We start from the raw sequence: 238361 nt of genomic DNA on the forward strand, positions 1-238361 counted from the left end.
GGCTCTGCACGGTGGTCCTCAGTTCCTCAGCTAGGATTACAGGAGTGAGCTGCATGCACCTAGCTTTATCGTTCTTTGATGGTCTTTTGAAAAGCACAACCTTCGGGTCTCCCGCCCTCAAGTGCCTTGGCCCTTGAGCTCCGCCTCCAACCCTTTTCAAGCAACTCCGGATTGGGGAGGGGCGGTCCGCGTTACCACGGAGACCAACGCATTACCATGGAGACAGACGCGCGACGAGGGCCCGCCTCCGGAAGACGGAAGCGGGTTGCGGAAGCTCGAGGGACGCCATTTTGAGAACGGGCAGGAGAGACGGGAGAAGCGCTGCCAAGCAACGGTTGGCCGGTTCAAACCAAGTGACTGGTACTACGGGGTGGGGAGGAGAGGGCAGTGCCATCCCAGGGGGGATGCGGGGGGGTGGGAAGGGGTTGGGAAGGGGCGGGGAGGGAAAAAGACAGGGGAAGGGCTGTAGATTTTGTGGGACCCGCGAGAGGAGGGGCGAGGGAGGCCGAGGAGGGCGGCGAGAGGGCGGGGCGGCGGGGGGCGTGGCCGGGGCCGGCCTGGAAGATGAGCGGAGGCGGCCACTCGCTCTGGGGCATGGAGCGGACCCGACTTCACGGCGTGGAGAGGGGGCGTGAGAACAGGTGGGGGGAGAAGGTGACGCGGCTGGTGGGGAATGTGAGGATCGTGAAGGCGGGCTGGTCTTGGAACAAGGAAAGGGCGCCGGACGAGGAGAGGGACGAGGAGAGGTCCGCCGGCGAGGGCAACATCCCCGGGGAGGAGCTATTCAAAACCGAGGAAAAATTCCGGGACTCGGAGTTATTTGGAGGTGAACTACCGCACTGCTGGGACGAGGAGGCGTTCGGAATCCGGGAGGGGTACTGCGGCGGCGGTGAGCGGTGTCGAACCCGGGAGGGATGCTATGGTGGCGAAGAACGGTGTCGGGTCCGGGAGGGATGCTTTGGTGCCGAGGAGCGGTGTCGGGCCCGGGAGGCATACTGTAGCGGCGAAGAGCGGTGTCGAGCCCAGGAGGGATGGGCCAAAGACCTCTACCGAAGACGGGAGGGATCCCAGAGTGCAGACAGATTCGGAGGAGAGGAGATATCCTGGGGCGAAGAGAGATACCGAGGCCTGGAGGGAACCCGAGGTGAAATGCGATACCGAAGCCGGGAGGGATCCCGGGGTGAGATGCGATACCGAAGCCGGGAGGGATCTCGGGGTGAAATGCTATACCGAGGCCGGGAGGGATCCCGGGGAGGGGAACGATTCCGAAGCCGGGAGGAATCCCGGGCTGAAGCGAGATACCCAGGCCGGGAGGGATCCCGGGCTGAAGCGAGATACCCAGGCCGGGAGGGATCCCGGGCTGAAGCGAGATACCAAAGCCGGGAGGGAACCCGGGCTGAAACGAGGTACCAGCGCCGGGAGGGATCCCGGGCTGAAGCGAGATACCACAGCCGGGAGGGATCCCGGGGTGAAGAGAAATACCGAGGCAGAGATGGATCCTGGGTGGAAGAGAGATCGCGAATCGGGAGGAAGTCCCGAGCCGGGGAGAGATTCTGGGGCGAAAAGAGACATCGATTCGGGGACAGATTGCGGGGTGAGGAGCACTGTCGAGGCAGCGATGGACCCTGGGGCGAAGAGAGATTCGGTGGAGAAGATAGGTCCCCGTGGGTGGAAGAGGTGTACCGGGAGGGATCCCGAGTGGAGGACCGGTCCCAGGAGGAAGAGTGGATCCTTAAGGAGAATGGGCGGGGCGAAGACCGAGTGCTGGGCCGGGACAGGTCCGGGAGCTTGCGGAAGCTGAGTAGGGACCCCTTCCGAGGGGAGGAGCTGTCGGCCGAGAAGGGGCGTGGCGAGGAAGCCGAGTCGGCGGAGCTACCGCCCAGGAATCCCGGGAAAGCGTGGGAGATGGAGCCCGGGGAGGGGCAGGGGCGGGACACGGAGGGAAAGCGCAGCGCGCACTCCCCGAGTCGGAAACCGCGGAGTGGGCGCCGTGCGGAGAAGTTCCGGGAAGTGGTCGCCGAGCGGGGTCAGACCAAGCCGAAGAACAACCGGTCTTTGAGCAAGGTCGCAGAATGGAGAAGGGGGAGCTTCGAGGGAAAGAGGGAAGGTAGGGAAAGGAGCGAGAGCAGAGGCAAGAACAAGGATGGGAATAGGACAACGGATAACAAGAAGGGATTGCTCAAAGGACGAAACTGTAACCGAGACCGGCCGAAGAGCAATGACCTAAAACTGAGAGAGGTCGGAGCCAGGATCAAGATCAGGCGAAAGGAGCCGGACCGAAGGAGGCACCCGAGCATTAGTAGGGGCGGGGCCCGGAGCCAGAGCCGGGCGCAGACCAAGAGGAAGGAGGGGCTGGGGTCGCGGAGCAAGAGCAGGGGCGGGGTCAGGAGTAAGAATGGAGGCGTGGACCTGAGCAGGGGCGTGGCCAAGAGTAAGAGGAAGGTTACGGCCAGGTGCAAGACCTGAGACCCCGACAGGGGCGGGGCGAAGCGCTGGAGCCTGTGCAATCACTCAGAGCTGTCTGGACAGCCCTGGAGAGCTGCCTCACCTGCCACTATTGAACCGGGCGTTATCCAGGCTACATTGCGCTCTGCCAAGCCGTGTCCCCTGCCAGCCCTGTGAGATCGAAAGGAGAGAGACAGACAGACAGAGAGGTACAAGTCCTGCGGGCGCTGTGGAAGATGCTACTTTCTGTGAGCCGGAACTTTGCCCATGGACCTGCACAAGGTGAGGGGACAGTGCAGGAGAAAGGGGCCCGAGTGGGGGGGGAGGGGGCTGCACCACCACACGGCATGGGTCTGGACATCTGGCCCACCTCTCCTAGAAAAATACCTGGGCTTCCCTGAAGGTCAACTGCTCCTGTGAGGGAGAGGCTGAGTGGGTGCAGTAGGGAGCGGGCCGACCCAGCCTCAGTTTCCCCATCTCTAACATTATTTGTGTGTGTGTGTGTGTCAGTCGTGGGGCCTGTACTATGGGCCTGGGCACTGTCCCTCAGCTCTTCAGCCCAAGGCTAGCGCTCTACCACTTGAGCCACAGCCCCACTTCCGGCCTTTTCTGCTTATGTGGTGCTGAGGAATCGAACCCAGGGCCTCATGCATGCAAGGCAAGCGCTCTACCACTCTTCCTAGCACAACTCTTAACATTTTGATAGAGCTAGTATCAAAGTGATAAACCTGCAGGATTGAAGATTATCTATGTACAGGTCCCAGTGCCCCACCAAGGATAGAAAAGGAGCCCCAAGTGAGCTGCTTTCACTTAATTTTTACTGAAATATAGCTCACAAATATAGTTCACAAAAAGTATACAGTGCTGGGGAAGGAACCTAAAGCTTTGAAGTGTTAGGCATGTGCTCTGCTTGAGCTACATTCTAGCCCCAAACTCAGTATTTAAAAGTGTACTTCCCTGTTTGTGTCTTTTTTTTTTTTTTTTTTGGTCAGTACTGAATCTTGAACTCAGGGTCTGGGCATTGTCCTTAGCTTTTTTTTTTTTTTTTTTTTTTGCTCAAGGCTGATCTGCCATTTGAGCCACAGCTCTGCTTTTGGATTTTTGGTGATTCCTTGGAGATAAGTGTCTCACAGATTTTCTGTCCCAGGCTGGCTTTGAACCAAATCTCAGCCTCCTTAGCAACTAGGATTATAGACATGAGCACTGGTGCTCAGCTTTCTTTCATACTTTTTAGTATATTTATGAAGTTGTGCAACCATCATCACTGTTATTCCAGAACTCTTTGATTATCCCAGAAGAAGTCCTGTGCCCCTTAGTACTTCATTCTCCACTCTCCCAAAGCCCTGGAAATCATTACTCTTCTATCTTCCACTATGAATTTGCCTAGCCTGACTTTTTCACATATGTGCAATCTGACAATATGCTGATTTGTGTTTGGCTGTTTTTGCTTGATATTAAGGCTTGTTCATATTGTAGCATGCATTGTCCTTTTTGTGGCTGCATTTAATTCTCCTGCATGAATGTGTCACTTCTTCATCTGCTCATTATTTGATGAATATTTGGCTTATTTCCCCTGTTCCACCATTATGAAGAATGCTGCTATGGGCCTTTGTGTACAAGCTTTTGTGCCATGGTGTCTTTTCAGTTGTCTTTGGTGTATAGCTAGAAGTGGGATTGCTAAGTCATATGCTAACCTGCTTTAAGGAAGTTCCAGTTTTCCAAAGCAGTTTTGTTATGTTTCCATTCCCATCAGCAATGTGTGAGAGTCTCAGTTTCTCTATATTCTCGCCAACACTAGTTAGTATCCATGCTGGTGTGTGTAAAGTGATACTGTGGTGTTTTTGTTTTTGTTTTGGTCAGTCATGGGGCTTGAACTCTGGGCTTGGGTGCTATCCCTGAGCTCTTCAGCTCAAGGCTAGCGCTCTACCACTTGAGCCACAGCGCTACTTCCAGATTTTTCTGCTTATATGGTGCCTCATAAATGCAAGGCAAGCACTCTACCCTTCTGAGCCCTTATTTTTTATTTATTTACATTTTGGTAGGTTATGGGACTTGAACTGGGGACCTAGGCACTGTCCCTGAGCTCTTTTCCTCAAGGGTAGCACTTCCACAGCTTCATTTTCGGTTTTCTGGTGGTTAATTGGAGATAAGAGTCTCATGGACTTTCCTGCCCCAGCTGGCTTTGAACTGTGATCCTCAGATCTCAGCCTCCTGAGTAGCTAGGATGACAGGCGTGAGCCACCGGCGCCCGGCTTATTTCAGCTCTCTTGTTAGACATGTGCTCTACCACTTGAGCCAAGCTCCACCTGGTGTTTCAGTTCTCTTGTAATAAACTTCTTATTTAAAATTTGCTTTATGCTCTGAAATATGATGTATTTTGGAGAAATTTCCATGGATTGATAAGAACATATGTTGTGTGGCTGTTGGGTGAAATAGTCTATAGATGTCTGTTAAATCCATGGGATGTATGTTTATTCATTTTAATTATTATAATTACTTCTGCAAGGAAGAGAGTTCATTGTACATTTCCACACATGGATACAATATATCTCAGTCAACCTCACTATTTCTCTCTCTTTCCTCCTTCTTCCCTTATTTTGGAAGCACTAGGCTTTAAATTCTGGGTCTTGGGCTGGGAAGGTGGCTGGTGGTAGAGGCCTTGCCTTGTATACATGAGGCCCTGGGTTCGATTCCTCAGCACCACATAAGCAGAAAAAGCCGTAAGTGACACTGTGGCTCAAGTTGTAGAGCAGTTGCCTTGAGCTGAAGAGCTGAGGGACAGCGCCCAGGCCCAGAGTTCAGGCCCCACAACTAAAAAAAAAAAAAAAAGCTGGGCATCAAAGCCAGCCTGGCAGGAAAGGCTGTGAAACTAATCTCCAATAAACCACCAGAAAATCGGAAGTGGTGCTGTGGCTCAAGTGGTAGAACACTAGTCTTGAGCTGAAGAGTTGAGGGACAGTGCTCAGCCCCAGAGTTCAAGCCCTATGACTGACAAAATAATAATAAATACATAAATAAATTCTAGGTCTTAGGCTTGTTAGGCAGGCTCTCCCACTTTTTTTTTTTTTAGTGTGTTGGCCCTTGGACTTGAACTCAGGAAATGAGCAGTGTCCCTGAGGTTTTTTGCTCAAGTCTAACACTCTTCCACTAGAGTCACAACTTCACTTCCAGCTTTTTTTTGCTGGTTAATTGGAGACAAGAGTCATATGAACTTTTCTGCCAAGGCTGACTTCAAACCATGATCCTCAGATCTCAACCACCTGAATAGCTAGAATTATAGTATGAGCCACCAGTGCCTGGCTTCCTTCCCCACTTTTAAAAATAAGTGTCAATAGGTTTTATTGTTCTGTTTTCATATATACAATCAAGCCACAGTGGCAATGAGAGAGTACTCTGGTGCCCCTCTCTTTCTCTCTCTCTCTTTTCCTTAAATGGTGTTAGGGATGGTTCTCATAGCCTTACACCCCCAGCTACTTCCTTTACAGTGCAGATGAGAAAGAGAGAGAGATGCTAACAGACAGACATGCTATATCACACCTAGCTGTGTGGCTTTGGACAGATGGCTTGCCTTCATTGACCATATTTTCTTAATCTTCACAGTGTAACAGAATGAAGATACTGGTTTCCACTTTCCCTTTCTTTGTGATGATATGAAGATTGAAGAAGTTGGTATATGTAAGGGTCTTGGTGCTAGGGTCACGGTGAGTTATAGATTATTATTATGATGATTTGCCCTATTATTAAACTTTTTTTTTGTGCCAGTCCTGGGACTTGAACTCAGCACCTGAATGCTGTCCCTCAGCTTCTTTGCTCAAGGCTAGTGCTCTACCACTTGAGGTACAGCTCTACTTCCTGCCATTGTTGGTGTTTAATTGGAGCTAAAAATCTCAAGGAGATCCCTTCCTGGGCTGGCTTCCAACCATGATCTTTAGATCACAGCCTCCTGGGTAGCTAGGTGTGAACCACCATCACTTGGTTGTTAGACTTTATTTGCAGGTAGAGATTCCTCTTGTATTTAAAAGTGGCTTTATGAACTTAGGTCTCACCTTATCTACCAGTTTGTGTTACTCAAAAAAATGGGGGCAGCCTCTTAGTCCTAAGACAGCCCTGAGATATGCTTTTTTTTTTTTTTTTTTGGTCAGTTGTGGGGCTTGAACTCTGGGCCTGGGCGCTGTCCCTCAGCTCTTCAGCTCAAGGCTAGCACTCTACCACTTGAGCCACAGCACCACTTCCGGTTTTCTGTTTTTTGTTTTTGTTTTTGCCAGTCCTGGGGCTTGAACTCAGGGCCTGGGCACTGTCTCTGAGCTTCTTTTGCTCAAGCCTCATTCTCGACCACTTGAGCCACAGTACTACTTCCAGCCTTTTCTGTTTATATGGTACTGAGGAATCAAACCCAGGGCTTGATGCATGCTAGGTAAGCACTGAACCACTGAGCCACATCCCCAGCCCCTCTGGTGCTTTATTGGAGATAAGAGTCTCATGGACTTTCCTGCCTGGGCTGGCTTTGAACCGCAATCCTCAGCTCTCAGCCTCCGAGTAGCTAGGATTACAGGTGTGAGCCACCTGCACCCAGCTGAGGTGTGCATTTTAAAGGACAGATAAGGGGCTGGGAATGTGGCTTAGTGGTAGAGTGCTTGCCTCACATGCATGAAGCCCTGGGTTCAATTCCTCAGTACCACATACACAGAAAAAGCTGGAAGTGGTGCTGTGACTCAAGTGGTAGAGTGCTAGCCTTGAGCAAAAGCAGCTCAGGGACAGTGCCCAGGCCCTGAGTCAAGCCCAGGACTGGCAAAAAAAAAAAAAAGGCCAGATAAGGGTGGGACTGACAATTAGGGGGTCTTGGAGGTTGGGAGGCGATATAGGTCTCAGGGGTCCACCTGATCCCATGCTCACCTTTCCTTTTGGCAGCTACATGCTGACCTTCACTGTTGGTGGACCCACAGCTGTGAGGAATGGGCAACCTGTCCATCTGCTACAACAGCCCCAGCACAAGTAAGCCCTGTAGCCTGCCCAGATTCTGCCTTCCTTTCCACACAGGCTGCACCCATGTCTCCCCTGCCAGGCTGGCCCTATCTTGCTACAAGCCCTATTATATGCTCTGCTCAGGCGGAGATTAAATGGCTGTACATGGCCTCATCTGAATTCAAAGACTGAAAAGCCATGACATTCACATCATGTCCCATGCATCAAAGGCGTGTGCAAGCCTCTGCCCCCAATTTTTTTTTTTTTTTTTTTGGTCGGTCATGGGGCTTGAACTCTGGGCCTGGGCACTGCCCCTGAGCTCTTCAGCTCAAGGCAAGCACTTTACCATTTGAGCCGCAGCACCACTTCTGGTTTTCTGGTGGTTAATTGGAGATGAGTCTCATGGATTTTCCTGCCTGGGCTGGCTTTGAACCAGGTTCCTCAAATCTCAGCCTCCTGAGTAGGATTACAGACGTGAGCCACCAGTGCCCAGCTCCCTAATTGTTTTGAGACTGAGTCTCTCTATGCAGCCCAGACCAACCTAGAATTCTTAACTCTCCTGCCTCAACCTCTAGAATGCTGGGACTACAGGTATGTATCACCATTCCTGGATTTGTGCAAGTACCCTGAATGTGCATCTGTCCATCAGGCATTCCCATCCTTCATACTTCTGGGAGGCTTCTAGATCTCCCATTCATGCTGACTACTTTTATGTTTCTCAAAGAGGACCTGAGCTTGTCACAACAGGACCCTCTGTTTGTGATGGAATTCTCTCCTTTTCTACTTCAAGCCATAATTCAGATAACTCTTTATCCTCCAATGCTTTTTTTTTTTTTTTTAACCTGTTCAGGACATAAGAGTGCTGTCCTGAACCCTCTTCTAGAACCTCTCATCCCTTCCATGACCCTCCCTGACAACTCTTGAAGTTTCTTGTCTCCTGTTTTTTTTTTTGTTGTTGTTTTTTTGCCAATCCTGGGACTTGAACTCAGGGTCTAGGCACCGTCCCTGATCATCTTTTTGTTCAAGGCTAGCTCTCCACCACTTGAGCCACAACACCACTTCCCGCTTTTTCTGTTGATGTGGTCTTGAGGAATGGAACCCAGGGCTTCATGCATGCTAGGCAAGCACTCCACCTCTCCTCTGTTTTTTGTTTTTGTTTTTTGTCAGTCGTGGGATCTGAACTCTTGGCCTGAGTGCTGTCCCTCAGCTCTTCAGCTCAAGGCTAGTGCTCTACCATTTGAGCCACAGTGCCACTTCCGGCTTTTTCTGCTTATGTGGTGCTGAGGAATCAAACCCAGGGTCTCATGCATGCAAGGCAAGCACTGTACACGAGCCACCTTCCCAGCCCCTCTCCTCTGTTCTTTACAGGACCCGACTCAACATAGTCTCTTCTGAATGAAAAAGTGATCACTTGCGTATAGTACCTTATGGTAGGTATTGATTGGCAGCTAAACAGAGGTGGTGGTGGCTGGATAAAGGATGGAGGAACAAGTTAGCACAGAGGGGCCCAATAACTGCTTCTTGCTCAGTGCTAGGAAGAAAATGATTTCCATGGGTAAATGAAGACAGTGGGTAAATGAAACAAGTAACCAACTGCCCCTAGTCAGTGATCAGCCTGTGTTTATTGAATAGGGGAGGCAGAAAGAGAGAAGACCTTAGGCTTTGTGTTTTAAGTGTTCCAACTTTGCTTGTTGGACAGAGGCATGAAACAGTGGATGAGAGGAGACAGTTTTTGTCTTCTCTCACAAGAACATTTGCCTATAATGTGCAAGGCCCTCGTCTGGATCCCTAGTGGAGAGGGAGAAGGAGGGAGAGGGAGAGAGAGAAAGAAGGGGAAAGAAAGAGGGGGAGAGAGGGAGAAAGATTAGAGAAAGCAGAGGTAGCACCTAGCAGTGCTCTCCCAGTGTGGGGCAGAGGAGGGAGTGGCAGTGGCACACGCTAAGAAGGGTGGTCGTACAGGTGCCTGACTTTGCTCTCCCAGGAGGCTATGTCTGGAGAACTCCTCAATGCAGAGATGGCAACTTCTCCCCTGAGTTTTTCTGCAAGATGATGAGCAGAAGATGAGCCAGTTACAAAGGCATGTTGACTGTGACTCCTGTGGTACTTGACTTCTCCCCCAATCCCGAGCCCATCCCTGCTCATCTTCCATGGTGAGCTGCACCTTCATGAGTTCCCACTCCATGGCAATTGGGCCCTGTTCTTCATCCCTGTGTGTGAAAGTCCAGGAGCTACACCACAGGGTGTGCAGGACTGTCTTGTCTACCCATCCCTACTGTCTGCTGCCTGCAGGTGACGGCCAGCTGTTTTGTGGGCCTAGTGATCCTTTCTACCCTCTTCTGCTGGACACTACACAATGCCACTCTCGTGAAGTCTTCCGCGGGTCTTCTCAGACAAGTTCCAGATAGAGCTCCAAGCAACTCTTCAGGACAAGGATGAACCTAAACATACTTGGGCAAACAATCACTGGCCCCTATCTCTAGCCTGCTCCAACTCCCATGTACCCTCGGGCCTCTCCTGTTAGACCTTTTATGGAAACACTGCTTGCCTTCCACACAGGCCTCTCTGTTTTGCTTGAATGTTTACTACCTATTCAGATCCAAATAAACCCTCATTTCAGTACCAGCAAGGAGCCCTCCCTCAGGTTCACTTGGAATGTGCTATCCCAGCTGCACAGGTCATTAAAATATGAAAGCCTTTCTTTACTATGGCCAATGCTTCTTTGTCTGCACATCAGTCACATCCCCAGATCGAATGTTGAAGAACTAGACACTAAAGGTGGAAGGTATTGAGAGACTAAAGAATGCTATACATGGATCCAGGACTTAGTACTTGTACTTAGCATACAATTCCTTGGGGTCTTAGGGACAGAACTGGGTTGAAGGTTGGCAGCAAGACCAGTAGATTCCTGCCCTTGGGTCAGAGGGAAGGAACTTCTGTAATGAGCAAAACAAAAGAGTCATCTAGGCCCATATGCCTTGTCTCTCAACATCAAAGCTTTCAGGTGCCGAGCGCTGGTGTCTCACACCTGTCACCCTAGCTACTCAGGAGGGTAAGATCTGAGGATGATAGTTCAGAGCCATCCCAGGCAGGGAAATCTGAGACTCTTACCAAAAGAAGCTGGAAGTTGAACTGTGGCTCAAATGATAGAGTGCTAGCCTTGAGCAGAAAAGCTCAGGGGCAGCACCCAGTCCAAGTTTAAGCCCCATAGCACACAGACAAAATACCTTGGTTTTACATGCCTTTTAAGGCATATAGGGCTCTAGCCTTTAACTCACAGTAGTAGTGATGATGAAAATGGGACATGAGCATAAAAGAACTGTCTTGGTCAAGCAGCAGAGGAAAGGGATGGTGAAAGGCAAGGGTAGGAAGTGGGAAGGCAAAGTGGCCACCAAATGTACTATATGTATTTTGTATGCATATAAAATATGAAACTTAAAAAGGATGTGTGTGTATATATTTTTCCTTAGTCGTGGAGCTTGAACTGGGTGCCTGCACACTTTCCCTGAGGTCTTGCCCAAGGCTAGTGCTCTAACACTTTGAGCCACAGCACCACTTCCAATTTTAAGGTGGTTTATTGGAGATAAGCATCTCAGGGCCTTTCTTACCCAAGCTGGCTTTGAACCATGATCCTCAGATCTCGGCCTTTTGAGTGGCTAGGATTAGACGTGACCACCATCACCTAGCCTCTGTTGTTTTGCATTACTTCTACAGATAAGTATGTTGAACATTTTTTTTTTTTTTTTTGGTCAGTCATAAGCCTTGAACTCTGGGCCTGAGCGCTGTCCCTCAGCTCTTCAGCTCAAGGCAAGCGCTCTACCACTTGAGTTACAGTGCCACTTCTGGTTTTCTGGTGGTTTATTAGAGATAAGAGTTTCACGGACCTTCCTGCCTGGGCTGGCTTTGAACAGGGATCATCAGATCACAGCGTCCTGAGTAGCTAGGATTACAGGCATGAGCCACCAGCATCTGGCTGTTGAACATTTCTTCCTGTATCTTTTTTTCCCCCTTTTTGTGGGCTGTGGTGCTTGAACTCTGGTCCTGAGTACTGTCCTTGAGCTTCTTTGGTTCAAGGCTAACACTCTACCACTTGAGTGCCATTTCTGGCTTTTTTTGCTTATGTGATGCTGCAGAATCCAACCCAGGGCCTCATGCATGTGAGGCAAGCACTCTACCACTGAGCCACCTTCCCAGCCCAAGTCCATGAGATTCTTATCTCTAAAAACACCTACCCCCCCCAATAAAAAAAATCCTGAAGTGGAGCTGTGGCTTAAGTGGCAGAGCTCTAGCCTTGAGTATAAACAGCACCCAGGCCCTGAGTTCAAGCCCAAGGACTTGTATGTGTGCGTGTGTAACACACGAAAGATCATCTCATAGGATGTCCCAAGTGGGGATTCAGGAGCATAGTAAATTACATGCTAGCCAGAGCTGATGGTTCATGCCTGTAATCCTCACTACTTTCAAGACTGAGATCTGAGGATTGCAGTTTGAAGCTAGCCTAGGTATGAAAGTCTGTGAGACTTATCTCCAATAAGCTACTCAGAAAAAGCCAGAAGTAGCAGAGTGGCTCAAGTGATAAAGCTCTAGCCTTGAATACAAAGAGGCTTAGAGACAGTGCCCAGGCATTGAATTCAAGTCCCAGGCCCAGCAAATAAACTATTGTTCTCTCAATTTAGGGCTCCAGAAAAATGGTATTCATATGGAGTTTTGAATTTATCTTTTTTTTTTTTTTTGGCTTCTGATATATTTTTTTTTTATTGTAAAGATACTATACAGAGGGTTACAGTTACATGAGTGAGGTAATGAGTACACTTCCTCTTGAACATTGTTACCCCCTCCATTGTTTTCCCCCTACCATCCCCTCCCTCCCTCCCTTCCCCAGGTTCTTTTTTTTTTTTTGATTGTGATTAAGTGATTACATAATTTCAAAGTCACAAGTTCATTCTAACTTTCCTGGAGCAAATTGTCTATCACAATCTGTAATATATAACAGTGTTCTGAACTTATCTTTTATAAAATAGAACCAATGGAAGAATAATGTCAAACTTTAGACTCCAGTTTATAGGCACGTTTTCTCCATTTTCTAAATTATATTGGAGTTTTTTTTTTTCAGTTGTGGGACCTGAGCTCTGGGCTGGGTGCTGTCCCTCAGCTCTTCAGCTGAAGGCTAACGCTCTACCACTTGAGCCACAGCACCACTTCCGGCTTTTTCTGCTTATGTGGTGCTAAGGAATCGAACCCAGGGCCTCATGCATGCAAGGCAAGTACTCTACCACTTCCGAGTCCCATATATTGGAATATTTCTAATTCTGTATTGCACAAGATTAGCTTCCTTTTTCTTCGTCTCTGTGAAAAATTCCAATTTTTTTTTTGGGGGGGGGTCCAGTCATGGGGCCTGAACTGTGGGCCTGGGCGCTGTCCCTCAGCTCTTCAGCTCAAGGCTAGCACTCTACCACTTGAGCTACAGTGCCACTTCCGGCTTTTTTCTTTTTGCTTATGTGTTGCTAAGGAATTGAACCAAGGGCCTCATGCATGGAAGGTAAGCGCTCTACCACTGAGCCACCTTCCCAGCCCCTCCAATTCTTTAATATGCATCTTCCATGTCAGAGATCATTCTAAAGTTAAAAATGAAAGAAATGCCTTCTGGAGATTATTTTTTGTCAGTTGTGGGGCTTGAACTTGGGGCACTGTCCCTGATCTCTTTTGATCAAAGCTAGCACTCTACCATTCTATCACTTTGTACCACATCTCCACTTCCAGTCTCCCTTGCTCTCCCTCCACTGTGGGGCTGGATGCTGTCCCTGAGCTCAAGCCACACAACTGACAAAAAAAAAAAGTCTCACAGGGACTTTTCTGTCCAGGCTGCTTTGAACCACAATCCTTACAATCCTTACATCTCAGCCTCCTGAGTAGCTAGGATTACAGATGTGAACCACCAGCGACAGCCAGAGATTTTTTGTTGCTGTTGGTTGTGGGGCTTGAACTCTGGGCCTGGGCATTGTCTCTGAGCTCTGCAACTCAAGGCTAGCCCTCTACCACTTTGAGCCACAATGCCACTTCCGGTTTTCTGATGGTTAATTGGAGATAAGAGTCCCATGGACTTTCCTGCTTGGGTTGGCTTTGAACCATGATCTTCAGATCTCAGCCTCCCCAGTAGCTAGGATTACAGATGTGAGCCACCAGCGCCTGGTGCCAGCTAGAGATTCTTTTTTTTTTTTTTTTGTCAGTCATGGGGCTTGAACTCTGGGCCTGGGCGCCCTCCCTCAGCATTTCAGCTCAAGGCGAGCACTCTACCGCTTGAGCCACAGCACCACTTCCAGTCTTCTAGTGGTTTATTGGAGATAGGAGTCTCACGGACTTTCCTGCCCGGGCTGGCTTTGAACTGTGATCCTCAGATCTCAGCCTCCTGAATAGCTAGGATTACAGGCATGAGCCACTGGCGTCCCCAGCTCGAGATTCTTAAATCTTTCTGTTTTAACATATAGAAAGGTTCTTTTCTCCATGATAATCTTAGTTGTTTATCTCAACATTGCTACTGTCAATCCTTAGCTGTTTATTTCAGCATTCAGTTCCTAGCTAAAATGGATTGCCAAATGGTCTCAGAAATAGACCTTGAGAATCTCCATTCTGGACAATAGTGAAATTATGATCAGCAGTTCTGCTTCAGGGTCCATTTCTTTCTGAATTAGCTGGTCATAAGACCAACACACAACCCACAATTTGTCAGGTGGCAAAGAGAAACCTTTCCAATTTCAGTCACCAATAACCTGTACAGTTGGGGTGGTAGCAACAAATTGATCATGTGCCTTCTCCTTGGTCCTGAAATGAGACTTTTATTTGGAGTCTAAATAGTGAATATTCAAGCAAAACAGAAAGGCCTGCCTGGGAGACAGCTGTATCAAAGAGGGGGTGGGGGGGGGGCGGGCTGAAAGTAGATGAGGGTTGGGGCAGACCAGAGACTCAAGTCTATGACTTCATCCCAGAGGTTGGCTCAGGTTCCTCCTTTTCCTGGAACACTTTGGAGGGGGCCCTGTAGCTCTCCGGGAAGCTCATCTGGGAGGCCATGCTGAACATGGCCGTGGAGGTGGCATAGGTATAGTAGGACTCTGAGGTCATTACATTGTTGATCTTCCAGCGCAGTGAGTTCCAGGCAATCACCATGTAGGGCCACAGGAGGGAGAAGGCGAGGTGCAAGATCACCAGGCCCATAAAACTGCTGACCGACACCTATAGACACCAAACAGTAGGGCTGGGTGCTCAGCCTGGGGGGACCCCCCTTACCATGCACAGCTTGGTATGTCCTGGACTTCACTCACCATGACGATGAAGAGGGCCCGCTTGTTGCTGAGTGGGAGCCCGTGGATGTGTAGCCAGAAGGTGAGCTGGTAGTCACAGTATGTGCTCGAGTCTACATCTCTGGTAGGACATGGGGGTCCCAGGAATGGGAGAGAAGTCAGGTCCCACAGAGGACACCATCAACTCCTTCCCAGCCCACATGCTGAGCTTACCTGTTGCTCACCAACACCTTGAAGTAGAATTCAGGGGGAAAGATGCTTGAGGGAATGATGTCATGACATGGGGAGTTCTGTAGACACAGCCACCTGGGAGAACAAGATCAGGCACCTGTGCCAGCCCCCTCCTGACTGTATACCACCCCACCCCCACCACTCCCACTCCCTCCTGAGCCCTGCTCAGTGCTGACTCCATCTTCTCCAGTCTCATGCATTGCAGGCAAGTGCATCACTGCTGAGCCACGTGCCCAATTCATGGTCTCTGTCTTCTCTCATCCACTGCTTCATGCCTGTGTCCAACAGGCAGAGCTGGAACATTTGGCCAGGTCCTCCATCTTCTTCCTCTCTTGGTTCATGACTCAGTAAACACAGGCTGAGTACTGAGCAGTTGGTTCCTTGCTTCATTTGCCCACTGCCTTCTCCTTACTCATGGAAATGAGCTATTGAGCCCCCTCTATGCTAATGAATTCCTCCAAACTTTTATCCATTTGCTAACTCCTTTGTTTAGCTGCCAATCAATGCCTACCATAAGTTACTATATACAAGTGTTGATTCTTTGATTGAGAAAAGACCGTGATGAGTCCATTCAAGATCTGGTCCTGTAAGGCAGGCAGATCCCATGGGAGACATGGGCAGCGCTCATCTCCAGGACCCGGATGCAGGTGGGATGTGCAGAGGGCGAGAGGATGTGTGTCAAAGGGAAAGGCTCACCAGATGGGTTGTGGAGGTTTAGGCAGAGGATGGGAAGGGGAGGCTCAGATGGAAGGTTCAGGACAGGAGGGACATGTGGAAATCAAGCAGAGGCAACTGTTGGGTCCTAAAACATTTAGATATACCATCAATCATATAGGGACACCAGAAGTTGGTCTCCAGAAGGACAGGAGGGTCCAGCATTCCAGGTGAAGTGGACTGATATGCAAAGCTTAGTCCTCTCTGCGAACATGAAGGTAATCAGCTCTGTTGGCAAGATCTAGAAGCTTTTCAGAGGCAGGAAGGATGGCAAGACTGATGGGTATGGGGTATTGTCAAGAGGCCTTGCCCAAAGCCAGGCATGGTGTGGTGCATGTCTGTCATCCCAGCACTAAGGAAGCAGAGGCAAAAGGATGGCAAGTTGGAGACCAGCATCATCTACATAATGAGTTCCAGACCCTGGGTCAAAAGAAAAGGGAAAAAGGTGGGAGGGGCCTATGACTCACTCGATGCCCAAGCTCTTGTGGGACAAGATGTGGAAGGCCATGTCTTCTGTGGTCCTTTCAGTCCTTGTGTTCCAAATGAGGCTGTCAGTCCTGGGCAGAACCATATAATCTCAGCCTGGGCAGAGCTCCCCAGGAGCTGCCAGTCCCAAAGCCTAGCCCAATGGGTGAGGTCAGGGCATTGGTGCACAGGGCTGAGGTACTAATGGGGCAGGTGGTATCCTGGGGTTTCCATGTGGGTGGGATCTGAGGTTCCCAGGAGGTTCAATCTGGAACAGCCTGTGTGACTGGGACGTGGGTGGAGGCCGGCATGAGAACTGGGGTATCAGGGGAAAATGGGCTCAGTCTGCATGGGGCTCACTTGTCCAGGGGACTGTTGTAGCGGTAGATTTCCTCATCGCTGTAGTCCCTGACGTTGTCCATTGAGGACCCGCCACCCACAACCTTCATCACGTAGCTGCCAGAGGCACAAATGCAGAGCCCCAAGTCCTACATCGCTCTCCCAGTCCTTCAGCCTTCCCATACTCCATGTCCTCCGGCTAGCCTTGACTTTACCTGCCATTGAAACTGCCCGAGTCTCCCGTCACCAAATCTTGAATCAGGAAGAAGGGGTAGAACACTGGAGTTGGAGGAGGTTCAGAAGAGGAGAAAAGGAATGAACTTGGTCTGGGAAGCTGAGGGAGGAGATGGGGGCTGGGGAAGGGGAGCAGGTGGAGGAGGTTAGAGCAAGGGATGGGGGAATGTGGGGAAGGGAGCCAGGAAGGAGAGATGTGGCAGAGGGTGAGGTAGGGGAAGGATGGGGTACTCACTGTCACGGAAGAGAAAGCAGGGCATCTCAGGGTCACTGAACACACAGTCAAAGTAGTGTTTGTTCTGCTGGCGGTTGTATTCCAGAGTATAGGTGATATCAAAGGCTAAGCGCTTGCCTGGGGGGCAGCCAATAAATACTGGCACCATCAGGTCGCCCTGAGCAGGAGAAAAGTCTTGTGCTTGGGGGGGTTCTTGTTGTGAAAAGGGTTTATTTATTTATTATTGTGGGCGGGAAGGGTTGTGGGGCTTGAACTCTGGGTCTGGGTGCTGTCCCTTAACTTGTTCAAGGCTAGCACTCTACCACTTGAGCTACATGTCCTCTTTTGGCTTTTGGGTAATTAATAGAAGATAAGAGTCTCGTGGACTTTTCTACCCAGGCTGACTTTGAACCTCCACTCTCAGATCTCAGTGTCCTGAATAGCTAGGATTGTAGGCGTGTACCTGGCTTTGTTCTTTGCTACTTTAACTCAAAATAGAATCAAAGGAGCTGGGGGGGAGGGTTGGGAGAGTAGGGGGAGGACTACTACAATTGCCTTTTATACCTGGGTCACTCCAAGTCAGGAAGGGGGAGCCCTAGGGTCTGTGTGTTGGCAAGGCTCAGGAAAATGGGAGAGAATGGGGACTCTGTGGCAGCTCCTTCCTCTACCACTTTGAGCTCCTGGTGCTCCCCTGAGCAGACATCTGTCCTTTTCTGAAACTCCCCATCTGTCCGTGTGCAAAGGAATCATTTTATGTGTAAGCAAGCGGTGGTGAAACAAGTGCTGCACCCTCCTCAGCCATGAGCACAGAACTCAAGGGGTGCAAATAAAAAGCATCATGAGGACTGGGAATGTGGCTTAGTGGTAGAGTGCTTGCCGAGCATGCACGAAGCCTGGGTTCTATTCCTTGGTACCGCATAAACAGAAAAAAGCTGGAAGTGGTGTTGTGGCTCAAGTGGTAGAGTGCTAGCCTTGAGCAAAAGCGGCTCAGGGACAGTGCCCAGGCCCTGAGTTCAAGCCCCAGGACCAGCCACCTTGATACATTCAGACATGACTGCAGAAAGCATCCCGGGGAGCACATAGTGTTCCGTACAACCCACACAGCTGTGAAGGAGGCCCTTCTGAAAATGGGCCTGGAGAGTCGTAGTGAGAAGGTGGGAAGTTACATGAATGAGATGGGAGGAAATTATGGATGACTTAGTGGAATTATCTGGGTGGTCTTGGCAATTGGGCCTGCTGACACCCTTCCTCTTTTCTTCCTTCTCCTCCTGTCCTCTCCCTCCCCCGCCCTTCCCAGCACTGCCACTCTCCCAGGCTCCAGTACTTGCATGATCAGCCCCTGGTTTGTGTTATGGAAGCAGTAACCGGAAGATCCCAACACCTGTGGGTGGGAACAGGTAAGTACAGTGGGCTCCAAGGGTCCATCCTCTCATCTCCTTCCTGTCCCGCCCCTCTAGACTGAAGATCACACACCTGGATCATCATGGAAGTTTTCATGAGGTGATGTCCACTAATGCCTTGATCATAGCAGTGCCTTCTGTCCATAAGTGTTATCTGAGGGGGGGGGGGGAGAAAAGGGCACAAAGGCCTCTCCAAATGCCAGCCTCCTCCATTTCTTCCTTCTCCTTGTCCCCCGCTTCCCCCCTCCTCCTCTTTTCCCTCCAGCAACCCATCACTCAGCTGCCCCTCCTGGAAGCTCACCAAGAATTGCACAGAGTTTCGATTAACCAGGACCTTCTGCTGCACCAGGGCCTGGATGCACAATGGATCTGCCACTACCACGCCCAACGCCAGCTTGCTCTGCACCTGAAAGGCCACATCTGCCACAAGCCAAGGGGGGGGGACATCACAACCCAGCCTAGACCTCAGCCTTACCCCGTTGTACGGGGGAGGGGGGGGTTGGGGTTGCTGGTGTTCGGCTCAGGCCCCGCCCACTGACCCAGGTCAGATGGCATTGAGAAGGAGTCTCCCTGCGCCGTGAGGAAGATGCTGAAGGTGTAGGTGGTGCCCTTGTCCAGGAAGATGCGCTCCGGCAGCTGATGATTTGGCCTGAGGTTATAAATCTTCTCGTAGCTCTCCATGTCAATGTGGACGCCGCCTGCACTGCGCCAGTTGCTTGCCATGTAGAAGTAATAATCCTGAAGAAGTAGTCATCCGCCATGAGGTGAAGGGGAAAGTCAGAGGGGTAGGAGGGTGTCCCTGGGTACTTCTTTTCCCCACCCCCATTCTCTCCACGAACCTCATCTTGCTTCTTGTTTTTCCACCAGCGCCAGGTGGGGTCATGCTCGGGATCTGCGTAAGGCTGCAAGGATTGTAGGGCTGACTCCCTTCCTGCAGTCCAGGATATCATCCCTGGCCCCAGGGACGGAGCCAGCTTGTAGGCACCCACCTTGTCATATTTGGAGTGCAGCCAGAGCAGGTAGTAGACCAGGCCTTGATAGACTGCCAGTGACTTCTCATTGTGGAAGCCCGAGGGATCCATGAAGGGGTGACCCAGAGGAGAGTCCCCCCTAACACTCCCAGTGGCTGCCCCCACAATGCAAAGGCAAAGATGCAGCTTTCCATCCAGCGGGTCACACCCCCAAAAGCTCTCCTCATGACCCTCCCACTCAGTCTTGTCCTGAAGGCAGGGTCTTTGAACTTCAGATTCTCATCACACGAGCTCCTCTGCGCAGGCCCAGCTTCTGGGCTGACTCCCTTCCTGCAGTCCAGGATATCATCCCTGGCCCCAGGGACGGAGCCAGCTTGTAGGCACCCACCTTGTCATATTTGGAGTGCAGCCAGAGCAGGTAGTAGACCAGGCCTTGATAGACTGCCAGTGACTTCTCATTGTGGAAGCCCGAGGGATCCATGACAAGCGGTGGCCGAGCTAGGTAGCGCTCCTCCCGCGTGTAGGCCTGTGGGTTGGGCACATCCTGCAAGCGCATCACCACGAAGGGACAGAAGTCGATGAAGGAGAGCTTCAGGTGGCCCCTGGGCAGTGGTAGTAGGGGATTTACATGTGGGAGGTGACTCTTTACATTCTTAGTATAGCAGTTCCCCCCCCCCCCCCCCCCCGCCTCCCCCGGCTCGGCATTAGTTTCCCACCTCTACACTGTCTGACTTCCCAAATCGAATTTACTTTTTCCACTCAGCATCTGGGTGCCTCTGAGGCCTCTGGACACATCCCCGGGGCTGTCCCCCTCCCTCAGACCACAGCTTCCTTGGCTCCACATCAGTACCCACTTGCTTGTTGTAGCTGACCTCTTCTTCCTCTCTTCTAGCCTCATGGCCCCATACCCCCTCCCTGCCACCGTATTACCCCCCCAGCACTTTCTGATCTACTCAGGCCTCTGCCTCTCCTCACCCCTGTCGCTGCAGTTGGTGTTCTGTCCGCTGGTACATCAGCAGCTTCTCCACAGGAATCAGCCGCTTTATTATGCGGCCCTTATTCTCAGTTTTAATGTATGCAATCTGTGGGGTGTAGGGAGCAGGGACAGCATGTGAGCAGGGGTAGGGGCAACTACTCTGGAGGATCACACCCCCCCCCCACCGTGTGTGTCATTAGCACCACCTGGTACCTGGTACAGCAGGCCCCGTTCGTAAAACAGGGTGATCATGGTTTCCTCAGGGGCAAAGAGTGAGGAGTGATGCATGTTTTGCAGGCTGACGTACATGTCCCAGCCCCTGGATGGGAGCAGCCTGTACACTGTGTAGCTGCCTTCGTGCAGGTACCAGACCTGAGGGGCCAGAAGAGACCAGGTGAGCTATACAGGGCCTGCAGAGACCTGTGATTCTGCCTCTGTTTAAATTTTATTTTTTTGGTGCTATTCCTGGAGGCTTTGAGCTGAGGGCTCTCCTTTGCCTGTTTTTGCTCAAGGTTGGCACTCTACCACTTGAGCCACACCCTTCATTTCAGGCTTTTCCCTGATTAATTGGAGGCATGAGTCTCTCAGATTTGTCTTCCCCAGCTGACTTCAAACCAAGAGATCCTCAGCTCTCAGCCTCCAGAGTAGCTAGGGTTACAGGCAGCATGGCCCCCAGCAACCAGCTAAAGCTTTATAAATACATACACCCCTGTTCCTAAAAGCCAGAGGTTCCTGGGATAAAGCTCAGGGGTCTTCCTACTCATTGTGGCCTCTAAGGGTCTCTCCATACCTGACCTCAGTTTCCCATCTATGTGCTAACAGACTCACCCCATCTCTGATCTTTTTTTTTTTTTTTTTTTGGTCAGTTATGGGACTTGAACTCAAGGCCTGGGTGCTATCCTTGAGATCTTTTGCCCCAGCACCACTTTCAGTTTTCTGGTAGTTCATTGAAGAGTCTCAGGGACTTTCCTGCCTGCCTGAGCTGGCTTTGAATCTGGATCCTCAGATCTCAGCCTCCTGAGTAGCTAGGATGACAGGTGTGAGCCATTAACCCCCAGCTCCCATTTCTGAGCTTAACCCTTCCTCCCCTTCCCACTTCCTGAGCCTTCAGGCTAAGTGATCTCCAGCTTCTAAGCCCTCCTGTCCATGAGGCACACCATGGCACACAATTCAGGCTGTCATTTCCTCCGTGACATCCTGGCCGCTTGCGGTAAGTGCACAGTAAGTGCACAAAATACTTGTGCAATGAACAACTGCACCATAGTATGTGGTCCCTGAACATTTCATCTTGTTTTTGCTGCAGATGTGATGTTGGATCAGGTTCCCTTCCTCTCTGGGTTCCCTCAGGTTTCCTCCCCTTTCTCCCTTATCTTGAAAGTGAAGGAAGGCTTGGGGCTGGGCAGAGGGAGTGGGGGGGAGGAACAGGACAGCTCACCTCCTCTGTGTCTGTGACCATCACCAGGTCCCCTTGGAATGAGTTGACCAGGAATTTGATGAATAACTCCTTGGGAAAATCCGCCAGGTAGATGAAGTTTTCATTATTGTAGCTGGGGGGCGGGGGTCAGGGGTAGCAGAGGTAAGGAGGCAGAGCACAGGCATGGCTAGGCTATCCAACTATCCCAGTCACTTGACTCAAGGCCTAATACAGCACAGGACCCACCCACTCTGGCCTTGTAGTAGCCACGGGAGTGAGTGGACAGGAAACCTAGGAGTCTAGCTTCTGCTCCCCTCTGAACCACATTGTCCCCAGACTCTCCCCTCCCCCCTGGGGTGGGACCAGTGAGAAGAACATCAGAGCATGTTCTGGGTGTGTGTGTATGTGCACACACATGTACCAGTCCTGGAGCTTGAACTTGGGACCTGGGTGCTGCCCCTTAGCTCTTTCCATTCAAAGCTGGTGCTCTACCACTTGAACCACACTTCCAAGTCTGGACTTTTTTTTTGCTGGTTCACTGGAGATAAGAGTCTCCCGGACTTTCCTGCCTGGGTTGGCTTTGAACCACAATCCTCAGATCTCAGCCTCCTGAGTAGCTAGGATTACAGACATGAGCAACCAATGTTCTTTTTGAGTGGTTTGGGGACCTAGCTTTGAGTTTAAACAAGGGCTCCCAAGGCTGAAGCTGTGGATCAGAGGCAGAGCACTTGTCTACCATGTGGGAGATGCTGAGTTTACCCCTAGAACCTCTAAGTGCTCTCTCTCTCATATTTAAAATGAGTAGAAGCTACAGTGTATCTATATCTATATATATTATACATACATACATACATCCTCATCATACATACATACATACATACATTTTCCACCTGGGTCCTGACCATGCCAGCCTACATCTCTCCATACAGTTCAGGTGACCTTGCAGTGTCCCCTGAGGCTTGGGGACTTTACAAAGGGGCTTCACCCTAAGGAGAAGAATCCTCCTGGGCTCCTGGGGTAGGTAGGGGGCCAGCATGGCCTACCTCTGCAGAAGGAAGTTCCCCCAGAGGAACAGCAGATTGTTGAAGGTGTTAAACAGCATGCCCCTGGGGATCATGGGCGTGTTGGTGTAGGCCTCTGACCCCAGCATCATGAGGAACTCCAAGCCCCTAGCTGATGGGAGCAGAGGAGGGAGAGGGAGAACAGAGCTCAGAGGTTTCCTGGACCTTTCCTGGCCCCTGCCCTCCCTGGAGGCCACCCTGCCTTCCCCACTTTACCATCAGGGACGAACTCTGGGAAGTTGTAGAGGACTTCTAGCTCATCCTTTACTGCAGGGGGAGAAACAGCAGGACCTCCTGAGGCCCTGAGCTATCCAAACCTGAAGCCAGTGCTCAGGAACCCTCTTTCTCCTCCAGTAGCTTCCCATCTGGGCCAGCATTTCCTGCAAGACATCCTGCCAATCTCAAGTCCATAGGGCTAGCAACCTGTCTCCTCTGATGCCCTGGCTATGGTTTTTTGTTTTGTTTTGTTTTTCTTTTTGGTCGGTCGTGGGGCTTGAACTCTGGGCCTGGGCACTGTCCCTCAGCTCTTCAGCTCAAGGTGAGTGCTCTACCACTTGAGCCACAGCGACACTTCTGGTTTTCTGGTGGTTTATTGGAGATAAGAGTCTCACAGACTTTCCTGCTTGGGCTGGCTTTGAACTGCAATCCTTGGATCTCAGTCTCCTGAGTAGCTAGGATTACAGGCGTAAGCCACCCAGCGCCTGGCAGGCCAGAAGTTTTGCAGTGTGCAACCTCACAACTAACTCAAACAAAGCAGGCCAAAGCCAATGGAATCTCCATCTTTTAAGTCCCTGAGGACTTTTTCTATCTCTAGCTTCTACTCAGCTCTCCAATCCCTACCCCTCTGTCTTTCTCCAGCCCACCAGATTTCTCCATGAAATCCAAGTTGTCCTCTAGGCTACCTGCACCTTTCCCACCACCCTCTGAGCCGCCCTGATTACGCATGTTATAGCTGGACATGGTGTAGTATTTCTTGTTGGAGTCCGGATCTGTGTTCTGCACCAACAGCCTTATGATGAACTCGGCAGATATCATGGCCGCCCAGATAATGGAGCACTTGGCAACTGAAAGGGGGGGAGCAGCCAGTGCTCAGTGCTCATGGCTCTCCCTGAAACCTCCCCCAGCCCCATTCCTGGCACAGCCATGCCCCTCCCAGGAATTCTCCACTCCTTTCTGAGACCCTGGTCCATCTCCCTTGCTCTCTCCCTGTCTGTCCCCGCCTTCTCCTCTCTGATACTGGGGTTTGACTCAGGGCCTTGTTTGCTCAACTGGTGCTCTACTACTTGAACCCGTTTTGTTTTTGTTTTTTCATTTTTTTTTTCCGAGTTATTTTGGAGGTGAGAGTTTTTCTCTGTTTTTCCTGCCTGTGCTGGTTTCAAAGCTTGATCCTCCAGATCTCATCCTCCTGAGTAGCTAACATTACGGGTGTGAGCCCCTCCCCTCCCCAAGCACACCTTGCCTAAGGTGTCTCTTTTCCATTCTTCCCACCCTTCCTGACTCTCGTTCAGCCCCCACCCTCTCACTCTAGCCCCTCCCCTCTCCCGGCTGAGGGCTGGTTACCATTTGTCTTTTCGCACACTGACCACTGCTTGGGATACATCTGGAAGAACACCTCACCATCTGGGGAGAAAGGCAGGATGCATGCTTAGGTCTCTCCTGGCCTACACTATCTGCCTGGTACCCTACCCAAGCCGTGTTCCTGGTTCATAGAAATTCACTGGGGTCCCCCACAACCTGAATATGGTTACAGGAATGGGTGCAGGCTTGGGCATGTAACCCAGTATGGATCAGAGCTGCTTCCATTTTCTTGGGAGTAAAAAAGTGGTGGGTTAGCCAGGTGCTGGTGGCTTACACCTGTCATCCCAGCTACTCAGGAGGCTGAGATCTGAGGATCCTGGTTCCATGCCAGCCTGGCCAAAGAACCTGAAAGACTCATCTCCAGTTAAGCAGCAGAAAACCAAAAGTGGTGGTTAAAGTGGTAGAGTGTTAGCCTTGAGCAAGAGCTCAGGGACAACACCCAGGCCCTAAGTTCAAAAAACAAAAACAAAAACACACTGATGGGTAACGTGATCCTGAATTCATAAACACACACACACACACAAACTTTTTTGTTGTTGTTGTTGGTCATGGGTCTTGAACTCTGGGCCTGGGTACTGTTCCTGAGCTCTTCAGCTCAAGGCAAGCACTCTATCACTTGAGCCACAGCACCATGTCCAGTTTTCTAGTGGTTAATTGGAGATAAGAGTCTCATGGACTTTCCTGCCCAGGCTGGCAAGCCACAATCCTCAGCTCTCAGCCTCCTCAGTAGCTAGGATGATAGGTGTGAGCCACTGGTGCCCAGCTTTATTTTATATTTTTGGGGGGGGATTGAACTCAAAGTCTGAGCACTGTCCCTGAGCTGCTTTTGCTCAAGTCTAACCCTCTACCACTTGAACCATAGCTCCATTTCTGCCCTTTTTTTTTTTTGTCAGTTGTAGGGCTTGAATTCCGGACCTGGGTGCTGTCCTTCAACTCTTCAGCTCAAGGCAAGCATTCTACCACTTGAGCCACAGCACACTTCCAGTTTTCTGGTGGTTTATTGGAGATAAGAGTCTCACAGACTTTCCTGCCTGGGCTGGCTTTGAACCTCGATCCTCAGATCTCAGCCTCCTGAGTAGCTAGGATTACAGGTGTGAGCCACTAGCACCTGGCCCATTTCTGCCTTTTGGGTGGTTCATTGGAGATGGGACTTTTTCCTGGGCTAGCTTCAAACAGTGATACTCAGATCGCAGCCTCCAGAGTAGCTAGGTATGTATCACCAGCACCCAGCTAAGCATGCTCTTAAGTTCACATGTTCTCTGCTTTACGTATCATAAGGACATAGTAGACCCTGCAAGATGCCTCATCATTATGAAGGCCTAACCCCTTCCCCTACAGAGCCAGGATGACCCTCACTGTTGGTCTTCTTCCTGTGGGCACATGGTAAAGAATGAGGGCCTCAGGAGTGGGACTGGAGGCCACTGCTGGGCTCCCAGGTGCCTATCCTTACCTCTGATAGTCATAACGTGAACATAACCCTCATGCTTGCCCATGGTCAGGGCAATAACGTACTCGGAGCCATTGCTGTCGAAATGCACTGGGCACAGCTTACTGATGCATTCGTTGGCCAGGACTCGAACCCAGCTGCCTAGGGCACACAAGCATGGGACCTTAGTCCAGGCAATCAGACTCATTTCATTCCTTTGAGCTAAGGCAGGCTGCTCTTTTCCTCTCAAAGTTCCTGCCAGTGCTATGAGCAGCCTTCCTTCCTCATCTTCTGCCCACCAGGTCCTGATTGAGCTGACTCCTCCCATGCTTTCCCTTGGCCAGAGCAATGGGTTGTGACCCAGGCATGTGACTGAGCTGTGTAAATCAGACACCTTTTGCAATTTAAAACTACTTAACAGATGCTCTTTCCTGTAGCAAGTGAGGGACAGCTGCTGGATAAGGAGAAATGTCACCAAGACATCCATAAGGGGGAGACTGTCCAACAGTGAAAGTGAACTTCTGGATCCAACTATGCCTGAAACCCACATACTCCTTGTCTTGTCATCCATGTAAGCAATAACAAAACCCCATCTATTTTATATTTTGTTCATTCATTCGTTCCAGGACCTCACTATGTATTCCAGGATTCCCTGAACTTGCAGTATCCTCCTGCCTCTGCCTCTCAGTTGCTAGACCACCAGGCCTGGCTACTCTTTTTCCATTTTGGTTAATCTCCTTTGGGCTTTTCCTCTTCAAGATTCTCTTTTACTCCCTCCCATCTATTCCTATCCCAGCCATTTCCCATAGCCTGCTCTTAGTTCCCAGGATGTTGTGGCCTGCAGAGAGGAGGGAAGGGTCCCCTGAAGACTTCCAGACAGTGGAGGCATGAGTCATGACTGGGGGAGGTCCTGCCCTAGCCTGCCCAGGGCAATTCCAATCAGTGGCTTCTGATGGGTAGATTCCCTTAGGTGCTCTTGTCCAAGGACCGCGTCCTCCCCGCCCCCCCACGCCATGGTATCCCAACCTGGCCCTCTTACTGCTTTTGTGTTTTTTATCCATGACTGTGTGATAGTTTCCTGTAAAATAGTAGACCAGCTGGTTCTGCCGTATGAACAGAGTGGTTTCAGTGGCGATAGCATCGTGGATGGTGGCCGAGAAGCCGGTCTGAGGGCAGTAGTGGGAGCCCACCCAGCAACTGTCAATGCTCAGCTGCAAGGAAGCAGGCAGGGCACTAGTGAGTGATGACTTTGACCACAGCCCCTAAGCTTTGCCTTGGGGTGGGTGGGGGGCGGGGGTGGTGATGGGCGGACAGGCTGCTCATCCTGTTCCCCTAGCAGCCTCATTACCACTGGTCAACAAACTTCCCCACCAGCAGGAGCCAAGGAAGCAGACCAGAAAGATCTGAGCCAGTTGGGGCCCTGTATGGCCGCCACATTTGAGCAGTGCAGAGTATGCATAACCTCGTTCAGCAGTCCCTGTGCCCATAGCTGCATTCAAGGTTGTTTAAATGTGAATACAAAACCTCTCATGCATGGCTGAAGGCATACTTTTATTTTATTTTTTGCTAGTCCTGGGGCTTGAACTCTGGGCTTGGGCTCTGTCCCTGAGCTGCTTTTGCTCAAGGCTAGCACTCTACCACTTGAGCCACAGCGCCACTTCTGGCTTTTTCTGCTTATATGGTACTGAGGAATCAAACCCAGGGCTTCATGCATGCTAGGCGAGCACTCTACCACTGAGCCACCTTCCCAACACGTCCTCAAATATTTCAAGAGTCCTCATGCCTATAAATCCTAGCTATTCAGGAGGCTGAGATCTGAGGGTCTTGGTTCAGAGGCAACCTGGATGGGAAAGTTTGTAAGACTCTTATTTCCAATTAACCAGAAAAAAGCCAGAAGTGGAGGTGTGATTGACCATAGGACCCTGCCCCAATCCAGACGCTTTATCCCCCCATTTACCTGCACCACTCACCTCTACGAGGGAGACATCCTCGAAGTTGGTGTCTGTTATCAGGATGATTTTCTCGTTGGGAATGCCACCCAGGATAAGCACGGGTGAGTGGCCCAGGGTGCACCTCAGAGGCCTCGACGAGACATTCTCAAAGTGCCAGGGCATCATGTAAAAGAGCTGCCAGCGAGGGGCAGGAGGCTGTTCAGCACCCCGCCATACCCCCACTCTACCTAAGTCAGGCAAAAACCCAAGTCTTCACCCTGTCCCCTATGACTCCCCCACCTCAACAATATGCTGTCATCTCCATGACTTCCTCTTGTTCTTCCCTACCTCAGGGCCTTTGCACTGGATCCTCTATCTCCTCCATCCATATGTAGGTCCCCTCTTCTCCTCTAGGTTCCATCCAACTGTTTCCTACTTCCCAAAGATCCGTCTTTCTGCACTGCACTGGCTCTGCATCCCCGTCCCCAGGCCCACTCCTTTCTAGGCTCTGTTTCTCTCTAGAACGCTCTCTACCTTTCAGAAACAATGAATGGGTGGGTGCTCATGCCACTGCTTTGGTGTGCATCTCTTCCTTCCCCCACCCCTCCCTCCTAGCTTGTCAGCCCAGGTGGTAGGTGTCAGGGACTGTGGGTTCACTCTATGTTCTTATGGTATCCCAATGTATTTCAGGAAGGGCCTGCTGAATGGATGAATGGATGGATGAATGAATTTGGGAACAGGTGTCAGGCAGACAAGGTTTTAGGCCTTCTGTCAAACAAAATGGGTATGTGAGGCCAGGAATGGTTATGCACACTTCTGATCCCAGTTTTCCAGAGATACTTCTGTGAAGATGGAACCTGATCTTCTTGTACGTAGGAAAATGTATCTCCCAGAGCCTGGCACCAAGGCAGTGTGTGTGTGTGTGTCTGTGTGTGTCTGTGTGTGTCTGTGTGTAGGGGAGATGGCCCCAACCTGACATGGCTTGACAATCTTGTCTCCTCTTCCCACTGACCAGGTGCTCACCTCATCTCCTATAGTGAACTGTAGATTGTTCTTCTCTGACTTCAGGAAACCATTGATATTCATGTAGAAGCTGGCGGCAGGTGCAGGGCAGGCCCATGTCAGGCTTCTAGTCATGGGGGCTCCCCAGCTGCCAACATCCCCACCCATGTTCTCCCTCCCTTGGGGCTCCCTCCTTGCTCCTGGTTGAGGGACAGGGGGGAGGGAATCAGGGCTCAGCAAATCTCTGAGGGAACCCAGGATGGGTTTGAGATCAGGTACCTTTTGGGAGGAATGAAGGGCCCTAGCCCGTTACTGTCGACATCCACTCGCATGACAGCACTGCCATTCTTGAGTGGCATGGGTGTGTACCAGCTCATGCCACACACCTCGCTGGCCAAACATGTTTCTGGTGGCAGGAGAGGGCACTGAGGTATGGGAGTGAGGCTCCAAGAGAAACCCTCCTCCAGGTCTAAGTGCACTGGCAGCTCCCGCCCCTGCCCCCCAGCCCATGGGGCACCTTTGTTGCGGAAGGGGGCCGCCTCCATCTGGATCTGCAACTGTTCTATCTTCCAGCGGTAGAAATTGATCGGGGAATGGAAGGTGACCAGCACCAGAGGCTTCATCCCCATCAGGTGGGCCCTGCGGACCAGGTCATCCGAAGGCTAAGGGGGTAGACAGCCTTAGGTAACTAACCTTAAGACAGCCCTGCCTTGAGACACCCTCCTCCTCCTCCTCCTCCTCCTCCAGACAGCCCTGCCTTGAGACACCCTCCTCCTCCTCCTCCTCCTCCTCCTTCTTCTTGCTAGATCTTGAACTCAGGGCCAGGGGCCAAAATGCTGCCCCTTAGCTTTTTTGTGCAAGTCTAGTGTTCTACCACTTGAACCACAGCTCCACTTCTGGCTATGTGGTGGTTAACTGGAGATCAGAGACTCATGGACTTTCCTGCCTGGGCTGGCTTTGAACTGTGATCCACAGATCTCCACCTCCTGAGTTGCTAGGATTACAGGCTTGAGGTACTAGCTGCCAGCTTTAGATAAATCTTGAATCCAGGGCTGGGGATGTGACTTAGCAGTAGAGTGCTTGCCTGACCTAGCATGAATGAAGCCCTAGGTTCAATTCCTTGGTACCACATACACAGAAAAAGCTGGAAGTGGCACTGTGCGCTCAAGTGGAAGAGTGATAGTCTTGAGCAAAAGCAGTTCAGGGACAGTGCCTAGGCCTGAGTTCAATCCCGAGGACTGGCAAAAAGCAAAACAAAACAAAACCCACTTAAATCCTGAAGGCCTGCAGTGTTGCATGGTTCTAGAGAGATGGGGGAAACTCAGGCTGCATCAGCCCACTCCCTAGGACACTCACCTCTTTTTTACAGGAGTAGTTGACCTTCAGATAGTAAGGGAAGCCCAGGTATTTCTGTAAGAGAGGTAGACAGATGTCCAGATCAGCACAGCTTCCCCCCTCCCCCCTCACCTCTTTTCTCCTGCTAGGTCCCCTCACCTCAGTGGGGTCAATGGGTGAGTCAGTTAGCAAGTTGAACACGTTGGCCACCGTGTCTTCGGGCTCTTGTGCAAAGAAGCGGACAGTGGAGGTAGCCTCCCCGACTTGGTGGAACTTGTTTAGGACCACCTGCCAGGTGCATTGCTGGAAATCATCCTGAATTGCCCACAGCCTCCAAGAAAACAGGAGTACCAGCAGCAGCGCCCACGGTGCCCATAAGACGCCTGCTGTGGGCCACACAAGGCTGGCAGGGGCCATGGCTGGGCACCGTGCAATGTAGCTAGAACCTGGAGGATGTGGAGATCAGCAGCCGCCTCTGCAGGACAGACAGACCTCTGTGATCCCACATGGCCCTGAGCCCGCGCCCCCCCCCCCCCCATCCTACCCATCCTAAGGTGTTTTTTTTTTTTTTTTTTTTTTTTTGTCGGTCGTGGGGCTTGAACTCTGGGCCTGGGAGCTGTCCCTCAGCTCTTCAGCTCAAGGCTAGCGCTCTACCACTTGAGCTACAGCGCCACTTCCGGTTTTCTGGTGGTTTATTGGAGATAGGAGCCTCATGGTCTCTCCTGCCCGGGCTGGCTTTGAACCGCGATCCTCAGATCTCAGCCTCCTGAGTAGCTAGGACTACAGGCGTGAGCCACCAGCGCCCGGCCCTTCCCAAGGTGTTTTGCACCTGGCATCGTCCCTGCTCTGCTCCTGGCTGCCAACGCTGCCCTCACTCCTAGCCCACCCCCCTGCTCTTGCTCAGGGCACCTCTCTGCCTCGGTTTCTGCTTTCTTGATTGGATGGCGCTCCACTGACTCCCACCGTCCTTCTCCAACCCACGATCTCACTCTTGTTCTGGACTTGCTGCGCCGTCTCTCATAGCCCTTCCTGTGCCTCTCCGCTCCTCAGCGACCCTCTTGATTCATTCCTACCCTGCCCAAGACCTTCGTCCTCTACTTGATCTTATTCTCCCTCCTCAGTCCTCTATCCAGGCTTTCTCCATGCCTGCCTTACCTCCTGTCCTCTCCCCTATATCTGGCTTGGGGCTTATTCTTGCTCAGCTTTTTCTCCCCGTACCACCACAGCCTCCTCCGCCAGCCTTTTCCTCGGGTCCTAGACCAGCTGGCTGAACCCTGCGTGCTCCTCACCACGCCTTTCCTCTGCCCGGCCCTCCCGTAGCCACGCCCCTCCGCTGCCCCACCAATCGCGGCCCTTCCCATAACACACCCTCTGTCCCGCCCCTCACACCAGCACACCCTCAGGAGGTCCCGCCCTCTCCTATATCCACGCCCCCAGCGGCCCTGCCTGTCGTATAGCCCCTCCCACAACCGCACCTCTACCCACCTCCTCGTAACCCTACTTCCTTCAGCATGCCCCGCCCTCTCCCGTGGCCACACCCCTCGTGCGGCCACGCCCCTTGGTGTACTCTTTCCTCTCTCCTCGCTCCACCCTTTCTCCTCAGGGACCCTCTCTTCTTGAGATTTCTTACCCCTAGCTGCCAGACCTCCACTCCCCTTTGGCTATCTTTTTGATCTTGTCTTTAGCGAACCCTCTCTTCCCGGTGGGGTCCCGCCTTACTTCTGGGTCTCCTTCCCATGTCCCTAGCCCTCTCCTTCCCCACACCATACTGCCTTCGAGGTGCTCATCTTCTCTCCACCTCCCCCCCGCCCCCGCCCTACTGCAGCATCCACCTGTTCGAAGCCACCTTTCCATGAACACCTGACAGATCTATAAGCCCCACCCTTTGCAGCCTCTTCTCTCCCCACTTCTGTTCTTAACCACACCTTGCCCTCTCCCTCCTTTTTCATATCTCCGTGGACTCTGCTGGGTCCCACCAATGTACAGTCTTCCTCCCTCTTCCCCCCACAACCTTCCCACACCTTCCCACAACCTTCCCACACCTTCCCACAACCTTCCCACACCTTCCCACACCCAACTTCCCATCTCTCTTCCCTTGCATCCTCAGTTAGAACGGCACCGCCCATTTCTCCCTGCCTTGCCTCACCAGTCAACCGTTGCTGAACAGCGCCCCCAACTTGCTCCGTCTCAAAATGGCTGTCCTCACTTCCACAACCAACGTCTGCAAGTCCGGAGACTTGCATGCGCAGCCTGTCTCCATGGTAACGGGCATCGCCCCCTCCCCTCCACTGAACCCCAAAGGCCGGTAAGATGGGTGACCAGGAGAGAGTGCTAGAGATGAGAAAGTGTGCGAAGGAGGCCGCCAAGGACTTCTTAATAGCTCTCTTGGCTGGGGCTGCTATTCCTATTTGCTTGCAGCTCAGAGATTCTACTCCTGAGTGGCTACAAATATGAGGATTGCAATTCAGGCACAAAGTGGTTACTTCCAAAATGACCAGTACAGAAAAGGGCTGGAGGCATGGCTCAAGTAACTGAGCATCTGCTTAGATGCTTGCTAAGTCCTACCTAAAATTCCTACTACCAAAACAAAACAGTAGGTATTATCAGCAGACAACAGCAAGCAGAAGAAAGAATACCAGGGATGGAGGATAGGATTGGAGAAATACTGCACTCAGAAAACGAAAAGGGGGAAAAAAGATAAACAAGTATGATTGCAAACTCCACTAGCACCTGGTAGGATATGGTCACAAGACCAAAAACAATTTTTTTGGTGGGTGGCGGTACTTAGGCTTGAACTCAAGGCCTGGGTGTTGTCCCTGAGCATTTTTTGCTCAAGGCTAATGCTTTACCCTTTGAGTCATAATTCCACTTCTGGCTTTTTGCTGGTTAATTGGAAGTTTCACAGAGTTTCTGCCCAGGCTGGCTTTGAACCGTGATCCTTAGATCTCAGCCTCCTGAGCAGCTAGGATTACAGGCGTGAGCCACCGGCGTCCAGCAAGACCGGGTAGTTTTTTATACAGTTTTCACTTATTTCTTTTCTTTTTTTTTCTTTTTTTGTCGGTAGTGGGGCTTGAACTCTGGGCCTGGGCGCTGTCCCTCAGCTCTTTAGCTTAAGGCTAGCGCTCTACCACTTGAGCCACAGCACCACTTCCTGCACTTATTTGTATAAACTTCACTTTTGTCCCTAGGCTTAGATTTAAATTCCACCTGCTGTTCTTTGGAAGGTGACTGTCTTATCTAAATCCGTCTGTCGAAGTGACTCCCATCGTTCTCGGCTTAGAGAAGGCTCTCCTGAAAAAATGGAACTTTCATGGTAGAAACTGTCGGGAACAGCACAGGTTGAAGCCACGGCGGCCATATTGATTACTGGCGTGAAGTTGTGAGAGTGTGGTCCTTTTCAGTTAGGGCAAACCGACTTCCGGGCACCATTTTGAGTGACAGTGAAGGCGGAGCCCTAACTGACATGTTCATTAAAGGCAGGGCTCCCAAGGTCCCGCCCCGAGGGCGCCGGCGCACCACCCGCGGTGAGCGGGATCAAGCAGCCTTAGCCACGCCTCCGACTTTAGGCTCCACCTCTATGCCCCACTTCCGCCGGGAGAGCGTCTGTAGGCGTCGCTGCCGTAAAACAAGCCGGCGGTTTGCCGCATCACGGAAGATGGCGGCCACGACGGTGAGCGGAGCCACCGGCGTCTCGAGCTCGGGCCCCGCCGCGGCGTCAGGTGCGGTTTTGCAGGCTGCAGCCGGCATGTACGAACAACTCAAGGGCGAATGGAACCGCAAAAGCCCCAATCTTAGCAAATGTGGGGAAGAGCTGGGCCGCCTCAAGGTAAGGGGTCGGCGGACGAGGGTAGGGTCACCGGAGAGGGCCTGGGTCGGGGGACGGTACGAAGGCGGGGGGTCACTGAGAGGGCGAAGGGTTCGGAGCAGCCTTGGAGATGCGGAGAAGTGCGAGAGTTGGGCCGAAGGCAGCCCCGGGGGTGGGCTGGGGCAATGATGGTTCAGGGTTACAATTTTGATAATCCGGAAGCCTTATTGGTTGGTGGGCAAGAATGGGGTGGGGGCGATCGTGATGGCGAGTTCCAAACACGACCGAGGGGGAGAATGAGGTTTCGATGATGGGATTGTGCAGGGCATGTGGGGTTAGGGACCCAACCGGACGGAACCAAAAGTATACGGGCACCTGTGGCTCATACCTGTAATCCCAGCTACTCAGGAGGCTGAGGTCTGAGGATCGTGGTTGGAAGTCTCCAGTTAGCCACCCCCTAAAACACACACACACACACACACACACACACACACACACGCCGAAAATGGAGCTGAGAGACTTTAGGGGTACAGCCAGAACTGATCAGGGACAGTGACAAGGCCCTGAGTTCAAGCCCCATGGCTGGCACAAAACAACTAAACAACAACCACCAAAAAACACCAAGAGTATGAGATTCTGGGGGTGAACACATTCGAGTGTGTTTGGGAAAGATGTAAATACAGTGTGCTGGATCAAAGTTGCTGGTGCATAGGCTGGACCAAGGAAGGTAAGTGCTTCTCACAGCTTTAAACCTTGAACAGAAACAGACTGCCAAGAACAGGGTGGATCAGTCACTGAGTGTCTCTCCTGTTTCTTCAGCAGGGTTATTTATAATTGCAATATGAATGAGGCCTGGTGTTGGTGGCTCACGCCTGTCAGCTACTCTGGAGGCTGAGATCTGAGGATCATGGCTTGAAGCAAAACCAGGCAGGATAATCTGAGTGACTGTTCCTCAAGTGGGTAGAGCACCAGCCTTGTGTAAAAAAGCTAAGAGACAATGTCCAGGCTTTTAGTTCAAACACCAGTCCTGGCGCACGCGCGTGCGCGCGCACACACACACACACACACACACACACACAGAAAATTACAATCTTATATGGGCATTTGTTATGTGTGCAAGCCCTGTTCTTAGGGTTTTTTTTGGTTTTTTTGGTCCGTTGTGGGGCTTGAACTCTGGGCTTCAGAGCTGTCCCTGCGCTCTTCAGCTCAAGATGAGCACTCTACCATTTGAGCCATAGTGCCACTTCTGGTTTTTGAACGGTTAATTGGAGATGAGGTTAATTGGGGACTTTTCTGCCTGGGCTGGCTTTGAACCATGTCCTCAGATCTCAGTCTCCTCAGTAGCTACGACTACGGGCATGGGCCTATGCCCACTTGGACCACTTCTTTTTTTTGGGGGGGGGGGGGGTCCAGTCCTGGGGCCTGAACTCTGGGCCTGGGCGCTGAGCTCTTCAGCTCAAGGCTAGCGCTCTACCACTTGAGGCACAGCACCACTTCCAGCTTTTTTCTTTTTGCTTATGTGGTGCTGAGGAATCAAACCCAGGGCCTCAGGCATGCAAGGCAAGTGTTCTACCACTGAGCCACCTTCCCAGCCCCTTTTCTTTTTCTTTCTTTCTTTTTTTTTTTAGGTCAGTTGTGGGGCTTGAACTCTGGGCTTGGGCGCTGTTCCCGCACTCTTCAGCTCAAGGCCAGCGCTCTACTGCTTGAGCCACAGCGCCACTTCTGGTTTTCTAGTGGTTTATTGGAGATAAGAGTCTTACGGAGTGTCCTGCCTGGGCTGGCTTTGAACAGTGATCCTCAGATCTCAGCCTCCTGAGTAGCTAGGATTACAGGCTTGAGCCACCAGTGCCTGGCTCTTTTCTTTTTCTTTTTGCCAGTCCTGGGGCCTGAACTCAGGGCTTGGGTACTGTTCCTGAGCTCTTTTGCTCAAGGCCACAGTGCCACTTCCAGCTTTTTCTGTTTATGAATCGAACCCAGGACTTGATGCATGCTAGGCAAGCACTCTACCACTAAGCCACATTTCCAGCCTGGACTAGTTCTTTTAATAAAGCAGTTTTATGAGTTAGGAGTAATAGTTAGCTCAAAGAACTTAAGTGACATATTTGAAATCTCATCTTTTTTTTTTTTCTTTCCCATCAGCTGGTCCTGCTGGAACTCAACTTCCTGCCTACCACAGGGACCAAGCTAACCAAACAGCAACTCATTCTAGCCCGTGAGTGTTACTGGCACTGGTGGTGGTGTTGGTGGTGGTAGGGTGCTGAGCTGGTGTCAAGACAGTAACGGCAGCAGTGGTGGACTGGGGAAGGGACCCCAGCCACCCCTGAGAGCCCACTGTATCACTCACAGGTGACATACTGGAAATCGGGGCCCAGTGGAGCATCCTACGCAAGGACATCCCCTCCTTTGAGCGTTACATGGCCCAGCTCAAATGCTACTACTTTGATTACAAGTGAGGATGGGTCCTGCCTGAAACGGGAAGGGGAGGGAGTTACGTGGCAATTCATTTATATCTGGTGGTGGTCTAGCCATGCAGGTCATCTTTCACTTGGGAACTGTTGTCCCCAGAGGCTGAAGGATCATAAAGTTGTCTCAGAGATCTGAGGTTGGGGTTGTATGGCGCAGTTGCTGTAGATGTTAAGTCTGTCTCCCTTTATCTACTCCCATACTATTCTCTTCTCTCCAGTATGGCCAAAATCACTATTTACCTTCCTGTCTTGTTTTGTTCCTGTGATTCTTATACAAGAACCAGTAGGATCCCCCTCCTCACCTCTGGAGGCCCTACTATAGTCTAGGCCTATAACTTGTGGACCTCTTGCCTCTGCTTCTCAAGTGCTAGGATTATGTGTGCCTGGACCAATAGGATCTCTATGATTCTAAAGTATGACTGTATTGATCCTCTACTTAAAACCTGTCATGTCAGTGGTGCTGTAGCTCAAGTGGTAGAGCGCTCGCCTTGAGCTGAAGAGCTGAGGGACAGCGCCCAGGCCCAGAGTTCAAGTCCCACGACCGACAAAAAAAAAAAAAAAAAAAAGTTTGGAAAACCTGTCATGTTCTCAATAGCATTCAGGCTTAAGACCTAAATCTCTTTCAGTGGCCTCCATTGCTGTCCTTGCCCTCACCCATCTCACTGTACCCTTCACCCCACCCCTAACCTTCTGCCTGTACCTTCCCTATCCAGCCCTCTCTTCCTTTGGACTGTGAGCTTCTTGAAAGCAGAGAGGATACTGTCTTGTGCTGCTTTGTCCTCAGCACTGCCTAGCACAGGACAAGGCCCAGATTAGTCACTCACTAAATGTGTGTTGGATATAAAACTAAACTAAAGCACGAATTTGACATTAAGTTTGGGTTTGACTTTACCTTTCTTTAGGTCATCTTTTTTTTTTTCCCACCTGTCCTGGCTGCTGTCCCTGAGCCCTTTTTCATTTTTTCCCCCCCTTTTTCTGTTTATGTGGTGCTGAGGAATCAAACCCAGGGCTCATGCATGCTAGGCAAGCACTTTACCACGAGGCCACATTCCCAGTCCAAGTCTTAATTCTTTTTTTTTTTTTTTTGGGTCAGTCATAGGGTTTGAACTCTGGGTCTGGGCACTGTCCTTCAGCTCTTCAGCTTGAGGATAGCACTCTACCTCTTGAGCCATAGCCCATTTCTGGTTTTTGGTGGTTTATTGGAGATAAGAGTCTCATTGATTTCCCTGCCTGGGCTGGCTGGCTTTGAACCACTATCCTCAGATCTCAGCCCTGAGTAGCTAGGATTACAGATGTGAGCCACTGGTGCCCAGCCCAAGTCTTAATCCTTAATTAAGATTCTTAATATAATCTTAGTACTTAATAGAGTTTATTTGGGGTAGGTAATCTTATCACTTTACGTGGGTTAGGTCATTTAATTCATTTCATGTATACTTATGGATCCCAACTCTCTGCTATGGACACTCTGGGAAATAGTCTTATGTTACTTCTGTGGCGTGAAGTTGCTTGCTTCAATGTGATTTGTGACATTTGTGTTTCTCTGGACCTCAACTTCCTCATCCGAACCTCCTTGAACCCTTATCAGGGCTGGAGCCTGAGATCAGGCACCTGATTGGCCTGGAAATCCTTCTTACCTGATTCCCCTCCCTGGTTCACAGAGAACAGCTCCCCGAGTCAGCCTACATGCACCAGCTCTTAGGTCTCAACCTCCTCTTCCTGCTGTCCCAGAACCGGGTGGCTGAATTCCACACGGAGCTGGAGCGCCTGCCTGCCAAGGACATCCAGACCAACGTTTACATCAAGCATCCTGTGTCCCTGGAGCAAGTGAGTCTGGGGCAGAGGTGCGGGAGGGCCTGGCTGAGGGGGCTGTGTGAGGACAGACATTGGGAGGGTTTCTCAGAGGAGCTGTTGGTTCCCTCATCCTCATCCCACAGCCTCATTCACATCCTGAGGCCTGGCTGTATGACAGGCATTGGGCTGGGTTTGCAGACTGAGAATCAGATAAAGTTCTAGACCTTATAAAGATGGCAAGGAGGAGAGGAAGTAGACAGTGTGCCAAAAGAATGAGCAAATCTGTGTGATCTGTCAGATGCCAGGAAAGAAACTTAGTAGGAAATGGTGGAGACGCTGGGAAGGGGTGAAGATTTCTGTGGAGTGAGATCTGAGGACCTGAATGTGAACCGTGGTGAGAAGTGAACCATGGTCAATCCAAACAGAGGGACCTGTCAGTTTTAGATGATTGAAGGCCAAAGTCTGCTGTGTTTGAGGCACAGCAAAGAGGACAGTTTGTAGAGTGAAGCGAACAGAGTCTGGGAAGAGCCCTCAAAGCTATGTGAGGAAATGGTTTCTCTAGCCCAGGTCCCTGAAGGATGTGACTTGGGGGTGCAGGTAGGTGGCAGCACAGTCCAGGCTGGATCTAGCCTTGCCTCCTATCACAGGAGAGATAATGGGATCCAGCCTTGAGCTGGCTGGGAGAGCGCGCGCGCGCGCGCGCGCGCGCGTGTGTGTGTGTGTGTGTGTGTGTGCGTGCACGTGCGTGCATTTAGTTATGTGCAGAGCTTCCTGAAAAGAATGTTACCTGATACAAATGGGTGACTATATAGCAAAGGGGTGCCTGGCAGCATGGGGACTGGGGTTAGGGGGTGTACAGGAGTTCAGGGAGGCCCTGTGCTGCCTTTTCACCCTCTTCCTTCTCACCTGTAGTACCTGATGGAGGGCAGCTACAACAAGGTGTTCCTGGCCAAGGGGAACATCCCCGCTGAGAGCTATACCTTCTTTATCGACATCCTGCTCGACACTATCAGGTGAGGGCTAGGCCCATGGGATTCAGAGAGAGCTTGGACTTAACGTGAGTCCTGTACTGGCTGGTTATGGCCAAGTGGGCTGGGCTGGATTCCTATTCTCCCAGTTCCAGTAGGACTGGAGTGGTGTGGGCAGCGGCCCCTCTCTTGCCCAGGCTGTTTATATATAGAAGGGCCATTTGTGTCAACCTTGAGCCAGGGTATGACAGACAGCTCCACAAGCAGGGCCATCTTGCCTCTGATAAGTGCTGTGGACATTCGTGGGTTTTCTTTGTGCATGTGTTTGCATGGACCTAAGCGTAGTGCTGGGGTGGAGTCACATCCCCAGCCCTCTAAGGTATTTTCCATTATGAAGGAGTTGTTAATGTGACTGTCCATACCTGTCTAGAGAGGGACTTGCCTTTTACTTTTTTGGCTTGCTGGTGAGTTTTTTTTTTTGTTATCAATCGTGGGGCTTGAACTCTGAACCTGGGTGCTGTTCCTGAGCTCTTCAGCTCAAGGCTAGCGCTCTACCACTTGAGCCACAGCGCCACTTCTGGCTTTTTCTGCTTATGTGGTGCTGAGGAATCGAACTCAGGGCCTCATGTGTCTAGGATTAGCACTCTATCACCAAGCCACCTTCCTAGCCCCGGCAGCATTTTTTTTTTTTTTTTTTTGTCTTTTAAGATATTTTGTGATGTCCAAGCTGACCTTAAACTTACCATACTACCTCTGCCTCCTGAGTGCTGGGATGGATTATAGGCATGTTCCCCATGCCTGGCCTTGCTGTTTACTTCTGCAGTGTTAATGCTCCTTTTTTGGGGGGGGAGGGGAGAGGTCAGTCATGGGGCTTGAACTCTGGCCCTGGGTGCTGTCACTCAGCTCTGCAGCTCAATGCTAATGCTTGAGAGCCACAGCGCCACTTCTGATTTTCTGAGTGGTTTATTGGAGATAAGAGTCTCACGGACCTTCCTGCCTGGGCTGGCTTTGAGCTGCAATCCTCAGATATCAGCCTCCTGAGTAGCTAGGATTAGGCGTGAGCCACTGGTGCCTGGCCATGCTACCTTTTTTTTTTTTTTTTATTGTAAAGATACTATACAGAGGGTTACAGTTACATGAGTGAGGTAATGAGTACACTTCCTCTTGAACATTGTTACCCCCTCCATTGTTTTCCCCCTACCATCCCCTCCCTCCCTCCCTTCCCCGAGGTTCTTTTTTTTGATTGTGATTAATTGATTACATAATTTCAAAGTCACAAGTTCATTCTAACTTTCCTGGAGCAAATTGTCTATCCCATGCTACCTTTTGATGGGTCTTTTTTTTTTTTTTGCAAGTCCTGGAGCCTGAACTCTGGGCCTCGGTGCTGTCCCTCAGCTTTTCAGCTCAAGGCTAGTGCTCTACTACTTGAGCCACAGCGCTACTTCTGGCTTTTTCTGCTTATGTGGTGCTGAGGAATTGAACCCAGGACCTCATGCATGCAAAGCAAGCACTACCACTGAGCCACCTTCCCCACCAGAAGTGTGTCTTACTTGAGGAAATTCTATCAGGTTACTCTCAAGCTGGGTTTCAGGCAGCCTGAGGCCCTCACGCCTGGGTATGGGATTCAGAGCATGCACCTGCTCTGCTGCCTCCACAGCCCCAGGAACCAGATCTAGAGTGGGTTCCCCGAGGCCCTGACCTGGTCTGTGGCTCTCGTCAAGCCCATTTTCTGAGCCTCCATCAGTGAACTAGGGCAGTGACAGGGCCAGTTAGCCATCAGTGCTAACCGGCAGGGTCAGAACCAACCTGAGTCAGGCGTGGGAGGACAGTCTGAGTGGCTGTCAGTGTTCAGTAATGAGAACTCATCTTCCCTCTAGGGATGAGATTGCTGGGTGCATTGAGAAGGCCTACGAGAAAATCCTCTTCACTGAGGCTACCCGGATCCTCTTCTTCAACACACCAAAAAAGATGACAGACTATGCCAAGAAGGTGGCTGGGGTACAGGGCAAGGGGCTCTGGAGCCAAGGGTTGCACTCTGTCAGCACTTCAATGAGCAGTGGAGTGGTCTAGAGGAAATTGGACTGCCAAGGGTTCAATTCAGACCTCACCCAGGTTGCTAAGCTCTCAGAGCTTCAGTTTGTCTATCAACAGAAGGAATAAGTTTAGCTTAGCATCTGGCACCAGGTGAAGGGTTCTCTCTTCATATTGGCTTTTATCCTTATCAGCATTCCTTTAGAAGTGGCAGCTTTTCCCCATAAGCCTCTGCTTCATTTGGTTTAGAACATTTGTGCAGGTACAGTACTGGGTACACAGTTACCCTGGTGTTTGGAAATAGGCTCAAGAGTAGACAGCTGGGCACTGGTGACTCATGCCTGTAATCTTAGCTACTCGGCAGGTCTAGAGAATTGTGGTTCAAAGCTAACCCTGCCAGAAAAATCAAGCGGCTATCTCCAAAGTAAACAGCAAGATGCTGAGTTGGAGGTCTGGCTCAGTGGCAGAGCACCTGCCTTGCAAGCAAGCTGGGCAAGCACCAAGGCCCTGAGTTGAAACCCTAATTTGTTTTTTATTTTTTGAGACAATCCTGGGGCTGGAACTCAGGGCCTGAGCACTGTCCCTGCACTTTTTTTTTTTTTGGGGTCCGGTCGTGGGCCTGAACTCTGGGCCTGAGCGCTGTCCCTCAGCTCTTCAGCTTAAGGCTAGCACTCTACCACTTGAGCCACAGTGCCACTTCTGGCTTTTTTTTTTTTCTTATGTGGTGCTGAGGAATCGAACCCAGGGCCTTGAGCATGCAAGGCAAGCGCTCTACCACTGAACCACCTTCCCAGCCCCTGTCCTTGCACTTTTTGCTCACGGTTAGCATTTTACCATTTGAGCCACAGTACCACTCCTGGTTTTTCTGTGTATCTGGTACTGGGGAATCGAACCCAGGGCTTCATGTATGTTAGGCAAGCACTCTACCACTAAGCCACATTCCAGCCCACCCTAGTATTTTTGATGTCTCAATTCACTGAACTCTTAGAGCATGCCCAGATAGGAGTATGACTAAGGTTTTGTCTCCAGCATGAAGAAATTGAGGCACAGTAAAGTTCCTTGCCAGAGTTGTGGGGCTAGAGGGAAGACGAAGTGAGCAATGACATGCATGAGTTGTGGCTCCATGGGGGTAGGGAATTGAGTCTTTGGGATCACCCTACTCATCTTCGAAACCTCTTTCTGCAGCGAGGATGGGTCCTGGGTCCCCATAACTACTACAGTTTTGCCAGCCAGCAGCAGAAGCCAGAAGACACTACCATCCCCTCCACGGAACTGGCGAAACAGGTCATTGAGTATGCCCGGCAGCTGGAGATGATTGTCTGAGCCCCGTGGCCTGGGCTGAGTGCCCAGGATGGGCAGGACATACATGGCTGTTCAGTCCTGGTGCAGCTGTCCAATAAAGGTGGATTGACCTCACTTCCAGGCCCTTGTCTCCCCAGTTGGGATGGCGGGGAGACAGCCTGGGAAACTTGGAAGCCTGGGTTCTCTTGGGGGTTGCTAGAAACACCCCCTCCAGCCTGCCTGTCTAGAGGCCATTCATTGCTCCAGGCCTCAAGCACAGGCACCCACATGTAGAGGGATTGTTCCAGTGAATTGTTGACAGTGAATTAAATAATTTTTAAAATGTGACATGAAATGGACCCCATCTGTGGGCTGCTAGGGTGAGCCATCTGGAACAGAAATTATAGGCCCTTGTGTGGATATATGCCTGCACCCCTCTTCTGAGGAGTCCCTGTGGCCTGGGACCTCTCCACCTACCAGCTTCTTAAAGTTGAGTCCAAGCCTGGCCGAGCCATTTGTGCTGACTCAGTTCTCCCCACTGTTGCCTTGAGAGTGGTCTCTCCAGAGTGACTTGGGCTCACCTCGAAGCTTGGCACCAGACAGCACCCGTCGCTGGTATTAGGGGAGTGAGTGTCCCGTCCCCCCCCCCCCCCCCCCCCCCCCCCCCCCCCCCCCCCCCCCCCCCCCGCCCAGTAGATGCTATCTGGAATCCCTGTCACTTAAGTCCCAGTGGTGACTTGACAGGCAAGGAGGCTGGAGTTACTTTATTAGCATCGAGGGGCAAGCAAGGGCGTTGAGACCACGCTCAGTTGGAATGGGTGGTCTGCAAGTCGTAGTGCTCCAACCCAGCTACCAGCGAGCCGGCCAGCTTGATGGTGGCGACCCAGGGTGGCTCACTCAGGTGGTTGGTGGGTGTCCTCAGCCTGGGAAGAGGGAAGAATGGAGGCCTGTTTATGACCAGGTTCACCTTGTTGGATGGAGAACTCCTTTTGGGGGGCTGCAGGGTGGGGGCTTGCTTTTCCCTGAAGGCTGGCAGAATATCTCTAAGGCAGTTTAAGGCAGAGCTACATTCGCTTAAGTACCGAAAGATGCTGTAGGTGGGTCCCTAGCTGAGCCCTTAAGTGTCCCACTAGTCTCAGGGATTGTGTTCGAGAACCGGGATCAGACTGGTCGTCCAGATGAGTGGGGAAGGCTGCCCGCCACACGCAGGAACTCATATGGAACCTTTGCAGCACAAGGGCTGGAACAGCAGTGCCCTCTAGTGATCAGAGGCTAGCGGTTCCGGAGCCTGAGGGGCTAGGCCAAGGGCTCTCTTTTGTTCAGAGTTGGGGGGAGGCGGGTCCTGTCTTGTTGGTTCTGGGAGGGCAAACTTCGCCTTTGCGCCCTTAGGGGCAGGCTTAGGGGTCCAGTCCCTCCCTCATGGCCCTGGAGGGTGATGCTCAACCTGGAGGTCTGCGCCAGTGTTCCCCTGGTTCCTTATTACGCGGGTCCAGCCAAGTTAGGCATGTGGGTAAGAGGGTCCAGGGGAACGTTCCCTCCCCTCCCCGCTTCCTGACCTCCCTCACCAAGCAGACACGTTGCGCGGCAGGCGGCGATGGCGGGGCTGGTGGCGGCAGTAACACTTGCAGGGACAAGAGTTGAGCACCTGGAAGGGCGGCCAGTGGTGCACAGCGCCTTTGTTACCTGCCCCTGAAGAGGCCCCGCTGCTGCCGTCCATGGTGGAGGCCCGGTCTCCAGGTGTGCCGTCTTCGCGGGCTGCGCCTCGGGCTGCGCGGGAGCCCTTGTTCCTGCGCGTGCGAACCTTGGCGGGCGCGGGCGCGGGCGCCAAAGGTTCAGTGGCCACGGGAGCAGGGGCCGGGGCCGGAGCCGGGGCCGGGACCGGGGCTGGGGCCAGCACAAGGGCTGCGGCTTGGTCCACGGCCAAGGCGGGGGACAGAGCAGGAGCTGGGGCTGGAACCCGGGCCGCCTCCTCGTGGCCCGGGCCAGGGGTGGGCGGGCGGACCGGCAGCCGCGGCGCGGGCTGGAGCGGCTCGGGCTGCGGGGTGGGAGGCGGCGCGGGCGGCGGCGTGGCTGGCGGCGTGGGGGGCGGAGGCGGTGGTGGAGGCGGAGGCGGAGGCGGCGGCGGCGGCGGCGGGATTTGCTGCGGGCCCGTAGGCCCGGGGCGCGCGGGCTCGCCATTGGTGGGCGCCGGAAAGATGAACATGGGCGGCGCCAGCAGCGCAGGTGCAGGCCTCCGGGGCCCCGGGGCCGGGTGCGTCTGCCCAGGTGGGGGCGGAGGGGAGCCCCAGGGCCCCGAGAGCGCGGCAGCGCGCCGTCGGGGCACCCCGATGCCTCCGCCGGCCCCGTTGAAGCGGAAGTGGCGCTCAGGGCCATCTGGGGGGCTCACCCAGTCGAATTTGGGTTTAGAGCCTGGGAAGGTGGTGTAGGGAGGCGGCTGTGGGGCCCGGGCCTGGGACGCAGGCACCGAAGGGGGACCAGGGCACCCTTCGCAGTCTCCATCGCCGCCCTCGGTTTCCTGAACCCCTCGAGGAGGTTCCCCGGGGGTCCGGGGGGCTCCGGGGGCCAGGGACCCCTGCTTCAGGACCTCGGCATACGAGGCAGCGAAGAGTCCGCCGGCCCCGCCGCTGGCCCCGCCGACCCCGAGGGAGGGTTTGGTGGCCAGGGGACCCGGGGGTGCCGCAGGAGACAAGGTGGGGCCCGACTTGAAGGTGACTTTACACAGCAGGCTCAGGCCTGGTTCTGAAGCCGCGGGCCGAGCCATGTCATCTCCCCCTTGGGGAGCCGCCCCTCCGCGCGCTCCGCCAGCCGTCGGGGCTTCGGGGCAAGGCCTGGCCTGGCTTTCGGGGGTGCTGGTGGCGGATGCGGCCAGAGCTGGAGCGATCCTGCGGCTCGAGGGCTGCTGCGAAGACAGCGGCAGCGGCGGCGGCGGCGGCGACGGCGGCGGTGGCGGTGGTGGTGGCTGTGTCGGCGTCGGCGGCGGTGGCTTCCGAGGCTCCAGGGGCGTCGGAGGTGGGGCTGAGGCCCTCGGGACTGGGTCCTTTTCCGTTAGTTGCCGGGGCAGCGGAGGCAGCGGGCGGAGGTTCGGAGGGTCGCCTTGGCCGCGATGGCTCGCCTCCAGCAGGCCGCGGATCCGGGAAACCGCGGTACCCGTGGGTTTTCGCCACTTAGACGGCGCGGGCAACAGGGTCCCCACGGGGGGCGGGGGTGGTGTGGTGACCGTGGCCGCAACCGCCTCCTCTGGAGGGGGCGTCACTGGCGAGGGCAGTTCTAAGGTCAGGGGCAGGGGCGAGGGTGAGGCCTGGGGTTCTGGGGGTACCAGGAGTACCGGGGGCGCGGAGGTGCCCGGGAACCAGACGCCCAGCCCTCGAGCCAGGCGCATGGCTGGGGAGGAAGGGGTCACCTCGGGCTCCACCAGGGACGTCCGGCGGGAATCAGAGGCGCGGTCTGAGGCCTGCTCTTTTCGGGAGCCCCCGCCCGCGGACGGCTCCGACTGTACGTTCCCCATTTCCCACGGAGGTCTGGGACTGTAATCAGATAAATGTCTCCCAGTCAGTCTGCCAAGACTGCGGGAACCCCACGATCCCCGGCTCTTCTTGGACTTAATCTGCATTAGTCCCGTCTCAGTCCCTCCCCCACCCCCCAATATGCCTCCTCAGTCCTGCGCTCTCAGTCTCTCTTTCCTCTCCGGTCGCCTATTTACCCAAAGCCCCTCCAAAGCCTGAGGTGCACATACTTAGGCCCCACCCCTTTCATGTACTAAGATTCCATCACAGTTCCCTTGGTTGCTTAGCTCACACCCCTACACTCTTGACCACGCCCCAGGTCCCCAGGCTAAAAGACTCAAAACTTGTGTCGTCGTCGTCGTTCCCTCCCCCCAACCCCTTTTCGGTGGTGTCCCCTACCCTAGCCTACTAAGAGGTGACACTTTCCTCCCCAAACTCTTGACGTCTGCCTCTGCCTAACCAATACTAGGTATTCAGTTCTTACCAATCCCCCTCAGCTCTAAACCTCTTCTCATCACCCACTCTTTCTCAGGCGATCGTTTGGATCTTTCCCACTTCCCAGACAGTGGTAGATCTACAAGTTCCATTCCTCAACTTCTTTTCCCGCTTCGGGTTTGTAACAATCAGGTCTCAATAACTCAAGGTTTCCAATTCTTAACTTCGAGCTCCGTCTCCGCTCCCCGACCTCCCAAAAAGGCTCCACTCACCGACTCCTCCAGCCGACCGAAGTTCAGGCCGCGGCCCCCTAGGCCCAGGGTAGAGCGGGGAACGGCCGTAGCAGAAAATAACCGAAAAGAACACGGGGGAGGGGAGGAGGGGAGGTGCGGGTGAAAGCCAGTGGGGCGAGACTGCCAGGTTGAATCCCCAAGCTCGAGGCCACGCCCCCTAGCCCGAGGCCACGCCCCCTGTGAGTCTGTTGAAGCCCTGTCCTTAGGAACCTGGATCTCCCTTCCAAAGACTGACGTCTTGTAGTCCCCACCCCCAGGCCTGGCTTCCTAAGCCCCACCCCTTTAGAATGTTTTCTCTTTAGCCCCGCCCTTTGACTTAGCCCCTCCCCTTTGTAGTGCTACGCCCTTCCTCGTCAGTCCCGCCCTAGGCCCCGCCCACTGCGAACTCCACAGCGTAGCTCCTCCTTCTGGACCATTCATGGGCTGCGGGACTCCGGAGGAAATTGATCGCTAAGCTCTGCCTTTTTATTTTATTTGCTGGTCCTGGTGTTTGAACTGAGGGCCTGCACTCTGTCCGTAAGGTTTTTCCGCTCAACGCTTTAGAGCCACAATTCCAATTCTGGCTTGGTGGTGGTTAATTGGGGATAAAGAGTTCATGGACTTTCCTGCCAAGGCTGGCTTTGAGCCTCGATCCTCAGATCTTAGCCTCCTGAGTAGTTAGGATGACAGGTGTGAGCCATCCGGCACGCAGCGGCTAACTCCATCTTTTTTAGGATCTGTCTGTATCTTTCAGAGACTCCCCCGCCCTTCCTCCTTCCACAGAGGGCCCCCTCCCATAACACACCTTTGCTTTGGACCTGTGGGAGCATCCAAACCCCTTCCTCAAGCCCACCGACCCCGCCCCTCCAGATTGCACCCTTCACTCCCCACCCTTTTCTGAACTGCTCCACCCAGCCCCGCCCATTTGAGCCCAAACCCTAGGCCACTGCCCCATTTTAGCGCCCTGAAACCATCCTCTCTTCCTCCCTGTCCCTCCCCGCCTCTTCCTCAGGGAACCTTGGGCCTGATGGGAGTGGAAGAGTAGAGGGATCACGTCTGGATCCTGGAAAAAAAAAAAATGGGGGCTGGCGGGGGGGGGGGGGGGCGGTTGTTCATTGTAGCCAATACCGGTCTCTAGGACCCAGCGGGCCTCGCTCTGCCTGCCTCGCTCTTACCCCTCCCCCACGCCGCCCCCCCCACCGTCTTCCAGGTTCCCCCTCCCTCCCCCCAGCGCCCCGGCTCCGGGTGCCGTCTCTAGCGCCGCCCGAGCCAGCGAGGGAGCCGGAGAGAGCAGAAGGAGGAGGAGGAGGAGAAGGAGGAGGAGGAGGAGGCCGCGTCGCCGCCGCTCGGAGCCCGGCCGGAGCCTCCCAGGCAGGTGCCCAGGGGCGGGCAAGGGGGCGGGGGCTGACAGACTGCCTGCCCCAGCCAGGGGGCGACCAGGACCCCGCTGCACCTTCTGCCCACCCAGGTGACCCGCACACCCCAGCTGGGAAAACAGAAGGTGATGGGGTCCCTAAAGTACGCGGCAGCCATTTGGGGGTACCAGTCTCCATTTAGGGGTGTGTGTGGTGGGGTCTTACATTCCCTTTGAAGATTCCCATTCACAAAATTTCATCCTGGCCCCTCTCCATTGAGGGAACTCTGAGGACCACTTCCCCAGGAGGCGGAGGGGGGGGGGGACGGAGATTTATTTGTGGGGAGCGTAGGGCATCCTGGGATCCTGATGCCCCATCCCAGCTAGGCCCTGGGTGGTGGGGAGGGAGGGGAGGAAGCCCCTGCCCTCTTTCAGTGCTTCACCTGTTGTCGGGGGAGGCGGGCGGACAAAGGAAGCAGTGTCACGTGACTGCTCATTCACAAAATCCCATCCCATTGAGAAAAAGGGGGCTGGGGGCGCTGCGGCCGCCCCTTCCTCTCCCAAAGGGCTGGGGAAACCCGGCAGCCTGCAGGTGGGGGAGGGGGCTAGAGCTTGTGGCTGGGTCCCCTAAAGGTTGGGACGTCTGGGTCCCCGTGTTTGGGTAGCAGTGAGGTGAGTGGGGGGTGCTGGGCGCTAATCGTGATTACTGGGCGGAGGACTCTGTCCTCTGAGCTGGGGGGCGGGGTAAAATGCTTCTGAAGGGTGCTGGAGGGAATATGGGGGGGGGGAGGAATCAACACCCCCTCCCCAATCTCGGACACACACCATCTCTCCTTTATTTTTTTTTTTCTTTGCTTTCTTCGGCCCAGGACCCGAGAAAGCAGCTTTGATTTTTTTTTTTTTGTGAATGAAAACGCTCGTTGGATCTCTTCAGTTTCTGGCTTCCTCAGCCAGCCTCCATCTCCTCCCCCCCTCTCTCTTTCTCTTTCTCTCTCTCTCTCTCTCTCTCTCTCTCTCTCTCTCTCGGCCTCTCTTTCTGGCCATTTCTCTTCCCTGCTTCCCTGCCCATCTCCTGGTTGCTGGGTGACTCAGTGAGCTTTGCATCCGGTCTCATTCATAAATCCGGGAAGGGGTGGGGTGGGGTGGGGGGGAAAGAGAGCCAAGCTTTTCCACCCAGCTTAGTGGCCTGGGTGACAGGGTGCAGGGACAAGCGCTGGGGTGGGGGGTGGGGAACTGGTGCTGTAGTTGATGGGCTCAGGGAAAATACATATGCGCAGGAACCCAGCTGTGTGTGTTGGGGGGGGGATGATGGGTGGGGCTGTGGGTATGTGCTGACTGAGGAGAGGGGGTTGAGGGGATGAGCTGGAGGAGGGGAGGTGGCAAACCTAGACTGGGGGCTGAGGGTGAGAAAGATGGGGGAAAGGAGGGTCTGGCTAGGGAAGGTAGCCCTGGGGGAAGAAGGCAGATAGGAGAGAGATGTCAGAGGAAGAAAGAAGCCATGCCAGAAGAAAGGGGGCATGAGGGGGAAATGGTGGGTATTGTGGCTGAGGGTGCTCTGGGCCCGGATGTGAGAGATGAAGATGGAGGGAGGGAGGGAAGGAACACTGAAGGAAGGAGCAGGATTTGAATTCACAGACTTGTCCTTGTCTTCTCCCATGTCCTCTAGGTACATGGTGCGGGTCCGAGCCGTGGTCATGGCCCGAGATGACTCCAGTGGGGGCTGGCTTCCTGTGGGGGGCGGGGGCCTCAGCCAGGTGAGCGTATGTCGGGTCCGAGGGGCCAGGCCCGAGGGGGGGGCCCGCCAGGGGCACTACGTCATCCACGGGGAGCGCCTCCGGGACCAGAAAGTGAGCCACCCTGGGGCGTGAGGGTGGGGTGTGACCTTTGGGGGAGGCTGGAACGGGGCTGGGGGTCTAGAGGGCAGGTTAGATTGTCTTCTCATCTGAGACTCAAACTGGGATGGAGGGGGTGGAATTTGGTAAAGAATCCTGTCCTAAAGATAAAAGTTGGGCTTTGGGGAGGGGTCTATTGGGGGTGTAAGCAGGTCTGGGCCACTGCCTCTTCTTGCTATTCTGTCACCACAGCCTCCTTAGTGATTTGCCCTGCTCCCTTCCTGCTCCCCCTTCCATCCCAGTTGGTCCTACCTGGGCCCTGCTCACACCTGACTCAGGCCATTTCCCTGCTCAGCTCTGAAGCCTTCCTGGGCTTCCTCTTCAAGATCATCACTCCCCCCCCCCCCCACGCCCCCGCATCCACCAAGTTGGCCCCTGTCGGCCCCAAAGCCTGATGGAAGGCATTTGATTTGGGGGGAGGGCGGTCCTTCTTAGAAGTGTCTAATATCAGTTGCCAATTTTCTGTGTGGTTTCAGCAGGGGTAAACTGGCTTTCTTTTGGACACCAATCTGGAGAGATGAGATAGAAGTTTCAGCTGGGGATGTAGTAGGAAACTTTGAATTGTTTGACAAGACTTGGGGGAGGTAGTGTTTAAGAGTAGGAGTCACTAGGGAGAAGATGAGAGGGGACAGGGATGTGGACCAGCATTGAGGGGGGATTGTGGAAATACAATAAGAACAGTCAGGAAATGCTTGAGGCCAGAAGTGTGGAGAGTATTCTGCCTGCTGGGTTATCTAGAAGGAGCAGGCATTCAATAAGATTTGGAGTTCCTTACTAGGGCACCAGAAAAGGATCAAAGGACAAGAGGAAAAAGTAGAGGATGATCAGAGATCCATTTCATAAAATTAGGGTGCCGTATTGGGGTGACAAGGAGGGCTCAGGGGTACATGTGGGAGATGAAGTTGGTGGGGGTGCTGTAGAATGCAGAAAAGGTTAGCATTAGGGAAAGTCATGGCTGGGGAAGGGGATGTCTGAGTTGTTTCCCTTCCTGCCTCTCAGATCACCTTAGAGTGTACCCTGAGGCCAGGCTTGGTTTATAACAAAGTGAACCCCATCTTTCACCACTGGAGCCTGGGCGACTGCAAGTTTGGCCTGACGTTTCAGAGTCCTGCAGAGGCTGATGAGTTCCAGAAGAGTCTGCTGTCTGCTCTGGCTGCCCTCAGCCGAGGTGAGCCACGTGGGTGGAAGGCACTGGGGATGGAGAAGGCAGGAGAAGCTGGGCCTGGGGATTCACTCTCTGCTTCTCTCCCTACCCCAGGTTCACTCACTCCTTCCTCATCTTCATCCTCCTCTTCCCCTTCCCAGGACACCGCAGAGACTCCCTGCCCTCTCACGGTGAGTCTTCTGTCTTCTGATTCCTTTGTTGAGTTTTCTTTCTGGTCTACAAATTCCTGGGAGCCTACAGTATAGCAGGCATCAGGCCACCCACTGGGGACACGGGATCCAATCTGGTCAGTTCAATCTCACTTACTCTAGTTTTTCTGTTCTATTGAGAATCACAGAATTGTTAAAGATATTTAACAAGTAACTTCTGTATACCAGGCTGTGTTTTAGATACTGGGGGCACATCGATAATCAAGTTTCTTTCCTCTTGAAGCTACCTTCTAGTCTAGTGGGAAAAGGCAATTTAAAAATAAGATGAAGGGGTTGGAATCGTGGCTCAGTTGGCAGAGCACTAGCCATTGAGCAAAGTATCAAGTACTACATTTAATAAATAAATAAAAGGAGAAAATGAAAAGACTAACCATAAATAGGGCTGGGGGCAGAGCTGAAGTGGTTAAGTACTTGCCAAGCAAGCTGGAGGCCCCTGAGTTTAAACCAAAGGATGGGGGGGGGGGGGGAATGTAAATGATGAGCAAAGGAACAGCAATCCCATGTTCTAGTTCCTCAGGCTACATACTTTTTGTTGCTGTTGTTGTTGTTGTTCATGGGGCTTGAACTCTGGGCCTGAGTGTTGTCCCTCAGCTCTTCAGCTCAAGGTGAGCATTCTACGTCTTGAGCCACAGCACCACTTCCAGTTTTCTAGTGGTTTATTTGAGATAAGAGTCTCACAGACTTTTCTTGCCCAGGCTGGCTTTGAACCAGGGGCCTCAGATCTTACCCTCTTGAGTAGCTAGGATGACAGGCGTGAGCCACCGGTGTCCGGCTCTGCCCCCAGCAGGTGGACAATCTCATTCCTGCCTCCCCTGCTCGCCCGTTAAGTTCAGCTCCCCTCTTCCCCCACAAACAGGAGAAGAGACCCTATTGTCCTTTGTGTCCCTTGTTCCCTTCTCCTACTCAGATCCTTCCCCTGGCTCCTTGTTACCCAAGGGAAAGGACAAAATCTTTCCAGTGGTCCCAAGCTCCTACACCATCTGGCCCTGCGTTATTCTTCCCCATACTCACATTGCTGCAGCCGTTGCACTATCCTCGCTCTCATTCCAACAGTGCAGGCATATTCCTGTCACCAGGACCTTTGTACTGGCTATACCTTCTAGAACATTCTTCTGTATGTGGCTTATCCTCTCCTTTTATGACTTTATACAATTATCACCGCAGTAAGTACCTCCCTGAGAAACCTATTCAAAATCGCAATCACACAATAGGTCTAATTTTTTCCCCCATCTTCCTTATTTCCTGTCTGAAAACACAGCCTTCCTAGGTATCAAAAGTTTAATATATGTGTGTATGGGTTTTGGGTTTTTTGTTGTTGTTGTTGGACATGGGGCTTGAACTCTGGGCCTGGGCACTGTCCTTGAACTCTTCAGCTCAAAGCTAAGGCTCTACCTCTTGAGCCACAGCACCACTTCCGATTTTGTGGGGGTAAATTGGAGATAAGAGTCTCATGGACTTTCCTGCCCGGGCTGGCTTTGAACTGTGATCCTCAGATCTCAGCCTCCTGAGTAGCTAGGATTACGGGTATGAGCTACTGGCTCCCAGCATGTGTGTATGTTAATGCCACAGTGAAACCCCTTTGTGCAATTCACTGCACAAAGAAAAAGAAAGGAAAGGAAAGGAAAGGCCACACTGTAGTGGTGCACACCTGCAATCCTAGCTACTCAAGAGGATTGTGGTTTGAAACAAACCCAAGACTCCATCTCTAAAACGACCAGTAAAAAAGCTGAGCTGGAGGTATGGTTGCCCACAGTGCAAGCAAGCCAGGCAGGAAGGCCTGAGTTCAAATCCTGGTACCAGCTATCTATCTATCTGTCTGTCTGTCTGTCTGTCTGTCTGTCTATCTATGTGAGTTGACTCCTGTGATGGAATGCCAGCTCCAGTAGGGCCAGGATCGTTCTCTGATTCCTTGCTGTGTTTCCAATACCTAAAACAGTGCCTGGCACCTAAGTATTCAGTAAATGTGTTGAATAAATTAATGGAATGAATGAACGCATAGAATGTTGTGTGCATTTTGGCACTTGCTCGGAACAATGTGAATTGCCAAGAACACCTAGAGGAACAGAATGGGTTCCCTGAGACAGAAAGGGAGCCAGCCTCAGAGTAAGGGAGGATGAGATGTGGGCATAGACAGTTCCTGTCTGTGGAGTTTTTGCTCCATGCTCTGGCTGGAACCTGCACAGTGATCTTTGTGGCTGGTATGCTGTGGTGCTCAATGAATGTGTATGTATGCTAAAAGGGTCAAATGAATGAGGCAGAAATGATGCTCAAGTAACAGAAATTAATGGAGGGTCTGAAAAGTGTTACTTCAAGTTAGGAATCAGGGACTCATGCCTATCATCCTACCTAGTCAAGTGGCTGAGCTCCAAAGAGGATTGAGGTTGGAAACCAACTGGGGCAATGTCTTTGAAATCTCATCTCCCAAAAAGCAAAAAGCAGGGCTGGAGGCATGGCTCAACTGGTAGAGCACCGGTGGAGCAAGCTAGCCAAGTTAGTTGAACCAGGCCCTGAGCTCAAATCCTGGTAACTGGGGGGAGGAAAAAAAAAGATTAAAGTCCTAGTAGAGAACAGGGCTTAGTATGGGTAGAAGAAAAATACTCCAGGTGAAAGGAACTGCCCCATGGAGGTGTGCCAATAGAAACGACACAGGAACTTGGCTGGCTGGCCAAGGGAGAGGGCTTCAGCAAAGAGACATGATTTTTTTTGGGTGGTGGGTCGGTTGTGGGGCTTGAACTCTGGGTCTGGGTGCTGTCCCTGAGCAAGGCCAGCACTCTACCACTTGAGCCACAGCACCTCTTCTGGCTTTTTGTTTTGTTTTGTTTTTTTTTGGTCGGTCGTGGGGTTTGAACTCTGGGTTTAGGCGCTGTCCCTGTGCTCTTCAGCTCAAGGCAAGTGCTCTACCACTTGAGCCACAGTGCCACTTCTGGTTTTCTAGTGGTTTATTGGAGATAAGAGCCTCACAGACTTTCCTGCCGGGGCTGGCTTTGAACCTCAATCCTCAGATCTCAGCCTCTTGAGTAGCTAGGATTACAGGTGCCCTGCCACTTCTACCTTTTTCTGCTTATGTGGTGCTGATGAATCGAACCCAAGGCCTCATGTGTACAAGGCAAGCACTCTACCACTGAGCCACCTTCCCAGCCCCAAGAGAAATTGATGTTGTATATGTTGGTGAGCTAAGCAAGATAGGACTTTAACAAAATAGTACCATAACAGCACTGGGTGTGATGATGTATACCTGTATGTATCATTATTTTTTTTGGTCTGTAGGGGTGCTAGAACTCAGGCCTGAGCACTGTCCCTGGGCTTCTTTGCTCAAGGCTAGCGCTCTGCCACTTTTAGTCACAGTGCCACTTCTAGTTTTCTGGTGGTTAATTGGAGATAAGGACCTCACGGACTTTCCTGCCTGGGTTGGCTTTGAACTATGATCCTCAGATCTCAGCCTCCTGAGTAGTTAGGATTACAGGTATGAGCCACTAGCAGCCAGCAGCTTCTGTTTTTTTAAATTTAGGTGGTTAATTAGAGGTAAGAGTCCTACAGACTTTCCTGCACAGGTTGGCTTTGAAACTGGATCCTTAGATCTCAGCTTCCTGGATAGCTAGGATTACAGGCCTGAGCCACGAGTGTCTCGCTGATGTATACCTAAAATCCCAGCACTTGGTAGACTGAAGCAGGAGAATCTGGAATTCAAGGCCAGCCTGAGCTACAAGGCAAGTCCCTATCTCAACAAACAGGACTATGGCCAGGTACCGGTGGTTCACACCTTTAATCCTAGCTTCTCAGGAGGCTGAGATCTGAGGACTGGGGTACAAAGGAAGCCCAAGTAGTAAAGTTCATGAGACTGTCATCTCCAACTAAGAAAAAACAAGCTGGAGGTGGAGCTGGCTCAAATGGTAAAATACTAGCCTTGAGCACAAAAAGCTCAAGGACAGAGTCCAGGCCCTGAGTCCAATCCCCAGGATTGGCACCAAAAACAAAACAATTCAACAACAACAAAAACCACCCTCAAACTATGAAAGGAACTCCATGATAGAGTGCTGCCTAGCATGTGCAAAGGCCCTGGTTTCCATCCCCAGCCTTTCCTGTATTTCAGCATATGCTGTACCCTAGACAATGGGCCCTAACCACAGACTTGTTTACCAGTAAGTACTATAATTGGCCCTGTTTGATGGAAGAAGAAACTGAGGCTCAGAGATGAGCTCAATTACTAGAGGGCCTGAGCCTGAACTCATGTTTACTTGGTTCCAGCGCTCTCACTCTCAGTGTGTGGGGGGGGCGTCTACTTAAGGGCATGAGCTGGGAAGGGTGGTTCTCCCCTAGCTGAGGCCCTTGATCTCTCCCAGTCCCACATAGACAGCGACTCCTCCTCCAGTCACAGTCGCCAGGAGACACCTCCCGCCTCCGCAGCCGCCCCCATCATCACCGTGGAGTCAGCTTCTACTTTCGGGCCGGCCATGTCCCCCCAGCACCACCGTTCCTCTGCTCAGGTGTGACCCCCCATCCCTCAGCCCCTCAGCCATCCTTTGGGTGAAATGGGAACAGGTGCTAGGGTCTCTAAGGGGGGCTGGAGCTGAGGCCCCGAGGGCTGGCCAGCCTGACTACTGGAGTGGGTGTGGGGAGGGGGAAGGCGGTAGAGGTAGAGACAGGCCTGGGTCTCTCCCAAGGCTGGATGCTTCCTGGAGATTTGATGGAGAGTTCTAAATCCTAGAGGGGCATTGGGGACGATGTGGACAAGTTTTGTAGTGTATTCGAAAATGCTGGTATTAGCCAGGTGTCAGGGGCTCATGCCTATAATCTCAGCTACTTAAGAGGCTGAGATCTGAAGACCCCGTTGGAAGTTAGCATGGACAGGAAAGTCCATGAGACTCTTATCTCCAATTAACCAGCAAAAAGCTGGAAATGAGCTATGACTCCAGTGGTAGAGCTCCAGCCTTGAGCAAAAAAGCTCAGGAACAGTGCCCAAACCCTCAGTTTAAGCCTTAGGAACAAAACAGCAGCAAAAAAGAGACGGCTGGTAATCACAGAAGGATGCCTTAGGGTTGCAAAGGTGGGAAGGCTTGGTACCCAAGGAATCCAAGGGGCAGGAATCCATCGTGAAAGGCAGAGAGGTTGGGAGATGTGACTCCTGGATCTTGAGAGTGACAAGTCTCCTGCCTCTAGGAAAGGAGGGACCCACGGGACTCCACACAGGAGCAGGCGAGGGTCTTGAAAGTCTTAAGTCCCAAACTCAGAAAGTATTTGAGGAGTCAAGTTCCTTGGGTGACCTAGGCCTATAGCTGCATCTTGTTTTTTGTGTTTTCTTTTTTTGTGCCAATCCCAGGGCTTGAACTCAGGGCCTGCATGCTGCCTCTGAGCTTCTGTGCTCAGGCTAGTGCTCTATTACATGAGCCACAGCTCCGTTTTGAGCTGTTTGCTGGTTAATTACAGATAAGAATCTCATCGATGGGCTGGGAATGTGGCTTAGTGGCAGAGTGCTTGCCTAGCCTGCATGAAGCCCTGGGTTTGCTTCCTCGGTACCACATACACAAAAAGCTGGAAGTAGGGGCTGGGAAGGTGGCTCAGTGGTAGAGTGCTTGCCTAGCCTGCATGAGGCCCTAGGTTCGATTCCTCAGCACCACATAAGCAAAAAGAAAAAAGCCGGAAGTGGCGCTGTGGCTCATGTGGTAGAGCGCTAGCCTTGAGCTGAAGAGTTGAGGGAAAGCGCCCAGGTCCTGAGTTCAAGCCCCAGGTCCTTCAATTAAAAAAAAAGAAGAAGAACCTCATGGACTTTCCTAACCAGGCTAGTTTGAGTCATGATTCTCAGATCTCAGTCTCTTGAGTAGCTGGGATTACAGGTGTGAGCCACTAGCCTCCCCCTGGATCTTGGAATTCATGGATCTTTTGAGATAGGGATGGATCGCGGTGGGAATGGACTGTGAGTCACAGATCTGGCTAATGTGATCTCCTTGTCCCTTGGTCCCGCAGAGCTATCCTCCGCTTCTACCTTTCACAGGGATCCCGGAGCCCTCAGAACCTGTGGCTGGGGCAGGGGGTCCGGGCTGGGGTGGCCGTGGCTATGAGGATTACCGACGCTCGGGGCCACCTGCGCCCCTCACCTTGTCCACCTGCGTCGTGCGCTTCGCCAAGACTGGCACATTGAGGGGCGCATCTCCAGGTCCCCCAGTGTCACTACCTGCTCCTCTCACCGAGGCTGTTCCCCCAGCACCCCCGGCTCGCCCACCCCCAGGTCCCGGACCCACTCCTGTGCCAGCCAAGGCCTCCCCAGAGGCGGAGGAGGCTGCGCGCTGTGTCCATTGCCGGGCGCTCTTCCGTCGGCGTGCAGACGGTCGTGGTGGCCGCTGCGCAGAGGCCCCGGACCCGGGTCGCCTGCTGGTGCGTCGTCTCAGCTGCCTCTGGTGCGCCGAGAGCTTGCTCTACCACTGCCTGTCGGACGCCGAAGGTGACTTCTCGGACCCCTGTGCCTGCGAGCCGGGCCACCCGCGCCCTGCTGCGCGCTGGGCCGCGCTGGCCGCGCTGTCCCTGGCCGTGCCCTGCCTCTGCTGCTATGCGCCCCTGCGCGCCTGCCACTGGGTCGCCTCCCGGTGTGGCTGTGCCGGCTGCGGGGGACGCCACGAGGAGGCTGCGCGGTGAGGAAGTGACCGTCTTGGTGTGGGGTCCTGCAGCCGGATGGAGGACCTCCCTCCAAAACAACAACAAATGGAGGGTTCAGGACTCTGGACATTCTCTCTCTCTCTCTCTCTCTCTCTCTCTCTTTTGCTCTCTCTTTCACACACTCTCTCTCATTCTCTCTCTCTCTCTCAAATCTAAATCTCTCAAAACCTTTGGGCACATCCCAGAATTTGGAGCTTTGAGTTTGGATTGACTTAGAATCTGGAACCCCAAACCTAGGATTGAGAAACTGAGAAACACCCCCCCACCCCCACCCCAGCATCACTAGGAGGTCTGTCAAAACCACTGAGGCATCCTGAATTCTGCATTCTCCATTTCTTCTTGTCCACTGAGGGACCTCCTGACATCTCCCAAATTGTATCCCAGAGGGCCTTGCAGGGCACACAGAACCCCTAAAAGATGCAGGGACCATAAACCCTGAATCCTCGTCTGTCTGACTAACCATCGGCCCTGGTTACACCTGGCACCATGAACCCTCAGATTACAGCCCCAGAGTTAGTCAGGTGTTGCCAATAACAAATTACTCCCAGATCTTGAGATGAGAGGGTCTAGAATCACCCCTAAAATGATCCCTGAATATTCTGAGACCTAGTGTACCTCTATCTGAGATGCCCCTCAGGACCCATGAGACACCAAACCCCTCCTGGGTTTGTGGTATGGGCTGGAATGCCTAGATTCTGGCCCCAAGTCTACCCAACTTCTGAATGTCTATTGACCTGGTCATCAGTTTGGGACAGCAAGATTTTAGAAGTCTGGATAACCTCCAGATACTGAAGTATTTTCTGATCAAAATGACCTTCGGAGGGCCAGCCCAGGGCTCGGTAAATTCCATGTGTCACGGACTGAGATGCTCTGGGAGCCAAGAGTACACCTGTATAGACCCACCTGCCCCTAAGCCAGTGTTCTTGGTTCTTATGTATGGACTAGAGGTGCCTGTTACCCCCAGGTATATGACTGGGGGGTGGGTGTGCACTGCCTCCTTAGAGCCCAAAATCCTGGTCTCAAGTCCTCCACAATCCTCTTCTAGTTCCCCATTTGGATGTAGATTTTGAGATCCCAAATGCCCTGGAATCTTTGGCCACCTCTTATTGTCAGTTCCTCAGTCACCTAAAGGCCAAGTTGGGAGTCTAGCTCCAGAAAGCTGGGGTGGCAATAGCCACTCAGACCTCTGATCCCTCAGTGACTCCAAGGTGCTTTAAGAGCACTGGATCCAAGATTCCAAGGTGCCATTGACACCCCTAGATGCAGGGCTCAAGTACTATAATATTGGGATTGTTACTGATACAGGACCTTGTTCTCCATCCCAGAGACCTACAGATCTGAGCTGTCCCAGGACCCTAATATTCTCTCAGACTCCAGATTCTTTTGGATTTAAATGCTACTAATCTGATGAAGCCTGGAAATGCCTCTGCTGGATCCTGCTGCGAATCCTCAGAAAACGATAGCCCCTAGTATTCTACCATTCCATAGATCCATGAAACTCCAAGGTCTCAGGCCCTGGAATTCTTGTCCCCAGGACCCTAGCTCAAGCCCCCAGCAGCCTTAGAATTACTCTTTATAGCCCCCCCCCCTTTTTTTATGGTCTGAGACTGGGACTTGAACTCAGTACCTGACACTTTCTCTCATTTGGCTAGTGCTCTAACAACTGAGCCACACCTCCAATCCCATCCAACCCCCTCCTCTATCCTAATTTAGATTACAGGAGTTCCCCACTCCCACCTCTAAAGGCCTGGCTTTGCTACAGAGGATTATGCAAGCTGTTTGTTAAACAAAGGCACACAATGAAGACAATGACCACGGGCTTTAGTGTCACCTGGTGGCCAATCCAGGCAATCAGACAAGGCCTGCCTTAAAAATTTTTTTTATTATTATTATAAAGATGATGTACAGAGAGGGGTTACAGTTATATAAATCAGGTAAAGAGTACATTTCTTTTTGGACAATGTCACCTTTTCCTTTGCTCCCTCCCAGTTTTTCCCTCCTGTCGCCACCGTTAGCTGTATAGTCCATTTTGTCCTGCCCTTTTCTGATTGGCACAAAAGCAATTTCACTCTGTGGGAACCCCTATTCCCCAGCCTTGAAGATCCCCCTAAAGTCCAACCCTGAGCACTAACCCTGGCCCAAGTCCACCTACCCCTCCTCTTCTGTGTCAGTTAGAATGCTTCAAAGGCTTTATGATACTGCTCTCCGGGCTTCATCCAGGGAGAATGCCATACTCTCTGTCCTGAGTGGGACCAGATGGCTGGCGCACCTAAGATCTGTCCAGAATGGGAGATAGCAAGGTCTTGTAGCAAGAATGTCTCAAAAAATATATATTTTTAAATGGCTTTGGACCTGCCTCTGGCCCCAAGCATCTAGCAATGTGCACTTACTACCCCTTTCTTCATTACCCACACTCTGATGGCCTTGTGTGTGTGTGTGTGCGTGTGTGAGGGGTCCTTCAAGGCATAGCTTGTTCTGTCACTTTAAATTATTAACTATTTATTGCATCCGGAACCTGTGAGACTCAGCTCTCCCAAACCAGACCCTGGGATGGGTGAGAGAAAAAGAAGGGAGGGTGTTCCTCCCGTCCCTACTCTGCCCAGCTCTCATTACTGTCACCCCACCAGAGCTGAGGGCAGAGGGGCTGGGGGCGGCTTGGGTCCCCATCCCCCTCTCTGTGCCTCGGTCTCCCCCCCTTCTGTGGTGGGCTGGGGGGAAGCTCCATTCTTAAAACCTACCTCGTTTGGGGGAGGGGGGTGGGATGGGAGACCAGAGTGCTGTACAGTGCTGTGAGATCTTTGGATAAAGTGGTGCCCCCCCCACTCCCCCCAGAAGGTTCTTTCTGGGGCCTCCACCTCCCAGCCCCACCTCTCCCAGATCTAGCCCTCTTGCTCCCTGCTGATACCCACCTCTTGATCCATGATTGCCCTTCATCACTCCCCCCCTAAATCAGGGGTGCTTGGAAGGTTGACCCTGGGAGCCAGGAAGACCTCAGACCCTGGAGCCCCCAGGTCAGATTTCCCAGCTGCTTGCCCCTCAGATGGGTTGCTTGGCCCGTAGATTTGGGGGAGGCACCCCAACACTTATCTTCCTGGTCTTGATTCCAAGCCAGTCTTGGGACTTCAATTATCGTTAGCACCACGGCAGGCTGAAGTGGTAGGAGGATGGGGGCCAAAGGCCCAGCCTTGTCATGGGGGAGGGGGCTTGAGATCTGCTCCAAGAAATGTCTATGATAAAGACTTGGCTTGTGTTTTTTATTTGTGTGGATGCGCCCTTGTCCACTCCTGTTTCTGAACTGGTAGATGAGTCTCCTGCCTCAGTTCTCCTTTCCCTCCACATCCTTTAGTCCCTGGGTGTTATACACATTTAGTCACTCAGCAAGTACATTCATTGAACACTCATGAGGGTGCCAAGCCTTGTAGGCACAAGGAAGCCAATGAACAGGGTTGGGCATGGTAGCTCTCCGCTTCCTCAGGAGATGGAGACAGAATTTTGGTCCTGAGGCAGACCAAGGAAAAAGCCCAGACACTATTTAAAAAATAACTAAAGCTTGTGGCTGGGAAGGTGGCTCAGTGGTAGAGCACTTGCCTTGCATGCATGAGGCCCTGGGTTTGATTCCTCAGCACCACATAAGCCAAAAGAAAAAAAAAGCCAGAAGTGGCACTGTGGCTCAAGTGGTAGAGTGCTAGCCTTGAGCTGAAGAGCTGAGAGACAGTGCCCAGGCCCAGAATTCAGACCCCATGACCGGACCCCCCCCCCCAAAAAAAAAAAAAAAAACTAAAGCAAAAGGTTGAGGGCTTGAATTTAAACCCCAGTACCTCTTCCTCATTAAAAAGAAAAAAAAAGCCAGCACCAGTGGCTCACACCTGTAATCCTAGCTACTCAGGAGGCTGAGATCTGAGAATCATGGGTTGAAGCCAGGCTGTGAAACTCCAATTAACCATCCCCCCAAAACCCTTAGTGGTAGAGTGCTAGCTTTGAGCTCAAAGCTCAGGGATAGCACCCAGGCCTTGAGTTTATACCCCCAGGCCCAGCACGTATGTGGACACACACACACACACACACACACACACACACACACACACACACACAGAACCCAACCCAGCAAACAGGCAGAAATCCTTCCTTCCCTTGGGAGTTTATGACTTCCTGGTGGTGAGGGAGACAATGAGTCACCTTGACTGTTTTATTCACGAAGAAACAAAAAGTGAGCATAAGGGATGCAGATGCTTGGTTTTGGCCATGGTCAGAATAGGTCTTACTCAGGAACCTCCACAAAGATGAGGGGGATGTGTTCATGTCTGTAGGGAAGAGCATTCCAATAAGAGGGACCAGACAATGTTAGGGAAGTGCTTAGAGGGGAGGACACCAGGAGATTCCTGAGGAAGGGAGGACATGAGTGTCTGGGAAGGTCTGGTGCCAAGCAAGCCATCCTGTGGACTTTGGTTTCTCTCTCTAACTGGTATGGGATTGGAGGAAGGGCCTTCTGTTTAAGGGTTCCATCCTCCGAGTCACACCCTAGTCCTGGACATTGGTTTTGACTCTAGTCTTGAGCTGGAGTCACAGGCAGTCCCCTACCAAGGAAGGGTGTGGATCCTGTGTGCTAGCTCCCAGGGTGTGGGGAGGGGCCAGAGGACATTGGATCCATTTGGAGAGGTAAAATACACTGATTTCTCGGTGGGTTTGATAGAATCAGGGCTTGTGGGCGGGGTGTGGCTTGTGGCAGAGCTTTGCCTGTGTGTGTCTGGGTTCTATTCCCTGTACCAAAAGAATAGAAGAAGAGAGAAGAGGAAAGAGAGAAGGATGAAGGGGAGAAAAAGAGGACTCAAAAGGTTATAAGCCCAAATTTTTGGACTCAGTAATTTCAATGCTTTACTGAAGTCAATAAATGCCATTCTGGGTACCTCCTAGGCACAGCCAGAGCTATGGAGAGGAGCAGGGTAAGAGCAGGCTGTGGCTCTGACAAGTTCAGGCCTTTATTGTTTCCTGATGCTCCCAGGACACCCTACACAGGAGATTAGGACAGCCAGGAAGAAATTAGAACTGGAACAAAGATTAAAAAAAAATTAACAAAATCAACAGATAGCAATAACAGAAACAGGCTCAGGGATTTAAAAGCATGAAGTTTGCTTAAACCCTAATACACTATGTATCCACTTTTAAAGTGGGGACAGTATTTACCCCAGAAGCACACACTCAATGTGTAATATATATCCATTGTTACTTATTGAGTACATATTAAACTATGTATGTCTGTTCAGCATATTCAAGCTGGAGATTGAACTACTCCAAGTCTTTATTTTTGCACACTCCAGTCCTTTTGTTTCTTTTTCAGATAGGGTCCTGTGCTTTCTCCAGAACCAGACTCAACTGTAATCTTCCAACTTCTGCTTCCCTAATAGCTGGTATTACAGACATATATCACCATACCTGGCCTTAATAATACATACTCTTAACATTGTTTGTGAAGGTTAACTAGTTATATAAAAAGTGCTTAACAGCCAGGCGCCAGTGACTCATATCTGTAATCCTAGCACTTGAAAGGCTGAGCACAGGAAGATCGTGGTTCCATACACAAAGACTCATTCTCAGCCCATAGCTGGTTGACAGTGTGCCTGTCATCCCAATAACATAGGAGGCTAAAATCTCATGGGAGGGAAAATCTCAGTTCCAGGTTAACTCAGAAAAGTCGAGACTCATCTCAATGAAAGAAGCTGGGCATGGTAGCACACATCTGTCACTCCACTTAGGACACAAAGTCCAAAGCAGGTGGATTGCCATCCAGGCCTGGCCTGGGCAAAAATCAAGACTCTATCTTAAAGTAACCAGCGCTGGAAGTATGGCTTAGTGGTAAGGCCTTGAGTTCAAATCTCAGTCTCATCCCCCCACCCCCACCCCCTTAACAGACTCTAAATTGCAATTTGTAGGTCATCCTAGGCTACATAGACAATTCCCAAAGTAAGGTGGAAAAGGAGGAAGTAAATTTCTGGTTTGGAGATGAACGTGGATGAATATTTGGTCTGGTGTGCATTAAGAACAGAGGAGAACTGAAGGAGGCTGAGGAAAAGGAAAGTGAAGTTGTTTTTGTGTCGCACTGGCTTTCTGGACACCCAGGATCCTGAATGCAAGCTCTCAAATTTACAGCCCCCTGACAGGTTACCAGGTGAGCTGAGTGGGCGGAGTTTAGGGCGGGTTCTACCTGCCCCTACCCCAACCAGAGTGCCGGAGATCCTTCGCGCGAAGATCTGATTGGTTAGGACTGTTTACAAATGCGCGGCGCTGCCAGGGCGGAGCCCGCCCCACCGCCTGAAGGGGGCGCGCGGCGGCCAGAGGCCACAGTTCCATGGAGGGGGAGGCGGTGGCCCGGGACCTGCTAGCTTTAGGGTAAGGGACGGTGCGGCTTGGCTGGGGTGTGCGGGAAGGGCGGGTTCACCTCGGGACGTGGACAGAGACTCGCATTGACCCACGCCCCGCCGCAGATATGAGGTTCTACCGGAGACGGTGTCTCGGGGCGCCTGGTGTTCAGACTTCAGGGCGCTGTGCGCGCGGCTGGCGGCCGAGCTGGCGACTCTGGGCGCCCTGGAGCAGCGTGAGGAAGGCGCCGAGGTGCTGAGCGCCCGCGACGGTGCGTGAGGCTGGAACCGGAGGGCTGGGGGGGCGGGGGAGGAGGCGCCGCGCGGTCCAAACCGCGGAACCCGCGTCCTGACATCTCCCGCCTCCTTGCAGGACCGGCCGCGGAGGACGAGTTCCTGCGACAGTTGGCTGGCCTGCTGCGGGCGTTGCACTGCCCCGACCGCGCGCTCTGCGGCGAAGGGCGCGCGCTCGCGCTGCGGGAGCCCGGCGCGGGCCTGCGCCTGCTGCGTGAGCCTCCGGGGTGGTCCTGGCAAGCGGAAGTGGGCGTGGCTAAGGCATATGGAGTGGGCGGGCTCAGAATAACGAGGGCGGTCCCTTTCTGTTGACGCCACGAAAGGGGCGTGGTGGATGGTTTGGGGCGGGGTTATGGTTCTGGAGTGGGCGGGGTTAGACTTTTGATGAGTCCCGCGGATTGAGGTTGGGGGAGTCCTGGCAGGTGGTTCCTAAGTGGGCGGGAGTGGAATTCCGAGGAGGAAAAATTCTGGGTCTCAAGTGGGCTAGACTTATTCTGGAGGCTGCCCCCAAGTTCTATGTAGGCAAAGAAGTGATGGGTGGGGGTAGCTGCCCTTTTTTTTTTTTTTTTAAATAATGTCTATAGAGGATCCGTTTTCCTATTTTTAGGTTTTCTTTGCTCTGAGCTCCAGGCTGCTCGTCTTTTGTGTCTGCAATCCTCGCAGGATCTCAGCTGTGTGCCACCCCTTAGGGAAGGGACAGAGGGCACTGGTGTGGTCCAGGAACTGTTGCTCACCCTCCAAGCTCTGGGAATGCCTAAACCCATGCCAAGAACCCCTGCCAGCCAGCTACTTCGAGAGATACATGCCAAGGTAGAGAGCTAGAGTCCCCTCCCCACTTGGGCAGCCCCACCTTGCCTGGACAGAAGATCCTTTTTTGTTTATTTGCTTGTGCCTGTACAGAAGTTTGAATGCAGGGCCTGGACACTGTCCCTTAGCTTTTTCACTCAAGCTAGTGCTCTACCACTTGAGCCACACCTCTACTTCTGGCTTTTTGCTGGTTAATTGGGGGTAGGAATCTCAAGGACTTTCCTGCCCAGGTTGATTTCAAATCGTGATCCTCAGATCTCAGTAATTAGGATTACATACATGAGCCACCAGCACTCAAGTCCCAGGGATGCCTTTTAGAGCTGTTTTCTACCATTCTTGCTTTTGTGGCTTGGGTCCTTAGGATAAAGGGAAACAGGTCCATGGAGTAATCCATCCATCCTATTTCTGCCTCAGTTAGCTTGTCTTCTCCCATTAGATCTCAGAGCTCCTGCCTTCCATGCCCCCAGGGTCCATGCAGCCCCTCCTTAGCCACCCACTGGATTCACCACAGTGGGTAAGAGTGTATATTTCTATCCAAGAACAATATCCTCACTCACAGATAAGAGGGAGGGATAGGGACCCCTGGCATGACAGACCTTTTCTCCCAGGAAGCACTGGAGTCCCTGTCCCAAAGCCTGACAGAGCAATATGGCTGCCGCCGCTGCCTCCTTCTCAAGCGCCTGGACCTCACGACAGCTGCATTCCATTGGAGCGATCGAGCAGAGGTGTGGGCAAAGGACCCTGGCAGGAGTATCAAGGCCCAACTGTGTGTGTGTAGGGGGTCACAGCTGCTGAAAGGAGGGAGAAGAGCCAGAAATATTACCTCTTTGGAGGTTCTATGTCCCAGACCATTTTGGAATCTGGTTAGGATTGGGGCTTCTAGAATCTCAGGGTCTCTAGAGCATTCTAGAATTTCCAGCTCTGACTTGGGACTGTCTTCCTGAACATACCCCTGTGAGGCTCTGTTGTATTTGTGATGCCATGAGAAAATACTTGAGACAGGGTATGTTATAAGGAAAAGGGGTTATTTTGATTTATGATTTGGGGAGGCTGAAAAGACCAAATGTGGGCATGCAGATCTAACAAGGACCATGTGCTGTGTTATAACGTGGTGGATGTCATCACAGAGTAGCAGTACAAGTAACAAATGTGTACATGTGGAAGATGACACAGGGTGATGCTCCCCCCATCTCTCTGTCTTTGTCTCTGTCTCTCTCTCTCTTTTTCTCTCTCTCTCTCTTTCTCTTTGTGGGTCCTGGGGCTTGAACTCATGGCTTAGATACTATTCCTGAGCTTTTTTTTGCTCAAGGTTAGTAGTCTGCCACTTGAGCCACAGCTCTACTTCTGGTTCTTTTGGACTTTAATTGGAGGTAAGAGTCTCATGGGCTTTCTTGCCTGAACTGGCTTCAAACAGGGATCCTCAAATCTCAACCTCCCAAGTACTATGATTACAGGTGTGGTGGCTTTCTTTATAACACCAGTGCTCTTGGTGACCAATTTAATCCTGTGAGACTTTACCTATTCCCAATAGGCTTGAATTAATCCCCTCCAGGGAGAGTACCCCATGATCTAGACTACCTCTAAAGGTTCCACCATCCTTTGTTGTTGTTGTTGTTGTTGATGTTGGCTGTGGGGCTTGAACTTAGGACCTGGATGCTATCTGAGCTCTTGTGCTCAAGGCTAATGTTCTACCACTTTGAGGCACAGCACACCTTCTAGTTTTCTGGTGATTAATTGGAGATGAGTCTCACAGAGTTTCCTGCCCAGACTGGCTTTGAACTGCAATCCTCAGATCTCAGCCACTTAAGTAGTTTGGATTACAGGTGTGAGCCACCTGCCTGTTTTATTACTTCTTATCACAGTGGTGATAAGGACCAAGTGGTATTTAGGACCAAGCTTCTAGCATATGCTCTTTTGCAGGGGGAGGGGGGGGGCGGGGGGAAGACCACATCCAAAGTAGAAGTCCTAAGTTGGGAAGAGATAGTCCCAAGATGACGGTTCCTACCTGAGCAGGGTTCTTGGGCACCTTCTTTGTGTGACCCTCCCCTCACTCCAGACCCAAGGAGAAGCCATGAAGGCAGTGCTGATCCCACTTCGAGAACTTCTGACCCCAGAATCAGATGTCTCCGTTGCACATGTTCTGGCTGCCCGAGCTGACCTTTCTCGTCTGATCCCAGCCACCAGCGTGGCTGCCCGCCGAGGGACCAGCTGTGCCATCAACAAGGTGGGCACAGCGGTGGGATGGGGGGGGGGAAAGGGTCCTGGTGTCCTTGGCCTTCAAGATGGCCTTTCAGCCTTTCTCCTGGACCATGCTGTCATCTCTCTGTCCTCTGCTTCCCAGACTCTCCACCTCTGGACCCATCATTTATAACCTACTCCACACAGAAGGGTCTTTTGAATTAAAAGACAAAATCTAACATAGACTTCCCTAGCTCAAAACCCTTCAATGGCTCCCTAGTGCTTTAAAACAAAGTCTACCTGTTTACTCATCTATTGTCCACCTCTCCAGTTTGTTTTTTACCACCTCATTTTCTCTATTATATTCATTTTTATGTGTGTGTCAGTTGTGGGGCTTGAACTCAGGGCCTGGGTACTGTTCTGAGTTCTTTTGCTCAAGGCTAGTGCTCTATCACTTTGAGCAACAGCACCACTTCCAGCTTTTTGTGTTTATGTGCAACTGAGGAATCGAACCCAGGACTTCATGCATGCTAGGCACTCTACCCACTAAGCCACATTCCTAGTCCCTCATACCTCTTTAAGTAGCCACCATCTGCCCTTCTTCTTCTTCTTCTTCTTCTTCTTCTTCTTCTTCTTTTTTGTGGGGCTTGATCTCTGGGCCTGGGCGCTGTCCTTCAGCTCTTCAGCTCAAGTCTAGCGCTCCACCACTTGAGCCACAGCACCACTTCCGGTTTTCTGGTGGTTTATTGAAGATAAGAGTTTCACAGACTTTCCTGCCTGGGCTGGCTTTGAACCACGATCCTCAGATCTCAGCCTCCTGAGTAGCTAGGATTACAGGCGTGAGCCACTGGAGCCTGGCCATCTGCCCTTCTTTCTTCCGCCTCATGTTGTTCCCTTTGTTTGCTGTTCTCACTGTCCTAAGAATTCTTTCCTTCAAGCCAGGCACCAGTGGCTCATGTCTTTAATCCTAGCTACTCAGGAGGCTGAGATCTGAGGATCTCGGTTCAAAGCCAGCCAGGGCAGGAAAGTCCTGTGAAACTCTTATCTCCAATAAAAACCACTAGAAAACTGGAAGTGGCACTGTGGCTCAAAACGGTAGAGCACTAACCTTGAGCTGAAGAGCGTAGGGACAGCACCCAAACCCAGAATTCAAGCCCCAAGACCGACCAAAAAAAAAAAAAAAGAATTCTTTCCTTCATGCTCTAAAACTCAACTCTGTTCTACTCTCAGGTGCTTATGGGTAACGTGCCAGACCGGGGAGGCCGCCCAAATGAACTGGAGGCTCCCATGCCCATCTGGCAGAAGCGAAGGGAAGATGGAGGAGGGTGGAAGTCGGGCCACCAGCGCTGGGGTCACAAGAAGAAGAAAAAGAAGTAAAAGGGGTTGGGGGAATGGGGATGCATTGGTAATCTTTGGGGAGTCAGTTTGACAGTTGGTACCTGTCATCCAGAGTCCCTGTCCTGGAGGTCTCCTCCAAAATGTGCCATACCCCACATATCATTCAACACCAAGAACCATGCTCTCTGGAAAATAAATTTAATTTTTTGACAACTGTAGGTCCTGTCTCTGTGGGGGCCAGATGTTTGAGGAGGGGCAGAGGGACTATGCCTCACTGTGACCCACAAGCCCTTTGATCTGTGGCAATACCCCCTTCCCTTCCAGTGGGCATGAACACTTCTCTGGTGCCCACATTGTGCCAGACTTGTTTTGAGCCCCAGGGACCCAGCAGTGTAAGTGGAAGACACCACCAATACAAGCCCCACCCCATCCTGGAACTGACATTTCCAGAAAGGAGGGACACACATTTAACATGATAAATAAGTGAAAAGTATAGTTTGTCAGAGGACAAAAGTGCTATAGGGAAACATGAATCTGGAAGGCCAGAACTGGGGCAAGGGCCGCATCTCCTGAGGTCAGAGAGGTCCTTATCAAGGGGTGATCACTTGAGCAAAGTCCCAGAGAGGGAGCCATGTAGGGCTCTGGGAAGAGTGCTCCAGGAAGAGGTAACAGCCAGTGCAATGGTCCTGAGGTAGGCAATTTGGAGCTTATCTGAAGAACAGCAAGGTCAGTTTAACTACTGCTGGATGGGAAAAATGAGAGATGAGGTCAGAGAGGTGGGGGGTGGAGCAGATTTCACAGGGCTTTCTGGGCTACTGTGAAGACCAGCTTTGACCCTGAGAGGAGTTGCAGGTGCCTCTGAGCAGGAAGAGCTGTGACCTTCTTCCCAGATCTCTCCTATGTTCAACTGCACACCTTCATCCCGGTCCCTCCCAACATATTCCAATTGTCTGCGTGGAACAAGAGTCCAGAGCTCCAATTTTAGAGGGCAAGGGATTGAGTTTTGCCTCCCAGGCCCTGGACTGGCAGCTTGAATGCACCAAGCCTCAGTCTCCATATCTGTGAAGTGGACATTAGAGAGATAGCTAAGTTTGAGTGCTTTGAATACAGAACTGCACAGATTCTGTGCAGGGAAAATCAGTGAGACAGGAAAGAAGGAAAGAACTTTGGGTGAGGAATGATGGATGCTTTATCAAAGGCTGTGTGGGTGGGCTGAGGCAGTGCCTTTGTGGGAGGGGAGGGGAGCAGTGGTAAGAAAATCCCCGGATGATGTCTAGGAATCTAGCTTGGAAGATGGCATGGATGATGGAACTCTTGCTGGTAAGGGGACCTGGAAGGAGGAAGACAGAATTAGGGGAGTGGAAGACATCTAGGCAACTGACAGTTCACTACCAGGGACTGGGCTTTGTCTAGACTATAGCTAAGTGGCTGAATTTAAACCAACCAGACAGTCTCTGCCTTTGAAGAGTGGCATTTACTCCACTGATATTTGTTGTGGCTTTAAGATATTATTTGGTCTTACTTTTTACTTTTTTAGTGCCAGTCCTGGGAATTGAACTCAGGGTTTGGGTGCTGCCCCTGAGCTCTTTTGCGCAAGGCTAGCGCTCTATCTCTTTAAGCCACAGTGCCACTTCTGGTTTTTGAGTGGCTAATTGGAGATAAGAGAGTCACGGAGACTTTTCTGCCTGGGTTGGCTTTGAACTGCAATCCTCAGATCTCAGCCTCCTCAGTACCTAGGATTATAGGCATGAGCCACAGGAGCCCGGGATATATTGAAACTTTTACTTTTTTTTTTTCATTATAGGGCTTGAACTCTGGGCCTGGGCACTGTCCCTCAGCTCTTCAGCAAAAGGCTAGCGCTCTACCACTTGAGCCACAGCACCACTTCCGGCTTTTTGTGCATATGTGGTGCTGAGGAATTGAACCCAGGGCCTCATGCATGCGAGGCAAGCACTCTACCACTGAGCCACCTTCCCAGCCCCTATTGAAACTTTTATTTCCTTGCCAGTGCCTGCAACCTCCCACCCAAGCAATCAAGGACTTTCTTATGTGCCCCTGAAATCTGATTTCTCTCCAGGCAAATGGCCTATGTCTTTTGTATGTATCAGAGCTGGGGGGGGGGGGGGTGGAGGGGGAGGGGACTCTTCCTCACCATCTCTGACTCCCAGGAAGACTGTGAAGACTCGGTCTGTGTCCAAGCATGGCGATGGTGGCATCTAGCATTAGGGTCCAGACTTTCCTGGGAGCCTGGGTGGAGGGTGATGAAGGGAAGAGATATGATGGGATGGATCCCAACCACCAGGCCTTCCTAGGGCTGCTCCACTCGGGTCTTACCACAACTGGCATGAGGAATTGGTAGGGCTGGAATGGGGGCTTCCTGGGTACCCATGTCACCCTTGACCCCTGGCCTCTTCTTACATTCCACCTTCACTTGGTCCCTGCAGTGTCTGTGACAACACAGACCACAGTCTAGGGAGCAAGGAGGGAGCAGTTAATGGCCTTATTCTTCCAGTTTTCAGGTCCTTCCCACTCATGGGCACCCACTTACTTACCCTGACAGCGGTAGCCTTGTTTGGTGACACCCCAGAGCTGGGGAGAGAAAGGAGAATTGGTTACTCAGGCCACATGGGTGGAAGCCACAAAGTTTTGAAAATTCTCAAGAATTTGAGAGGTGTGTATGTGTGTGTGTGTGTGTGTGTGTGTGTGTGTGTACTGGTATAGGGGTTCGAACTCAGGGGCCTGGGCGCAGCCCCTTGGTTCATTTTGCTTAAGACTAGTGTTCCGCAACTTGAATCATAACTCTACTTCAGGCTTTTTTGGCAGTTCATTGGAAAGAAGAGTCTCACGGACTTTCTGGCCCTAGCTGGCTTTAAACTGAGATCCAAGGATCTAGCCTCCCTAAGTAGTTGGGATTATAGGCATGAGCACCAGTGCCTGACTGAATTAGGAAAACTTCTGAGTTAACAGAGCACTTGGACCCAGGGAGGTAATGGGGCAGAGGCCTTACTATGCCACTGCAGCTGTAACAGAAGGCTGGCTTGCGGAAGGTGACCTCATGGAAGGTGTGCAGGAAGGCCAGGCCCAGCTTGGAGCAGATAGCACTAGCGTGCAGCAGATACTCTGTCAACTCCTTTCGGCTGAAGGAGCCACTCCTGGGGACAAAGACAGGACTCAGTGCAACCAGCCCTCCCTCCCAGAGACCACAAGGCTCAGCCCCATTTCTGGAGGTGGGGGGAGGCGCCCTGAGGAGTCAGGAGCACTTACCCCTGGCGGGGAGGAGGGTGAAGCCCGTGGCAGGCGAAGGGGAAGTTGCCTGAGAGGCGCTCAAAGTCCTCTTGAGAGATGGTGCCTTGCCCTTCAGGGTCGAAATTCTTGAACACAGACTTCCGAGGCACATAGAGGGTAGGGGAAGGCCAAGGTGTCCAAGTCTAGCCCCAGGATCTTGGGTCCCCTCTTGTCAGCTTAGGTGGAGACATGTGTTCTTTCCTGGCACCTTTTTACCAGGCCCTAGGACCCACCCTTCTCTCACCTCAACCAACTGCTCCACATGACGACCCAAGGTGATCTGGTCCGGCTTGGGCTTTACACCAGGAGCCCATTCCACCACCAGAGGTGCTTTGAAAGGGGACAGGGACTGAAAGGGGACAAAGGGAACACAGTTAGGTGAGTGTAAACCTAGCAGGGGTAAGCAATCAAGACATTCCCTCCAGGAGTTGGGTCTCACCAGGCTCTTGGGACAGCGGGGCTCCCGGGCATAAGAAAGCTCATAGATTTCTTCCTCTGTGTAGAAGAGATCCAGGGAAAGCTGGCAGTGGGGGTGGGCAGAGCATTATGGTCCCTCCTTGTCTGTCCCCATCCTGCTACTTACATCCTCTGTCCCTGCCTGGACCTCACTTCCCATCGCCTTGCTAGGATTACAGATGTGAGCCACCAGTGCCCGGCTGCAAACAATGAACTTGTTGAAATTGTCTTGAGAGGAAGGAGTGGGCTGGGGGACAGTACTAGAGGGGGTGAGGGTGATGGAGGCACACGAGTATGCATGAATGGAGATGTTACAATAAAACCCCACCCTCTTGCACAAACCAAAAATTGTGTACAAACAAAAAATTCCTAAGTTAGAATGACTCCCACACTCGCCATTTTTTTACTGGGCCTGCTTTTACAGCCTGAAAATTCAACTTTATAATCTCACACTACACGGTCCTCAAAACGTCCAATCTAGCTGGGCATTGGTGGCTCACACCTGTCATCCTAGCTACTCAGGAGACTGAGATCTGAGGATCAAGGTTCAAAGCCAGACTGGGCAGGAAAGTTCATGAGACATCTCCAATTAACCACCAGAAAACCAGAAATGGTGTTGTGGCTCAAGTGGTAGAGCACGAGCCTTGAGTTGAAGAGCTCAGGGACAGCGCCCAGACCCAGAGTTGAAGCCCCATGACTGACAAAAACAAAACAAAACAAAACAAAAAAAAACTAAAAAAAGTCTAATCTAAAAATCTCCAGGCGATGAATAGCATGAATCCTATCCCTAACCTTCAGGACTTGGCATAGAGGCTAACATATTAACACACAGGGCCAGAATTCAAATTCTACTTTCAGTCCTGTAGGGGAAGTGGGTAAGCCACATCTCTAGCCTTTCCGACTGTCCCAATTGGCAGAATGGGCACACAGACAGTGCCCACCTCCTAGGGTAGTAAGGTGCAATGAGAGGGTTTGACACAATGCCTGGCACTCAGCAAATGATCAGTAAAGAGGTGTTAGGTTTTTAAGTTTCAGATACATCAAAACTTGGATATTTGAACTTGTTGGCATATCTCAAAGCAGTGGGCACTTGAGTCAGATGGACACTGGTCTCATTTATATAGATTTCACTGGGTTCCAGAATCTATCTTCTATCTGAGCATCTATCCATGTCATCTATCTATCTATCTATCTATCTATCTATCCATCCACCCATCTTTTTTTTTTCTTTTTTGTTAGTCATGGGGCTTGAACTCAGGGTCTGGACATTATCTCTGAGCTCTTTTGCGCAAGGATCCTGCTCTGTCACTTTGAACCACAGCACCACATTGGTTTTCTGGTGGTTAATTGGAGATACAAGTCCCACAGACTTTCCTGCTCAGGTTGGCTTTGAACCATGATCATCAGATCTCAGCTTCCTGGGTAGCTAGGATTACAGGGGTGAGCCACCAGCACCTCGCTTATCCATCTATCCATCTTCTATCTATTCATCCACCTGTCTTCGATTTATATATCTATCCATCCATTCATCTATCTTCTATCCTTCCATCTACTATCATTTATCCTTGAGCCATGTACCTAGGCCCCAGATTATTTTTTTAACTACTTCATATGAATCATATTATGTTTTTTTTTCAACCATTCCCTGAAGTGGGTCCTGTTATAGTATTTGTCACATGACAGACATGAGAACTGAGGGTGAAGTGACTTGCTAAAGTCTGCACAGCTGGCTAGCTCCTCAAAAGCTCTAGCTTCAAAAAGCTCATGAGTTCCAATGCTATCTGTTGTGATCCTGCACACCGGGACCCTAAGTCTTGGTGTGCCTGGGTTGTGCAGGGCCAGCCACTCACCGTGAGTAGGTGCAGCAGGTCCTCATTGGCACTGCAGGGGGGGTGCTGTCTCTGGAGGGCAGCCAGATCCTGCAGTCTCAGGTAGAGGCTGTTCAGCTTGGGCAGGTGCAGGCGGCCATCTGGCAACCTGTCAGGCTGGGCCTCGTGCAGAGACACCAGGTCCTTCAGATGCACACCCAGAACAGGCAGCCGGAAGCCCGTGCAGCCAGCCCAGGTGCGGCGGTAACATGCATAGTTGTTGTGGGAGGCCAGGAGCTCAGTCAGTTCCAGCAGGGCCTGTGTGCAAGGGGCACGCTATGGGCTATGGATAGTTCTCCAAGCAGAGTAGCCTAGCCACCTTGTCTGTGGACTCCAGAACCCCCAGGGAGGGACCTGTGGCATTTGGGACACCCCCTCAAACCCTTCTAGATCCACACATTGACCTGAGCATCTCCCTAGAATTTATTTTCCTCTTAAGTCTCCATCCCAGAAAGTCCCCATTCTCCCCTCTCATGGATGATGGTTAGGAGGTTTAATGTGGTAGTTCAGGGCCAATGACTATTTGGAACTTTATATTCATAATTATGATTATGTTTTTCCCATACTGGGGCTTAAATTCAGAGCTTCACATTCTCACTTTGGCTTTTCCCCCTCAAGGCTGGTGCTGTACAACTTTACCTCCTCTAATGGCTTTAAAAACTTCTAAAAATTGTTGGTGTACACAGGGGTTACAGTTACAAAAGTCAGGTAAACAGTACCTTTCTTTCTTTCTTTCTCTCTTTCTTTCTCCCTCCCTCCCTTTCTTTCTTTCTCTTTCTTTCTTTCTTTCTCTCTCTCTCTCTCTCTTTCTTTCTTTCTTTCGTCAGTCGTGGGGGCTGAGCTCTGGGCCTGGGCGCTGTCCCTCAGCTCTTCAGCTCAAGGCTAGCACTCTACCACTTGAGCCACAGTGCCATTTTTGGCTTTTTTCTGCTTATGTGGTATTGAGGAATTGAACCCAGGGTCTCATGCATGCAAGGCAAGCATTCTACCACTGAGTCACCTTCCCAGCCCACAGAACATTTCTTTTTGGACAGTGTCATTCTCTCTCTCTCCCCCCCCCCCCCCCCAGTTTTCACTCCTGTCCCCACCCACAAGTTGTATAGTTCAGTTCTCAAATAGTGTCTAGTGAGTACCACTGCTGCAGTTCTCAAATAGTGTCTAGTGAGTACCACTGCTGCATTTGTTCACTATTTGTCCCTCCATTTCTGTGTACCTCCTTACCCTCCCAAAGACAAATTATTAATGGCTTTTTTTTTTTTCAGTTGTGAGGCTTGAACTCTGGGCATGGGCGCTGTCCCTCAGCTCTTCAGCTCAAGGCTAGCGCTCTACCACTTGAGCCACAGTGCCACTTCCAGCTTTTTCTGCTTATGTGGTGCTGAGGGATTGAACCCAGGGCTTCATGCATACGAGGCAAGCACTCTACCACTGAGCCACCTTCCCAGCCCACTAATGGCCTTTTGATTGTTAATTGGTATCCTCGAGTTGTGCAGGACCAGCCACTCACTGTGAGTAGGTGCAGTACACACATTAGTTTCTGTGGTAAGAATCTCAGATGTCTGCCCAGGCTGGCTTCAAACCTTGATCCTTAGTTTGAGCTAGGATTACAGGCGTGAGCCACTGGTGCCTGGCTCACTTGGAACTTTAGGTAGGATGATGGGGATTCACCTTGGTGCTGTCAGGGCTCAGGTGGGTGTGGGAGTCCTTGAGTCGGGAGATGGCACTATGACATAGGCCTCCAGTGACCGCCATCAGTGTGTTGAAATTCTGCAGGTGGCGGAGCCTCTAGGAAGAGCAGAGATGTCAGAGATGATGGGCATCACAGGCTAGGCAGGGTGGAGGCTTAAAATGACAGCATTGTGTGGGTGTGTGCCATGGGACAGGTAGGAGGACGTGGGAATGCTGGGCAGGTGATGGACTAGAAGTGTGGAAGACAGGCATATATGGGAGGGGGAGGCCGGGGGACACTGAGACTAGACAAGTGTGGAGGATTCAGACAGATGTGAGTGAGGGATGTGTGTGTGTGTCAAACTTCTCTGAGAGCCAAACGGATGTGGAGTGTGTTGAGAAGGCATGGACCTAGCCAGTTGCCAGTTGCTCACTCCTGTAATCCTAGCTACTTAGGAGGCTGAGATCTGAGGATCACGGTTTAAAGCCAGCATGGGTAGTATAGCCCATGGGATTTTTAAAAATCTCTAATTAACCAGCAAAAAAAATGCTGGAAGTGGAGCTGTGGCTGAGGTAGTAGAGCTCCAGCCTTGAGCCAAAAGACAAAGCTCAGAGACAGAACCCGGGCTCTAAGTTCAAACTCCAGGACCAGCACAAAAAGGAGGACGAGGAGGACAGCAAGGAAGAAGGGATGAGCCACGGAGAGGAGCTGGGAACCCCAAGAGGCAAATGAAGCCAGAGTGATATGGAGAAGTTAGAAAGACAAATAGGAGTGAACCAGCCAGTCCCTCAGCCTTCCTCTTTCCAAACTTGAAGGGCAGATGTTGCTGGAGAGATGAGGGGGAGGCCTCAGGACAGAAGAGAAGATGCTCAGAGTAAACTCAGACCCTGGCGGAAGCCAGAACCCCCAGGTCTGAGGGGCCCAGTAAGAGGAAGGAAGTGATGGAAGGCGTGGCCTGCGTGGAAGTACGAAAGGGGGCGTGGCCACTAGGACCCAGGGCTTCCCTTTTCCCAGAAGGGAGGGGGAGGAAGGAAGGGACGTGACTCAATGGGGCGTGGCCAGGGCGAGAGTGGCTCGGGAGTAGGGTTATGAGGGGGCGGAGCCAGAAGATGTATGACGTCACTGTGGGGGCAGGGAGGAAATGGTCTATTGGCGCCCAGGGCCAGGGAGCTTCTGTGGGCTAGAACATGGGGAAGGTCAGGTAAACTGCACCTCACACGTGCCCGCAGGGCAAACACCCCGAAAAGTAAGGCAGGCCTTACCTGAGCTACGAGAATGAACTTTTCCAGCACCTGTGCACGCTGTGCAGGCCCCGGACGGCTCAGTACCATGACCTGCACCCAGCGGGACACGCTGTTACTCAGACCTACAGAACCTTCCAGAGCCGGGCAGTCTCGCACAGAGCCCTGTAAAACGTAGCCCCGCAGGTCCTGCGGCTGGAGGAGAGGTGAGAGTTAGGGGGTCCCTCAGATGCTCATCCCCCTAGAAGTCATAACCTCTGGTGTCTTAAGAAGACCCTGACACTATCATGGTCCTCTTCTGTCTGAGGAGAAATGTTTGAATGAAGCCACGTTCAATTCTGAGCAGTTTATTTTTATTTTTGTATGTGCTGGTCCTGGGGCTTGAACTCAGGGCCTGGGCACTGTCCCTGAGCTTTTTGGTGGTTCATTGGAGATCAGAGTCTTACAGACTTTACTGCTCAGGATGGCTTTGAACTGGGATCCTTCAGATCCCAGCCTCTGGAGTAGCTAGAATTACAGTTGTGAGTCACCAGTTTTTGTTTTTGTTTTTGGTCCGGTTGTGGGGCCTGAACTCTGGGCCTGGGCGCTGTCCCTCAGCTCTTCAGCTCAAGGCTAGCACTCTACCACTTGAGCCACAGCACCACTTCCGGCTTTTTTTCCCCTGCTTATGTGGTGCTGAGGAATCGAATCCAGGGCCTCATGCATGCAAGGCAAGCACTCTACCACTGAGCCACCTTCCCAGCCCGAGTCACCAGTTTCTAAGTCTTTGGTTTTTTTTTTTTTTTTTTTTTTTGCTAGTCCTGGGTCTTGAATTCAGGGCCTGGACACTGTCCCTGAGCTGCTTTTGCTCAAGGCTAGCACTCTACCACTTGAGGCACATTCCCAGCCCATACTAAGCATTTTAAAATGAGACCTTTCATTCCTCTAGCCATTTGATGAAGTATTATGAGCTCTAGTTTATTAATGAGTATTATGACCTCTAGTTTATTAATGAGTCCCAGAGATGTTGAGATACTAGTTACCCAGGTAAGAAGGAGCGGATGGGATCTGAACCCAGGGACTCTGTGCTCTCATTTTCCTGGAGCCTCTGGCTGCCAAGTTTAACAGTTTAAGAGTTTGCAATCTCAGCTGCCCATGCAGCATCCCACATCTCTACCCTGTTTGAGGAGGAGCGTGGAGAGGGATTCTCACCGTGATAGCCTGGAAGGACCGGAACTCTAAATATGTGAGATGTTGAGCCAGCTCCTCTGTCTCCAGGTGGTCAAAAAGCAAGGATACTTTGCGTTTTTTTCCCAGGCCTGGGCTGCTCATGAGAGGAGGGGGGCCAGGGCCGCCAGGGCTCAGGCTGGGGACGAAGAAGAGTAGGATATTGAAATGGCTGAGTTGAGGGTCAGGGGGTATGGAGATGGCAGGATGGGGGACACGGAAAAGGGCATGAGGCCGACTCACAGGTGGGTGGCGTCTCCCAGGTTCCTTTGGGCAGAGGTCCCCTCCTGGGCCACCTTGGCCCAGAAGCGACCTATGACTTCTTCTAACTGGGGCTCCTGGTGCAAAGCTTCTGGATGCTTGTTCAGCCAGTACCTGACAGTGGTTTAGATCAGGGTGAGGCTGGGGTGTGGTGGGGGGAGATCACTACAGGGGTCTTCAGCTGAAGATTCTGTAGGTACTGGGTTATAGGTTTCTCTGTGAGTGTGTGTGTGTGTGTGCAACAGAGAGAGGGAGGGGGGAGGGAAGAGAGAGGAAGGGAGAGAGAGAGAGATCTTTGGGAGTCAGGATTTGGAAGTGTGCCAGGATGGAACAATCTCTAGGGTAAACTGAGGTTCTTCCTATCTCTATCTCTGTCTCTCTCTCTGTACTGTGGATTGAACTCAGGGTTTTGAGCTAGCCAAGCTACACTCCTAACCCTTTTCTTCCTTAGTTTGTTTTTCAGATACCGTCTTGCCCCTTTGCCTTGGGTCTTGGATTGTGATCCTTCTAACTCTGCCTTCCAAGTAGCTGAGATTACATGTGTGCCCCGCCACATCCAGCCCCAAGTTTGAGGGTTGTCTCAACACCAGATGGGGGAAATCTATGGAAGATGGACATGGGGCATCTCTTGGAAGTAGGATGGTTCGGCAGGGTGGGGGTGGGGCTCAAGAAGCAGACTGGGGTGAGATTTTTGAGGGGAACAGAATGAAGCAGTCCTAGGAGTTTGTGGGAGGTGGGAGCTTGGGGGGGGGGGTGGGTCAGAGCTAGAAGTCTTTTGATTCAGTTGGGAGACAGTCTATGGGATCTAGTTGGGGGGGGGGGGATCTCAAAGAAGTGTGATTCTAAAGAGCAGAGATAGGAGGGCCTTAGGAACTAAGCCAGAGAAGTCTTAGATTTTGAGTCTTGGGTGGGTCTGTGGGGGAATGGGATTTGGGAATCTCTGAGAAGTATTTTTATTTTTATTTTTTTGGATAGGCGTCTTGGGTTATAGGATTGAGGGGCTTGGCCCAGACCTACCTGACCAGGTAGCAGATCTGCAGCTGCCTCTGCTGCTGTGTGTCTTCTGTGGCCTTCTGGTATCTGAGTTCTGGTCAAGGCTTTTTCTCAAACATCCCAGCCTCCTGCCCTCACCTCCTGTTCCTATCTCCCAGGTGCTCACATGTCTGCCCTCCACCCTCTACCCTCAGCTTATGATCCTGGGGAGGATATGAAGTCAACAGACGACCAGCAAACTCAACAGAAGGTAGTACCCAGTTGTGCATGGCCAGCACCATATTGAGAATGTGGTCCCCACGTCGGAGGTTGCCAGTTGAGTCTGGGGTTGAGGAGGAAATTTCCATCAGAATGGCCTCTGGGCAATGGATTGACTTCCAGGGCTGAAGGGACTATCTGAGTCTAATGCCGGCTCTGCCAGTGATGCCCTGCGTGCACTTGAGCAAACAATATAACCTCTTTTGTGCCTTAGTCTCCTTCTCTGTGGCAAGCTTGGGCAAGCACACCTTCTTCTTCTTGTTGAACACAGCTTCCTACCCCACTCACTTCAGGAGCAAACAAGTACAGGTGTTTGTCTTACCCAAAAAGATTAAGAGTCATCACACGTCCATTTTATGCAGCCATTGGCGGAGCAAGGGGAATGCATGGGTGGGGAGACTAGCCAGGCCTGGGGACACTCACCGAAGGACTGGATGCATTTCTCCAGCAGCTCATCTTCACTGCAGCTGTTCTCACTCAGCACGCCCAGAGTCATGGAAGCCATGACCTTGCTGATTTCTCGGGGACTGGGGCAGGTCTTGTGGCGTCGGGCTGGTCGAAGCCGCCCCTGCCCTCCTGTCTTCCCCGAGCATTCCTGATGAGACTTCCTGTGGGCATTACAACCCCCCACACAAGGAATTATGGATGTGCCTTTCTTTGGGCAGACCCTCAGGATATCTTTTAACCCCAATTCCTCAAAAGACTATGAGAGAAATTTCCTACAAGTAACAGCCTCAGGTTCCTCCTGTACTACTAGAGACCCATGAAAGAAACCCCCCAGGAGTAGTCCAGATCTCCCAGGGGATCATGGAAGACCCCAGAACTACTAAGGACTCTCAAGAACTTCCTGCAGGAATTGCTTTCATATTTCTCTTGATAATACAGTCCTGAGGCCTTATGAGAGACTTCCTTTTGGCATAGCCCTGCTGAGATTTTGGTCTGGATACCCCAGGAAATCAAGGAAGGAGATCCCCTAAGATCATTCCCAGAGGAATGACCCAGAAGGTCAGTCCCTCAGACTCTGGACTCCCCTTTACTCTCTAGTTCACCTTTTTTTTTTTGTCAGTTGTGGGGCTTGAACTCTGGGCTTGGGCACTGTCCCTGCGCTCTTCAGCCCAAGATGAGTGCTCTACCACTTGAGCCACAGCGCCACTTCCGGTTTTCTAGTGGTTTATTGAAGATAAGAGTGTCACAGACTTTCCTGCCCGGGCTGGCTTTGAACTGTGATCCTCAGATCTCAGCTTCCTGAGTTGCTAGGATTACAGGCATGAGCCACCGGCGCTTGGCTTTCTAGTTCACCTTTTTTAGTTAGTTTGTTTCTTCACCTCAGACCAGACATCTTAAAAAAAAACTCAGGCTGTTTGGCCCTTGGAAGCAAATCTTTCCCCTATATGCACACTTAGTCCCTGTAAGATCACATACCCCTTCCCCAGGTAGATGCTTTGCAGATCCCAGGGTTGCAGCCTTTTGTTTGGGTCCTTCCAGTTGAAGCCCAGAGAGGAAGTACTAATGTACAGTGGCCTCTCTAGGGCTCCTCAGAGCTAGGCGGAGTCCCTGGGGCCACTTCAAGGAAAATTTAAAAATAAACTTTCTCTCTGCCCTGTGCCTCCCTCGGCTCCAGGTCCAGATGGGGAAAGAGGAGTAATGGAGAGACAGGGGTAGTGGAAGGAAGGAGGGAGGGAGGAGAAACTGAGATCCATCGTCAGACAAAACTGGGTTTGAGACATTTCTGCTGGCTCTGTGACTTTTTTTGTGAGTCACTCACTTTCTCCAGTCCTCATTTGTCTCATATGAAAAATGAGGATCGTCTTTGAACCTTCCCTAGAAATTTGTTCATTATAATCAAGCAATTCCTGGCTCCTTGGAGGTTCTAACCAAGCAATTCCTGGCTCCTTGATTGGCTCAGGCTGATAAGTGACCCAGAAGTGGAAAAGGTTAGTTCAAGTTGCACAAAGTAAAAAGGGATGGGGAAAACTAGAAGTCAGGTCTGCAGTTTTGTGTGTGTGTGTGTGTGTGTGTGTGTGTGTTGAACTGACAAAGAGGGAGCCCTCATAGCAAAGGCACCATGTTGCCTGGCACATCTTGGTTCAATATACGTGTATTGAATATCATTGAGCAGGCATTTTCTGAGTGCTGACTAGGTAGTAGGCCAGGAACTGATCATTAAATGGGTCAGTGATTCTCAAGCATAGTCCACAATTGGCACCAATGGTATTGCCAAGGAATTTGATATAAATATGTATTCACAGGCCCTACCTCCTAGACCTACAGAATCTGAAACATCAAGGGTGAGTCTAGCAAGATTCAGGTGTGTGTGTGTGCGTGTGTTGGTACTAGGGCTTATAATCAGGGTTTAGACACTGTCCCTGAACTTTTTTTTTTTTCTCTAGGTTGACTACCACTTAAACCATTTCTGGCTTTTTGCTGGTTAGTTGGAGATAAGAGTCTCCTGGACTTTCCTGCCCAGGCTGGCTTCAAACTGTGATCCTTAGATCTCAGCCTCTTTGAGTAGTTAAGATTACAGGTATGAACCACCAGTGCCTGGCTTCAGGTTTTTTGTTTTTTATTTTTTTGACATGCACTCAAATTTGCTAATTGCTGATTTAGACCGTTTCACTAAAAATGTACAGTATGACTACTCTAGTAATACAAGAAAAAGACAGGCAGAGCAACGGAGGAACTTACCTAAGATCACACAGACAGGAAATGAGGCCGCTAGTGTTCCACGAACTGTTCAATCCTCTGGGAAGTGACCCGGGGGACCCTTTCTACTTATCAGAATCATGCTGGGGGTGGAGGTGGGGGAAGGCTGAAGGAGCTACCCAGGCTGGGAACCCAGCACCCTCTGTCCTATATAGGGACTGGAGGGCAAGCATGTGCAGGAGACAGGAGTTCATTGCAGCACCTGCTGGCATTGGCAGCCGCCTGGCCCTTACCTGTGGACTGGTGGGCAGCCCCCTGTGGTGTCTGGAGCAGCTGGGAGTGTTTTAAGAGGCAGGGAAAAAAAAAAATGCCTAGCCTACGTCACTCCTTGTCTCCTGGGTCCTGCAGAAGCCTAAGAGTTTCCAGTTCAGGGTGAGAGGGTGGGCAGTAACTATGATTTGAGAGCAGGTAGACCCCGGGGAGAACAGAGACACCCCGCTGTGGGAGCTGGGATGGAGAGCAGAAGGACAAAGAAGGCGACCCAGGGCAGCTCAAACAGGAATTTGAGGGCCAGGTACAGTGCAGCAGTCCTGGCTAGCTCTGGATTCTAGAAGCATCCTCTTTGATCCTTTAACCCAATGTGAGGGATCCAGACATACTAGCCCCTCCTTAGTATCCCCCCCTCCACAACTTTCCCAAGGGGTTGCTTGCTGCTAGTCTTCTCCAGTGACGGTAGCACAGGGCAGGGGGGTGTCTCTCTTACCTCTTGCTGTCTTTCCTGTTCATGTTTCCTGGGGGAAAGGGTCCTTGGGAGACCTGGGGGTTCAGCTCCTCCCCCTCACTGGTGCTCCTGCTTGTCAACCCCTTGGGAGCTGGGGCCTCCCCAGAGCTTGGGAAGGAAAGAGGAACTGCCCCTCCCCGCCCACCCTCAGGCCAGGGGGAAGGAAGAAGCTGGGGAGAGACCAAAGGCTCCCCTCCCCCAAGCGGGGGATCCCTGCAGGCTGAGGTTTCCGGTGTTGCTGCCCCCCCCCCCCCCAGCCTAGCAGGCTCTCTATCTCCCTATCTTTTTGTCTTGAGACTTCAGATTGTCATTATCACACTTCAATAAAAGCAGTTTAGAAAAAGCATGACTAATATTTCTGTAGAAACACATACACACAAAAAGTATTTCTATACAAGCATATTCATGCATACAAAACACTAAGGTTCACTTCCAGAGTGCTGGGATTACAGGTATGCACCACCATACCTGGCTTGAAGGATATCATTTGTACCCTGGAAAACATTTCACTTTTATTACTTCCCTTGTGGCACTTTCTGTAACATCTACTATACACCATGAACTGTGATGAGTTTTAAAATATTAATTCCATGTGCTATAATCTTATTATAAAAATGTGACAAGGAGGTAAACTTTCTGGAAGTCCCACATACACACATTCTGTCTCTGTTGGGCAGGAGAGGCAGATATTACATGTTATTTAAGTCTCATGAGAACTGGAACTGTTGTCTGTGAGGTTTATGTGTGTACATTGTTGCCCCTAGAAACAGACTTTTCTTTTGAGTATGTATGTTTGGTGCTTTTACCTAAATGTGTCATGCTTGACATAGTTTTTAATTGAAGTACAAAGAAAAGAAGAGCACACATCATCAGTTAAATATTTAGATTGAAGAAGGCTGCCTGAGCAAAGATAGGCTGGGTGCCAGTGGCTCATGCCTGTAATCCTAGCTACTCAGGAGGCTGAGATCTGAGGATAATGGTTCAAAGCCAGCACGGGCAGGAAAGGCCGTGAGATTCTTATTTCCAATAAACCACCCAGAAAACCAGAAGTGGTGCTGTGGCTCAAGTGGTAGAGCACTAGCCTTGAGCTGAAGAGATGAGAGACAGTGCCCAGGCCCAACGTTCAAACCCCGCAACTGACCAAAAAAAAAAAAGAAAATGAGAAAAGAAGCAGAACATTCTCATCAACCTCCCCATCACTCCATCACCACCAGCCTGACTTCTAACAGAGGCGGGCGTAAGCTGGCCCAAGCAGTGCTTTTATTTTGTGCTGTCTTTCTATGTCTGTGTCTGTGCCTCTGGTAACCCAGAAAGCCCCAGAGAGGTGGGTTGGAAAAGGCTTTGGTGTTTGTGTATAAGCACATTGGGACCCTCAGGAAGGTGAAAACTTAGGGAAAGTGATACATGTTCCAACATGCAAATATGGATTTTCTTTACACGAGGGGACTAGGGAACAAACATCAAATGTCAGGAAATGCATTGTACTTGCTATGTTTAAAATCAGAGCAGAGCACTGGTGGTTAAGGGCTGAACTCACAGTTATTCAGGAGGCTGAGATCTGAGAATTACAGTTTGAAGCCAGCCCAGGCAGCAAAGTTCATGAGACTTCTTTCTTTCTTTCTTTCTTTCTTTCTTTCTTTCTTTCTTTCTTTCTTTCTTTCTTTCTTTCTTTCTTTCTTTCTTTCTTTCTGTCTTTCTTTCTTCTTCTTTCTTTCTGTCTTTCTTTCTGTCTTTCTTTCTTTCTTTCTTTCTTTCTTTCTTTCTTTCTTTCTTTCTTTCTTTCTTTCTTTCTTTCTTTCTTTCTTTCTTTCTTTCTTTCTTTCTTTCTTTCTTTCTCTTTTGGTCTGTCATAGTCCTCCTGAGTAGATAGGATTACAGGTGTGAGCCACCAGTGCCCAGCTGAGTGAGACTCTTATCTACAATTGATTACAAAAAAAACCTGAAGTGGAGCTGTGACCGAAATGGTAGAGCTCTAATCTTATGCAAATAAGTTTCTAGACAGTGCCAGGCTCTGAGTTCAAGCCCAGGTGGCCGCACACACGTGCGCATGCACACACACACACACGCACACACACACACACACACACACACACACAGAAATTAGAAGTTTGACTTGGGGAGCCCAAATGGAGGCTAGGAGTAAGGGGTACTGAGCCCACCAGACTGGCAATAAACAGCCATTTCTCAGGACTCTCCGGCACTGCTTAGATGAACTGTAGGCCTGGGTAAGTTACTCAGCAATTTGCTCCAGGGGCACATACTAAAGCCATGTGTGTCAGCTCTGGGAGAGGGGAGTGCAGGACTTAGCAATGACCCTCCAGAACTGGAGGCAGTCCCAATGTCTGTGATGCCCACCCCAAGTTCCTAGGTAGATAAACCAAAGTGTCAGTCATTAAGAAGTGTTTGTAGCAGTCCTAGCTACTAAGGAGGCTGAGATCTGAGGATTGCGGTTCAAAGCCAGCCTGTGCAGGAAAAGCCGTGAAACTCTTATCTCCAATAGATCACCAGAAAACCGGAAGTGGCTCTGTGGCTCATGTGGTAGAGCACTAGCCTTGAGCTGAAGAGCTGAGAGACAGTGCCCAGGCCCAGAATTCAAGCCCCATGACCACTACCAACAACAACAAAAAAGTCCTTGCAAAGCCATCATAGCCACGAGGCAGGTGTCTGCAAACCAATATGGAAAGGGTTCTAAGACATGTAATCATGACTGGCAGAAGTAAGACACTATTAATATCTTATGATATCAGTCATAATGATATAATCATTTTACATTCTGTGCAAATGTTAATGGAAAGTAATGCTTAATTTTGTATTACTTGGAATCAATTCAAGTAATTTAACACACCAAGATGCACAACAAAAATGATATTGTATTTTATCATATAATATTAACCTAAATATGGAATTATGTAATACCTTTTTGATTCATATAATTCAACAATATAATATAGAGTTACCTGCTATTTAATGTAATTTCTTTTTTTTTCTTTTTGCTTATGTGGTGCTCAGGAATTGAACCCAGGGCCTCATGCATGTAAGGCAAGTGCTCTACCACTGAGCCACCTTCCCAGCCCCTTAATGTAATTTCACTAACACCAATATTTCTGTGACTTCTGACAACCTGTTATACATTGTATGATATTTTTTTAAGAATGAGGTCTTAAAAATAGACATTCAAGATCAGCAAAAAAAGGGCTGGATGTATGGATTAGGAGGTAGAGTTCTAGTCCTGAGTAAACAAGCATAAGAAGCAAGCTGAGTGAGTGTGAGGCCCTGGTACTAGAAAAAAATAAAAATAAAACAAAAACAAAAACCTCCCACAAAATTAGACATGGTAAAGCTATGTGTTTTCATTTTGTGTGTGCGTGTGTGTGTGTGTATGCTTGTATTGGGGCTCAAACCCAGGGACCTGTGTGCTTTTTCCTTAGTTTTTTTTTGGTCTGGGCCTGGGTGCTATCCCTTAGCTCTTCAGCTCAAGGCTAGTGCTCTACCATTTGAGCCACAGTGCCATGTCTGGCTTTCTGGTATTTTATTGGAGATAAGAGTCTTATGGAGCTGGGCGCTGGTGTCTCACACTTGTAATCCTAGCTACTCAGGAGGCTGAGATCTGAGAATCGAGGTTCAAAGCCAGCCCGGGCAGGAAAGACCGGGAGACTCCTATCTTCAATAAACCACTAGAAAACCGGAAGTGGCGCTGTAACTCAAGTGGCAGAGAACTTGCCTTGAGCTGAAGAGCTGAGGGACAGCGCCCAGGCCCAGAGTTCAATCCCCATGATTGACAAAAAAAAAAAAAAGAGTCTCATGGACTTTCCTGCCCAGGCTGGCTTTGAACCGTGATCTTCAGATCTCAGCCTCCTGAGTAGCTAAGATTATAAGTGTGAGATACCAGTGCCCAGCTTCCTTAGCTTTTTTTTTCCCCCTCAAGTGCTGTACCACTTGAGCCACAGTTCCACCTCTGACTTTTTGGTGGTTAATTGAAGTTAAGAGTTTTATCAACTTTTCTGCCTGGGCTGACTTCAAACTGCGATCCTCAGATCTCAGCCTTCTGAGTAGCTAAGATTACAGGCACTCGGCTCATGCTTTCATTTTCTGCTCTCAATAAGATGAATCAAACCCAGACTATCTGGCAGAGTCCTTACTTCTCAACCTTGTGTGTTGTGTTGCATGTGTGTGCAGTGTGTGTGGTATGTGTGTGTGTGTGTGTTGGAACGCACTTTGTAGCTCAAGCTGGCCTTGAACTTGTGATCCTCCTGTCTTGGCCTCCCAAATTCTAGAATTATGGAAATATGCCACCACACATGCCCATATAATGCTTTTTTTTTTTTTTTTAAAGCCAGGAGACTTTATTTATGTGTTTATTTATTTAGCCAGTCCTGGGGCTTGAACTCAGGGCCTGGCCACTGTCCCTGAACTTTGCTCAAGGCTAGCACTCTACCACTTGAGCCACAGCACCACTTCCGACTTTTTCTGTTTATGTAGTATTGAGGAACTGAACCGAGGGCTTCATGCATGCTAGGCAAGCACTCTACGACTATGTCACATTTCCAGCCCCAAATCAGAAGGCTTTAAATGGCACACATTCAGGTTCTCTTGTGTGATATCCAGCCAAGGTTTTACTGCCTAGAGCCTCAGTTTGCCCTTTGTGAAACAAACCTTACCCCCCACCTTGCAGTTTTAGCCAAGGTTTGAAGTCTGTGGGCGTGGCTCCGAGCGAGGGGCGTGGCTCCGTGCACATTGGTCCAATGGGTGCGAGGCTCCGAGTGAGGGGCGTGGCCACGTGCGCCCCGGCCCAATGGGTGCAGTGGGGGGGCTGGGACCCCTTGCCAGCTCTGTCCAGCACTCGTGTCCTCCTCTCAGTTCCATCTACCTCGCGGGTGCCTCTGGCGTCCCCAGAGGTCTCCGACTTCAACCCGCCCCCAGCCCACCTGCCCAGCCTGCAGCCCCTTCCCTCCATCCCCCGACCTCAGCCCAGGCCTTCTGGAGCCCCGACATCATGGGAGACGGAGGAGAAGGCGAGGACGAAGTCCAGTTCCTGCGGACGGTACTTATCTCTGAGTTCGGGGGGTAGTCTCTGCGGGGGGGGGGCTATTTCTAAGGTATCCCTGAGTCTTTCCGTCATCTCTGTCGGTCCTGTTTGCCGGTGGTCTCTAAGAATCGAGATCTCTTCCTTTGTCACTTCAAGCGACTGTCACTTTTTAAATATCTCCTCCACCTTTCTCACCAGAGATTTAATTAGCAGGATTTGAGAATTTCAGAATGGGGAGCGGGATATCCTTCGGCTGCTTCTGATTTTTAGTGCTTTTGTCCACAAGTGGGGGACACTGAGGGAGCACCCACCCCCCTTTAGGCCACCCTGCAAGCAGACACTTGGGGAAGGTGGTTCTAATTCCTGGGCTTAATTTAGCCACCCTCCCACCCCCACCCAGCCCTCATTCTCTTCTTGCTCCAGGCTCTGACCCATTTAAATTCTTGGGAAGGGGGCTGGCTGGTGTGAGGTTGGAGGACAAAATTTGTTGTAACTCTTATCCTTGAGGGGGAATCCTTGGGGGTCTCTTGGATTCTTGGTCTCCCCCCCCCCCCCCCCCCGCCCTTTCCCTGCTTTGGGTTTGAGGAGAAGAATCAAATACGTGTGCTGATGGTTCATGAGACTCTGTGGGTGGTGTCTCTACCCATCTCTTTGGGATGTCCATTATCTCTGTCTCTCTGTCTCTTTGTCTCTAGCTCTTCCTTTTGTTCCTTGGCTTCAGTCCCTCTGTGTTTTGCTGTCCCTCTGGCTCTGTCTCTCCCTGAATCTCTGATCACAGGCTGGAGGGTTGGGGGGCAGGGATAGGAATTAGAACAACAGGTGTCCCTCCCAGAAATAGTCCGTTTTTCTGGGCCCTGGACAGAGAGGAGAAGAGAAAGAAGGAGGGGCTGCCCATCTCCCAGTCCTTCACCCTCCCTTTCAATGGTGCACCCTCCCAGTTCCACCTGTCCTCCAGTGGCTCAGCTGGGGGTGAGAGGGGGTGAGTCTGAGAGGAGATGATTCCCCTGGTCCAGGTCTGCTGACCCTCTACTGCCCTCTTCCCTCCCCCTCCAAGGCTCTGAGTCCATGCAAGAAGTGCTGACGCAGCATTCCAAACCCAGAATAGAACCCTGGTGGCCTGGGTCCGGTTTCCTGGGAGGGAGGAACAAACAGCTGGGCTGCTAGTGAAGGATGGGGACAGCTGGATGCGAAGCCACTGGATGGAATCTTGCCCAGCCCCAGCCCCTTAACAGATATGATGGGTTGGACCTAATAAGACCATAGCTGTGGTAGCCTATGGTCTGTACCCAGGCTTTGTGCCCAGGGCCTTGGCCTCTGGAAGTATCTAATTATATTCTTACTGCCTTATCTTCTGAGGTAGGGCCCTATCTTTATCTCCCAGAGAGATTTGAGGGAAAGCAAGCCCCAAGTGGTTAAATCACTTGCTCAAGGTCAAGGCCAGGAAGTGGCATCTCTGGATAGCCACGAAGGCCTAGTTATTTTGTTTTCACCAGAGGAAAACTGGATCCAGACATACTAAGTTAGCAATCTAGTGTTAGGGCTCCAGAGAGTCCTGGCCTTGGTATTCTCTTGGCCCCGGGATTGGGTCTGGTTTCCTGAATGTTATTGAACTCATGCAGCACTTCTTTACACTTTTTTGGGATCATATCCCACCAATTGCACCAATATTTCATATTGCAACCCAGTACATAAACATAGACTTTAAAAAAAAACCTCTGCTTTATTAAGGCATATACAATAAATTATACTCACTTTGGCATGCTAGTTTAATGAGTTTTGACAAACTGTGCAGACCCAGGTAACCACCATCAAAGCAGAGAATATTTATTTCCTTTACCACAGAAGGTCTTTCCTGTTCTTTTTCTTCTTTTAATGCTAATACTGGGGCTTGAACACAGGACCTCTCGATCTCGCTTGGCTTTTTCTGCTCAAGGCTAGCCCTCTACCACTTGAGCCACAACTCCACTTCCAGCTTTTAGCTACTTGATTGGAGTCTTGTGGATTTGTCTTCCCTGGCTGGATTCCAACCAGGATCCTCAGATCTCAGTCTTGTGAGTAGCGAGGATTACAGGAGTGAGCCACCGGTTCCCCGGCTGTCTTTCTCTTTTTGCTCAGTGTATTTTTGACATTTATCTGTGTTGCTTGTATCCAAAATGCATTCCTTTTTGTTGCCAAGTAGTACTGTATTGTATGACTATATTGCAATTTGCTTATCAGTTCATTTGCCTGATGGACATTTGGGTGGTCTCCAGGTTTTGCAACCATGGACAACCCCTGTGAGCATTCACACACACACACACACACACACACACACACACACACACACACCCCTATTTTTAACAGTGACAACTTCATAAAATGTAGATTGCCCTGAAGGCAGGACAGGAGGTTTGTTATTTCCTGTTCTTGCTCTATTTTATTTCAATGTTAAAGAAGGCTAGCCAGTCCCCCCCCCCCCCCAAACACACTCTGCACTCCCCTCCTACCTGGTTTCATTTCCCTTGGATGGTAGATGACCTCTTAACTTGCCCAGGCTGATGTTTCTCAAAGCCAGGCCCAAGCCAGAACTCCGAGTGGGGAGATAGCTGGATAATAATACAGATTCTTTGTAGGCCCCGGGCCTCTTTGAAGGAGGTTTTGGTGGTAAGGGGTAGGAAGCTGTGGTAGCAAAGGAGCTTTATTTTACTTTATTGTTGTTGTCGTTGTTATTATTATTACTATGTTTTGTGTGGATGTGGGATGGTATTGCACTCTTACTTAACTTTTTTTATTCAAAGCTAGTACTCTGCCACTTAAACCACAGTTCTATTTCTGTTATTTTATTTTATTTCCTGTCCTGGGGCTTGAACTCAGGGCCTGGGCACTCTCCCTGAGCTTCTTTTGCTCAAGGCTTGAGCCACAAAACCACTTCTGTTTTTTTCTGTGTATATGGTACTAAGGAATTGAACCCAGTGCTTCATGTGTGCTAGGTAAACACTCTACCACCAAGCCATATTTCCAGCCTCTGTTATTCATTTTTGGGGAGGGGAGAGGGATGGCTAATTGGAGCCTTGAGTTCAAATATCAAGTGAAAGTGTGAGGCCCTGAGTTCAAGCCTCAGTACTGGCACACATACAAAAAATTAGTCATCTTGAGGTTAATTGGAAATTAAGTTGGAGTTGAGTTCAAAGAATGCACATTCCATTTAGCCTTCAGTCATTGTCCCAACTGTTATGTTTGCTATGTCTACTTAATCTTTTCCTCCTCTCTATATTTTTTCCCCTGAGGAAAATACCTAGACCTGTGCTACTTTCAGTGTATAAGAATGGTGTTTCACTGGGTGCCCGTAGCTCACACCTGTCATCCTGGCTACTCAGGAGGCTGAGATCTGAGGATTGAGGTTCAAAACCAGCCTGGGCAGGAAAGTTTGTGAGACTCTTATCTCTAATTAGCCAGCAGAAAACCAGAAGTGGTGCTGTGGCTCAAGTGGTAGATCACTAGCCTTGAGCTGAGGAGCTGAGGGACAGCGACCAGGCGCAGAGTTCAAGCCCCATGATTGACTGAGGAAAAAAAAAAAAATGAACGTTGTTTCTTCCAAAACTACAATGCAATCAGTTACCAAAATCAGACGCAGTAGTGTTGATAGGACCTCATTATCTAATCCCAGCACTTGGGAGGCTGAGGCAGAAGGATGGAAAGATTGTGGCCAATCCATGAGCTACCAAATGAGACTCTGCTTTAGAGAAACAACACTAAACAACAACAAAAAATTAACTTATAAGCCTGTATATATTTTCCACCTTCTAATGGGTCATCTTATGGATCCTATTTGGGAGGCCTCTGGAAGCAGCTGGACTCTGGTTCAAATCCAAGCTCCCCCACCCACCTCTCTGTCTCTCTATCTCTCTGTCTCTCTGTCTCTGTCTCTGTCTCTCTGTCTCTCTGTCTCTCTCTGTGTCAGTCATAGAGCTTGAACTCGGGGCCTGGGTGCTGCCTCTGAGCACTTTTGCTCAAGTGCTCTACCACTTTAAGCCACAGCTCCACTTCTGGTTTTCTGGTGGTTAATTGGAAATAAAGAGTTTCTTGGAGTTTCCCTACACTCAGGTTGGCTTTGAACCCCAATCCTCAGATCTCAGCTTCCTGAGTAGCTAAGATTACAGGCGGGAGCCACCAGTGCTCAGCCAAGCTCCTTCTCTTAACAGATGTGTAGTCTTGGGCAATTAGTGTCCTCCCCTGCCACCAATCTCAGTTTCCCCTGGGCTGGAGTCAAGCGCAGTGGAGCATGCCTGTAGTCCCAGCTGCTCTGGAGACTGAGGCAGGATCTCTTGAGTCCCCAAGGGTGGGTGGGAATTCCTCTCCCTGGACAGTTGGTGCGGGGCTGTCCCCACCAGCAGGTCCTGTCCCTTGGTGTCCCCAGGATGACGAGGTGGTCCTGCAGTGCAGCGCCACCGTGCTCAAGGAGCAGCTCAAGCTCTGCCTGGCGGCTGAGGGCTTCGGCAACCGCCTCTGCTTCCTGGAGCCCACCAGCAACGCGCAGGTCAGTGTCCACGGCCCCGGAGGAGGGCAGGGAGTCTGGAGCCCAGGGCCCAGATTCAAACTCAAGCCTTGCAAGATGAGGCTGACAGCAGGGGGATGGCCGTGGGGGCGGGGCTAAGATGGGAAAGGGGCGGGACAGGAAGAGGGTGTGGCCTGTGGCTGGGGGCGGGGCCTGGTTTCAAGGCGGGAAGTTCCTGTCCTGAGATAGATGCCTGGTCTGAGGAGGGATGGGGCCTGAGGAGTGACCGGGTCTGAGGTGACTGAGGCTGGGATTTGAGGAGGGCTTGGGTGTGAGAAGGGTTGGAGTCTGAGGTGACTGGGGCTGGGGTCTGAGGAGGGACTTAGGCAGGGTCTGAGGTATTTGGGGGGCAGGGTTTGAAGTTGCAGAGGTGGAGTCTGAGGAGGACAGGTCCTGAGGTGGGAGAGTGGGGTCTGAGGCGATTGGGGGCAGGGCTTTGGGTCACAGAGGTGAAGTCTGAGGAAGGAAGGATGCAACCTGGGGTGAGGACAGAATCTGAGGAGAGATCGGGGTCTGAGGAGGCCAGGGCCAGGGTCTGAAGTCTCAAGGGTGAGGATTGAGGAAGGATGGAGTTTTGAGGTAGCAGGAGTTGCAGGCCCTAAGGGGTACACACACAGATTGTGGAAGGTCAGGCAAGGCTGCTGAAGGAAAAGGCACAGAAATCCCCCAAATGGGAGGTGGCCTGAGGGTTTAGGAACCCTGTTGAGAGGGAAGGGTTGGGGGCTCAGGAGAAAAGGCAGGAGACTGGAGGTCCATGAAGGAGGGGTCCTAACGGGCAAACAGGGGCTTGAGATGAGTTAGATAACAAGGGTTTGAGGGGAAGGTGTTCTGAGAGTATATGGCTTGGGATTTGGGGGGTCTGAGAGCCTGGGTGGGGCTAAGGGGGGTGTTGGCAGGTCCTTTTGTGGGTGTCTTAGGAGTGTGGTTGTTCAGATTACAGAAGGGAGTCTGGCATGCCAGGGAATGGCACTCAGGAATCTTCTGCCCTCCTTGCCCCACTAACGTCTGCCTGTCCCACTCCAGAATGTGCCCCCTGACCTGGCCATCTGCTGCTTCATCCTGGAGCAGTCTCTGTCAGTCCGAGCCTTGCAGGAGATGCTGGCCAACACTGTAGAGGCTGGCGTAGAGGTGAGGCTCTCCCCTTCCCTCCCCAGGGATCAGGACAAAGGGACAGGGATGGAGGAGGGCAACTGGGAGGGGGTGTCATTTACCATATGCTCTTCTTCCTCTCTCTGCCCTGCCCCACAGGCCCTCAATTTGGATAAGTGGGTAGGTCTAGCCTTGGGTGTCATCTGTCCACTCCTTCTGTTCTCAGGCCTGCTGCTCAGGCCCATTTCCTGCACACAGGGGCTTTGGGGGCTCTCCCCAACTCCAGTTGTCAGGGACTGTGGTCCAGAACAAGCCAGGCAAGCAGGAAGGAAGGAGTAAGGGCTTCTGAGCCCCTCATTATCCCTACCTGATCCTTTCTCCTCTTTCCCAACCTTTCCCCTCCAAACCTTGACCCCCAGATCCTCACCGCATGGGATGTCTTTCCTCATCTCCTTCCATCCTATGTATAGGCCCCCTCCGGTCCAGGAGTGGGTCCACCATGTGATCATGTGGCCCCATCACATGGTACCCTCGGCATGGGCATGTGAGAGCCATGATGGGGGCATGATGCCATCAAGGGCTCATCCAAAGGGCCGAGTCTCCTTGTGCTCAGGAAGGGGCAGTTGTGGCAGGTAGCACAGCTGGTCACCTTATTGCTAGAGGTCATAGCCACATGTTGAACACCTGCTAGTACTTTCCCAGCCCGTTGAGGCTACAGCTCAGCCATGTTATGATAGATGAAAACCCAGGGGGCTGAGGCCCATGAAACACAAAATCCTGGGGTTCCTTGAGTGTTCCCAGGCATGTCAGATGAGTTCTTCACTCTCCCTGGGTGACTTTGGGTTGATGAGATAAAAAGAGGCTGAGATAAAAAGAAGTTTCAGAGAATGTCAAATACTCCTTCCCTGGGCTTCTTAGAGACACAGTCCCTAATTCCATGGATGGGGAAACTGAGGCTCACTGAACTCCAGACTTGAGCCCAGTATTTGATGGAGATCATATGCCTGCCTGTGAATAGGGAAGATGTTTTATTTTGGGTGGGGTCTTGTGAATCTGGGGTTCTGTGCTTACTCTGTGCCTCCTACCCCCCCTACAGTCATCCCAGGGTGGAGGACATAGAACACTTCTGTATGGCCATGCCATCCTGCTCCGGCATGCACACAGTCGCATGGTAAGTGCATTAACATGGGGTTTAAGCAGGGGGTAAGGGGCAGGTCTGCCAGAAGGAGACTGATCCCCCTCTCCAACCCTAGTACCTGAGTTGTCTTACTACCTCCCGCTCCTTGACTGACAAGCTGGCCTTCGATGTGGGACTACAGGAGGATGCAACAGGTGCAGCGATGGGAGAGTGAAGGGCCCCTCCCTTGAGGCTGGAAGTCAGGATACAGAAGTGCCCAGAACTCCAGAGTCCGGCAGGACTTTGGGACAAAGGGACTGAGTGCATGAATGGACACATTTTACCCAGGAAGATTTGGTGGGGAGATTCTGGGTGGAGACTTTGTGGAAGAAATGGTAGCTTTATTGGTCTGAGGCCTGGGGAGCTGGATGGCTAGTGAAGAGCGTTATGAGTAGATAGCATCCTAACAGCCACCTTACCCCGATCCTGTCCCCACCCATAGGAGAAGCCTGTTGGTGGACAATGCACCCAGCCTCCAAACAAAGGTCTGAAGGAGAGAAGGTTCGAGTTGGAGATGATCTCATTCTTGTCAGTGTCTCCTCCGAGCGCTACCTGGTAAGCTGAACTCACCTCCAACAGTGGGTCCTACAGCTCCCAGGATTCAGAGCCTATGGGAGTAGCTCTATCTCTTCATTTTTAGTTTTCCCATCTGTTTCCTAGCCCCAAATATCTTTTTTTTAATTGTGAAAATACCATACAGAAGGGTTACAATTACATGGGCAAGGTCATGAGTACATTTCTTATCAAGCATTGCTGCCTCCTCCTTTGTTTCCCCTTCCTATCCCTTTCCATTCCACCCCACCCCCTGCCAAAGTTGTAATGTCTTGTACATCTCATTGTTGCAATGGGTCCACCTGTATCCCTATTTAAATAATTTGTTTTTTCCCTTCCCCTCCACAAAGTATAGCAACATCAAATACAGTGAAAACAGGGGTTATACTGTGGGGGAGGGACATACAAAGCAACAAAAAAAATATGGAATGCTTCATGAATTTGCGTGTCATCCTTGTGCAGGGGCCATGTTAATCTTCTCTGTATCGTTTCAATTTTAGTATACTTGTTGCCAAAGCGGACACCCCCAAACATCTTGACTTCCAGTGTTCCCAGCCCCTTATTTGAGCTTGCTTTTTGTATTTTTTTTTATTGTGAAAATACTGTACAGAGGGGTTATAATTACATGGGCAAGATAATGAGTACATTTCTTTTTAAGCATTGTAGCCTCCTCCTTTGTTTCGATCCCTTCCCATCCTCCCCCCCCACCCCCCCCACCAAATCCTTCCCCCCCCCCCCCCCCCGCTTTTCGTATTTGTGATCTGCAATTTTCTATCTCAAAAATTTTTTTTTTTGCATCCATCCTCAATTTCTGCCCTGGACTCTGGGATCGTTGCCAACTTCAACCCATCATCTCTGACTACCATAACTTGGGGGCCCCCAGCACCTGTCCACAGCCAGTGGGGAGCTCCAGGTTGACGCTTCCTTCATGCAGACTCTGTGGAACATGAACCCTATCTGTTCCTGCTGTGAAGAGGGTGAGGCCCCCCAGACTTCTGACCCCTAAATTGAAGTTCCCAAAACAGACCCTCAGTGTTGCCCTTCAGCTCTGCCCAAACTGAGCTTCAGATCCTTAGCCCTAACACCTAGATTTCCAATTTATTATCTGTATACCTTGATCGCCAACTGATCCCAAATCTAGACCCCTAGATCTCACATCCCCAACCCCCAAACTCAGACTGCAAAGAACTAGTCCCCAAATCACCCACACAAAATGCTTAAGGTAAGATCCTACATTCAGATCCAAAGCTTTTTTTTTTTTTTTGGTGGGGGGTGTCGCAGGTCTTGAACTCTGGGTCTGGGTGCTGTCCCTCAGCTCTTCAGCTCAAGGTGAGAGCTCTACCACTTGAGTTACAGTGCCACTTCAGGTTTTCTGGTGGTTAATTGGAGATGAGAGTCTCATGGATTTTCCTGCCTGGGTTGGCTTTGATTCACAATCCTCAGATCTCAGCCTCAGTGACTAGGATTACAGGTATGAGCCACAGGTGCCTAGCTAGATCCAAAGCTTTGAGTATCAGATTTGGAGCTCTTCCTCAGACTCCAGTGTTCAAAAATAAGTACAGAACTATGGACCAGTGGTTAATGCCTGTAACCTTAGATACTCAGGAAGCTGAGATCTGAGGATTGGGGTTCAAAGCCAACTCAGACAGCAAAGTCTGTGGGGCTCTCCAATTAACTGGCAACATTCTGGAAGTGGAGCTGTGGACCAAATGGTAGATGCTAGCTTTGAGTAAGTGAAAGCACTAACCTGAGTTTAAGCCCCAGTACTGGCAACAACAACAACAACAAAAAAGAAAAGGAGAGAGAGAGAGAGAGAGAGAGAGAAAGGGCTGGGAAGGTGGCTCAGTGGTAGAGTGCTTGCCTCGCATGCATGAGGCCCTGGGTTTGATTCCTCAGCACCATATAATCAGAAAAAGCCGAAAATGGCGCTGTGGCTCAAGTGGTAGGGCACTAGCCTTGAGCTGAAGAGCTGAGGGACAGTGCCCAGGCCCAGAGTTCAGGCCCCACAACTGACAAAAAAAAAAAAAAAAGAGGAAGAAATAAAGAAAAAAAAAGAAAGGAAGAAGGAAAGAAGAGAAGAAAAAAAAGAGAATAAGAACAGTTATCTTCAACCCTTGATATCAAACTTCAGATTTCCAACCTAGGAACTCTAATTCAGACTCCCAGGCTTTACCCTACCAGTCTCAGACTTAGAAAATTTCAGTCCACTTCTTAAAAAATCAAAAGCTGAGCCAGATGCTGGTGGCTCATGCCTATAATCTTGCTACTTAGGAGACAAAGCTCTGAGGATTGTGGCTTGAAGCTAGCTGAGGCAGGAAAGTCCATAAGATTCTTATCTCCAATAAACTAGTCAAAAAAGCTGGAAGTGACACTGTGGCTCAAGTGGTACTTACCTTGGGCAAAGGAAGCTCAGAGACATCAGCCAGGCCCAGAGTTTAAGCCCCAGGACTGGCAAAACAATTAAAAGCTGGTGGTGGAGGCCTGGCTCAGTTGGTGGAACACTAGCCACTGAGCAGAATCATTAGGTACTGAATTTGAGTTCCAGTCTTGGACCAAAGGGAAAAGAATAAAACCAGGCACTGGTGGCTCATGCCTATAATCCTAGTTACTCAGAAGGCTGAAATCTGAGGATCGTGGTTCAAAGCCAACCTGGACAAGAAAGTCTGTGAGACTTTTTTTTTTTTTTGCTAGGTCTGCGGTTTGAACTCAGGGCTTGGGCACTGTCCCTGAGCTTCTTTTTTTTTGCTCAAGGCTAGCACTGTACCACTTGAGCCACAGTGCCACTTCTGGCTTTTTATGTTTATGTGGTACTGAGGAATTGAACCAAGGCTTCACACATGTTAGGCAAGCACTAAGCCACATTCCCAGCCCTTTCTTGAGACTCTTATCTCCAATTAACCACTAGAAAACTGGAAGTGGTGCTGTGGCTCAAAGTGGTAGAGCTCTAATCTTTAACAAATAGAGCTCAGGGACAGCACCCAGGCCTTGAGTTCAAGCCCCACAACCAACACAAAATCAAAAAGAACTTTGGATTCATACTCCAAACTTCAGAATCCCAAACCAGAACCAAGTTGAAATTCAAACCAGGAAACGCCCAAACCCAGGCCCATCAACTTCTAACTACAAAGCTCAGGTAGGTCTTTCCAAACTCACATTACACTTCACAATAACCAACTTCTTTTTCTTCTCCTCAGGCTATGTGACAGGGGGACATGTCCTCCGTCTGTTTCACGGACACATGGATGAATGTCTGACCATTTCTCCTTCTGACAGTGATGACCAGCGCAGGTCTGGGTTGGGTACAAGAGCAAAGGGCCTGAAGTCTAGGATGGGGGTTGGGGAGGAAAGTTGCCTAGAGGGCTGGGACTCTTGTGTCAATCACTTTCCTGATACTCTGACAAAATACCTTAGTCAACTTGGTAAGAGGGAAGGTTTATTTTGGGTCATAGTTTCCAAGGTTTTAGTCCATCATTGCTTGGCCTTGTTTTGGACTTGTGGCAGCATAGGACATCATGGAGGAGACATGTGGCTGAGGTCAGTGGGCAATTGAAAGGGTCTCCAAGCTGGGTGCTGGTTGCTCACACCTGTAATCCTAGCTACTCAGAAGGCTAAGATCTGAGGATCATGGTTCCAAGCCAGCCTGGGCAAGAAAGTTTTTTAGACTCTTATTTCCAAAAAACCACCAGAAGACTGGAAGTGGTGCTGTGGCTCAAGTGGTAGAGCATTGGCCTGGAGCAGACAAGCTCAGGGACAGTGCCCAGGCCCAGAGTTCAAGCCATATGACCTAAAAAAAAGCCTCCATATTCTCTTAAATGGCTCACTCTCAATGAAATGACCTCACTTCCTTCTATTATGTTCCACTGCCCAAAGTTTCCGGTAGTGGCACAGACTGGGGACCAAACCTTTAACACATGTGCATCACTGGGTGATATTAAAGATCCAAACTGTAACAAACCCTATTGATGGGATTGGGGACCAAGATTCTTGAGACCTCACTCTGTCTTGTGTCTCCCCAGACTTGTCTACTACGAGGGAGGATCTGTGTGTACCCATGCTCGCTCTCTCTGGAGGCTGGAGCCGCTGAGAATCAGGTGTGTGTGTGTGTCGGGGGGGCGGGGTGGGTATACTGGAGGAAGGGCTGGGGTCCTGAGGGAATTTCTTGAAGGAAGATCTAAGGAAGAGGATGAAAAGTCTTTTTTTGTGTGTGTGTGGGGGCAATCTGGAGAGCCCAAAGAATGATATGGAAGTCCTCAGGGATTCTGGAAAAGGGAGGAGGTCTTGGGGAGAGTGGTGGACTTCCAATGAAGAAATGGGGTCTTGAGTGAAAGTCTGGGGGAGTGTATGGGATCTGGATAAACTTGGGGGTAATAGAAACCTCTGGTGAACTTGGAAGAATCTTCTAGCATTTTAAAGAGGGTTGGAATTCCTGAGGGAGGATGAGTGGGTCCGAAGAGATACTTGAGGGACCCAAGAAAGGTTTAGAGAATGCTAGAAGATGAGTTGGGGGCTTAAAAAGGTTTGGGCCAAGTCTATAGTGACCATGGTAGGACTAGGGATGGAGGGGCTCTGACCCCACTCCAACCTTTGCTGTCACCCTGAACAGTTGGAGTGGGAGCCACCTACGCTGGGGCCAGCCTCTGCGAATCCGGCATGTGACCACTGGGCGGTACCTGGCACTCACCGAGGACCAGGGCCTGGTCGTGGTGGATGCCAGCAAGGCCCACACCAAGGCCACTTCCTTTTGCTTCCGTATCTCCAAGGTCAGTTCTGGTCAGGGTGACCTCCTTCACCTGGGCCCACACCAGCCTCTTCTGGGGCTCCCCCCATTAACACATAGGCAGAGGAGGCTGAATGCTGTCCATTTCCCCTGCAGGAGAAGCTGGATGTGGCCCCCAAGCGAGATGTGGAAGGCATGGGCCCCCCTGAGATCAAGTACGGAGAATCGTTGTGCTTTGTGCAGCATGTGGCTTCAGGCCTGTGGCTCACTTATGCTGCCCCTGATACCAAGGCCTTGCGACTTGGTGTGCTCAAGAAGAAGGTGGGCTTCTGCAGGGGGAGGGGCATAGGTGTTTCTGGCAGAGAGGGGGCTGGAATGGTAGTTGGGCTAGGGTGGTGGTTCAAACCCCAGTCTCTCTCTCTCTCTCTCTCTCTCTCTCTCTCTCTCTCTCTCTCTCACACACACACACACACACACACAAATGCTGTGAATACATGGGAAGCCTTTGTGAAAATGAGGTTCAGAGATAGAGGCAGATGGACTGGGTGTGATGCTGCACCCCTGTAATCCTACCTATGCTGGAGGGAGACAGGAGGGTCAAGGTCCAAGGCCAGCTCAGGCAAAGTTAGCTCAAGACACCATCTCAAAAATAAAGCGTAGGGCTGGGAATGTGGCTTAGTGGTAGAGTGCTTGCCTACCGTGCATGAAGCTCGGAGTTCAATTTCTCAGTACCACATAAACAGAAAAAGCTGAAAGAAGTGCTGTGGCTCAAGTGGTAGAGTGCTAGTCTTGAGCCAAAGAAGCTTAGGGACAGTGCCCAGACCCTGAGTGCAAGCCTCAGGTCTGGGGGGATGGGGAGGGGAAAGAGAAAAAAGGACTAGGGACAGCTCAGGTGATAGAGTGCCTGTCTAGCCAGCACAAGGCAACTTGAACCTCAGCCCTACTAAGAGATAAAGACAGAGTAAAGGAAAGGCAGACAAAGAACATGGGAGAAAGCTGGGCTTATGACTCTGGGTGGCTGACCCCCTCCTGAATGCTTTGTGTGGAACCCTCAGGCCATGCTACATCAGGAAGGTCACATGGATGATGCCCTGTCACTGACCCGCTGCCAGCAGGAGGAGTCACAGGCTGCCCGGATGATTTACAGCACGGCTGGCCTGTACAACCAGTTCATCAAGTAGGTGTACCCCCCTGCTGCCTTCTGCCCTGGAGTGACCCCCAGTTTCTTGTACTCATGCACTTGACCACTTCCATCTCTAGAGATCTTAAGAGGCAGCCTCAGCGCTGTTTAACACACGCAATCCCTAATCTCTAATCCCATACCCTCTGTACATTTGAGCCCTAAATCTGACCTAGACAATGGTGATCTTTGACCTCATACTTCTGCTCAACACTCTTCACACCCTGAGTACTACCACCCTCAACCCTGAACCTCCCCCGTCCTTACTCCTCTTTCCATAAACTCCTTGTGTAACCAGGTGAGTCTCAGTCTCAGTTTTTACTGTGTGACCTCCAGCCAAGGCCTTTCCCCCTGGCTTTCCATATCTCATCCTCTTTACAAGGAGGAGTCTGTAGGAGTGTTGATAGCGTTGGGCAATGACAGAGGGGTGCTCTTGGGTGATGACAGTGGGATGTGCTTGGCCCTGACAGACAGTTGTGGTCCTTGTGGTAGGGGCCTGGATAGCTTCAGCGGGAAGCCACGGGGCTCAGGACCGCCTGTTGGCTCTGCGCTGCCCATCGAGGGTGTCATTCTGAGCCTGCAGGACCTCATCGGCTACTTTGAGCCTCCCTCAGAGGAGCTTCAGCATGAGGAGAAGCAGAGCAAGCTGCGCAGTTTACGCAACCGCCAGAGCCTCTTCCAGGAGGAGGTGAGGTGCAAGGGGAGTGGGTGGGGCCTAAAGGGTGAGGGTGGGGCCTAAAGAGGGCGGGGCCTCGGGACAGAGCGAGATAAATGGCGCAGGGATTGGGCGGGGGGAGGGGAGGAGCACAAGGAAGGACCTGGGCCAATGGGAGCTGGGGGACGGGGCCTTAAGTAGGCGCGCTCCTGCATTGATCAGAAGGCCTATAAGTGAAGAAGCTCAAAAACAAGGCCAGGCCTGCGAGATAGGCCTGGGGAGAAATCAGAGGTTGAGCTAATTAGGGGTTCTGGTTCCCTAGGTGGTGTGGGATGGGAGGATGGGGCCAGAGGCCAGAAGAAGGAGAGTGTAGGGAGGAAAACCAGTAAAGGTTAAGTCAGAATACAAGAGGTATGGGGCAGCTAGAGATCTGAGAAGGGGTGGGGGGAAGATCAGGGGATCCTAAGTGTTGTCAGGAGTTGGGGAGCACCATCTATTCAAAAGCATCCAGCTAGACTCTTCCTCTCCAAGGGCTCCATATCTGCTGGGGAGGAAGACCAGTAAATAAATATAGTAACAATGAAACTATGGCCAGAATGGAATTGCTATATATAGACAAGGCACTTACAATATTTACAATATAGAATGGATGCTAATGTTTGTGATTATTGTTACCTTGTATTTAGCTTTTGCTATGGCTATACACATGGAAGGTTGTAATTCTCATGGTACAGATGGGTCGCTTCAAAACTCAGAAAGATTAAATAGCAGTCATTCACTCATCCAATAATCCAGCTGTGAACAAAGCAGATCAAATCTGCCCTTAGGAAGTTGATGTGGCAAGGGAGAATCATATGATCAAATATAAATAAGACATAGTGGTACATGCCTGTAATTCCAGTACTGGGGTGTCTGAGAAAGGAGGACTGAAAGTTTTGGGGTTAGTTTTGGCTACATAGAAGAACCCTGGCTCAAAACAAAACAAATAAATAGATGAATGTATGGCAAACTATATGGTGATAAGGGCTAAGGAGAAAAATCAGGGAAGGGCTAGAGAATGCTGGGGTTTTACCGTCTAAACTAGACTGCTTAGTCAGGGTGACATAAAAGAAGAAAGGAAGGGGCTAGGAAGGTGGCTCAGTGGTAGAGTGCTTGCCTTGCATGCATGAGGCCCTGGGTTCGATTCCTCAGTACCACATAAGCAAAAAGAAAAAAAAAGCCGGAAGTGGCACTGTGGCTCAAGTGGTAGAGCGCTAGCCTTGAGCTGAAGAGCTGAGGGACAGTGCCCAGGCCCAAAGTTCAGGCCCCACGACCGGACCCCCAAAAAAAAAAAAAAGAAGAAGAAAGAAAGCCAGGTGTATACTTAGAACAACGGGTAGAAAAGCAAGTAAATGCAAAGGTCCTGAGGTCAATGTGCTTGGCCTATGCTTCAGAAAAAGAAAATTTGATCTTATTTAGTTTATTTTTCCAGCACCATCATTTAAACTCAGAGTTTTGTATTTGCTGAGCTTATTTGCTCAGCTGGTACTTTGCCACTTGAGCCAAGCCTCTATCCCTGCTTCTTACTGGTAATTTTAGAGATGGAATCTGGTGTACTTTTCTTCACTGGCTGGCTTTGAACTGCCATCCTCCAGATCTCATTTTCCTAAGTAGCTAGGATTACAGAAGTGAACCACCAGCACCTGGCAGAAACCTTGATTCAGTAGGAGCATTTTATGTTGGAGATAGAGGCAAAGAGGACGAACAGATCTGGGGAGGCAAGGAGGAGAAGAAGGTGGTGGGAAGGAATGGGAACATGGGATTAATGAGACTGGGTTGAAACTAAGTGTTGGAGAGATTTTCTTAGCAAATTTAAGAAAGAGAAGAAAGGGAGGTACTGGGACTTAGCTTGTGACCTCTTTGTTTCTTCCACCCCAGGGGATGCTCTCCCTGGTCCTGAATTGCATTGACCGCCTGAATGTCTACACCACCGCTGCCCACTTCGCCGAATTTGCAGGGGAGGAGGCGGCTGAGTCCTGGAAAGAGATTGTGAACCTGCTGTATGAACTCCTGGGTAAGGAGCCTGAGTCCTAACTTCCCCAACAGCATCCGATACGCAGTTCCACACAGTCTGATGCCTCTGTCACCCACAGCCTCTTTGATCCGTGGCAATCGTACCAACTGTGCCCTCTTCTCCACCAACTTGGACTGGCTGGTCAGCAAGCTGGATCGGCTAGAGGCCTCATCTGGTAGGGGAAGCCAGGGCATTGGGAAAGGGGTTAGGGAAAAGAGGATCACACCACCTCAACTCTCCCCTGGTACCTGACAGGAATCCTGGAGGTGCTGTACTGCGTCCTTATCGAGAGTCCTGAAGTCCTGAATATCATCCAAGAGAACCACATCAAGTCCATTATCTCCCTCCTTGACAAGCATGGGAGAAACCACAAGGTCTGTTCTTCACCTCTGACCTCTCATCCCTGACCTCTGAATTCCCACTTCTGACCTCTCCTCATGGCCCCATCAATTATCTGATCTACTCTACCCCCACGTACCTTCCATCTCAACACCAGTGTCTCATGCTCTGGTTCTTAAATGGATTTTGGGTGCAGAATACTTTGCTAAATCTTTGAAAAGTTTATCAAATATTTATCATAAATTTCAGCTTTTTTTTTCTGGGGTCTGGTCGTGGGGCCTGAACTCTGGGCCTGGGCACTGTCCCTCAGCTCTTTAGCTCAAGGCTAGTGCTCTACCACTTGAGCCACAGCGCCAATTCCGGCTTTTTTCTTTTTGCTTATGTGGTGCTGAGGAATCGAACCCAGGGCCTCAGGCATGCAAGGCAAGCACTCTACCACTGAGCCACCTTCCCAGCCCCATAAGTTTCAGCTTTAAGTGGCTGTATACTCTGCTATTTGTTACAGGTGCTAGCAGTTCCTATTGATTGATTTCTAACTACTTCACACATTTGTATCCTCCTTTGGCCCCTGATGATCCAAAAATCTCATTTTGATTCCCATTTCTCACTGACCCTTTCACTCTACCCTTTAACCTCTCTTTTCTTACATTGCTGATGCCTTATCTTAAACCTTATCACAAACCCCTAGTCTCTCACTTGACCCTCTTCTCTGATCCCTAACCTTTTCCTGTCATCCCTAACCTTTGTTTATACCAACTTCTCTGAGGCAAAATCTCCATATTTATGTCCAGATACATCATCCTTCCCTTCTGGCTTCCTATCCTGTTTTTCCTGTAGCCCAGTACCCTGCTCTCTCACTGTCTTTAACCTCTGATCTTGACCTCCAGGTCCTGGATGTGCTATGTTCTCTGTGTGTGTGCAATGGTGTGGCCGTGCGCTCCAACCAAGATCTCATTACTGAGAACTTGCTCCCAGGTCGTGAGCTTCTGTTGCAGACAGATCTGATCAACTACGTTACCAGGTGAGGCTCCTAACCCCTATGCTGACCTCTACCCCTATCCTAAGACTCAAAAGCTCCTCAACCCTGTTCCTGACTGTGATCTAACCTTAGTGGGTATCTTTTTGCAAGGTCCCTTCCCAGGATGTCTGCCTTGTACCAGTTTACCCCTAGACTCCTACTGTTCTCTTTTCCAGGCTCCATTTCTGCCTCTATCTCTCTTTTTGTGTTTTCTTTTTCTTTTTGTCCTTGTCTCTGCCCCCTTCTCTCCCGTCTGTCTCTTCTCAATCTGTTTTTGTGATGTGTTTCTCTCTCTGTTTCCCTCTCAACAACATGACTGTCTTCTTCACTCCCACAGTATCCGCCCCAACATCTTTGTGGGACGAGCAGAGGGTTCCACGCAGTATGGCAAATGGTACTTTGAGGTGATGGTGGATGAGGTAGTTCCATTCCTGACAGCTCAGGCCACCCACCTGCGGGTGGGATGGGCCCTCACTGAGGGCTATAGCCCCTACCCTGGAGGTGGCGAGGGCTGGGGAGGCAATGGAGTCGGCGATGACCTCTATTCCTATGGCTTTGATGGGCTGCATCTCTGGACAGGTACTTGGGCTCTCCCAGGAGATTCCTTAACCCTGACCTTTGATCTCATACCCTGGGGTTTGGGGGGGTATTCTGAACCCCAGGGGAGGCATTTTTTGTCCCCTTACTCTTCATTTTTCCAGACCCTAACCCTCAAGCTTCCAGAGCCCCACCCTTCCCTTTTTCCTCATAACTTCCAAAATGCTGATCCTTGAAGAGGTATAACCTCTGATTCTAGAGCTTTAACCTCCGAGCTTTGAATCCTGATCCTAAAGTTTCCATAATCTAAACTCTGTGTCTTTAATCTGTGACCCACAGTTCCCAGGAATATAACCTCAGGAGACCCCTCCCCCTTTAACCTCTGCCCCCTAATTTTAGAACTATAGGAACACCTATAGTTTCTCAAGGTCTAGTCCCCAAGGGATCTTCCGATATTTGCCTGTTGTCTCTTGATACCATTGATTCTGTGGGACCTCTGACCTCTGACCTCTGGCTGGTATAGGTCATGTGGCACGCCCAGTGACTTCTCCAGGACAACACCTTCTAGCCCCAGAGGATGTGGTCAGCTGCTGCCTGGATCTTAGTGTACCATCCATATCCTTCCGCATCAATGGCTGTCCTGTTCAAGGTGTCTTTGAAGCCTTCAACCTTGATGGGCTCTTCTTTCCAGTTGTCAGCTTCTCAGCGGGTGTCAAGTGAGGACTTACCCCTGCCCCATTGTCTACCCCAGGTCTGGGGACTGATAGCTTCTTTGACCACTCTATAGCCTCCTCAGAGGCCAGGAGAGAACAGTTCCTTAGGACATGAAGGTTCCAGTGACCTCGTATTCTTCCCAATCCCATATCCTACCAGTTACCTTCAAATGGCCCCAGGATTTTACACTCATTTTCTAATGACCACAGACTTTGCAAGTCCCCCTGACCTCAAACCTAGGACTTTCTCAGTGACCTCAGACTCTCCTAATGACTCCATCCTTTTCCAATTAGCTCCTCATTATGACAAGGTCTCCCAGTGATGATCCAGTCAGCTCAGATTTGCTCAGAACCCCAGTTAACCCAAAGACCTCTCAGGGACCCAGCCTTCTTCCCAACGACCCTAAGCTGGAAATTCTGGTTATGTCATAATTATAACAGAATCTAAGACCGTCTTCTTGGTTTCTCCAAAATGTTTCACTATTCCCTGATATTCTGTTGACCTGGAGTCTCCAGAGGGCCTTCCAAGATGGGAATTCTTCTCTAATAAGTACAGCTCCACCTTTGTGTATGTATATGTTTGTGCATGTGTGCGTGCGCTTGCACACGTGCACATGTGCTGGTACTGAGGCTCAAACTGAGGACTTAGGTACTGTCTTAAGCTTTTCTACTCAAGATTGGAGCTCTGCTACATGAACCACAACTCCTGAGTTAAAAAAAATTTTTTTGTGGCTAATTGGAGGTAAGAGTCTCATAGGCTTTCCTGCCAGGGTTGGCCTTGAGCCTTGATCTTGAGATCTCAGCCTCCTGAGTAACTAGGATTAAAGTATGAGCCATGGGTGCCTGGCAAGACCCTTTGATTCTTTTTTTTATTTTTTATTTATTTATTTTTGACCCTTTGAGTCTTAATTCCCTATTGACAGCACAACTTTTCCTCTGGATTGTCCATTGACATTCCCTATGCTATTTCTTTTACCCTCAGATTTTCCTTTCTGACTTTTAAACGATTTCCATAACCCTAGAGAGACACATGACTTCCCAGGGACATCAGGTCTCCCTAGAACTTTTCACTGATCCTAGAATTGCTGTGTCCCCCACTAACTGCAGACTGTCCTCTATATCCCACACCATAACCCTCTTTCTCTTCTTTCAGAGTGCGGTTTCTCCTTGGTGGCCGCCATGGGGAATTTAAATTCCTCCCCCCACCTGGCTATGCCCCATGCCATGAGGCTGTGCTACCTCGAGAGCGACTCCATCTTGAACCCATCAAGGAGTATCGACGGGAAGGTCCCCGGGGACCCCACCTGGTGGGACCCAGTCGCTGCCTCTCACACACTGACTTCGTGCCCTGTCCTGTGGACACTGTCCAGGTATTGCCTGCCCTGCCAGGGTATTCTGATGAGGTATTGCTCTCTTAGATGCCAAAGAGGCCTAGAGTCGAGCTGGACGCTAAGAATCTCATTGTGTAAAACAGATGGCGAATCTGAGGCAGTGCCACAGGAGGCAAAGGACTCTCTCAAGGCAGAATTCTAATTTCAGGGACTCTACTCTATGGTCTCATTTCAAAAGAAAAAAGGAGCTAGAAAGATAGCTTAGTGGTAGAGTGCTTGCTTTGCATGCATGAAGCCCTGGGTTCCATTCCTCAGCACCACATTAACAGAAAAAGCTGGAAGTGGTGCTTGGCTCAAGTGGTAGAGCGCTAGCTTTGAGCTGAAGAGCTGAGGGACAGCGCCTAGGCCCAGAGTTCAAGCCTCACAACCGAGAAAAAAAAATAGGATGGTGAGACTGGGCATGGTGGTATAGGCCTGTAATCTAATCTACTCAGGAAGTAGAGATTAATGTTCAAGGCTACTTTAGGAAAGAAAAAAGTTAGCAAGACCCCCACTAAATGGATAAGTTGGATTTGATGGTTCACATTTGTAACTTCAGCTATGAGACAGGCATAGGTAAGAGAATCTTGGTCTGAAGCCATCCTCAGGGAGGAGAAAAAAAGCAAGCATGATCCTATTAAAAAAATAATAACTGGCCAGGTGCTGGTGGGTCATGCCTGTAATCCTAGCTACTCAGGAGGCTGAGATCTGAGGATCATGGTTTGAAGCCAACCAAGGGCAGAAAGTTCCCAGGAGAGACTCTTATCTCCACTGGCTAGGAATGAGGCTCAGTGGTAGAGTGCTTACCTAGCATGCATTAAGCCATGGGTTCAATTCCTCAGTACACATACATAGAAAAAGCCCGAGGGGCTGGGAAGGTGGCTCAGTGGAAGAGCGCTTGCCTTGCATGCCTGATTCCTCAGCACCTCATAAGCAAAAAAGAAAAAAAGCCGGAAGTGGCGCTGTGGCTCAGGTGGTAGAGCACTAGCCTTGAGCTGAAGGATAGTGCCCAGGCCCCACGACCGGACACCCAAAAAAAAAAAAAAAAGCCCAAAGTAGCACTGTGGTAAAGTGCTAGCCTTGAGCAAAAGAAGCTCAGGGACAGTACCCAGGCCTAAATTCACAAGCCCCAGGACTGGCAACAAACAAACAAACAAACAAACAAAACCTGGAAGTGGAGCTGTGGCTCAAAAATGATAGAGCGCTAGCCTTGAGCAAAAGAGCCCAGGGACAGTGCTTAGGCCCTGAGTTCAACTGAAAATAAAAATAGTAACTAGCTGGGCACTGGTGGCTCATGCCTGTAATCCTGGCTACTCAGGAGGCTGAGATCTGAGGATCAAGATTCAAAGCCAGCCTGGGCAGAAAAGTCCATGAGACTCTTATCTTCAGTTAACCACCAGAAAACTGGAAGTGGTGCTGTGGCTCAAGTGGTAGAGCACTAGCCTTGAGCTGAAGAGCTCAGGGACAGTGCCAAGGCCCAGAGTTCAAGCCTCACAACTGACCCCTCCCCCCAAAAATATAATAACTATAAAGGAAAAAGAGTTGGAGGTATGGCTTGAGTAGTAGAGAGCCTGTAGCAAGGATTGCCTGAGTTTAAACCCCATCTGAAAAAAAAGAAAGAGATAGAGAAAGGAAGGAAGGAAGGGAAGGAGGGAAAGAAAGAACTAGCATGTTATTGCCTTTAATTTACAGTTGAGGAAATTGAAGGCCAGAGAGATGAAGGGACAAATGCTGACTTGAATGCAAGTGACAAGTGCTGATTTGAATGCAAGGGTCTGATTCTGAAGCCTATGTTCTTATATACTGTGCTATGGCTGAGAACTGAGCACAGTCCTGAGTAAACAGCAAGCACTCAATGTATTTCCAGAAGTCAGATGACTTTAGGTCTTCCGGTCAACTTCCTGCCCACAGGCTGTCTGCTCTGGCTCCTGGAGCTCCCTCTCTGGTCCAAACCATCAATATCTCTTGCCAGCAAAGCACTATCAAACATCAACATTTATTAGATACTCATTGTATGCTTGGCATTCATCTCAACTAGAATATTAAATATTTTGCATAAATATGTTCAGGAACTCTTTTCTTTATTTTGCCAGTCATGGGGCTTGAACTTAGGGCCTGGACACTGTTTCTGAGCTGCTTTTGCTCAAGGCTAGCAATCTACCACTTGAGCCACAGCACCACTTCCAGCTTTTTCTGTTTATGTGGTACTGAGGAATCAAACCAGGGGTTCATCCATGCTAGGCAAGCACTCTACCACTGAGCCACATTCCAAGCCCATCAGGGACTCTTTATAAAGTAAGTGTCAGGAGTTAAGCGTTGTGTGAAGAAAGGAGCTGAGCACTGGTGGCTCACACTTGTAATCCCAGCTACTCAAGAGGCTGAGATCTGAGGATCAAGGTTAAAAAGCCGGCCTTGACAGGGTACTCTTATCTCCAATTAACCACCAGAAGGCCAGAGTGGAGGATCAGGTGGTAGAGTGATAGCCTTGAACAAAAAAGGCCTTGAATTTAAGCCTCAGTATGGAGAGAGGAAAGGACTAGGGAAAGAAAGGTTTTTGTTAGCCTAACCTCCTCCACCTTAGGAGCCACTTTGCTATCTTAGACCCTGCTGTAAAGCATGGCCTTTCCTGAAATCTGGTGACATAGGCCCTTCCCTGAATTTAGCTGACTCAGGCCTTATCAGTGACACAAGCAGCTGCAACCATAAAGTTTAGCCCCACCACAACAAAATCCCCCATTCTCACATACCTCACAAACTCCACATCTCACACAAACCAGACTGCAGAATACTGGGGCCCCTAGTGAAATTCTCCATCCCCAGTTCTCTAGCCATATAAACCCCCATATAAACTCAAGGACAAGAGCTGTCCCTACCTGGGAGGGTCAGCCTATCAGCTTGCTGCCAATAAACTTTGCTTTATGTGACTTGGCGTCTGCATAGTCTTCTGGGATGAGGCTCCCCCGGTGATTTTGCTCTTCCATTCGAGTTGATCTGGAGATGATGGTAGAATTTTAGGGAACTCACGAATGTCCCCCTGACCCTAGATTGTCCTGCCTCCTCATCTGGAACGCATTCGGGAGAAGCTAGCAGAAAACATCCATGAACTCTGGGCGCTGACTCGCATCGAGCAGGGCTGGACCTATGGCCAGGTGAGGAGTTGCTCACTTCTAGAGTGAAGAGCAAGAATAAGTTCACTGGCAGGGAGGGCTGGTGTCTAGGGACTTCAGGGCACTGGAAGGTCCTCAAGCTTCCAGTGGTATAAGTGTAAATGAGGAGGGGGGGTTAGGGGGTCACTGTCTGGGAGCTGGCAGAGGAAAGAGGAGCCCAAGGAATTGACTCCAGGGTTTCTCCAGGTTCGAGATGACAACAAGAGGCTGCATCCATGTCTTGTGGATTTCCACAGCCTGCCAGAGCCTGAGAGAAATTACAACCTGCAGATGTCAGGGGAGACGCTCAAGTAAGAAGGGTTTCTGGGGAGCAAGGGTCTGGAATGACTTCTGGTCAGGAGGAAGGGCAAGGAGGGACAGTTACTGACAGAAGGACACCAAAGGGGCTATGGTTGTAGCTCAATGACAGAGTACTTACCTGATATGCACAAGGGCCCTGGGTTTGATCTTCAATACAGAAAACAAAAAACAAAAGGAAAGGAAGAGGAAGGGAGGGCAGGAGGGGAAGAGGCAAAGAATAGTGGGGAAGGGAGGGAAAGAAAGAAGGAAAGAAAGAAGAAAAGAAAGAAAGAAGAAAAGAGAGAAAGAAGAAAGAGAGAAAGGGATTATGAAATAGAAACTGATAGAGGAGAAAGAAACAGCAAAAGGCATTGATAAGCTGGGTGTGGTGTCATACACCTGCAGTTCCAGGTATATGGGAGGCTGAAGCAAAAGGATCACTTGAACCTAGGAGTTCAAGACCAACCTGGGAAGCATAGCAAAAATATTGTTTCAAAAGAAAAGAAGACAGAAAGAGAGAGAGTGTGAGTGAGAGAGAGAGAGAAAGAAAGAAAGGTAAGCAGGCGGGAAGGAAGGAAGGAAGGAAGACAAAGAAAGATTGAGACCAAGACAGAAAAAGGCATTAATGGAAAGGCAAAGAGACATAGGAACAAGAGAAGAATCCAGAAGATAGTGGCCGTAGGCAAGAGATACTGAGATGAAGAAATGGAAATATAAAAATCAGAGAGACCGAGCAAGATGGGGACAAGTTAGAGAAGAGAAGAGAAGAGAAGAGAAGAGAAGAGAGAGAGAGAGAGAGAGAGAGAGCTTAGAGACTCAGAGATAGAGGAGACAGAGACAGGAAACTATGGGCTATGACCTTGTGGCCCCATTTCTTTAACCCAGGACTCTGCTGGCGCTGGGCTGCCATGTGGGCATGGCTGATGAGAAGGCAGAGGACAACCTGAAGAAGACAAAACTCCCCAAAACGTGAGCATGGGTGGCTGTGGGCCTGTCTGGGGACCGAGGATGTACTATGAAAGCTGAAAAGGCTGAAGAGCCTTATGGTTAAGTCTGAGGCCAGAGATGCAGGGGCATGGGTTAGAGTGAAGGTTGTAGGGTCAGGTGTCCAGGGTCAAAGGTGAGTGTTCAGGATGGAGCAGTTACGAGTTCCAGAGAAGGAAGGCAGGAGTAAGTCTAGGATTCTGGATTAGAGTCTGCCCTCGGAAATTTCACTTTAGAGACAAAGGGTCATGGCAGAGGACAAGAATTAAGATGATTCTGGAGAGGTAAGGTATTCTAGAATTATAGGCAAGGAATTAGAGGTCCTGAGTCAGAGGTCATGGACTCTAAAGCCAGGAGATTTGGACAGATTGGGCTTGGGGTCAGAAGTAAGAAAGCTAACAGTGAAGCTGGGTGCCAGTGGCTTATGACTATAATCCTAGCTACTCAGGAGGCTGAGATCTGATGATCCTGGTTCAAAGCCAGTCTGGGCAGGAAAGTCCATGAAACTCTTATCTCCAGTTAACTACCAAAAAAGCCAGAAGTGGAGCTGTGGCTCAAATGACAGAGCACAAGCCTTGAGTAAAAAAGCTCGGGGACAATACCCAGACCCTAAGTTCAAGCCCCAGACCAACAATGAGGGCAGGGGGGTGGGGTGGGGGGGCGGGTAGGAAGGAAGAAGGGAGGGAGAGGGAGAGGGTGAGGGAGAGGGAGAGGGCACACTAACAGTGAAAAATCAATGAGTGTCATGCCAAGATCAAAGCTGAGGCTCCCAGAACCAGGGTGAAGGTAAGTGATGGCCAGAGACTCAGCATCTTGGGAGTCAGAAGTCAAGATTTCAAAGCATGTTCTCTGCAGTTTTAGAACTGTGCCATCAAGGATCATAGGTCAGATATCCCAAAGCTCAAGGCTAAAGGTCCTTCAGCCCAGGGACAAGCTGAAGGTCTTGCAGCCCAGATCCCTGAGATTGAGGGGAGAGTCTTAACCCACATACACTTCACCACACCTGCAGGTATATGATGAGCAATGGGTACAAGCCTGCCCCCCTGGACCTGAGCCACGTGCGTCTGACACCAGCACAGACGACACTGGTGGATCGGCTGGCAGAGAATGGACACAATGTGTGGGCAAGAGACCGTGTGGCCCAGGGCTGGAGCTATAGTGCTGTGCAGGACATCCCTGCTCGCAGAAACCCTCGCCTAGTGCCCTACCGCCTGCTTGATGAGGCCACCAAGCGCAGCAACCGAGACAGCCTCTGCCAGGCTGTGCGTACCCTGCTGGGCTATGGTTACAACATTGAACCACCTGACCAGGAGCCCAGTGAGTGCTTGACTCTAAACATTGATTGATGTCCATGTTGCCCTTAATCTTGACTTTTAACCCTAGACCATAACCTCTGGATCTATTTCCTGCCCAGTCTCTCTAATTCTGCCTGGCTTCATTGGTAGGCCAAGCAGAGAACCAGTCTCGAGGAGACCGGACACGCATCTTCAGGGCAGAAAAATCCTATGTGGTACAGAGTGGCCGCTGGTACTTTGAGTTCGAGGCAGTTACCACGGGCGAGATGCGAGTGGGCTGGGCGAGGCCTGAACTGCGACCGGATGTAGAGCTGGGAGCTGATGAGTTGGCCTATGTCTTCAATGGGCATAGGGTGGGTACCTCTGTGGATCGTATTCTGCCAAGCTCCATGGACCTTCCCACCGTCCCACACTATTGTCCTACCTCGTGACTCACTCTGTCCACCCATCTCTGCATGTACCATGCTGCTATCCACTCATTGTTCATATATCGGCTCATCTATCCACCCATCCATCATCCATCTGTCTATCAATCTGCTCATCCACCTACTCATCTATCCATTCATCCATCTGCCCACTTATCCCTTCACCCATCCATCCATCCATTAACAATTCGTAAACCTAGCTATCCACTTATTCACCCATACATCTACCTATCCATCCATCCATCTGTCCATCCACCCATCAATTCATCTACTCCATCTATTTACCTCTTCACCCGTCCATCTATTCATCCATTCTTCCACCTATCCATTTGTCTATGTATATATGTACTTATATTTTCTTCCTTTCCATATTAACTCTCAACTCTCCATCCATCCATGTATGGATCCATTCACCCATCTACCTCTCTAACCATCCACCCACTTATCTATTCAGCCATCCATTTACCCAGTCATTCATTCAGCCAGCCATATACCTACCTTCTCATCTATCTCTTTATTCACGATTTATTCTGGGGACTTATATGGATCTGTATGGAGGTTATGGATCTGTATTGAAAGGTTAATTTTTCTTTTCCATCCTTTCGCTTTCTGCTGTCACCAATCCTTTCTGTCACTTTGGTGGACTGTATTTACCTACCATAACATGGGAGCAGCAGGAAATATAAGATCCGGGATGAGACACAGAGATGAATGGGAAAGGAGTTGGATGCTGGTGTGTCATGCCTGTAATCTTAACTACTCAGGAGGTTGAAATCTAAAGATCATGGTTCAGAGCTAGTTGGGGAAGGAAAGTCCATGAGACTCATATCCAGTTAACCACCAAAAAAGCCAGAAGTGGAGCTATGGCTCAATTGGTAGAGTGTTAGCCTTGATCAAAAAGTTCAGGGACAACCCTGATTTCCTGTCCCCAAAAAAGAGATGAATGGGGAAAGCAATTCAAGGACTATGAATATGAATGAGTAGAAAGATAGAAAATGCTGTAGGGTGATCCCTCTTTGTTTCCAGGTACCCTCTACCTGACACTTTGCATATGTGTCTTCATGCATCTCTCTCTCCCTCTCCCTCTCCCTCTCCTCCTCCCTCCCCCTTCCTTTCCCCCTCCCCCTCCCTCTCCCTCTCCCTCTCTCTCTCCCTCTCCCTCCCTCCCTCTTTCTCTCTCTCTTTCATCTCTCCATTTCTGTGTCTCTGTACCATGTCTTCCCTGGGACCTCCTCATAGGGCCAGCGCTGGCACTTGGGAAGTGAGTCATTTGGACGTCCCTGGCAGTCAGGCGATGTCGTTGGCTGCATGATTGACCTCACAGAGAACAACATTATCTTTACTCTCAATGGCGAGATCCTCATGTCTGATTCAGGCTCTGAGACGGCCTTTCGGGAGATTGAAATTGGTGACGGTGAGAGCTGATTTTTCCATCATCTCGCTGAAATCTGCACTTGAAACTTCTGTCTCTCATTCCCCTCCCTTCCATTGTAATTCCTCCCTGTAGCTGCCTCTGTACTGCCCACCTATTCACCCCTGCACAACATTCATATCCCTCAGGCTTCCTGCCTGTCTGCAGCCTGGGACCTGGCCAGGTGGGTCACCTGAATCTGGGCCAAGATGTGAGCTCCCTGAGATTCTTTGCCATCTGTGGCCTCCAAGAAGGGTTTGAGCCATTCGCCATCAACATGCAACGCCCGGTCACCACTTGGTTCAGCAAAAGCCTTCCACAGTTTGAACCCGTGCCCCTTGAGCACCCCCACTATGAGGTGAGGACTTAGCCCACTCCAGATTTCCTCCCAAGCCAGCCATCTTGGCACAGAGAACATGGGAAGGGTTGTCCGGAAAATTGATTCTCAGAGCTGCTTTTTAGGATATAACTTTAGCAAAGCATACTTTCCTGGATCTCAGTTTCTTACCTTTAAAACAAGAGGAGAGCTGGGCACTGGTGGCTCGTGCTTGTAATCCTAGCAACTTGGGAGGCTGAGATCTGAAGATCATGGTTCAAAGCCAGCCCGGGCAGGAAAGTCCGTGAGATTCTTACCTCCAATAAACCACTAGAAAACCGGAAGTGGTGTTGTGGCTCAAGTGATAGAGCGCTAGCCTTAAGATGGGTGTAGGGAGAGCACCCAAGCCCAGAGTTCAAGCCCTATGACCGACAAAAAAACAAAACAAGACAAGAACAGGAGGAGGGAAGCTGGGCACTGGTAGCTCATGCCTATAATCCTAGATACTCAGCAGACAGAGATCTGAGGATCAAGGTTCAAAGCCATCCCAGACAAAATGTCTGTGAGACTATCTCCCAAAAGTTGGAACTGGAGGCATGGCTCAAGTGGAAGAGCAAGAAAAGCCAAGCAAGATTGAGAGGCTCTGAGTTTAAGTGCTGGTATGAAGTAAAAATAAGAGGAGGGAGAAAAGTTTGCGTGACTTAGAGGAAAGTTGTAGACTTTATCTTAAAACCTGATCTTAAAGGACCTGATCCTAGGGCTAGGAAGGTGGCTCAGTGGTAGAGCGCTTGCCTTGCATGTATGAGGCCCTGGGTTCGATTCCTCAGTACCACATAAGCAAAAAGAAAAAAGCCAGAAGTGGCGCTGTGGCTCAAGTGGTAGAGTGCTAGCCTTGAGCTGAAGAGCTGAGGGATAGCGCCCAGGCCCAGAGTTCAGGCCCCACGACCGGACACCCCCCCCCCCCCCCCCCCCGCAAAAAAAAAGGACCTGATCCTAAAACAAGGTTTAAAGAAATATAAACCAGTGGGTACCTTTGGGTGTCTTTGTTACTAATAATCAGTGGGTTTGTTTTGTTTATTTGTTTACTTATTTATTGACAGTTTTGGGGCTTGAACTCAGGGCCTGAATTTCTTTTGCTCAAAGGTAGTACCACCTGAGCAATAATGCCACTTCTGGCTTTTTCTGTTTATGTGCTGCTGAGGAATCGAACCCAGGGCTTCATGCATACTAGGCAAGCACTCTACCACTAAGCCACATTCTCAGCCCGTTTTGTTTATTTGTTTTCAAAAGCCCTTCATCAGTCAAGCCAATGTCATTTTTTTTGTCAGTCATGGGGCTTGAACTCAGGGCCTGAGTGCTGTCTCTGAGCTTTTTCACTCAAGGCTAGGGCTTTACCACTTTGAGCCACAGCATCACTTCTGATTTTCTGGTGGTTAATTGGAGATAAAAGTCTCACGGACTTTCTTTTTCTTTTTTCGTCAGTCCTGGGGTTTGAACTCAAGGCCTGGGCACTGTCCCTGAGCTTCTTTTGCTCAAGGCTAACACCCTACCACTTGAGCCACAGTACCACTTCTGGCTTTTTCTGTTTATGTGGTACTGAGGAATCAAACTCAGGACTTCATGCATGCTAGGCAAGCACTCTACCACTAAGCCACATTATCAGCCCTCTCATGAACTTTCTTGCCTGCACTGGCTCTGAACTGTGATCCTCAGATCTCAGCCTCCTGAGAATCTAGGATTATTGGTGTGAGTCACCAGTGCCTCGCAAGCCAATATAATTTCTTTTCAAGGTTTATACCTACGGTCACACTCAGATCATAAATACCTGACAGACCAAGTAGGAGTTCTTTTTTCAACTTGCAAAAACTTGGAAACTTCATGTGGCAGAGCTGCAGCTGGTAATTTTATTGTTGTTTGCATCACTAGGGATTGAACTCAGGGTCTCATACTTCCTTGCATTGGTTATTTTTGAGGTAGGGTCTCCTGTTAAGCTGTGGACAGCCTATTCTGTGACCCTCCTCTTTGTGCTTTCCTGTGTAATTGAGGAATGACAGAGGTATACCACTGCCCCCAGTCATTGTACCTTCCTGTAGCAGAAATAACAGGTGCATGCCACCATATTGTCTGTCAGTGGTTGAAACAGAGTCTCACTCTTACTGACTTTTGTGCTTGGGTTGGCTTCAAGCCTCAATACCCCAGGCTCTGCCTCCAAGAAGCTTTATTTGCTTATTTTTTATTTACTTAGATATAGTTTAGCTGCTTCATCCTGGCTGGCCTGGAACTTGTGATCCTTTTGCCTCAGTCTCTTGAGTGCCAAGATTATAGGCATGCACCACCATGCCTGCTTCCCTTGTAATTAGAAATATTATTATTATTATTACTGCAAGGGATTTCTGGAAGGGATTTTAGTAAGTGTGGGAGAGGAAGGTAGAGCAGATGTGAACTTGTGCCTTTCAGAGGGGGAATCTCATGTTAGTGAACAGGATGCCATGCAATAGTGTAAATGAATGAACTGGAAGCCACACAACCACGTGGACAGCTTCCAATATAATGTCAAATGAAAAAGAGCACAGGCTGTGGGGCTCCATTCATAGAGAGTTCAAGGGCGGGCCACACTCAACCTGCGGGATGACTGATGGAGAAATTGGTTCCTGTGACAGAATAACTCAGACTAGTTGTTAGTTTCTTCACACACAAATCACAGGAGGGAGTCTCTTGTCAAGGAACAAAGGATTTCTAAGAGAGAAGGGAGAGAGGAGAGATAAAAGCCCTGTAGAATTTCTGAACAGGGAATGTTGCAGGTATAGTTTGGGGGTAAATTTACTGGCTGATGGGGAATACCAGAGTCAGCAATTAGGCCCAGGTCTGCAATTGATACTTGATGAGGTCAATTCTACTTCTGTTGTTTATGGAGTCTCTAGAAAACCTCTGAGGAGAGGCTGGGAATGTGACTCAGTGGTAGAATACTTACCTTGCATGCATGAGGCCCTGGGTTCGATTCCTTAGAACCACATAAGCGGAAAGAGCCAGAAGTGGTGCTGTGGCTCAAGTGGTAGAGCACTAGCCTTAAGCTGAAGAGCTGAGGGACAGTGTCCAGGCCAAGATCAGGCCCCATGACTGACAAAAAATAAAAGAAAAAGAAAACCTCTGGGGATTTTTTAGAGAGTGGGGAGAGGAGAGTTTGATCTCAAGGCCTCACATTTGCTAAATGGATGTTCTACCGCTTGAACTACACCTCCAGCCTTTTAAACTCTTGTCATGTAGGTTTTTTTTTTTTTCCTGGGGGGATGTTCCAGGTCAACCTAGACTATGATCCTCCTATTTATGCTTTATAGCTAGGGAGAGTAGGCCCAATTTTTTGCTGTTGAAATGGAGGTGTTGAGCACTTTTTGGCTTCAGCTTACATGGAATCATAATCCTCCTAATCTCAGCCTTTTGAACAGCTAGGATTGTAGGAAATGAGCCACTATGCCTAGTACTCATTATCTTGGAGAGGATAGTGACTCCGAAAGGCCACAAAAGCCTCCCAGGAATCTTGGTTCATTTTCCCATCCAGTTCGTGAATTGCATTTCTTCTTTTTTTTTTTTTGTCGGTCGTGGGGCCTGAACTCTGGGTCTGGGAGCTATCCCTCAGCTCTTCAGCTCAAGGCTAGTGTTCTACCACTTGAGTCACAGCACCACTTCCAGCTTTTTCTGCTTATGTGATGCTAAGGATCGAACCCAGGGCTACATGTAGGTGAAGAAAGCACTCTACCACTGAGCCACCTTCCCAGCCCCAATTGTGTTTATTCTGTGAAAACTTATCACTGTACTGTGTACTTCTAATGTGGGTACTCTCCTGAGTGTTACATTTCCATGTACATCATGGGAAGTCTTTACAAAGTTCTGAGCCCTCTAAGCTCTACTCAGGAACTCCAGTAGGGCAGTTTCTTTATTTTGTTCATTTATGTGTTCCTGGCACATAGTAGATGCTTCCAAAATATTTGTGGGATGGACTGGTAGATGGATGATCTGAACTGGAGTGAAGGCCTGGGCATAGATAGGTTTTTCAAAGTCCCCCAAGTAATTCTAGAATATGCATGGATTAGCACTAAGCAAGGGGCAAAGGTTGACAGAGGGCTGACAACACACCATGGCCAACCTGTATGTCCTGCTAGAAACTTTAGCTCCAAAGAAGGGCCAAACTCTGTGTCAGCTGGGTGTTTGTGGCTCACACTTGTAATCCTAGCTACTGCTGAGGCTGAGATCTGGAGGATCTCCTCCAAGTCAACCAGGGCATAAAAGTCTTCAAAACTCCATCTCGAGTTAACTAGCAAAAAGCTAAGCTGGAGATGTGGCTCTGATTGTAGAGTAACATCCATGAGCAAGCATAAGGCCCTAAGTTTAAACCTCACTATTGGTGAGAGATAAGAGGGAGAGAGGGAATAAGACTGAGATAGATAGATAGATAGATAGATAGATAGATAGATAGATAGATAGATAGATAGATGTGGGTAAGCTGTCTTAGGCTAATTTTTTTTTCTTTTTTCTTTTTGTCAGTCATGGGGCTTGAACTCAGCCTGGACACTGTCCTTGAGCTCTTTTTTTTTTGCTCAAGGCTAGCGCTCTACCATTTTGAACCTCAGCACCACTTCCATTTTTCTGGTGATTAATTGGAGATAAGAGTCTCATGTACTTTCCTGCACGGGCTGGTTTTGAACCATGATCCTCAGATCTCAGCCTCCTGAGTAGCTAGGATGGCAGATGTGAGCCACCATTACCCAACGGAGCTAATTTTTACACATGTGTAAGAATGGTTTCATGTGTGCTAGAGATGTGGCTTAGTGGTAGAGTACTGCCTAGCATGCATGAGGCCCTGGGTTCAAATCCTTAGTACCACATAAACAGAAAAAGCTGGAAGTGGCCCTGTGGCTTAAGTGGTAGAGTGCTAGACTTGTGCACAAGAAGCTCAAGGACAGTGCCCAGGCCCTGAGTTCAAACCTCAGGACTGAAAAAAAAAAAAAAAAAGAATGCTCCATGTGTAACCAGATTTAGAACCAGTGACCCAGCTCAGTGCTTTCTGCTCCTCTACAGGTATCACGCATGGATGGCACTGTGGACACGCCCCCCTGCCTACGACTGACCCACCGTACCTGGGGCTCCCAAAACAGTCTGGTGGAGATGCTTTTTCTGCGGCTGAGTCTTCCGGTTCAATTCTACCAGCATTTCCGCTGCACTGCTGGGGCCACTCCTCTGGCACCCCCTGGCCTACAGCCCCCTGCCGAAGATGAGGCCAGAGCCGCAGAACCAGACCCTGACTATGAAAACCTACGCCGTTCAGCTGGAGGCTGGGGTGAAGCTGAGGCGGGCAAGGAAGGAACTGCTAAGGATGGGGGCACTCCTCAGCCTGGGATGGAGGCCCAGCCTGTAAGGGCAGAAAATGAAAAGGATGCTACCACAGAGAAGAACAAGAAAAGAGGGTGAGTCAAGGGTTGATCAACATGGGGTTTTAAGACTGTTTGGGACCCCGGTTATGCAACCTTAATAGTTTGAGCCAGGCACTGAGATCTGAGGATCACCATTCAAAATCAGCCCAGGCAGATAAATCCTAGATTTTTTTTTTTTTTGTCCATCCTGGGGCTCGAACCCAAGGCTTGGATATTGTCCCTGAACCAGTTTTTGTGCTAGTGCTCTACCCCTTGAGCCACAGTGCCATGTCCAGCTTTTTCTGAGTAGTTTATTGGAGATAAGAGTCTCCTGGACTTTTCTGCCCTGGCTGGCTTTGAACCGAGATCCTCAGATCTGAGCCTCCTGAGTAGCTAGGATTACAGGCATAAGCCACCTCTCAAGGGCCTGGCTCAAGAGATTCTTAAGTCCAATTAACCAGCAGAAAGCTAGCAGTAGACATGTGGCTCAAGAGGTTGAGCACCAGGCTTGAGTAAAAAAGCCAAGCAAGAGTACAAGACTGAGTTCAAGCCCCAGCATCAGTACCAGAAAAAAAAAAAAAAAAAAGCTGGGTGCCGGTGGCTCACACCTGTAATCTTAGCTACTCAGGAGGCTGAGATCTGAAGACCACGGTTCTAAGCTAGCCCAGGCAAGAAAGTCCTTGAGATTCTTATCTCCAATAAAACCACCAGAAAATCAGAAGTGGTGCTGTGGCTCAAGAGGTAGAGTGCTCACCTTGAGCTGAAGAGCTCAGGGACAGCGCTCAGGCCTAGAGTTCAAGTCCCACGACCGACAAAAAAGACAGAAGGAAGGAAGGAAGGAAGGAAGGAAGGTAGGAAGGAAGGAAGGAAGGAAAGAGAGAAAAATAAAATAAAATGAGGACATCCCCAGCATACCCACAAAGCAGCCTCATCTATCCTAAGTGAAGTCATAATACTGAGGCATCCAATTGTGTCTCAGGTGAACCCTGTTATTTTCCAGTGCTATTCTAATTTCCCTAGAATATAAAACTAGGGAACCCTAGTTTTATATGGTTCCCTAGGGAACCATACGGTTATGGAGAATTCTACCATTCCTGAGGAACTGGTGGACCCCAAATCTTTATTCAATGGCTTCATTATCTGTGAGCACTAAAGGAGACTTCAGTATCCTGGTGAAGTTTTCTATACCCCCCCAAATATCTCAGTGAACATCAAGTGATCTAAATTGGAGCTTTTTTTTTTTTTTGTCAGTCGTGGGGCTTGAACTCTGGGCCTGGGTGCTGTCCCTCAGCTCTTCAGCTCAAGGCTAGCGCTCTACCACTTGAGCCATAGCACCTACTTCTGGCTTTTTCTGCTTATGTGGTACTGAGGAATCGAACCTAAGGCTTCATGCATGCGAGGCAAGCACCCTATCACTGAGCCACCTTCCCAGCCCCAATTGGGGCTATTTCTATATCTTCAATGTACCAGCCTCCCCCCACAAAAAAACCCACCCTAGCTCTAAGTGAGACCCTGAGAAGGTCCTAGATTGAGAAGAAATCTGCTCTCCCCCCTCCCCCTACCCCTGCCCATGGTTTGTGTCTCTTGTCTTTTGTCTGTGTCTCTTGGATGAGGAGAGGGCATTTGGAAATGATGGAGTATTGCTGGTCATCACAGTTGGGGTGCTACTGCTGGGGTGCTCTAGGGAATCCTATATTCTTTACAGAGTATATGACAGTGCCAGACAATGAAGGATTGGCTTTTCTTAAGCACATTGAGAAATACAAATGAGAAATGCTGGTTTAGGGGGAACTACTGTATCTCACAAAGGGACCCCCCACACACATTTCCAGAAGACACCTTTCAATGTGGGTGACCTTCTATCCACAAGCACAGAGCACAGCTCCTCCAGAATGGTCTAGGTTAGGAGTGGTCAAGAACTCTAGCCCTGTAGAGAAGAGGTTTTGGGTCTTAGAGCAGGGTGTAATCAGGACAGGTTGTGGCTATGAGTTGTGGTGGGAAGGTGAGAGTTGGGCTTGAGAACTATTTTTTTTTGGGGGGGAGGAGGAATTCCAAGACGAGAACTTGAACTCAGTACGTGATGTTTTCCTTCATTGGCTAGTGCTCTACCAACTGAGCCATACTTCCAACCACCGAGAGCCAGCTCTCATGGAAGCCTCTCTCTTCTCATCATCAGGTTCCTCTTTAAGGCCAAGAAGGCTGCCATGATGACCCAGCCACCAGCTACCCCTGTTCTGCCCCGACTCCCTCGTGAGGTGGTACCCACTGACAACCGTGATGATCCTGAGATTATCCTGAACACTACCACGGTGAGAACTGGGAATGCTCAACCTTTGGAGGGACTCAAATATGGGATATCACACACCAAAAATACTCCCAAGGGATCCCCAAAGCTACAAATGGCATTGGTAGACACAGAAACAGACATGGATGAGCAGGGGAGGGAGAGCAGGGGGAGGGTCTCAAATCTGACAACTTCTTTTAAAAAAATTATTTATGCAGATAAATAAACAAGACAAAAAGAAAAGAAAACAACAGTAACAACAAAGGGAAACAACCCTATTGTTTCTATTTCCTGGAGTTCATTTTGATGCTTTTTTCCCTCCAGTTCTGGGGCTTGAATTCAAGGCCTGGTCACTGTCCCTGAGCTTCTTTTGCTCAAGGCTAGCATTTTACCACTTGAGCCACAGTGCCACTTCCAGCTTTTTTTGTTGATGTGGTAGTAAGGAATCGAACCCAGGGCTTCATGCATGCTAGGCAAGCACTCTATCACTAAACCACATTCCCAGACTGATACGTATTATTTTATATGATCAGAGCTGAGAACTTCTTATTAAACTCCCAGAGGTCTAAGAATCCAAGAAACCAATTCAGAGTCCAAAGGAACCCCACCTTCCTGACTCATCTTTGGTCTTCCTTCCTTTGTGTCCTTAGTACTACTACTCCGTGAGGGTCTTTGCTGGCCAGGAACCTAGCTGTGTATGGGTGGGTTGGGTCACTCCTGACTACCATCAGCACGACATGACCTTCGACTTGACCAAAGTCCGGGCAGTGACAGTGACCATGGGGGATGAACAAGGCAATGTCCACAGCAGGTACTGGGGCAGGGCGGGGAACTATGCAAAGGGAGAGTGTGGGCCAGAGAGAACAGGAGTTATGGCTGCCTGGCTATGACTCCTAAGAACCTTCTAGAACAAGAGGATACTTTGAGTCCTGACATTGGGTCTCTGAGCTTCTTACTCCTTCCTCTCTTCTTCTGTTCAGTTTCTTTCTTTTCTTATTTTTTTTTTTTTTTTTTGGTGCTAGTACTGGGGCTTGAACTCAAGGCTTGGGAACTGTTTCTCAGCTTTTTTTTCTCTCAAGGCTGGTCCTCTACCATTTGTGTCATAGCTCCACTTCTGGCCTTTTCCTGGTTAGTTGGAGGTAGGAGTCTTACAGACTTTTTTCCTGCCTGAGCTGGCTTTGGACTGAGATCTGATAACACGTGTGATCCACCAGTGCCCAAAATTTTCCATTTTTTAACTTCTTTTTTTTTTTTTTTCTCAATTTCATCCCACCCTATTTTTTCTTTTTAGTTTTTGGTCAGTCCTGAGGCTTGAACTCAGAGCCTGGGCACTTTCCTTGAGCTTCTTTGCTCAAGGCTAGCACTCTATCACTTGAGCCACAGCTCCACTTCTGGCTTTTTTCTGTTGATGTGGTACTGAGGAATTGAACCCAGGGCTTCATGCATGCTAGGCAAGCACTCTACCACTAAGCCACATCCCTAGCCCCCCCCCCCCACTTGTTTTATGTCACCTTCTTGTCTCTCTTGTGCTGTTCTTCTCTCTCCTCCTTCCAAGACACGTGCACCAGCTCCTAAGGATTCTAGCTCTAGGCTGCTGGGGCTGTACATTTGGGGATGGAGTCCTGAGGTCATGGTATTTCTGGAGCTTGGGGAAGAGGGCATCTGGGATTCAGACCTCTGGTCAGAGGATGCTTGCAGTGACCACTCTTGTTTCTTCCAGCCTCAAATGCAGCAACTGCTATATGGTATGGGGCGGGGACTTTGTGAGCCCTGGGCAGCAGGGCCGGATCAGCCACACAGACCTTGTCATTGGCTGCCTGGTGGACTTGGCCACTGGTTTAATGACCTTTACAGCCAATGGCAAAGAGAGCAACACCTTTTTCCAGGTAAGCCCATCCCTAAGCAACTTAACAATAGTATTTTCATTACCCAGCATCTCAGGATGACTCTTCAAGTCCCTTCTCCTTTCCCTCCCCCCTCTTCCCCCCCAACCAGACCTCAGAAAGATAGGAAAGAACCAGCTCCTAGTGTGTCCTAGTTGAACCTTCCATTAAACTGAGACCCACAGCCAGGCATTGGTGGCTCATGTCTATAATCATAGCTATTCAGGAGGTTGAGATCTGAGGATCATGGTTTAAAGCCAGCCAAGGCAGGAAAGTCTGTGAGACTCTTGCCTGTAATTAATCATAAAAACAAACTAGAATGGGAGCTGTAGCTCAAGCAGTAGAGCCCTAGCCTTGAGCAAAAGGATTCAAGGAAAGTTCCCAGGCCCTCAGTCTGGTTGGTACAGTCCCAGGACTGGCATAAAGCAAAGCAAAACAAAATAAAAAAACTGAGGCCCAAAATGAAGGAGATAACCTTGACCTTGGAAAGGCACATGGACTCTATATTACATCATGGGCTGGGGTGACACCAGTCATTGACTTTTCACTAATTAAAGAACAACCTAAGATGAGCAAAATCCAAAGGTGGACTTTTTCTTTTCAACATTTTATTATGAAGGAAAGTTTATGTATTTTAAGTATCCAGAGACCTAAAAGGAATTGTACAATAAAATATCCATTGCCCACTACCCCCCAAAAAATCAACCATTGTTATTTTACTCTCCTGGCTTTATCACATATTTATCCAGCTATCTATGCATCAATTCACCTGAGGTAGGCTTTGTAGAATTTTTATTTTAAATGGAGAATTTCAGAAATCTGCAAAAAAAAAAAAAAAAAATACCATAGCATAATGAGCCACCAGATTTGTACTCCACCCACTCATAGCCAATCTCGCCTCATCTTTCTGCCTACTTCCCTTCCACACCCACTGTAGGATTTGGAAGAAAACTGTAGACATCATACAGTTCATCTCTCTGTCTTCTTTCTCTCTGTCTCTGTCTCTCTCTTATTTTTTTGGTGCTGGTTCTGGGGCTTGAACTCAGGACCTCGGTGCTCATCTGAGTTTTTGTCCTCAATGGTAGCAATCTATCCCTTGAGCCACAGCTCTATTTCTGGCTTTTGTTGGTGGTCAATAAGAGCCTCATGGATTTTTTTCCTGCTGGGCTGGCTTTGAACCTCAGTCTTCAGATCTCAGCCTCCTGAGTAGCTAGGGTTACAGGCATGAGCCACTGATGTCTGGCTCCAGAGTTTTGTTTTGCTTTTATTTTTGTTGTTGTTGTTGTTGTTGTTGTGTGTGTGTGTGTGTGTGTGTGTGTGCTTGAACTGGGGCTTGAACTAAAGGCACTGTCTCTGAGCTTTGCTGCTCAAGGTTAGTGCTCTGTGCTTTGTACTTCATGTAAACTGTGGGGGAGGGGAGTTGGATCTAGAAGTATGGTTTGCTTTTGGAAAGACTGCCCTTCAGAAGGTGTTTGGGGTGGGCTTGGCTGACAGGGTGGGAAGATCTGAGGGAGAGACAGCAGTCAGGGAACACTTTTTGTTGTTGTTGTTGCCAGTCCTGGGCTTGAACTTAGAATCTGGGCTCTGTCCCTGAGCCTCTCTGTGCTCAAAGCTAGGGCTCTACCATTTGAGCCACAGCATCATTTCCAGCATTTTCTATTTATGTGGTACTGAGGACTTGAACCCAGGGCTTCATGTATGCTAGGCAAGTACTCTACCACTAAGCCACATTTCCTAGTCCCATCAGGGAACACTTTATGGGTTTTGAAGTGCAAGTACTCTTAGGAGAAGACAGAGAAAGGTTTTCCTGGAGGAGTCCTAATGTGTCTATGAAGACATGGCAACAGATCGCCCTAAAGGGGCTGGAGGAGGCTGGCCTGGCTTGATGATTAAAGGCAGCTCAGAACCACTGCAGAGCCTCCAATGCCCAAGTGTAGATCTGAGAATTGGCCTCAGCCTTCAAAGTCAAGTCCACCTTGCACAGTCTGCCCTCTTCCTCCCTTGTCCTTTGCTTTCATGCCAGGTGGAACCCAACACGAAGTTGTTTCCTGCCGTCTTTGTCCTGCCCACCCACCAGAACGTCATCCAGTTTGAACTGGGGAAGCTAAAGGCAAGAGAGCAGGGATGGGGCACTTGGAGTAGGCTGAGGCGGGAGGTGCTAGAGAACTTTCTCTGGAAGCCAGATGAGGGGAAAAGGTAAGCCTGGGAGACCTGACCCTGTGCCTCTATGCCCCCAGAACATCATGCCGCTGTCAGCAGCTATGTTCCTGAGTGAGCGCAAGAATCCAGCCCCACAGTGCCCACCGAGGTTGGAGGTACAGATGCTCATGCCAGTCTCCTGGAGCCGAATGCCCAACCACTTCCTGCAGGTGGACACCCGGCGTGCGGGTGAGCGGCTCGGCTGGGCTGTTCAGTGCCAGGAACCGTTGACTATGATGGCGCTTCACATCCCCGAGGAGAACAGGTCAGGGCCCATCCAGCTGCACTGGTTAGGATCCAGCTCAATGCCTCCTCCTCCCTACCACAATCTCTGGGTACCCTGATTCAGCTCAGATCTTGCCAGTCACTCAGCAAGGCTGGATGCATCTCAGGGTTTCTGGTCAGACCCAGAGAGACTTTAGTGCTACTAATGTGTTAGCATTGGTACCAGGAAGTCTTATTATCTAAACATGGCCAGACCCCAGGTGGTCTTTCCTCTTCCTTCTTCCCTCTCTCTCTGCTTGCCTCCCTCCTTCCTTCCTTCCCTCCCTCTCTCTCTGATTTTCTCTCGCTGATTCATTCATTCTCTCCTCCCCCCCAACGCACACATACACTTTTTCTGCCAGTCCTGGGGCTTGAACTCAGGGCTTGGGAATTGTCCCTTAGTTTTTGCACTTAAGGCAGGCACTCTACCACTTGAGCCACAGCTCCACTTCTGACTATTTGGTGGTTCATTGGAGATAAAAGTCTAATGGACTTTCCTGCCTAAGCTGGCTTTGAACTGGGATCTTCAGATCTCAGCTTCCTGAGTAACTAGGACTACAGGCATGAGCTGTTGACACTCAGTTCTCAGGAGGTTTCTGACTGGCCTCATTAAAAAATTTTTTTTAAATTTAGTCTTTTAAACTGTTAAAAGACTCCTATACAGCTTCAAAGTTTCCATGAGGCCCTGGTACCCTGTGGGACACAGAGAAAACAACATTCACCTGAGTGTCTCTCTCTCTCTCTTTTTTTTAATCTTTTCTGTCCCAATGTGTTTTTCACTTGTGCCGCAGGTGCATGGACATCCTGGAGCTCTCTGAACGCCTGGATCTGCAGCGCTTCCACTCACACACCCTGTCCCTTTACCGAGCCGTGTGCGCTCTGGGCAACAACCGCGTGGCGCATGCTCTGTGCAGCCACGTGGACCAGGCCCAGTTATTGCACACGCTGGAGGATGCGCACCTACCGGGGCCTCTTCGCGCAGGCTACTACGACCTCCTCATCAGCATCCACCTGGAAAGTGCCTGCCGCAGCCGGCGCTCCATGCTCTCTGAATACATTGTGCCCCTCACCCCAGAGACCCGGTCCATCACCCTCTTCCCACCTGGAAGAAGTGCGGAAGATGGTCCCCGCCGCCACGGCCTGCCTGGCGTTGGAGTCACGACTTCCCTGAGGCCCCCGCACCATTTCTCACCCCCCTGTTTCGTGGCTGCCCTGCCAGCTGCTGGAGGAACAGAAGCTCCCGCTCGCCTCAGCCCTGCCATCCCGCTGGAGGCCCTGCGGGACAAGGCTCTGAGAATGCTGGGCGAGGCGGTGCGAGACGGTGGGCAGCATGCTCGAGACCCCATCGGGGGCTCCGTGGAGTTCCAGTTTGTGCCTGTCCTCAAACTTGTGTCTACTTTGCTGGTAATGGTTTCCCCCTGTTTTCCATTCCCTTTCTAACATGTTCAAAACTATTCATCCCTGTATTATTCAAACAATTATCCATTCATGAATTCACAAACCCATTCACCTTTCAGTTTATCCTCCCATCTTTCATTCACTGGAAAGTGTCTTCTATTGATGTTTATTCACCTCTTTTTCCTTCATCCTATTTTTCCATCCAATTAACCAACATTCATTTATCCTCCATCCATCCATCCATCCATCCTCTATCCATTCATGCATATCCTCATCTCATTTGTCTTTCTATTCATCTATTCTCCACCTACATATTCATCCATCCATCCTGCTATCCATCCATTCTACCTATCCACATCCATCTATCACATTCTTACATCATACATCTTCCAATATATTTGCTTACCTATCCTGCCATTCACACATCAGTCCATCCACAATTCCATCTATTCTTCTATCCACCTACCCATTTATTGATGGCTATATATATATTTTCTCTCATACACACAGTAATCATCTTCCTTTCACCTCTCCATCCATTCATATAGTAATATACCCATACACTATATGCCTGTCCATATCTGCACCTTTTATTTACCTTTCTATCCATCCATGCACCTTTCCATCCAATATTCATGCTTTCTCTCACCTATCCAGAAATCCACACCATTCATTTAACTGTTCATCTTCCATTATCCATTGTTCTATTCATCTTTTATTTCATGCATCCCTTTATTCGAATCCCTATATAACCATTTGCCCATATATCCATCCATCCATCTATCCCAGCCACTCACATTTATCTACCTATATATTAATTTACTTGCTCATGCATCCATCAACCCACCATCCATCCACCTGCCTGCTTCATACATACATCATTAATCCTTCCACACATCCACCCTCCTCCATATTTTCCTCTGTCACTTCCTTTATTCTTCATCATCTACTCATTCTCACTTCTCCATCATGATCCACTCATCCATTACCTCCCCTTAAAACCCGATACCATTCTATCCATCCATTCACTCAGCCAACCACCTCTCTCCTCCTCCCATTTATTCATCTTTCTCTTATTCTTCTCTACTTTTGTCTACCTTTTATCTTTCCATACTTTAATCTGTTAGCATCTGTTAGTATGTGTTGAGTGAGAGCTGGTGTATGCTGGGACCTCTGTGGGCCTCGTTCAGGTGTAGGGTGTATTCCAATCCATAGCTACATGTAAATATTGGCCTGTGAAGGAAGAGGAATACACGTCTGGTGATGTAATCTGATGAAGGTGTGGACTGGGCAATCTCAAGGAAGGTGAACAGTGAGGAGGGGATGTCAATGCAGGAAGGAACCTGGGACACACTGGAGAAACAGGTCTAGACAGTGAGATGGGGGGGATGATTGTGGAGGCCTTGCCAGTCACAGTGAAGAACTCATGTTTTGTCCTGCCAGGTGATGGGTGTCTTTAGTGATGAGGATGTGAAACAGATCTTGAAGATGATTGAACCCGAAGTGTTCACTGAGATAGAAGAAGAGGAGGAGGAGGCAGAAGAGGAGGAAGAAGAAGATGAGGAGGAGAAGGAAGAGGACGAAGAGGAGGAGGCACAGGAGAAGGAAGATGAAGAGAAAGAGGAAGAGGAGGCAGCAGAAGGAGAGAAAGAAGAAGGCTTGGAGGAGGGACTGCTCCAGATGAAGCTGCCAGAGTCTGTGAAGTTACAGGTAGGTCATTTCTTCCTGCCTTCCCTTCTTCATCCATCTGGGTTGGGGGACTCAGGATCTGATGGGGCATGAGTCTGGATTTTGTACTATGGAGAAGCATAAAACTGGTGTGATGCTGGCTTGGAATGATCTCTCTGATTTCCATGTGAGAAGAGACCACGGGAGGAATTGATGGTGGCTGGACATGGACAGGACCAGGGAGAGGGAAGAGGAAGCAAGAAAAGTTTCTGAGAAGGCCTGATAGTCTCATTACAATCCCTCCTACTGCATGACTGTCCTTCCACAGATGTGTCACCTCCTGGAGTATTTCTGTGATCAAGAGCTGCAGCACCGTGTAGAGTCCCTGGCTGCCTTCGCAGAGCGCTATGTAGACAAGCTGCAAGGCAACCAGAGAGGTCGTTATGGACTCCTCATGAAAGCCTTCACCATGAGTGCAGCAGAGACTGCAAGACGCACCCGCGAGTTCCGCTCGCCACCCCAGGAGCAGGTTCTCTGACCCCTGACTTTAGCTGTTTTTACTGACTAAACTCCCAAATGCAAACACTATCCCAACTGACCATTGATAGGCCTCACCTTTAAAACTGGTGCTTTTACCTTTGAACCTACTGATACATTTATATCTCTCTCTCTCTTTTTTTTAAGCCTCTTATTTCCATTTCCTGGAGTTCTTCTTTCTTTCTTTCATTCTTTTTTCTTCCTTCCTTCCTTCTTGCTTGCTTGCTTGCTTGCTTTCTTTCCTTTCTTTCTTTCTTTCTCTGTCATGGGGCTTGAACTCAGCCTGGGCGCTGTCGCTGAACTCTTTTGCTCGAGGCTAGTACTCTAACACTTTGAGCCTCAGAACCACTAACAGTTTTCTAGTGGTTCATTGGAGATAAGAGTTTCATACTTTCCTGCTTGGGCTGGCTTTGAACCATGGTCCTCAGATCTCAGCCTCCTGAGTAGCTAGGATTATAGACATGAGCCACTAGTGTCCAGTGCTGGAGTTCATTTTGATAAATATTAGTTTATATGATCAGAGCATTTATCTTTTACTCAGTGCCACTTTGTGAATGAACCTGACTTTGAAGTCTTCCAGACATTTTTCATCAACTCATGCTTTATTCTTATTATTATTATTTTGGTTGTTCATGAGGCTTGAATAGGGCCTGGGCTCTGTCCTTGAGCCTCTTTGTGTTCAGAGCTAGCATTTTACCACTTAGCCACAGTAGCACCACTTCTGGCTTTTTCTAAAGAGTTTATTGGAAATAAGAGTCTCACAGATTTTTCTTTCTGGGCTGGCTTTGAACTGTGATCAGCCTCCTGAATTGCTAGGATTATAGGTATGAGCCACTGGCACTCAGCCAACTCATACTTTGACCCATGATTTTATTTTCTTATATATATATATATATTTATTTGCTGGTCCTGGGGCTTGAAACTCAGGGCCTGGGCACTGTCCCTGAGCTTCTCTATGCTCAAGGCTAGTGCTCTATCACTTGAGCCACAGTGCCCCTTCTGGCTTTTTCTGCTTATGTGATACCAAGGAATTGAACCCAGGGCTTCATGCATGCTAGGCAAGCACTCTATCACTAAGCCACATCCCCCGCCCAACCCATGATTTTAGACAAGGACTTACAATTGACTCTCTAGTTGTTAATTTTGTAATGATGATTGCAGACTCTCATTCTAATCTTTGGGCCTTTCTGTAGATCAACATGCTTCTGCATTTCAAAAATGGGGCTGATTTGGAAGATTGTCCTCTCCCTGAAGAGATCCGACAGGATCTGCTTGATTTTCATCAAGACCTGCTGGCACACTGTGGTAAGGACAGGAGATCAAAGAGCCTTCCTCCAGACTTTCTTTCAAGACCTTTCCAGAAGTTTCCACTAAAGTTTCCTGACCTGGAACACCTATATGTTGGTGCTATGTAGATCTTGGTTGGGTGAATAGTAGGATAAGATTAAAAGAGTATTTGAGTGAATGAGTTTTTGGGTGGATGGCTAAAGGCAGTTGAATGGAGGTATGTGAATTGATAGATAGAAAGGATGGATGAATAGAGGATTGAAGAGACAGCTATTTGTATAGATGTCTGTCTGTCTGTCTGTATGTATGGATGATGAACTCAGTGGGGAGATAGCTGGCTGCCTGGAGCAGCAGATGATTAACTTCCATGGTTTCTGATTTAAAAAAAGAAATCAGTTGCCAGGCACTGGTAACTCACTGTAATCTTAGCTACTCAGGAGACTGAGATGTGAAGATCAAGGTTTGAAGCCAGCCTGGGTAGGAAAAGTCTGTGAGACTCTTATTTCCAATTAACTACCAGAAAAGCTGGAAATGGAGCTGTGTGGCTCAAGTGGTAGAGGGCTAGCCTTGAGCAAAAAGAAGCTCAGGGACAATGCCAGGGCTCTGAGTTCATGCTCCAGGACTAACAAGAATAAAATAAAATAAAAAGTGGTAAAGAGTGAGTCTATGAAGTCATGAGTGACATCATTTCTTCCGGACTACCTCTAGGAATTCAGCTGGAGGGGGAGGAGGAGGAACCAGAGGAAGAGACCAGCCTGAGCAGCCGCCTGATGAGCCTGCTAGAGAAAGTGCGGCTAGTGAAGAAGGAGGAGGAGAAAACAGAGGAGGAGCCGCCAGCTGAGGAACACAAACCTGGTAGGAACTGAGGAAGGGCAAGGAGGGGGTAGGGAACTCTGTCTCCAAAACAGGCCACAGGAAGAGGAATTCAAGGCAGCCACAGACAGGCAGGAGGGAGAAAGGAAGAGCTGGGGCAGAGGGCAGGCATACAGACTTGTGGACTGAATGCAGGGGTTGCAGCATGTGTGTGTGGACCCTGTGTCGGTGTCATCTGCCAGAGCAGAGATATGCATCCCACACCTTGGGGGAGAGGTGGCAGCTTCTAAACCTTGGTGGCTTTTATTGTCCTTGTGGCTTTTGTTTTTCTTTCTTCCCTTGAGGAGACATTTTATCCTACAACATTCCAGAAACTTGCCCTGGGCAAGTCTAGGCCAGGCACTGTAATCAGGACTGGGAAATAGAAGGGAAGGAAAATCATAACCTTTACCTGAAGGGCACTGTCATCCTAGCTACTCTAGAGGCTGAGATCTGAGGATCATGGTTTAAAGCCAGCTGGGGCAGAAAAAGTCCATGAGACTTTTATCTCCACTTACCTACCAGAAAAACCAGAAGTGGAAGCTGGGTGCCGGTGGCTCACACCTGTAATCCAAGCTACTCAGGAGGCTATCTGAGGATCGTGGTTCAAAGCCAGCCTGGGCAGGAAAGTCCATGAGATTCTTATCTCCAATAAACCACCAGAAAACCGGAAGTGGTGCTGTGACTCAAGTGGTAGAGTGCTTGCCTTGAGGTGAAGATCTGAGGGATAGCGCCCAAGCCCAGAGTTCAAGCCCCATGACCAACAAAAACAAACAAAAAAATGAAAGTGGAGCTGTGACTCAAAGTGGTAGAGTACTAACCTTGAGTGAAAAAGCTCAGTGACAGTGCCCAGGTCCTGAGTTCAAGATCTACAACCAAAAAATTCTCACGGATTTTTCTGCCTGGGCTGGCTTTGAGCCTCGATCCTCAGATCTCAGCCTCCTGATTAGACTTACAGGCATGAGCCCCCAGTGTCCAACTAGAACTGCTTTCAAAGGTGTGTGGTGAAGGCTTTCCAGTGGGATTTTTACTATTGTATACTTTATTTTTCCTCTTATAATTCAGATGGAGGTATAGTCTATATTGTCTGGACCTTATGGTAAAAAGAACAAGGCAACTACTAGGACAATAGAAACATCTTCCAGATCCATATGCTTCTGGCAAGTGGAGGATGGGACAGTAAATAGCTAAACAGTGGGGACTCTCTTCATCACATGGACTCTTGTGTCCTTTCCCAGAGTCCTTACAGGAGCTAGTATCCCACATGGTGGTGCGCTGGGCCCAGGAGGACTTTGTGCAGAGCCCCGAGCTAGTCCGGGCCATGTTCAGCCTTCTGCATCGGCAGTATGATGGGCTGGGTGAGCTGCTGCGTGCCCTGCCGCGGGCATATACCATCTCACCATCTTCTGTGGCGGACACCATGAGCCTGTTGGAATGCCTCGGCCAGATCCGCTCGCTGCTGATTGTGCAGATGGGGCCCCAGGAGGAGAATCTTATGATCCAGAGCATTGGGTGAGGTGCCCTACCTCTTGCCTGTCACATCTGCTTTCCCCATGTCCATTTCAGCCAGCAGCTTTTGCTCAGTTATACCTGTTTTGTTTTGGTGTTGGTATCAGGGCTTGAACTCAAGGCATGGGTACTGTCCCTGAACATTTTCTGCTTGAGGCTGGCTCTCTACCACTTAAGCCACAGCTCCATTTCTGCCTCTTTGCTGATGAATTAGAAGAGCTTCATGGATTTAGCTGCCGAGGCTGACCTCAAACTGTGATCCTCAGATCTCAACCTCCTGAGTTGCCAGGATGACAAGTATGAGTCATCGACACCTGGCTCTCAGTTGTAATTCTTGTCATGACATCATGGCACTGAGCAGTCAATGTCAAATATGTCCTATTCAGTCACTCAACAAACATTTAAATACCTATTATGTCCTAGGCCTTCCTTAGGTACTTGGTAATACAATGGACAGTATGACAAAGGTCTCTACTCTAGGGGAGCCCACTTCGGAACCAGGCCACAGTTTCCTTACCTGTAAAATGGGCATAATCATGGTTCCCGCTTCCTGTCACCACCCCCTTTCCATGAATGTGGGGATGAATGAGTTCAAATTTGTACAGGGGAGCAGCGCCAGGAACTGTCAGAGGTCAATGAATGCTAAGCTTTATCACAATGGTGGCCATGCTGACTCTTCCCTATCCACAGGAACATCATGAACAACAAGGTCTTTTACCAACACCCAAACCTGATGAGGGCCCTGGGTATGCATGAGACCGTCATGGAGGTCATGGTGAACGTCCTTGGGGGCGGTGAATCTAAGGTGAGGGAGGGGCCTGGCTGGACTGGAAAGCTCAGGGGAGGAGGGGACACTGCAGCAGGCAGACACTGACCATGGAGCCCTACTATCCATCCCAGGAGATCCGCTTCCCCAAGATGGTGACCAGCTGCTGCCGCTTTCTCTGCTACTTCTGCCGCATTAGCCGGCAAAACCAGCGCTCCATGTTTGACCACCTGAGCTACCTGCTGGAGAACAGTGGCATTGGCCTGGGTAAGAGACTTCAGACCCAGAGCCCAGGGCAACCCCCAGAGTTCACTTCTGACAGCCTACCCAGACGGGCACCTTCCCATCTCACTCACTCAATTCAGTCATTCATCAAACATTCTAACCCACCACACAGCACCGAGACACAACAGTGATCCCCACAGCCCTGCCTGGTCCCCATTATCTCATAATGCAATGAGAAAAAAAAAAGTCATGTCTCACACAGCGACAGCACAGGTATTCAGGGGTCTGGGATGAAGGATGCACAGACCAGTTGAGGCACCTGGAAAAAAGGAGTAGTCAGGGAAGGCTTCCCAGAGGAGGTGAAGCAGATAACAATACATTCTCACCACTTCTTATCCCACAGGCATGCAGGGTTCCACGCCCCTGGATGTGGCAGCTGCCTCTGTCATTGACAACAATGAGCTGGCATTGGCATTGCAGGAGCAAGACCTGGAAAAGGTGTGGAGGGGGCAGGCACAGTCCTACCTGGCTGTGTGGGTTACCTCTGACTATGAACTGGGGTGGTTCAGGAGATGAGGTAGACCATGCAGAGTTCCCTGTGAGATCCAGAGCTGAATGGGGCTGAGTCACTCCCAGAATGGTAGATCTGGTCCTTGGAGGGAAGAATGGTGTAGGTCTGACCTTTAACTGAGGCCCTTTCCATCCCCCAGGTCGTATCCTACCTGGCAGGCTGTGGCCTCCAAAGCTGCCCCATGCTGCTGGCCAAGGGGTACCCAGATATCGGCTGGAATCCCTGTGGTGGTGAGCGGTACCTGGACTTCCTGCGTTTTGCTGTCTTCGTCAATGGTGAGCGATATGGTGGCAGGGGCAGGGCAGGAGGTGTGAGGGTCAGGGATTAAAGCCCATCTTTGGGGTGACAATTCATACCTTAACCTGCTTGAAGCAGGGGCTGGGGGGAATGGGACCTAGCAGTGTCCCTTGAAGGTGGCAGGTTGTCCCTAGGGGGTCCCTGGCTGTTGGCATATGGTCCCTTCTGACCCTGTCCCCTGGTTGGCCAGGTGAGAGTGTGGAAGAGAATGCCAACGTGGTGGTACGACTGCTCATTCGTAAGCCTGAGTGCTTCGGCCCCGCCCTGCGTGGTGAGGGTGGCTCAGGGCTGCTGGCTGCCATTGAGGAAGCCATCCGCATCTCTGAGGATCCTGCCAGGGATGGCCCAGGTGTCCGCAGGGATCGGCGACCGCAGTGAGTCTCCTGGTCCCCTCATCAGTAAGGCAAACTTCCCTCCTTATACCCCTGGTTGCCTCACCCACATCACACTCCTCCCCCTACAGCTTTGGTGAGGAGCCCCCTGAGGAAAACCGGGTACACCTGGGACATGCCATCATGTCCTTCTATGCTGCCTTGATCGACCTGCTGGGACGCTGTGCACCAGAGATGCATGTGAGACCAGAAAGCTAGATGGGATGGGGAGAGATGGAGGGCATGCATGGCCCAGCCTCAAACCTCTGCCCTCAGGCATTGGGCATTACTAACTGAGCTCTCATAGGGGGTGGACCTGGGTTTGGCAGTGCTGGGTACATGTTGTGACTTCATGACGCTTTCAGGCCATGGTAGAGATAGACATTGATAACCTAGAGGGGTCAGGCAGGGGAGGCACAAGCAGAAGAGTTGGGACTACAGATAGTACCTTGACAAAGAAGGTTTAGACAGGGATGACGGCCCATTCCTTTAATCCCAGAACTTGGGAGGCTGAGGCAGGAAGACTGAGAATTTGAGGCCAACCTGGACTACATAGTTGGACCCTCTCTTGAAATAATAAAAGGAGGCTTGCTGTACCTGTGACTGCATCAGAGGTGAAATGGGATCATCTCCAAATTAGGCACAAGTTTCTGATGATATGTCTATCCATATTCATACCACCTCTAGCTAATCCAAGCTGGCAAGGGGGAGGCTCTGAGAATCCGGGCTATCTTACGATCTCTTGTGCCCTTGGATGACCTTGTGGGCATCATCAGCCTCCCACTGCAGATGCCTACACTGGGCAAAGGTAGGAAGGTTGGGATATATCAAGGGAGTGAATGCTAAGGAGGGAGCCAAGGGATTTGAAGGGCATCCATGACTCCCCCCACTCTGCCCTGGCCATCTTTGTCTACAGATGGGGCACTGGTCCAGCCAAAGATGTCTGCATCCTTCGTGCCTGACCACAAGGCATCCATAGTGCTCTTCCTGGACCGAGTATATGGTATTGATAACCAGGACTTCTTGTTACATGTACTGGATGTGGGCTTCCTTCCTGACATGAGAGCAGCTGCCTCTCTGGACACGGTAAGCGGCCCGTCCATCCTGGCTACCATCCCTGCCCATTGCGAGTGATATAACAGGATTGCCACAGCAGCATCTTGTCCTGGGATTGAGGACATATCTTAATTCCCATCACCATCTCCAAAAATAACCAGCAATAAATCAGGAGGCATGGCTCAAGTGGTAGAGATCCAGCCTAGTAAGCCAAGCAAGAGGGAGATCCTGAATTGGAACCCTAGTATCATGCCCCCTCCACTCCCCCAAAAGCACTGCCAAATGTATATGTGTAAATGAGATCTCTATTTTATTACATAAAAGATAAAGATTAGAGAGGAAATAAGCACACAGAAGGGTAATGTCTTCAAAATAGCCACAAATAAGGAATCCATCCTATCAACCTTTCCTTGGCTTTAGTGTGTGTGTGTGTGTGTGTGTGTGATTTTTTTCTTTTTGTTTTGTGATGGTACTAGGGCTTGAATTCAGGGCTTTTTGCTCAAGACTGGCACTCTGCCACCTGAGCTGTATCTCCACTTCTGGCTTTTTGGTGGTTAATTAGAGATTAAGAGTCATGGATTTCTCTGCCCAGGCTGGCTTTGAACCTTAATCCTCAGATCTCAGTTGTTAACCACTGTTGACAGATGTGTGTGTGTGTGTGTGTGTGTGTGTGTGTGTGTGTGTTATCAATCTGTCTGTGTTAGAATTTTGATTCCCAAATAATAAGCACGAGGAGTAGAAACTGAGAGAAGCAAGATTTAGGAAAAATAATCAGAAGCCTGAGTCCTTCACTCAGAGTTATCTGGACAGGTGCCAAGATCACCCCCGGGGTGTACAGTGGGCCTGATATCCCCACTCTGTGCCCCAGGCCACTTTCAGCACCACAGAGATGGCGCTGGCTCTGAACCGTTACCTGTGCCTGGCGGTGCTTCCTTTGATTACTAAGTGTGCACCCCTGTTTGCGGGAACCGAGCACCGGGCCATTATGGTGGACTCCATGCTGCACACTGTGTACCGCCTGTCCCGGGGCCGCTCCCTCACCAAGGCTCAACGCGATGTCATCGAGGACTGCCTCATGGCACTCTGCAGGTGGACTGAGACCTGGGAGTGGGCGTGGTCATGACACGGGCGTGACTAGTTGTTGGTCTGGATTGCTTTGGGGGTGTGGTCTGAATGGAGGCAGGGCCAGTTTGAGGGTGTAGCCACAAGGGCAGGGCTGACCTCCAGGTCAGAGTACCCTATGCATAACCTTCCAGGTATATCCGCCCGTCCATGCTACAGCACCTGCTGCGGCGCCTAGTGTTTGATGTACCCATCTTGAACGAGTTCGCCAAGATGCCACTCAAGGTGAGAGCAAGCTTTCTTTGGCAGGTGCATTTCATGCCTTGCTCACTGCCTGGCTCTGCCCTTGGACTAGGGGGCTCTTTGGGATCAGCCTAAACACGTGAAGGTCAGAGTCCCCATAGTCACCAATTAGCATCTTCATTTGCCTCCCAGGATTCCCAGGACATTCGCTTTGCGTCATTGGTGCCTCTAACATTCCCTAATTAGAGCTTAATTTGACTAACCATATGAGCCAACCCCCGCCTCAATTAGCATATGTTTGCATAGGGCACACCACTTTCCTTAATTAGCATTTTATTCCTCATTCCAGACCACCAGCCTTTCACTATTCAAATGAGTATATTTATTTGAATAAACAGTACCATAGCTGTTCTGAATATTTGCACACTGTCTCTCCTGTTTCTTACCATTTGCATACTAGTTTGCATAAGGACATACCCCTAACTCAGATATCTGGAGCCTGTTTTGCATAATATACTTAAATTATCCCCATGCTTCAAGTTTGCATAGTGGACACCAAAGGCCCACTTCTCAAATTACCATATATTTGCATGGGGTACTGTTTATGTTTCAATTTGGCATACTAATTTGCATAAGCACAGATCACTTCTTCCATATTTGCACACCACCCTCTCCCTGGACTATTAGCATGCTTATTTCCGCAAAGGAAAGACAAATCCAGTTCTAACTTAATGCTCATCCTAGCTCTAAATGAGAATGCTAACTTTGCATTAACCAACTGTCCAGGACCATTTCCTCAGGAAGCCCAGCATTCCTTCCCTTATTAGACATCATTTGCAAACACCAGCAAGTGCGTGCCTCTGGAGCCTTCATTTGCTTGCTGTCTGCTCATGCCTCCTCCTACATGCCCCCTCTTGCTCCCACTAGCTTCTCACCAACCACTATGAGCGCTGCTGGAAGTATTACTGCCTCCCCACGGGCTGGGCCAACTTTGGAGTCACCTCTGAGGAAGAGCTGCACCTCACACGCAAACTCTTCTGGGGCATCTTTGACTCTCTGGCACATAAGGTCTGGGCACACAGAGCCATCCCAAGGGGACCTGTGTAAAGGGTTTGGGGACCCAAGCTTGGAGACTTCTTCAAATCTGAGGGGTATAGGGAGAGGAACCACAATACAGGTTTGTGAATTTGGGGAGGGAGGTTGACAGAGGATGTGAGTTGGAGTTCCTGAAACTGAAGGCCTCAGCAAGGCCTGCTGTGACCGCCACATGCACCCCCCCAACCCCCACTTCTTTCTGGCCTCTGCAGAAGTATGACCAGGAGCTGTACCGCATAGCCATGCCTTGTCTATGCGCCATCGCAGGGGCCCTGCCTCCCGATTACGTGGATGCTTCCTTCTCATCCAAGACAGAGAAAAAAGCCACAGTGGATGCTGAAGGCAACTTTGATCCCCGGCCTGTGGAGACCCTCAAGTGAGGCTTGGGAATAGGAGGACTTGGGGAGATAGCCTCAGCTGGGGAAATAGACACCCAGCCCCCACACCTACTGGTCCCTCTCCTCCAACAGTGTGATCATCCCAGAGAAGCTCGACTCCTTCATTAACAAGTTTGCAGAGTACTCACATGAGAAGTGGGCCTTCGACAAGGTCGGAGTCATAGTCCCCATCCCCAGAAAACCCACCCTTGCCCACCATCTATCTTCCCTGAGAACCCCAGATGTCCCTAAGACCCCTTGGATCTCTGGGAACCGTCAGTCCCTGCAGAGCCCCCCACATACACTTTATGTCCCCTCACACTGTTATCTACATCTTATTCTGCCTCCACCTCTAGATCCAAAACAGCTGGTCCTATGGAGAGAACATAGATGAGGAGCAAAAGACCCATCCCATGCTGAGACCCTACAAGACCTTTTCTGAAAAGGTGACCCAATCTTGGGGCCCAACGTTGTTTCATTTTGAAAACTTCCAAATTTGAGAGGTTTAGGAAGCAGTGAGGTAGCCTTCCAGGTTTTGCATCTCGATAGACCTGTAGTTAGGGCTCATTAGCCATGAACTTTGCCCTCAGTCAAACTTAGTTGCCTTCCTGAGAGATCCCAGAATCCTAGTGTTTCTAGAGGATGAGTTTGATTCCTTGATCCTGAGATCATGTAAGTGAGATCCTGAGTATGTGCTTAGAATGCTCAGTTACAGAGCAGATAAGAGACCTGAGTTCCCACTGGGTGTGGTAGTACATGCCTGTCTTCCCAGCTACTCAGGAAACTCTTGGTCTAAGACTGGGACATGTGAGTATGGGTGTTTCAAGGCATAAAACACTATCTGACAAACAAAAGCAAAAGTTGTGCAGGTGCTAGAGCACTTGTCTAACAAGCTCAAGGATCAGTTCAAACCCCCAATACAGAGTCAGGCAGATAGACAGACTTCTGGCTTCCGCTCCTGGATGTACTAGTTCTAGACACATGGTGGGAATTTCCTTGGAGGCCAGCGAAGCTAAACCAAGGGCTCCTTCTTGCCACATCCTACCAATTCTGCTCCCTCCTGTCTACCCAGGACAAAGAGATTTATCGCTGGCCTATCAAAGAGTCCTTGAAGGCCATGATTGCCTGGGAGTGGACCATAGAGAAGGCCAGGGAGGGCGAAGAAGAGAAGACAGAAAAGAAGAAAACAAGGAAGATTTCCCAAACTGCCCAGGTAAGGCCACAAGGGAAGGGGCAAGAGGCTGAGTAAGGGGTGGAGCTAGAGAAAGATGAAGTGGAGAAGGGAGAGAGGCTGAGGAGGAGAGGTAAGAGCAAGAGAAGAGGAAAAGGAGAAAAGGGAAGCAGAAGAATTTGAGGGTTCTTAAGCATCAAAGGACAGGTGGATGCTGGTACCTCAGACCTGTAATCCTAGCCACTCAGGAGGCTGAGATGTGAGGATTGCGGTTCAAAGCCAGCCTAGGCAGACAATTCCAGGGGACTCATATCCAATTAAGTAGCAATAAGCTGGAAGTGGAGGTGTGTGTCAGGTGGCAGGGTGCTAGTCTTTGAGTAGAAAACGCCAAGCAAGAGCACAAGACCTTGAGTTGAAGTCCCAGTACCAGCACATGCACGCGCACACGCACGCATGAGTTCACACACACAGAGACACACAGAGCCGAAGAGAGGAAAGGATGATTCAGAAACAGGGCCTTTAGAAGGAGAATAGAAAATGAGGGAGTGGTGAAACTGTTCAGAAATGTAGAAATGTACTCAATACCTGACTTATGTAACTGTACCACTCTGTACATCCCTTTACAATAATTTTTTTTTTTTTGGGTCCGATCGTGGGGCCTGAACTCTGGGCCTGAGCGCTGTCCCTCAGCTCTTCAGCTCAAGGCTAGTACTCTACCACTTGAGCCACAGCGCCACTTCCGGCTTTTTTCTTTTTGCTTATGTGGAACCCAGGGCCTCAGGCATGCAAGGCAAGCGCTCTTACCACTGAGCCACCTTCCCAGCCCTACAATAAAATTTTTAAAAAAATAAAAAGGGGATCAGAGGAGTTGTCTGGGGGCCTGTACTTCCTGCTAATCCATTAATCCCCCTTCTCACTCTTGCCCTCTCAGACCTATGATCCCAGAGAAGGCTACAATCCACAGCCTCCTGATCTCAGTGGGGTTACCTTGTCCCGAGAGCTGCAGGTGAGACCTCTGATCTTTTATTTTGGGGAGTATGAGGGGACATCTGATGGGAGAGCATCCTCTGAATCAGATCCTTGCCTCCACTCCTAGGCTATGGCAGAACAACTGGCAGAGAATTACCACAATACCTGGGGGCGGAAGAAGAAGCAAGAATTGGAGGCTAAGGGTGAGGGTGCCCATACCCCACCACTGCCCCTTCCCCAAAGCCCCCAGCCACAGGTCCAGAGTCACAAGGGCCTACGTTACAGTCCTGGCAGTCATTGTCATTGTATGATGTTTGACAATTGCTCTTCCACCCCCTCAATGTTTCCCTTTGTAGAAAGGGAATAATAAAAGTGGGTTACCACCCCATGGGCAGGGTGGACAGGGATAGCAGCATCATAAGCTATTTTATTATCTCCATCTTTATTATTGTAATTAGTATGCACCCTCAAGGGCAGGAACCATTTCAAATGAGAATGGCCCTAGTCCTGATTTCTGATCTTTGCCTTCTCAGGGGGTGGGACTCATCCTCTGCTGGTCCCCTATGACACACTCACTGCCAAGGAGAAGGCACGAGATCGAGAGAAGGCTCAGGAACTGCTGAAGTTCCTACAGATGAACGGCTATGCCGTTACCAGGCATGCCAGCAGGGCGGGGACTGGCTAGAGGGCTGCGAAGAAGAACTTGGGTGGAAGCCACTTGCAGGAGCTGGGGGGGGCGGGGAGGAGGAGAGGCAGGGAGGAGGAGAGGCTGGGGTGGAGCCATGGTGGAGGCCCAATCAGAAGGGATGTGCTTGGGGTGGGGCTTGTGGTAGAGGTGGAGCCATAGGGGATGAGGCTATCAACTCTGACCAGAGAGAAGGCTTAGCAGGCAGAGCTAGGGGAGATCCCTAGAGGAGCCAGGACCTGGGATAAAGTAGCAGCCTAGTACAGAAAGTATCTGTGGGCCTATAACTCACAAGGGAAAGAGTGAGAAAGCTGGACAGGACCTGTGTGAACTGACCTTTTCCTGCCTTGCCTCACAGAGGTCTTAAGGACATGGAGCTGGACACATCTTCCATTGAGAAGCGGTTTGCGTTTGGCTTCCTGCAGCAGCTACTACGATGGATGGACATTTCCCAAGAGTTCATTGCCCACCTGGGTATGAAGAATTCCCCCTCCCTGCCCCCGATTTCTACCACACCTACAAAGACTCGCCTAGAAAAACCGGTTCATTTACTCCTTCTCCTCCCTTCAGCTCATACTTACTGAGCATCTACTAAATGCCAGACACCATTGTCTGGGGACACTGATCCTGCCCTTTTGCACCTACATTCTTGGGGTGGAGTCAGTTAACATGACAAGAAATGAAATCACTTACTGGGTTAGGTGATGAGTGTTATAGGACTGAGAAATCAATAGCTCCAGATAAAGGAGAACTGGGAGTGTGGAGCTGGTTGTAATTTAGACAATTCAAAAAAGTTTTGTGGGGCTGGGAAAGTGGCTTAGTGGTAGCGTGCTTGCCTAGCATGCGTGAAGCCCTGAGTTCGATTCCTTGGTACTACATAAACAGAAAAAGCTGAAGTGGTGTTGTGGCTCAAGTAGTAAAACACTAGTCTTAAGTACAGAGAGGCTCAGGGACAGTGCCCAGGCCCTGAGTTCAAGCCCCAGACCCAGCAAAAAAAAAAATCTTGTGTGCATGTATGTTTATGTGCCATAATAGTTGGGCTTGAACTCAGGGCATCTTTCACTTGGCTTTTTAGCTCAATGTGAGGGCTCTACAACCTGAGCAACACCTCTACTTTCAACTTTTTGTTTGTTAATTTGAGATAAGAGTCTCATGGACATTTCTGCCTGGGGTTGGCAATACTCAAATCTCAGTCTCCTGAGTAGCTAGGAGTACAGATGTGAAGCACCAACACCCAGCTTGCCTTTTGGTACTTGAGAGCCAATATTATTGTTTTAATAGTTTTATTACTTGGAAGTAGATTTTCATTTCAAAATGAACTCTAATCCATACTAACTTCTGGTTTCATTTGTTTCATTGATTCATTTGCTCAACCTCGTGGCAAAGTTCAAAAAGAATAAGACCTCTGTTTCAGTTTGCCTTCCTCCTCATTTTCAGCTTCAGGAAGGGTTTGATCCAAGACCTAGCAGGGATCAGACAGAGAGGGGCTTAACTGAAAGCTAACAGAGTTGATTTCATACCAAGACTGTATGTCCCATCATTTCCTACTGCCACCCAAGTCTCTCCCATCAGAACATGCTAATTCCCTTCACCAAGAACCTACCATGACCTTTATGTCCCCCCTCCTGCCCCCCTAGAGGCTGTGGTCAGCAGTGGGCGAGTGGAGAAATCCCCACATGAACAGGAGATCAAATTTTTTGCAAAGGTGAGAGGTAGGCTCAAAAGCTGGAGGGAGCTGGGGAACTGAAGGGTTTTTTTCCCATTCCTCACTGGTTCCCCTCCTCTTCCCCTCCATCTCTAGATCCTGCTTCCCTTGATCAACCAATACTTCACCAACCACTGCCTCTATTTCCTGTCCACGCCAGCCAAAGTCTTGGGCAGTGGTGGCCATGCCTCCAACAAGGAGAAAGAAATGATCACCAGGTGAATGGCCTGTGACCTCTGATCCTGACCCCAAACTCACAGGGTCCGAGATCTCTTGGACTCCTTACTCCCAACCTTGGTCCCTTTTTTTGTTTTATGTCAGTTTTGGAGCTTGAACTCAGGGCCTGGGTGCTGTCCCTTAGTTCTTTCTCTCAAAGCTAGTGCTCTTTCACTTCAACCACAGCTCTACTTCTGGCTTTTTGGTGGTTCACTGGAGATGAAAGTCTCACAGACTTTCCTGCCTGGGCTGACTTTGAACCATGAGTCTTAGAGCTACTTCTGAGTAGCTAGGATTGTAGACATGAGCCACTGATGCCCGGCCTTCAGGCTCCATGCTGGATGCTAATCAGTGGTAACTCCCCAAGCAGAAGCAATGACAGGCAAGGGTAACTTACTGTGCAGGTTTTCCTGTGTCTGATGGGTTTCCCAGGATGCAACACTCTCAGATGGACAACCAGGTCACCTTGACAAAAGCACCCCCCCCCCCACGGCATGGCACATGCCATTTATTGCCTGTGACTCTTGTTCATCTCTCTGTCCCTTCCCTTCTCTGTCAATTGGTTTCCTCCTGGTCTTCTGTCTTCTCTCCTTATCTTTTCTTCCTCTGTCTCCTCTCCATGCTCTCCTTGTCTCCTGGCTTCTTGTCCTTCTGTCCATTTGTCCCATTCTCTCTCTTCAGCCTTTTCTGCAAACTGGCTGCCCTTGTCCGCCATCGTGTCTCTCTCTTTGGTAAGTTGCCTTGCTCTTAAGCCCATCTGCCAGATCTCTCTTCTTTTTTCACTGACCCCCACTGGAAGAAAGATATCCAGGTTTGGCCTTCCTTGTTCTTCCTCTGGATGGAGACTGCATGGTCCTGGGGTCAGGACAGTAACTGAGACAGCCCCGGGCTGTGCCAACCACTGTTCCTAGACATTGCCAGCACAGAGAGTTCATGGCTGGAATGAAGGAGGCCTGGGGGGGTGGGAAGCCCTGGTGAGGTGAGGGTGGGCTTGCATGTTGACCTAACTGGAGGTGGGATCAGAGAGGGAAAGGTAGGGTGGAGATGGAGGGAGGTACTTCCTTCCTGCTCTTGACACCTCTTTCCCACCCAGGGACGGATGCTCCTGCTGTGGTCAACTGTCTTCACATTCTGGCACGTTCTCTGGATGCCAGGTAGGGCTATGTAGCCCCCCACCTTAGCCACCCCCCCTTTCTTACATTGTCTGAAATTAGTACTTGCTGATTCTAGAGCTAGGGTTTTTCCACTTTCCTCCTAGGACGGTGATGAAGTCAGGCCCCGAAATCGTGAAGGCTGGCCTCCGCTCCTTCTTCGAAAGCGCCTCGGAGGACATCGAGAAGATGGTGGAGAACCTGCGGCTGGGCAAGGTGTCCCAAGCACGCACACAAGTGAAGGGCGTGGGCCAGAACCTCACCTACACCACTGTGGCCCTGCTGCCTGTCCTTACCACCCTCTTCCAGCACATTGCCCAGCATCAGTTTGGAGATGATGTCATCTGTAAGGACCCCTGAGTAGGGGTGGAGGTGGGGTCAGCTTGGCCAGTAACAACACCCATCGCTGGTGCCTGGCATGGTCCCCAGGAGTTTAAGTTTGTGGATTTTTGTTGCTGTTGGTGGTGGTGGTTGTGGGCTTGAACTTAGGACCTGGGCAATGTCCTTGAACCATTGCTCAAGACTAGCACTCTACCACTTTGGGCCACAGCGCCACTTCCAGTTTTCCGGTGGTTCATTGAAGATAAGAATCTCACAGACTTTCTTTCCCAGGCTGGCTTTGAACCGTACTCCTCAGATCTCAGCCTCTTGAGTAGCTAGGATTACAGATGTGAGCCATCAGCGCCCGGGTAAATGTATGGCTTTCTTGTTGGAAGTGAAGCACCAAGTGAATGGTAGGAGACAGTAAAAGTTAACTGAGGTGTGAGTTCAGCTGCTTGACCAAAAACCCTAAGTCACTGCAGCTCAAACAAGCTAGAACTTTCCTTTTCTTGTAACACTACGTGTAGGCGGGTCTTAAAGTCATAAGCCCAGGTTTCTGCTATCTCATTTCTCTGCTTTCCATGGAATGCTGCCTTTCCCACATGATCCCACATGGTCTCCAATATGCCTTACTACGTTCTTCTTCAAGGCAGTGGGAGAGGAGAAAAAAAAGGAGGAGCTGGGCACAGTAGCTCAGTAATTCCAACTCCTCCAGAGGCTGAGATCAGGAGAATTTTGCTTTGAAGTCAGCCCTAAGGAACAAGTTGATGAGACCATCATTTCTACCAATAAAAAGCTGGGCATGGTGGTTCACACCTGTCATCCAGCTATGTGGATAATGTAAATAGGAGGATCACAGCCCAGGCCAACCCAGGGAAAAAACAAGACCCTATTTGAAAAGTAACAAAAGCAAAAAGGGCTAGTGGTATGACTCAAGTTATTGAGTACCTGCTTAGCAAGTGCAAGGCCCTGGGTGCAAACCCCAGTTGAACAAACCAAAAAGGATACAAAGCAATGAGGAGACACTACAGCTCTTTTTTTTTTGCTAGTTGTAGGGCTTGAACTTAGGGCCTGGGCTCTGTCCCTGAGCTTCTTTTGCTCAAGGCTAGCACTCTACCACTTGAGCCACAGCACCACTTCAGGGTTTTTCTGTTTATGTTGTACTGAGGAATCGAACTCAGGGCTTCGTGCATGCTAGGCCAGCACTCTACCACTGAGCTACAATTCTGAGTCCTCTATAGCTCTAGAAGAGGCCCTCTGTATATCAGCATGTTGTCCTTGAGATAAAATATACAAGAGAAACAAGGGAGAACAAAGATTAATTTTGGCTCCTTGTTTCAAAAGATTTCCATCTATGGTCACGTGGGGTCACGTGAACATTGATCATTATTTGTTAATTTTTTGGTGGCACTAGGGATTGAACTCAGGTTCTATGCTTGCTAAACAAGGGCCCCCAGCCCTAATTATTCCCACTTTATAGGCAGGGAAACAGGCTAGGAGAGAGAACTGGTTCTTGCTCAGGTCACAAAGCATATATGGCAATCAAGCTGGATGGCCACCACTATTATCCATTGCCAATGGATTTAAGACAAGGCAGGGGTGAGCATGACGGGATCATCCCCGACCCTCTCTCTTTCTCCTCAGTGGATGATGTCCAGGTCTCTTGTTACCGAACACTGTGCAGTATCTACTCACTGGGAACCACCAGGAACCCGTATGTGGAAAAGTAAGGAGAGGGAAGACATAGGTTGAGCCTTGGGTAGGTATAGGATTGGAATAGAAAGGTCAGGAACATGGATTAGAAATGTGGGTGGTGTGGGAAAAACTGTGTGTATCGGGGGAGAGGTGATGGTCATAATTTCTGCACTGGCCAACCCTAAAGCAGCTGCAGTTCCAGTGATGGCCACACGAGGGAAGTCAAGTAAAGACTAGCTAAAGAGCTGGAAGCCACAAGGCCTGGTAGACTATGAGAACCAGGCTCTAGCGTCCCGGTAGCTTCTTTCTGGAAACAAGCTTGCTGTAGTAGGCAACATGCAGGAAAGGAACAGTGTACAGGAGCCACATCATGCTAAGAACTCTGGGGAGGAGCATTACAACAAGCAGGGAAGTTCTTCCCAAAGGACTGGGCTGCACTCATGGGTGGCCACTGTTCTGTTCCAAAGGATTCTGGGAGAAAGCGTTTCTATGTAGGATGGGACTAGGACCCAGGACTTGAAGAAGCTAAGCTCAGTTTCTCTTCCAGGCTACGGCCAGCCCTTGGGGAGTGCCTGGCCCGCTTGGCTGCAGCCATGCCAGTGGCATTTTTGGAACCTCAGCTGAATGAGTACAATGCCTGTTCCGTGTACACCACAAAGTCACCGCGGGAGAGGGCCAGTGAGTTGTGTGGACTTGGGGGGGTGGGAGGGGGTGGGCACATTCTGCCTAGCATGCTGCCTCCAAGTCTGAAATATCAAAGACTGCGGATTCCCCACGGCAGGGATACCCCACACTCAGGAATCCTAGAGCCCAAGAGGCCACTCCAAAGGCCATTAAATCAGAATTGAGAAATCAGGTTTGGAATTTGGAGCCTGAAGTTTATTTTTGAGATGGTGACCATCCAGCATATAGGGACTTTCCAGCATCCTTGAGCTCAGAGAGTGTGGAAGAATAGCAAGGAAAGGCATAGGCTCATTCTTTGTTGTTCATTCAGTCATTCATTCAACAAGTATAGATAGAGCGCCCCCTATGGACGTGCCCCTAAATTAGAGATGAAATTCAGCAGTGACCAAACCAGATAGAAATACATCACATCTCAGTTGGGAGGAAAGGGGGAAAAGGGAGGTGTTAAAATAAGATGTGTGTCTCAGAGACTAAGAGGCAGGAAACTTCTTTTTTTTTTTTTGGTCCGGTCGTGGGGCCTGAACTCTGGGCCTGGGCACTATCCCTCAGCTCTTCAGCTCAAGGCTAATGCTCTACCACTTGAGCCACAGCGCCACTTCCGGATTTTTTCTTTTTGCTTATGTGGTGCTGAGGAATTAAACCCAGGGCCTCAGGCATGCAAGGCAAGCGCTCTACCACTGAGCCACCTTCCTAGCCTCTCTCTTTTTTTTAAACCAGTCCTGGGGCTTGAACTCAGGGCCTGGACACTGTCCCTGAGTTTCTTTTTTTGCTCAAGGCTAGCACTCTACTTGAGCCAAGCACCACTTCCATCCTTTTGTGTTTATGTGGTACTGAGGAATCGAACCCAGGGCTTCATGCATGCTAGACAAGCACTCTGCCACTAAGCTATATTCCCAGCCCGAAGATTTTCTTTTAATCAAACTTTTCCTTTTAGAAATTTGCGTTGCTTGCAATCCCCAGGGCTCAGCCCCTGGCAGGCAAACGGAAGAGGGCAAAAGTTCATTGTTTCAAGAGAGAGAATTTGGATGTGGGGTTCAGATAGATGAGATTGGGGACTGAATGGATTTGGGGGGGAAATTGACATAGCAGGGTGGGATGTGAGCAATTTTAGGAGTAAAGTTTTCTAGGGGTGAGACTGGAGTTAAGTATAATTTTAGGGACTAGAATGGAAGGCTTTCCAGGTGTCCTACTCAGGAGGCTTAAGATCTGAAGCTCACAGTTTGAAGCCAGCCCAGGCAGAAAAAGTCCATGAGACTCTGATCTCCAGTAACCATCAAAAAGGCTGGAAGTAGAGTCATGGCTTAAGTGGTAGAGCATTAGTCTTGAGCAAAGAAAAACGTTCAGGCCAGGTGCCGGTGGCTCATGCCTATGATCCTAGCTACTCAGGAGGCTAAGCTCTGAGGATCTTGGTTCAAAGCCAACCGGGGCAAGGAAAGTCCGTGAGACTCTTGTCTCCAATAAACCACTAGAAAACCGGAAGTGGCACTGTAGCTCAAGTGGTAGAGTATTCGCCTTGAGCTGAAGAACTCAGGGACAGTGACCAGGCCCAGAGTTCAAGTGACACAAGTAACAAAAACAAAAGAAAAAGAAAAAACCTTAGGGACATTGTTCAAGTCCTAGTACAAGGAAGGAAAGAAGGAAGGAAGGAAGAGAGAGAGAAAGGAAAGAAAGAGATGAAGGAAAGAAGCGAGGGAAGAAGGGGGAGAGAGAGAGAGAGAGAAAGAAAGAAAGAAAGAAAGAAAGGGAGGAAGGGAAAGGAAAGGAAAGGAGGAGGAAGGCAAGTCTGGGGTGAGAAGTATTTAGGGGATACTGTGAGAAACGCTGGGATTGGAAGGTGGCATTGGAGGGATGGGCTCTGGAAAACCAGTTTAGATGGGGGTTTCTAATGTATTGTGGGGGACATCAGGGCACTGCAGCTTTGGGGTAATGAATTGGCATGACCTAACCTCTCTTTGCACCCCAGTCCTGGGGCTCCCTAACAGCGTGGAGGAAATGTGTCCTGACATCCCAGTGTTGGAGCGGCTCATGGCAGATATTGGAGGACTGGCCGAGTCAGGGGCCCGCTACACAGAGATGCCACATGTCATTGAGATCACCCTCCCCATGCTCTGTAGCTACCTGCCCCGCTGGTGGGAGCGTGGGCCCGAGGCTCCCCCACCAGCCCTGCCTGCCGGGGCCCCGCCTCCCTGCACAGAGGTCACCTCTGACCACCTCAACTCTCTGCTGGGGAACATCCTGCGAATCATTGTCAACAACCTGGGCATCGATGAGGCCTCATGGATGAAGCGGCTTGCTGGTGGGTCAGAGGGCACGAAGATTTGGGAGGGGGAGCAGGGGTGAGGAATGCTGGGGTCCTTGGGCCACATGATCCAAAAGAGAGAACCAGATCTTAAGATATCCTGGGATTGGGAGGGCTAAGAATGTAGGTCAAAGGCTAGGATCAGAATCAGGTTCTCGGGGTAAATTCGGGGTGGATGGAGTCCTTCAGGATGGACACTGAATTTCTGAAGGGCTGAGGATACAGTCAGAGGTTAAGAGCTCAGTCAGAACCCTCATCCCCTTATACAAAGGATCAGAGAACTAGTTCAAGAGCCTGGCTATGAACAGTGATCAGGAAATAGGTCTTTTTTTTTTTTTTTCCCAGTCCTTCAGCTTAAACTCAAGGCCTGGTCACTATCCCTGAGCCTCTTTGTACTCAAGGCTAGTACTCTGTCACTTGAACCACAGCACCACTTTTGGCTTTTTCTAAGTAGTTTATTGCAGATAAACAAGCCCCATGACCAGCAAAAAAAAAAAGAAAAAGAAAAGAAAAGAAAGAAAAAGAAAAACAAAAGAAAGGTGGGAGGGAGAGAGAGGGGGAAGGAAGAAGGAAGAAAGGAAAGTAGAAGAGAGGGAGGGAGAGAGGGAGAAGGGAGGGAGGAAAGAACGAAGGGAAAGAGGGAGGGAGGGAGGGAGGGTGGGAGGGAGGGAGGGAAATGAGTTCTTTAAAACACTGGCATTCTTGGTTTGGAAGCTCCATCAGAAGAATTCAGGAGTGTAGTTTAGAGTCCAGGGTCACAAGTCAGAAGCTGCCGTAGGAAGCCAGAGGCCAGGCTGAGGATGTAGCTTCGTGGTAGAGCCCCTGACTACATAGGTAAAGCCCTGGATTCCAGCAAAACACACACACACACAACACACACACACAGAAGTCAAGGGGTCATAGTCAGAAATCACAGTGGGACAAGATGCTGAATATAGGCACACCAGCTCACAGGTTAAAGACTGAGGTTAGAGTCATGTTGGTTTAGGATAACTTATCAGGTTAGAATTTACTAATTGGAGGTCAGAGGTCAGGGAATGGGTGACAGGATGGGACTATGTCAAAGATTAAGGCTTGGGATCAGAAGTAGAGTCAAGGTGGGCACCGTTGGCTCACACCTGCAATCCCAGTTGCTCAGGAGGCTGAGATCTGAGGATCACCATTCAAAGCCAGACTGGGCAAGAAAGTCTGTGAGGCTCTTATCTCCAATTAACCACTCAGAAAAAGCCAGAAGTGGTGCTGTGGCCCAAGTGATAGAATGCTAACCTTGGGCACAAAGAGGTTTGGGAACAGTGCCCAGACCCTGAGTTCAAGTCCCAAGACTGATTTAAAAAAAAAAAAAAAAAGAATCAGAGGATGCTGGAGTCAGAGGTTGGAGGTCAAATGACAACTGCAGGTTCTAGGAAACAGGTCAGTAGTTGTAAGCTGAGAACTGAGGTGAGGGGCTAGGTTAGAGGTCACACATGAGTGACCCCTCCCTTCTCCATGTTTCTGCAGTGTTTGCTCAGCCCATCGTGAGCCGTGCTCGGCCGGAGCTGCTTCGCTCCCACTTCATCCCCACCATAGGGCGGCTGCGCAAGCGGGCAGGGAAGGTGGTGGCTGAGGAGGAGCAGCTGCGCCTGGAAGCCAAGGCCGAAGCAGAGGAGGGCGAGCTCCTGGTGCGAGATGAGTTCTCAGTCCTCTGCCGGGACCTGTATGCCCTCTACCCGCTGCTCATCCGCTATGTGGACAACAACAGGTCAGTGTATCCTCAGCCCACCATCCCCACTCTCCCTCCATTCCCACCTGGCACTACCTGATGCTCTCACCCTCCTTCCTTGCTCCCTGACTTTTCTTACCCTAGCTCAGAACAACCCAGTCCCCTTGGCTTTCCTTCTACTCTTTTGTGTGTGTGGCGGGGGGGGTGGGTGTGCATGCCTGTAGGTGTGCCAGTACTGGGACTTAGAGCCTTGAGCTCTTGCCTGGCTTTTTTTTTTTTGGGGGGGGGGGAGGGTCCGGTTGTGGGGCCTGAACTCTGGGCCTGGGCGCTGTCCCTCAGTTCTTCAGCTCAAGGCTAGCGCTCTACTACTTGAGCCACAGTACCATTTTTGGCTTTTTCTGCTTATGTGGTGCTGAGGAATCGAACCCAGGGCCTCATGCATGCAAGGCAAGTGCTTTACCACTGAGCCACCTTCCCAGCCCATTGCCTGGCTTTTTTTTTTTTTTTTGGTGCAAGGCTAGTGCTCTACCACTTGAGCCACACCTCCATCTGGCTTTTTGCTGGTCCATTGTTGATAAAGAGTTTGTCTGCCTGGGCTGGCTTCCAACCTCGATCCTCAGATCCCAGCATCCTGAGTAGCTAGGATTACAGGTGTGAGCTACCAGTGCCCAGCAGCTTCTGCTCCTTGAACCTCCCTCCTCACCAGAATGGCTGAAGCATCTCTCTTAGTAGTCCCCCTTCTCTAGGGATCCCTGCCCCCACCAACAATCCCTTTTCCCACTTAGGGCGCACTGGTTGACAGAGCCCAATCCCAACGCAGAGGAGCTGTTCAGGATGGTGGGTGAAATCTTCATCTATTGGTCCAAGTCCCACGTGAGTTCCCACACACACACTGCTGTCTTCTCCCTCAGCCAGTAACTACGATCTCCTTCTTGGTCTCCCTGACTGAGCCTCAATGTTGCTCTCCTTTCTAGAACTTCAAGCGTGAGGAGCAGAACTTCGTGGTCCAGAATGAGATCAATAACATGTCCTTTCTGACTGCTGACAACAAAAGCAAAATGGCCAAGGTAGGGAATGGCTTTGTTTGGGAAAGAGGACTTAGCAGGGGAAAAGAGAATGAGCTACCTGTCCTGTTCTGTACTATAGTCCCTGTACCCCTCAGAGCACCTCTTCTTGTCCCATGTCCTACTTCCTCCTCCCTATCACCCCCTTCCCTCCTCTGCCTCCCCATGTGCTTCCTCATCTCCCTCCTCCTTGGCCCTCATCTCCCTCCTCCTCCCCATTTCCCATCTCCCCCCCCCCGCCTCCCCCCCCCTGCTTTCCTCTTCTCTCCATTATCCCACATCCTCCCTTGCCTATCCTCTCCCCACCCCATCCTCCTCAAAACTGGGGGTCGTAAAAAACAAACCCACCCTCCCCTACCGAAGGTCTGAAATGCCCAGCTAAAAGAGGGGTGACAGAGTGGGGCAGATTAACTGGGAGGGGGTTGTTAACAATTTGGAGTTGGGCCCGGGGTTCTCTGTGGGGCTGGGGTAACCCTTCTTGTCTCTGTCTGCAACCCGGTGAAGCAGGCGGGAGATGTACAGGTCAGCCCCACATCTGGAACCTTTTGCATGGCTCTTGGCCAATCCCCTTCCCCTCTCCCTAAAAAGCTCCCCATCCCTCCAGAAACCCCCTATTCCTATACCCACCCTTTGTCCTTAGTTCCCAGTCTCTTCCTTCTTTTCCTCTTTCCCCTTCCCCTACCATTTACCTCCCTTCCCAACTCTTGGCTTTTGGCGATTTGTTGATTTATCTTTTTTTTTTCTTTTTTTTTGGTTTTTGCTACCCAAAAAAAAAAAAAAAAAAAAAAAGCAACCTTCAGCTTTCCCTCAAGCATCATGGGCTGAGGTCAAGGGGAGTGAGGGGAGGGATAGGGGCATGGTTGAGATGGCGGCTCCGGTGGCCATGCACTGGTGTAAGGCTTGGAATGGGATGGACTTGGGTAGAATTTGTGTGACCTTGACTAAGTGTCATCCTGTTGAGCCTCTGATGACATCCAGCCAGTGGCCCTGAGGCCTGGGACCTTGTGAGAACTCAATGCAATGCTGCATGTGTGGCCTTCAAGAGTGCCTGGCACTTGGGTCCTGCTCAAGTATTACCAGCTGCCATGGACGGCATACTGGCCGTAGCTTGTCACCAACGCTTCTTGTTGGCATGACTTAGGGCAACCCTGGCCAGGGAGCCCTGCACTCAAGACTCCAGAACACTGCTTTGGATGTCTGTTGTCTCTGCTTCCAGATCTTTTTATATCTCTCTTGCTTCTTCTGTCTCTTTTAGCTCTTTGTCTGTCATCTCTCAGTGGCTCTCTCTTTTTGCTCCCCAACTTCTCTGATCTCTTGGGATTCTTGGGTGGGCCTGCATCTTTATTTGATTCTTGGGAACTTGGTCTTGGGACATGAAGTGTGAAGTTGTGCATGTTGGAAATGGTGGGTTTTATGTATTGGAATTTTGCAAGGGATTCTGGGAGAGGGTCATCCAAGGTGGAGAAAATGCTCAGCATTTGAGAGACATTTGAAAGGGTTTGGGTTATTAATTAGTTATGTGAGCACGCACCAGTGGCTCATGCCTATAATCCTAACTACTCAGGAGGCTGAGATCTGGGTTTCACAGTTCAAAGCCAGCCTGGGCAGGAAAGTCCGTAAGACTCTTATCTCAACCAAACCACCAGAAAACCGGAAGTGGCACTGTGGCTCATGTGGTAGAGCACTTGCCCTGAGCTGAAGAGCTCAGGGACAGTGCCCAGGCCCAGGCCCAGAGTTCAAGCCCTGCAATCTACCAAAAAAAAAATTAGTTATGTGAGGTACAGGGCTGGGGTTGGGGTGAGAATAACCTTGTGGATTGAGGTCAAGGCTGTTGGGGGTTGGAAGGAGAATGCCTGGCACCCAGGCTGTAGTTGGCTACAGGTTTGAAACTGGGGCAGGGAGTTGAGACATGAGCAGACACTGAGAACTATGTCCTCATAGTCAGGTGGCTCGGACCAGGAACGGACCAAGAAAAAGCGCCGGGGGGACCGGTACTCTGTGCAGACCTCGCTGATCGTGGCTACGCTCAAGAAGATGTTACCCATTGGCCTGAACATGTGTGCCCCCACTGACCAGGACCTCATTGGGCTGGCCAAGGCCCGCTATGCCCTGGTGATTTCTCATCCCCACCTAGCAGCTTGCTCAGCCCTTGGGACCCTGGGATCCCATGGAACCCCTGAAGGCTCTCCTGTACTAAGTCTTTCACCATAACCTCGAACCCTGTGCTCTTTGGGATACCTGGAACTTTAAACAGTCTTAGAATTTGGGTGCCTGTGTCTCAGGGTTGTAATCCTAGCTGAGATCTGAGGATCATGGTTTGAAGCCAGCCTGGGCAGGAAAATCTGTGTAACTCTCATCTCCAATTAACCAGCAAAAGGTCAGAAGGAAAGCTGTGGTTCAAGTAGTAGGGTACTAGCCTTAAGCACAAAAGTTCAGGGACAATGACTAGGCTCTGAGTTCAAGCCTCAGGAACAGCATTCTCAGAGTCCAGCAGACTGAAAAAGCTTCCTAACGGGCGCCCAGTAAAACCACAAACCTAAGACCTATAAGAACTCTAAGACTCCTAAGGCATACCACAGAACCCCACTAACACCACCTGCTAAAACTGCAGAGCCCCTGATCTTCCTCTGAGTCCTCCAAGACCATTAGGATCTCCCAAATCTCTTGGGACCCACTGAGCTCTCTGTGACCCCTCTGATTAACCTAATACTCTCAGAATTGAACATCTGGGCTCCCACTAAGCCTTCACTCCAGCTTACTCCCTCTTGTCTTCAGGACCCTGTTTATATGGATTCTATTGACACCCAGATAAGCCCCCCCACACACACACACAAGGACTTTCAGGGACCTCCTGAGCCCCTATGGTCCTGAGTAGCCCTCCCTCCACAGAATCCTAATGATCCTTTTCCCAAAACCACACCCAAACCTCTGAGGTCTCAAGGATTCTGGAGATCAACTGATCCAACTCCCTAAGCCTTCTGAGATCCCAAAGGAGCCTTCTAAAACACCTCCTCCACTTACCTTTTGTATAGCACAACCTCAGGAATCCTCTTAGAATCTTCCAAGACACCCCCCCGCCCTGTCTCCACCAAAACCCTGCTAAGCATCTGATAACTTACTAACGCTTCTGGAATGCTAAAGATCAGAAGGACAGACTAGGAATGTGGCTTAGTGGTAGAGTGCTTGCCTAGCAAGCATGAAGCCCTGGGTTCGATTCCTCAGTACCACATAAACAGAAAAAGGCAGAAGTGATACTGTGGCTCAGGTAGTAGAGTAGCTAGCCTTGAGCACAGAGAGGCTCAGGGACAGTGCCCAGGCCCTGAGTTCAAGCCCCAGGACTGGCAAAAAAAAAAATTACGAGGATCCCTTGGAGTCCTGGGACTCCTGGGACTCCAAAGGCCCCTTTTCCTCCAGGATCTCCAGCTCCACCTAGAATCTGTTGAGTCTTGTTGGGATCCCAAAGCATCCTCCAGGGTCCCATAACTGCTTGCTTTGGTCTTTGACCTTAAGAAACTTCCTCCCTATTGACCCCTCCTTGGGCCCCTGAACACAGTGGCTTAGTTGACCTTCCCTACTACTTGTGATCTTTGCTGACCTTGCTGAATCCCTCACAGCCCTTCCCCACCCCATCCCCCAAAAAAGTCTCCTGACTCTCGTTGTACCCTCTCACCCCCTATCATCTTTCCACTTGTTTGACCTTTGGTGATTTGTCCTGTCTCCCCCTCCATCCTGCCAGACCCCTATCCTTCTATCCTTTCAGGCTCTCTCTATGACTCCCTTGTCAATCAAACACTCCTCTCTGACCACTGCTCACCTTTGGGTCCTCCCCCAATATACAACCCCTCAGCAGGTCCTGGGGTGGTGAGTCTAGAGGGGAAAGGGCTGTGGGCCAAAGATGAAGCTGGGGCCTCAAGTGACCCAATGGGTCAATGTCTTTCCAGAAAGACACAGATGAGGAGGTCCGAGAATTCCTACAAAACAACCTCAACCTGCAGGGAAAGGTATGTCTCAGTCTGCAGCTGGAAGGGGTGGGCCAGAAGAATAATCACAATGATAGCAAATGCTTCCAGCACTGTCTATCTTTGAGGCATAGAAGAAGGACCTTAATCACATTCCTCCATGGAAGCCTGGCAGTGGAAATGGGACACACAGCTGAGGAGGGAGACCCTGGGGTTGGAGAATTTGAGCTAAGCAAGAAGATCCCTCATGCAGTTGGCCTTGTACCTTGCCTCTCCACCCTAGGTCGAAGGCTCCCCATCTCTACGCTGGCAGATGGCCCTGTATCGGGGCCTCCCAGGCCGGGAGGAGGATGCTGATGACCCAGAGAAAATTGTGCGCAGAGTCCAGGAAGTATCTGCAGTTCTCTACCACCTCGAGCAGGTAGGTAGGGCCCAAGAGTTCTTACTGCTGAGTAGCAGGTCTGTGGGTGGGGGTTTGAGCTGGCCCTGGACTTGTGAGTAGAGCCTACAGGTGAAGCCTTTGTCTATGGGTGGAGCCTCAGCTGGAGCCTTGAGTGTGAGGCGGGGCTTAGGATGCAAATTGGGCTTTATGAGAAGGACCTAGTGTTCCATTTGGCATCCAGTAGTAGGACTAGAACTACAAGGGGTCATCAAACTTTGGGACTAGGGATGGGGCCTACTAGAAGAAGAGTCTGGAGACAGGGCTGAAGATGGGAAGTTGGTACTGGATATAGATGTAGCTACACATGTGTAGTTTCATCCAGGCCTGGGAGGGGGATAAGGCCTGGGACATGACAGACTGATTTCTGCCCTCCAGACCGAGCACCCTTACAAGTCCAAGAAGGCAGTGTGGCACAAGCTCTTGTCCAAACAACGTCGGCGGGCAGTTGTGGCCTGTTTTCGCATGACACCCCTGTACAACCTGCCCACGTAAGGCCCCCAAGAAGGAAGGGAGCCCAAAGGGCCCCCAAGGAGAAAAGAATCTGGGAGCCATGAGGATGGAGAGCCCTATTATATATGGGGGCATGAAGATGGTCAAGAGTGGAATGTGGGGGGTGGGATGTGTGGGAGGCAGGGAAATGTGGAAGAGGTGGGGGTCTCAGTGACACTCAGACTTGTTCCTTGCAGACACCGGGCATGTAACATGTTCTTGGAGAGCTACAAGGCTGCATGGATCCTGACTGAGGACCACAGTTTTGAGGACCGCATGATAGATGACCTTTCAGTGAGCAGTGGGGCTGCCTGGGGAGGGGGTGGCAAGACGGGGTAAGGGCACCTTCCACATCAAGAGCTATGAAGGTGGGAATTGGTGGTTTACGCCTGTAATACCAACTATACAATGGGTAGGATCATGTGGGTTTTGGTTTTTGTTTCTGTTTTTTTGTCGGTCACAGGGCTTGAACTTTGGGCCTGGGCACTGTCCCTCAGCTCCTCAGTTCAAGGCGAGTGCTCTACCACTTGAGCCACAGTGCCACTAACGTTTTTCAAGGAGATAAGAGTTTCACACACTTTCCTGCCCAGACTGGCTTTGAACTTCAATCTTCAAATCTCAGCTTCCTGAGTAGCTAGGATTATAGGCGTGAACCACCAACACCGGTTGTGTTTTTGTTTTTGTTGTTGGCTATGGGGCTTGAACTCCTAGTTTGGGGTCTGTCCTTGAGCTCTTTTGCCCAGGGCTAGTGTTCTTCCACTTTGAGCCACAGGGCTACTTCTGGTTTTTCCGTTGTTAATTGGAGATAAAAGAGTCTCACAGGAACTTTTCTGCCCAGGCTGGCTTTGAACCACAATCCTCAGATTTCAGCCTCCTGAATAGCTAGGATTATAGGTGTGAGCCACTGGATCATGTTTTGGGGCTACCCTCCTAACCCCTAAGCCCTGCACAAAGTTAGGTATTATCTCAACCAATAAAGCTGGACATTGTATAGTATGTCAGTCATCTGAGGAACATGGGAGGCATAAGTAGAAAGAGCCAAATCCAAACCTGTAAAAGTGTGAGGCCCAATCTGAAAAATAACTAAGGCTAAAAAACTAAGATGTACCTCAAGTGGTAAAGAGTGTGATGCCCTGAGTTCAAATCCCACTATCACAAAAAAAGCGGGGGAGAGAGGAGTAGGGGAAGTATAGAAATGCATCCCTTGTATTGAGTAGCACCAGGATATATGATATAGGCGAAGAGAAAAAAACCTCCAGGCCTGAAAAAGTGGCTTAGTGGTAGAGTGCTTGCCTAGCATTTATGAAGTCCTGGGTTCGATTCTTCAGTACCACATAAACAGAAAAAGCCAGAAGGGGTGCTGTGGCTCAAGCGGTAGTGTGCGAGCCTTGAGCAAAAGAAGCTCAGAGACAATGCCCAGACCCTGAGTTCAAGCCCTAGGACTGGCAAAACAACAACAACAAAAAAGAACTTCCAGCCCACCAGGGCTATGAGAGAAGACTAGAGGATACCCCCAAGAACCCCTCCCCTAAGATTCATCCTCTTCCTTCAGAAAGCTGGGGAGCAGGAGGAAGAGGAGGAAGAAGTAGAGGAGAAGAAGCCAGACCCCTTGCACCAGTTGGTCCTGCACTTTAGCCGCACTGCTCTGACTGAAAAGAGGTGAGGACCTTTTCCAGCCTCATGTTCTGGGTTGATTTTACCAAGGCAGTTAGGAAGCTGTGATCAGATAGGGGAGATGCAGTCCCCACTCCTCTGGGTTCCAACCATCTCTCTCTACTTACTTCCTCAGTAAACTAGACGAGGATTACCTATACATGGCATACGCTGACATCATGGCAAAGGTAAGTTCCTGCCCCTGTAGTACTTGGCCCCTGACTGAGCTAAGGGTGGACAGATGGGGTATCTCCTTCATTTTTTATCACCATTAATTGATGCCATTCCCCAGAGCTGCCATATGGAGGAGGGGGGGGAGAATGGAGAAGCTGAAGGAGAAGAAGAGGCTGAGGTGTCTTTTGAGGTAGGTTGGGGCCAAGTATATATAAATAATGGTCAGCACCCAAGAGACAGCACCCAAGTCCAGAGTTTGAGCCCCAGAACCATGCCCCAGAAGGATACCAGGTGTGGTGGTTCATGCCTGTCATCCTAGCTATTCAGGAGACTGAGAGCTGAGGATCATGGTTCAAAGCCAGTCCAGGCAGGAAAGTCCATGAAACTCTTACCTCCAATAAACCACCAGAAACCTGAAAGTGGTGCTGTGGCTCAAGTGGTAGAGTGCTTGCCTTTAGCTAAAGAGCTGAAGGATAGTGCCTAGGCCCAGAGTTCAAGCCCCACGACTGACCAAAAAAAAAAAAAAGAGAGAGAGAAGAGGAGGAAGAGGAAGAGGAGGGAGAGGAGGAAGAAAGATAAAGGAGAAGCAGTTCATGGGGCCCAAGTTAAGGCTGCTCCATGCCCAGCTTCTATCTGTGTAGCCCAGTGCCTAGACCCTGCTCTAAGTACAGGGTACAAATGAAAGACATAAGTCCCCAGGGACAGGAAGAGCTCACAATTGAAAGGGGGTGCTTTCTGGAAGTGCCAGGCCCCCAGAGGGCAGAGGTGAGGGATGAGGCTGTGAGGGGACAGGCTAGACTCATTAGGGCTCATGGCCTCCTTTCTGCCCCAGGAGAAGGAGATGGAGAAGCAGAGGCTGTTGTATCAACAGTCACGGCTGCACAACCGGGGGGCCGCTGAGATGGTACTACAGATGATCAGTGCCTGCAAAGGTGCCCGTCCGTGCCACGCTCATTCTGTTCCTCTGAGACACCCTACCTGTTCTCCTTCTCTCCAGTGCCCCCATTCCCTGTAAACACAGAAGGCACACTTTGCCCCCCACCACCTCCCCACCATTTCCCATCTCTTGGATGGTTGTTGGGTGGTAACAGCCAATCAGAGGAACTGCTTTTGCTCCCCCTTTGCTCCCTGTAGGTGAAACGGGCGCCATGGTGTCCTCCACCCTGAAGTTGGGCATCTCCATCCTTAATGGAGGCAATGCAGAGGTGCAGCAGGTACCAGAGGCACAGGGACTGGGGAGGAGACTTCAGGAAGGTAGGAGCTGCCTACTTCCCTGACTTCTGATTCTGCCTCCCACGTCACTCCCTTCCTCTGCAGAAAATGCTGGACTACCTGAAGGATAAGAAGGAAGTGGGATTCTTCCAGAGTATCCAGGCACTCATGCAAACATGCAGGTGGAGTCTAATATCCATCCTCCAGTTCAGTCCTGCTGGGTGTGGCAGTGTGCCCTTGCTTCCAGTGCCACTTCTGGTGGGCCAGGAAAAGAAAAGCTCAAATGCCAGAGAGCTTATTCTAAGAATTAATGTGGGTGAGGGGAAGAGAAAGCAATAGAGGGAATTATTCTGATTAAAATATAATATAAAGCCGGGCGCTGGTGGCTCATGCCTGTAATCCTAGCTACTCAGGAGGCTGAGATCTGAGGATCGCGGTTCAAAGCCAGCCCGGGCAGGAAAGACCGTGAGACTCCTATCTCCAGAAAACTGGAAGTGGTGCTGTAGCTCAAGTGGTAGAGCGCTCGCCTTGAGCTGAAGAGCTGAGGGACAGCGCCAAGGCCCAGAGTTCAAGCCCCACGACCAACAAAATAAAATAAAATAAAATAAAATATAAACTGGGTACCAGTGGGTCATATGTATGATCCTAGCTTACTCAGGAGGCTGAGATCTGAGGATCACAGTTCAAAGCCAGCCTGGGCAGGAAAGTCCGTGAGACTCCTGTCTCCAATTAACCACTAAAATGCCAGAAGTGGCACCGTGGCTCAAAGTGGTAGAGTGCTAGCCTTGAACAAAAGGAGCATAGGGACAGCACCCAGGCCCTAAGTTCAAGCCCCATTATGACAAAAAAAAAAAAAAAAGCTCCAGGACAGCGCCCAGATCCTGAGTTTTAGCCCCAGGACTAGCACAGAAAATAATAATATTATGAATTCCACATGGTAGAACCAGGAGATTGTTGAGAACTCAAGGGTATTTGGGTTCTCACTTTCTTTGCCTCTTGTTATTAACTGACTTCTGTCCGTTCTTGTGTTGCTTTTGTTAGTTGATAGTTTCTGCTTCCTCAGATTCAGCTGACAGGTGTTTTGTCCTGAAGTAAGGCTCTGCCTTACTTCATAGATCTGGGGTTGGGAAGGCTCAAGGTCCCCATTGCTTCTGCTGTCTACTCATTTCTGCCTCCCTTTGTGTGTGTGTGTGTGTGTGTGTGTGTGTGTGTGTGTGCATGTGTATGTGCCAACCAGTACTGGGGCTTGAATTTAAAGGTCTCAATCTCTCACTTGGCCTTTTCTGCTCAAAGCTGGTGCTGTACCAGTTGAGCCATACCTCTACTTCCAGCTTTTTGCTGATTAATCGGAGATAAGAGCCTCATGGATTTTTCTGCCTAGGTGGGCTTAGAACCTTGATTCTCATATCTCAGCCTCCTGAGTACTTAGGATTACAGACCTAAACTGTCAGTGCGCAGCTCTCCTCTTGATTTCTGGTGATACATAGTCTCCTGTGGCCCTTCAGGTCCTGGAATCGAGGGAAGGGGGCAGAGATCTCATGACATCTCTCTAATCTTTCTCTCCTCAGTGTCCTGGACCTCAATGCCTTTGAGAGGCAGAACAAGGCAGAGGGGCTGGGCATGGTGAATGAGGATGGCACTGGTGAGACCCTCTTTCCCTGGGGACATTGGCCTTCCTTCCCTCTACCACCACTGCCCAGAGCTCCTCTCCTCCAAGGCACCCCCTTCCAGAGAACTCCCTCTCATTCTTCCTGGATTATGGATCCCAGTCCTGCCATCCCCCTCCCTCAGGATCCTCCATTCCTCAGGATCTCCCTCCCCATGGGTGCCACCTTGGGTGTCATTTGTCCTGTGTTCTCTTAACCATCACCATACGGACCCCGCCCTCCACGTCCCCCAGTCTCATGCCCTGGTTGCTGCTCTGTCATTAATGTCCCTAATCCGGGTTAATTAGTCCTCTTTTTGCTGTGTTTTGACGTGTCTAACATTTCTACCCTGATCCTCGCTTCCTCTCCTCCTCTCCCTGTCCTCTCTTTCTCTTATCTGTTCTTTCTCTTCCTTGGCTTGGACCTTCACTTCCTACTCTTTTACTTGCTCACCTGCTCTCCTCTGTCTCCTTCTGGCTGTCTTTCTGTCTGAGGCTGTTTCTCTCTGTGTGTCCTGTGTCCTTGTCCCTGACTGTCACTGTGTGTTTTGCTGTGTCTGTCTTTCTTTTTTCCTCCTGCTTCCTCCTCCCATCCTGTTGGCTGCCTCAGTCATCAATCGCCAGAACGGTAATTCCCCCTCCCTTTTCCCCTGTGCTGTGCTGCTGCCATCCCTCCTCTTCTAACTCCCAACTTCCCCCTCTACCTGGGGGGCTGAGGATCTGGGACATCCAAGAATGGAGGGACCCTCCAGTGGGGGACAGGGAGCACCATGACTGTCTGTGGAAAGCTTTGGGACCAGGAGTCCCAAGATAAGAGATTCTGATCTCAAATGAGTCACTGATCACAAGTGGCACTCAAATCTCTTATCTAGCTGAGTGCTGGTGGCTCATGCCTGTAATCCTAGCTACTCAGGAGGTTCAGAGCTCTGAGGATACCAGTTCAAAGCCAGCCCAGGCAAGAAAGTCCGTGAGACTCTTATCTGCAGTTAACCACCAGAAAACCAGAAGTGGTGCTGTGGCTCAAGTGGTAGAGCACTTGCCTTGAGCTAAAGAGCTCATGGACAGCGTCAAGGCCCATAGGTTAGGCCTCACAACCGACACAAATAAATAATTAAATTTCTTATCTTCCCTAAGCCTCAGTTTCTCCATGTGTAAAACAGAAGTTAGCTGGGCATCAGTGGCTCATGCCTGTAATCCTAGCTACTCAGGAGGCTGAGATCTGAGGATCACAGTTCAAGGCCAGCCCGGGCAGGAAACTCTGTGAGACTCTTACCTCCAACAAACCATTCAGAAAACTGAACGTGGTGCTGTGGCTCAAGTGGTAGAACACTTGCCTTGAGCTGAGGGGCTGAAGGACAATGCTCAGGCTCAGAGTTCAAGCCCCACAACCGACCAAAGAAAAAAACAGAAGAAAAGACCATAGAAGTTCCTTTCCAACTGGATATTTTAGGCCTTCCAGACCCAGATCCCCAGTCCCAGGGTGGGGTGACACCTCCCCCCCAATTCCCACCTTCTCTGCGCACTGCGTCCCAACCGCAGATTGATTGGTCAGCGGTTTTCCCATCCACCAATCAGATTGGTTGCCTCCAATCATCCATTCTGATTGGTGCGCGCCTGCCCCCCCCCTTGCGCCTGCTCTGATTGGCCCATTTATGACCTCGCCTTCTCCCTTACAGCCCACCATGATTGGCTTCTTTCAGATGCCCATTCTGAGTAGACCATATTGATATATCTTCCCTCTGCTTCTCCTGGATTGGCTGCTTTTGAGGCATTTGGGCCAGTTGGCTAGCTTTCGGTCCCTATCTTTCTCTTATCCCAGCCCAATCCTTTTCTTTCCTGCTCAGAGCCTTTGTGTGAAAGTGACCCCAACCTCTGTAATCCATTAACTGCTGCAGCCTGGGAGTGGGGTGGGTGGGGTGGGGTGGGGTGAGGGCACATCAGCTGCCTGAACGTCTGCCAAGTCAGACGTTTTGTCACACAAGTGGTGACATCACAGGGCACTGATGCTGTAGAAAGACACTTGAGGCCCCAGCTTCATGACTAAAGAGCCCCTCAGGTCTCCATCTGCTGATCTCATGGACTCTGAGGTCAAGACCTGCTGGTGTCATGGATGCCCATGGCCCTCACAGTGTCTTTGAAGTTTAGTGGCTGCTCTTCCCAGCACTTCCATACTTCGTGCATGTGTTTGCAGTGTGCATGTGCTGTGTGCATGTGTGTGCTTGTGTCTTGGCACATCTGATCCTTCCTGGGCCCTGTCCCTTCCTCCCATCCAGGAGAGAAGGTCATGGCTGATGATGAATTCACACAAGACCTCTTCCGGTTCCTACAGCTGCTCTGTGAGGGACATAACAATGGTGAGGACAAGGTGTGGGCTGGGTAGAGAGGACATCAAGGCCTTGGGGGAGGTGGGGAGGCTTCAGCCACACTTACCTGAGTTGCTCTCCAGTTGTCCTCCTCCTCTATCCATGATGGTCCACCAACCAGCCTGGTCTTGTCCAGGCTTCAATCTACCTCCCTCCCAAAATCCTCTTGGAATTTCTGAGATTTAACTCCTTCTCTTCACTCAACTCTTCTGGCCAAGTATAGTTTCCCAAAGAAATATGCCAAAATACAATGTGGCCAAAACAATTTATTTGCCCAAATGGGCACTTTATCTCATTTCATTTTCCTGTAAGGATTGGGTTCCATCCACCAAAGTTCAGTAAACGGGGTGGATTTCTGTATTTTGAATATGTAGAAGGAAAAAAATTCCTGGTTTTTGTTTTTTCCTAGTCCTGGGGTTTGAACTCAGGGCCTGGGCACTGTCCTTGAGCTTCTTTTGCTCAAGGCTAGCACTCTACCACTTGAGCCACAGTGCCACTTCTGTCTTTTTCTGTGTATGTGGTAATAAGGAATCAAACACAGGGTTTCATGCATGCTAGGCAAGCACTTTACCACTGAGCCACATTCTCACCCCTTTCTGGTGTTTTAAGATTAGTCTTTTTCTTTTAAATTGTGCCAGTACTGCAGCTTGAGCTCAGGGCCTGAGTGCTTGTCTCTTAAATTTTTTTTCAATCAAGGATAACACCCTATCACTTGGGCCATATCTTCACTTCTTGTTTTTTTGGAGCTTTCCTCACTAACTTTCCTACCTGGGCTAACTTCAAACTGTGATCCTCAAATCTTTAGCCTCCAGAGTATCTGGAATGATAGGCATGAACCACCATTCCCCAGCCTAAAATGAGTCTTGGATTGATTCATTTCTTTTGTGGCATGAAATGTTTTGTCAGGGGGAAGATCTTCAGATTCTTTCCCAATATACACAAGAGTTTTGTTTGAAAAAAAAAATTTTTTGCCTGGCACCAGTGGCTCATGCCTGTAATCCTAGCTACTCAGGAGGCTGAGATCTGAGGGTTTGCTGTTCAAAGCCAACCTGGGCAGGACAGTCCATGAGACTCCTGTCTCCAATTAACCACTAAAAAGCCAGAAGTGGCACTGTGGCTCAAGTTATAGGATGCTATCCTTGAACAAAAGGAGCATAGGGACAGCACCCAGGCCCTAAGTTCAAGCCCCATGACTGACAAAAAAAAAAAGTTTATTTTTGCTCTGTTTCTGCCAGTTTGACAAGATCAAAGATGACACAGCTGCTTATTTAAATACAATGCTGAAGGGAAAAAATAACCTCATGTGACACCCAAAGTTCGTGACATTAAAGGAACCATCCAAATCCTGTACAAAGACATTCTCCTTCATGTCACTTCCTATAACAAACATGTGCAGTCATAAAGTTGTGGTTACCCTTAGCAGGTGCTTGGGAAACCACAGACTTCCCGGAAATTAATGTTCATGACAAAATTGGAATGAATAGAAATCTAACTGTTGCTGGGTGCTGGTGGCTCACACCTGTAATCCTAGTTACTCAAGAAGCTGAGATGCCAGGATCATGGTTCAAAGCCAGGCTAGGTAGGGAAGTCTGTGGAACTCTTACCTCCAACTAACCATCAAAAAGCCAGAAGTAGAGATGTGGTGGGAGTGTTAGAACATCAGCTTTGATTAAAGAAAAAAAAGGGGGGGGGGATTAGGAGGGTAGCTCAGTGGTAGAGTGTTTGCCTTGCATGCATGAGGCCCTAGGTTCGATTACTCAGTACCATATAAGCAGAAAAAGGTGGAAGTGGCATTGTGGTTCAAGTGATAGAATCCTAGCCTTGATCTGAAGAGCTGAGGGACAGCTCCCAGGCTCAGAGTTCAGGCCCCACAACCGACAAAAAAAAAAGCAAGGCCCTGAGTTCAAGCTCCAGTACACACACACACACACACACACACACACATACACACACACACACACACAAAATATTGGGGGGGGGGAATGAATACAGAAACTATAGGTCCCACCACAACACCTGATGCATAGTAGATTCTCAACAATATTTTCAGATAAATTTAAAAATGATCCTATCCCCCTTTGACACATAGTAGTTCATTTGCAACAGTTACTAAACAATGGTCATGTACCCCTGGTATGCATTAGGCACTCAACAAGTTTTTTGATCAGTCCTAGGGCTTGAACTTGGCCTGGGCACTGTCCCTGAGCTTCTTTTGCACAAGACTAACCCTCTACCCCTGAGCCACAGCACTACTTCTGGCTTTTTCTGAGTAGTTTATTACATTTTCCTGCCAGGGCTGGCTTTGAACTGCGATCCTCAAATCTCAGCTTCCTGTAGCTAGGATTACAGTTGTGAGCCACCAGCACCGGGGGTAAAATACTCGACAAAATTTTATTGGATAAATGAATAAATGATCCACCATCCGTTTCTCCCAGCATGTTAAATGCTCAATGAATAAATGCCTTTTCATCTCCTTAGATTTCCAGAACTATCTTAGGACACAGACAGGAAACACAACTACTATTAACATCATCATTTGCACAGTGGACTATCTCTTGCGGTTGCAGGTGAGGATGTGAGACCACTGGGATGTGATTTGAAACTTGGGGGAGGGATCCCTGAGTGTCCTCACACCCTGCTCACCCCATAGGAATCCATCAGCGATTTCTACTGGTACTACTCAGGCAAGGATGTCATTGAGGAACAGGGCAAGAGAAACTTCTCCAAGGCTATGTCAGTGGCTAAACAGGTGTTCAATAGCCTTACAGAGTACATTCAGGTAGGGCCTGCCCACTGTGGTGGGGTGGATTGGAGCATTCTCCCACATAGCACCCTTCCCTGGGTTTACAGTTCCCTCTGTCCCCAGGGCCCCTGCACTGGGAACCAGCAGAGCCTGGCACATAGCCGTCTCTGGGACGCTGTGGTAGGATTCCTACACGTGTTTGCCCACATGATGATGAAGCTTGCTCAGGTTTGAGGTCTTTCTTGTTTCCATTTGCTCAGCAGTCCCTGTCTGGTCTTGGTCCCATTAGCCAGTTTCTTATCCAAGTGCTCCCAACATGTTCCCACCCCTTGGTCAAGTCTGTCTTCCCTCTAGATTGACTCTCTGTGTGACCTTGCCCCATCAATCAGCTAGATTTCCACCTATACATCCATTATTAGCTTGTGCTGGGCCCCACCCCTTCTGGTCAGAGCTTTTAGTATTGGGTAGTATTCGTTTCTCTGATGAGGTCATCTTAAGTTCCCACAGCCTTGAAATTGGAGTGGGCGAGGCTTCTAAGATCAGGGCTGGGGACTGAAAGAGTGTTGCTTTTTTATTGTGCCTGCGGCAGATGACACCCATGGCAGGCATCCATGATGTAAGGACTAGAATCTTTGTGCTTCCCTTTTCCGCACTACCCTTGTGTCTTTGCAGTCTTTGTCAATGCCTAGCAAGCGCTTTATCTATTTGCTCTGCTTCTGTATATTCAACAGTTCAAGGCTTTTACATACAGTCACATACAGTTATGCATTTCACCTGGGCCCATAGCTCGGAACATCCTAGCACCCTAGCCTAGCATCATAAATATATTTGTGTAGTACAGAAGTTACCCAGCAGATGGCAGTAAAGTATTCTACTTGTCATTTCTCCACAGAAAGCATCCTGGAGATTTTTTTTTTCTTCTTCTAATTGACCCAAAGGTACCATAAAAACTGCCAGAAATCCTGTAATCTGATTTTGATAGGAGCTGAAGTAAGAGCCCAATACCTCAATGTCAGTTCAGTTAAAGTGACTGTAGATGTAATCTCAAAATGCTAGTGGAAATAGATACCAAAGTCCTTCAGAGTTAATTCACTAAGTGCTGTGACTCAGGGGAAAGAATTTGTCAGTTAATATCACAGATCTGGGGCTTAGAATTCTGTTAGCAGACATGTCTCCCTGTCTTCTTTGGCTTTATTCTCAAGCAAAAGCTTACAGACTGGAAAATTGGTGAGCTGGACTTCCAATGGGAAAAGAACTCTTTTCTGAGAACTCCAGCCAAAAGATCTGAAATTCTCTTTGATTGGGTTCCTGGTTGGGTCAATCATTGTATCCAGAAAAAAAAAGAAACCTAATTGACCAAGCCTAGTCATGTACCCTCCCTTAGAATAAGAAGGTGTGGTTAGCTTTATGGGCTTGATTGGCTAGACTTGGGCCTGTGAACCAGGAAGTGGGCTTAACCAGGAAAACTCAGAGTATGGTTGAGGGGACACCCAACTGAAAATGGAGGGATTGTGTGAGAAGGTAGGTTGGTTCATAGGTAGGCACCTCTTCCCTATGCAGATCCTCATATGTCAGAACCTTAGATTCAGAATGTCAAATGTGTTCGAATTAGAATTAGCAACTCCCCAAGCTAGTGTGAGGGTTGAAAGAACTTTACCTGCCACTTTTCTGGTCTCTTCCTTTGCCTTCTCCACTTGGTCAGAGAGAGCTATATGAAATCAGCCCTCTGTGGGTCAACAATGATCACGTATTAACAATGGTATGGGACTCAACTTAACTACCAGGTGGCGGAACTTTGTGGTGAGGGATTCCATGTGTCCCACAGGAGGCACTGTGCAGGGGATAGCCTGTGCTCCTCTATGTCCCACAGTGGCTTACCAGAAAGCACAATGGCTGTCTCCCCAGCAGTCCTCCTGAACACAGTCTTACTTTTCCAATGATTGTGGATGTGGAGCACCCAGCCATAGAACAGGCATTGTTCTGGGTCTCTGTCTTCAGCATTGCTCACTCTTTCTCTCTCTCTGCTCTGAATGTCTGTTTTCCATGTCTCTTCTTCCTTCTCTGTCAGTCTAATGCCCCTTATATCTCCTGCTGGGAGTGCTTCCCCCTCACCCAGTGCAACCCCCAACCCCCACAATCTTATCTCTGCCCCCTCCCCTGCTTTCGAGGAACATGTCAGGACTCGGGTCCCCTCAGAGGTAAGAAGGGAGAGAGGGGGTAATCTCAGACCTGTTGGGGAGGAGAAGCACCTGGGAGTGGGAGCCGTGTCTCTGCAGACACCAGTCCTGACACAGTGGGACTGTGGATCTCTAGGACTCCAGCCAGATTGAGCTGTTGAAGGAGCTGCTCGATCTACAGAAGGACATGGTGGTGATGCTGCTGTCCCTACTGGAAGGTAAACGACAACCTTGGGGGGTGGGGGGCGGAAGCACAGAATAGCCTGTAATCCCAGCATTTAGAAGACTGAATCAGGAGGACCTCAAGTTTCAGGCCAGCCTGGCCTCCACAGTGAGATTCTGTCCCTTAATATATTAATTGAAATTAAAAAAAAAAATTAACAGGTACCAAAATAAGCTAGAGCTTCGGGCCAACTAGAGAGTATGTAAAATCCCTGTTTGCCATAGTCTTCATCTGTCCTATCCTTGGCTTCCCCCCTCCCTCCTGCCAATCTAAGGACTTTTGTGTACAGTAAAGGTTTTGGTATATGAGCTCTGAGGTTATGCAACTCTGGGTTCAAATCTTCTCTCTCCCTGGCATCTACTGGCTATGTTGAGTGGGTAATTTTCATCAGCTGATCCTCATGCGCAAAACCAAGTAGTCATACATTCTCTCCCAGGGTAGTCATGAAATTATGCAAGGCATGATATCTGTCACCCACAGGTAGCTTTATTGATGATTACCCCAGCTAGTGAGAGATATAGACAGCTTGGCATGGTGGTACATGTCTGTAATCCCAGCAGAGGATGATTTATAATCTGGAGGCAAAGGAAAGAGAGTTGTGGTCTGAGGCCAACCTGAACAATAACAACAACAGCAAAAAGAATAGACCCTACCTGAAAAATAAAAGTAAAAAAAAAAAAAGTGTTAGGGTGTATGATGGTGGTTCCAGTGGCAGACTGCCTGCCTAGCAAGTGTGAGGCCCTGAGTTCAAACCCCAGTACTGACAAAAGAGAAAGAAGAGGGCTGGGTGCTGGTGGTTCATGCTTGCAATCCCAGCAACTCAGGAGGCTGAGATCTGAGGACTGGAGTTGGACATGAAAGTTCATGAGACTCTTATCTCCAATGAACTACCAGAAACCTAAAGTGGTACTGTGGCTCAAAGTGGTAGAGCACTAGCCTTGAGCAAAAGAGCTCAGGGACAGTGCTCAGGCGCTGAGTTCAAGCCCCATGCAAAAAAAAAAAAAAGATTTGGGAGAGAAGAGAGATAAGCACAAAACAAGCAGGTGAGCTCTCGGTAGGCTGATACAGATCAGGAAGTAACCCTTTTCAGGGGGATATAGAAGCTGGTTTGGGAGCATGAGCCCAATGGTGAGCCATAGGTTCTGAGCTGGAGAGAGAAAGCTAGCCTAAGAAAACTCAGGAAAGGATGCTGTCGGAGCTGGGAAAGTGGTGGAGTGCTTGCCTTGCATGCATGAGGCCCTGGGTCTGATTCCTCAGCACCACATAAACAGAAAAGGCCGGAAGTGGCACTGTGGCTCAAGTGGTAGAGCACTAGCCTTGAGCTGAAGAGCTCAGGGACGATGCCCAGGCCCAGAGTTCAGGCCCACGACCAAATAATAATAATAATGATAATAATAATAATAACTCAAGGAAGAATGCTGTGCTGGGCTGTACTGACCTGGAGTTCCCACAGGGAACGTGGTGAATGGCATGATCGCCCGGCAGATGGTAGACATGCTCGTGGAATCCTCATCCAACGTGGAGATGATCCTCAAGTTCTTCGACATGTTCCTGAAACTCAAGGACATTGTGGGCTCCGAGGCCTTCCAGGACTATGTCACTGATCCCCGGGGTCTCATCTCTAAGAAGGACTTCCAGAAGGTGAGTTCTGCACAGGACCTCAGTGGGTGGCCAAGTTCTGGCTATGACTTCCTGACTGGCTGACATGAGGGACAGACTTCTCTGCCAACCGTAGCTTCCTTATCTGTAAGTTGGGATGAAACAATAATGGGAATTGAACTCAGGGCCTCAGGTGTGCTAGGCAAGTGTTCTACCACTGAGCCATACTCCCCAGACCCTTTTGGGGTTGTTTGGAGGATGAATTACATGAATGCATATGAGAATCATCATTATTATGAATAGTTCTAACAGTTATCATCTGTGCTAATGGCCTTTCTGTTATATGACAAAATGCAAACTGGTTCAGTCTGTGGTCTCTTACCCCTACGGCTTCGGGCCTGTGGCAGGCAAGAAGAGTACATGCTAGAGCAATGCTGCTCAATTCATGACTATCTATATATATATATTTTTTCTTTTCTTTTCTTTTTTTGTCAGTCATGGAGCTTGAACTCTGGGCCTGGGCACTGTCCCTCAGCTCTTCAGCTCAAGGTTAGCGCTCTACCACTTGAGCCACAGCACCACTTTTGGCTTTTTCTGAGTAGTTTATTGGAGATTAAGAGTCTCACAGGGACTTTTCTACGTGGGCTGCCTTCAAACCACAGTCCTCAGATCTCAGCCTTCTGAGTAGCTAGGATTACAGGCATGTGCTACCTGTGCCCAGCAACTCATGACATTTTATAGCTCAACACTTGGCCCAGTTTTGTTGTTTTTTGTTTTTGTTTTTGTTTTTGTTTTTTAGGCCTCAGGTAAGGCTAGAATATCATGTGGCAAGAGCCTGTGGCAAAGCAAATCACTGTCACAGTCCAAGTGGGGATCAAAGAGGGGGAAGATCCCTGGATCTACTCTGAAAGCAGAGCTGACAGATTTACTGAGAAATCAGGTGTGGGTGGTGGGACAAAAGAGCCGAATCATGGATGACTCAACACTTTCAGTTTAAGCACTTAGGTGGGTGGAACTGCTATCCCAGAGATGGGTGGGTGGGAGCACAGAGGCTTTTGCAAACAGAAGTTCACTTTGGGCCATTTCCATTTCTGACATCTACAAAGAGATTTCAGCTGGGGCTTTAGCTGTTAAGAATCTATATTCTGAGACTTGACTTGGTTGCTCACATCTGTAATTCTAGCTACTCAGGAGGCAGAAGTAGGAGAATCATGATCCCAAGTCTTGGCTGAAGCAAACGTTCAAGACTTGATCTGATCTATAACTGAAGCAGAAAGACCTGAGGTCATGGTTCAACTGGTAGAGTAACTGGTAGACTAAAACTGAAAAACATTTTAAACGACACTGCATTCTGGAGAACACTTAGGGCTAGGTGTTGGTGACTTGACCGTCATTGCTGCAGCTGGCATTCAGCTCTGGTATTCAGAGGCCTCGGCTGTATCTTATGGAAAGGGCATGCTTCAAGAAGAGAGTGCAGAGTCCAGACCATAGTCCCTGCAGCTTTAGAGCTCTATAAGGCAATTTCAACATGGGAAACCGACAATAGTGAGAGAAGAATGAAGGTGATGGTGGTTGGGAGGGAAAACTGAGAGAAAAATGAGGGAAATGGTGACACCTTTCAAAAAGAAATGTAGAGCCTGGTGCCGGTGACTCATGCCTGTAATTCTGGCTACTCCGGAAGCTGAGATCTGAAGATCACAGTTCAAAGCCAGCCCAGGCAGGAAAGTCCATGAGACTTTTATCTCCAATTAGCTCCAGAAAACCAGAAGTGGCACTGTGGCTCAAGTGGTAGAATACTTGCCTTGAGCTGAGGAGCTCAGAGACTGCCCAGGCCCAGAGTTTAAGCCCCACAACTGTCAAGAAAAAGAAAGAAATGTGTTCATTACCTGACTTACCTCACTGTAAACCCTCTGTACACCATCTTTACAGTAATAATTTTTTAAAAAAGAAGGAATGATGCAGGTGACTCACATCTGTAATCCTAGCTACTCAGGAGGCTGAGATCTGAGGATCATGGTTCAAAGCCAGCCCAGGCAGGAAAGTCTTGTGTGTGTGTGTGTGTGTGTGTGTGTGTGTGTGTGTGTGTGTGTGTGTGTCCTGGGGCTTAAACTCAGGGCCTGTTCCTGAGCTTCTTTGGCTCAAGGCTAACACTCTATCACTTGAGCCACAGTGCCACTTCCAGCTTTTTCTGCTTATGTGGTACTGAGGAATTGAACCCAGGGCTACATGCATGCTAGGCAAGCACTTCACTACTGAGCCACATCCCCAGCCCCTCCATGTGACTCTTAGGTCCAGTTAACCACCAAAATGCTAGAAGTACAGCTCAAGGGGTAGAGTTCCAGCCTTGAACAAGAAAGTTAAAAGAGAGCACTCAGGACCTGAGTTCAAGCCCCAGTACCAGCATAAACAAGCAAAGTCCTAGGCAAATAAATGATGACAAAAAGAGAACAGCAAATCACAGGGCTGGGGCTGGGAATGTGGCTTAGTGGTAGAATGCTTGCCTAGCATTCATGAAGCTTGGGTTCGATTTCTCAGTACCACATAAACAGAAAAGGCTGGAAGAGGTACTGTGGCTCAAGTGGAATAGTGCTAGCCTTGATCAAAAGAAGCTTAGGAACAGTGCCCCAGCCCTGAGTTCAAGGCCCAGGACTGGCAAAAAAAAAAAAAAATCACAGGGCTAATTTGGAGGACAATGGGCCCCAGACCTGTTTAAGGGTGAGAGAAGACTGTCTTCTACTGGTCATTATGGAGAAAGGCAGGTGGCTGAAGACAGGGCAGAAGAGGAGAAGTTTCTGTGTGATTCTGTCTCTATACTCTGTGGTTTTTAGAACCCTTCACGATCTGCAGAGCCTCTTACTCATTTAGAAAGCATCTTGCAAAGTTCTTGGCTTTTTACAGAGCACTCCTTAGAACAAAAAAAAAAATTCACTTCTATTCATACCATGGCAACATTTCTCACACTGTATTTTGCAGCCCATTGTAGGTCACAAAATTAATCTACTAAATCAGAACTGGCATCTTTAAAAAACAAAGTAGGGGCTGGGTACCCGTGGCTCATGCCTGTAATCCTAGCAACTCAGGAAACTGAGATCAGAGGATCATGGTTTGAAACCAGCCCATGCAGGAAGTCCATGTGACTTTATCTCTAATAAAAAGCCAGAAGTAGAGCTGTGGCTCAAGGGATAGAGCACTGACCTTGAGCAAAAGAAGCTCAGGGACAGTGCCAAGGCCCTGAGTTCAAGCCCCAGAATGAGCACCAAAAAGAAAGACATTGCAGAGTACAGTTGCATAGGAAGGAAAGAAAGGAGGAAGGGAGAGAGAGAGAGAAAGGGGGGGGGAGAGAGCTAGGTCATCATAAATATGGTTGCATAGGAAGTTAGAATTTTTTTTCTTTTGAGTCATATTGTGCAATACATTCTTACTATTGGTGTGGTCAAGAACATTTAGAAAATTGCCTTCAATAACTGCTTGCAAAAGTACATAAAAGAATGAGGTAAGCCAAGCTCAGAGACAAACAGTGCATGTTTTTAAAGCTCATGTGGAAGCTAGATCTAAAGTACACGGGGCATGATAAATTATATAAGACTCTAGGCATTCACATATAAACTGTGAGACTAAAGAAAGATACTCTTAAGGAAGGAACCCAAATGCATAAGGCCTCTGCACATTTAAAATACTATTTATTGAAATTAGTTCCAGGAAATGGAAATATGGGCTTTTTGTTGATGGTGGTAGTGTATTTATTTATTTATTGACAGTCCTGGAACTTGAACTCAGGGCCTGGGCACTATCCCTGAGCCTCTTTGTGTTCAAGGCCAGCACTCTACTCCTTGAGCCACAAGGCCACTTCTGGCTTTTTCTGTGATTAATTGGAAATAAGAGTCCCATGGGCTTTCCTGCACAGCCTGGCCTCAAAGCACAATCCTTAGATCTCAGCCTCCTGAGTAGCTAGGATTACAGGCATGAGCCACCAGTGCCGTGATGTTTTGTTATTTTTTTCTGTCTTATGGGAGGGCAGGGAGGTTGCCCTCAGAAATGGAGGAAGGAAGGATGACCAAATGCAGGTATGGTACTCAGCAAACACTATATGGAAAATGAGTTATGCAGCTTGTGGACTGGGATGGGAGGAGGAAATTGGTGGAAAGCAAAGGAAGGGGTGACATTGTCCAAAAAAAAGAAATGTACTCATTACCTGACTTATGAGACTGTAACCCCTCTGGTACAACACCTTAATCATGACAATAAAATTATATTTACATTTTTTTAAAGTACATAAGAGGGTAGGCGGTGTGGCTCAAGTTGTAGAATGTTCCCCTCCTCCCTTGAGCAAAAAGGCTAAGGGTCAGCTCCTAGGCCCTGAGTTTAAACCCCAGTACTGGCATGAGAAAGAAAGAAAAAGAAATGTAGCATTTCAGAATTTTGATGGTTGGCAACAGCCTTCCTTGCTGGGTGGCCAGCCTTGGGTTCTGGATGTAAGATTCTAGTCTTCTATTTTTGTCTGCTGCTGTATGCAGAGCACTGGGGGTTCTGAGTCACCCCCACTGACCTCTCCTACTTACCTCTAGGCTATGGATAGTCAGAAGCAGTTCACTGGCCCGGAGATCCAGTTCCTGCTTTCCTGCTCTGAAGCAGATGAGAATGAGATGATCAACTGCGAGGAGTTTGCCAACCGCTTCCAGGAACCAGCTCGTGACATCGGCTTCAATGTGGCAGTGCTGCTGACCAACCTGTCCGAGCACGTGCCACACGACCCACGCCTGCGCACCTTCTTGGAGCTGGCTGAGAGTATCCTTGAGTACTTCCGGCCCTACCTGGGCCGCATCGAGATCATGGGAGCCTCACGTCGCATTGAGAGGATCTACTTCGAGATCTCAGAGACCAACCGCGCCCAGTGGGAGATGCCCCAGGTGAGCAGATCTATGGGTTTGTCCACTCCTAGAAGGCTTGCACTCCATGTGAAGCTGTGCACACCTTGCACGTGTGGGCTGCTGTGCTCTGGCAAGCCCATGCCCGACCTTTTGGGTTTTGTTGTTTTGTTGTTGTTGTTGTTACTGTTTGTGTACCAGTACGAGGGCTTGAGGTTAGGGCCTGGATGCTGACTCGTAGCTTTCTCACTCAAAGCTGGTATTCTACCTCTTGGGTCACACTTCCACTTCTGGCTGTGTAGGGGTGGGGGGGGGGGTGTGATGGGCGGGGATGAGGGGAAGTGTGCACACGCGAGTACTTGAGTCCTGGGGATTGAACTCAACGCCTGGGCACTGTCTCTGAACTTTTTATTTTTCCTCAAAGCTAGTACTTTACCACTTGAACCACAACTCCACTTCTGGCTTTTTTCTTTTCCTTCCTTCCTTTCTTTTTCTCTTTCTTTCTTTCTTTCTTTTCTTCTTCTTTCCTTCTTTCTCTCTCCCTCCCTCCTTCCTTCTCTCTCTCCTTCCTTCCCTCTCGCCCTCCCTCCCTCCCTTCCTTCCTTCCTTCCTTCCTTCCTTCCTTCCTTCCTTCCTTCCTTCCTTTCTTTCTGTTTGTTTCTTTCTTTCTCTTTCTTTCTTTCTTTCTTTCTTTCTTTCTTTCTTTCTTTCTTTCTTTCTTTCTTTCTCCCTCTCTCCCTTCCTTCCTTCCTTTCCTTCTTTCCTTCTTTCTTTCTTTTTTTTTTTGTAGTTTATTGGAAATAAAGAGTTTCACAGACTTTCCTGCCTGGGCTGGTTTCAAACTTCCATCCTCAGCAGGGCACCAGTGTCTCACACCTGTAATCCTAGCTACTCAGGAGACTGAGATCTGAGGATTGTAGTTCAAAGCCAGCTTGGGCAGGAAAGTATGTGAAACTTTTTTTTTTTTTGGGGGGGGGGTCCGGTCGTGGGGCCTGAACTCTGGGCCTGGGCGCTGTCCCTCAGCTCTTCAGCTCAAGGCTAGCACTCTACCTCTTGAGCCACAGTGCCACTTCCGGCTTTTTTCTTTTTGCTCATGTGGTGCTGAGCAATCGAACCCAGGGCCTCATGCATGCAAGGCAAGCGCTCTACCACTGAGCCACCTTCCCAGCCCCGTATATGAGACTCTTATCTCCAATTATCCACCAGAAAAAACAGAAGTGTGCTGTGGCTCAAGTGGTAGAGCATTCACCTTGAGCTGAAGAGCTGAGGGACAGCGCCCAGGCCCAGAGTTCAAGCCCCTTGACCGACAAAACAAAAACAAAGCCTTCCTACTCAAATCTCAGCCTCCTGAGTCTCTAGGCATAAACCGGTGGTGCCTGGTTCACATCTGGCTTTTTGGTGGTTCATTGGAAATAAGAGTCCCACCAACTCACCTGCCTGGGCTGGTATACATACATACATACATACATATTTTTTTTTGGGGGGGGGGGGTGGTCATAGAGCTTGAACTCTGGGCCTGGACGCTGTCCTTCAGCTCTTTAGCTCAAGGCGAACGCTATACCACTTGAGCCACAGTGCCACTTCTGGTTTTCTGGTGGTTTATTGGACATAAGAGTCTCATGGACTTTCCTGCTCAGGCTGGCTTCGAACTCTAATCCTCAGATCTCAGCCTCTTGAGTAGCTAGGATCACAGGCATGAGCCACCTGCACCTGGCTCTGGGCTGGCTTTGAACCCCCAATCCTCAGATCTTAGTCTTCAGAGTAGCTAGGAATAGAGATGTGAGGTATTGGCACCTGGCCTTTGGGCCTTTTGTCACTGTGGTCCCCAGCCTCCCGTCCCTCCCTCCTCACCCCCCACTGATGGCACTTTGTGTCCTTCATATGCACTGCAGGTGAAGGAGTCCAAGCGCCAGTTCATCTTCGACGTGGTGAATGAGGGCGGTGAGTCGGAGAAGATGGAGCTGTTCGTGAGCTTCTGCGAGGACACCATCTTTGAGATGCAGATTGCAGCGCAGATCTCGGAGCCTGAGGGGGAGCCAGAGGAGTCGGAGGACGAGGGTGCCACTGAGGCTGGCACGGAGGTTCCCGAGGAGGGATCGGCAGGTCCCGAGGGCACCACAGGCGCAGTGGCAGCTGGTGTCACTGCGAGGTTGGCAGCTGCCGTGAGCCGGGCGCTGCGGGGTCTTAGCTACCGCAGCCTGCGGCGGCGGGTGCGGAAGCTGCGACGGCTGACAGCGCGGGAGGCGGCCACGGCGGTGGTGGCACTGCTCTGGGCGGTGGTGACCCAGGCAGGATCAGCAGGTGCTGGGGCAGCAGCAGGCACACTGCGCCTCCTCTGGGGCTCCCTCTTTGGCGGTGGCTTGGTAGACAGTGCCAAGAAAGTGACCGTCACTGAGCTCCTGGCGGGCATGCCTGACCCCACTGGTGATGAGGTGCATGGCCAGCAGCCCACAGGGCCAGGTGGTGATGCAGATGGTGAAGGCGAGGGTGAGGGCGAGGGTGACACCCAGGAGGGTGCAGGTGAAGAAGAGGTGGCATCGGATGAGGCCCGGCAGGGCGGTGCAGACCGGGCTGTGGCTGTGGCCGATGGGAGTCCTTTCCGGCCTGAAGGGGCTGGTGGTCTCGGGGACATGGGTGATACAACTCCAGTGGAGCCACCTACGCCTGAGGGTTCCCCGATCCTCAAGAGGAAGCTGGGGGTGAGCTGGGATTCATCTGGGTGCTGAGCGATGGGGTGGGAGAGAGAGAGAGAGACCCTGGGTGGGTGGATATGAGCTGGTGGAAGATGGAGATGCTTAGAAAAAGAGCCAGGGACAGATACCTAGAGAAAGGGTCCCAACGTGAAAGAGGAAGACATCTACAGTAAAGTACATCCAGAGTCCCAGAAACAAATCACAGGGGAATAGGAACCAAGTTTAAAAAGATCCAAGAAGACAGAGGTCAGGGACCCTGGGAAAGACCCTCAGAGATACATGGTTTGTATGAAATTAGCCCACTCAAGACCCCCAGGGGTTGGGAAGGTGGCTCAGTGGTAGAGCGCTTGCCTTGCATGCATGAGGCCCTGGGTTTGATTCCTCAGCACCACATAAGCAGAAAAAGCCAAAAGTGGTGCTGTGGCTCAAGAGGTAGAACGCTAGCCTTGAGCTGAAGAGCTGAGGGACAGTGCCCAGGCCCAGAGTTTAGGCCTCATGACTGACCCAAAAACAAAAACAAAAAACAGAAAGATCCCCAAAGCATCCTTAGGTCTAGGTGCCTTATTGACCTGTGGTTGTCAAGGAGATGAGATGCCACAGCAGATAAAGGCTTTCCATGAAGTCAGCCTGACCATGTACAATTTACCTCCTGTACAGTGAAAACAAGAAGTCCTAGCTAGGCTCTAAGAGTCATACCTGTAATCCTAAATACACTCAGGAGGCTGAGCTCTGAGGATCACGGTTTGATGCTAGCCTGGGCAGGAAAGTCCATGAGACAGTTATCTCCAATTAACCAGCAAAAGTCTGGAAATGGAGTACTAGCCTTGAGTGAAAAAGCTCAGGGTCAGTTGCAGGGTCTTGAGTTCAAACCCCAGTGTTGGCACAAAAGAAACAGAATGAAAGCGAAAGAGAGAAAATGATAGCCCCTCTTCCTTGGGGTGAGGGTATCTCTTGGATAACCTGAAAATGGGGGATGAGCTGCTGGAACAGAGGGCCAGTGTAGGATTAGGCAGGCCAGCCCTGAGAAGATTCAGACCTGTGTCCTATCCCCAGGTGGAGGGAGAGGAGGAAGAACAGCCTCCAGAACCAGAGCCAGAGCCTGAACCAGAGAAAGCTGAGTGAGTGTCTCAGGGAAGAAGAGGGGGAACTGAGGCCCTATACACTGCCTTCCTTCTGGACTGGGAGACTCCTGAGGTCAAGCCACAAAGCTGTCCTGGTCACTCTACATTCCAGCCAGAGACACAAAGGAAAGAACTCATGCAAAGAAATAAATGCTTTTTTTTTCTTTTTTTTTTTTTTAATCATGGGGCTTGAACTCTCAGCCTGGGTGCTGTCCCTCAGCTCTTCAGCTCAAGGTGAACACTCTACCATTTGAGCCACAGCACCACTTCCAGTTTTCTGAGTGGTTTATTGGAGATAAGAGTCTCACAGACTTTCCTGCCCAGGCTGGCTTTGAACCATGATCCTCAGATCTCAGCCTCCTGAGTAGCTAGAATTATAGGTGTGAGCCACCAACACCCGGCTTAGGAATAAATTCTGTTCTCTTAACTCCAAGCTGTTCCCTCTTCCAGGAACACTTTCCCTCCAAGCTTCCTGAGTTTTCTAGTTCTTTCTGTTCAGGCTCATGTGTCTCCTCCATGATACCATTTATTTATTTGTTTGTTTGTTTGTTTGTTTGTTTGCAATACTGGAGTTTGAACTCAGGGTCTTGAACTTGCTAGGCAAGCAATTCTGCAACTTGAGCCAGCCCCCTAGTCCTTTAACTTTAGGTTTGTTTTGCACATAGGGTGTTGTGTTTTGTCCAGACCAAACTTGGGCTGTGTGATCCTCCTATCTCCACCTTCTTCTTTTTTTCTCTTTCTCTCCTTCCTTCCTTCCTTTCTTTTTTATTTTTGTCGGTTGTGGGGCTTGAACTCTGGGCCTAGGCTCTGTCCCTCAGCTCTTCAGCTCAAAGCTAGCACTCTACCATTTGAGCTACAATGCCACTTTGGGTTTTGTTTTGTTTTCCTGGTGGTTTATTGGAGACAAGAGTTTCACGGACTTTCCTGCCCGGGCTGACTTTGAACCTTGATCCTCAGATCTCAGCCTCCTGAGTAGCCAGGATTACAGGCGTGAGCCACTGGTGCCCGGCTCTTTTTTTCTTTCGTCATGGGGTTTAAATTTGGGTCCTGGGCACTGTCCCTGAGCTCTTTTGCTCAAGGCTAGCTCTCAGGTACTTTAAGTCACAGTGCCACTTCTAGTTTTCTGGTGGTTAATTGAAGATGAGAGTCTCACAGACTTTCCTGCTTGGGCTGGCTTTGAACCTTGATCCTCAGATCTCAGCCTCCTGAGTAGCTAGGATGACTGGCATGAGCCACCAGCACCTGGCTCCTGTCTCCACTTTTTGAGTAGTTGGGATTATGGGCACTCACTGTCTGTCTGTTATGCTATGTAGCTCCCTCCTAGGCTGACCAGATGTCTCACTTAGCTTCTTGCCTCCTTCGTTCCAGTTAGGACTGCTCCCCCTTAGTTACACTGGGCTGGAATCCCATGAAGGTGGAGCCAATGGATGTCTCATTACTCAGTGTTCCTAGCATCTCTAGATCTGAGCTAGGCCACAGGCAGGACCCTTTGTGAATGATTTTGAACAATGAATTGCCCAGGCACTTCATGACCTCTTCCTATATCCTGCCTTACAGTACTGAGAACGGGGAGAAGGAAGAAGTCCAAGAACCCCCACCGGAGGAGCCTCCCACGAAGACAGCACCCCCTCCACCCCCTCCAAAAAAGGAGGAAGCTGGAGGTGCAGGCTTGGAATTCTGGGGGGAGCTGGAAGTACAGAGGGTGAAGTTCTTGGTGAGGGTCCCCTAAAGACTCATGAAACTTCTTCTCACAGAGAAACCTATGTCCTACTCACCTGTCCTCCTCACACTGGTTTTAAACTCACCTATGAGGGGCTGGGAAGGTGGCTCAGTGGTAGAGCGCTTGCCTTGCATGCCTGAGACCCTGAGTTCGATTCCCAGCACCACATAAACAAAAAGAAAAAAGCCGGAAGTGGCGCTGTGGCTCAAGTGGTAGAGCGCTAACCTTGAGCTGAAGAGCTGAGGGACAGCGCCCAAGCCCAGAATTCAGGCCTCACGACCGGACCAAAAAAAAAAAAAAAAACATAAAACAAAACTCACCTATGACACATTCATGTCTGAGAAGAAGCCAGGCTGGCAAAGAAGGCAGAGCTGTCTCCAGACAAGGGCCAGGATCTGGGGCCCAGTAGGGCATTTTTTCAAGTGACCCTCACTTGACTCCCAATCCCTATTCCTACCTCCACATCTTTGCTCCTCCAGCATCACCTGCTTAGGCCCAACCCACCTAGCCAGCTGAGGCTCTAATCTCCCCTTTCTCCCCTGTGTATTCTATTGCATGACCTTCTGTTTCTAGACTAGGACCTGACCCCAGCTCCTGCAGGGGTCTAAGCTGTCAGGGATACCTATACAACAGCCCATCTTCTCATCCATCCTTGGAGAAAGCATGGTGACTATTCTTCCCTCCCACCAATCCTGATGTGGGGAGTGGGGGGTGAGAGACACAAGTTCAACAGAAGGCCATGTCATGAGGGTTTGTGCGAGGAATGAGAGACACAAGAGGAAGTAGAGAGACAAAGAAGAGATGGAGCCGGGCTCTGGTGGCTCACACTTTTAATCCTAGCTATTCTGGAGGCTGAGATCTGAGGATCATGGTTCAAAGCCACCCTGGGCAGAAAAGTCTGTGAGACTCTTATCTTTAGTTAACTCCCAAAAGCCAGAGGTGGAGATGTGGCTCAAGTAGTAGAATGCTAGCCTTGAGCACAAAAACTCAGAGACAATGCCCAGGTTGAGTTCAAGCCCTTTCCCTGCACCAAAACAATACAGGTAACGTCACCTGCAAGCCAGCATATGTGGTTGGGGTATAGACTCAGGTGCGTGACTACTAAGGTTTAATTCTCAGGTATGGGACTGGGGATATAGCTCAGAGAGGTTGCTTAGAGGTTGCAAGGCCCTGGGTTCCATACCTCATACAGACATCATCATCATCACCACAGTCATCATCATTCCAGGTCTGCTACTATGGGATGTTGAATACCATTCAAATACCACTTCCCTGATCCTGTTTTCTTTTTTCTTTTTCTTTTTCTTTTCTTCTTCTTTTTTTTTTTTTTTTTTTTTTTGGTGCTGATCGTAGAATTTGAACTCAGGGCCTGGCACTGTCCCTAAGCATCTTTTTCTTCTCAAGGCTAGTGTTGTACCACTAGCCACAGCTGAAGTGGTGCCAAAGCTCCACTTCTGGCCTTTTTGGTAGTTCATTGGAGATGAGTCTCATGGACTTCCCAGCCTGGGCTGGGAAGATCCTCTGATTTCAGCCTCCTGAGTAGCTAGGATTATAGGCATGAGCCATTGGCTCTGAGCCCGAAGCCCATTTTCTTGTCTAGAAAGCCTAGGGTTGTAGTAAGAATGAAACCGATTGGTGTATATAAAGTTCTCCACCCAGGTCTTGGTATACAGCAAGCACTCAATAAGTAGGAGTTAATAGGGTTGGCTGTTGAGGACCAGGAGCTCTGATGGTGGGTAAGTGATGGATGGGAGGGTTCTCCAGGGAAGAGACCAGACTGTGAGTGTTCTGTCTCTCTCCCTCTGTCTTTCCCTTCTCTCTCTCTCCTCTCTCTTTCTCTTTCTCTGTCTCTCTCTCACATACAGAATTACCTCTCCCGGAACTTTTACACTCTGCGGTTCCTTGCCCTCTTCTTGGCATTTGCCATCAACTTCATCCTGCTGTTTTATAAGGTACTGGTCACATGATCGGTCAGGCCCTTATCCAGGCTGTGGGGTGGGAAAGGGGGGATCTTCAGCTCTCCACAGGCCCCCAGGGATCCTGAACTGCAGATACAAGGTATGGGGCTTAGCATCCTTTGCATGGTTCAGGCTTGGTACTTGGGTCTGGGAACAGTGTGGGGTCCTTCTAGGACAGATATGTGAGTGGCCGTGGGAAGTAGAGGAGCAGGAGCTAGAGTTATTGTATGTGTGGCCCACCTCTGCCACATGTCAGGCTGTGCCATGTACAGGACACTTACCGAGTTGGCAAAGCTCCTTTGCTTTCCTGTCAGTTCAGAATAGAAATGTAGGGAGGAGGAAGTGAGCAGCTCACAGAATGGAGGGACAGTCAGCTTCTGGCCAGGGGACTAGCTCACAGGACACAGAGACAGGCTAGAGAGAGGTCAGAGCTTAATGTGTCTGGGAGATCAAGTCCTGGTTTTACCACTTTAAGGGTTGCATGACATCAGTAAGGTGTATTTTTTGTGACTTGATTTCTTTTTTCTTTTTTTTGTGTGTGCCAGTCCTGGGGCTTGAAATCAAGGCCATGGCACTGTCCCTGAGCTTTTTTACTCAAGGCTAGTGTTCTCAAGGCTAGTTTCAGCCACAGCTTCACTTCCAGCTTTTTGGTGGTTAATTGGAGATAAGTCTCGCAGACTTTCCTGTCTGGGCTAGGTTTGAACTGCGATCCTCAGAGTCTCAGCCTCTTAAGAAGCTTGGATTACAAGTGTGAACCACAGGCACCAGGCTCCATTCTAATTCTTTTTACTCCCCAGTCATCCCATCTTCCAGTTCGGGACAAATTCCCAGGGCAGAGTCTGATTTACTAGCTATTGTCCTAGGCCTACTCCTCAATCTTGAGCATAGTTCAGCTGAGTCTATATCTGTTAGAAGCCCAGTCTCACTGCTGAGCACATGCTAGTGATTTCAGGGTGGGACAGATAAGGTGCTGAGAATACCAGAATCCCCTTCACTAATGGATCTCTGTCCTGAATTTAGGTCTCAGATTCACCACCAGGAGAGGATGACATGGAGGGCTCAGCGGCTGGAGAGATGTCGGGAGCAGGGTCTGGCGGTGGCTCTGGCTGGGGCTCAGGGGCCGGTGAGGAGGTAGAAGGTGATGAGGATGAAAACATGGTATACTATTTCCTGGAAGAGAGTACAGGCTACATGGAACCTGCTCTGCGGTGCTTGAGTCTGTTACACACACTGGTGGCCTTCCTCTGCATCATTGGCTACAACTGCCTTAAGGTGGGCTATCACTGTGGTCCTGGGGACAGGGGCTTAGAAAGGGGCAAGATGCTGGGGCATTGATGGGGAGGATCTGGGGTAGAGCTTGGGGAGGGGGCAGAAGTTGAGCTCTCACAGTGGTTGAGACATGGAGAGAGGTTGAAGTTGAAGTAAGGGTGAGATACTGATAGAAAACTTGGGATGGGGCACTGGTGGCTCATGCCTGTAATCCAAGCTACTCAGGAAGCTGAAATGAGAGGAGCACAGTTCAAAGCCAGCCCAGGCAGGAAACTCTGTGAGACTCTTAACTCTAATAACCAGCAGAAAACCAGAAGTCGCGCTATGTTTTTAAATGGTAGAGCACTAGTCTTGACCTTTTGAAAGTGCTCTAGGACAGTGTCCAGGCCCTGAGTTCAAGCCCCATGACTGACAAAAAGAAAAGAAAAATCGGGGTCTGTAGCAAAGGTGCCAGTCAAATTGGAACAGGTACAGATGATGGCTGAGCTAGTCGAGGCCAAGACCTTGCAAGCCTCCAGGCCTGGATATCTGTCAATTTCTGCATCAGGACGCAACTGTGTCATTGGGAATACCCTGCATGTTTGTTGCTGGGTGAATTAAGATCTGTAGTGAGCCAGGTGTGGTAGCACAGACCTATAACCTCAGCACTTGGAAGGCTTGAGAGGTCCAAGCCAGCCTAGGGGAAGTGGTTCTATGGCTCAAGTGGTAGCGCACTCGCCTTCAGCTGAAGAGCTGAGGGACAGCGCTCAAGCCCAGAGTTCAAGCCCCACGACCAAAAAAAAAAAGGCACCAAGCCAGCCTAGGTTACATAAGAGAGACTCTTAGAGGTACTGGATATCAGGCATAACAAAAATACTTTAATAGGGTTGTAAATTCCACATCCCACTCTCCACCCTCTGCCTGTGCCTCCCCATTTCAATTCCCCCCTCTCCCGTGTCCATCTGTCTGTCTGTCTCTCTCTCTCTCTCTCTTTTGTTGGTTGCTTGTGGAGACCTTGCTCCTCTCTGAGGTCTTTTTGTTCAAGGTTAGTGCTCTAGCACTTTGAGCCACAGAGCCACTTCCAGTTTTCTGATGGTTTATTGGAGATATGAGTCTCATAGACTTTCCTGGCTTTGAACCGTGATCCTCAGATCTCACCGTCCTGAGTAGCTAGGATTACAGACATGAGTCACCAGCCCCTGGAGCCCATTTCTATCTTGACCACTGTGGGAAAGCTCCTCCAACAAGGAGGCTCCAGCCAGTTCTCAGGTGGTTGATCCTCCCAGGTGCCTGATCCTTTCCTTCCTTCCACAACCTAGGTGCCCCTGGTGATCTTTAAACGGGAAAAGGAGCTAGCCCGCAAGCTGGAGTTCGATGGCCTTTACATCACAGAACAGCCTGAAGATGACGATGTGAAGGGACAGTGGGACCGCCTGGTACTGAACACACCGTAAGTGTCTAGCATCACCTCATGGTGTGAGGGGGCGCTAGGAGGGGCAGTGTGTGCAGAGCTGAGTTTCCTCCCCAGTTGAGTCTCAGTGGACCAGAACCTCCAGATTGGCGTCCAAGAATTGTCATGTTAAATGCTGTCCCAATAGGTGATTCTCACTCAGGGCCCATAAATGAGACATAAGAATTCATTGAGCTGGGCATTGGTGGCCCCCACACCTACCATCCTAGCTACTCAAAAAGCTGAGAACTGAGGATCATAATTCAAAGCCAGCCTGGGCAAGAGAGTCCATAAGACTCTTATCTCTGGGGCTGGGAAGGTGGCTCAGTGATAGAGTGCTTGCCTTGCATGCATGAGGCCCTGGGTTCGATTCCTCAGCACCACATAAGCAAAAGGAAAAAAGCCGGAAGTGGTGCTGTGGCTCAAGTGGTAGAGTGCTAGCCTTGAGCTGAAGAGCTGAGGGACAGCGCCCAAGCCCAGAGTTCAGGCCCCACGACCGGACCCAAAAAAAAAAAAAAAAAGATTCGTATCTCCCATGAACCACCAAAAACCTTGGAAGTGGAGCTGTGGCTTAAGTGGTAGAGTGCCAGCCTTGAACAACAAAAAAAAAAGGTCAAGGACAGTGCCCAGGCCCTGAGTTCAAGCCCTGGGACCAGCACATAAAATAATAATAACAACAACAACAACAATAATAATAATTCATTGAAAGTTTTGTCAGCCTAGGCAACACAGGAGACCTGTCTTATTTCTGTGTGCCTGGCAGAGAGCTCCCATCTCTGCTTTCCACCAACTGAGATGTTCTCTCTTTCTCTTTCTCTGCAGGTCTTTCCCCAGCAACTACTGGGACAAGTTTGTCAAGCGGAAGGTAAGAAGATATGGTCAGGAGAAGATGGATTTCTAGCCTGGGTCTCCTGTGCCACCACCTGGCTCTCTCAACATTGCTGAGTGCTTTCTCTATGTGCAACCTTGGGCAAAATGCTTTTCCTATCTGAGGAGCACCTCAGTTTACCCATGGACACATAGGGTGATTCTCATACTTCCCCCTCTAATGGGGGTGACTCAAGTAAACTGTGCTTCCTGCCATCTGGCAGGGTGAAGACTCAGTATATAGTAGGGAATAGGGGAAGAGATGGGGATTTGAACTTAGAGCCTAGAGTGTTCTAGGCAGGTGTGCTCTACCACTTGAGCCACAGCTCTAGATATGGAGCAACACTTTTCAATTCAGTTAAAGACTGAACATAGCCAGGTGCTAGTACCTCGTGCCTGTAATCCTAGCTACTCAGGAAGCTGGGGATTGAGGCACATAGTTCAAAGCCAGCCAGTGCAGGAAAATCCATAAGACTTTTATTTAATCAACCAAAGGCCAGAAGGGGAGCTATGACTCAAGTGGTAGACTGCCAGCCTTGGGCAGTGCTCAGGCCCTGAGTTCAAGTGCCACTACCTATAGAGAAGGGGGGGGAGGAGAGAGAGAGAACCCCAAATGTGTAAGACCCTAGGTTTGATTTTTATCATACTAAATAAACAAATATATAACTAAAATGGGAGCCAAGCATGGTGCTGTTTTTAGTGTAGAGGGCTCAGAAACAATTACGCTAGGGCTAGGAATGTGGCTTAGGGTACCAGGCTTGCCTAGCATGCATGAAGCTCTGGGTTCGATTCCTCAGTACCACATAAACAGAAACAGCTAGAAGTGGTGCTGAGGCTGAAGTGGTAGAGTGCTAGCCTTGAGCAAAAGAAGCTCAGGGACAGTGCTTGGGCCCTGACTTCAGGCCCCAGGACTGGAGAAAGAAAGAGAAAGAGACAGAGACAGAGAGCCAGGGAGGGAGGGAGGGAGGAAAGAAAGAAAGAAAAAGAAAAGAAAAGGAACAGTTATACTAGTTTACAAAGAGGTGCCAAAGTGAACCTGGTAGAAAGCCAGAGGAAAAATATCCTAGACAAAGGTAATCCCTGGTCTGAACCATGAGGCTGGGGTGGCTGGAGCAGTGTGAGTGAAAAGTGAATGGAGAGAGCCAGGTTCATGAATGGAAAGAGGCCCAGATGCATAGGCTTTCTTACCTTTCTATCTAAAATAATGAATGATCCCTATTGGGCAACTGAGTCAGCTAGACCTTAACCTCTTTTGGACCTTTCCCCAAGAATCTGTAGAATGTTCTGACCCCCGCCCCATCCCCCAAAATACACCCCCAATTTCCCACACTAAGTCCAGAGTAACCTCACACCCTCCATGTAAGCCAGTCAAGTCTGGATGCTAACTAGTCAAGTCTGAGCTTTCCTGACCCTGTTCCCTAGGTTCTGGATAAACATGGGGACATCTTTGGGCGAGAGCGGATAGCAGAGCTGCTGGGCATGGACCTGGCCTCACTGGAGATCACTGCCCACAGTGGGCGCAAACCTGAGCCTCCCCCGGGGCTGCTCACCTGGTGAGTTGGGGCAGCACTCAGGTGGGAGTGGGGGAGGTGGTCAGGGTCTGATGTTCAACCATTGGCTGTCCCCTCCTCTTCGCCCTGCCCACAGGCTCATGTCCATCGATGTCAAATACCAGATATGGAAGTTTGGAGTCATATTCACGGACAACGTGAGGAGCACCAGAGGTGGGAGGGACCCAGAAGGAGGGGCCTCCCCCCTCCTCACAAATGTTTCTGACCCAAGAATGAATCCTGAACCCCTTCCTTTTATACCTTTGATCTTGGGATACCTTCTCACTCAGATTCCTTGTCCCCAGAATAACTGTTGATACCTTAGTGCTCCTAGATTTCAGTTTTTTGGTTTTTGTTTGTCCCCTGCCCCCCATACTATAGTTTGAACTTAAAATCTGGTGCTTTTTGAGGCACACAGATGCTGTGTGACTTTAGCCACACCCTCAGCCTTTTTTTGGGGGGGGGCTTCAGTTATTTTTTTAGGTAGGTTTTTAACTTGGGCCAGAAAATCCTCAGGCCTCAGATCACAATCCTACTTCCTAACTGTGGCTTCTTTACCCAGTTTGTTGGTTGAGATGTGGTGTGTGTGTGTGTGTGTGTGTGTGTGTGTGTGTGTGTGTGTGTGTGTGTGTGTGTGTGTGTGTGTGTGTGTGTGTGTGTGTGTGTGTGTGTGTGTGTGTGTGTGTGTAGAAGGTTTCACTAACTTTTTTGCTAGGGCTGGCCTCCAACCACAATCTCTGCCTCCTTAGTAGCTGGTACCACTCCTAGATATATCTCTCTCTGTCTCTCTGTCTCTGTCTGTCTGTCTGTCTGTCTGTCTGTCTGTCTGTCTGTCTGTCTCTCTCTCTCTCTCTCTCTATGTCTCTGTGGTGTGTGTGTTTTGACACATGATCTCCCTATTTAGCTCAGATTGACCCAGCAAATTATCAAATTTCCTATGTAGCTGAGGCTGGCTTTGAATTCATGATCCTCCTGACACCATTTCTCAAGTAACTGGGATTAGTTGTACCACCACACCAGCTCAGCCAGCTTCCTTCTGGAGAGGAAGAAGTTGCTCTCCACCTTCCCCTAGAGTGCTCCATGGCTTCCTAGTGCTCCCACACACACCTCCCCCAATCTGAGGTAGCACAGGATGCACAGTGCTCCCAAGTGTCCTTTACATGTTCCCTGACCCCAGCCCCTGTGTACCACATACAGTCTTTCCTATACCTCGGCTGGTACATGGTAATGTCTCTCCTGGGTCACTACAACAACTTCTTCTTTGCTGCCCACCTCCTGGACATCGCTATGGGGGTGAAGACGCTGCGAACCATCCTTTCCTCCGTTACCCACAACGGGAAGCAGGTGGGGCCAGGACCTGGCAAGGAGGAGCCTGGCAGTCTGGGGGAGGGGATGAGGCTGGACGGCTGTGCCAGGTTGTTGCATGGACAGGAGGTTGGGGTCATGGACAGGGAGGGGTTGGAGCTGACCTGCCCACCTCTGCCCCCAGCTGGTGATGACCGTAGGCCTCCTGGCTGTGGTAGTCTATCTGTACACCGTGGTGGCCTTCAACTTCTTCCGCAAGTTCTACAACAAGAGCGAGGATGAGGACGAACCGGACATGAAATGTGATGACATGATGACGGTGAGCCCCCTTCCTCCCCAGCAATTCATGACCTCAGTTTCCCTGTCCATACATGTACGTTCACAACAGTACCTGGAACTGGAGTTTTAGGCTCTGGTCCACATATCAGGTCTGGCTACTCATTGCTGTGCACCAAATAGAGAGACGTGGGGAAGGACAGAGCAAAAGAGATTGAGTGGAAGTGGCACTGTAGCTCAAGTGGTAGAGCGCTCGCCTTGAGCTGAAGAGCTGAGGGACAGCACCCAGGCCCAGAGTTCAAGCCCCACGACCGACAAAAAAAAGAAAGAAAAGAAAATATTTAGCCGGGCGCTGGTGGCTCACACCTGTAATCCTAGCTACTCAGGAGGCTGAGATCTGAGGATCGCAGTTCAAAGCCAGCCCGGGCAGGAGAGACCGTGAGACTCCTATCTCCAATAAACCACCAGAAAACCGGAAGTGGCGCTGTGGCTCAAGTAGTAGAGCGCTCGCCTTGAGCTGAAGAGCTGAGGGACGGTGCCCAGGCCCCGACAAAAAAAAAAAAAGAGATTTAGTACATGGCTTAGCTATGGGAAGACTGCTTCAGCCACCTTGAGAGTACAAACACGAGTGACAGGTTTAGATAAAGAAGGAAAAGGATGAGCTGACTCACACCTCTAATCCTAGCAACTCAAGCAGCTGATATCTGAGAATTGAGGTTCAAAACCAGCCCAGGCAGGGAAGTCTGTGAGGCTCTTATCTATACTGAACTACCAGAAAACCAGAAGTGGCAGAGGTTTAAGTGATAGAGTGCTCTACCATTGGGCACAAATGCTTAAGGGCAGTACTCCAGCCCAGTGTTCAAGCCCCAGAACCAGCACAAACAGAAGGGAAAGGAAAAGGAAAAGGAGGGGGAGGGAGGGAAGGGGAGAAAGAGAGCAGGAGACAGGGAGAGAGAAAGGGAGAGAGGGAAGAAAGGAGAGAGGGAGGGAAGAAGGGAGGAAAATGGAGGGGAATAAAGCATAAAGTATGCATAAACAATCCCAGTTGCAGGTTGGACCTTGTTGACCCATTGTCTCAGTTCTGGTTCTGCCAAGGATTCTGGAAAAGTCATTATGGCTGTGATTACTTGAGAGGAGCAATGTGGTTCCCATGAGATGAGTTTCCTCTGCTCCCAGACGCAACCTCATCTTTTATATATAACTGTCCTCCTCTGGGAGTGATATGCCCTACGAAGATGCAGTTCCTTAGGGGTAGTTGTAGTTCCTTGTCATAAAGCTATTATAATAAGTGTTGTCCTTCCTTGGATTCTCAGGGAAGGAAATGGATTAAAATGAAAGACATAGAGTTGGGAATGTGGCCTAGTGGTAGAGCACTTGCCTAGCATGCATGAAGCCTTGGGTTTGATTCCTCAGTACCACATAAATAGAAAAGGCCAGAAGTGGAGCTGTGGCTCAAGTGGTAGAGTGCTAGCCTTGAGCAAAAGAAGCTCAGGGACAGTGCCCAGGCCCTGAGTTCAAGCCCCAAGACTGGGAATAAATAAATAAATAGATAAATAAAATAAAAGACATAGATCAAAAGTGGAGGCAGGGTTGCCTAGCTTTCCACCTGCCTTTAGTTTATTTGTGAGCCCAAGTCAGGAGTCAGTGCTTTTTTGCCAAAGCAACTTTTTTTTTTTTTTTTTTGTCGGCCGTGGGGCTTGAACTCTGGGCCTGGGCGCTGTCCTTCAGCTCTTCAGCTCAAGGCGAGCGCTCTACCACTTGAGCTACAGTGCCACTTCCGGTTTTCTGGTGGTTTATTGGAGATAGGAGTCTCACGGTCTCTCCTGCCCGGTCTGGCTTTGAACTGCGATCCTCAGATCTCAGCCTCCTGAGTAGGATTACAGGCGTGAGCCACCAGCGCCCGGCTTTGCCAAAGCAACTTATAAGCATCTGTTATGAACTTCCCTTGTAGACCTGTTGAGAGACATATCATAAGCATTCCTTAAATAACAACCCTTGTTTCATTAGAGCTGTGCGGCTATGCAATATGGCCAGGCATAGTAGCACATGTTTGCAATCCTCAGAGGAGGCGACAAAAGGATTGAGAGTTTGAGACCAAATTAGACAATGTTTGGGAGACTCTATCTCAGAAAAAAGCAAACCAAGATAACAAACATGTCAGGACCATGTCCAGGTTCTCAGCCAGATGCTGGAGGCCTTGCTATCCCAGGCCTTGCTTCCATCACTGGAAACAAGGTGAGCCACCAGATTCTCAGTTCCTGGGACACAGCAAGAGCAAGTATGGAGTCTCCCCAGTGCCAAGTGGACCATGTCCTGCCACTCCTGTTACTCAAAACTTCTTAAGGAGCCAGACACTGGTGGCTCCACACCTGTAATCTTAGCTACTCCGCAGGCTAAGACCTGAGGCTCCAGGTTCAAAGCCAGCCTGGGCATGAAAGACCTTGAAACTCTTTTTTTTTTTTTTTTTTCTTTTGGTCCAGTCGTGGGGCCTGAACTCTGAGCCTGGGCACTGTCCTTCAGCTTTTTAGCTCAAGGCTAGTGCTCTACCACTTGAGCCACAACACCACTTCCAGCTTTTTTTCTTTTTGCTTATGTGGTACTGAGGAATCGAACCCAGGGCCTCAGGCATGCAAGGCAAGCGCTCTACCACTGAGCCACCTTCCCAGCCCCTTGAAACTCTTATCTCCAATTAATCATCAGAAAACTGGAAGTGTTAGCCTTGAACAAAAGAGCTCAGTGACAGTGCCCAGGCTCTGAGTTCAAGCCCCACGACCAGACTGACGGACAAACAACAACAAACTTCTTGAGGATCACACCTGGTAGATAAACTAGAATCACCCACCTTGATTTACAGAAGCAGGGAAGATCTGGTCCTACCTGAGTCTTACCTGCCTTAGTCTAACTACAATTTCTCTTGCTTTTTTGCTTCCTTACTTCCTCATCTCCTTTCAATTCCTCTAAGACCATGTGTTTCCTCCTGACTCAGGTCCTTCGCACCTGACCTTTCTCTATCTCATATTCCAGGGTTACCACAAAACACAGGCGCACGCGTGCGCGCACGCGCATACACACACACACACACACACACACACACACACACACACACACAAACACACTTCACCTGGTATCTCACCATTCAGCCTAAAGGCTGCCTCCTCCAGGAAGTCTTTCCTGACTGTTGTTTCAGCGAGGGCCTGCAGCAACCACATAACCACAGCCAGTCTCATCTCTTATCTTGCTCTTGATTACTTCAGCTCCATTCTGCAGTCTTATCAAACTTCTTTCAGTTCCTCATGGGAGCAAGAATTCCCCCATTCTTTCCCCCACCCTCCCTCCCGCCCCTGCCCACTGCAGTGCTGGGGATGGACCCGTGGCCTTTGCTTATGCTAGACAAGCACTCTGACACCCAACTATATCCCCAGAGCCACAACATTGAGTCTTTTCCTCCCTGAGAATAACATAGCCCGTGCTTTTTGCTTTTTTTTTTTTTTTTTTCTCTGCCTAGAACATTTGCTCTCACACCACCCAATCACCAAACACCTTCTAGTTCCAGCTAGGGGACAGAGCCTCTTCCAGGAAGCCTGCTTGTCACAGAGGCTAGCCTAGATGCCAACAGGCCTCTCAGTTTCCTACTGATCATACTGAGCCTCCCCCATCTACCCTCTATCTTGATCCACCATCCTTCCTCCCCCAGCTGGAGGGAAGCCCACCCCTGGGCTGTCATTGTCTGCCATCCTTACATGGGAACTGGGAACTTTGAATGTCAGGACCGGGGGTTGTCTGTTACCACCCTTTCCCCAGCTCTGCCTTGCCCAGAGCTGTGGCTGAGCTTCAAAGAAAGTTGAATGAAGCCGGGTGCTGGTGTCTCACACCTGTCATCCTAGTTACTCAAGAGGCTGAGGGCTGAGGATCATAGTTCAAAGCCTGCCTGGGCAGGAAAATCTATGAGACTCTTATTTCCAATTAACCAGCCAAAAGCCAGAAGTGGAGCTGTGGCTCACGTGGTAGAGCACCAGTCTTGAGCAAAAGGAGCTCAGGGACAGCACCCAGGCCCTGAGTGCAAGCCCCAGAACTGGCATAGAAAAAGGAAAGAAAAAAAAAAGACAGTGAGTGAGTCTATGTCCTCTCTGCAGTGTTATCTATTTCATATGTATGTGGGTGTCCGGGCCGGCGGAGGCATAGGGGACGAGATCGAGGACCCGGCAGGGGATGAGTACGAGCTCTATCGTGTGGTCTTCGACATCACCTTCTTCTTCTTCGTCATCGTCATCCTGCTGGCCATCATCCAGGGTCAGTGCTGGCTGGGCTCTCAGTGGGAGTTGGTGCCTAGGTACCCAGAGGCAGGCTAGCTGCATCAGAAAGCTGTAGGTCTTTTATTTCTACATTAGCACTGCCTCTTCCCTGCTTGGGTACTTAAATGACCTTTTCTGGGCCATCTGCACAATGGAGGTCAACCACAAGGTGTTAGAAGGATTAAGATAATCCATAGTTTTTAAAGTGTTTCTTGGGGCTGGGAATATGGCTTAGTGGTAGAGTGCTGGCCTAGCATTCATGAAGCCCCAGGTTCAATTTCTCAGTACCACATAAACAGGAAAAGCCGGAAGTGGCACTGTGGCTCAAGTGGTAGAGTGCTAGTCTTGAGCAAAAGAAGCTCAGGAACAGTGCTCAGGCCCTGAGTTCAAGCCCCAGCACTGGCAACAACAACAAAAAAAAGTCTCATAAAAGTGCTCCATGGCATTCTGGCTACTCAGGAGGCTGAGCTCTGAGCATCAAAGTTCAAAGCCAGCCCAAGAGAAAAGTCCTTGAGACATCTCCAATGAACCACACCAAAAAAGCTGGAAGTAGAGCTGTAGCTCAAGTGGTAAAATGCCAGCCTTGAGCAAATAAAGCTAAAGGACAGCATCCAGGCCCCACTGAGGTCAAGCCTCACTACAGGCAAACACACACAAAAGTGCTCGATCAACATCGGTTTTTTTTTGTTTGTTTTTGTCCATTGTGGGGGCTGAACTCTGAGCCTGGGCACTGTCCCTCAGCTCTTCAGCTCAAGGCAAGAAGCACCCTACCACTTGAGCCACAGCACCACTTTTTTCTGTTTGTGGTGTTGAGGAATCGAACCCAGGGCTTAATGCATGCAATGCAAGCACTCTACCACCGAGCCAACTTCCCAGCCCAACATCTAGTTTTAATCTGAAGAAGGGAGGTGAGATTCCTAAAGTGGGAGAAAGGCAAGGTCCTGAGATAAGTTGATAGGAATCTGTGGAGCTGAGTCTGGCACTGACCTGTGTCCTGCCACCCCAGGTCTGATTATTGACGCTTTTGGGGAGCTCCGAGACCAACAAGAACAAGTGAAGGAGGATATGGAGGTGGGTCCTGCGTGGGGCTAACTCAGAGGGATTATGGAATGCTGTGGGGGAGGGGAGTCAAATGGGCCTCAACCCTAATGTCTTTCACAACCTACAGACCAAGTGCTTCATCTGTGGAATAGGCAGTGACTACTTCGATACCACACCACACGGGTTTGAGACCCACACACTAGAGGAACACAACCTGGCCAATTACATGTGAGAGGGGGCAGATGCTGGCCAATCAGGAGGGAGGGGCGTGGTCACTGATGTCTAGGGGACTAAGTAACTAAGGTTTGGTCTTTTAGGGAAAGAGGCATAGTGTCCATGTGGGTGGGTCCTCAGCCAGCCAATCCGAAAGTAAGGTTTGGGTTGGGGTGTGGGGGGGTGGCTTAAAGGTAGAGATCTAGCCTGAGAACCTGGGTTCCACACCAGAATGAAACAAAAAATCAGAAGGTAGGGGTGGTTCTGAAGTTTCTCCATGGCCCTTTTTTCCAGGTTTTTCCTGATGTATTTGATAAACAAGGATGAGACTGAACACACAGGGCAGGTAAGACCAGTGTAATTAAAAAAAAAAAAAGGACTAGGATCAAAGGGAACTTTGGTATAAACCATTCAGCAGGTGGTAGTAGAAAGTTTCTGTCATTACCAACTAATTGAGGATGTCACCAAGGGACTCTTCCCTCCCTCCCCCTAGGAATCTTACGTCTGGAAGATGTACCAAGAGAGATGTTGGGACTTCTTCCCAGCTGGCGACTGTTTCCGCAAGCAGTATGAGGACCAGCTTAGCTGAGAGCCTTCTTCCCAGCTGGCCCCCACCCTGCCCCCAGCCTCCACTTCAAGTGCCTTATTCTCATTGCAAGTCCTTAGCCCCAAAGCCCCTACCCCCAGGCAGCTGGGGAGGAGGGGGAGAGGTGACCTTGTACTTGGAAATAAAGTCTGTGCTACACCCTTGGCATCATTACATTGAGTCGTTGGGAGTTTGGGGAAGTGAGCATCTAGAAATCTTGCCTCCCCTCCCCCAACAGAAAACCAAGATGATAGTAGAGGCTGAAGTCAGTTTATTGGAAGACAAGGCCTTCACATGATGAATAGTGTGTATTTGTTGGGGTGTGTGTATGCAGGGAATTCTTCCTAATAGCCCCTCCACCCCCACCCAGAACTTCATTCCTGGATGTAGAGGTTGCTGGGGGCAGTAGGGTCATCTGCTGGCCTTGTCTCCACCACTACAGGCCTAGAAAAGGAGAAGTCATTTGTTTTTTCATTTATTTACTCCTTCACAAAGTAGGTAATAGAAATTGCCAGCCCAATGGGACCCTGTCAAAATGAATGAGCAAGCTAGGTGTGGTAATGTATGCCATTAATTCTAGTACTTGAGAGGCTTTGGCAATAGGACCATGAGTTTAAGGCCATCCTAGGCTGTCTGAGACTGTCTGAAGACAACAATGAAAAAAACCTTCTGATCTTTTTGTGTGTGTGTTCCAGTCCTAGGGCTTGAACTCAAGGTCTGAGTGCTGTCTCTGAGGTTTCTTTGTTCAAGGCTAGAGCTCTACCACTTGAGCCACAGCCTCACTTCCAGCTTTTTTATTTTTTTTTAGGTTGGTTCTGGAGCTTGTCTCTGGGCCAGGGCATTGTCACTCAGCTCTTCAGCTCAAGGCTAGCACTCTACCATTAGAGCCACAGTGCCACTTCCAGTTTTCTGAATGGTTTATTGGAGATAAGAGTCTCACAGACTTTCTTGCCCAGGCTGGCTTTGAATCGTGATCCTCAGATCTCAGCCTCCTAAGTAACTAGTATTACAAATGTGAGCACCAGCGCCCAGCTTCTTCCAGCTTTTTTTTTTTTTGAGATAAGACTATCATGAACTTTTTACTTTAAAAAATAACTATTTTTTAAAAAATAACTTTAAGCCGGGCACTGGTGGCTCACGCCTGTAATCCTAGCTACTCAGGAGGCTGAGATCTGAGGATTGCGGTTCAAAGCCAGCCCGGGCAGGAGAGACCGTGAGACTCCTATCTCCAATAAACCACCAGAAAACCGGAAGTGGCGCTGTAGCTCAAGTGGTAGAGCGCTCGCCTTGAGCTGAAGAGCTAAGGGACAGCGTCCAGGCCCAGAGTTCAAGCCCCATGACCGACAAAAAAAAAAAATAACTTTAAGCCAGGTGCTGGTGGTTTACACTTGTAATCTTAGCTATTCAGAAAACTGAGATCAGGGGATGGTGGTTCAAAGCCAGCCCAGGCAGGAAAGGCCATGAGACTCTTATCTTCAATTAACAACCAGAAAACTGGAAGTGGTGCTGTAACTCAAAGTGGTAGAGTGCTAGCCTTGAGTGAACAAGCTTAGAGACAGTGCCCAGACCTTGAGTTCCAGCCCCACATCCGACAAAAATAAAAATAAAAATAAATAAATAAAAAGAAACATGGCAAACTGGAGATATGGCTCAAGTGGTAGAGCACTTACTTAGCAAACGTAAGGCCCTAAGTTCAAGTCCCAATCCAGTTAGAAAGGAAACTGTCTGGGGCTGGGAATGTGGCTTAGTAGTAGAGTGCTTGCGTAGCATGCATGAAGTCCTGAGTTTGATTCCTCAGTATCATATACACAGAAAAAGCTGGAAGTGGTGCTGTGGCTCAAGTGGTAGAGTGCTAACCTCGAGCAAAAGAAGCTCAGGGACAGTGCCCAGGCCCTGAGTTCAAGCCCCAGGACTGGCAAGAAAGAAAGAAAGAAACTGTCCCTTTGGTAGCCATGCATGCATAGACAATGAGGACAGGGAGATTGGAGAGGCTGTCCAGGCCAAAGATCCAGGTGGCTGCAGACACCTCTGGATGGCTTCTCTACTTCAGGGCCCATTCCCAGGTTCTTCTGCCCTCCCCCTTGCCACCACCATACCTGGAGGAGCCAAGCAAGCGGAAGGTGAGGGTGGGATCTCTTAACTCTTGCAGCATCTACAGAAAAATCAACTGTGTGAGTAATCAAGAAGCCCCCTCCCTTCCACACCAGCCTGTAGACGTTTCTGAATGTCTAAGTCCAGAACCAATCATTTCCAACAGTACACAACAGCTGTGAGACCTCCAGCAAGTTACTTAACCTCTCTGTGCTTCAGATGGCTAACCTGCAAACTCTTACTAAACACTTGATGGGTGATTGTAATCATCAGTAATTTGGCATGGTGCTCCATGACATGAGTCCCCATTTCCCTTCCATTGCCAATGCAGGACAGTGAAGCACAGAAAGACAATGTCATGTGGTCAGTCCAGAACAGATGGCTCACACCTAGCTACTCAGGAGATGAGATCTCAGGATCATGGTTCAAAGCCAGCCTGGGCAGAAAAATCTGAGACAAAAGTCTTCTCTCAAATTAACTACCAAAAAACCAGAAGTGAGCCGGGCACTGGTGGCTCACACCTGTTAATCCTAGCTACTCAGGAGGCTGAGATCTGAGGATCGCAGCTCAAAGCCAGCCTGGGCAAGAAAGTCCATGAGACTCTTATCTCCAATAAACCACTAGAAAACCAGAAGTGCACTGTAGCTCAAGTGGTAGAGCACTAGCCTAGTGCTGAAGAGCTGAGGGACAGTGCCCAGGCCCAGAGTTCAAGACCCAGGACCAACAACAACAACAAAAAAAGCCAGGGCTGGGAAGGTGGCTCAGTGGTAGAGTGCTTGCCTTGCATGTTTGAGGCCCTGGGTTCTATTCCTCAGCACCACATAAGCAAAAAAAAAAAAAGCCGGAAGTGGCGTTGTTGCTCAAGTGGTAGAGTGCTAGCCTTGAGCTGAAGAGCTGAGGGACAGCACCCAGGCCCAGAGTTCAGGCCCCACGACTGGACCCCCCCCCAATAAAAAGCCAGAAGTAGAAGTATGGCTCAAGTGGTAGAGCCTTGAGTAGAAAAAGCTAAGGGACAGTTCCAAGGCCCTGAGTACAAGCCCAATTCTAACCACACACACACACACACACACACACACACACACACACACACACACACCCACGTCATGTGCCCATGGGATTCTACTCCATGCTTTTAACCATCCACAGCTCTCTACATTGGCCCCCATATTGCAATTGGGAAACAAAGTCTCAGAACAAAATCCCTTGCAGAAGGTCACAAGGGCCCAGAATACTACTGGGGTTCCAGAGGCAGACAAGGGATCCAAATCTGAGCTGAAACAAAGGGAAAGCATCCCCAGTGGACTCCAAGACCTGACTTGGGTTTTCCAAGCTCACCTGATAATGAAATGACTTAGGGAGGGGGTGGGATGCTGAGTTTGGAGGGGAGAAACTCACCTGATCTGAGCCTGGAGCCCACACTTGCACCCCATGCTTCCAGAAGGCCTGAAGTTGGCCTCCAACCATAGCTGCAGAGAAAGCAGTATCCGTGACCCTTGGGATTGCTGGATCCCTGAAGCCTCTGCCCAACCCTGGGCCCTCCCATCCCCAACGCACCCACAGCCTCTACTGTTTCAGCCATAGAGATCTCAGTGGTGCGAAGTCCCCGGATTGGGGCCCCTTCTGGAGTTACCAGCTTCAGAGAGCCTGGAGAGAAGTAGAGTGAGGTTTTGTCTTATTTTGTTTTTGTGTCAGTCCTGGGGCTTGAACTCAGGGCTTGGGTTCTGTCTTCCCTGAGCTTTTGTTGTTGTTGTTGTTGTTCAAGGCTAGTGCTCTAACACTTGGGCCACAGCTCCACTTCTGGTTTTTCTGGTGATTACTTAGGGTAAGAGTCTCACAGACTTTCCTGCCTGGGCTGGCTTTGAACCGTGATCCTTAGATCCCAGCCTCCTTGAGTAATTAGGATTACCAGTGTGAGCCACCAACATTCAGCTGAGTGAGGTTTTTACCTAAGTCCCAGATATACCAGGGCCTGAAAGGCAGGCACCAGGTCCTGGGGTAGGGAAATGGAAGAATGTTTCTTACCATCCATCAACACCATCACCATGTCTTCTTTTACCTGGGTCACCTGTACAGGTCCCTTGTGCTCTGTTTGAGAGATTGTGGGGAGGGGTTAAGAACCAATTTCTCTCCCACACCACCCCTAGAAGACTAGAGCCTCTGCTAAGCACCAGATAAGTCCCAAGCAAGTAGTCCCCGCCCACCACACAAGCCCCACCCCCTCCTCAATCTTACCAATCACATAAAAGCCGCTATTCTTTCCCCTCCCAAGCCCTGCCCTTTTCCAGGATCGCCCAATCAGGTCCACCCTTCCAGGAGGGCTAAGCCCCAGCCTCTCCAGCTCCGCCCTCTGCCACACACCCCACTCACCCGTGCTCTCCTCGCCCAGCCAACAGGACAGCGCGCCGAAGCGCACGGTATGGAAGACCACCGACCTGGCGGGTTTCCCGGGGCTCACGCCGATGCACACGGACGGCAGCTCCGAGCCTGGCGTGCTCAGCAGCGCAAACACTGGCAGCGGCGTGGGCAACGGGAACAGCACCTGCTGCGGGGAGCAGGGGGGAGGGGGACAAACGAGGAGGGGCGGACTCAGGGGTGGGACCTATGGGACAGGGCTTTGCAGCAGGCCTGGGACTTCCCAAGAATTTCCTAGGGATGGAGGGGGATGGAAGAAGTCTTAAAAGAGTGAAGACTCAGGAATTAGGGGTGCCTCCTTAGGAACAAGGGTGCAGCTTCGTTTGGGGGTATACGAGCCTAACAATAGAAAGATAAGGATTTACACACACACACACACACACACACACACACACACACGCCCAAGATCCTTGCTGTCCCAAGGGCAACAAAATTTTTGCTTATAGACTCAAAGTGGACTCTGAGACCTTCAGATAGGACAAAGGGTCTGGAATAGAATTAGGAATAGGTTGTGGGGGCGGAGCTTAAGGATGAAAGGGGGAGTGGGTAGGGCCTCACGGAACTCTCTCCAGAAGCATAGAAGGTCCCCCAACACCCTGGCTCCTTCGGGGACCTTACCCGGACAAGCAAGAACTTGTTCATAGGTTGGTACCACTGAAGCAGGATCACTGATGTCTCCAATGCCCCACACAGGAACGGACCCCCAGAGCTCTCACCCTCTGCTGTAGGAGTGGGCAACGATGGGTAAACATCAATCTCCTTTCCTCCTTGTTCTCCTCTAGTGAGAACCACACTTCTTCCCCTGGACCCTGAGATGTGCTGTCTTAATTCCTCAGCCTTCTTGGGAGGATGCTGCAGAAGCCCTGCCCCCTGCCATCCCTGGGGGTGGGGACTCTCACCTACACAGCATGCCCGGCAGCCTTTGGTGTCTTGGATCTTGGTGGAGACCATGTTCTTTCTGAAGAAGAGATGGATGTGAATGGGTGTGAGATGGCAGTGATGGGGGCGGGAGGTCATAGGAGTTAAGGCTGCCGCTTGGGGGCTGATACCTGGCTAGTAGGCGGTGGGGGCTAATGTGAGCGATAGGGTTTCCTGCTCTGGTCTCTTTCCGTTCCAGCAGGCCCAGGATGCTATGAGAATACAGGTGGGGAGTCTTTCCTGCAGTGTGTGTATGTAGGGGGGGAAGCAGGAAGTAGTTATAGGACCCTGGAGACCCCCTCCTTTCTTCCATCCCTCCATTGGCTCTTGCCCTTTGAAACTCCTAAGACTGCACATCCCAAGCATGCTTCATTCATTCCCTTCCTGCCCTAAATGTAAGATGGGTACAGTGACTCAGGCCTGCAATCCAGCTACTCAAGAGGCTCAGATCTGAAGATCACCATTGGAAAATCCATGAAATTCATCTCTAATTAACCAGCAAAAAGCCAGCAGAAAAAGCTAAACAAGAGCATGAGACCTCAGTACCAACACACACACAAACACAGAGTTGATATTAGAACCTAAGGCTGAAATTTTTGTTTTATTTTTGTATATCACTTCTATTATTATTATCATTATTATTATATTACTATTATTATTGAGACAGGGTTTTGTTATGTAGCTCAAACAGGCCTTGAACTTACTATGTACACCAGTATGACCTTGAACTCAACTGCAGAAGTCCCACCCCTTCCTTTCTTGGGAGAGGAGTTTCTCAGTTGCTGGGATCCTAATTGCCTGGAGATCAGAGGAATAGACTACCACACATGGCCTCGAAGGGATTTTTTTCTGTCAGTTGTAGAGCTTGAACTCGGGGCCTAGGAGCTGTCCCTGAGCTCTTTTGCACAAAGCTAATGCTCCACCACTTTGAGTCACAGTGCCACTTCTCCTTTTCTGGTGGTTAGAGATAAAAGTCTCATGGACTTTCCTGCCCTAGCTGGCTTTTTGAATCTCAATCCTTAGATCTCAGCCTCCTGAGTGGCTAGCATTACAGGCATGAGCCACCAATGCTTGGCTAGGGGATTTTTTCTCAATTGTGCTTATCTGTGTCCCTTTCTCCTAACCTTGACCCCTTAACTTCTCCCTTTTTCCCTTCCTCCCCCCACCTCCAGCAGACCTGAGAGGGACATGAGGATGTTGTTGATGGAGTACACCCAGGTAGTCCGGCTAGGAAAGAGCTGCAGAGAATAGTAGGAGACAGCTATGTAGTACCCACCAAGATCATTCTGCACACACACTCCCACTCCCTCCCCCCCCCCACCCCCGCACCCCGCCAAGGCACCATCCCTCACCATCTCCATTGTGGCCTCCTGGCCATTTCGATTCAAGATGAAGATGCCTTCCTCTGCCCCCAGAAGCAGGTGCTGGTCTGGGAAGTGGGGGGCAGACAGGATGTTGGGTCCTACCTCATCCCAGGGACCTCCCATCTCCCCTCCTGTCTGAGCTCTGTAAATCTTGTCTCTCAGGTTCTCATATCTACCCCTTTATCCTCCAACTTTCCCCAGTCTGTCTCCCCCAAACCTAGCTCAAACCCCACCCTGTCACTTAATATGATTCTTAGCGTCCTCCATCTATGCCTGACCGTTCTTCTATTCCTGATCCACAAAATCTTGACTGTATTGCCCTCATTTCTCACCCAACCTTGTACCTGTCACTCCAAATAGACTCTACACCTCCTCCTATCTTTTCCCCAATGCCAAGTTCCCACTGCACACAAATCCTTAGCTCAGACATCCACAAATATGGCTTTTTCTGCCAAAGATCGCTGAACTGTGACAGGGTCTCAGCCTCCTGAGTAGCTAGGAATTCCAGGCATGAGCTACCAGTACCTGGCTTAACAGCTATCTGTTGCAAGGGTTGGGCACAGTATTGGGATTTGAACTTAGGATCTCACACTAGAAAGGGAGGCGGTCACTCACTGAGTTATGCATCCAGGTCTTTTTTTTTGTGCTATTTATTTTTGAGAAAAGGTCTTGCTTCTTGCCTTGGCATGTGACTGGACCACAATCCACCTATTTTTCAATTTCTACTATAGCTGGAATGATAAGCATATGCCACCACGACCAGCTTCTTCCATTTAAATGGAGTCTCACTTTTTTTTCTCACTTTTTTTTTTCTTGCCCTAGCTAGCCTGGAACTACACTCCTACAAGTGTAGTAGCCTCCCACATAGCTAGAGTTACAGGAGTGAGCCACCACCTAGCTCTGATTTATTTATTCAACACTGAGACCGGGGCTGGGAAGGTGGTCCAGTGATAGAGCGCTTGCCTTGCATGCCTGAGGCCCTGGGTTCGATTCCTCAGCACCACATAAGCAAAAAGAAAAAGGCCGGAAGTGACACTGTGGCTCAAGTGATAGAGCGTTAGCCTTGAGCTGAAGAGCTGAGGGACAGCGCCCAGGCCCAGAGTTCAGGCCCCACGACTGGACCCCCCCAAAAAAAAAAAGAAGAAACACTGAGACCCTCACTGACCCTCCAGCTCCAGACCCCAAAACATTGATCCCAGTTGCTACCATTAACTCATTAACCTCCAGCTGACTTTTGTCATCAATTGTATATCTCCTACTCTAGACATTCTATTATATTTGAACATCTCTGGGCCTCTAAACTCTTAACTTTCCTGCATTCACTCTCCAATTCATTTTTGCTCTTCTCTTATATCTCTAGATCCAACTGGAACCACAGTCTTGGCCATTCCCCCCATACCCTAATGAGACCCTCCCTATACTTGCCTTGTACCTTTCCTTAAGGTCTCCTAGCCCACCCTGGCTCCCCACCCCCACCCCAGGCCCTTCTGGACCTCCCAAATGCCCACCCTTGGTGGAGGGGTGTGTCCAAGCTGCTGTGCTATGGATCCGAAGAGGGCAGCCATTGAACAGCTTTACAAGAAGAGCACATCCCTGGGTCAGGGCCGGAGTTGGGCCAGAGAAGGAAGCACACACAGCAAAAGAAAATAGGGGACAGGAAGGTACAATGGTTAGGATTCTGGAGCAAGAGTGCCAGGGTTCAAATCCTACCTCTGCTTCCATGGTCTGTTACCTGTGGTTAACTGTAGTCCAAATACATTACATGGAAAATTCCAGATTAAAAAATTGTAAGTCTTAGCTGGGCACTAGTGGGCTCATGCTTGTAAATCTAGCTTCTCTGAGATAAGAGAATCATGGTTTGAAGCCAGTCCTAATAGAAAAGGCTGAGAGACTCTTACCTCCAATAATCTACTCAGAAAAAAGTCAGAGCCAGATGCCAGTGGCTCACACCTATAATCCTAGCTACTCAGGAGGTTGAGGATAGCAGTTCAAAGCCAGCCCAGGCAGGAAAGTCCGTGAAACTCTTAGCTCCAATAAGCTACCAGAAAACCAGACGTGATTCTGTAGCTCAAGTGGTAGAGCACTAGCCTTGAGCTGAAGAGCTAAGGGACAGCGCTCAGGCCCAGAGTTCAGGCCCATGACCGACAAAAAAAAAAAGCTCAGGTATAGCACCCAGGCTGAGTTCAAGCCCCCAAGACTGGCAAAAAATATATTTAAAAATCTTATTTAAAATGCATATCTCGGGGCTGGGAAGGTGGCTCAGTGGTAGAGTGCTTGCCTTGCATGCCTGAAGCCCTGGGTTCGATTCCTCAGCACCACATAAGGAAAAAGCCGGAAGTGGCGCTGTGGCTTAAGTGGTAGAGCGCTAGCCTTGAGCTGAAGAACTGAGGGACAGCGCCCAGGCCCAGAGTTCAGGCCCCACGACTGGACCCCCCCCCCCAAAAAAAAAAGAATATAAAATGCATATCTCCCTAAACAGGATATTGCCCTAATTATCTTATTTGATTATAGTTATTATTTTTGTTTGTGTGCCCATATTGAGGCTTGAACTGAGGGATTCTCACATTTGTTTGGCTTTTCTGTTCAAGGCTGAGGTTCTATCACCTGAGCAGTACCTCCATCTCCACTTCTGGCTCTTTTTTTTTTTTTTTTTTGCCAGTTCTGGGGTTTGAACCCAAGGCTTGGGCACTGTCTTTGAGCTTCTTTTTGCTCAAGACTAGCACTCTACCACTTGAGCCAAAGTGCGACTTCTGGCTTCTTCTGTTTATTTGGTGCTGAGGAATCAAACCCAGGGCTTCATGCATGCTAGGCAAGCACTCTACCATTAAGCCACATTCCCAGCCCTACTTCTGGCTTTTTTGCTGGTTAATTGGAGGCAAGAGTCTCTGGGACATTTTTGCCCAAAGTTGGCTTTGAACTGTGGTCCTCAGATCTCAGCTTCCAGAGTAGCTAGGATTACAGGTATGAGTTATCAGTGCCCATCTTGACTATAGTTATTATATGCCTTGTGCCCTCCTCTTGCCCCCTCTTTCTGTCCTGTCTGTCTCTCTATTTTAGATGGTTCTGGGAATTGAACCCAGGGCCTCATGTATACTAAACAAGTGCTCTACCACTAAGCTACCTTTTCATTTCTGTTATTCTCTTACTGTGTCTAACTTACCAATTAAACTTTCACATAGGTATGCTTGGATAGGAAAAATAAAAATATAGAATTGAGTACTATCCACAGGGTATCTACTGGTGTGGGGGGGAGGTCTGAGAACATAGCCACCATAGATTAGGAGGTATACTGTATACAGAACTCAGGCAAGCTACTTACTCTTCTGTGCCTCCGTTTCCCAACTGTGACATGGAGGATAATACCTACCTCTGTGATATGTTTCTGTCTGTGGAGGCTTACACCAGGTAAAGACACGAGATCAGTGCCTGGCACAAAAGGCTCAATAAATATCACCTACTGTTCTAAGTCTCTCCTACTCCCAGGACACCAGGCCAACCATAAGGCACATAGCAGCCTCTTACCTTTCTCTTCATCTTTTCCTTTCTAGGGGGCAACCGTGGGGGCTGGTCAGGCTCTCGGGCAGCTGGGTTCCAGAGTGAGGGTTCTGAGAGGGGTTGGAACAAAATCAGCATCTAGGGGCCTCCCTGACACTCCTGCCCTCCCCTTTCTTCCCCAGCCTATCCTTTACCTGAGTGGGCAGTTAGGTGGGGGCTGGGAGTGGCTAGGGGAGGTCCGAGATGAGGGGTACGTGGGGGAGGCCCGCTGGCACACCGGACCAGCACCCCTGGGCTCAATTGCCCCTCATCCCCCATCTTCCCAAAGCCATCGTCTGACGGAGAACGGGACTTGGGCTTTGGAGACAGAAGGAGGAAACATGGAGAAACATCAGATGGACTCAGAAAGAGGGTACCCTTGCACCCCCTCCCCCAGTCCCTGACTCCACAGGTACAGAGTTGGCTGAGGCCAATGACCTCTCTCCACTCTAGCCTTCACCCTGCTTTCCCACTGTACCCCACAAACCAAATACTGGAGTGGCAACTGACGTGTTCACAAGGCCATGCCAAGTTTCTATCACCCCAGATTCCCAAGCCCTGGGGATCCCCGAGTCTCAGCATCTAAGGACTCAGGGCCTTACCTTGGGGGGCAGTGGAGGAGGCTTATCCTCTGCAGGGGTGGGGCTGAAAGACAAAGATGGGGTAAGCAAGGAGGGGCAGGAAGTTGGTATGTTCAGGGCTGGGAAGGCAGTGCTGGTGTCGGGGAGAGGAAGTGTGGCTGGAGCTGAGGACTATGGGGCTGACAGCCAGGGAACAGGAGCAACTCAGGGGTAGCAAGGGCTGGCAATACACCCAGCATTCAAGGTTGGCAATATACCAGGAGACTGGCGATACACTGGGCACTCCCATCTTCCCAGGCACCTGGTGATACAATCAGCAGGAAATCCCAGACCCCACCACGGGCCATGGGAGCCCAACCACACTGGGTAAGTCTGGGTGTGGGGCAAGGAGAAATTTACAGAAACCAAGATCTGAGGTCAAATGAGAGGTTGAGAGATGAGGGCTCAAGTGGAGGGTTAGGTTTGAAGCTGAGGTTTGGGGGTGCAGGCAAATATGTGGGAGGAGACTGTGGCATTGGACAAGGGAACATTTCAGATGGAGATGGGAGCTGAGGACATCTGGGGGGGGCTGAAGTTGAGGGTGGAGGTTGGAGATGGGATAGATGAGGGGTCAGGGGTCAGAAGTCAGAGGTGAAGGGAGAGGGTAGAACTGGGGAGCAGGGTTTGTGTAGGAAGGAAGGTGAGGGCTGCATGGGGGGGGGAGGTCAGGGTTCAGGGTCAGGGTAGAGATAAGGTTGGAGGTAAGGTGGGTCCAGCTGTCACATGTGGGGGGGGGGGCTATGGGACAGGGCCTCTTACATGTCCACGTCATCATAGTCGTCATCAGAATCTGATAGAGATCTCCTAAAGAGTGTAGGGTATGAGTCACAGGCAATCCCTACATATCCTGGTACCCCCTCCCTCCACACACACACACCCAGGGGTCCCTGACCTGGGTCTGCTGCTGCTGAGGTCTTCAGGGGGCTGTAAGCAAGCCTGCAGGATGGGGGGAAGAGGGTTAGTTTGGCCTGGGGGGAAGGGGAGGGTGTGGGCAGAGGGGAGGGAGGCAGCAGCTCACCGTGTTGGCCTGGGACCCAGGCTCCATGCCTCTCAGCCTCCTGAATTCCATGTGCCACTCTGGGAGGAGAGGACAGTTGAACCAGTGGGGCAGGGAGAGGAACTTGAGAGGAGGAAGGAAAAGCTAGGGGATTGGTGTGTTGGACCCTTGGGGATAAGCCTTGGATTAAAGAGATCTCCTTTTGTGGGGAGGGGAATATTAAGATTTTAGATCTGGGAAGTGGAGAGATTTCAATTATAGAAGGCTTAAGGAAGGACTGGGCAGGTGGCTCAGTGGTAGAGTGCTTGCCTTGCATGCATGAGGCCCTGGGTTCGATTCCCCAGCACCACATAAGCAAAAAGAAAAAAAGCCAGAAGTGGCGCTGTGGCTCAAGTGGTAGAGCGCTAGCCTTGAGCTGAAGAACTGAGGGACAGCGCCCAGGTCCAGAGTTCAGGCCCCATGACCGGACCCCCCCCCAAAAAAAAAAAAAAAAAAGCTTAAGGATATATTTGAGAACCAAAGGTTCAAGTAAGTGTTTTGGGGGGATGAGATGGGAGGTATTTTGGGAGTCTGCAGCTCAGAAAGGTCAAGTGGGAGAGGGGGTGGGGCACATTTCTATGGTTATTTTATAGGTCAGGTGGTAACCACTTTGAGCCACTTCCAGTTTTCTGGTGGTTAATTGGAGAAAAGAGTCTCACAGACTTTCCTGCTGAGGCTGGCTCAGAATTATGATCCTCAGATCTCATGAGTAGCTAGGATTATAGGCATGAGCCACCAGCACCCATCCTCCATGAGACTCATCTCCAATTAACCACCAGAAAACCGGAAGTGGTGCTGTGGCTCAAAGTGGTAGAGCTCTAGTCTTGAGCAAAGGAGTCCAGGAGCAGTACCTAGGCCTTGAGTTCCAGTTCCAGGACTGACACAAAACCAACGAACAAACGAACGAAAGGAAAGAAAGGAAGAATGAAAGAAAGGAAAGAAAGAAAGGAAAGAAAGAAAGAGGAAGGAAGGAAGAAAGAAAGGAAGGAAGGAAGGAAGGAAGGAAGGAAGGAAGGAAGGAAGGAAGGAAGGAAAGAAGAAAAGATGGTAGATCAAAGGGGTCTTCTCAATCAAGTATAGGACCAGGCATCTCCAAACTGCAGAATTCTATCTACTTACCATAATGATCTGCATCTGGGATTTTCAGAGAGCTGGACCGGTGAGTTGATCTGATCCGCCGAGGGACGGCAGGGGGTGGCTGGGCAGAGGGCAGGCTGCATCAGGACTTGTGCCCACCCCCAAACCCCAACCATAATCAACCTATCGGCCTAGCCAGGAGCTTTCTTCTCTACCTTAATCCTCTGCACCTAGCAAGCCAACTCCCCCTTCCTCTTCTGTGTTCTTTCTAGGAGAGGCTATGGGATGGCATCTCTCTTGGCAGAGGGGGAATTGGTAGAACCTCACCTCCGACTCCTCGTCTTCAATCTCACCAACAGGGGGCCCTTTTCCCGGGTTCCTCATTTTGTCAAGAAGATCTAGGATGAGGCCTCTGTTCAGCCCAGCCTGTGAAACTAACTGATGCTGTGGGAGGAGGGAGTGTTGGCACACAGGGGTCATGGAGGGAAGATTGTGACAGGGTTTCACTAAGGGGACCCATGGGGGCAGTGCCAGCTGACAGGGAAGGCAGGAAAGTCTAGAGAATTGTGAGAAGTCTGAAGGGATTAGAAGAATTTAGGGTTCTCAGAAGGGAGAATTTCTGGAACTGCAGGGATTCTTAGAAGCCAACGGAAGAAGGTCCTTAGAAGCAGTTGGCTGGATTTGAGAAGAGTCTCAGAAACAAGACTCATGGGACACGGCAAGTTCTAGCAGTTTAGGGGAATCACAGAAAGATCTGGGGAGTAGGGCACTGGTGACTCATGCCTAGTATCCTAGATAATCAGGAGGCTGAAATCTGAGGGTCGAGGTTCAAAGCCAGCCCAGGTGAGAAAGTCCATGAGACTCTGATCTCCAATTAACCAGCAAAAAGCCAGAAGTGGAGCTGTGGCTCAAGTGGTATGGTGCTATCTTTGAGCAAAAAAGCTTAGTTGGGGGCTAGGAATGTACCTTAGTGGTAGAGTACTTGTCTAGCATGCATGAAGCCCTGGGTTTGATTCCTTAGTACCACATAAGCAGAAATAGCCAGAAGTGGCACTTCGGCTCAAGTGGTAGAGTACTAGCCTTGAGCAAAAGAAACTCAGGGGGGGGAAAAAAAAAAAAAGAAGCTCAGGGACAGTGCCCAGGCCCTGAATTCAAGCCCCAGGACTGGCACTAAAAAGGAAAAAAGCAAGATTTGGGAGCACAATATAGAGGGTCTTGGTGGAGGTCCTGGGAAATTCCAAGGGATTATAGAGACTGCAGGGGTCACTGGGGTTCTATAACCCCAGAAGGAAAATGGGGAGCCTTCTTTCTGCCAAGGGTGATTTAATTATTTATAATATTATAGGTCATACAAAATTGTCAACATAAGCAGATGGCTGCAGACAGCCAATGAACAGGATAGGTGTTTGTCCCTTCAAATACTAATTTTTTTTGTCAGTTGTGGGGCCTGAACTCTGGGCCTGTGCACTGTCCCTAAGCTCTTCAGCTCAAGGCTAGCACTCTACCGCTTGAGCCACAGCACCACTTCCGGCATTTTCTCTTTATGTGGTGCTGAGGAATTGAACCCAGGGCCTTGTGCATGCAAGGGAAGCGCTCTACCACTGATCCACCTTCCCAGCCCCAATACTATGTTTTTTCCTTTGTGCTGTTCCTGGGGCTTGAACTCGGCCAGGGTACTGTTCCTGAGCTTTTGTTTTTTTGCTACAGGCTACCACTTGAGCCATAGCTCTCCTTTTCCATCTTTCTCTCTCTCTCTCTCTCTCTCTCTCTCTCTCTTCGTGGTTTAGTGAAGTTAAGAGTCTCTCAGGGGCTGGGAAGGTGGCTCAGTGGTAGAGTGCTTGCCTTGCATGCATGAGGCCCTGGGTTCGATTCCTCAGCACCACATAAGCAGAAAAAAGCCAGAAGTGGTGTTGTGGCTCAAGTGGTAGGGCACTAGCCTTGAGCTGAACAGCTGAGAGGCAGTCCCTAGGCCCAGAGTTCAGCCCCCAGGACCGACAAAAAAAAAAAAAAAGTCTCTCAGATCAGTCTACCTGGGCTGGCTTTGAACCATGATCCTCAGATCTCAAGCCTCCTGAGTAGGACTACAGGCATGAGCCACCAGTGCCAGGCTTTACCAAATGGGTCTAATAGGCCCCAGGATATTTGCCACCCCTGTCAAATGAGGGAACTACCAAAAGCCCAGAGAACTGTGGGGCCTAGGGAACTGGGAGGGGAAGCTTACGCTGAGCAGCTTGATGGCACTGGGCCGTTTCTTGGGGCTTTTAGTGAGGGTGACTTTGATAAAGTTGTGGAAAGCAGCTGACCTGGAGGAAGAAGCCAGATTGTGGGTGAGGGCACTAAGGACTTTCCCCAATCCAGCCCTGGCCCTTTGCTCCTTCCTTGTCCCCACTCAGGTCATCCGTTTACCATTTTCCTTTTTCCTTTAGCCGGGGAGGCTGGTAGCCACTCTTAGTCATGAGGAAGAGAACTCTAAAAAGAATAGGGAAGCAATGTGGGGTTCACGCCCCTTTTCAAGGAAGCTACATTCATGGCTTCAGTGTTTCCTAACAGCACACAGGTCAGCAGAGCAATGTTAGAAACAAATGGAAATGAGGATCCAGTTTGACAGTGGACTGGGATGAGACTAGTATTGCTTTTATTTTTTGGTAACATTGGGGTCTGAACTCAAGATCTCACACTTGCTAGGCAGATGCCCTACTACTTGAGCCATGCCCCCCAGACCTTTTTGCTTAATTATCTATCTATCTATCTATCTATCTATCTATCTAGTGTGTGCTGTTAGTGAGACTTGAACTCATGGCCTTCTGCTTTCACTTGGCTTTTTCACTCAAGGCTGGTATTAGACCACTTGAGCCATACTTCCACTCCTGACCTTTTGTTGGCGAATTTGAGATCAGAGTCTTACAGACTTTCCTGCCTAGGCTGGCTTCAAACCAAGATCCTCAGATCTTAATTTCCTTGAGTAGCTAGGATGACAGGCACGAGCCATAGGAACCAGGCTTGAGTTTAAATATTTTTCAGGGAGGGTTTTGCCTTTTTGTTTAGCTGCCTTAGAATCTGATCCTCCTGCCTCTGCCTCCCACATGGTTGGGATTACAGGTGTGCACGAAAAATTGAAAAGGTGTTTTGCACCGTGAGTCCATAGAGGCCTCTCTGATGTGAGGACATAAGCTGAGGGGTGGGATCTCAGGCCCAGGGGGACCTGCCATTCCTGCCTACCTGAGAGGGTGTACATCAAAGAGTGGTGGCTGTAGCTCGGCCAATTCAATGGCTGTGATGCCCAGGGACCAGATGTCACACAGCTCATTGTATCCCCCTTTCAGGGCTACAGCTGCAACTTCGGGAGCCATCCTAAGGGGCAGAGACCCCCAGAGAGCCAGAGGTGGCATCAGGTCAGGGAGGAGAGGGTGAAGGAAGACAGAACAGGGTGAGAGGAGGTGGAGTACAGACAGCTAGATGGAGAGGACCATAAAGACAAAGATGGGCAGAGAGAAAGACAGGCAGACATAGACTGGAAGATGCAGACAGAATGAAGTATAGTTGAGCTGGGCTTGGGGGTCACATCATCTGTAATCCCAGCACTCAGGAGGCTGAGGCAGGAGGACCGTGAGTTTGAGGCCAGCCTGAGCTACATTGCAAGACACAGGAAGGAAGGAAGGAGGGAAGGAAGGAAGGAAGGGAGGAAGGGAGGGAGGGAGGGAGGGAGGGAAGGAGGGAGGGAGGGAGGGAGGGAGGGAGGGAGGGAGGGAGGGAGAGGGAAAAACAAAAGCAATAGGGCTGGGGGCAGGTCATGTTTGAGGATGCTCTGGCTTTGTTCCCCAGCATAGAAAAACAAAAGAAAAAAAAAAAAGATCTATTACCACACAGAGACAGAAGCAAAGACAGAAAGAGCTAATGAGAAAAGATGGGAACATATTTGTATGGAGGGGGAGGAGGAGAACGGAAACCTGGAGAGAAATAGGAAGAAAGCAGCACAGAAAGACAGAAGCCTTGAGAGAACCAAAAAGAAAGTCTTTCCCAGACAAACACAGAATGGAGGTGGGAAGGGAGTTTGTCGAGGGATCCAGGGAGGGAAAAATCCTCTGCTCCCCCCCCCCCCCCCCCGCTTACCCCCAGCTGCCCACCAGGCACCCCTCACCAATAGGGTGTTCCAATAAAAGACAGGCGTCTAGCCAGCGTTGCCCCAATCTGAGCTGAGATCCCAAAGTCCGCTGGAGGTAGAGGAAGAAATATACTGTCCCCTGCCTCTCCATTTCCCAGTCGCCCCCTGCCCTCACCCCCGCAACCACCATACTCACCCAGTCTAACTTCTCCGCCATCATTGATGAGGATGTTGGCTCCCTGGGTACCAGAGTAGGAACTGGAACCTGTCAGAATATCTGCTCCCCATAGCTCCCATCCCACAATTCAGAAGTACCTGAACCCCACCCCCCACCCCAACTGTGGCTTCCATTTCCTGGGCTCCCTCCCCCCCCCCCATCCCCCAGTCCCTCATCTCCAGTTCACCTTGATATCCCGGTGTATCTTCTTCTGGGAGTGCAGATAGGCCAGTCCCTGGGGGGAGGAGAAGAGCCACCAGTGGGAGGGGGTGATCTGGAGCTAGCACAAGACCCCCCCCCCTCTTCCTGTAACCCCTCCCAGATCCCTTCTTACCTGGAGCACTTCCCGGCAGACATAGCTGATCTGGAGCTCGGACAGGGAGCCAGTCACTACAACACCAGCCAGGCCACATGTTGGGTGGGAGCCAGGAAACCTGGGCCCTGGAGGCCCCAGATCCTGCCCACACCAGCTGAGAGGATAGTAGAGGGGACGGAGACCCAGGACAGGACAAGTAAGCAGATGAGATGGAGGCATTGCGGGTGACAAAGAAAGGCCCCACAGGGGCTGGGAAGGTGGCTCAGTGGTAGAGCACTTGCCTTGCATGCTCGAGGCCCTGGGTTCGATTCCTCAGCACCACATAAGAAAAAAGCCGGAAGTGGCGCTGTGGCTCAAGTGGTAGAGTGCTAGCCTTGAGCTGAAGAGCTGAGGGACAGCGCCCAGGCCCAGAGTTCAGGCCCCACGACCGGACCCAAAAAAAAAAAAAAAAAAAAGAAAGGCCCCAGGGACATATAGCCACACAGTCTAGAGGGGACAGTCAGCAGATTATTGTGTTTATACCATGTGCCAGATGCTAGTGGCTCACATTTGTAACTCCAGCTACACAGGAGGCTGAAGATCCACGTTCAAAGCCAGCCTGAGCAGACAAATCTAAGAGATTCTTATCTCCAATTAACCAGCAAAAAGTTAGAAGTAGACATGTGGCTCAAGTGGTAGAATGTCAGCCTTGAGCAAAAAAAGCCAAGCAAGATCATAAGGACCCTCAGTTCAAGTCCTTTTCCTGGTACACACACACACACACACACACACACATATACACACACACACACAGAACAACATCCCTGCATTTATGGAGAGAATATTCCAGATAGTAAACAAGATGAATATGTAATATGTATATTACATAGGGCTGGAAGTATTGGCCTAGCATGTGCTAGCTAGGTTCATTCCTAGCCATCAGGGGAAAAAAAAAGAAAAGAGAAGTACATAATACACACATACACATGCACACACACACACACACACACACACACACACACACACACACTAATAAATAGAAGAAAAACAGAGCAAGCAAAGTCAACAGGAAATGTGTGGGAAGGGTTTTGATATTTGACAAAGTGGTCAGTACGGCCACCTAAGAAGGTGTCCCACTCAGAGGGAGAAGAGCAAGAGCTAATTTAGAGGTAGCAGGTGAGAAGGAACTGGGGCTGGGGAGACTGAGGAAAGTGGGGTAGCAGAGGGAGAGGAAAGACCAGCCAGCGCAAGTGGGCTTGGCCACAGTGGACGTGGGAAATTGGAGCTTTTCTGGAGGGAAATAGAAACTGTGGAAAGACCTCGAACTGGGAGTGAGGAATAAGCAAGGGACAGAGGCACAAGGGCAGAGATGAAGGCACAGAGCCCCGCTGAGACACAGAAAGGAGGATGCAGACAGAAACTATGCTGTAGGAAGACATAGACATATTTTGAAAGAGATATGTCTGGGTACTCGTGGCTCACGACTGTAATCTTAGTTACTCAGGAGGCTGAGATCTGATCATCTGTTTGAAGCCAACTAGGGCAAGAAAGTCCAAGAGACTCTAATCTCCAATGAACCACCAAAAATCCGGAAGTGGAGCTGTGGCTCAAAGCAGTAGAGCACTAGCTTTGAGCAAAATTGCTCAGGGACAGCACCCAGACCGTATCTCCTCCCCATCACCACCAAAAAAAAAAAAAGTGCTAAGGAAAAACCAACTAGGTCCTGAGTTCAAGCCCCAATATCAACACACACACACACACACACACACACACCCCTCCAAAACTTCAGAGAGGTAATCAGTATCCCGCCCTAACTCTACCAACAAATTCTCTAAGGAGACTGAGAGGCAGAAAGGACCAGAAATTCATTCCCACATTCCACAAAAATCTAGGCATCTAAGTATGAGCCAAAAAAAAAAAAAAAAAAGAAGAAGAAGAAGAAGAAAAAAAAAAAAAAGAAAAGAAAAAGTTTAACTACAACACAAGTAGGCCTTTGCAAGAGGCTGATACCTAGATAAAGATAGAGAGAGGGAGTTAAAGCAAGTCTCACACACAGAAAGACTGGGGCTGGACTGTTAGATGCTAGAGGGATTCCCAGCATAATGTAGGCCAAACCCACCACACTTTGCATGCAATGTAGAGAAGGAACACTTCCCCAAGTCCGAAACCCAGAGAAGCAGAAGAGGTGGCCTTGAGGAGTAAAGGGCAGGTCCTCCATGACCTAGTCCTTCCTCTAACCTTGGTAAATATCCTGAAGAGAACCAGCCCCACAGAATTCCATGCATATCCACAGCTTCTGCAACCTACAGTCATTGAAAAGCAACAATGATAATATCAATAATACTTCATGAATTATTCCTTACAAGGACAACTGCTACTGGTTGGAGAAAAACAAAAATATACCAGCTCCCCTTGCCCACAGAGTGAGGCCACTGGACAGATGAAGTTGAGGCTCAGACAGGAAATGTACATTGGGGATTTTAACTCAAATATAGATCTTTGAATCTAGTATATCTCTGATGTCCTGGGCTAGTCTAAGGGACAGGAAAGAAGATCTCTCCAGCTTGCAGAGCTGTGGATGGAATGAAAGGCTCCAGAATGCCAGGTTTGGGGGGAATTGAGGTCATTATTGGAACATCCAGGATATTAATTTTTTGGGGGGGTGGTCAGGAATTTAAGAGCTTATATTAAAGGAGCAGAGTGAAACGGGGGCAACTCAAAGGGCAAACTATTGATAAGTTCCTTTGGGGGGATTTGATTTCAGGATTGCTATTAATGAAGGGATTCATTTGGAGAACCCTAGGAAGAAATAAGAGGTTCCAACTGGGGTTTAGATGAAGGGGTGCAGTGATTTAAAAAAAAAAAATGAACTAGTGTGAGAGAAGGCTGAAGTGTCCCAGTTAAAAAGTAAGTGTCAAAGTTGAAGGTAAGGTAAGAGTGTCCTGATTTAAAGTAGCAGTTGAGGGTTAGAGATCAAGTTAGGGGTCAGAAATAAGGGGTCTGAGGCTCATCACCAGAGGTAGCTGCCGTGGTAAGCCACGATGTTGACATGTCGGCAAGTTTTCAACATGAGGATTTCCTTCTGAAGCGTAGCTACATCATCATCTGTTAGGAAGGGCAGGAAAAGGGGTCTGTAGGTTGGGAATTACAGGGAGGGAGATGGTCCTAATGTCCCAGGCTGTGGGGTGAAGGGAGGGAGTTCAAAGTTCCAGGGTCCTCACTTACCAGGTTCCATCTTGACCATTTTCAGTGCCACCAGGTCCCCAGACACCTTGTCACGAGCCTTGTAAAGGGGAAGTTGACCATTAGGCAGGCTCCATTTGCCTGAGTTTCTTAGCGTCCCAGGATCAAGACCAAGTATGGGGGCCTTTTTGCACCTTCTCCCTTTCCCAGGTCTCACCCTAAAGATATCGGTCTGAGGGTGATGGAGACAGAAGGGTTTTCTCACCTTGAACACTTCCCCATAGGTACCGCCACCCAGCCGCTGCAGCAGATCATAGTGATCTCGGGGATCCCTATTAAAGATGTCGTGGTCCATGAGGTCCATCCCCGGAGGATGGGAGCTGGGCCCGTGCCCAGGGGCCAAGCAGGGCCTCAGGGCTCCAACGCTGGCACCTCCCTCCCTCCAGGTTCCCCACAAGCCCTGTGCCTGCCTATCTCTGTGGGCTGTGGCCTTCCCCCTCCCCACTCTCGCTTCCTGCCCCAGCTGCAGGGTTCTGCAAAGGGCTCCACCCCCTGTCCCCTGGGTGTGAAGAGCACTGTGCCTGGGGACCCATGGGACACCCGCCCCCCTCCTTAAAGCTCAGGGCTGAATGCAAATGAGATGCAAACTATTTTAATTGCAATGAGGTGGGGTGTGGGGGGGGGACCATGTGTGTTCTAACACCCCTTCCTTGTTCTAGGAGGGCCCACAAACCATAGTTGAAAGCTCTCTCGGCTGGATGCTTAAAATTTAGCTCTAATCAGAGGCTGCAGGTCTGCACAGAGGATGGCTCGGCTCGCCTAGAACACATACAAAACACGCACTTCAGCATCAGCTCCTGGCTGTGGTGCCTGGTATCTGGATTTTTATGTGTACACACGTGGGTATATTTGGAACACGCTTGCACACAAGGCATATGCCCGTGCATTATATAATATACATGCAGTGTACAGAATCTATGCACAATTTTAGAGTGCAGAAGAGGAGCCCGCCCGCAGCTAGCAGCGGGTGTTGCTTTGTGAGGACTTCAGCTTAGTGAGCCCTCTTCTCCGGGAACTGGAACGAAGCGTGGGGACCCGAACCCAGATCTCAAACTAGGAAAGTCAGAATGCTAGATCCTGCCTCGGGGGAGGGGGGCCAGGAAGACCTCAGAGAGTCCCCAACCCTTGGGACGTGACCATGACCCAAAGGAAGAACTACGACGTCCCCGCGCGAGCTACTCGCTGCATCTGCGGCCAAGCGCAGCCCGACGAAAGCGCGCGCTGTTAGCAGAGAGGTAGGGCGCGCATGCGTCCTAGACTACAGGACTCGTTCACTGGTCTAGATAGGGCGGTGGGGGAATTAGCCCCGCCCCCTGGCCCCAAGAAAAGACGCACGCGCACTGCAACCGACTAAGCTTTTTATTTTTTACACGCCTTTGGCCCCCGCAGGGGCGGGGCGAGTGCGCACGCGCGAAGTACGACTACTGGGCAGGAGTCACGTGGTAGCCGGAAAGCGCTGCTGCTGTCAGAAAAGCCTTTCCCTTCTTCTCTTGAGCTCTTGGCCCCGCCCCCTCCTCGTCCCAGCGCCGAGCTGTGAGGTGAGGAACGTGACGTATTTCCGTTTCCGTCCCCTCTTCCTCTTCTGCTCCTCGAGGAGCCGCCGGGGCCTGTTTTCGTCTGTTTGTGGCAGCAGAGCGCGAGTGTAGTCATGGCGATGTTTGAGCAGATGAGAGCGAACGTGGGCAAGTTGCTCAAGGGTATCGACAGGTCTGAGTTGGGTCCGAGGGGTCGTTCTGGCCCCGCAGGGGTAGAAGACAGGAGATTTTCGGAGACAGCCAGGACGGGATATCCGGTCAGGGTCTTAAGCTTGCCCCTAGGTGAGGGTTTCTCGGTCTTTCTGCCTGCTAGAGGTCATCCTGGAGATGCCTGAGGATGTTTAGGCAGGCTTAGCCGCCGGAGAGATCTCGCGCTCGGACTGAGTTCCTTAGTTTCCCTCTCTGCCCCCTCAAGTCTCTCAGTACCTCCCTTCCTTGCCGGGTATATCCTCCGTCCAGTTGTTCAGTGAAGTCTGCTCTGTCAATGGTGGGCAATCTCGGGAACCAGAAGTGATCCATAAAGCCATAGATGTTGTTCTTGTGGAGCAGTAATTGGCTGGATGTGGTGGTGGTGGGCGTTCCCCAAACCACCCCGGGGTTCATTGGGGTCTGGAGAGGTCTGCTGGAGGTTTTATTAGGGGTTGTAGAGTTGACTCACTGAGTAGAGTTGGTGATCAGGACCGGATTTTTTTAGAGGGGCTGGACGTAGGGAAGAAAGGAGGGACAGATTAGTATCCCTTAACTTCTGTCTCCTCTCTGGACACCATTTTATGTTATATGGGGCAGGATTCCACTGCGTAGCCGTAGCTGACCTCAAACTCTGTGTGGCCTAGGCTTGCTTTGAAATCTCAAGAGAGTCTTGCCTCAGCCCCCTAGATGTTGGAATGACAGATGTTAGACCAACCACATCCCACTGTTTACCCACCCTGATTCTCCTCTAGGTACAATCCTGAGAATCTGGCCACCTTGGAGCGCTATGTGGAGACTCAGGCCAAGGAGAATGCTTATGATCTGGAAGCCAACCTGGCGGTCCTGAAGTTGTGAGTTATCCAGCCCCTCCCCACTCCGGGCCAGCAGCTAGCAAGCAAGTGCTAATTCCTGACAGCCCTGGGTGGGTGGGTGTCTGGAGCAGCCTGCAGTATCTTTAGGATGCAAAACTAGGCAGCCCACTAAGTTTGGGGCCAACTTTTAAAATACTAATATTACGGGCTGGGAAGGTGGCTCAGTGGTAGAGCGCTTGCCTTGCAAGCCTGAGGCCCTGGGTTCGATTCCTCAGCACCACATAAGCAAAAAGAAAAAAGCCAGAAGTGGCGCTGTGGCTCAAGTGGTAGAACGCTAGCCTTGAGCTGAAGAGCTGAGGGACAGCACCCAGGCCCAGAGTTCAAGCCCCAGTACCCGACCCAAAAAAAAAAAAAAATACTAATATTACCAGCTGGGCTCCAGTAGCTCACACCTATAATCCTAGAAAGCTGAGATCTTCAAAGCCAGCCCAAGCAGACAAAGCCCTAAGTAGATTGGAGATGCTTTTCTCCAATTAACAAAAACCCATTAAGTGCTCAAGCTCCAACTGTGAGTAAAAAAGCTGAGCAAGAAATTGAGGCCCTGGGGCTGGGAAGGTGGCTCAGTGGCTTGCCTTGCATGCTTGAGGCCCTGGGCTCGATTCCTCAGCACCACATAAGAAAAAAGCCGGAAGTGGCGCTGTGGCTCAAGTGGTAGAGCACTAACCTTGAGCTGAAGAGCTGAGGGACAGTGCCCAGGCCCTGAGTTCACACCCTAGTACTGGTATACTCATGGAACATCAAGACTCTGTCTCTCTTGGTGGGTTGTTTAGGTTCTTCCCCTTGGGTCCTTTCTCAACACAGTGTGGAGGGTGGTTTTCCCATGTGTGTAATGGAAAAGCAGTGGTGTTTCTGGGGATGGTTTGGATGTTGTTATCCACTGCCTGGTAAGTACTCAGTGAGTACTAAATACCAGGCTGCTAGTTTTCTTAGTGGGTTTTGGCCATTTGGTTGGTGTTTGTGGTGTGAGGATGGAACCCAGGGCCTCCTCATGTGCTTACTATGAGCGACGTCTCCATCCCTGGGCTTTTTGAGACCTCAGTTGTGTTTGTGGCCTAGTGACTGAACCCAGGGCCTTGTGTATGCTAAGCACTGGCTTTACCCCCAAGGTGGATTCCCAGTCTCCTCTTTGGGGAGGGAGGAAACTGAGTCACTGAATTTTAAATAAGCATTCAAAGGCCATTCAAAGATGTTTGAACCTAGTCTTAGTGGGCTCCAGAGCTGTACCACCTAAATTATTGCTCCCTCCTCTTCTCCCCCCCCCCCCACCTCCCCTTTTTGCATTGGGAATTGAACTCAGCCTCTTTCTTGGTAGGCAGGAGCTCTACCACTTCATTCTTGCATCCATCTCCTTTTTGCCTTGGTCATTTTCCTTCTCCCCCTCCCCCCCCCCCTTTTTTTTTTTGCCAGTCCTGGGGCTTGAACTCGGGGCCTGGGCACTGTCCCTGAGCTGCTTTTGCTCAAGGCTAGCACTCTACCACTTCCAGCCTTTTCTGTTTATGTAGTACTGAGGAATCAAACCTGGGGCTTCATACATGCTAGGCAAGCACTCTATCACTAAGCCACATTCCTAGCCCATGGCTTGATCATTTTTGAGATGGGGTCTCTTAGGGCCATGACCCTCCTACTGTGTTTCCCTATGTTACCAGGGATGACAGGTACATACCGGTGCACCCAGCTGTTGGTTGAGATAGAGTCTCAACTAAGACTGGCCTCTAACGGTGATCCCCTAATCTCTTGCCTCCCAGGTAGCTAGAATTACAGTCTTGAGCCACCACACCTGGCTCTCCTCACAAACTAGTATCCCCCTATTAGGTGTTTGTGAGGGGGCTGGGAATGTGGCTCAGTAGTAGAGGGCATGAGGATTTACTGTCCCCATCTTCAGCCAGGAGAAGTGAGCTTGAAGTTTAGGGTTCCTCTGCCAGAAAGTGTGATTGGGCCTAGAATGCAGGCCTGCCCAACTCTCAAGCTCCAGAGTAAAGCAGTGGCACCCGGCAAAGCCTGGGGACCTGGGGGTGCCACTGTGCCATGTCTCTTGTGTCCCTCCTCAGGTACCAGTTCAACCCAGCCTTCTTTCAGACCACGGTCACTGCCCAGATCCTGCTGAAGGCCCTCACCAACCTGCCCCACACCGACTTCACCTTGTGCAAGTGCATGATCGACCAGGCACATGTATCCTTCACTGTGTCCTACACTGGGCATGGAGGAACTGGCCCAGGCTCGCTCACCTGGGCGGGACACTGCAGTAATGGGATGGCCTGGCTCTGCTTTCAGTCAGGGTTCACAGTCCAGTGAGGAGATGACCAGACTTCTGTCCTTGACAGCCTAGCATGGTCAGCGCTGGGGCTGGAGGAACCAGCAGGACATGCCCCACCCCCCTTTCCTAGGTTCTGGAAGCCTCCTGAGATTGAGAATGCATGAAAGCCAAGGGAAGGCAAGGGTGACCCCAGAGAGCACCTGGGAGGAAGGCGGGAAGGAAGCGTTCAGAGCTGCCGTAGATACTGTGGGATAATCGCAATGTGGGCAAGCCACCATTTCTCAGCGGAATGGGGCTGGCTTCACGGCATGGGAGAACCATGGAAAGCTTTGGAATCCCCAGTTGGTGTGGGCAGATTTATGCTCTAAGGCCTTGACCCCAGCCTCCCTGGGCTTCGTGGCCATTTTCCCTTAACATGCCCTCCCCCCAGCAAGAAGAACGGCCTATCCGGCAGATTTTGTACCTCGGGGACCTGCTAGAGACCTGCCACTTCCAGGCTTTCTGGGTAACTTCCTTGGTCTGTGGGTGGGGTGGGTGAGGGGAGCAGCTGGCTTGGTGGATGTGTGCTTGGTGGACGCCCTGTGCCCCATGCTCTCCTCCAGCTTTTCAGCTCCTGTAAGATGTCCAACCTCACACTGAGCCACCTGACCTCCATATTCAGGCCCCAAGGAGCTCTGCTTTCTTCCTTACCATAAGTCTGTGTGCTCTCCCTGCACAGCTGGACCTGAGAGGGTGAACACAGCTGGAGAGAGCCCAGGAGCACACAGGCAAGCCCAGCCTGGAATTTAAATTTAAAATAAGAAAAGCTAGAGCAAGATTCACACATATCCTTGTGTATAGCCTTTTCTGTGACCTCAGAGAAACTGACCAAGGTCACCTTCCGCCCCTGGAGACCTTCCCTTACCCCTCACCACAACACACAGCTATTATCTACCCTTCTAATGTCCCGCCTGCCCTTCCAGTGCAGTTTGCATCATGGCTGCATGCTGGGAAAAGGCGTTCTCTTTGGTCTGCCCCCTCCTCCACCAGCTCTGTCCCTCCCCTCTGCCCTCTCTAGTTGGGCTCTGTGCCAGGGGCCAGCTGGCTCTGTTTCTTGCAAGTATTGGGGCTTGAACTCAGGGCCTGGGCTCTGTCCCTAAGAGGCTCAAGGCTAGCATTCTACCACTTAAGGCATAGCCCCACTTCCAGCTTTTTTCGTAGTTTGGTGGGGATGAGTTTCCTGGCTGGGCTGGCTTTAACTGTAATCTTCAAATCTCAGCCTTCTGAATAGCTAGGATTACAAGTGTGAGCCACGGGCACCTGGCCTGGTTTTCATATAAAGCCTTTAGCAAGCCTCCAGCGTGCTTGGGTCTGCTGTGGCCCTGTGCATTCCTACAGAGCTTGCCAGAACAATCTTGAAAGGGTTTGAGGCCTTGTCCTGCTCCATCCAGAGCAAGGTTATAGAAATTTCAGACAGTTGCTTGCTTTAAAAAAAAACAAAAACAAAAGCCCTGAAAGCCTCACATTCCAGAAAGTCATGTCAGATGGGCAAGTTGGCATTGTCAGTTAGCCTTCTGAGACAGGCTGCCTCTGCTCTGCTTCCTGCTCCCTGTACTCATGTAGAGTGGGGTTTGACCTGCCCCTGCTCCTCCACACATACACTGTTCATAACCTCAGCAAGCCTGGGAGAATAGAAGACCCTATCTCAGAAGTCAGTTTGCTCCTGTCAGATCTCTCTAGTGCTCTCCACATTGTTGGATCCGGTAGGCCAGCCTCATCCTAACCTGTCCCTTTGGCCTCCATGTGGGTGATCTCATCTGGCATCCTCCAGCCCTTCACCAGGGACTCCCAGGACAGCTGTTCTCTTTAGTTTTCCTCTAGCTCACTGGCTGCTGTTCCTGAGGGGCAAGGGGCAGTCATGGGGGGAGTGGGGTTCCAGGCACTGTGGCAATGTAAAGGCCCTGAGATGGGTGGGTGCTTGGTATATCAGAGAGGCCCAGAGGCTGGAGGCTAGTGAGGGCAAAATGGGTAGAGTAATGGCACAGAAGTGGCACATAAATCCTATGGGGCTTGGGCCAGGGGACGTTGGCCCGAAGGTTGACTGATCTGCATGTGTCCTCTCTCTGGAGGCTGCTATTCCCATCTGCCAGCTTTAAACCCATGCTTGTAGGCCAGTCACTTAGTTGCTGTGTCTTAGTCTCCAGGCTTGTGCTAAAGTGAGTACAATGGCAGTAATGGGGACATAGAGACACACTAGGGTCTCGCTACATGTCCCAGGCTGGCCGTGAGCTTGGAATCCTGCCTGGCCTTCCACACTTTAACCCGATCACTGCTACTAGTGGTAACCCTCTACCCTCCTCCTCTCAGCAAGCCCTGGATGAGAACATGGACCTTCTGGAAGGCATAACTGGCTTCGAGGACTCTGTGCGGAAGTGTAAGTCGACCAAGCATGGGCTCTGCAGGGGAGGCCGGGATGGCAGCAGGGCCCTGTAGCATCCAATTACACCTTTGTTCCCAACCAGTTATCTGCCATGTGGTGGGCATCACATACCAGCACATCGACCGCTGGCTGCTGGCTGAGATGCTTGGGGATCTGACAGGTAAGGTCTGGGTCCTTGGGCCAACCTGGGAGCGGGGAGCGCAGGCATGGGCATTGGGCCTCAGCCATCTAGGCTGTTTCCAAGCCCAGGGAGAAAACTGCTTCCTCAGGGAGCTCCTGCACCACGTGTCCACTTCCTATCCAACACCCAGTTGAGCCAGCTCTGGGCCAGACACTGTTCAGACATGCTGGGCATGTGGCTGCGAACAGCAGACTGGAGACTTGTTCTTGTAGATGTCTGTGGCCTGGCGTGATTGACCCTGAAGGACAGTGAGAGTGGACTGAGGTGGGCAGATGGGGACCAGGGCAGGGCTGCCCTTCAGTTCACTGGGGGGGCCTGGGGCCAGAGCTGGGTGTCAGGTCTTTGTCCGTCCCATGAAAAATGGACGGGGTCTGAGGAAAGGTAAGTGCGGCCACTTGCCCTTTCCCCAGCCTCCCTTAGCCAGGGAGACAATCAGACACACCGGGGAGTCAAGTCCAGCAGGAAAAAACTCATTTATTAAGCCATTTTTAAAGCAAAAAAAGAGCAGGTGGCATGGCAGGGGAGGATGAGGATCCAATCACTGTCAAGGTCACATCCTATCATGCACCTAAGCTTCCACGGGCTGGTTATGCACTGAACGTAAGGCAAATTGGGCTCTGCCCACTCAACTCCATCTCAGCGCCATCTTTGCTGCCCATGTGCCCTACAGATTCCCCCTTTTTTTTTTTTTTTAAATTTAATTTTATTTTATTTGAGAACATACTGTACAGAGGGGTTACAATTACATGGGCAGGATAATGCATACATTTCTTACCAAGCATTGCAGCCTCCTCCTTTGTTTACCCTTCACCTCCCTTCCCAGCCTCCCCCCTCCCCCCCCCACCCAATCATACCCCCCCTCAGATTCCCCCTTTTTTGTTTTAATGGCAGACCCTCCTCCCAGTTAGTTATCCTTTTCCCTCCTCTGTAAAGGTTGTTTTAACAGGATTACATTGGTAAGAATAGCATTGGCCACGCAGGGGGTTCGAGGCAGGTCTGGGGGGGGTGAGATTCGTCAGACAAGGATAGGGAGGGCCCTTGTGCATGAGCCCATCCCAGATACCTCACATCCCCACCTAGCACAGTAATAAACATCAGTCCCACCACAGTTAGAAATGTCCGAAGCAGCTCAATTAATTCCTGGGCATATATAAAAGTCAGTATCTCGTAAGGTCGTCCTCTTCAGAACATGGGAGCAGCCTGGGTATTGGGAGTTCCGCACATGTGGCTCGGTGCATCCTCGTGGGCCCCCACACTCATGCCGTTCTACTGTAGTCCAGAAAAATAAGGAAAATTTAAAACAAACTGCAGGCATAGCAAAGCAATCATCCTGGGCACCTGGTGTCTTTTAAGTAAGCCAGTTCCTTGTACATGCTTTTAAGCTAGGACGGGGGTCAAGATGACCTTTGAGCTTTACTGTCAGCTCCCAAGGGCTCCCAACAGCTGGGGAAGTGATTGGAGGGAAAACCTCCAAGTTGTGGGGTTAAGGCCTTGGGGGCCTTTGTCCTTTTACCTGAATGAGCCAGAGAAGGTCCTGAGCAGGGAGGGCCTAGATCGGAAGGGTGCTTTTGAAAATTTCCACCAAAACAGACCAGAATATTCATGCATTGACTTTTGCAAAGAGAACAGCAAGGAAAACTAAGACTTAACACGATTGCTGATTGTGTCTGGGACAGGGAGTTGAGACAGAGAGGACACTGATGGGCTTAGGGGTCGACTCCTGGGGACATTCCTTGAAGAGTTTTTTGGTTTTTTGTTTTTGTCAGTCATGGGGCTTGAACTCTGGGCCTGGGTGCTGGCCCTGAGCTCTTGAGCTCAAGTCTAGCACCCTACCACTTGAACCACAGTGCCACTTCTGGCTTTTTTCTGCTTATGTGGTGCTGAGGAATTGAACCCAGGGCCTCATGCATATGAGGCAAGCACTCTACCTCTGAGCCAACTTCCCAGCCCCTCCTTGAAGAGTTTTTGTCTTTTGTTTGTTTGTTTGTTTGTTTTTTGGGGGGGGGGTCTAGTTGTGGGGCCTGAACTCTGGACCTGGGCGCTGTCCCTCAGCTCTTCAGCTCAAGGCTAGCACTCTACCACTTGGCCACTTCCGACTTTTTTTTTCTGCTGTGTGGTGCTGAGGAATCTAACCCAGGGCCTTAAGTATGCAAGGCGAGCGCTCTACCACTGAGCCACCTTCCCAGCCAAGTTTTTGTCTTGATAGTAGTAGGTGTGTGTGTGTGTGTGTCTGTGTGTGTGTTTAGTGGAAGCTAACTTTGTGTCTGGCACATGCTAAGTATTTTGCACCAAGTAGATGTGTTGTTTTTGGCCCCAGCACTGTTCCTGAGCTCTTCAGCTCAAGGGAGCACTCTACCACTTGAGTCACAGCGCCACTTCCAGTTTTCTGGTGGTTAATTGGCGATAAGAGTCTCATGGACTTTCCTGCCAGGGTGGGCCTCCTGAGTAGCTAGGATTACAGGTATGAGCCACCGGTACCGGCTAAGTAACTGTTTTGTGTATTTGAAAGTGAAGTTGGCTCACACCTGTAATCCTAGCTACTCTGAGGCTGAGATCTAAGGATCATAGTTCAAAGCCAGCCTGAGCAAAAAAAGTCTGAGAGACTCTTAATCTCCAGTTAACCACCAGAAAATCAGAAGTGGTGCTGTGGCTCAAAAGTGGTAGAGCGCTAGTCTTGAGCAAAAAGCTGAGGGATACTGCCCAAGCCTCACAACTAGGGGGGGGGGGAAGTGACATTAAAAGCTTTTTTTTGGGGGGGGGGGGTCCGGTGATGGGGCCTGAACTCAGGCTTGGGTACTGTCCCTCAGCTCTTCAGCTCAAGGCTAGCGCTCTACCACTTGAGCCACAGCGCCACTTCCGGCTTTTTTCTGTTTGCTTATGTGGTGCTGAGGAATCGAAACCCAGGGCCTCATGCATGCAAGGCAAGCACTCTACCACTGAGCCACCTTCCCAGCCCCACATTAAAAGCTTTTTATAGACTGCATGTGAAAGTACTTGACTATAATCTCACCACTCAGAAGGCAGAGTTAGGAGGATCTTAGTTTGAGACCATCCTGGGGATATATGAAACCTTGTGCCTCCTACCAAGAAAAAGTGGGAAAATACGACACACACCTCAGAATTTAAAACCAAGAAAGATAAGGCTGATCAGTATCAAATTGGTAATTGTCCCACAGAAAATATGGCTGGCCACTGCTTTAGCAGGATGTTTGGTTTCTTCAGGGTCAAATAGCCTTACTCCCGGTGTTAATGTTGGGCATAGTGCTGGTGGGGAAGGAAATCTGCCTGGAGAGAAAAGGGAAGAGGTGAAGACTAAGCCCTGTCTGGGGAGGACAAGAAAGCCGGGGTGCCCTCTAGTGACCGTGTGGGGAATGGGCCACGGGGAGGGCAGCAGGGAGATTTACCAGGGCTGCGAGGCCGCTGCCATCCAGGCAGAAGAGGTTGGTTGGTGTCATTAGCACTGCCCCCTGTGCTTCCCGTGTCGCCTGCAGACAACCAGCTGAAGGTGTGGATGAGCAAGTACGGCTGGAGTGCTGATGACTCGGGACAGATCTTCATCTGTAGCCAGGAGGAGAGCATCAAGCCCAAGAACATCGTGGAGAAGATTGACTTCGACAGTGAGTGCCACCCACCTACCACAGACACCATACTGGGCGCAGAGGGCCCCAGGGAGGCCATCTCTTCCTAAATCAGGGCTGAGAAATTTGCATCTGCCACACTCTAGAAAAAAAACTCCCTAGAGCCTAGAAGACTAGCCTGGCAGGGTTTCCACACCCTGCAGTCCCAGGCACTCTGTCCCTTTGGGGTCCAGGGTATCACCAGCAGGTTTTGGAAGTGGGTTCATGTGGTGTGGGATATTTGAGTTCCCACCTCACAGCTTAGGGTGATCTTATCTCTCTGTGTCAATTTCCTCATGAAACTGGGTGCCAGTGGCTCACACCTGTAATCCAAACTACGCAGGAGGCTGATATCTGAGATTCATGGTTCAAAGCCAGGCCAGGCAGGAAAGTCCATGAGACTCTGATTTCCACTAAACTACAAAAAAAAAGCTAGAAGTGACACCATGACTCAAGTGGTAGAGTGCTGGCCTAGAGCAAAAAATGTTTAGGGACAGTGCCCAGGTCCAGAGTTGAAGCCCTAGGACTGGCACCAAAAAAAACAAAACAAAACACTTGAGAATGACATTTACAGTAATGATGGCCACTGGGTGACATCAATCCTGTAAGGAAGATGTGCTCACTGCAGTCCATCAGCTAGTAGAAACACTGTGATGTTTACCACATGAAATAACACGGAGCACAGAGTGGCTGGTTTGATGCTGAAGGGAGGAATGGAGCAAAGATGATTACCTTTACCCCATGGACCTTCCCTGTACAGGCGATGCCCTGCTGGGACCTGAGAGAATTCCAGCAGCTTGAGGCAGGCTGTCCAGATTCAGTACTGTGATGCTGATAGTGATGGCACTTAGTACCCAGTGTGATTCCAGGCACTTCAGGACTGAGGCTCAAACTCAGCCTTTGTGCCTACTCAGCTGATACTCTACCACTTGAGCCATACTTCCATCTTGGCTTTTTACCAGTGTTTTTGGAGACTTCTGCCCAGGCTGGCTTTGAACCACATCCCTCTAGATCTCAGCCTCCTACGTAGCTGGGATGACAGGCACACCTTTTAACCCCACAATCCTACAGAGAAGCTGCTTCTTGCTTGTGGGGAAACTGAGCTCTTAAGTAACTTGCCCAAGGCTAACCTGCTGTCATCAAGAAAAGCTGAGATTCTAACCCAGGCCTTGTCCTGGAGTCCTTGGTTTTGTGTTATCTACTACATCAAATTGCCTTTGTGGTGGTAACCTTGGCTCTCCAGGGGGCTAGCGATCCACTCCTGAAGGGTAGGGGTGGGCAGCTAAAGGCTCACCTCCCACTCTTCCCAAGCTCACCCTGGTTCCTTCCTTTTGTCCCCAGGTGTGTCCAGCATCATGGCCTCATCCCAGTAACTGCAGGTGTTCAATAAAGATTTGTAGATCGAGCACTGCTGTGTCCTGCTCTTTATCCTGTGCCCAGCAGAGGGAGCCCTAGCACAGATCTCCACACCGTCCCCTGGGAGCTTCCTCCTTCCCTTGACTTCCTCACCTCCCTCCACCCTGCTGCTGGCTGTTAGCCATGCCCCCACCTTCCTGACCTGTGGAGCTGTAGGGGTGAGTCAGCCAGGAGGAAGAGGGGAGCGGTCTGCAAGGCTCTGTGTCCTCTTGCTTTTCTGAGGCTCCATTTCCTCATCTGGAAAGGAAAGAATGGGCCCTTCTTCAGGACCGAACAGAGGGGGCAGGCCTGTTCTCTCCAAGGGTGTGAACCAATAGTAGAATGTGGGGATGCCTCTCTTGCTCCAGCCTTGGGGAGGCAGAGGCAGGAAAGTTCCAGCCAATAAATGGAAAAGAAAGCCATCATCATCACCAAGGTGATGAACTGGCCTTCCATTGTTTTGTTTTGTGGGTTATTTTTTTCCTGTCCCTGAGCTGCTGTTGCTTAAGGCCAGTACTCTCACTTGAGTCCCAGCTCTTTTTTTGTGTGTAGGGGGGGTGGGGTGGGGGGCTCAGTCATAGGGCTTGAACTCTAGGCCTGGGTGCTGTCCCTCAGCTCTTCAGCTCAGGGCTAGCACTCTACCACTTGAGTCACAGCATCACTTCCGGCTTTTTCTGTGTGTATGGTACTGAGGAATCAAACCTGGGGCTTCATGCATGCTAGTCAAGCACTCTACCACAAGGCCACATTCCCAGCCTCTCATAAGCTTTTCTGCCCTTTGAGTCAGGATCCTCAGATCTCAGCCTTCTGAGTAGCTAGGATTATAGGCATGATCCACCAGTGCCTAGCTCAGTCCATACTCTTATAGTTGGAGAAACTACCAGAAAGGTTGGGACGTCCTCTGAGCCAAGCAGCCAGTCTTTCTATCCCAGCACACAGACTCAGTCCTGGGTCTGGGTGGTGGTCATGGCGCATTCTGTCAGAGTATCCCCAATTCTGTGGCCTGCACAAGGTGAGAGATGGAGACATCAAAAAATGGAAGAGATGAACCAAGATAGTCACCCTTAGTGCCAGCCCTCTTTCCTCCCTGCCCAGGGAATTCCTCACCCTCCCCCACCCTTCCCTCCTGCATTCCTCCAAGGGCCTTGTCCTGGGGAGCCAGGCAGGGCCAGGCACCCTTTGCCCTGGGCTCCAGCCCCAAGCAGGCACCAGGAACTAGGAAGTGTCCTAACCCTGGGGACAGGCCAGAAGTGTGCTTTGCAGCTGACAAGCTTGTTCAGATTAGCAAGAGGCACCCCTCTGGTCGGGGTGACAGGCATCTACTTGGCAGGTGCCCTTGAATAGAACGCAGCCTGTGCCACGGGCTGTGGCTGCAGTATGCTGGCGGAAGGAATAAACTTTTGCTCTTTGGGAGCCGCATTTTGCCCTACTTTGCTGGCCTGCTTCTACTCAAGGAAGATCACACCTTGAGCACTTGGCTCTGGCCATAAACTTCCGTAAATCTAAACCCCAGCTAAATGGCTTTTGAATATCTTAGTCCCCCTCTCCATGTCTGGGGTTTACAGCTGGGGAGAATTATAATTGGGCCCCCAGTTGGGAATTGTTGCCAGGAATCTGCATGTAACACCTTGGCCATTGTTCCCCATGCCTGTTGGGGCCCAGGGCTTCTGTTCTAGCTGTTTCCGTTGTGGCCTCTGACCTCCCAGAGGCTGTTGGACTGCTCATCTTGCTCTGTATTGCTAACTGAAATATAGGGGTTTAGCTTGGTGGTAGAGTGGAGACTTAACCATGTTCAAGTCCTAACTTTTCCATCCCTAGCACTCCAAATGAAAAAAAAATACATTTAATTCTGACCAAGCTGGCTCATGCATCTCTATAATCCCCAGCTACTCTGGGGGCTGAGATCTGAAAATCATAGTTTGAAGCCAGCCAGCCCAGATAAGAAAGCCCATGAGAGTCTTGTCTCCAACTAACCACCAAAAAGATGGAGGTTGTGACTCATGGTAAAGCACACATTTACATATGCACATTCCAAAAGATTAACTACTTTTTGTTTCAGTGACCAAAATAAAGATCCCCTCCCTGCTTTCCTGGTGGCCTGATATTCTTGGGGAAGGAGACACATTGAAGTGGACCCTGAGAAGGGGCCCCAGCTGGTCTGATTCCATTTTGAGCTTTGCCTTTGTTTTAGGGATTTTAGACTTGATGGGCCTAGTTCCCAGAATGAACAAAATGCATCTGGTCCCCCTCTCCTGAACAACCTAACCCACCCTTGACTGTTGAGTTAAAGACTGACCCATAAAACAGATAGGTTGTAATCTGGCTCCAACTGCCTTTTGCACATGCTTAAGGTAAACTCCACCTATTGGCCACCTGTGTGTAGTCTGGTATGACTGTACAATCCTTTGTGTGTTGCGATCCCATTGGTCACCTGCATGTGACCAGGCTCAACCTCATGGATTTTGCCTTTAAAAACCAAAGAATGGGGGCCATCTGGGGTTACTGGAGCCTGTGCTGCAGCCCTGACCACTCAGTGTAGGAACCTTCTCAGTAAAGTTGCTTCTTTGTTAACAAGTTTGTTGCGGTGGGCTCTGTCATTCCAGATGACTAGGTGGGCTTGCCTGCCTGAGTAGGGGTCTTCCTACTACAACGTAAGACTCAAATAAAACAGCTTGTAAAATGGTGGCAAGTTCAGAGGAGTATATATGTCCATAACTGCGTTTGGAATCCAGGGCCTTTTTTTTTTTTTTTGGGTCCGGTCGTGGGGCCTGAACTCTGGGCCTGGGCGCTGTCCCTCAGCTCTTCAGCTCAAGGCTAGAGCCCTACCACTTGAGCCACAGTGCCACTTCCGGCTTTTTTTCTTTTTTGCTTATGTGGTGCTGAGGAATCGAACCCAGGGCCTCAGGCATGCAAAGCAAGCACTCTACCACTGAGCCACCTTCCCAGCCCATCCAGGGGCTTAAGCACACTAGACAATGTCCTACCATTGACCTTTCTAGCCCCAGGCTAAGGTGCTATACTAGTGTTAGACGGGAGACCAGATCGCTAATTTTTTTTGGTGGGTTGTAGGACTTGAACCAGGGCCTGGGCTCTGTCTCTGAGCTCTTTTGCTCAAAGCTAGCACTCTACCACTTTGAACCACAGTGCCACTTCCAGTTTTCTGGTGGCTAATTGGAGATAAGAGTCTCACAGGGGGCTGGGAAGGTGGCTTAATGGTAGAGTGCTTGCCTTGCATGCATGAGGCCCAGGGTTTAATTCCTCAGCACCACATAAGCAGAAAAAGCTGGAAGTGGCACCGTGACTCAAGTGGTAGAGCACTAGCCTTGAGCTGAAGAGCTGAGGGACAGCGCCCAGGCCCCACAACCAGCAAAAAAAAAAGTCTCACAGCGACTTTTCTGCCTGGGTTGACTTTGAACTGATATCATCAGCCTCCTGTAGCTAGGATTACAAGCATGAGCCATTAGCTCCCAGCTAAAAGCTGCCTTTTTACTTTTTTTTTTTTGGGGGGGGGTGGGGATGGCTCAGGCATGGGGCTTGAACTCAGGGCTCAGAGCCTGGGCACTGCCCCTGTGCTCTTTCACTCAAGGCTACAGTGCTATCACTCTGAGCCACAGTGTCACTTCCAGATCTTCTCTGTAGCTGTCCACCTCAAAATAATTCAGGCAACTTCTGAAAGGTAGTGATAGCAACATTTATTTTTATTTATGCCAGTCCTGGGGCTTGGGTGCTGTCTCTGAGCGTCTTTGGTTTTTTTTTTTTTGGTCCAGTCGTGGGGCCTGAACTCTGGGCCTGGGCGCTGTCCCTCAGCTCTTCAGCTCAAGGCTAGCGCTCTACCACTTGAGCCACAGCGCCACTTCCGGCTTTTTTCTTTTTGCTTATCTGGTGCTGAGGAATCGAACCCAGAGCCTCATGCATGCAAGGCAAGTGCTTTACCACTGAGCCACCTTCCCAGCCCTCTGAGCCTCTTTGTACTCAAGGCTAGCACACTACCGCTTGAGCCACAGCTCCACTTCTAGCTCTTCTGAGTAGTTTATTTGAGATAAGAGTCTCACAGACTTTCCTGCCCAGGCTGGCTTCGAAACATGATACTCAGATCTCAGCCTCCTAAGTATCTAGGATTAACAGGTATGAGCCACTGGCGCCCAGCTAATGGCAACATTAGGGAAGAATTATGTCTGGCTTGGTCTGAGCAAATGAGATTCAATGAAGGACAGAGAAAGGATAGATTATGTATCATACAAGAAGAACTATTGTGATGGGGGGGGTGCAGGGGGCAAAGGAATGCATTGTTAAGGAGTCTTGGTGTGGTCTGGCTGGTTATTATCTGGTTTCTGGTTCTCCCAGAGATATTCTTATCCCTAGTCTCTGACTGATCTGGTTCCCATGAGACTTGCCTCCCGCTCCAGGGTTCCATCACCTCATTACAGGTAATTATCCTCATTTGGGAGTGGTCTGTCCTGCTTAGGTTCTGCTATCCCTGAGGTAGTCTGTCTCCTGTCATAAAGATGTTATCAGTCCATCCTGTCCTTTCTTGGAAGCCAAAGGTGATTACAAAGTGATGCAAATGGAGGAAGAGACACCAAGCTTTTCTCCGGCTTTTTTTTTTTCTTTCATGAATTTGTGGGTCCAAGGAAGGAGTGCCCAGTTGAAGCACCTGTTAGAAATCCAAGGTCAGTGGACTGACACCTTTGTATAGGGAAGAGGAACTAAATTACCTTCTTCCCCATGGCAGGCTCAGGGCACAGAATAAATTCTCTTTGGCCTTCAGGATGCCTTTGGACTTAGAGGACTTGCTGCGGTGGCCTGGGAGACATTCCTCTTCCTAGTCCAGTCTACCAGGGCTGAGGTCACCTGGGAGGAGTTGGGAAGTTTTAATTACAGTACAGTGGTTTCCCCTCATTTTTCATTAGCATCCATTAGCTGTATTGAGGAGGGGGGACGGTCATTTTGACATGTCTATACATGCATATGATGTACCTCTTGATAACCCTTACCCCTTTTTATCACTCTAGTCCCTCATCATTCCCCCAGTAGTTTTTTTTTTTCCTCTGTCTCCCTTCCCCCCCCCCCCCCCCCCAGAAGCCTTGTGATCTCTTCCCGCCTGGTCACCCCTTAGGGCCTCTCTGTTATCTAACATTTTCCCTTTTAAGGAAGCCTGGAAGAATTTTCCATTTTAGGATTTCTTTGCATATTCCCCTCAGTTCTTGGCTAGCTCCTACCTATCCATATTGCTGCCGGAGGAAAGGCCATGAGCCACTGAAATCTGCAGTCTGGGGAATGTGTGGCAGACAGTGGCAACAACTGTCATCCAGGACGGAGGCCTGGAGGCAGAACATGGTGCCTGGCACATTGGACAAGCAGCAAGAAGGCCAGCAAGCTAGAAGTAGAGGAATAGAGGAACTGTGAGGGAAACAGAGGTCAGGTATGTGAAAGACCTGAGTCTGGCTGAAGCCTTAGGATTTTCTATGCTATTTCAAAGCTGAGCTGGTCTGGAACCAGGCAAAATGGACTCCTGCAGCCCTCCTGCCTTTCCTCAATTTTAGCTTTTCGTCCCAAGTGTGGACTCACAAGAGGGTTCTGAGAAGAGGGAGAAACATGAGCTAATCTAGGTTTTCACAACATCCTCTGCCTTTTTTTTTTTTTTTTGGGCCAGTTTAGGGGCTTGAACTTGGGGCCTGGGCATTGTCCCTGAGCTTTTTTGTTCAAAAAGCTCTACCACTTGAGCCACAGTGCCACTTCTGGCTTTTTCTGCGTAGATTTTTGGAGATAAGAGTCTCAGGGACTTTCCTGCTTGGGCTGGCTTCAAACTATATTCTCAGATCTCAGCCTCCTGAGTAGCTAGGA

General features: G+C 50.0%; 10 protein-coding genes and 2 non-coding genes across 15 annotated transcripts; 7 read left to right on the forward strand and 5 right to left on the reverse strand.

Moving 5' to 3' along the window:
• Window positions 1-564: 564 nt before the first annotated feature.
• LOC122097346 (spore wall protein 2-like) lies at window positions 565-10109 on the forward strand. The gene is made up of 5 exons (XM_042667776.1): window positions 565-2727; window positions 6046-6146; window positions 7354-7437; window positions 8776-8837; window positions 9389-10109. Exon 1 carries the CDS (start codon window positions 565-567, stop codon window positions 2464-2466), a length of 1902 nt encoding a protein of 633 aa, XP_042523710.1. The 3' UTR covers window positions 2467-2727; window positions 6046-6146; window positions 7354-7437; window positions 8776-8837; window positions 9389-10109.
• Window positions 10110-14370: 4261 nt separating this feature from the next.
• On the reverse strand, window positions 14371-30407 carry Catsperg (cation channel sperm associated auxiliary subunit gamma). Its single transcript, XM_042667777.1, has 28 exons — window positions 30150-30407; window positions 30012-30065; window positions 29173-29317; window positions 28935-29061; window positions 28677-28746; window positions 27693-27848; window positions 26762-26933; window positions 25747-25884; window positions 24279-24338; window positions 23660-23782; window positions 22935-22985; window positions 22701-22830; window positions 21679-21790; window positions 20457-20615; window positions 20243-20349; window positions 19656-19869; window positions 19136-19198; window positions 18836-19034; window positions 18598-18716; window positions 18370-18450; window positions 18221-18277; window positions 16918-17074; window positions 16664-16727; window positions 16470-16565; window positions 16112-16201; window positions 14913-15005; window positions 14721-14820; window positions 14371-14631 (listed from the first exon to the last, which is right to left on the reverse strand). Exons 1-28 carry the CDS (start codon window positions 30405-30407, stop codon window positions 14371-14373), a joined length of 3456 nt encoding a protein of 1151 aa, XP_042523711.1.
• Window positions 30408-33453: 3046 nt separating this feature from the next.
• Window positions 33454-42466, forward strand: Psmd8 (proteasome 26S subunit, non-ATPase 8). Its single transcript, XM_042668158.1, has 7 exons — window positions 33454-33816; window positions 35935-36007; window positions 36142-36244; window positions 37919-38084; window positions 38964-39064; window positions 40897-41008; window positions 42236-42466. The coding sequence occupies exons 1-7, from the start codon at window positions 33454-33456 to the stop codon at window positions 42371-42373; spliced, it is 1056 nt and encodes a 351-aa protein (XP_042524092.1). The 3' UTR covers window positions 42374-42466.
• Window positions 42467-43111: 645 nt separating this feature from the next.
• Ggn (gametogenetin) lies at window positions 43112-46599 on the reverse strand. The gene is made up of 3 exons (XM_042668216.1): window positions 46542-46599; window positions 43897-45855; window positions 43112-43254 (listed from the first exon to the last, which is right to left on the reverse strand). The coding sequence occupies exons 2-3, from the start codon at window positions 45834-45836 to the stop codon at window positions 43137-43139; spliced, it is 2058 nt and encodes a 685-aa protein (XP_042524150.1). The 5' UTR covers window positions 45837-45855; window positions 46542-46599; the 3' UTR covers window positions 43112-43136.
• Window positions 46600-49565: 2966 nt separating this feature from the next.
• Spred3 (sprouty related EVH1 domain containing 3) lies at window positions 49566-57788 on the forward strand. Of its 2 annotated transcripts, XM_042668212.1 has the most exons (5): window positions 49566-49742; window positions 50787-50955; window positions 51046-51122; window positions 55502-55645; window positions 57123-57788. In XM_042668212.1, the coding sequence occupies exons 1-5, from the start codon at window positions 49566-49568 to the stop codon at window positions 57786-57788; spliced, it is 1233 nt and encodes a 410-aa protein (XP_042524146.1). The 2 variants fall into 2 exon arrangements, with proteins under 2 accessions (XP_042524146.1, XP_042524147.1); XM_042668213.1 differs by lacking the exon at window positions 55502-55645.
• Window positions 57789-64121: 6333 nt separating this feature from the next.
• Window positions 64122-68992, forward strand: Fam98c (family with sequence similarity 98 member C). 2 transcript variants are annotated; one of them, XM_042668180.1, is made up of 8 exons: window positions 64122-64193; window positions 64289-64434; window positions 64536-64670; window positions 65064-65266; window positions 65700-65777; window positions 65872-65988; window positions 67320-67487; window positions 68672-68992. In XM_042668180.1, exons 1-8 carry the CDS (start codon window positions 64153-64155, stop codon window positions 68816-68818), a joined length of 1035 nt encoding a protein of 344 aa, XP_042524114.1. In that variant the 5' UTR covers window positions 64122-64152; the 3' UTR covers window positions 68819-68992. The 2 variants fall into 2 exon arrangements, with proteins under 2 accessions (XP_042524114.1, XP_042524115.1); XM_042668181.1 differs by lacking the exon at window positions 65700-65777.
• A 102-nt stretch (window positions 68993-69094) lies between these two features.
• On the reverse strand, window positions 69095-83531 carry Rasgrp4 (RAS guanyl releasing protein 4). The gene is made up of 17 exons (XM_042668183.1): window positions 83420-83531; window positions 80437-80621; window positions 79972-80077; window positions 79780-79842; window positions 78745-78876; window positions 78487-78640; window positions 77317-77490; window positions 76054-76170; window positions 74371-74646; window positions 72504-72584; window positions 72309-72413; window positions 72044-72162; window positions 71787-71931; window positions 71332-71368; window positions 71114-71248; window positions 70932-71026; window positions 69095-70109 (listed from the first exon to the last, which is right to left on the reverse strand). Exons 1-17 carry the CDS (start codon window positions 83440-83442, stop codon window positions 70053-70055), a joined length of 2004 nt encoding a protein of 667 aa, XP_042524117.1. The 5' UTR covers window positions 83443-83531; the 3' UTR covers window positions 69095-70052.
• A 4899-nt stretch (window positions 83532-88430) lies between these two features.
• On the forward strand, window positions 88431-199370 carry Ryr1 (ryanodine receptor 1). Of its 2 annotated transcripts, XM_042667853.1 has the most exons (106): window positions 88431-88478; window positions 92860-92979; window positions 94021-94125; window positions 95183-95257; window positions 95340-95418; window positions 95706-95818; window positions 96699-96792; window positions 99010-99103; window positions 99832-99906; window positions 100419-100575; window positions 100689-100853; window positions 101588-101709; window positions 102205-102400; window positions 104285-104420; window positions 104500-104595; window positions 104676-104794; window positions 105647-105780; window positions 106115-106356; window positions 106838-107030; window positions 108181-108397; window positions 111442-111546; window positions 111751-111854; window positions 112729-112812; window positions 113837-114144; window positions 114273-114475; window positions 115787-115961; window positions 116108-116316; window positions 121348-121733; window positions 123856-123988; window positions 124614-124774; window positions 125684-125849; window positions 127870-127956; window positions 128084-128310; window positions 129101-129713; window positions 131151-131417; window positions 131704-131904; window positions 133106-133217; window positions 133908-134054; window positions 135290-135563; window positions 136251-136365; window positions 136461-136593; window positions 136955-137049; window positions 137262-137397; window positions 137610-137793; window positions 137883-137991; window positions 138478-138598; window positions 138707-138876; window positions 139715-139935; window positions 140103-140193; window positions 141079-141219; window positions 141459-141622; window positions 141717-141795; window positions 141980-142069; window positions 142696-142836; window positions 143726-143800; window positions 143891-143966; window positions 144297-144420; window positions 144807-144922; window positions 146086-146153; window positions 146250-146371; window positions 147051-147100; window positions 147463-147523; window positions 147628-147866; window positions 149486-149567; window positions 150084-150214; window positions 152184-152516; window positions 154017-154257; window positions 155004-155091; window positions 155193-155285; window positions 155790-155804; window positions 157224-157394; window positions 159224-159283; window positions 159525-159662; window positions 160059-160171; window positions 160370-160466; window positions 161725-161831; window positions 161962-162013; window positions 162118-162189; window positions 162832-162931; window positions 163134-163213; window positions 163317-163393; window positions 164780-164853; window positions 165467-165484; window positions 167130-167210; window positions 169698-169786; window positions 169870-169998; window positions 170086-170190; window positions 172276-172357; window positions 173816-174003; window positions 178527-178868; window positions 180719-181525; window positions 182573-182637; window positions 184198-184354; window positions 186226-186312; window positions 187339-187590; window positions 188886-189016; window positions 189839-189881; window positions 191306-191436; window positions 191531-191591; window positions 192631-192777; window positions 192923-193057; window positions 197148-197304; window positions 198313-198377; window positions 198475-198575; window positions 198855-198906; window positions 199054-199370. In XM_042667853.1, the coding sequence occupies exons 1-106, from the start codon at window positions 88431-88433 to the stop codon at window positions 199147-199149; spliced, it is 15108 nt and encodes a 5035-aa protein (XP_042523787.1). In that variant the 3' UTR covers window positions 199150-199370. The 2 variants fall into 2 exon arrangements, with proteins under 2 accessions (XP_042523787.1, XP_042523788.1); XM_042667854.1 differs by lacking the exon at window positions 155790-155804.
• Window positions 96233-96339, reverse strand: LOC122097631. The gene has a single exon (XR_006145552.1). It is a non-coding gene; the product is annotated as a U6 spliceosomal RNA (small nuclear RNA).
• A 30-nt stretch (window positions 199371-199400) lies between the features above and the next one.
• Window positions 199401-220496, reverse strand: Map4k1 (mitogen-activated protein kinase kinase kinase kinase 1). The gene is made up of 31 exons (XM_042667855.1): window positions 220261-220496; window positions 220038-220095; window positions 219827-219917; window positions 219051-219115; window positions 216852-216907; window positions 216705-216752; window positions 216497-216539; window positions 216337-216409; window positions 215418-215549; window positions 214605-214667; window positions 214420-214501; window positions 212526-212642; window positions 212241-212319; window positions 211104-211162; window positions 210978-211021; window positions 210845-210889; window positions 210068-210110; window positions 209621-209783; window positions 209454-209536; window positions 207440-207524; window positions 205920-205996; window positions 205745-205805; window positions 204699-204807; window positions 204549-204607; window positions 204268-204371; window positions 203605-203779; window positions 203260-203322; window positions 202792-202881; window positions 202633-202703; window positions 201243-201298; window positions 199401-199590 (listed from the first exon to the last, which is right to left on the reverse strand). The coding sequence occupies exons 1-31, from the start codon at window positions 220357-220359 to the stop codon at window positions 199521-199523; spliced, it is 2463 nt and encodes an 820-aa protein (XP_042523789.1). The 5' UTR covers window positions 220360-220496; the 3' UTR covers window positions 199401-199520.
• A 1115-nt stretch (window positions 220497-221611) lies between these two features.
• Eif3k (eukaryotic translation initiation factor 3 subunit K) lies at window positions 221612-232528 on the forward strand. Its single transcript, XM_042668179.1, has 8 exons — window positions 221612-221762; window positions 222532-222630; window positions 224700-224820; window positions 225336-225410; window positions 227252-227318; window positions 227407-227484; window positions 230997-231122; window positions 232464-232528. Exons 1-8 carry the CDS (start codon window positions 221704-221706, stop codon window positions 232493-232495), a joined length of 657 nt encoding a protein of 218 aa, XP_042524113.1. The 5' UTR covers window positions 221612-221703; the 3' UTR covers window positions 232496-232528.
• Window positions 226231-226363, forward strand: LOC122097627. The gene has a single exon (XR_006145548.1). It is a non-coding gene; the product is annotated as a small nucleolar RNA SNORA9 (small nucleolar RNA).
• Window positions 232529-238361: the final 5833 nt, after the last annotated feature.

The sequence above is a fragment of the Dipodomys spectabilis genome, unplaced genomic scaffold, assembly GCF_019054845.1.
Source record: "Dipodomys spectabilis isolate Male_0828 unplaced genomic scaffold, ASM1905484v1 ptg000422l, whole genome shotgun sequence".
Taxonomy (NCBI): Eukaryota; Metazoa; Chordata; class Mammalia; order Rodentia; family Heteromyidae; genus Dipodomys; species Dipodomys spectabilis.

Excerpts from the sequence above, each read along its gene's own strand:
- LOC122097346 (XM_042667776.1), top strand. The coding sequence starts at position 565 with ATGAGCGGAGGCGGCCACTCGCTCTGGGGCATGGAGCGGACCCGACTT.
- Catsperg (XM_042667777.1), bottom strand. The coding sequence starts at position 30,407 with ATGGCCCCTGCCAGCCTTGTGTGGCCCACAGCAGGCGTCTTATGGGCA. Across the intron at positions 29,318-30,011 it reads ACTACTCCTGTAAAAAAGAG|CCTTCGGATGACCTGGTCCG; the intron begins GTGAGTGTCCTA and ends CTACCCCCTTAG. Across the intron at positions 23,783-24,278 it reads AGTGTGCGAAAAGACAAATG|TTGCCAAGTGCTCCATTATC; the intron begins GTAACCAGCCCT and ends CCCCCCTTTCAG.
- Psmd8 (XM_042668158.1), top strand. The coding sequence starts at position 33,454 with ATGTTCATTAAAGGCAGGGCTCCCAAGGTCCCGCCCCGAGGGCGCCGG. Across the intron at positions 33,817-35,934 it reads AAGAGCTGGGCCGCCTCAAG|CTGGTCCTGCTGGAACTCAA; the intron begins GTAAGGGGTCGG and ends CTTTCCCATCAG. Across the intron at positions 38,085-38,963 it reads ATCCTGTGTCCCTGGAGCAA|TACCTGATGGAGGGCAGCTA; the intron begins GTGAGTCTGGGG and ends TCTCACCTGTAG.
- Ggn (XM_042668216.1), bottom strand. The coding sequence starts at position 45,836 with ATGGGGAACGTACAGTCGGAGCCGTCCGCGGGCGGGGGCTCCCGAAAA. Across the intron at positions 43,255-43,896 it reads CCGCGCAACGTGTCTGCTTG|GCTGAGGACACCCACCAACC; the intron begins GTGAGGGAGGTC and ends CCCTCTTCCCAG.
- Spred3 (XM_042668212.1), top strand. The coding sequence starts at position 49,566 with ATGGTGCGGGTCCGAGCCGTGGTCATGGCCCGAGATGACTCCAGTGGG. Across the intron at positions 49,743-50,786 it reads AGCGCCTCCGGGACCAGAAA|ATCACCTTAGAGTGTACCCT; the intron begins GTGAGCCACCCT and ends CCTGCCTCTCAG. Across the intron at positions 51,123-55,501 it reads AGACTCCCTGCCCTCTCACG|TCCCACATAGACAGCGACTC; the intron begins GTGAGTCTTCTG and ends GATCTCTCCCAG.
- Fam98c (XM_042668180.1), top strand. The coding sequence starts at position 64,153 with ATGGAGGGGGAGGCGGTGGCCCGGGACCTGCTAGCTTTAGG. Across the intron at positions 64,194-64,288 it reads CGGGACCTGCTAGCTTTAGG|ATATGAGGTTCTACCGGAGA; the intron begins GTAAGGGACGGT and ends GCCCCGCCGCAG. Across the intron at positions 65,989-67,319 it reads ATTGGAGCGATCGAGCAGAG|ACCCAAGGAGAAGCCATGAA; the intron begins GTGTGGGCAAAG and ends CCCTCACTCCAG.
- Rasgrp4 (XM_042668183.1), bottom strand. The coding sequence starts at position 83,442 with ATGAACAGGAAAGACAGCAAGAG. Across the intron at positions 71,932-72,043 it reads CACCCTCCTCCCCGCCAGGG|GAGTGGCTCCTTCAGCCGAA; the intron begins GTAAGTGCTCCT and ends CTTTGTCCCCAG. Across the intron at positions 71,369-71,786 it reads GTTACAGCTGCAGTGGCATA|CTCTGGGGTGTCACCAAACA; the intron begins GTAAGGCCTCTG and ends TTCTCTCCCCAG.
- Ryr1 (XM_042667853.1), top strand. The coding sequence starts at position 88,431 with ATGGGAGACGGAGGAGAAGGCGAGGACGAAGTCCAGTTCCTGCGGACG. Across the intron at positions 95,258-95,339 it reads GGCATGCACACAGTCGCATG|TACCTGAGTTGTCTTACTAC; the intron begins GTAAGTGCATTA and ends CTCCAACCCTAG. Across the intron at positions 141,796-141,979 it reads AGAAGTGGGCCTTCGACAAG|ATCCAAAACAGCTGGTCCTA; the intron begins GTCGGAGTCATA and ends CTCCACCTCTAG.
- Map4k1 (XM_042667855.1), bottom strand. The coding sequence starts at position 220,359 with ATGGACCTCATGGACCACGACATCTTTAATAGGGATCCCCGAGATCAC. Across the intron at positions 214,668-215,417 it reads TTTGATGTACACCCTCTCAG|AGTTCTCTTCCTCATGACTA; the intron begins GTAGGCAGGAAT and ends TATTCTTTTTAG. Across the intron at positions 212,643-214,419 it reads GTGCCATCAAGCTGCTCAGC|CATCAGTTAGTTTCACAGGC; the intron begins GTAAGCTTCCCC and ends CTCCTCCCACAG.
- Eif3k (XM_042668179.1), top strand. The coding sequence starts at position 221,704 with ATGGCGATGTTTGAGCAGATGAGAGCGAACGTGGGCAAGTTGCTCAAG. Across the intron at positions 222,631-224,699 it reads AACCTGGCGGTCCTGAAGTT|GTACCAGTTCAACCCAGCCT; the intron begins GTGAGTTATCCA and ends GTCCCTCCTCAG. Across the intron at positions 225,411-227,251 it reads GCCACTTCCAGGCTTTCTGG|CAAGCCCTGGATGAGAACAT; the intron begins GTAACTTCCTTG and ends TCCTCCTCTCAG.